The 266,342-nt window shown below is 41.5% G+C and overlaps 2 protein-coding genes across 5 annotated transcripts; both read left to right on the top strand.

Moving 5' to 3' along the window:
* The first annotated feature begins 24,520 nt into the window (after positions 1 to 24,520).
* On the top strand, positions 24,521 to 161,159 carry LOC129701680 (peroxisome proliferator-activated receptor gamma coactivator 1-alpha-like). Of its 2 annotated transcripts, none has more exons than XM_055643026.1 (12): positions 24,521 to 28,600; positions 128,125 to 128,301; positions 135,702 to 135,893; positions 138,078 to 138,200; positions 138,717 to 140,094; positions 141,489 to 141,528; positions 141,756 to 141,829; positions 144,357 to 145,209; positions 149,020 to 149,116; positions 156,573 to 156,694; positions 156,803 to 156,954; positions 159,805 to 161,159. In XM_055643026.1, exons 1-12 carry the CDS (start codon positions 28,325 to 28,327, stop codon positions 159,906 to 159,908), a joined length of 3,588 nt encoding a protein of 1,195 aa, XP_055499001.1. In that variant the 5' UTR covers positions 24,521 to 28,324; the 3' UTR covers positions 159,909 to 161,159. The 2 variants fall into 2 exon arrangements, with proteins under 2 accessions (XP_055499001.1, XP_055499002.1); XM_055643027.1 differs by having other exon boundaries at positions 24,523 to 28,600; positions 138,717 to 138,909.
* Positions 161,160 to 200,940: 39,781 nt separating this feature from the next.
* Positions 200,941 to 256,736, top strand: LOC129701679 (E3 ubiquitin-protein ligase TRIM8-like). Of its 3 annotated transcripts, XM_055643025.1 has the most exons (12): positions 209,761 to 211,214; positions 218,925 to 219,525; positions 219,657 to 219,752; positions 227,915 to 228,148; positions 229,043 to 229,065; positions 233,438 to 233,574; positions 239,341 to 239,419; positions 242,298 to 242,359; positions 244,118 to 244,303; positions 249,711 to 249,786; positions 252,319 to 252,377; positions 256,323 to 256,736. In XM_055643025.1, exons 2-12 carry the CDS (start codon positions 218,947 to 218,949, stop codon positions 256,439 to 256,441), a joined length of 1,650 nt encoding a protein of 549 aa, XP_055499000.1. In that variant the 5' UTR covers positions 209,761 to 211,214; positions 218,925 to 218,946; the 3' UTR covers positions 256,442 to 256,736. The 3 variants fall into 3 exon arrangements, with proteins under 3 accessions (XP_055498999.1, XP_055498998.1, XP_055499000.1); XM_055643024.1 differs by lacking the exons at positions 209,761 to 211,214; positions 249,711 to 249,786; positions 252,319 to 252,377; positions 256,323 to 256,736 and adding an exon at positions 200,941 to 201,156 and having other exon boundaries at positions 244,118 to 245,117; XM_055643023.1 differs by lacking the exons at positions 249,711 to 249,786; positions 252,319 to 252,377; positions 256,323 to 256,736 and having other exon boundaries at positions 209,754 to 211,214; positions 244,118 to 245,117.
* Positions 256,737 to 266,342: the final 9,606 nt, after the last annotated feature.

The following is a 266,342-nucleotide window of genomic DNA, read 5'->3' as shown; positions in this document are numbered from 1 at the left end:
CACGCACGCACACACACGCACGCACACACACACACACATCCAAGATCAGAGTTTTAATAGTTAATAGATATGATAGATGACATTTCGGGTTCAGACCTGAAGAAAGGTCTCAACCCAAAATGTTTACTTATTCCTTTTCTCCAGAAATGCTGTATGACCCGCTATGTTATGTTTCGATCTTTGGTTTAAACCAGCATCTGCACTTCCTTCCTACATATTTAAAAAGTATCTTGGCCTCTGCTAATTAGTTACCTCTTCCTGCCAGCTTCTGCAATTGGCAAACAACCATTTTTTCCTTATTATTAATATATCATCATGAGAACGTACGAACTCCGTACATATAGCATCCACAGTCAAGATCGAAACCGGGTCTCTGGCGCTGTAATGCAGTAACTGTACCATTGCGCCACTGTGCCGCATTTCATAATTTTAACCTATAGGAATTAAATGATCAGCTCTGTTTACTTCAACATTTGATCATCTTTCTATGTTACATGCACCTAAACACAAAAGACAACAAGCTCTTCTGCAAATATTGATTATTCTTTCCTGGAAATTATTATGATTACAGTTATTCCTAACTAATCAATACTCATTAAATTCTATATTAGCATTTAAACTAGTTTTGCTATTGCTTAGTAATACAAACCTTTATTTCTAACTATGAAATAGACTCCACACACTTAATTTTATAAATTAGGTATCAATAAACAAATATGAAAAATGTAATGATATCTTCATCTTTAAAAAAAATATGGGATTACATTCCCTCATCTTTCATAATTTTTGACATAAACGAATTAAATCATCAGCTCTGTTTACTTCAACAATTGATAACGAATATGTATTTTTAGGTTGTTTTATAGGGTCTTTGAGTTAGAGAACATGAAAACCTAGCGAATGCCTCTCATTAAGTGTCCATTTATACTAACGCTACACCAACCTCACATTCCCATTAACACAACACTGTGGGTCAAAGACAAATCCAAGTCACCGTGATACAGCAGCTCTGCTAGCTGCAGCATTGTGCCGTTTCTGGCGTCACTCCAGAAAGGAAAACAAGCACTTCCTGGTGTGACTCATGGGTGTGTGGCTGATGTGCCTTTTGTGCAGACATGCATTATATTGTTATTTGCCATGCAACACTCCTCTTGGAGCATCAAGTTGTCTTGCAGGCAGCCAGGGATAATCAGGTCTTCTCAGCCCCAGCACCTGAATGGGACCTGTGTCAAATACGTCCTGTGTTTACATGTTATCTTTTAGACAATAAACAATAGGTGCGGGAGTAGGCCATTTTGCCCTTCGAGCCAGCACCGCCATTCAATGTGATCATGGCTGATCATCCCCAATCAGTACCCCGTTCCTGCCTTTTCCCCATATCCCCTGACTCCTTATTTTTAAGAGCCCTATCTAACTCTCTCTTGAAAGCATCCAGAGAACCTGCCTCCACCGCCCTCTGAGGCAAAGGATTCCACAGACATTCCATAAATGTTTTGATGGACCTTTCCAAAAACAGCACCAGTGCCCATCCCACACTCATTGATCTTACACTATCTTCTACTACTCCACCCACTAATCTGTGCCTCAATAGCCCCCGACCCACAGATCTCACCTTTATTTCTACAATTAATTCAGGGGTCAATTTCCCACCCTTCTGATCGTCCCCTGCACCTCTAATATTCTTTGCAACTATTGATATTCCTCCCCAAGCCTGACGACTCCATGAGGTTCTGGCCATACTATCTGATTGTTGAATCACCCCACCTCAGGTTTAGATCTGCTCCACGGATGAGGCGTTCCACACCAGGACATCTGAAATGTCCTCATTATTCAGGGAACGGGGTTCCCCTCCTCCACCATAAATGAGGCTCGCACCAGGGTCTCTTCCATATGCCACAACACTGCTCTCTCTCCCCATCCCCCCACTCGCAACAAGGGCCGAGTCCCCCTAGTCCTCACCTTTCACCCCACCAGCCGTCACATACAAAAAGTAATCCTCCGTCAGTTTCGCCACCTCCAACGTGACCCCACCACTCGCCACATCTTCCCATCTCCCCCCCATATCTGCCTTCCGCAAAGACCGCTCCCTCCATAACTCCCTTGTCAATTCTTCCCTTCCCTCTCGTACCACCCCCTCCCCGGGTACTTTCCCTTGCAACCGCAAGAGATGCAACACTTGTCCCTTTACCTCCCCCCTCGACTCCGTTCAAGGACCCAAGCAATCGTTCCAGGTGTGACAGAGGTTTACCTGCATCTCTTCCAACCTCATCTATTGCGTCCGCTGCTCTAGATGTCAGCAGATCTATATCGGTGAGACCAAGCGGAGGTTGGGCGATCGTTTCGCCGAACACCTCCGCTCGGTCCGCAATAACCAAGCTGGCCTCCCGGTAGCTCAGCACTTCAACTCCCCCTCCCCCTCCGTCTCCGACCTCTCTGTCCTGTGTCTCCTCAATGGCCACAGCGAGCAGCACCGGAAATTGGAGGAACAGCACCTCATATTCCGTTTGGGGAGTCTGCATCCTGGGGGCATGAACATCGAATTCTCCCAATTTTGTTAGTCCTTGCTGTCTCCTCCCCTTCCCTCAGTCCCCCTGCTGTCTCCTCCCATCCCCCAGCCTTCGGGCTCCTCCTCCTTTTTCCTTTCTTGTCCCCGCCCACCCCCGCCCCCGCCCCCGCCCCCGATCAGTCTGAAGAAGGGTTTCGGCCCGAAACGTTGCCTATTTCCTTATCCATAGATGCTGCTGCACCCGCTGAGTTTCTCACCTCAGGTTTAGATTAGTTTATTGTCATGTAGACCAAGATGCAATGAAATTGCTTGTTTGCACGAAGCTAATAGAGAAAGCAGCATACAGAAAAATAATAAATAAAAAATGAGCACAAAACAACAGTATAGTGAAAAGAATAAAGTGCAATCTGAAGTAGTGCAAAAAGAAAAATGCAAAAAAGTAATAAGGGAACGAGGTGGAGTTAAGGGTAAGATTAGATAGACACAAAATGCTGGAGTAACTCTGCAGGACTGGCAGCATCTCTGGAGAGAAGGAATGGGTGATGTTTTGAGTCAAGGCCCTTCCTCAGAAACTTCCAAGAGGAGGGTGTGAAAGAGGTGATTGGTTCAAGAATCTGATAGCTGAGGAGAAGAAATTGTTCATAAGTATGGGCATCCAAGCTTTGGAGCTCCTTTATCCTCTCCCAGAAGGTGGAGGAGAGAAAATGGAATGACTATCCCTTGAGAGAATGGAGCAGCTGGGCTTGTATGCTTTGGAATTTAGAAGGATGAGAGAGGATCTTATTGAAACATATAAGATTATTAAGGGTTTGGACACGCTAGAGGCAGGAAACATGTACCCGATGTTGGGGGAGTCCAGAACCAGGGGCCACAGTTTAAGAATAAAGGGTAAGGCATTTAGAACAGAGATGAGAAAAAAAAGTTTTTCACACTGAGAGTTGTGAGTCTGTGGAATTCTCTGCCTCAAGAGGGTGGTGGAGGCCGGATCTCTGAATACTTTCAAGAGAGAGCTTGATAGGGCTCTTAAAAATAGCGGGGTCGGGGAATATGGGGAGAAGGCATGAACGGGGTACTGATTGTGGATGATCAGCCATGATTACATTGAATGGCGGTGCTGGCTCAAAGGGCCGAATGGCCTACTCCTGCACCTATTGTGCATTGCCTACTATCATAGGCTGGAGTCCTTAAGGATTTTTCCAGCCTTCCTGATGCAACACGCCGTGAAGATGGACCGGATGGAAGTAAGTGACAAGCCTGTGATGGACTGGGCTGTGTTCATGCAGTCAAGAGCAGTTGCCATTATCAGGATGAGATGTATCCCTCTGTAAAAGTTTGGGAGAATTTTTATGGACATGTCAAATCTTCTTAGATAACTAAGAAAGTGAATAAGCTGATATACTTTCTTGATTACCACATCAGTGTGAAGGGACCAAGTTAGGTCGCGGGTGATATAGATGCCTAGGAACTTGAAGCTCCTGACCATCTCTACAGCAGCTCTGTTGATGAGGACAAGGTTATGTTCAACTAGCTCCCCACTTTAGGTCCACAAACAACTCTTTCATTTTGCCAATGTTAAGGACTAGGTTGCAGTTCCTACACCATGAGACAAGGTTTCCGATCACTTTCCTGTATTCTGTCTCATCATTGTTTTTGATCCGACCGACAAGTGTGGTATCGTCTGCGAACTTAGAAATTGAATACGCATTGCACTTGGACACACAGTCATGCACACGGAGTGGAACAAGGGACCGAGCACACAACTATGAGGAGCACCTGTGCTGAGAGTCAGGGTGGGGGAACTGTCATGACCAATTCTAACCAACTGACGTCTGCTGGTCAGGAAGTCCAGCGACCAATTGCGGATGAAGGACCCAAGGTCCAGGGCCAGGAATTTATTGATGAGCTTGTTCATTATTATGTTACTGTAGGCTGAGCTGTAGTTAATGAATATGATCCTGACATAAGTGTTCTTCGTGTCAGTACTGAGTGAACTGCAAGGGGGATAGCATCCTCAGTAAACCGATTTTTCCTGTATGTTAAACCGATTTTTCCTGTATGCAAATGGCAAGGGGTCTATATTATTCAGGAGAATTTTGCAGATATGGGCCATTACCAGTGCTTCAATTTTTGTCATTATGGTTGACCTTAGAGCTACTGGACAGTAGACATTGTGACAAGTAACTTTGCTTTTCTTAGGGGCTGAAATGAAGAACGTTTCCTTATCACAGATGGTATAGTAGACAGTTGAAGTGAGAGTTTGAAGACATCGGCAAAATCTGTAGCCATTTGAGTGATGCACAATTTTAGAACTCTTCCAGGGACTCCATCTAGGTCGTCCGTTCCGAGTGTTTAACGTCATGAAAGCAGATCTGACCTGACATTAAGATGTTGCAGGACAGAGCCATGAGGGATGGAAGGGTTCACCTTGGTGGAATTTTGTTTGCTTGTTTAAAATGGTCATAAAACGTAACAAGCTCATCCGGTAAAGATGCTTTGTGCCAAAGGTTGCGTGCAATCTTGACTTACAGCCCTTGATTGTAGTCAGGCCTTGCTACAATCCCCTGACATTCACTTCATAGAAGTGAGCCTTCACCTTATACTGGAATGGTCTCTTGACATTCCACAGTCTTACAGGGATTATACTTTGCCTTCTTGCACAATATGTGATCATAGAAACATAGAAAATAGGTGCAAGAGTAGGCCATTCGGCCCTTCGAGCCTGCACTGCCATTCAACATGATCATGGCTGATCATCCAAGTCAGTATCCTGTACCTACCATCATCCATCCGGAAAGCCCAGATCTGGACCTTAGAAACATAGAAACATAGATATTAGGTGCAGGAGTAGGCCATTCGGCCCTTCGAGCCTGCACCGCCATTCAATATGATCATGGCTGATCAGAGAGAGTGGATCTCCCTGTTCAGCTGGCCTAGGATACCCTGCCCTCCCCTTCAACTGGTGACACTATTTGCATTGCTGGCATCAGTTTAATTTAGGCTCTGAGGATCATACCAATATTGGGCAAAAATCCTGGCACTATACATGAATATGTACAGTAAGACAACCCTTGCACACTATTTATGCCCAAGCCATTATCTCTACAAATGATGCTATTGATGAGATAGTGGAGGAAATATATTAAACTCTTGGGTAGATGTGGGCAGAACGATACTAAAAATGTAAATAGGTTAATGGTAAAATACGATGATTACATGGTCAGTTGGAGAAAGTCTTTGGTTGGGTCAAAGATGATTAAGGGTTGGAGGTCTGGGGTTAGTGGCTGGTGACATTAACGATTATGGATTTTAGGTTGATGAGCAATTCAACAGGGTTTGTGATTGGGGCTTACAGTGGAAGAGGGGAGAGTCGAGTTGGCAGAGTTAGGTGTACCAATCAGAGTTGGGTCTAGAATAGTTAATAGTGGAGTGAGGGAGCCTTCTGACAGTATATTAGGAGGAATATTGGGATTTAACACTGAATAAATCACAAAGGGTAAATTACTCAAAAGATCGTGGACATATTATGCAGTGGTTAGGTAAGATCATGCTTAACAAATGACATGGCAGGCCTTCATTTTCCTTTTTTATAGGCAGAAGAATTTTCCATTGCTCGACATAGTGCTGTGCTTGACATGCTGAATAAGGATAAAACGACATTTGCTCATGTTTTACTTGTCTTTTAATATAAACAGTGTAGAAGTGGGGTGGTTGTGTGAGTGGTGCAACATTGGAAAGGAGAGTAACTTTGTTGCCAAAAGTTCTACTGAGTGCAAGTTGAATTTAATCATTAGATTTGCCTTATTTTGTGTCAACTACTGCGATTGGAAACATTGGCTAACTGTCACAAATATATCTTGTATCAAAGCATGATGTGATACTGGTAAAATGTATTTTTAAATGCTTTTTTTTCTACCAGTTGTGCATTCTGTTTACTGTTTCAACTTGACTTGTTGCTAGCCACAGGGACACAGCTATATATTTTTTATGACAGCAGGTCATTCTATGTTAATCGTTTATGTTTTCTTCTTTGTATTTAATGCAGCATTTACACATAACTGCTACTCTAGATTTGTACTTTTGATTAAACATAAGTATCTGTCAATAGCAGCTAAATTATGATTTACTAGAAATTGAAAAACACTTTTTTTTCAGGGGATATATATATTTTTTGACAGTTGGTCATTGTTACCATATATTCCATAAAAATATCAAGTAGTTTGCTGATTTAAAATGGGATATCGGTGGAATAGTCATCAACTGAGGACTTGCAACATTACTTACAGGCAGGTTACACAAAAAAGCTGGAGAAACTCAGCGGGTGCAGCAGCATCTATGGAGCGAAGGAAATAGGCAACGTTTCGGGCCGAAACCCTTCTTCAGACATTACTTACTTACTTACTTACAGGCAGTATGTACTTACTTACAGGCAGTAAGACTTACTTACAGGCAGTATGTACTATCCATTGGAACAAAAAGAAGCAACTCTCCAGATCACTAGACAACATGAATGCAGAACCTACAATGGATATGTCATAAGCTCTCAAAACTGTTATGATAAAACATCCAGAAATAAGTCTAATAACATTTCTCAAAAATCACATTTAGCTTTTCCATAGGGAATTGTGGTTAAAGTACGTCTTAATTATCATTGGAAATTAACTCTGACAAGTATGAGGTGTTGAATGTCAAACTAGAGCAAGACTTGCACAGTAAATGGTAGAGTTCTGGAATAGGGAGATCTGGGAGTAAAGGTGTATGGTTCCCTGAAAGTGGCAGTTCAGGTGGACATGATGGAGTAGTACTGACATTCTTACCTTCATGGAAAAATTGGGCCGAAGGGCCTGCTTCCATGCTGTGTTGCTCTTTGACTTTATAACTGGTTACCTCTTGAACTCGAATCATCTCAGATTAGAGGTCAAGATCTGGTGATTATTCATTGAGCAGAAATAAAAGTGAAATCCGTGTTGGAACCTGCTTTTTACAATAGATGAACTTTGCGGCAAAATTCGTCTTTTCAAAAATCAGCACCAGAGTGCCAGACAGTGCCAAAACCAAACCGTTTCTCCATTTTAGCATTACTACCACTTAATCCCTGACCACAAACAATTGTGAACTAAAAATCATCCCTTCTGTTGTAACATGAACATAATTTTAAAAAAATACTTCCAAAAATACTTTAATTTGTGGTCAGATCAGAACCTTTAACACATTATCCAATTTGCTCCATTTTAACTAGAACTAGGAGGCATTCTTTTTTGCAGTAATCTGCAAATATGGTCAAATTGGTTACTTTTTGGGCTAAAATATTTCAGTTTTCTGTGTATGTGATGTTCCATCTATTTCTGTTGATGTGGATCTCAACCTCTGCTGAAAATTCCATAGGCCTCTCGTTTTTGGAAAAAAATTGTGTTTTGATTGAATAGCAGAAATGTGTAACCATGAGTTAATGCTGTATCTAATTTGCCATGCAGAATAGCATAGCAATAACTTAATTTATAGTTACAACACGCCTTAGGGAGCAAAAGATCCTTAAAGGTATTTCACAGGAACATTACTCAACAAAATTTGACACTGAGCCATATGAGAAGTTATTAAAACTGACGACAAAATATTTAATGATAGTGCCAGGTTCTAAAGTAAACCTGAAAGAACAGAAAGTGGCGATGAGAGGGAAAGTTGAGCAAAGGATTTACTAAATGTTGGGGCGATCACAATGATCACAACTGGTGTAGTAGTGGAAATCAGGAGAACACATAAGACAAGAAATGGAGGAAAGGCACAAAACGCTGGAGTAATTCAAGAGGGTCAGGCTGCAGCCCTGGATAGGTGACATTTTGGGTCGGGACTCTTCGTCAGACCCCTGACCTGTAATGTCACCTATTGATGTTCTCCAGGGATGCTACCTGAGGAACCCTCGTGGCAGAAGCTTCCAGAGGGCAGCGACCTACAGGGGAAGTCGAGCCAGTCCTACATGGATGAATGCAAGATCCACTGGACCACATCCTACAGGGAGTAGCTGCAAAGACAGACCCTGCTCGTAGGATCCAGCAGACCATGGCCTAGAATGGATAAGTAAGTTGGGGGGAGGGGGAGGGGGGTAGGGGAAACCTAGAATAGAGGGAATGCAGAACAAAGCCTGTCCTGTCCCCACCTCTTTGTAGGTCGATACAGATGAGGAGCGTTGGATCGGCAGATGGATGGAATAAGTGACAAAAGGCTAGAGATGAAAAGGAAACAATGGAGTGTCAGATAAGAGAGATGCAATGTAAAGCCAGAGGGAGGGATATATGGAAAGGGGGAAAGGGGGGGGGGAGCAGAAAAGAGGGGCAGAATAGTGGGAGAAATGGGTGCTTTACCAGAATGTGGAGGTGTGGGGTTGGGGCACTAAAAACATTAGAGAATTTAATGTTCATACCATTGGGTTGCAAGCCCCCCACTGGAGTATGATGTGCTGCTCCTCCACCATCCATGTGGTGCACTCTGGCAATGGGAACGGCCCAGGACCCAGGACTGAAAGGTTGGTAAGGGAATGGAAAGGATAGGTGAGGTAGTGTTCGATGATATTGTTGCCTCACCTACTCTTGGGCTCATCAATGTAAAGGAGGCTTAGGACCAGGGGAATTTTTCCATCTGGGGGAATGGGAGCGAGTCAGAAATACAGGACACAGAGAGATGGGTGAGGGATGTATCCACAATAGCAGGTGGATAACCATGTTTATTAAAGAATGACATATTCGATGTCTCGAGGGGAAAGCTTAATCTTATGAGCAGATAAAGCGGAGATGGAGAAATTGAGACAAAGGGATGGCATTCTTGCAAGAGGCAGTGTGGATGGAGGCATAGTGCAGATAACTGTGGGAGTCAATGGGCTTGAAGTAGACATCAGAAAGGGGAGAGAGGAGTTAGAGGTCGTTCAAATGAATTTGAAGTTAGGGTGGAAATTAGTAGTAAAATTGATGAAATCGTCGAGCTCTGGGGGCCCGAATACAATTGTCAATGTGGCGGAGAAGGTGTTGGGGAATGGTGCTGGGGTATGTTTGGAACCGTGTGCAGACATGGCATCGAAGGACGAGAAGCCGAAGCAAAGAAGTGGAAGCCAAATAACCAAACAGAAACGAAGCCGAAACGCCAACTAACCAAAAGGGTGGGATACCTAAATGCAAACTAACAGAAAGGGTGGGACGTCTAAAAACCAACTAACTGCAAAAAGCTGCGTCGCCTACAAGCCAACTAACCGAATGGCCACTCAGCCGAAAAGTCAATTAACAGACATGACGTCGCCGGGGGGAGGGGGCGGGTCTTTCCAGCGATTGGTTCAGACCCCTGCTTCCATCACATCACTGCCCGATGGAGACGGGAGGGTGGGGGTCATTTTCCCACACAAGCCATAGGTTACTGGGCATTCTGAACTAGAGCACCAAGTTGTAAGTGGTCCATGTGAAAGGGCAGCACCTACCAACAATGAAGGCACTATGAAACCAGCTGCCGCAAGCCCTTCCCACAGGATGGGGTTTTAACTCGGCATTAAAAATCAAAAGAGAGTTACATTGATTTAAAAACGAAAATGTTACATATATAAATAGTTCTTAGATTCGGGAACCTGGTTAATTAAGTGGTGGGATTATTTTCCTGTCCCAACTATGCCTTTGCTTTAGCCGGTGGTTACATCCATTCCATCCCTCCCTCGCAAAGATGTGAGGTTTCATTAAGAGCACACTTGGATGAATAGATGCAAGCAGCTGTAAAATGTCTCTTCAATGCGCGCAATACATGTAGCCGATGAAATGAGACAACTGTCACACCAAAGATAGACACAAAATGCTGGAGTGACTCAGTGGAACAGGCAGCATCTCTGGAGAGAAGGAATGGGTGGTGTTTCGGGTCGACACCCTTCAGACTCAATCTTCAGGTCTGAAGAATGGTGTTGACCCGAAACGTCACCCATTCCTTCTCTCCAGAGATGCTGCCTGTTCCGCTGAGTTACTCCAGCGTTTTGTGTCCATCTTCGGTTAAAACAGTTTACAGATTATCTGGTGTTTTGTGCTTGGGAGCTTGTTGTGTGCATTACACAGGCAACCAGACAGTAAAGGGCCTCTCCCATGAGCATGCAACTGCATGCGGCGAGCGAGACCAAACCGGAAGCGGGGGCCGCGCGGAGGTCGAGTGATCCCGTAAGAGTTGACGTGATGTTCGAGCGAAGGCGTACGCTGTCAAGACGCTGTGTACGGCGTCAAGACGCTGCGTACGGCATTGAGACGCTGTGCACGCCTATCGCGGAGTTGCGTACAGCCTCAATGTGGCTGCGGGCCGGCAGGTCATTGCCGCATGGAATTTTTGGACAGTGTCAGTTTTTCAGAGTCCCACGCGATGTCGGGACCAGCTCCGCACAACTCCAGACGACTCCGGCGATCGAAGTGGGAGCCCGTACGGCTCAAGCGACCACGTTAGGTCGCGCTTGCTGCATGCAGTCGCATGGTCGTGGGACAGGCCATTTAGATATAAAACATGCTTCTTGTTGTCAAACAGGGGGGGGAGAGTGGGAGGAGATAAAATTGTTTGTTGTTATGCACACTTGTCTTCGGCCCGCCAGGGAATTTGTGTGTCCCCCAATGTTTTAAAAGCGATTTACTATGGCTGGCAATGCCCCGAGCCATCTGTCCTTGTGGCCGGGGTGGGGGTGAATCACCCGGTGTGGTTGTCAGGGGGTAAATCACCCCGTGTGTGGGTCAGAGTCCAGGTGTCGGTGGGGTTCAATCACCCTGGTGTGGGGGTTGGTGTCAGATAGCGGTGCATCGCAGTCAGTGACTCTGGGTGGGTGGAGGGGCCAGTCTGTCCCACAGCTCTGCTCCACCCGGCGCTGTTGACACACAGCCCATCACCATGCAGCCGCATGGGGGAGAAGAGGCGGAGGGCGGCCGTGGCCGTGGGAGAGTGCGGGCTGTCCCGAGGGATGCGCTCCTTCGGCCGCTTACAACTTGGTGCTCGGGTTCAGAGTTCCCAGTCACCCAGGCTTTTAGGCATCGCGCTCTTTCGGTTTGTTTGCATTTAGGCTTCCCACCTTTTCAGTTAGTTGGCCTCTCGGCTTCGTATGCTTTTGGATATTTGGCGTTTCGGCTTTGTTTCAGTTCGGTTATTTGGCTTCCACTTCTTTGCTTCGGCTTCTCATTCTTCAAAGCCACGTCCAGGTACCTTTTGGAACAATTTCCGTTCCGATATGTCTCAGAAATTGAACCCTGTAATAATCTAGGGACTTCCTGTACATGGGACATGACATGACTCAGGATTCAGGTAGCAGAGCAGGAGTTCTGGCAGGTGGAAACTCATCAGGAGAGCAATGAAGTAATCCAGCCTCAAGATATCAAAATCATAAACTAGGGTTTTCAGCAACAGATGGATTGAGACAGGACCCTGTTATAACCAATCCACATGCCTGGTTTTATTGTAGATTTCCCCCTATGTCAAGTCAAGTCAAGTCAAGTCAAGTTTATTTGTCACAGACACATACAAGATGTGCAGTGAAATGAAAGTGGCAATGCTCGCGGACTTTTGTGCAAAAGACAAACAACCAAACAAACTATAAACACAATCATAACACACATATTCTTTTACATAATAAATAATGGAAGGAAAAACGTTCAGTAGAGTTAGTCCCTGGTGAGATAGGCGTTTAGAGTCCGAATGGCCTCTGGGAAGAAATTCCTTCTCAACCTCTCCGTTCTCACCGCATGGCAACAGAGGCGTTTGCCTGACCGTAGCAACTGGAACAGTCCATTGCAGGGGTGGAAGGGGTCTCTCATGATATTGTTGGCTCTGGAGTTGCACCTCCTGATGTATAGTTCCTGCAAGGGGGCAAGTTAAGTTCTCATTGTGCGTTCGGCCGAACGCACTACTTTCTGCAGAGCCTTCTTGTCCTTGGCAGAGCAATTCCCAAACCAGATGGTGATGTTCCTGGACAAGATGCTTTCCACTGCCACTGCTCATTATGGCTCATTTTTAAACACATATAATTTGGTTATTTTCATCTCCTAATTAACAGAGATTTAAAAAAGGGTCCACAAAATAAAATAAAAGCAGAGATATTGAAACATTCAGTGGTTTAGGCACCATTTGTGGGAGAGAAACGTAAAGTTAATGTTTCAGCTCAATCACATTTCAGCAGAACATAAAACATGACCAAAATGTAGCATGACTCTTAGAAACTTGTGCAATTTGACAATTCAAAAATAATTGTAACATGGAAAAACACTATGGGAGAAAACCATTATAATTCTTAGTTACTTGTAATATTTGTTATTCTTGCATTTGCTAAGTAAAAATTCTGCAGAAGCCCTTGCTGACATTATAATTTGTTAATAAAACAAACACAGAATGTAAAGGTTTCTATTTTTCCTTTTTTAAAACATTTTGTGCAGTGACATACAGACATACAGTATATTCAGAATGATGGATGATATATGCAGAGTGCAGTTTCAAATACTCACTCTTCTTACTTCCTGAACAGATATAAGGATGCACCTTGAAGAGAATTTTACTGAGAAATGTTTAAATGTTTAAATGGTTTCTTGCATTCTATTGTCGGTCTGCAGTTAAATAAACAAAATATTTGCGACAATTTGCCATTTTCAACATTTGTGCAATCTATTTCTGTAGGCACTTCTGTTGATACCTAGTGCAATGTTAATATGAATCATGCAGCAGCAATGTCCATTCCTCAGGGTGTATGATTCATCTTCATGTGAGCTGAAGATGGTTATTGCGGGTCTGTCTCTCACTATGAGCTGTAATGTACAGTACATCCTGTTTAGGAGTACACACATTAAAACCTACCCTGGTCCTAGATTTGGTCCTACACTGAGATATTATTGAAAATTAAACTCGGTGACAGTTGAAAGTTGAATCAAACCACAAACAGTTTGAGGCAGGCTTCTGCGTTAAGTCTGATCAAAACCATATCTAGGGATTTTTTTTATAAGAGAGAGTGATGTGGAGAAAGGAGAGAAGGTGAGAGAAATAGATAGAGAGAGAAGGGAAATGAAAGAGAGTAAGAGTGTATGTGAGAGAGAGAGAGAGAGTGAGAATGCGCGTGTGTGTGTGTGTGAGAATCACAATAAGAATCTTTACTGTAAAGAGGAAAACCAAGGTAGCCCTATGCAAATCCTATACTAAGACCAGCGCATCTGCAAACTGTAGAATCCCTCTATACCTGGGGAATGGAGTTTTATCCATTGAGGCTTAAAAATGCATAAAAACCTGTTCAAGTTAAATGACTAGTTCTGTGTTTGTTGCATATGCAAGTTCTGCAACATTGCATTCTGTAAATTACCCGGAAATCAGCAACAGCATGTTTCACGTATTTAGTTTCTCACAAGCTAGCACCGTATGTTACTGTTAGTGTTAGACTGTGGTGATTGTGAGGACAGATAGTTACCTAAATCACATTTGAAAATTCAGGGCCAAAGTCATCCAACATGGAAATGTATTGCCATTTGTTATGAACAGGTCCTCCCACTGAGCTAGAACTGTTCATCATATTGTCAGACAATTATGAACCCTTAGAAAGACACCAGAAGGTGTCGGCACAAGAGATTACAATGCTGGAATGTTGAGCAAAAAACAAAGTGCTAGAAGAACTCGGCATGTCAGGCAGCACCTGTGGAGGGAATGGGCAGATCACATTTCAGGACCATTCTCCAGACAGATGGAATGGGGAGGAAAAGCTGGAAAAGAGCAGTAGCAGTTGGAGAACCCCCTGGAAATTGATAGCAGATACAGGTGGGGAGGGGGTGATTGCCAGATGGGTGGAGATAGTGACAAATGCTAGAGGTGAAATGGAGATAAAAGGGAGTCAGATAAGGAGGGGTGAAAAATATTTCCAGAGGGTGGGATATGGTGGAAAGGGCCAGGCTTGAGATAAAAAGGAAAATGTGGATCTTGGAGATGGGCGTGTGCTAGGTGATGAGTGTGAGGAAGGAAAAGGAACAAGGTGACTGGGTTGCTGGAAGAAATGTGTGAGTACCAGAATGGGAAGGGTTTGGGAGGGATGGGGGGATAGAGGAAAGAGAAGGGAGGGACAGTGGGTATTACCTGAAATTGTGGGTCAATCTTCATACTGTTGGGTTGAAGATTACCCAAGTGAAATATGAGGTGTTGTTTTTCGAGTTTGCAGGTGGACTCACTCTGGCAGTGGAAGAGGCCATGGGCAGAAAGATCGGTGTGGGCACGGTGGAGTCTGTACTCACGTACTGCATCAATACGTGGTACTGCACCTGCAACTGCTCGGACAGGAAGGCTCTGCAGAGGGTAGTGAGGGGAGCAGAGAGGATTATTGGCGTCTCCCTACCCTCGGTACAAGAACTGTTCCAGAGCCGCTGTCTGAAGAAAGCACAGAGAATTGCCAAGGACAAACTGCACCCCCTCCACACACACCTGGATCTCTTGCCATCAGGCAAGAGATATCGAAGCATCAAAGCCCGGACTACGAAATAAACAGCTTCCTCAGGCGGTGAGGCTGCTAAACAGTCACTCTGCACTCACAGTCACTTGACTTGACTCTGCGGCTGGCACGGACACTTTAATAACTGGCACTGGCCACTTAAATCAGCGGCCCCGGACATTTTTTTATGATTGGTTTACTGTATTTTAACATTGTGTTTTTTACCTGATTTTAACTATTTATTCTGTTCCATCAGGGACTGGATTGTTTTTTTAGTGTTATTATGTGAGAAGTGTTTTAAATTTCATGTGCGAGGCTCCGCTATTCACTGGGAAACGTCTTTTCATTTTGCACTGTACTTGTTGCTTGCAAGATGACAATAAAGGTTGATTGATTGATTGATTGATTGAAATGGAGCTCCAACAGGCCTTCGCTGAGCGCAAATGTTCAGCAAAACAGTCACCTAGTGTATGTTTGGCCCTGCAGACATTGCAAAATATTTAATTGGAATTTTTATATGTAAACACGCATGTACAACGAGAAGTTGTACATATGTGTTTACATAGGAGTCATTTTTCCACGAGTAGTAGCTCTGCTCAATAACAACAAAATCTGTAGCCTCCTTTTGCTCTGGTATTTTATTTAATTCACACGTTTAATCAATAATGTTTTATTATTAATGTTTAATGTTTTATGTATAATTCTTAACTGTCACTGTATGTCATGTTGTGGGCAGAGCACCAAGGCAAATTCCTTGTATGTGAATACTTGGCCAATAAACATTAATCTATTCATTCACAATGGTTTCTTTGAACGAGTTGCATAAGCAAATGGTTGAAGTTTTGTTTGTCAACTCTTACTGGTCAGATTATTTTGAATTGTCAGCATGGAACTGCCCATTCCAATAAATTATCCATATATTGCCCAATCTATTCATGGTGCCCTTCATTGCCATGCTAATTTGCAAGTATGGTCAAGTATTGACTCATTGGTCAAACATCTTTTCTTATCTAATATGGAAACAAACATGCTCAATGCTTTATATTATTTGTGATTGTCTCTATGATTTTTCTCCCGGATTGCATGCACTAGTTTCCTAGAAACAATTCTTGGTGAGGACAATCTAGATAGTTAGCAACCCAGCCTGACACTTAATACAAGCAGCTGATGGAATTACTGTTCACTGTGGTGTATGTAAATAAACTACTTAATGGATTAAGTAGTTATGTTTGGAGACTTAATCATTTTGATGTTTTTCCAAGTGTAAATTGATTGAGGCTACTCAATGAGGAAAGATTGAGTTGAATGGGTTTAGATTCTCTGGAGATTAGAAGAATGAAACATATAGGTTTCCGAAAGGGCATGAAAGTTGAAAACTGAGAAGTGGAGACACAACAGGCTGCAGATGTTGGAATCTACAGCAACAAACATCTGCTGGAGACACAGCAGGCTGAGCAACATCTGTTGGAGGACACAGGGTGTTGGAGTAGATCCATGGACCATGCAGCATCTCAGGAGAACATTTCTGTTCAGAACCCTTCTCAGTGACGTTTATGCTCTTTACTTATCCATGTTCGCTTGAGGAAATGCTGCCTGACCCGCTGAACTACTCTAGACACTCTGTGATTTATTTTGCAAACACGCATCTACAGTTCCTTGTTTCAACTATGGGAGAACGGAATAGTCGACGTTGTGGTCGAGACCCTGATTAGGAGCGAAACTCTTAGCTTTACCCTTAGCTAGAGAGTTTAGGATTAGAGGGTCATAGTCTTAGGATGTGAAGGCAGACATTTAGTACCATCAGAGGGCATATATTCACTTAAAGGGATTGAATCTTTGGAATTCTCCATTTTAAGGAGTGAGTAGTGTGTGTGTGTAGTATATGTGTACCCTAAGGAAACTTCTTTGAGTATATTGTGGTGTGGTGTATGTCCCTGACTTGATAAGTGTGCCAATGTCCACCAATATATGAAATATATGAAATGGTTCACTGACAATTCCATTTAGCAAACTGTCTCTTTGCGAGTACATGTTGGCAAACTATACTCATTTAACCATTTCATTTTTAACTGTACTCCTATGCTCTTGCTAAGTACTTGGCTATCTTCTTAACTTTGATAGCTCAATGAAAGTGTCTTGTTTTAAGCAAACAAAAATTACTTACGAACTACGTGTACCATGTTCTACCAGGCACTGCCATCAATTGAACATTTATTAATTACTCTAGTTTTAAGGTTTGCATGAAACATGAAAAAGCTACAGACAATATGCTGTTATCAGGATTGGAATGTTACTGCTTGACTAGCAAGACCAGGATCCAATGTAAGGATGATAGATTTGTAGAGACATTTCTCTGAGTGGAGAAGTGATGGGGGGTAGTGAACTGTATGTCAACAACAATGAGACACATGAATGGACCCTGCAAATGAAATGAATGGAAACATTCCAGAAGATGAATAACATTATTAAGGTCTCAGCAGAGGGCATAGAGAAATGCAGTCACACACAAAAGGACGGTAACGTCATCAACAATAGTGATTCTATTAGTGCCATGAATTACAGACACATTTGAGACATATGAAAACCATGATGAGATACAGGTCCACCACCAATTTTCCAGCAACTGGTGGTCCAGCACCTCCTTTAATCAGGAGAAAATTATGAGAATTCCCCCCCGAAAATGTGCCGCATAGGCTGAGTGAAGCAGCCGATCTCGATCCCATCAGTACTTCTGTGCCGATCGTCAGATCGAATTTGCCTCCTGGGGTCCTGGAACTCTGGCCTACTCTGAGCTGGCAGGTCCATTCATATAGCCAACATATTTGGCTGACTCTGCAGGCCAGCATCTCGGTCCACCAATGCCGTCACTTCCATTAGTTTGGCAAAACGGATAATATGGCAAGACTCTGGAGCCAAGGGTGCCGAAAAAATCAGTGGTGATCCGTATTTTTAATATGGTTTATTGAAAATCTTCAAGTTTGACGTATTACTATGGCCAAAGGAAATGGATGGTGATTATGCGGTTAAGCTGAATACATTGACAAAATGAGGTATTTTCCATTATTGTGGGATTAATTAGCAAATGAAGCAATTCAGGTAAAACTATTTAACGCAAATATGCAATGGTGACATTAATGAAAGTAATATTTAATAATGTGAATCAGTTTTATTCAAGATATGATTCCGATGCAAGCAGGAACAAGTCCACAAAGATTGGAGTGATGACATAGTCTTCAACAATGCAGCTGAATCACATGGATTCTGCATTGGATTTGGCAGGAAGCCAGTAGGTCACATGTTTGCAAAAGGCAGGAAGGCTGCTCGGCATCTGGGTGCCAAAGGTGAAAGCTTTTCTATGGATGTTATGGCCTCAAAATGCCTCAAGTAACATGTGACATAGAGTCAGGCATATTGCAGAGGCATGATGATTGATTGAAGGAACAATTTTATGTGTACACATTGAAACTGCAGCAAATATGTTGTAGGCCTGGCATGTATTGGAAAAGCCTCATTTTGGGGCGGAGCATGACCGCAGGAAAGTCTCTCCAGGTTATGGGGAAGGTGAACTGTTGGTTTGGTGATGGAGACACTTGGGTCCAGTTATCTATAATAGACATGGGCCATAGGTATTCACCAGCAAACATGCATGTGGATTGAAGATGGACAAAAAATGCTTGAATAACTCAGTGGGACAAACAGCATCTCTGGAAAGAAGGAATGGGTAATGTTTCAGGGCAAGACCATTCTTCAAATTCTCGACCCGAAACGTCACCTATTCCTTCTCTCCAGAGATGCTGCCTGTCCCACTGAGTTAAACCAGTCTTTGGTTTAAACCAACATCTGCAGTTCCTTCCTACATGTGGATTGGGCTGAATGACTCAAATGACAGGTGTATTTATTTGAAAGGATCTTAAAATTGTCAAGATCTAGAGCCACTGTGGTACACTAGCACCATCCAAACAGACCATTTTCCATCTCACAAATAATGGCAGACAGGCTACAGTAACAAGCTGCAGTACCAATTAAAGACTTATGGGAACAAGATGGTTCAATGGCTACTCTGCAGCTATGTGGAATAGTGAGAGAAGGCAGTGAAAGCCGCTCTCCGCATGAAGCCAATTATAGTCACCAAAGAACAAGCAGTGATACACTGGCATCACAGGAGATGAAATTTGATGAGCGTCATCTGTGAGGGTTTGGTTGAATAGAGAAGCAAACAGCTAAACATGAGATCTTCATGATAGAAGATAAGCCAAACGTTTAGCTGAAACATGCAAGTACTGCATGTTGAGGAAATTTGGAAAGGTTGTTTAATTTAAGAGCAAAGGGGTGTGCTGAAAGCACATGGCAATGATTCTCTGGAAATTAGCTTAGAAATGAATTAACAAACATCAACAAGAATATGCCTTCCCTAGAAAAATGAGAATATTGAGGGCATTTTCATGAATTCACATTGCTGGCTGTTCTTGTGTTAGCCAATTTAGGCTGATCATTTCTATTTTATCATGGATCAGCAAGTGAAGAGGGTAATTATGATGGTTGTGAGACATCAAGGCTGATGATGTTCATCACAGACGTACCTGCAGAGATCACCATGATATATTTTACCTGTGAAGTTAAATAACAAGAAGACAGACACAAAAAGTTGGAGTAACTCAGTAGGCAGACAGCATCTCTGGAGAAAAGGAATAGGTGGTGTTTCAGGTCGTGACCATTCTTCAGACTTTTCAGATTGAAAATAATAAGCTGGCCAGAGAATCGGATCAGGCTGAGATATTCCAGGGAAAGGACAGGCTGAGTCTGGAGTCTATGAAAGATGTCTATTATGATTGCATAAGTCAAGGGCATCACTTGAACAGCAAACTGATTTTTTTCAGAACAAGGGGACTATTATAAACTTTGATGACAAGCACTTTAGAGAAATAATCCGTTATATGTTGGAACAGAAATCCAGTGCAATTTCAAAGGAGTTTCAGCACAGCTTTGCCATTACAGAAGTCCACTAACATGGTGAGAAGCATAAGGCTCAAGATGTTCTGGAGTAATACCAAGTAAATCTGGCACAAACAATATGATGCAGGAGATTAGCATATGCGTTCTGGAAAAGAGCATGGTGTCTGCAAGCCTTTTGCTATTTTCAGAAGAGCTGAATGACCTCTATCAAATATAGACTGAGATGGATACTTTAAGAAAAGACTACATTGCAATGAACAGCCAGCTCAAAAGCTTTTAAGATACTACGTGAGATGTTACAGAGATATAAACTCACATACACTGTAGCTAGAGTGCAGCGAGACAAACTGATAACAGATAAGGCAGAAATAAAAGCCTTGGAGATGATCCAGAAAGAGAAAATCAGAGATGCTTTGTGATGTTAAAAATCACCAGCTAGAAAGAGGAAAGGTCCAGTATGCATGAGTCTTAGTGGGAGTCAGGCCACAAGGTACAATGGAAATGGATGTATGAAATAAACAGGTTTAAGAAGCAACTGAAATAAAGATGAATATGAATTAGTATCCAGAAATGTACGAAATATAATGTATAATTATGACTTCTGTGGTAGTTGACGTTAGCTGGGTGTTGTTTTATTTAAATGGTTTGGGTTTACAAATGACACAGGAAGATGGTGGTCAAGTATGTAATTCCATGCATTCACTGTCATGAAGATGACTAATTAAAGCCATAGATGCTGAACAGGAAGTAAGACAGAGGTTTCATGAGCAAAAAAACAAAGAGCTGACGGAACTCAGCTTAGATCAGTCTGAAATAGGGTCCAGACCCGAAACATAATCTATTTATTTCCTTCCATATATGTTGCCTACCATGCTAGCTACTGTCAACATTTTGTTTATTGTCAGAGGTTCCAGCAACAGCAGTCTCTTGTGTCTCTGGACTTTCATAAAGTCCATCTGAAGAAATAATCTACTAGAATTATAGGAATATAGAGTGGATATTTCAGAGAAGTCAATACATGTTGCAGTGACGAATCCAGTCAACAAAGAGACTGAGTAATCAATTGAATGTATAGTTTGCTGAACCTGCAATTATATATTAATAGAAATAGTTAATTGATTACATCCTGTTATCTGTGTAAGGAATTGATAATTTGAATGGGCTTAGTCTCTATAGTGTACTCTTAAAAACTGATTATACCATGTGGTACGACTTTTGATATGTTGTTGTAACAGATACGTTATTCAGAACTAAAGGGAACCAAGCTCAATCAATGGTGATTGTACTCCAGCCCCTGGTCTCCCGAACTTCAGGAATCGAGCTGCAGAATACAGAACACACGTGTTCGTACGCACGCAGACACTGAGATCTGAGGTACTCATTCACCAGGGCAGATAAAAGGATAGATCTTACTCTGCACATGTTGTTATCATATCGTTTATCATATTGTTTACAGTGTACTATGTTTACATATTCTGCTGTGCTGCAGCAAGTAAGAATTTCATTGTTCTATCTGGGGCATATGACAATAACACACTCTTGACTCTTGACATCAATCAGACAGAGGCTGTCTAACAATCTGTCCCTGTTGCACCCAATGTGTCTTGTCATAATAAAGCTACATGATAAGATTCTGGTAAACGTGGACATCTTCCCACATCTTGGGAGCCACCACTCAGTGAAAGCCGACATTAATGATACAATGCACCACCATAGCTTTTGGTCAACTGAGGGTTTGACAAAGCAGTATAGGGCATCAAGGTTCCTTACCTTCCTTTAAGGTTCTCTGGCATGGACAACCTACAACAGATATCTCAAAACCCTGGGAAAATACTATCAACGCGTCTCTGTAAAATTCTTTAAATTCATTAGAGGGGTAACACATCCAATGTTAGCATCATCTCCCTTGCCAACATCCCAAGTATTGATGGCCTAGTTACTCTCAATGTGCTACATTGGGCAGGTCTTTTAAATGCCAGATTCCTGAAGCATTTACTCTATTTTGAGCTCTGCCATGGGAGATTACCAAACAGAAAAAAAAGGCTCAAGGATGTGTTCTAAGCTTCCTTGAAGAAATGCAACATCCCCACTGACTTGTGGGAATCTATGGCTCAAAACAGCGGAAAGTGAAGAAGGAGCATTCCAGATGGTACTGTAAAGCTCAAAACCATGAACAGAATCTGATAGAAGCACAGCACAAGCGGTAGGCAAAGTGGATCACCTCACCAAACTACCCACCAATCCTTGCCCATCTGAGTAAAAGTCTGCTTCGTTGTCGAGAGTATTCAAGATAATATATTATTGTGATTTAGAATTAGAGGGAAATCAGAGATATGGGGAAAAGGGAGTAAGATTGACAATTGTCTATTTTGTTAAATGCAGAATAAGCTTAATGCAAGAATAATCTGCTCCAATTCTTTTTCCTATGTCATTAAATGCTTAGGATGCTAAGATCAGAATCTTGTAACAATTCAGATCCTCACATTTCATGCAAATGCAATTTAATTCCTTCAAGTAATCAGGGTAACTCCCATTGAGAATTCTATTCTTTTGGTTTATAATGAATATCTCAAGTTTGAAAATTAGTCAAACCAAGTCTTTAATTTCTGGATAACTATTATGGGACAAGTAATCCAGCAAAACTTTTCAAAAAGCATTAAAAGAATGCAGACTCAGAAAATTCCTTCAAAGAGCACACTGAACGGTAGTGCCTCCACTCCCTTTATGGTGGCAAGTATGAAGATGCTGAAATACTACATTAAGTGTATGACTAAAATGAGCAACTGCTAACTTCCTATTTTTATTTTCCCAAAAATGGCTAGATTTTATTTTTTTAATCCATTTTATCTACCGTTCCCTTTGATCTAAACATAACTACTAACAAAAAAGCAAGATTGGCATCAATGCAACAGTTCAAGACAGTATAAAATAGTGCAGAAGCTGGAAATGTGAACAGGAAACAAAAAATGCTTGAAATACTCACCAAATCAGGTGGCATCTATAAGGAGAGAAACAGAGTTAATGTTTCAGATCAATGATCTTTCCTCTGCTCAATAAATTATACTTACTAGATTCATTTATTTATTATTAATATTCTGATATTTATTCTGAAACCTAAATCTGGTGTTTGCTCCACTGCAGATTTATATGGCAAATTTGTTGAAGCAATGTAATACCTGACAGACACGATGTTAAAATGTTGAAGAAATTAATAATGAAGGATTCAAGTAAAACATTTACAAAACTACAAAACTTCCATATTGTACAAAACTTCTGTGAAATGTGACATTTATCTGATCTCTAAGAACCCAGCTCTAATATATCGATACTATTTTTTTGATCCATCTACATAGAATATGAATATGCAAGTTTGTTTTCAATTTAAAAATTCAATTTCTGTGATTCTTTTGTAAATATATTTTTATTTTATTTTTCCTTTCATCTCTAAAATGTTTCTAACAGTTGTTGAAGCTGTCAATGGATCAGCACTCTCCAAGGATATATTTAGTTTTAAAGGCCCAGTGACTGACATCTAAACAAATGAACACTTGCCTTGGTTCCGTCTGATCGACATTGGCCAAAATGTTGAGGTCAACATCAAAGTGTCACATGAACATTCTGTCATGGGCCATTGCAAATAACAACCTCGTCAGCAAGGGAAAAAATAACGTCAGTAGATATAATTCTGATAGATCTAAATGTTTTTATTTTATAAAATCTATTGCAAATATTGATTTATATATTGGAAATGTTGACATATATTTTGAATTGTGCTCCAGCAAAATCACCTAAAAAGTTGTTATTTGCAAATACTTGGTGGCTTTATGGCATTACTGTATATTCTCAACGGCACATTTCATTCTTTTCAGCTTAACTTTTCAGTTCTCACGAAGTGTCTTTGATTGGAAATGTTCATTGTTTCTCTTTGCGCAAATGATGCCTGCCTTGCCAAGTGTTCTCTGCATTTGCTGTTTAATTTTCTGCCTTAGTGTATTAGAGAGTTGAAATGAATTGGGTGCCAGATTTGGTGGAAGTGGTGGAAGGGGATGTCATCAGGGAACATTATGGGGTAAATGAGGAGAACACATGAAAGACAAAATTGTGGTTGGAAGATGGGGGATAATTTCACGTGTAGATGATGAAAATGTTTGAAAGGGTATGTAAGGAGTAGGGGAATAAAAGTTCAGACAAGGATATTACCTGAGGGTGTTGATCAGACTGGACTCATTTGGACAGAGGTTTACAGAGATGATCAGAGGGGTCATAGGAGAGATGACGAGGCATGGTAGTTGCTGGCCAGATGATAATTGAGCCTGATCAATAACCTTGGAATATTCCTCACCATCCTCCATCTGCTCCATGATGACACGTAATCCTCAGCAAATGATCCACGTCAGGCTGGTACAAACTGGATCCATATTATCACATCTGTTCTGTTCTCAATCAATTCTGATGAAGGTTCGCTGATGAGGACTTGTTCCTTCTTATCGATGCTGCTTGACTTGCTGAGGCTTTTCTGTTTATGTTTCAGATTTCCAGCACTGATTTTTTTTTTTTAATCTTCTTCTTAATACTGGACGTCACCTCCAACAAGCTCCATACTACAATGGAGTTAATCTACAGAACAAGAGGGAAGTGGTTCAACCTTCATCATTTCTGCTGCAGAACAATAGAGCATAGAACAGTACAGCCCAGGAACAGGCCCTTCAACCCACAATGTCTGTGCTGAACACATTGCCAAGTTCAACTAATCTCCTCCATTTTCATGTGATGCATAATTCTCCATTCCCTGCCTATCTCTGAGCCTACCAAAAAGCCACAATTGGATCTGCTTCCACCACCACGCCTGTCAGCACGTTCCAGGCATTCACCACTCGCTGCTAAAATACTTGACTTTAAAATGTCTCACTCTAATCTTAAAGCTATGCCTTCTAATCAACCTTGGGAATTAGGTTCTCATTGTCTTACCTATTTACACTGCTCTTAATTTTATATACTTCTCTCAAGTCTCCCCTCAACCTTAACCTTGGACCTACATCCACTGCTCTACCCCAATCAACCACCTTCATAACCTCCTCAAAAAACTCAAATCAAGTTTGTTAGACATGACCTGCCACAGACAGTCATAATTACCCCCATCTTTTCTAAATGCAAGTAAATCCTAACCCAAAACATCCTCTCCAATAGCTTCCCTGCCACTGAGGTTCACAGGCCTAGAATTTCCTGGATTATCTCTACTTAGCTTCCTTAACAAAGGGACAACACGGCTGCTCTCCAGTCCTCTAGGACCTTGCTTATGATGAGACAAGATACAAAGATCTTCATCAATGTCATCAGGCCTTGAGATTTTATCCATCTTAATTTTTTTCAAGAGACCCAACACCACCTCCTCCTTGATCTCAAATTACCCTATCATATTAGTATACCCCACACTGATCTCACTATCTTTCATATTCTTCGCCTTGGTGAATACACATGCAAAGTACTTGTTTAGTACTTTGCATACATCCTCTGATTCCAGGCATAAATTCCCTCTTTTACCTTTAAGTGGTGTTATCTTCTCCCCAGTTACCCTCTAGTTTAAACCATATGTATAAAAAGCCTTGGGATTTTCTTGAATCTGACTTGCAAATGACACCTCTTGGCTCGTTTTAGTCTTTCTTATTCTGTGCTTGAGTACACTACTACTTGCTACATATTCCTCAAATGCTCAGTCTGATTTCATCATCCGAAACTTTACATAAACTTCCTTTTTATTAACAGATTTACAACTTCTCTGGGCATCCAAGGTTCCCTTACGTTGCTATCGTTATCCTTCCTCGTTAATGGAAGATGCCAGTCCTGAACTCTAATCCGCTAGTCTTTAAATGACTCGCATGTGTCAGATGTGGACTAACTTAATAACAGCTGCTCGCAATTTACTTTCTCTTGCTCCTGCCTAATAATGTTGTAATGAGCCTTATCCCAACGCAATACTTTCCCTCAAGTTTACTCAGTGACTGAATGTTAAGAAAGAGAAATGCATGTGTTTGTGCACAGTTAGGGGCAAACAATCTCTATTCTTTCACTGCAGTGCTTGAGAGAACTCTCACACTAAACATCTGGATTGCTGCCTTACAGTGCCAGAGACCTGGGCTTGATCCTGACTACTGGTGTTGTCTGTCTGGAGTTTGTATGTTCTCCCTGTGACCTGCGTGGGTTTTCTCCAGGCACTCCGGTTTCCTTCCACATTCCAAAGACATACAGGTTTGTAGGCTAATTGGCTTCGTAACAAAATGTAAATTGTCCCTAGTGCATGTAGGATAGAGTTAGTGTGAAGGAATTGCTGGACAGTGTGGGCCGAAGGGCCTGTTTCTGCGCTATATCTCTAAACTAAACTAAAGAAAGGTCCTTTACCAATGCATGCCCACTACATCCCAACGGTCAAGATGCATGATGAGACCTTGGATAATTTATCTCTGGAATTATCTTTGATCATTTGAGGAGGTGTAATTCATAAGCCCATGTTCTTGTAAAACCTCGGAGACATAGACAGCATAGTAGCATGGAGGAAGCAACACAAACATTTCTTCTGAAAAATCTTCCCAATCTACCAACATAAATGACTAAAACAATATCAGTGTGCTTTCCCAGGCCAACAGTCCTGGCCACAATACTTTGATCATACTCAATTAGCTCTGATGCACATACCATATCCTCAACATGCCTGACATCAGACACCTAAAACAAGTACTTTGAACACTGTCATGATATTCCAGAAGATTGATAAAATGCCTTCAAAGCATCCACGGCATCTAACAATGTCACCTATTTAATGGAAACTCTAACTTAAGAGCATTCAAATTAGTTGAGAAGCATTGGGTAATGCCTCTCCCATGGGAGCAAGTGAAGCCAAATAGTGGAAGGACCACATAGCAATCCAAAAGATCCACCCAGTATTCGAATCCAGCACCATAGCCACTATCTATGCCAGGTTTTGCAAAGGGCTCATTAATCACTTCAAAACCCACAGAAGTAAGTGATCCTTGACCCAAAAACTCTGCCTAAGAAGAAGTGTGAGATAATTCTACCCATCAGTAAAGTCCTGAATTAATTTAAAAAGCTGTCCAGATTGCAGTTCCTTCCACATCCAGTTCACCAAATATTCCTAGGAAATCTAAATTACAATTTGTCTTTGTGTACTATAGGTGTGTCTGTTTGCTTGTTGAATAACATATTGACAGGCACACCCTTCATTATGCAAAATAGAATTTTGGGTGTCTAAAATTGATTGTGATTAAATAATAGACCTCACATAGTGTACACCCACAATAAAAACTCAACATTCCAGAAATGCTCAGCAGACCTATCAGTACTTGTGTAAAGATGAACAAAATTACTGTTTAAGACTGGCAATTGAAAAAATATCAGCATTCAGATCTTTCACAGAGTTCATCGATCTAAAATGTTACCATCGCTTCCCTCTCCAAAGCTGCTTTCTGACCTGCTGAGTACTGTATTTACAGTATTTCTAAATTTGGTTCATTTAATGTTTTATGCACAAACAAATCTAATACATACACATCTACAAACTGAAGGTATCCACCATTCTCAGCCTATAATTCCAGAAACATATCTCATCTCTTACCGTTGACACAGAAACACAGGATCTCTTCAGTCACATAGAATTTTGTTTTGAGCACATTCATCGTTAGTGTTTGGTTTTTAATTATTTATTTTAGGTTAATTTACTCTTTGAATTCTTTTTTTTAATTTGTCTAGGTCTTGAAATTGTGATAATGTACCTTTTTAAGCGATATTGTTTGTTGACATTAACGTAATAATTTTTTCCTACTTAATTTTAAATATGACCATTCATTATTTGTCATTTGATGCCAGTGAAATGTCTGCATTGTAAACAACGTGCCCAGCCACCACACCAATTTCGTTTTTTGAAATAATATTTTTAATTAAACTTTTATATTCAATTGCCCCCCAATTTTATTTATCGTAAAAATGATTAGAAGATTTCTTACGGTCTTTTGGAGGCCAAGATGCTTCTGAGATGATTACAAAAATAACACACAACGTTTGAATCTACAGATCGTCTTGAGTGCCTTAGGATATGTTGTTTCAATTCATATGCTTTAAATATAGTCTTAAAACCGCGAACTTTTGTTTAATTCCCCATGTACAATTTTATGTATGTTATTTCCTGTTGGGTTCAGTAAGCGATGTATTTTAAAGGGAGACACCTACTGATACGTGCATTTGCTTCACTCGATAATCGGAGAACATGAAGTGGAATGTTCACCTCGTCTGACAGTTACAATACTCCAGCATTTCCTCCGTTAATATCAATAGCATATCACTTCCTGCTTTTCGATATCAGAGGAAAAACAACTGTTGCACTTCCATCCGGCAACTATAACTGACTATCGTTTTTTTTTACGATGCCCGCACAACAGCCTGGCACCACGAATCCCAGCCTCTTAACTGGGGAACCCCTCAGCGCACACCGAGCTGCGTTGCATTCACGACGTGCAGACTTGCAGTACCGCCAACATCCATCCACCATGGTCGGGGCAGCGGTGAGGCCACACTGCCAGCTCGGCGAGGATCGCAGCAACCGTGTCACACAGCGCGGGAAGATGGCGGATTGCTCGCTCACGGACGAAGACTTCTCCTCATTCGTCTTCAATTACCTGACAGAAAACGCAGAGTCTCAGGTAAGAAGGTTGCCCTTGCTGGACTCGGCTGCCTGCTTGGCGACACCCCCGTCCGCCGGTCGGGCGGGTGGATGGCAACGCTTCTCTATGCAGATGCCGGGTGCCGGAGCTGGAGCGAGTTGGACCGTGCATTGCCGGTCTCTGGAAAGTCATGTGCATGTAGTGTAGTGACGGCGAGCGGAGCACCGGCTTCACTAGTGCTGAGAACTCTGACCCGGGCGCTGCTGACCGAAGACTCGCCGCGGCTGATTGTCTTTTTGCTACATGCTTGCTACATTGTTGCAAGTGTCATTGCAGAGGGCTCGCTTCCTTCCTTCATTCATTCCGGACACGTGGGTGCACAAAGTTACAGCAAATAGCTCATATTCTTCTTACAGCGGGGCCGTGATTCATTCCAAAGTGTGTGTGTGTGTGTGTGTTTTCGAGTGTGTGATGAGCCGTAGATGCAAAAAAATAATATACAACTTCTACTTTTTTTGCCTAAAAATCAGCCGATCGAAGCAATACTAAAGTCGGGTTGGAATGGGGAATTAAAAACGTATCTTTCTGTTTCCTCTTTGCGGGCAATTGGAGTTGGCTTGTTTTATTTTCACAATTCTTACAGAACAGTAGAACAGATTGATTCAGCAATGTGGGAGCTTGCGTAACTCGGGATATTTCTCAACGTTAATGCCTGTGCGATGGATATTTGGGAAGACAGATGACGGTAACAGACTCTAGTTGTAGCCACTTTATAATTGGTGACATGTCTAAACTCGCATCGTTCGCTCAAAGAGGCGTAACTGTGAATGTCAACTGGGTTGTATAGCGGTTACAAGCCTTACTTTTCCAGCCCTACTCCTCAGCATGTTGGAAAATGCACCTCGTATAAACTTGTATAGTTTCTTGAATGCGTATTATATTTTTAAATGTCATTGATGTTTGCGCAGGGGATTATTGTTTTTGCATTCCAATCTCCAACATTTGCGTGACCACCACAAAATAAATCTTGAGAAATGCTAATCATGCTTACGATATCATTCCATATCATTTATAAACTATAACTCCCGATAATGTACATTGCGTAAGAGATACGAGCACGGGGTATGAAAGACAGTTTGATAATGTGTCACATGAGAGCTTGCTGCACCGACGAATGCTGACGTCTCTGCTTTACTACTGGGAGCTGAGAATGAACCCGATGCCACTGCATTTCTGGCACCACGCGCTGCGCATCTCAAGTAGAGCGGCCACATAGTGCGTACTCTCCAGTAATTAAAAACAAACCTCTTGTTTTGATTGTAGAATGTCACTATGTACGGTAATACCAGCCGATCGCGCCTGATCAGACTCCGGCAAACGTGCATGCCGTTTCATGGGTCCAGTGAAGCAGCGATGTCCTGTGCAAATTGAAAGCAAATGATTGCAGTCCCAATAAACGCAATTTTTCTGACATGTTATAACTTTCTAAGTTGTGGCTCGATATATCTAATATATTAGGACAGTGCGAAAGCTTTTTAATGGGTCACCTCAGTGTGACCCTTGACACTGCCATCTAGTGTTACAGTTATTTTTTGATGAAGCTGCATCTGGATTGCAACAGCAGCTGAGAGAAACAACGGCAGTATTTGAAGTCTTGAAACAATCAAGCCAATATACACATTGACTGATGTGGGTACAGTAACAAAGCCGGTTGCACGAGTTCAATTTAAAGAATGTGCTTAGATGGAAAAGACTTGGAAAATTACTCTGATGTTTGGCATGGGTTATATTGAAAAATATTGAGCAAATTTAGAAGTATTTATTTCAAATTGTCTCGGGTTTTATTCTGTGGTCTCAAATTCTTTAAAAAAAAAAGGCCCATGAACAGACATCAGAGATGAGCAGCTTGTGTCGGTTGTTGACATGGAATTGTTGAACAGAGCAGGAAGGAACTGCAGATGCAGGTTTACACTGAAGATAGACACAAAATGCTGGAGTAACTCAGCGAGACAGACAGCATCTCTGGAGGGAAGGAATAGGTGTCATTTTGGGTTGAGACCCTTCTTCGCACTGGACAACATTTCCTTCTTTTCCAGATTCACAGCATCTACAATGATTATAGAGAAGGGCTATGATCCAACAGTTCTGTGATTAAAAAGGATACCCAATTTACAATGGTAAGGGCAATCAGAAAAATCATTCAAAACGTCACTGTCTCTTCATCTCATCATTGTATTTGTTGAATATCTTCCCTTGGAAGGTGGGGTCACTACACTCAGACCTTTGGAATCTTGCATTTCTTACAACAATAAAATGCACTGTTGCTGCATTCATGGATTAGAGTCATAGAGTGATACAGTGTGGAAACAGGCCCTTCCAACTTGCCTGAACCGACCAAAATGTCCAAGCTACACTAGTCCCACCTGCCTGCTTTTGTTCCATATCCCATCAAACCTGTCCTATCCATGTACCTGTCCAACTGTTCTTAACAGTTGGGATAGTCCCAACCTCAACTACCTACCTGTTTGTTGCATACAACAACCACCCTTTGTGTGAAAATACTACCCCTCAGGTTCAAATTAAATATTTTCCCCTTCACCTTAAAACTATGTCCACTGGTCCTTGATTCACCTACTCTGGGCACGAGATTCTGTGCACCTACCTGATCTATTGCTCTCATGATTTTGTACACCTCAATAGGATCATCCCTCATCCTCCTGTGCTCCAAGGAATAGAGTCGCAAGCTACGCAACCTCTCCCTATAGTTCAGACCCTCTAATCATGGCAACATCCTCGTAAATCTTCTCTTTACCCTTTCCAACTTAACAACATCTTTCCTATAACATGGTGCCCAGAACTGAACACAATACTCTAAATGAGGCCTCACCAACATCTTATACAGCAGCAACATGGCCTCCCAACTTCTGTACTCATTATAAACGTGAGCTATGTGTCACTGTATGTACAATCTCTATCTGAACTGTTGCTTTTCTGTGGCCAATGTAAACCTAGATATAAATGTCTACATTCATAAATTGACATAGATAAGTTTAACAAAATATATTGCATTGTCACTGAAGTGGACATCAATTTAGTTTCCAGGCAAAAAATTTGAAATATCCCAGATTAATTGTTTTCTTACTTCCATTATCAAAACCACTCCTTACACTCAAAACCTGTTCATCCAATTCTAAACCTGTTTTCTTTCTTTTAACAGAACTCAATTTTGTATATTCTCGAGCTAATTTTATTTGAACAATATAAGGACTCATCCTGGTATGGTGTCTCCAATGTGGCAGGAGATGGTGGGCTCTTGAATAGAGATATGGAAAAAAATGTGCGGTTGCAATTGAAAAAAGAGAACGAGGAGGCATTAGTTGAGAGATGAAATAACATGAGTTGGTTTGGAAAGAGAGTCCACTGATGTGATAGCTGATGTCTTTGTAAATTCTCCGCTTTGCTCCAGCATGAATGTCCCTTTCAATGACAGAAATTGTAAGCTGGATCATGAGTTAATTATGAGTTTGGAGACATTTGTAAATAAGGGTGAGGAATTTGACTTCAGTGTGTGGGCAAAGGATTCCATTTGACAGCACTGGTACAATATGCGGGGTGGAACGAAGCACAACATTGGATATGATGGTGGAGTTCTCAGTCACATTTTTACTCAGAGCAATGACATGACTATTGCAATAACAAATATATTTTCTCAAGAGAACATTGGCTGTCATCTCACTAAAGTTTATATGACTTTAGCTAAGCAACTGTACTGACAGCCAGTAGGTGTATTGATTACTAAAATGTGCGTAACCTTTTATCACATTGAGGTCATCTGCTTTGTGAAACAAAGTATTGATCACGTTGATCTATATTAAATCACACCAACTTCAGGTTGGTTAAGACACAGAGGATCAACGGGTTAGAAAGTGCACCAAGTAGGTTCTGCTCAAAGGTGACCTCTCATATTTAAGTAATGCAAAGAGGAAATGTTAAAGGACTCAGTTGAGCTGAAGTACAAATGTATAGTATGCTTTCTAGCATGCACTACTGCAGAATCAAATTGCTTCGCCACAGTTAGCAAGTTCTTTGCTTGCCCTACTTCATTTTCCATAAAACCTAGAACTAGCTCAAATGTAAATTACACCAGGAGGGGGGGCAAGACTCATAACATTACATCAGGCTTATTATATAATATGGATCCAACATTGACCAAGTAGAATATCATGTTTGGACAGAAGGATTATCTTCTGATTTTGCATTCTTAAGCCATAATAAATAATAGTTCAGTGTTTTAAATGTTAGTAATATTTTAATTCAAAATTTAAGTTGTATATTTTGGATAAGCATAGCCAATACACAGCTACTGCCAATGCTTTTGTAGAATGGAAATGGCAATGTTTGAAAGAGGGGATGAAAAGGAATCGATTTGTTCATCAAATTATTTTACTACCTTCATTGTGACTGATTTTTGTTTCAAAATACAGAAAATGAATGTCACCATTTCTATTAAATGCGTTACATCAGCCATTTGTTTTATCCTATTGTTTTGATTAATGTTATGAAGTGTGAATGTTAATTTCTTGCTTTTATTTACCTTACATCTCTTCCATAATCAAACATATTTATTAGTTTGTTTAAGATGCCCATGTTGCTTAAGTGGTGGAAGTTATTTGGGGTTGGGGTGGTTTTATTTAGATAGCAGTTTCATTAAATAATAACATGAAGTACTATGTTACAATTGTGCATGTGTGTAGGTGCTGAAGTACAGTAAACATACTTATTAGTTTGTTTAAGATGCCCATGCCACTTAAATGGTGGAAGTTATTTGGGGTTGGGATGCTTTTATATACATACAGTAGATAGCAGCTGGCATGTAATGGCGACATGAAGTACTATGTTACAATTGTTCATGGGTGTAGAAGTTCTGAAGAAGGGTCTCGACCCAAAACTTCACCCATTCCTTCTCTCTAGAGATGCTGCCTTTCCCGTTGAGTCTGTTCGATTTAAACCAGCATCTGCAGTTCTTTCCTATACAGTAAAGCCTCATTTTAACGGACTTCTTTGCAACAAATTTTGGTTAAATCAGAAGTACCTGCTGATGCCACCCCTAGCTCGCACCACCTCCTTGGCTGTTACAGCCCTGGTTTCTGACACCACCCCTGGCTCACGAGGTGCTGCGAGCCCTTCTTCACCCACTGCATGGTTCGGTTGACGTGGCTGTTGTTGCAACTCACTTTGATGCCCTTAGGGCAGCTCTTTCTTCAGGCTGCCATCAAAGACAAGATGCATGTGGTCACTTAGTGGCTCCCTCTACTTTCACCTGCTGCTGCATGTTCCTAATTTTTAATGTGAAAGGCCACAAGGTGCTACAGTAGCTCAGCAGACTGAACCGGTCTGAAGAAGGGTCTCAACATCACCTATCCATGTTCTCTGGAGATGCTGCCTGACCCGCTGAGTTACTCCAGCACTTTGTCCTTTTGTGTGTTAACCATCTTCTGCTATTCTATGTATTTTAACTACATGCATTGATAATACCTTACTCGGTTATAGCTGACAATCAGCAACAGACAATTCCCCCTGCCCCCTCATGGTCTGTTATAGCGAGGGTTTACTGTGAGGTATCTCAATGATACAACAAGCATGGTGAGGTATATAACTCCACACTGTTGAATTGTATCGACTGATACAGTAATCTGATCTATTTGTTCTTATCAAACAAAGAAGAGGCTGGTTTAAAAAAATATCAAGCCACATTCTGACAAATTTTTTTTGCATTAACATGTGGCTAGTTCAAAATCGAAGAAAATATGCCAAACACATTGCGTGTTGTTTAGTGTTCTCCATTTCCGTCTTCAATGTTGCCTTTCTGAAGTTATCTTGGTGAAGACAGTTCATGTACACTAAAATTTACACTTGTCTCATGCTTACTAATCTGGAAATAAAATAATGCGTCATGGGTTATATTTTGCAAAACACATTGTCACATTTTAATTCTCAGGATGCCAACCACAAGTCCATGTTTCACTTCAGTTTGAACATTCTCTTTTGTGCAATGTAAGAAATTTTAAGATTGTGAAATGCAGTTTAAACCATCTTAGAGCAACTGCTTTGTCAATACACTGATGGACAGAGATTTCAAAGGTCAGGTAGATCATTGAATCCATTAAGTTCTGTCAGATGTTCTCCGAACAAACTGGAGTAATGCATAATATATCAGATAAAAAAACAGTTTAACTCAGCCAGTAAAACATTATTTTAGGTTTAGGTTTCTTCTTGTCATGTATACCGAGGTAGAGTGAAAAGCTTTGTTTTGCATGCTATCCAATTAAATCAGACAATACTATACAAAAATACAATCAAGAGAAACTCAAGTACTATAGTTAGACCAAAGAGAAAGACACAGAGTGTGCAATATAGGTCTCAGCACAGTAGTTTAGTTTAGAGGTACTATGCGGAAACAATCCCTTCAGTCCACCGAGTCCATGTCGACCAGCGACCCCCGAACTCAAGCACTATTCTACAGATAAGGGATACTTTTACCGAAACTGCACATCTTTGATATGTGGGAGGAAACCGAAGCACCCAGAGAAAACTTACGGAGTCATGGGGAGAACGTATAAACAAGACAGCATCCGTAGTCAGGATCGAGCCCAGGTCCCTGGCACTGTAAGGCAGCAACTTCACCACTGCGCCACCACGCTTGCCCCAAAATACACCAGTACTTTGCAGTACATCAGTTCCACAGACAAAGTCCAATGTCCACAATGGTGTCGAGGTGAATTGGACAGTACCCTAGCTTACGGAAGAAGTGTTTGAAGCCAGATAACAGAAGCAAAGAAGCTGTTCCTGAGTGGTGGTGTGTACTTTCAAGCTTCTGTATCTTCCACCTGTAGTTGAAGCAATTCTTAAGGAGCTTAAATAATTCAGTTTAAGAATTCTTAGCTATTTATGAAAACCATTGTCTTCTGTGTGGGAACATAAGAAAGAGGAGGTGAAAATAAGGGGGAAAAATGTAATATCTGCGTTCTTATTCCCATAATGCTGGTTAAAATGTTTGTAATGTCATTTGTGGAAAGAAAAATATACTTTGGTTTTGAGAAGTATGATAAGTTTAAAGTACCATGTCAGTGGTAGTAGATGGATCAAATGTCCCCCTTTGGGTTTGGCCAGCATGCTGACAATACAACTTGAGAACCGAGAGTTCTTAATACCAGGGTATCTATTCATCAGAACACTGGCAACATATTACAGATGCCAGAGATGGATGTATCTTCCACCAGGTTGGTTCAGCCTTTGAAAACTTTAGTTGTGACCTCTGAACCTCCCTATTCATATTCTACTGAATAATTGATCTGCACAAGCACAATTTGGTCCCTTATTATTTTATAAATCTCAATCCTATTTCCTTATGTTTTGTTTATCTAACATAGTAGGCATACTGTCTGGCTAACAAAATTGCTCTAAATGCTGACATTAATGGAATGTTGTTCAATTGTAGCAACAAGTTTGGAAAAGATTAAAACAGACTGCAATCTTGTGCGTTTCAAAAGGGACAGTGATAATAGATAGATATGCCATTTATTGTCACTATACATGTACAATGAAATTAAAAGCTGCTTGTACTCAGTGCATACATATAATTTAGTACAAAAAACAAGAAACAGAAAAACAAAAACAGAAGGGAGAAGGGGGGGGGGGGGGGGGATAGGTGCACAATTCTGCGGCGCTATATACATATATACAGATGGAAGTCCGGGTGTTGGGCTGTGAAGTCAGTGCATGTGTGAATTTGAATTAAGAGTAGTTATAATTTTCGGAAAACAACTATTCCTGAGTCTTTTTGTCCTGGATTTGATGCACCTATAGCGCCTTCCAGAGGGCAGCAGGTCGAACAGTCCAAACGCAGGATGGGAGCTGTCTTTGATGATATTCTTTGCCCTGCTAAGGCAGCGGGAGGTGTAGATATCCATCAGGGAGGGGAGAGGGCAACCAATGATCTTCTGTGCTGTCCTAGTTACCCTCTGAAGCCTCTCCCTGTCTGCCATGGTGCAGCTGCCATACCATGCTGTAATGCAGTATGTCAGCAGGCTCTCGATGGACGAGCGGTAGAAGGTCAGCAGTAGGTTAGAGTCCAGGTTGTGCTTCCTGAGGACCCTCAGGAAGTGCAGCCGCTGCTGAGCCTTCTTGATGACCGCTGTCGTGTTGTCTGTCCAGGAGATATCAGCAGCGATATGGACGCCGAGAAACCGGAAGGTGTTGACCCTCTCCACACACTCGCCGTTGATGTGTAGGGGGACTAAGTCGGTGCTGTGCCTCCTGAAGTCGACAATGAGCTCTTTTGTTTTCCTGGTGTTCAGAGCCAGATTGTTTTCTGAGCACCAGGTTGTCAACTTCAGGACTTCCTTTCTGTAGGCTGCCTCGTCTCCCTTTGAAATAAGTCCGACTACAGTAGTGTCGTCAGCAAATTTGACGATGCGGTTGTTGTGGGCCGGACTACAGTCATAGGTGTAGAGACAGTATAAGAGGGGGCTTAGCACACAGCCCTGTGGGGAACCGGTACTCAACCTGCGAGTGGAGGAGAGGTGGGGGCCGAGTCTCACAGTCTGGGGCCGGTTGGTGAGGAAATCTTTTATCCAGGCACATGTGAGAGTGGGGAGGCTGAGAGTGCCAGTTTACCAATGAGAATGTCCGGAATGATTGTATTGAAAGCTGAGCTATAATCCACAAAGAGCATCCGGACGTAGCTCTGCCCCTGCTCCAGATGGCTCAGCACAGAGTGGAGAGCTACGGTAATGGCGTCTTCCGTGGATCTGTTTTGGCGATAAGCGAATTGGTGGGGGTCGAAGTCTGGTGGTAGATAGTCCTTGATGTGCTGGAGGACCAATCTCTCGAAGCACTTCGTGATTACCGGAGTGAGGGCCACAGGACGGTAGTCATTAAGGCTGGTGATGGGAGACTTCTTCGGCACTGGGACGATTGTGGCTGATTTTAGGCAGGACGGAATAACTGCCTGGTCCAGGGAGAGGTTGAAAATTCTGGTGAAGATGGCAGTGAGCTGGTGGGCACACGCTTTGAGCACCTTACCAGGTACTCCATCTGGGCCGGTAGCCTTCTTGGGGTTCACTGCCAGGAGCACCCGTCTGACATCGTGCTCCCTGACAGTGAGTGGGGTAGTACAGGAGCCAGGTGAGGGTGGGAACAGGGCTGTAGCAGGTGAGTGCTGCTGTTGTGATGTTTCAAAGCGGGAGAAGAAGCAATTTAGCTTTTCTGCCAGCGGCACACTCAGGTCTTCTGACTTTGTGGCACAGCCTCTGTAGTTGGTAATGTCTTGTATGCCCCGCCATACCTCCCGTGTATTATTGCTGGACAAGTGGGACTCTATGCTCCTCTTATGGTCCGCCTTGGCTTTTTTAATACCACTTTTCAGATCGGCTCGAGCAGCCCTGTACAGAGCTCTGTCACCTGACCTGAAGGCAGCATCGCGGGCTCTGAGGAGTGTGCGGACCTGGCTGGACATCCAGGGTTTCTGGTTTGGGAAAACCCGTATGTTTTTGTCCACAGTCACGTTTCCGATGCAGAACTTGATATAGTCCAGCACCGATTCTGTGAGAGTTTCCAGATCCTGGTGTTCGAATATGTCCCAGTTTGTCTGTTAATGTGAGTTAATTAGTGTTGAAACCAATTCCTATATTCCTCAATAGCTAGTTTCGCCATAGATCAGCGATTAAAATCGTCCTGCTTGGTTTCTTTCTGACAAACAGCACAGTGGGTGTGCTGTGGTATGAACATGTGACTGACAACTCCTTTAGTTTGGAAATTTGTGCGTCAGCTGTGTTGCATAAGTGTTCTGTAATGTTTGATAATGTGGCAAATTTGGCTGGATCTCACACTTGTTCCATATATGCTCTGACTGATCATGGAATCTCAGATATCCTCAAAAATTCTTTCTCCAGCTCTTGTCTCCATTTTTGGTTCTTTTTCAACATACTTCCTTTTATATTACTTAAACATTCCTGTTTAACTCCATACATGTACTTTTATGTTAAAAACATATTTAAAATAAAAACAAGCCTGACTACTTTCAATAGCTCTGGTGAATGTGCAAAAGAATACTTGCACAAATTTATTTCAAAGCATTGCAGTAAAATGTGTTGGAAGTAATCTTTCTGTGTTCATTGATTTCTACGTTTAAAAAGTAATGATTTTGAAATGTGTGATTGTTTTCAGATACAGAGGTGTGCACTTTGGCCTTTGTAAGATCTTTGCTAAAGTTATCAGCAATGTACGGTGAAATATTTAATTGAATAACATGCAAGTACTTCATTATTTTATAATTTTCGAATAAAATCTTGTCATTTCCCTCAGGTCACAAGATGACTTGCTGGTTCTTACTTTGGAAAGGGCCAAGTGAGGGAGTATGGATAACCTATTATTGCCCTGTACCTGCTCTTACTTTTCCCTATGTCCCTGAGAGGACTGCCCACGCTGTGTACAACAGTCTGCTTGATTAGGTATAACCTGGAATTGATAAACTGCTGATATATTTTACTTTAATCATTGCACAAAATCGCCACAACAGCATATTTGAAACTGAATATGGGAAGGAAAATGTAATGAACCACTGACAGGATGACCTGCCTAACACGTAATCAATGATAAATCACTGCTCCTTCATTGTTTGAAGAATTTAGCCCAAAAATGTAGTTGTGAGTATCGTTTGCTAACTCCTGAACTGTTTGAGTACCATTTAGTACAGTTTCTTCAGAATCTTACCTATGTTTTTTAAAATAAATCTCTTATACCCTTCAAGTACTGGGCCCCATGACCAAACACCCATGTTGCACGATGCTACACCTGGTTCATTATATCAACAGTCTTGTGATAAGGAGAAGGAAGCCACTATTTTGACACTTGCTGGTGAGAATTATCATTGGCAACATTCAGTTCCTGTTATATTAAGCTGTCATTAAATGGAGAGAACTTAAAATGGTAGAGTTCAAGGGTGGATGGTAAACAGGACATGTTAAAGTTGTCCGTGTGTCAAGTCCAAGTATTGGGAAAATTGGGTTAAGTTTTAAATACTTTTCTGTATTACTGATGTTACTATGGTGAATACAATTCCAAATAGCTATATGTGAATTATTGTTGAAATGCCTGGAGGCATAATAATGAGTTAGACAAATGTATGTTCTTTCATGTTATTCCAATAGATAGTTGGTTCTCAGCACAAATGTTTTACCTTACAAAGTACTGTCTGGCTAAAATGACAGACTTTAACTAACAGTGTTGCACTGTTTTGGTAAGCTTTCATTGTACTATAAATATTGTGAAACTATGTCAGGGTATTTTTCATGAAATAATATTTATTCACTACAACATTTCCAATCTTGGAAAACATATAATAGTGTCAGTGTTGCCACTAACTACATTTGTTTCCGTTTTTGATACTTTCACCAAAGGACTGATTAATATTTGAAAATGCTAGCTCTAACATGTCAGTTGTAGGATTATCCTTTCCTGTACAAACATAGACCAGGGAGCTGAATTCCAGCAGAGAGGCGTGAGTGACTTCCTTGGCGTCAAATCAGCATTTGGTTTGTGTGTGGTATCAAGGAACGAACCCTGGTAAAACTGGACACAAAGGGGAGTTGTACCTTACACAAAGAATGGTGATTATAGTTGTTTGAGGTGAATCATCCCAGTCCCAGGATATTGCTGAGGGTCATATACACCTCCATATACAACTACTTATTCAGCGAGCTTCCTTCCATCATGAGCACTAATCTTCACCGGTGATTGTAGATTGTTCAGTTCCAGCCACCAACTTCTTAACAACAAAACTGTCCACCTCCAGTCACGGGCCGATTAATTGCCAAGTATTGTGTAGCTTATATGCCAAACGACAATCATCTTTAATCAGAGGCACCCTAACCACCTACCATTGACAATCAAGGCATTATTGTTGTTAAGTTAGCCACTGTCAATATCATGGGTTGTCACCATTATCTAGAAGCTTAACTGGACCAGTTAACATACTGTAAATATGGAGGGTACAGGACTAGGTCAGTGGTTGGGTATGTTGCAGGAAATGACTTACCTAGGGAAATGACTCTTCTAGGGAGAAGCTAACTGCATTTCGTTGTCTCTGTACTGTACACTGCACAATGACAATAAAGCTTGAATCTGAATCTTACCTCCTGACTCCTTGAACTCTTTTGATCTACACAGAACAAGCGAGGAGTGTATGGAATGCGCTCCACCTGCTGAAATAAGTGGAAATCAATGTATATTTACACAGCTTGATTCCATATAGTAGTCACCACCTTAATTGTCTCCCCTTTTTCTTACTAATAGTTTGAGACATTTTATGGGTAATCAGTGACAGAAGAATCATTTCACATGATTTTTGGGTCAGGATATCAAGTAAACCCATTCACAGAGATTCCCCTTTCTGTTTGATATCTTTATTATATTTTTCCACCCTTTAGGTTTAGTTTTTCATATAAAATATGAAGCAGTTTCTAATTCTGTGCAAGATATAAATTATAATGCAGCTATTACATAATACGCACTTTAAATGGTAACCAGATTTACACTGTCAATGTGGAGAATTATGCTGCCTTTACTCTCTGGCCCTGTCAAATATCGTCAATAACTTGCCACGAAGAAGGTGACGTGCATAAATCTGCTCAAAAGCAACAAAGTAACTTTAATTGTTTTACAAATGTAAAACATTGTTGCACGGGAACAGGGTGGGGTTAAGCACCCCTTAGAACCCATTCCAACATAATACGCAAAATATCTGGACTCCATGTTCTGCCTTTGAGTCTCTTGTCCAGAGTAGGTGCATTGAGGAACAGAGGACATAGGTTTAGGGTGAAGGGGAAAACATTTAATAGGAATCTGAGGGGTAACTATTTCACACAAAACGTGGTGGGTGCATGGAACAAGTTGCTAGAGGCAGTAGTTGAGGCAGAGACTATCCCAATATTTAAGAAACAGGCAGGTACATGGATAGGGCAGATTTGGAGGGATATAGACCAAATGTGGGCAGGTGGGACTAGTGTAGCTGGGACTTGTTGACCGGTGTGGGCAAGTTGTCTGAAGGGCCTGTTTCCACACTATCATTTTATATCTATGATCCATATCCCTTGATCTAATAGCACAAAATCTGGCAATCTCACATAAATGTTTCAATACATCCAATATCTGGTCTTTGGAAAGAGAATTCAAGATTTATATTAGACTTCATGCAAAAGTACACTCATGATTTCTGAATGACCTACCAATATGAAAGAATATCATAAAGAAATACAGACCTCCTACATCCGGATATCTGTTAAATTAGATCAAAGCTGATTTTTGACCTCAGCACCACTATCCTGCACTAATTCTTTGATTCCCTTTATATCAAAATATCTACTCTACCGACTGATGTCAGGTTAATTGCTCTGTAGTTCACAATTTTTTCTCTCTCACTCATTTCTTAAATAGTGGGGTGACATTTGCGACCGTCAATATGTCAGAGCAATTCATGATTCCGTGGAACTCTGGAAGATAACCAGTGCACTTACTACCTGCACAGCTACCTTATTAAAATAAAAGCCTCTGGAATTTGAAATTATTTAGTTTAGTTTAGAAAGACAGCGTGGAAACAGGCCTTCTGGCCAACCAACTCCATGCCAACCACCGTACACTAGTTCTATCCTACACACTTACAAACCTGCAGGTGTTTAGAATGTGTGAGGAAACTGGAGCATCCAAAGATAACACGCGCATTCACATGGAAAACGTTCAAACTCCGTACTGACAGCACCCCTTGTCTGGATTGAACTTGAATCTCTGGCTCTGTAAGACAGGGACTCTACCGCTGTGCTTTTGTGTTGCCCCAAAGGTAGCTGTATACTGTCAGGCAGCCACTGTGGTGGTTAATGGACAGACAATCTTTTTGGGTCGGGACCTTTCTTTATACTGAGTCCTCCATCAGTTTGTTCTTTACTTGTGTTTCTACCTTTTCAAAACTTTGCTCTGCAGGCCATTGGATCCTAGGGATCAACAATCAATCCAATTATTTTCTTCCATGCTTTTTATTTGCTACTGTTCATTTAATTCATTTCTTCAATCACATTGGGTTGTTGTTCTCATTTGAGTTCATTGTCATTTGTTCCTTCTCCAATATAATATCTCCTGTTTTAATCTGCAAGAGATCCGCATTAACTTTAGACCTTTCCATTTTACGTATCCGCCAATGCTTTTACACACTCGTTATATTTCTCACGAGATTCTTGTATTTTACTGCTCCTCCTTTGACGCATTTTGAAAAAAAAAGAAAATCTCAGAGATACTGTTTTTTTGTAAACATTGTAAGCCTTTTCCTTGGATCCAATACTTTCTTTAGCCTCTTTTGCTAGCAAGATGGACCGCTTTACCTATTATGGTTACATGCTATAAAGGGAGAGATGTTCATTACAAACTACTTGAACTGTTACTATTGCACATCTACTGTCATATTGTTAACGTTGTTTTTCTCAGCCAACTCATTCCCCATATCTTTGTAGTTTCCTTTCCAGAGATATAATTTTATTTCAGATTATACCGTATCACTATCAATTTTTATACAAACCTGTATTGCATCCCTACTTCAAAATAAAGCTCTTTCGGTGACATTAGAATAAAGCAGAACTTTATATTTTCAGCATTGATGATAGAAGTTGGAGTTCTGGAATAAAACCAGAAGATGGGGAGAACATGAGTAGGTCAGGCAACATTAGCTGTGAGGAAAACAGTTTACTTTTCAATCAATCCCTCTTCATCAGACCAGTTTTGAAGTTGGTGCTTCATGTTTTGAGGTAAATATGATCTGTTATTATACCAAGAATGCTATTCTGGCATAAGAACTTGATGGGAATACAGATGAACAAATATGATACATTATTTGTAGAGGATTGTAGCCAACTGGTTATGCATAAATGTCTTAAATATCAAAGGGTTGCTTCAGGATCAACATTTTTCATTGTTGGCTTCAGATATATGAATTGTGATTAATGACAGTGTTGAGGAAGATAAAGAGGAAAAGAATGAGTTTTCTCCCTGTTGTGTTCTTTGCAGTAAGGCGGGGAGTCTCACCTGCGAGAGATTCTGTTTATGAAAGGATTTTTCTGCGTAATTAGCATGAAAAAAAAAGATCTAGCTCTCACAAGTATGAGAGATAACTGGGCATTTGCATCTGTTTGGGCAGAGAAACTTATAGATGCCATTTATGGTTTTCATTGTTTACTAGGTATGAATTAACAGCCATTAAAGAAATAGGATATATATTTTTTATTTTAATGTAACAATTTTTCATCACAGTAATCCAAATGTTATATTTTTATAGATATTTATATGGCTCAGTTTAATAGCTGCTGATTTTAAGTATCTTCATATGGCATGCTGAGTTTATAACCTTTTCATAATATATTTTAGATATTTAATGTAATCTTTCAAACCAAATGCTAAAAGTAGTAAATTGAGATAGAACTAACTAGCTGTGGGATGTGCTCTTTTAAGATGAAAGAAGCTAAGGCAAAGATTTTTTGGGGATGGTGTTATTCATTGTAACTATCCCAATTATTAAATAAAGTAGGGTGCAGAACGGAAGTCTTTTCAAAGTCTTATAGAATTGATTTATAGAGACTATAACATTGTTCCTGCCTTGGGAAAGTTACACTGACCTATGTGCTAAAAAAAACTAATCTTAATGATAAGGTTGCTTGTCAGTGAATATTACTTTATTCTTAACAATTTAATTTGCAGTAGTCTAGCTGCTGAGACACATTTTTAATGTAAACTGGCTGTCTTCCTGTATAGGAAGGAACTTCAGATGCTGGTTTAAACCTATATCATCTGCGACTTGTTGTGCTTGCAATAAGCAGGTAACCTTTCCCAATCTACCGGGTTTTGTACTTGGTGACCGAGGGAAACATATTTTTTGAAACCAAGATAGTAATGGAGACCAATGGATGTGCAGAGGCAACATTATCTGTGACAGAGACGCACCTAGGCTTTGAGGTTTACAAACCCACTGACTCCCACAACTATCTCGATTACACTTCTCCCCTCCCGGCTTCCTGCAAATAATCTATCTCCGACCCCCAATTCCACTGTCTATGCCGCATCTGCTTCCAAGATGAGGTGTTCCATACCAGGACATCTGAGATATCCTCATTCTTTAGGGAACGGGGGTTCCCCTCTCCCATCATAGATGAGGCCCTCAGAAGTGTCTCCTCGGGACCCTGCAGCTCCACCCTTGCTCCCCTTCCCCCTAGTCACAGCAGAGATAGAGTCCCCTTAGTCCTTACTTTTCACCCCATCAGCCATCGCATACACCACATAATCCTCCGACATTTTTGCCAGCTCCAACGGGATCCCATGACTAGTTACATTTCCACCTTCCGCAGAGACCGTTCCCTCCGCAACTTCCTGGTTTACTCATCCCTTCACACCCAAACCACCCCCTCCCCAGGTACCTTCCCCTGCAACCGCAGAAGATGCAACACCTGTCCTATATCTCCTCCCTTGACTCTGTCCAGGGACCCCAACAGTCCTTTCAGGTTAGGCAGAGGTTCATTTGCACCTCCTCCAACCTTATCTACTGTATCCGTTGTTTAAGATGTGGATTCTTATACATCACCGATACAAAACATTGACTGGGCGATCGTTTTGCTGACCACCTTAATTCAGTCTGCCTGGACCTATCTGATCTCCTGGTTGCTAAACACTTTAACTTTCCTTCCCATTTCCACACTGACCTTTCTGTTCTAGGCCTCCTCCATTGTCAGAGTGAGGCAAAATGCAAATTGGAGGAACAGCATCTCATATTTTGCTTGGGCAACTTACAACCCAGTGGTATGAATATTGATTTCTCCAACTTCAAGTAACCTTGGCATGAACTCTCTCTCCATCCCTCCACCACCCAAGTCTTCTCCTTTTCACCCAACAAACAGCTAACAATAGACTTTCTTTATCGTCATTACTTTGTTTGCATATCTTTCATTCATTGTTCTATATCTCTCTGCATCATCGTCCATATCTCTCGTTTCCGTTTCCCGTGATTTTCAGTCTGAAGAAGGGTCTCGACCAGAAATGTTCCTTCTCTCCAGAGGTGCTGCCTATTTGTGTCTGAGGTTTAAATCATATTGCTGGATTTAATTTCATCATAGTCTAAACAAAAATATTGTTTAAAATGCTTTGTGCTAAACTGTGAGGGGCTTGGACACCCCTTTGGACAACATAGCGGTTAGAAGCAAGTATAGTATATGACCTCTCAAATCTGCTCTACCTTTGAATAAAGTCATCGCATACATTTCCAATATTACTTGTATTCCTAGATCCCCTTGGTGACCAAAACTTTATCGATTTTTGGCAGGAATAGACTCATTGACTGAGTATCTTGAGTATGGGTTTTCCCTCTGTAAAATAAGATCTATCAAACAGCACGTGAAAAGTGAGATGATCTTTTAATTTGCTGCTATTTTAAGAAGATTTGGTAATTTAAGAATTGGATGAACTTCATGCTCTTCAGGTGTTGCCATGTATTTTTTTTCCAGGTAAAAGACCCACACATCTGACGTAACTCAGCGGGTCAGGCAGCAGTTCTGGAGAGCCTGGATAGGTGACATTTCGAGTTGGGACCCTTCTTCAGACTGATTGTAATGGTGGTTGGGTAGGGGGAGGGGAGAAAAACGGAAGAGAGTTGGATAAGTGGATACAAGTGAGGGATATTTTGGATTAGCTGATGGTTGGGTAAGGGCCAGAAATATAAAAAAAATCAAAAGGTAGTGAAATAGGAGACAAGATTAGTTTAGTTTATGATTATCATGTGTACCGATGTACAGTGAAAAGCTTTATTTAGCATGCTATCCAGTCAAAGAGAAGACTGTACCTGAATACAATCAAGCCATCTACAGTTCACCGATAAAGGGGACGATATTTTGTGCAAAAATATAACATTGAAGTCCAATTTAAACATAGTTCAAAGGTCTCCAATGAGATAGATGGGTGGCCAGGACTCCATTCTAGCTGATGAGAGCACCGTTCAATTGACTGATAACAGTTGGGAGGAAACTGTTCCTGAATCTGGAGGTTTCCGTTTCCAAACTTCTGTACCACTCGCCTGATGGGAGTGGGGAGAAGATGGAATGACCTGGATGAGACTGATCCTTGATTATGCTGGTGGCCATGTCGGGGCAGGGTGAAGTGTAGATGAAGTTAATGGAAGGGAGGCTGTTCTGTGTGATGATCTTAGGTCATGGATGGAGCTGTTCATAAACCACTCTCTGATGCATCCCAATAAGATTATTTCTAAGGCGCATCTGTAGAAAGTTAGCTCCCTCAAAAAGGCAGCTAATATCATCAATGATTTACGATACCCTAGCCACACTCTCATCTTGTTTTACCATTCTGAAGAAGATACAGGGTCTGGGAGCCATGACCTCCAGCTTCAGGAACAGCTGTTTCCCAATAAATATTAGGCTCTTTAGCCACACAGCACAATCCTAACCACAACTCTACCTCAGCAATACACTACTATGGACTTTGTAGAAGTTATACCACATACTTAAGCTTTCACTATTTACAAAAATTCCAGTGTTTCTGGTTTTATGTAATTATTCGTGTGTGGTTGCTTTATCCAATTTAACAAATATTTTTGCTTGTAATGAACCATACTTTTAACAAAATACTTTTGCTTGTTCTGTCAGTGTTTATTTGCGGCTACGTTTTGAATGTGATGCCAACACCTATGATCCATTATCCTGAATGACGTTATTATGAGAGTGGAGTTGGAAGATTATTGAGACAGCCATTTAATTAACTTCATTAAAGACGTAGCCAGGCCTGCTCCATCTGTTCACATTAAGGATGCTTAGATTGGTAATGTTTTGCCTTGTAATTGCCATTTATAAAAATGCCAGTGGACCATCAAGTACAAAAACAAACAAAAACAGCTTCAGAAATAATATAATCACACACTGGTTACAGCATGAAAGGAGGCTTGTTTGGCTAGTTGCTTCCACACCAACTCTAAGCAATAGCGATTCACATCACTACCTACATTCTTTCCTTTCTGATAGTTATAACAGTTTCCCTTTGAATGCTGCAATTGAATCCACCTCCGTGCTTTGAAAGTGACTTCAAAGTAGTACAAGGAATCTGCTACCTTGTCCAAGAATAGGAACTTTATATTTTACTGAGGGGATTTTGAACACACAGAAAATTACAGACTCTAATTGTGTGTCATGATCGCTCGATGTTCACTGAAAAAGGACCTGACAGCTTACAGCAATTTAGATTGATCTTGACCTTCTAAAATCTTGCTATTTTCCTATTTAAACAAAAATGTTGCTAATTACAGTGTTTTTCATTAGTCATTTCCTGGCTTTCTCCCACATTCCTCCAAACCAGCTTATTTTCTCACTGGCAAACAGTTGAAACAGACAAGTGTTGCACCAATGTTTAATTTAAAATTAGAATCAAAGACCTGCAAAAGTTTAAAAAAAAAACCAGAATATTAAATACAATTAGAACTTACTAAAATTGCAGTATATCAACAAATTTGATTTTAATTTGTCAGGCCTAAAAAATACCAGTATATCCCATTTTGCTGCTTTGTTTCTCACAGTTTATTACCCTTCAAAGTTGAGTTAATGTTATTTGTCTAGTTAACTGAGCATTGTGCTACTTGGGAATGACAAATTAGCATATTGTGAGCAGATTCAGACTAGACAGGAACTAAAAATCAAAGATGTTGTAGATGGTATCGGGTTTACCGATGAACAGATGTAGACAGTTCTGGATTTTATTCTAGATTAATATTCAGTTAATTCTGCATACTAGGTATTCTGACTACTCAAAACATACTAGATCCATAGATTTTTCAACTACACTATACTAACTGGCATGTTTCTAAAATAAACAATTGAGATCCTTTAAGGAGTGATACATTGTTTGCAAGCTTTTGTTTTCTCTAACTTTAGAAAGTGGGTGTCAGTCACAACAGTTTAATTCTGACTTAAGACAAGGTGGACTCTCCATTGAGAGTTTGTGTATTGATCTAGAACAGAGCTCTAACTGTTATTTTCTCTCTTTTTAATTGAAGTATTCCCCAGTACTCCAGCTGAATGTAAGTTTAAGGCAGACACATAAACAAACTTTTCCATTCACTGAATCACGGGAGGACAGAACGAATTAGAGTACAAATTTATCGTCAGTTTCTAACATGCATAATTTTGTTGCAGTTACACTTTGTACTTTGTATCCAAAATTTGATTCCTTTGAAATCAGTTTGTATTTGCTGCTGTTTTGCATTTCGTGCTAAAAACCAAGGGCATATTTTTACTCTGCTTTTTTAAGGTCAAAAACAATTGTTGCAAAATACATATCCGAGCATCAAAAAGCAAATATTTTGATGCATTTGTTCCTACACCGTACATAAATGGTAATAAAAACTATCTTGTGTATACATTCGGGAGAATAAATTAATATCTGTTCCTTCTTCTTCAAACAATTGCCTTGGAAGTTGTCTGTTGAGTGATAGAAGTGATAGAGAATAGTTTTTTTTGCATAATTCATCCTGAATTTTATGGTTACTTTTCTTTGCTAACTTAGGTTCAATTGTGATAACAGATTGGATAATAGAAAGTTGACCTCTGCACTGTTATGCTAGGAGATAATGAAGGATGGGCGGCCTTTTGGTGCAGTTCGGTGGTTGAGAAGAGTTTTGAATTGTCTAGTTTGAAAGCATGTCTTCCATTTCGGATGTTATTGGCTCATGAACCCCTGCCATGCTGCTTAGGCAATCAGTAGGAACATAAGATACCTTCATTACTGAGAACTGGTCCCGTTCAGAGTTGTTGTTCGCTGGTTTTGCATGGGGCCCTTGACAGCGTGTCCGCTATGTGCATGTCTTTGCCTTTTTTACAGACAATGTTGAAATCAAATTGCTGCAGCTGCATCATCATCCATTGCAGGCGAGCCGGAGCATCGTGAATGGGCTTGTTCAAGATGGTGACCAGCAGCTGGTCGTCGGTTTCTATAATCACAGACTTTCCAAAAATAAAGTCTTTGAATTTCGTGCAGGCGAAAACCACAGCAAGTTATTATTTTTCAATCTTGGCGTAACGTTGTTCAGTATCAGTTAGTGTGCGAGAGGCATATGAAACAGGCTTGCAGTCGCCATCGGCAGCAGTCTGCAGGCATAATGGGACGCATCACATGTGAGCGTGGGTTTGGAGGCATGGGTTCGTATCCCACTTCTGACACCATGTAATCAGTCGAGTCGGACACACATCAAGATACAAGACATGTTTATTAAAGTCCACTTACAGCATCGGTCTGCAGGACACTACAGTAACTAGCAACTACACAGACTGCAATATGTAGGCAAGCTCTTGGTAATATAAATCGAATATAGGCGGAGCAACTACTAACAAGCACTACAATTGGTTAGTAGGAAATAACCAATCTACAAATTGTTGTTGCAATGTGATTTTCTATTGTAAAGGGGCAGCACTGTGGCACAGCTAGTAGAACCACCATCTCACAGCACCAGAACATCTTGCATGACCCTGACCTTGGGTGCTGTCTGTGTGGTGTTTGCTCACTCTCCCTGTTACCATGTGGGTTTCCTCCAGGTCTCCTGTGTCCATCCACATCCCAAAGACGGCAGGTTTATAGGTTTCTATAACATTGTCCCTATTGTGTTGGGAGTGGATGATAATATTGAATAACATAGAACTAGTGTGAAATGAAAAGCATTGTGCAAATAGCATTTATTGTTTTAATTTATGAGGTCTTTACTACAAAAAAACACACAATTTGAATATTTTTGTATATATTGAGTGGTTGACAGGTGATATCACTTCCATTTAATTAGCCTTGAGTATTTTCAAAGTGGCCAATATTTTTTTTCTCTTTAATTGAGTTTGTGTATTCATGTATTGACTCAATGCTGAATATTGACTCCTAAGGCAGTTGTTCAGATTATTTTTGAGCTGAAGTAGTAAACATTGGCTGTCAGCTCATACAACATCACACCACTTCAATTTATCATGCTTATCTTTATGGATTTGGAATGGAATTATTATGGAGTGTGCATTACTGTCACCTGATTTACTGGAGTTGGGCGTTTCATTGCCAGCATGTGGAGATGGGGGCTCAACCAGAGCCCAGCCTATGAATGCGGAGCAGAACAACTGACAGCCAACTATGTCATCTCTGAGTGCCCGCTCTACCACCCACCAAATGGAGCTCAGGGCCTGGCAGACATTGACGCAGAGACAACAACCTGGCTGCTCAACACCCGGCTTGAGATCTAACTATTCCTTTGGGTTTAATTATGTTTCATTCGCAAGAAGAAGACCTGATTTAAGAAGTACCATGACTCAAAATTCAAGCTTTTGAGGAGCATGGAATTATCAAGTTCAATCCATTGGCATTATGATGATCGGTTTCCTTTTTACTGAAACTGGTCAGGATTTAAAGGTTTTGGTTTTAGGAGACTTTTTCCACATTAATCTTGTCTGTCATCCAAGAGGGCAAAACATTATGGATCATTGACAGGCAATGCAGTATCTAGAACAGCGACATGATTTCAAAATAGCATTTTGCGATCTTAAGGTCACCCACTGATTGGATTGTGACGGCTACAATATTATAAGTATTTTAAGTGACTGTTCTTTTCAAAATAATTTACAAACTCAAAGGAGAATGTTAAGTAATGCTTTATGATGTTGGTTGAAATTAACAGTTGAGCATGTTTATTATAAAGCTCAGGCCTTGAGGAGAAAAACACTAACTTGGGTAACGAAGTACCTGAGGCAATGTTTCAAGTGAAATCATGTACAGGTGAGTTTCACTTTGCAATGTTTTAATCTTCCAGTTGGTCTTTGCTTTGTTTTATCATTTTTTTCTATGTTTATGATTTTATTAATGAATTAATTAATTGAATATATCTAAATATGTAAATATTGTGTTAAATTATGAGTGTTGAATGAATCCCACATAGTCAACATGTTTGCAGAACCAATATTTCATTGATGTGACAAATGAGTAATTCAGTGCAGCAATTTTGGGGAATATGTCCATTAGCTGTCATATCCAAAGAGAGGAAGAAAGCAAACTCTCCAACGAAGAGGCAAGAATGGAATTGGAAAATTCACAAAAGCCAAAGTCTAACGAATGATTCAGATCCAAATGATGCACAGGGAGGAGATCATTCAGCACCTTCTTGAAAATGTGTAGCAAAGGAAAATTGATACATTACTTAACAGACCTTTACTTATACCAATGGATTTAGTGATCTAATGCAATCAAACATTTTATAAGCAAATTTTGCACCAGTTGCACTGAGATATTATACACTTCAATAAATAATGCAATGAGGATTGAGTAAAAAATAAGGTAGGAAATAATAATTCAGACGAATAGCAGGGCAGAAATGCTTTCTAGGAATCAGTGTTGGGAATAGTGTTAATTGTCAGATACACAAATGATTTGGACAAAGTATTTAAAAACAATTTGTCACCAATTGAGCATGTGACTAAATTGGCGGTGTGGTTAAAATAGTGAAAGATTCTGATGCAAATCTGATTTTAGCAAAAGATTTTACAGAAAGAGTGTTGGCATTTCAATATGTGATGATAACGTTTTGTATGCGGCAAGATTTTATCATTTGAAAATTAGGACCTAGAAATTAATCTGTGCAATTTCAGGAGAAACTGGTATTGTGCAGGCCAATATTGAGCATGTCTGGAATAGTAATGCCAGTTATTAATATCAGATGTTTTTTGTTTGTCAACGGTTATCAGGTATCTCAGGATTATTTCTCTGATGTCGAGCCCATCCAATTAATGTAAGCAACAATGCAACAACTAAAACTTCTTTCCAGTGAGATTTTCAGCTACTTTGCTCCTCATTGCTCCCAGGAAGGAGGCTGAAGGGTCAAACTTCATATTACTTAAATTGACATTTCTCCTGGAGTAATAGACTGAGTACTGCACAAGCTTCTGGAAAGCAAGCCTCAGATTGATTGACTCAAACTGGGTTCTCAGCCATCAAGCCTCCAGGTGCTTTCTGCAGGTTCGGTCTCAAAAATACAGATGAGAAATACAGAGAAGATTGTGCAAAAAGAGAAGTGGTGCTACAGTATGTTCCACAGGTCAGAACAATTTGCCGCTTGAGGTTTGATTGTGATCTCTGAAAATCGCAAGTAAAACTCGTGCATGTACCTGTGGTGCTCTCAGAATAAAGGTCGGGATCACAATCTCATGCAGGGTCCTTGCAGGGTGTCTCATCTGATATGCGACATGCAATAAACTTTTCTGTTGCTGGTGCATTGCAGAAATCAAGAAAGGTTTTACTGGCAAAGCAGAAATTATTTTTTGGTAATGTGACACATTCACACCTGGAAGGGGAATTTTGCTGCATTTTGAGGCTACCAAAGATCTACTTGTTCTCAATCAATCATTCAATCAATCAACCTTTATTGTCATCCTGCAAGCAACAGTTATACAGTGCAAAATTAAAAAACGTTTCCCAGGGAATAGCGGAGCATCGTACATGAAATTTAAAACATTTCACACATAATAACACTAAAAACAATCCAGTCCCTGATGGAACAGTATAAATAGTTAAAAGCAAGTAAAACACAACGTTAAAATACAATAAACCAATCATAAAAATGTCCGGGGCAGCTGATTTGAGTGGCCAGTGCCAGTTATTAAAGTGGCCAGTGCCAGTTATTAAAGTGTCCGTGCCAGCCGCAGAATCAAGTGACTGTGAGTACAGAGTGACTGTTTAGCAGCCTCACAGCCTGTGGTAGGAAGCTGTTTAGCAGTCTTGTAGCAGGCTTTGATGCTCCGATATCTCTTGCCTGATGGAAGGAGATCCAGGTGTATGTGGAGGGGGTGCAGTTTGTCCTTAGCAATTCTCTGAGCTTTTTTCAGACAGCGGCTCTGGAACAGTTCTTGTACCGAGGGTAGGGAGACGCCAATGATCCTCTCTGCTCCCCTCACTACCCTCTGCAGAGCCTTCCTGTCCGAGCAGTTGCAGGTGCAGTACCACGTATTTATGCAGTACGTGAGTACAGACTCCACCGTGCCCCTGTAGAAAGTCCTGAGGATGTTGGTGGGGAGTGAGGCCTGTTTTAGTTTCCTCAGGAAGTGCAGTCGCTGATGGGCCCGTTTGACGGTCCCAGTGGTGTTCCTGGACCAGGTGAGGCTGTCTGTAATTTGCACACCGAGGAACTTTATGCTCTCCACTCTCTCCACTGCAGTGCCACTGATGTTGAGGGGTGTATGCTTTGGCTGCGCCCTCCTGAAGTCGACAACCATCTCCTTCGTTTTGTCGACATTTAATTCTAGATTATTTTTGCCGCACCAGTCCACTAGTTGTTTTACTTCCTCCCTGTACATTGATTCGTCATCTCCGCTGATGAGTCCCACCACTGTTGTGTCATCCGCAAATTTTATGATCTTATTGTCCCTGAATCTGGCAGCACAGTCATGTGTGAGCAGTGTGAACAACAGCGGGCTGAGCACACAGCCTTGAGGGGAGCCGGTGCTCAGCGTGATCGAGCCTGAAGTGTTCTTGCCAACACGGACTGACTGCGGTCTCTCTGTCAGAAAGTCCAAGATCCAGTGACACAGGGTGGTGTTGAGGCCCAGCAGGGTTAGTTTCTCCACAAGTCTCTGTGGGTTGATGGTGTTAAACGCTGAGCTGAAGTCAATGTACAGGATTCTGGCGTATGTGTTTTTGTTTTCCAGATGCGTGAGTACTGTGTGCAGCGTGGTAGAGATGGCATCCTCTGTAGAACAGTTGGGGCGATAGGCAAACTGGAGGGGGTCTAGCGATGAGGGGAGGCTGGCAGTAATGTGGGGTTTCACCAGGCGTTCAAAACACTTCATTATTATTGGGGTCATGGCGGTAGTCATTTAGGCAGGCAACCACTGGTTTCTTCGCTATGGGGATTATCGTGAAAGTTTTGAGGCATGTGGGGACAATGGCTTGACTAAGGGAGATGTTAAAGATGTCTGTTAGCACATCTGCTAACTCCTCAGCACATTCCTTGAGCACATGTCCTGGGATGTTGTCGGGTCCGACTGCTTTCCACGGGTTGACCTTAGACAGGATTCTCCGTGTGTCCATTGAGTCTATGGTCAGGACTGGCTGGTTGGTTTGTAAGCAGGGGCTGGCTCTCCCCTTGGGTGTGGTGTTAGCTGCATTAAAACGTGCAAAGAAGTTGTTCAGTTCATCTGGGAGAGAAGTGTCCGTGTCAGTTACCTGCTGCCTTGCCTTGTACCCTGTCAGTGTTTGGATTCCCTTCCACATCCTCCTGGTGTCTCCTGTGTCACAGAGGTGTCCCTGGATTTTCCCCGCGAAGGCACGTTTCGCTGCCCTGATTCCTTTTTCCAGTGCAGTCCTGGTAGATCGAAGAGCGGCTGTGTTACCGGCTCTGTAGGCTGCATCACGAGCCCTCAGCAGCGAGCGCACCTCTGCTGTCATCCATGGCTTTTCGTTTCCACGTGCAGTGAAGGTTTTCATGATAGTGACATCCTCGGTGCACTTGGCAATGTAGCTGGTTACAGTCTCTGCGTACTCCTCGATGTTGTTGAGGTCATCATAGGATGCTGCTGTCCTGAACACATCCCAGTCAGTGTGCAGGAAGCAATCCTGCAGTGCTGAGGCTGCTCCCTCTGGCCAGACCCTGGTGTGTTTTCTCTCCGCTCTGACTTGTTTTTGCAGAGGTCTGTAGGCTGGTGTTAAAAACACTGAAATGTGGTCCCAGTGCAAAGGAAAATTCATAAAAGCAAAATTCTAAAGATTGATGCAGGTCCAAAATGATGCGTCGGACTGAAGTTAAGTCAGCACTTTCTTGAAAAGGTTTACAAAGGGAAAATTGATACATTGGTTAACAGACCTTTAGTTCTACCAATGGATTTGATGAACCAAGCACTGTGCAAACAGACTTTGCACCAGCTGCACTATACTATCCATTTGCAATAAATAATGCAGGAAGGCTGGAGTAAAAATAAGATGCGAGCTAATTGTAATGTTCACATGCACCAAGGCTGGAAAATATTCTTACTGGTTGCATCTTTAGAGGCACAATAAATGCAATATTACAACAAATAAATATACAATAAATTAATTATCAGTTATTCTAAATAAACCAGGCCACGACAGTACAAGCCAAAATTCACAGTGCAGCCTCAGTGTAAAGTCCATTGTAGTTTAATGCTGAGATACGGTTATCATTAGGGTTTTGGAAGGTGGCTAAGCGCTTGATGGTTGACGGGAAGAAGCTGTGCTTGAAGCTGGTGGTACAGGCACCTTGCGTTTTACACTGGGGCTACGTACTTGAAAAGCAGTGTGTAATTAAAAAAACGTGTAAATGAAGCATATGCAACAATGTTGTCAGCAGTACATTTGAGCGCGTTATTCCAGAAATATGGGCATGTAACTCAAGCCATTGTTTCAAAAAAAGCATAGATCAAACACACGTACAACGCAAGGTTATGTAGTGGTTCTCGGGCTCCTGTACCAGGCTTCTCGTTTGCCTGGAAAAGCAGTCAACATAATTAAAGACATCCTACCCTGCCATTCGTTCATCTCCCTGCTCCTGTCCAGCAGAAGGTACAGAAGCTTTAAAACGCACACCACCAGATTCAGGAACAGCTTCTTCTGCTCATTCATCAGGTTTCTGAATGCTCCTTCCATAAGCTGTGGTATTGTTCAAGTCATATCTACCCCATTGAGGGTTGCATTTCTTTGTCAGAGTTAAGGACGTTTTGTGCAGGAGCTTATATTCAGATACTTCCTCTCTCATTTTAAATGAGTTCTTTGTTTTGCTTCTTTTTTTGCCTTCTATTTTTGCCTTCTAAAGATGAATAATTTAATTCTATTCATTGAAGAAGAATAGCTCATTAACAAACGTTTTTTTATCGGTTCTGTTGCTATGTTGAGTCGATTACTTTTCAAAAAGATAAGTTCTACTTTCACTGGTGTAATATTTTCAGATTGCAGAAAAAGAGCTATTCTCAGATAAACACAAAAAGCTGGAGTAACTCAGCGGGACAGGCAGCATCTCTGGAGAGAAGAAATGGGTGATGTTTTGCGTCAAGACATTTCTTCCATCTGGAAGAAGTCACACATTCCTTCTCTCCAGAGATGCTGCCTGTCCCGCTGAGTTGCTCCGGCTTTTTGTGTATATCTTTGGTTTAAACCAGCATCTGCAGTTCTTTCCTAACAAGAGCTATTCTCACATGGGGAATGAAAAGTAGTTTAATTTGCTTTATTTTGAATCTTGTTCTCTTACCCGCTCTCCTTCCTCCCCCCCCCCACATTCTCAAACAAGGTTTTAGTTGTTTTCCTTTTGCAATTTTAACTTTAGTCTAAATTCTGTTGTGACTTGAGCAAATGGAAATAATTTGATATTTAACATAATTTTATTGAATTTTACACTTTCAATTACATTATTGCCTGAATAATTCAAAGTTTTACTTTCACGTGAAACCGCAACCAATATCTGACCATGAAAGGCAGATCGGGCATTGACAACAACCTGTTTTGGCTTGTTCCCAGAGAGTGCAATCTGCAGTCTCGCGGCCACAGAGTCAGCTGATTGCTTCAGTCATTGTGATTTATCTAATGCTCATTAATCTGATTACTTATATGGCATTTGAGCGTCAGGGATTTAGTGGAATCTGTATTTGCATGGCGCACAGACACCTGAACCCCTGGAGTATAGAGGCCCGGTATGGCCCATGCACTCACTATACACAGAGTAACACACCCTACGTATTCCTACTTTTTACCTCAGCTTTGTTTTGAGAACTTAAATCTTTATATATATTCATTGATGGGAGCACTGGCTTCAGTAATCAATGTCACCGCAATGGTCTGTGTTAAATATTTATGTATTGTTGGTTGCGTGTGGGATCATTGATATTCTGCCTACTGGTCTGTGCAAGGCCTTTTAATGCTCTCTTCAACTTCTTCAATCCCCCTGTTCATTTTTTTTATAACCCTGCAAAGTTTTTCTTTTTTTAAATATTAGCCCTTTTCTCTTTTTAACGATACACTTGATCTGTTTCATTCTCCTTTTCAGGCAACATATTTAAAGTAATTCACAGCCTCAGAAAAAAAACGTTCTCTTGCCAATTACTTTAAAAAAATCTGTTTCCTCTTAGTGCTGTTCTTGTAAATGAACCTTGTTCCCTATTTTCACACAAAACCCTCTTAATTTTGAATACATCTGTTAATTGTCTCCTTAACCTTTACTCTGAGGTTGCTGGGAGTTCAACTGAATTTCTGGCAATAGGGTAAGTGACTGCAGAAATTGTTATTCTTATAAGGAGTGGGGCGTGGGGTATTTTGAGATTTGAATGGTGAATAGGCTAGAAAGAGGAAATGGTTTCATTTGTAATAATTGACTTGAAAGATTGGGTCCGTTTTGATGATATCCAGAATTGACTGCCTTGTTAAAAGTTATTTCATAGAACATACAGAGGGTGGTGAATGTGTGGAATTCATTGCCACAAAAGGCTGTGGAGGCCATGTCAATTGGATCTTTTTAAGGTGGAGATTGATAGATTCTTGATTAGTACGGGTGTCAGAGGTTATGGGGAGAAAGCAGGAGAATGGGGTTGTGACGGTAATATAGATCAGCCATGATTAAATGGCAAAGTAGACTAATGCCCCTGTCCCACTTAGGAAACCTGAACGGAAACCTCAGAAGAATTTGCGCCCCACCCAAGGTTTCCGTGCGGTTCCCGGAGGTTTTTGTCAGTCTCCCTACGTGCTTCCACTACCTGCAACCTCCGGCAACCACCTGCAACCTCTGGGAACCGCACGGAAATCTTGGGTGGGGCGCAAAGTCTCCAGAGGTTTCCGTTCAGGTTTCCTAAGTGGGACAGGGGCATTAATGGACCAAATGGCCAAATTCCGCTCCTAAAAATGTGAACCTGTGATCTTATATGCCACAGGAACAGGCCCTTCAAAGCACAATGTCTGCTGACCATGATGCCAATTTAAACTGCAGCTCAACATGGCCTATATCCTTCCTTTATATGCCTGTTCATGTGTGCGCTTGAATGCATTTGAAACATTGCTATTGTTTTTTCTTCCATTACTTCCCCTGGCAGTGCATTCCATCCAACTGCCACTCCCTGTGTGTAAAACACAACTTACCTTATAAATCTCCTTCAAACTTTCCCACTCGCACCTTCATACTTTTCCCTCGTATACTTGCCATTTCCACCCTGGGGGAAAAAAAACTCTGACTATCTACATTATCTATGCCTCGTAAAATTGTGTACACTTCTATCAGGTCACCCCTCAGCCTCCAACACTCCAGAGAAAACAATACAAGTTTATCACACTTGTAGCATTGGCACTCTGGGACTGTCTGAGCTGCCTGTCCTGCCTTCTCTCAATCACGTTTCTGTTATGACTATAACATCCCAGTCTCCTGAGCCCTGAGCTCACCCATCTTGCCAGTTAAGCCTCTTGCATTGAAATAAATTACTTCATTTGCCCAGCCCCTGGCTGTCTACCGACTACAATATTTGCCCAACTTCTCAACTGTCTTTTTTTCTCTTGCACTTAATTTAAAATCTCTTAATTTAAGATCTCCGGAGTAGCATTGGCAAATTTCCCTCCCAGGATTTTGGTCCCCCTCTAGTTCAAGTGCAACCCATTCCTCTTGTACAAGTGACCTCTGCTCCAAGAGAATGATCCAAGAACCAGAATCCTTTATCCCTCCACAAGCTCTTCAGCCAAGCATTCATCTGGCTTATTCTTCTATTCCGGCCTTCTCCAACACATGGCATTGTAAGTAATCCAGTGATCACTGCCTTTAAGGTCCTGCCTTTTCACTTTATCATATCTTATTATATTCCTTCTGCAGTATTTTTTTCACCTGATATCATCTGTCCACAACAATTTCTGGATGCTTACCCTCCCACTTGAGAATGTTCTGCAACTGCTCAAAGATAACAGACCATACCTCATCTCACCTTTATCACCAGAATCTGCTGTCTGACCCCTAACGACTGAATTTCCAATTAGCATTGCTCTGTCTGACTCCACCGTTCCTTGCTGAGCCTTGGAGCCGGTCATGATGCCACAGATCGAGGCTGCTGCTGCTGGTCACTGAAACATCACCCACCTCAGCCCCAACATTAGTAAATAACTAAGTAAGTAAGTTTATTGGCCAAGTATTCACATGCAAGGAATTTGCCTTGGTGCTCCACCCACAAGTAACAACATGACATACAGTGACAGTTAAGAATGACTCCGAAAACACTGAACATTAATAATAATAAAACATTAATGATAAAACACCATTGATCAAGCATGTGAACCAACAAAATACCAGATCAAAGGGAGGCTACAGATTTTTGGCTGTTGAGTAAAGCAACTATTCGTGGATAAAAACTGTTTTTATGTCTGGCTGTGGCAGCTTTGACAATCCGGAGTCGCCTTCCAGAGGGTAGTGATTCAAAGAGTTTGTGGCCAGGGTGAGAGGGGTCAGAGATGATCTTGCCCGCTCGCTTCCTGGCCCTTGCAATGTACAGTTCATCAATGGAGGGAAGGTTGCAGCCAATAATCTTCTCTGCTGATCGGACGATTCGCTGCAGCCTCCAGGTGTCGTGCTTGGTGGCTGAGCCAAACCAGACCATGATGGAAAAGGTGAGAACAGACTCTACGATGGCCGTGTAGAATTGGACCATCATTGCCTGTGGCAGATTGTGCTTCCTCAGCTGCCGCAGGAAGTACATCCTCTGTTGTGCCTTTTTGACTGTGGAGTCGATGGTAGCCCCCCACTTAAGGTCCTTGGAGATGATGGTTCCCAGGAACTTAAAAGACTCCACAGATGTGACTGTGGTGTTGTTGATGGTGAGTGGGGTGAGGGGAGGGGGAGCTCTCCTAAAATCTACAATCAATTCCACTGTCTTAAGAGCATTGAGCTCTAGGTTGTTGCTACAGCACCAGGATGTCAGCTGTGACACTTCCTGTCTGTAGGCAGATTCCTCCCCATCCTAGTTCAGTCCAATCAGGATTGTGTTGTCCGCAAACTTAAGAAGCTTGACAGAGGTGTCTGTGGAGGTGCAGTCTGTCTGTCAGGAAGTTGGTGATCCACTGACAAAGGGGTTCAGGCACAGTCAACTCGGAAAGTTTAGAGTGTAGTAGCTATGGCACAATGGTGTTGAATGCAGAGCTGAAATCAACAAACAGGATCCTCGCATAGGTCCCCTGATGGTCTCGGTGCTGTAGGATGAAGTGCAGGCCCAGGTTGACTGCATCATCCACAGATCTATTGGCCAGATATGCAAACTGCAGAGGGTCCAGCAGGGAGTTTGTGATATTTTTCAGCTTGGCCAGCACAAGCCTTTCGAGTGTCTTCATGACTGCAGAGGTCAGTGCGACAGGCCTGTAGTCATTAAGACAAGTAATCCTTGCCTTTTTGGGCACAGGGACAATACTGGAGACTTTGAAGCAGGCAGGGACAGTACATGTTTGCAGGGACTGGTTAAAAATGTCTGTATAGACCGGTGCCAGCTATTTGGCACAGAGCTTAAGAGTAGAGGGGGAAACATTGTCAGGTCCTGGATATTTCTGGTTCTTTTGTCCTCTGAAAAGCCTCTCCACCTCCTCTATTTTTATTGTTGATATTGGATAAGTTATGTTGTGCAGCACAGAGGGTGTGGATGATTGGGTGTGAAGCGGTGATTGGAGGCGGTGGGTGTAAAAAGGCATAGTCTTTGCAGACTAAGGTTAGGCTGTGAGTGGTTGGTTGGGGTGGGAAATGGTCCAGTCTTTTCATATTGGAGTTTTGCCTTAAGGAGGTGTGAAGTGGTGAATGGGATGGAGAGGGTGCAGGGTCCATTCTGGGGTCTGGCTGTGTTGGTTGGGGAGGGGGGGAGGGGATACCAGGGTTACGTTTCTGATTTTCAAATCTGCAGTAAAACTCATTCAGGTTGTTGGTCAGCTGACGATTGTCCAAAGAGCGGGGGGCTTTCCTCTTGTAGCTGGTAATTTCTTGCAAGTGCTTCCAGACTGAAGAAGAGTCACTAGCCAGAGAGGTATACCTGGGGCAATGGACACAGGAGAACTCTGCACTATCTGCCTACCTTTGCTGGTGTTCATCCAACTACCTGCTACCTGCACGTTAGGTGTGACCATTTTATTAAAAATATTTATGATGTTCTCCAACATCTTCGATGATCCTGAGATTCAACTCCAGCTGCTGTTCCGTGGCGCGGTTAATCAGGAACTGCAGCTGAACACACTCGCCACAGGTGCAGTCACTATGTATAGTGGAAGTCTCCCTGATCACGCACATCACTGCCCTAACTGCCATCCTGATTGCACAGTCTGAAGAGTAAAGTGAAAAGGCCGTACTTGTTCTTATCTACATCTTTGCTCAGCCTCCTTGCTGAAGCCTCACAAGCCAAAGCCTCAGCATTTATTCCTCAAACATTGCCCTTTGGAAATCAAACACAGCCACTCTTTCGATGGTCGTGCCAAAATATTCCAACATTAATTTCCTGTATATATTGTCCTTCGTACTATTTCTCTGATTATCATTTATTTAATCCTTTATTTTACTCACTGTAATTGAAGGTGTCTTAATTATGCCCCTGTCCCACTAAGGAAACCTGAACGGAAACCTCTGGTGACCTTGCGCCCCACCCAAGGTTTCCGTAGGTTCCCGGAGGTTTTGGTCACTCTCCCTAATGGTTGAAAGTGGTTTCCGAGTAGTCGAGGCTTCTTCTATGTTCCTGCAATTATTTCAACAAATTCAAAACCGGCCTCGACTAAAAATAGGTTGCCGTTTGGTCGAAGCCAGTGGAGTGGGGTTGCTATTTACTTACAGGCAGTCGAAGGCAATCCCCTTCACTGACCGGCCATTTTGATTGGCTCATTGGAGTTTTCAGCAAAGATCCTATAGGATCTTTGGTTTTCAGGACCTAGAAGATCTGCCGGAAGGTAAAATGCCCGCTAATTTTATCAAATTTCTTAAAACTGTCTCCATTCGTTCTTTCCCCCCCCCCCCCCCCTTCTCTCTCCTTCTCCCCCCTTTCTCTCCCCCTTCTCTCCCCTTCTCTTCCCATCTCCTCCCTTCTCCTCTCTTCTCCTCCCTTCTCTCTCCCCTTCTCTTCTGCTTCTCTCTCCCCTTCTCTCTATCCTCTCTCCCCTTCTCTCCCTCCTTCCCGCGCTCTCTAAAGAACTTACCGTGATCTGTGGCAGCCGTTTACCTTCCTCTTCATTGTGCAGACAACGCTGCTCCTCTGTCCCTGGCCCCCACCTTCGCGGGTGTGTGTGTGTGTGTGTGTGTGTGTGTATGTGTGTGTGCGTATGTGTGTGTGCGTGTGCAAAGCTCCTGAAGGAGCTTTGGTCATTAGATGCAGGTCACGCTTCGGTCGAGGCTTTCCAGGCGAGTGACCAAAACCTCTGGCGACGCATGGAGACCTTGGGTGGGGCGCAAGGTCACCATAGGTTTCCGTTCAGGTTTCCTAAGTGAGACAGGGGCTTAAGAAGCTAAAAACATCGCAGCCTGACTGGAAGCTAATGTTCCTCTGAAATCATTTTGATTAAAATTCTGCAGAATGCAGATTTTTGGAAGAGGGATAGTTGAAATGTACACAAAAGTTGATCTCAGTACAGTCTGTTCTTAAATTCTAATCTGATGAACAGCTTGCCCTTGCATTAGACTCTGCTTCATTTATTTAATGGCATTCATTCTTCTTAAGAAGGAATAGGATGAATTGACAATTCCCTGTCTGTTTTATGCAGTTCATTCATGAAACTAGGGTAACTTTGTGACCTTGCAATTACATTGTGACATTAATCATTTTTAGTTTGCTTCAGTTCCCTAATGTTTGTTAGATATTTAAACTACAATCATTTAAGAATAATTAGCACCCTATCGATGGGAATTTACTGGGAATAGGTTTGGCCTAAACTGCGGTGAATTTCCAGGATCTGCAGATTTAAAAAAATATTTCACATGTGCAGTTGTCACCAGGATGAGCTGAGAATGTGAATTTGATTGGGGTATTCCATCGCAAGAGCTTGATGCTGAACTCACCTCAGCACCCAATATTACCCTTCAAAAGGGGACCTTTAGTAGTAAAAATCCAAACTAATATTTTTTATCCAATGGTCTGCTAAGTATAGAATCCATTTCATTCATATTTAATTAAATGTAATGATGAAATGTTGCACCTGCCTAATTTTTATAATTCGTAGTATATGACATCTTAAAGAGAGGCTCACTGTACTACATTTGACGGATTATCACTGGGTATTAACTCTAAATAGACTTGCCAAGCCCTGTCGCAATAAGTCATGTCATAAGATTTGTGAAGTATTTGGATCATTATTGATCCACATGATAACATTTATCCAAAGCATATGAAATGGACATAACTGGCAAACATTAGGTTGCACTAGCAGGCACCAAAGCCGTTATATCTCTGTAAGAGATATTAATAATCAGTTTGCATATTCTACCAAATTAACTGAATAATTTCTGATTAATATGTACTACACAATTCAATGTCTGTTGTATACTTTGGAATTATCCTTTTGCTGATTACATTTTATTTGAATCTGTTGCATGGATTTATAATGCCCTATCATGATGGTGAATTTGAGTCGGCATCAGGAAGGAAAATATTGGCACAGCAGAGGACATATGCTACAACTTTTCTCTCAGGACAGAAACAAATGCAGAACCTCCCCAGGTTACAAACGCACGATGTATGTACAGCTGTACTTACAAACGGCCCTTTGGGAGACCATGGGATGAATCTCGGCTACTACCAGGCTCCAATCATCTTCTGTCATTGAGGACCTCTGCTCACAACAAAATCTTAATGGTTGAGTTAACGTACTAGTTTAACTACACGTGGCCATTGGTTGGGCTTTGTGTAATTTTTAAATTAAAAAAAAATGTTTCATATATTTCCTGATGGCCTTGTTTTACATTGTTATAAACAATTATCAGGAATGGAACCTTGCCGTAACCTGTAAGTGACTTTTGTTTATTAACAATGTGAATTTTCTGATCACTTTTATGAATATTATTTCAATTGCAATTTTGGATTAATTAAGTTCCGTCATTTACTCCTTAGAGAAATACTGCAGTGTGCAAACTGTAGTAAATTTTTATATTCTATACCTGAACAAAAATAATGATTTGCATGCTTCATAATTCTATCACTCCTTTCTGATAGATTACAAAAGTGAATCCTTCGGAATAAAGTTTGGTCAACTAGTGTGTATTGTGGGATGTCTTTCCAGGACATTTAAAGTACAAACAAATGTAATCTTCAACGTGCAATTAAATGTAAATAAGAAAAACATGATATTAATCTAGTGGTGTGCCTAATATTGTATACATAAACACAGCCTGCCTCCATTGCACCAGTAGGTTTAGAAATGTGCTGATCCATATGTTTCAGAGCCTCCATTCTTGAAAGGAAATAACATAGATTGCTGCTAAAGCTGGCATTCAGCACTATTCTTGCTGATCATTAAGAAAATGGATATATGTATTACCAGGTGACAGTCTAATTTGTAAACCGATCTAAGGAAACCTCTATCAATGTTCTGGGTTAAAGCAATCGTTAGTGTCACAAAAAAAAGCCTTTCATCTTTCCTTTCTTTCGGAGAAATGTGTAATTTTCACTTTGCAATTGCCCAGGTTAAAGTTGCAAATGATTGCAGTGAATGTGGGCTCCTCTTACTCTCATTCGGCATCATGACATACCCCAGTTTCACCATATGTCTATCTTATCACTAACAGCCTACCTCATGAGCAGATGGATTCAATAGATGCTGATGAAAGTAAATACTTTCATTTATGCTCCTGTTTCATTGTTGCAAAAGTTCCCAAAGAAGCTATCTTTTACCATGTTGACAAAGGACTATCTGGCAATGTTATCCAAGAAAATAGGGTCAACCTCTAAATGTACATGGATGCTGCCTAACTCTTTGAGTTAGACTGTTTAACCTTGGTATGTTAATTGACAGAAACGTTTGTTCTTGCTCCACAAATGTTGATATCTCCTACTGTTTATCTTTGGTTCTGCCTTAGATTAGGTGATATTGAAACTTACCAAATACACATTTGATAACTCCAACATTCTTGCTCTCCCTTCTAAAATGTTTTGCAATATTTATTTCACCAAACAATTATATAGTTTGGTTCAAATCATCCATGACTCTTGACCTTTCTGAACCTGCATTTCATCTCAGAAACGTTGATTTAAAATGCCGAACCTAACAGGCCAATGCAACATTCTCATTATCCAAGTGAAAGGCTATAAGGATGTCCATATCACTTGCCCCATGATAGGTGCCATGATTGCAAAACTGACTACCACCTAACCCACCTAGGCTTGGGCCAAAATAATGGCGACAGCAGAAATGCTGCCACAAGAAGCTCAACATTTAATGTCTCAGGACTCTGCAAAGCTAGATCTTAGTCATAGAGTCATACAGCATGGAAACTGGCCCATCATTCCCACTCGTCCATGTTGGCCAAGATGCATAGAGGCATGGAGTAATGCAGCATGGAAGATAGAATTTCACAGACGTCATGACAATTTCCAACCAACATGAGCTGCGGAGCGTTCACAGTACTTGGACTACCCTGAGGCCCACCATAATTATCAGCTGTGAAGAAATGCTTAGCTTCTCTCCCAGAAGACACCAGGATAGGTTTGATGAGAATAATGAAGAGATCTAGGAGCTAATTAACCACAAATACAACACATTCTTGCATTGGAACCTTCATTATGCCTCCGGGGAAAAAATGCACAGCTCTGGAGGTTCTATAGGCTGCGGTCGAACAAAAATAACTTATGACTTACAGAACAGATGTTGGATGAAATGAGTGCAAGAGGTCCAGCAACTGTAAAGCGCAGACTACACTCTGCTGTCAAGATCATTTACTTCTCATGTCACTGAAAGCCAAGAAGAGAGCAGAACTTATCAAGGATAATGAGGTGAAGATAGTAACCCAGCGGGACAAGCAGCATCTTTGGAGAGAAGGAATGGGTGATGTTTTGGGTCAAAACGTCACCCATTCCTTCTCTCCAGAGATGCTGCCTGTCTCACTGAGTTACTCCAGCATTTTGTGTCAATCTTCAGTTTATATCAGCATCTGCTGTTCCTTCCTACACAAGGATAGTGCGGCAATGAGTTTCTCCTGGATCTCATCTGAGACTTTAGGCTTCAGAGATTCAGCGTGGAAACAGGCCCTTGGGCCCACTGAGTCTGCACCGACCAGCAATAACCCCGTACACTAACACTATGCTACACACTAGAGACAATTTATAATAGCCATTTACCTACAATGTTGTATGTCTTGTTTAGTTGAGTATAGCAGCAAAGAGGTCCTTCTGCAGTTGTACAGGGCCCTAGTGAGACCACACCTGGGGTATTGTGTGCAGTTTTGGTCCCTTAATTTGAGGAAGGACATTCTTGCTAATAAGGGAGTGCAGCGTAGGTTTATAAGGTTAATTGGATGGCAAGACTGTCATATGCTGAGAGAATGGAGTGGCTGGGCTTGTATACTCTGGAATTTAGAAGGATGAGAGGGAATCTTATTGAAACATATAAGATTATAAAGGGTTTGGACATGCTAGAGTCGGGAAACTTGTTCCCGATGTTGGGGGAGTGCAGAACCAGGGGCCACCGTTTAAGAATAAGGGGTAAGCCATTTAGAACGGAGATGAGGAAACACTTTTTCACACAGAGATTTGTGAGTCTGTCGAATTATCTGCCTCAGAGGGCGGTGGAGGCTGGTTCTCTGGACACTTTCAAGAGAGAGCTTGATAGGGATCTTAAAGATAGCGGAGTCAGGGGATATGGGGAGAAGACAGGAACGGGGTACTGATTGTGGATGATCAGCCATGTTCACATTGAATGGCGGTGCTGGCTCGAAGGGCCAAATGGCCTACTCCTGCACCTATTGTCTATTGTCTTTGGAGTGTGAGAAGAAAATGGATCATCCGGAGAAAACCCATGCGGTCACAAACCAGCATCCACAGTCAGGATCGAACCTGGGTCTCCAGTGCAGCAACTCTACTGCTGTGCCACTGTGCCTCCACATGAAGTGGTGACTGACTGTAGGGCCTCAGGCTATAGTATAGTCTTGCCATTACCTGAGACAGAGGCTGATATGTTAATATACCTTTTCAGAAAACTCAAAAATCCGATGGCTCAGGAATTGAAAGAACCCTTGCTCTAGTTTGAAAATGCCTGCTGAAGTTTTAAAACCTGGCAGAGAGCAATTTCAGACACACTTGCATACTCTCACCTTCCACATCTGAGAAGAGGAGGCCATGCCAAGGGATCTAGGAGACGCCATAAAGTGAAACAAAAGTGAAAAATGGTGTTCCTGTGTTTGCCAAAGGGAATGTCATCTGAAGGATTTCCCTCAACCATCAGCTGCTGGTGGCCAAAGAGATACTCCTTGGATTCCATTCATTTAGAGGTAAAATGGACATGATATCCACCACATAACACCTCTTCAAGTAATTCAGAGAGCAGCATCAACCACCATCGATTATGTTTTGTGACTACAAATGCCTTCCTCTCTAACAACCAAGAGTCACAATGGAAAGTCCTTCTCTAATATGGCTTCCATAAAAATTCCCTCAGAAATTTCCTGCCTTATCCAGCAAAAATTTGTGTAATCAAAAGCATGGTTTCCATGTGAGGTACTGATCAACTCCTACTCTTGTTTTGTTATGTTCTTGTAGTAGGGAACAAACAAATTAAAATGACTAGTGCAATCACCTGATGGTTGTATTCTAGATTAATCAAACTTTTTTAATTACTAGTGCTTTAGATTTGAAATCCTTGAACATTGTTCTAGCCATTCACTTTTATGAGGCACGGTTAGAAGGCATTTAGCACAACAATAGAAAATCATTATTGCTTAAATATTAATTATCTACTGTTCAATACCTTAGTTGTAAATCATGAGGAAGCCAAAACATTATTTCAAAGACAATAAGTACTGAAGCAAAGCCACTTGCAAAATTCTGAGTAAATTGCCAAAGGTTAACTAATGTTTAGCAATAGTTTAGACTTCAAAATGTAGCACCGTAAAGTTGCTATCAGGTTTATTTCTCAATGGAATATTCCAAGGTGCAGCAGTTGGTTAATATCCAATATCTTTTATGTGATGTTAATCTGACTGTTGCAGATTAGAGATTCAGAGAAATGACATCATACAGCATTGCTGGAAAACCTTGGACCTTGTCTAAGGATGAATTTTCGAGTGCTTATCTGGAACAAAATGGCAAAAGGCAAAGGTCATTGAAATGTTTATAATCTAAATAATGAAGTATGATAAAAAATAATAATATATGTAATTTTTAAACTTGCCTTATGAAGCTTTTTTCTGACAGTATTCAAAGGCTCAATTAAATTTTTTGAGAAATCCACAAATTTTTAGTTCACATAGAAACATAGAAAATAGGTGCAGGAGTAGGCCATTCGGCCCTTCGAGCCTGCACCGCCATTCAATATGATCATGGCTGATCATCCAACTCAGTATCCCGTACCTGCCTTCTCTCCATACCCCCTGATCCCCTTAGCCACAAGGGCCACATCTAACTCCCTCTTAAATATAGCCAATGAACTGGCCTCAACTACCTTCTGTGGCAGAGAATTCCAGAGATTCACCACTCTCTGTGTGAATTTTTTTTTCTCATCTCGGTCCTAAAAGATTTCCCCCCTATCCTTAAACTGTGACCCCTTGTTCTGGACTTCCCCAACATCGGGAACAATCTTCCTGCATCTAGCCTGTCCAACCCCTTAAAAATTTTGTAAGTTTCTATAAGATCCCCTCTCAATCTCCTAAATTCTAGAGAGTATAAACCAAGTCTATCCATCCTTCATATGAAAGTCCTGGCATCCCAGGAAGCAGTCTGGTGAACCTTCTCTGTACTCCCTCTATGGCAAGAATGTCTTTCCTCAGATTAGGAGACCAAAACTGTACCCAATACTCCAGGTGTGGTCTCACCAAGACCCTGTACAACTGCAGTAGAACCTCCCTGCTCCTATACTCAAATCCTTTTGCTATGAATGCTAACATACCATTCGCTTTCTTTACTACCTGCTGCACCTGCATGCCTACTTTCAATGACTGGTGTACCATGACACCCAGGTCTTGTTGCATCTCCCCTTTTCCTAATCGGCCACCATTCAGATAATAGTCTACAGATAATATTCAGATAATATTCAGACCATTCAGATAATAGTCATTAGACAGAAGCATAAATTCCAGTAAAATAATTTTTAAGATCAGTTATCAGTGTTTTATGGCATTATAACATGACTGTTGTACAAAAGGGTAATTTAGCACATAAATGAGCATGAAACATACTTACATTTAGAATATTCTATTTTCTGTAAGAAAATGGTTTCCAAGAACATTTTTGACAAACGAAGGCTCACTTACAAATACTTGATATACTCTAGAATTCTGGTTTGTAAATTTAGGTTGTACCCATCAATTGCCAAATGGAAACATTTAGATTATTTTATTTCATATATGCTATAACTAATTTTGAATTGTAACAGAGGAGGTAAGAGTATAATATAATCATTTTGCAGTGAAAAGAATCCAAAATGAAATAAGACCTAAACAAAATAACACAATGTAAAACAACACAATGTGAGAGCTGCTACCTCGCAATGCCAGAGACTCGGTTCGATCCTGACCTCAGGTGCTGTCTGTGCAGAGTTTGAACGTTCTCCCTGTGACCATGTGGGTTTTCACTGGGTGCTCTGGTTTCCTCCCAAAGAAGTGCAGGTTTGTAGGTTGCCTTCTGTAAATTGTTCCTTGTGTGTGGTATGCAAAAGTGGGATAACATAGCGTTAGTATGAATGGGTAATCGGTGGTCAGCATGAACTTGGTGGTCTGAAGGGCCTCTTTCCATGCTGTGTGTTTATTGTAGGATGCTCCACGACTGCGTGAAACTATATTTGACACTACACCAAGCCTAGAAAGGTATCGCGACAGATACTATTAGTGGAGAATATTTAGCTTTTTTTTAAGTATATATTTGAATGAATACCTGGTCACTAGTTTATAACATATCTCCATTAACTATGCCTATTGAATCTATGCCTTTAGTTGCCATTTATTAATAAACCTAGTCAGAGCTTTATGGTGATGATATTACTTAAGAATAGATAGAAGTTATCTTCAATTGAATTACATTCAAACTGGAATTGACTGAAATTTACTGCATTGCTAGCTACCCCAGGGCATATTCAAGTATAAATTATTTGCACCCCACTGTGCATGTGATATAAGGCTGCATGCTTCTTTCTGAACATCAGGTGATAATCATTTCATTACACTGCAAGTCGGAGTGCGACTTTAATCTGACAGACCTTTATACCACTTAACCAAAGTCGAATGTAAACATTCCAGAGTGGTACACTGCCCTGTATAGTGTAAGTGTCGCGGGTCAAAAATTTAATACAGGATTGCCCTAGGTAGATTATCCGATGAACCAGACAGAATGACAGAGTGATAGACACACAGTCATGCATTCTCGGAACCTGCAGAAATAAAATAGTTTCCTTAATTTAGCAGCCTCTTTTAGGAAGGATCTCAAGTAGATCATTCCCACTCATTAAGTCACCTTTGGGTTTCCACTAATACCCCGGCTGATCTGTAGTTCAACTCCTTTACTTTATACCTTTTGAAAACTTACCTGACAAAATCCTGCAAATTGCTGACGTAAAACATGCACTTGGCCTATCCTGCACCTGGACCACTTGGACAACAAAAACTCATATGTCAGGCTGTTATTCATTGATTGCAGCTCGGCATTTAATACAATCATCCCCTCCAAGTTGGTTACCTGGGTCTGCGCGTCCCTCTGCAATTGGATCCTCGACTTCCTCATTCTCAGACCACAGTCAGTTCGTATTGGTGGAAATGTTACAGACTTGATAACAATCAGCATGGGAGCACCTCAAGGCTACGTGCTCAGCCCCCTGCTGTACTCACTCTATACTCATGACTGCGTAGCCAGTCATAGTGCGAACTCCATCATCAAGTTCGCTGACGACACCACTGTTGTGGGACGTATCACTGAAGGGGATGAGTCAGTATAGAAGAGAGAACAAGCAACTGTCCATATGGTGCCAGCACACTAACCTGGCCCTCAACACCAGCAAAACCAAGGAACTGATTGTGGACTTTGGAAGGAGTAGGATGGGGACCCACAGTCCCTATTCTATCAACGGGTCGATGGTTGAAAGGGTCAAGAGCTTCAAATTCCTGGGCGTGCACATCTCTGAAGATCTTTCCTGGTCCGAGAACACTGATGCAATTATTAAGAAAGCTCATCAGCGCCTCTACTTCCTGAGAAGATTACAGAGAGTCAGTTTGTCAAGGCGGACTCTCTCTACCTTCTACAGGTGCAGAGTAGAGAGCATGCTGACCGGTTGCATCGTGGCTTGGTTCGGCAACTTGAGCGTCCTGGAGAGAAAAAGACTACAAAAAGTAGTAAACACTACCCAGTCCATCATCGGCTCTGACCTCCCATCCATCGAGGGGATCTATCGCAGTTGCTGCCTCAAAAAGGCTGGCAGTATCATCAAGGGCCCACACCAACCTGGCCACACACTCATCTCCCTGCTACCTTCAGGTAGAAGGTACAGGAGCCTGAAGACTGCAACGACTAGGTTCAGGAATAGCTACTTCCCCACAGCCATCAGGCTATTAAACTTGGCTCGGACAAAACTCTGAACATTAATAATCTGTTATTTGCACTTTATCAGTTTATTTATTCTTGTGTGTATATATTTATATAATGGTATATGGACACACTGATCTGTTTGTGGTCAATGCCTAGTATGTTCTGTGGTGTTGAAGCAAAGCAAGTATTTAATTGTCCTATCAGGGACACATGACAATAAACTCACTTTAACTTGTACTTGAACATCCACAGCCTTCTGGAGACAGAATTTTGATACTATTTTTATTCTAATTTACCCTGATTCCCCTCTCGAAGAGCTGCTACATTGCTAAGGAAATACACCCATATTCTCGATTTCCTTCCCAGAATAAATAATATCCCTTACCTCCCCAATTAACATTGTTATCATTTTGAAGATTTCAACCAATCACTGCCCAAATAATCAACATTCATAAGTTTCCAAATCAAGTTTATGTAACTTGCTTTGATAAATTAGCTCTTTCAGCTCTAATATCAGTTTGGTGAATGTGCTACGCCCTCAAGGTTAGTTGCTCATACTGAATACAGTAATGCAATTGGAATCTGACCAAACCCTTTTTCAACAGCGCCCTTGTGCAGTGTCTTTGTGTACTATATGAAGCATGCAAAGGAAAATCTCAAGTTGGTCTGAGATCAGATATGGGCACATGGAATTTGATGAGCGGAGCGATGGGGTTTCAAGATAGTCAAATGTTCCAATGACAGAGGCACCAACTACAGAATAATGAAATTCCTACTTGCGGTAGCTTAACAGACCCGTAAATGCAATAGACACAGGCAATATACAATCATTTTTTTTTAAAATAGTAAATTAATAACCATAATACTAGCTCAAACAAACAAAGTTGTTAGTATAACGAAAGACAGGCGATGGAAGTTTATAGTTGCTGAGGTTAATGTGTAGTTTTCAAGAGCCTGATGGTTACTGGGAAGAAATTATTCTTGAACCTGCTGGTTACTGGTTTCAGATTCCTGTACCTACTTCCCAATGGTAGGTGCGAAATGAGAGCGTAGCCAGGGCGGTGTGGGTCCTTCGATGGTGGGGAGGTCAGTACCTGTGACGACCAAGCAGACCCTACCATTTCCTGCAATCTCCTTCCTCCCTGGGTTATCGTTGCTGAACCAGGCTGTGATGTAACCAGTCAGTATGCTCTATACCGTACAACCGTAGACATTAATTTGAGTATTTGTCGAAGTACCAACTCACGGTACTATAAAAACACAGTTGTTCAGATAATGTCTAATGACCAGCACGCCTCAGTGCAACTTGACCTACTTCCCAGGCAATGCTGTCAACGAATATAATTCCACATATATCTAATGCTGAATGCATCAACTGTGCAAGCGCAGTTCATGGCCAGAAATGCTGAGTTGAATTCCACTGAAGCACAATTCAACTGGGAAATCGTTGCAGTTGTATTCCTCTTGTTAAAATCATCGATTTTGACATCCGTATTGTACTTATAAAAACATTGGTCTTGCTTGAATTTCTTAACCTCTAGTATGAAAAGCTGGAAGGCATTTTTATGGTAGAATGGAAATGGAATGTATAATGTGGTATGCTTATCTTTATAAACAAAAATCACTATCATTTGTGAATCAATCTCAATAGACCTGTCCCACCCATAAAGTTTAATTGATTTGCGACTCAATAATTAAATGCCACAGGGCATTGGAAAATAATTATAGGAACAGTTACAGGTGACATATTTATTCTATAACTTTATTCCATACCATTCAGATGGGAAAACACAGTCTTTGAGACCTTGATGGCACCTCTGCATTACAATACCATAATATTAAACCATAATGCAAGATAAAATATTAATGCAAGATAAAATGTGTTACCAAACTTTACAGACCTTTCCCCACTGTCATTTCTTTCTGTGCTCAAACATAACAGACTTTTTATTCTTATATTTTAATTATAAGACAAAGGTTTGGCATCTACAGTATGTAGCACTCCCAATGTGTATTTTCAGTAAGTCTGGTGTCAAGGGACAAAAAAAAATTCTAGACTTAAGATGCACACAAACAAACTGATGTAATGAGTGACATTTCGGATCGAGACCCTTCTTCAGAAAAAACATCAGTCTTCATTCTGAAGAAGGATTTTGACCCGAAGCGTCACCCATTCCTTCTCTCCAAATATGCTGCCTGTCCCTTTGAGTTACTCCAGTTTTTTATGTCTATCTTCAGTTTAAACCAGCATCTGCATTTCTTTCCTACACAAACTGATGTAATGTTGGGTACAAAAGTATTCCTCACCTTGGAACACCAATTTTAAAAGCAGAAGTTATGGAAGACTGATGCAGTCTTAAAACACAAATTCAATTTTTGAGCCTACTTCATGCAGACATTTACTTCACAAATACTGCTCTGCAAAGTTCCTAAAATGAAAATAGGACATCCAAAATACCGCCAGCTTCCTCACATAGCAAAACAGCCTTTAAAATATAACAGTAACCGTGAATCATATTTATTTAAGCACTGTTGTTGCAAAAATGAATCACAAGGCAAATCACAGGAGTCTAGGGTAAAAATAGCTAAGCAAAAAGAAAATTGTAGAAGTGGCCATAGGGGATGGCTTTTAGATGAGACGGAGGTGAAGCAACGGAGGGGTAGCGGGAATTGCTCAGCATGGGATCTGAAAGCAGGACAGTCCCTCATGGGGCAACTGAAGATGAAAGCTGAAGCCAGAGAGGAGACCTAGGGGATCGAATTGTAGCAACTTGTCCCATTGAGGAATTAGACCCATAAAGTGATATAAGCAGAAGGAAAGCAGAAATTAGAGTTTAAAATGATAAAAGCCAATAAGACGATAGTCGAGTATGTCCTGAAGTGAACACTTTAGCGCTTGTCCAACTTGGCCGTCATTTGCATGTAATTTATGCGCCATCATTACATGCGCATGGTGTGTGATGACATAGGCAGTGACGCGCGGATGCGCGCGGCGTCGCAGGATTTTGTGATGTACAAAATCTTTAAGCGCCATCTGCGTGATGTGCAAATGACAGCCAAGTGGGACAGGCCCTTTTCTTCTCAGATAGAAATTCATAATGACATTGATCCAGTCTTTTTACTCTTCCTGGGTTTGACAATACATTAACTAATCACTTTGCAGATAAACTTTGAAACCGAACTTTGAGGTCACTATTGCTTAAAAAATGTATGCAAAATAATACAAGCCAATTATCTAATTGGATGACACAGGTTAAATCTACTGATCTCAACTGCAGTATACACATTTGACATTGAATTGGACAATCTTTGCTGTAGGCTTGCATTGGTCAGGTCAGAAAACGCTTTTGTGCGAGTTTTGCGGTTTTGATCTTGCATGACCTCCAAACTACCCACATGCATTCAGTCATGCTTCAGCTCCCTCTGTGATTTAGTTGAAGAGTCCATGTGGCCTTGTCAGTCACACAAAAACCCATGCACTTGAGTGGATTCAAGAACAGCACTTCATTGTCTGCCCAATGGCACAAATACTGAACTTTCCAGTTTCATGTAACCCACTCCCCCTGTGGTCCCTTCCTCTTCCAGCAGTCCACCTAGATGTTCTCCCCCTGTGTTCATATTTCAATCCCTTCCTGTCTTGTTCCCTGGATTTATCACCCTCCCCCACCTGGTTCAATCTGCCCAAAACCCATATACCTAACCACCTAGGTTTATTTTCCCTTGGTACATTCTTGCTCTCCCTTCCTCCGCCTGGTTCCACCTGCCTAAAACCCCTCATATCACCTACCAACCTGTCTCTACTTTCCTCTTGCCCTCATCTACCTAGTTCCAACGGACTATTGGAACATTATTCTCACATTTCCACTAATCCAATGGATCCATGTGTCCATTATCTCACTCTCATCAGGTTCCATCTATCATCTCCCAATCTCACCCCTCCCTCTCATTTCTATCTACTGGCTATCTTCCTTCCACGCACACACAGGATCTAATCCCAAAATGTTGACCATTCCTTTTTCTCAGCAAATGCTGCTCGGTCAGCTGTGCCTTTCCAATAGTTTATTGTTTGCTCCAGATTTCAGCATCTGCAATTATAGTCAAATTATTCTTGACTCTGACAGTTTACCTGAGAAAAAGATGAGTTTGTGCAATCTGATCTATGATGTTAGATAATTAATGTCTTCTAGGAGTTTGCAACTTCCCACTTTGCTGAACTAAACTGGTTGCTTAATTTGAGGAATGTGTTAAATTGAGGAGGGACCATGTGGAATTGTAGTTTGCAAGAAGATTCTTTAATGAGATGCATGCAGCTGTGCTTGGAGCAATTCTTCCTCTAGTCTTTTGCTGATTTATCATTTAACAGCTTTGAACAGCTGACAAATAGTTGACCTTCCCACTTCAAAGTTAATGTGAGTGTCTGGCAATAGTTTATTCCTATTTACTACTTACTACTCTGGTTACATAATAGAATGATGCCATTTTTATACATTGAAGGAGTCATAGCGTTATGCAGCAGAAAAAGAGACCATTTGGCTAAACTCTTCCTTGCCGACCAAGGTACCTTCCTGTACTGGTCCCATTTGCCTACCTTTGGTCCATATTCCTCTAAATGTTTATATCTCCCCTATCCATGAACCTATCCGAATGTTTTTTTTTTATGTTGTGATTATTCCTGCCTCGACAACTTCCTCTGGCAGTCTGTTCCATCTAACTACATGTTCTCTGTGTAAATAAAATTCCATTCAAGCTCCCTTTAAATATTTCCTTTCTCATCTTAAACCTATGCTCTCTACTTTTAGATTTTCCTACCCTGGAGAAAAGATGGACATTTCACTGTTGGTTTGTATTAGCACTCAAAACTCCAACCGGTGGTGTTAGAAAAATCGATTATCATAAAACACAGTAGAAGATCATTTGGTCCATTGAGTCTTTGGCAGGTCTTTGTCGAAGAGATTAGTCACTCATTCACCCATTTTTCCTTGTAATCCTGCAAAGATTTTCCCTTTTATTACTGACCAAATTTCCTTTTGAATCCACATTGAATCCAATCAAATTAAATATCGTGAATTCCAATTCAAATATGCTTGCAGTTTAAAAAAAATATTTATTTCCTCAAGTCTCCCCAACAGCGAATGGTACTTTCTATCAGTAGATATTAAAATCTTGGTTAAAAAATATAAGGGAAATGTTTTTTATGCAGAGATTACATGCAGTCTACAACTCACCGGCTATAGGGATGGTGATAATAGTGCCAATCAGGGCTTATGAAAAGGAATTGGGATAGGCACTTGAGAAAGAATAATCTGCATGATTATGGGGAAATGACAAGGGAATGGATGTAAATCAAAGAATACTACAGCTCTTTGGTCCACTGAATCCACATCAAATACATCTCATTTTGGTCTCTGCACAAACTCCAAACTCATCTCCAAACTCTGGGAAATAGGAATCGCCTCCCCCCTCTGCCACTGGATCCTCAACTTTCTGAACCACAGACTCAATCCATGACAATAGGTGACAACACCTCCTCCACCATAACTCTCAACACTGGTGCCCCACAAGGATGTATTCTCAGTCCCCTACTATACACCCTTTACGTTCATAACTGTACAGCCAAAGTCATCTTTAATTTCATCTACAAGTTTGCAGATGACACCACTGTCGTGGGCCAAATCATGAACAATGATGAGACATAGTACTGGAAGGAGAGAGAGAACTAAATGACACGATGCCAGGTCAATAACCTCTCCCTCAATGTCAGCAAGACAAAGGAGTTTGTTATTGACTTCAGGAAGCATGCAGAATACAAGCCCCCAAATCAGCATCAATGGCGCGGATGTTGAAATTGTTGAGAGCTTCAAGTTCCTTGGCATTGATATTACCAATGATCTCTCATGTACTAACCACATTGATTTGACAGATAAGAAAGCACACCAAAACCTCTAATTCCTGCTGAGAAAGGAAATTTGGCATCACTCCAGTGAATCATCCAAAATTATTCTGATGCTCCATAGAAAGGATACTGTCGGGTTGCATCACAGCTTGGTGTGGGAACCAAGTACTCGAGTGCATGAAAATGCAGAGTTGTAGATGTAACCCAGTCCATCACAGACCACACTTCCCTCCATTGACTTCCTGCTGCCTTGGAAAAGCAGCTAATCAAAGACCTGTACCACCACAGTCATTCCTTCTTCTCCCTGCTTCCATCCAACAGTAGGTATAGAAGCTTGAAAGCATGCAGCACCAGATTCAGGATCAGCTTCTTTCCCTCTGTTAACAGTCCTTACATAAGTTAAGGTATTTTGATTCACCTCTACCCCATTGAAAGCATTGAACTTGGTCCAAGGAACAGATGTGCTACAATGTGCTACACTGCTGAGAATTATATTCTGTGCTCTGTAGCTTTCCCTTTGTAGCTGTCTATCATACTGTGGTTTGAACTGAATGTATCTTTGTATGGTATAGCCTGCAAAACAAGCTTTTCACTCTACCTCAGTACAGATGACAATAATAAATCTAAACCTAGTTATTCCCTTCAATCAATCTCAGAATCTAGAAGTAAACTTCATTCTTTCTTGTTATAACAATAACAGGTATATGAATTTTATGGATATTTAACCCCACATTTGTGGGTTGGGAGTCACATATATGTTGGACAGGTAAGGATAGTAGATCTCCATCGCTGAAGGATACTGGTGAAGAAGATAGGATTTTGCAATAGTAGACGAGCTTTAAGGTCACCGTTAGTAAGTCCTGAGTAAAAACAATTCCAAATTATTAACTAAATTTAATTAAAAATAACAGCCATAATAGGATTTTAACTATTCTGGATTATTAATGAAAGCCTCTGTATGACTGGTCTGGTGGTCTAACTTACAGGTCACTACTGGGCCTTAAACCATTTCACACGGAGATCAGTGTTTTCAGGAGTTAATTCTACACTTTCAATCTGAAATGTTCTATTCAAAATTATTATAATTAATCCACTTTGTGTTCAACAGCTTTAATTTTCCTTCTCTTTAGGAATAGCTACTTCCCCACAGCCATCAGGCTATTAAACCTGGCTCGGACAAAACTCTGATTATTAATAACCACTTTCTGTTATTTACACTTTACCAGTTTATTTATTCATGTGTGTATATATATCATGGTATATGGACACATTTATCTGTTTTGTAGTAAATGCCTACTATTTTTTGTGTGCTTAAGCAAAGCAAGAATTTCATTGTCCTATACAGGGACACATGACAATAAACTCACTTGAACACTTGAACACTTTTATTCCCATGTAATCACCGGAGTGTAAAACTGGATGGGCTATAATGTGAATTCTCCTCAACAGACGTGACAAGTGGATTTACATTAAAAATAACAGAACCTGTCTTTGTTTCTTTTTTTTTGGATCATTCTAATGAAGTTCAACATAAACTCAAAAGAGTAGCACGTAACTTTCTGTTTGGTAATTTGTGTTCTATGTACTTAATAATGCGATGAAAACCTTTTGACTTTACTTGTAGAAACAAGGAACTGCATTTGCTGGCTTACAAAATATGACACAAGGTGCTGGAGTAATTCAGCGGGTCAGCCAGCATCTCTGGAAAGCATGGATAGATGACGATGCTGGTCAGGACCGTTCTTCAGCCTGGAATCTGAGGGAGTATCTGGACCAGAAACGTCGAGCCAACCGAAACGTCACCTATCCATGTCCTCTAGAAATGCTGCCTGACCAGCTGAGTTACTCCAGTATTTTGTAATTTTACTTGTAGTTTGTCAGGCTCGGGTGGCACGATGGAATGGATGCCTTGGTTGTTTGTGAACTGATTAGTGCCTAAGATGGAAACGTTTCTCTGTGTTGTGGGAAATGTTTTCAATGCTTTCAATGCTTTGTACTTTTTGCTAGTGGTAAGCTATTTGAGTTTGCAGCACTTCATTAGATATCTTTGATTTTAGTTCTACCTGCTTAATTCCTCCCCCACCCCACCTTAGTTCGGGCACACATTTTCAATGTCATAAATCCTTTTAATTTCTTATGAGATTACCTGTTGATTTCATGGCAAGAAACACCCAATATCTGTGGGGAGAAGCAATGTGTTAATATTTTGAGTGAATCCTTTGCCACGGTTTCTCCACTTTCTAATTTGGTTTTGAATTTTAGAGTTTGATTGGATTTACATTTGCCTGTATGTATGTCCTCCAGCATGCTGAGGCAAACTATGTCAATGTTCATTCATCTTGACCCTTTATCGCAAGAATGAATCATACCAATCCAAAGCTCCTGGAGTATAGAGCAAGTAGTTAAGCAGAAAGAAATTGGAGGAAATAAATAGATATGGAGATGTACTTGTATGCTGTAAACTAATTTATCTTGTCGTGTCAAAGCTGGAAAATTAGATGTCTCAGGCTAATTGGTGATATTTCTATGCAATATATTTTTTAGCTTGGATCATAATATGGATTTTTTTTAAAACAGGAAGCTGCTCACCACTGCTTCCAGATTATTCTGAGAAAAATGAAAGCTTGTCTTGAATAAAACAATAGCCAAGGGATAAGTTACGGATAAATGTGGAGTACCTCGGTGAATCTGGGCTTGTGCCGAGTGCACTTGTGATTGTATCACATGCACATACTGGCTCACAACCAACTTGGGACTCCATCCATGTCTGTAATTTACCCCTGACTGTCCTTTCTGCTATATATAGTAATTTTTTCATCTAACAGGAACAACCGCCAATGTTACTGCTGAAAAAGAACAAGCTTTTTTTTGCAGTTACAGCTAAAATTAAGACAAGTACACATTTGACAATTTTTAAATCGAACTTCCATGCTGATGTAACTGCAAACGGTGTCATTCAACCCAGTAAGATAGATGCATTTGCTTTATTTTGTGTAACAATTGACCCAGGCACGTCAGCAATTTTGGAAATGGCTTGCTGTCATTTCACAGTAGGAATTTCACACTCATTTTTTCATAGATAAATTCCCAATACGGAATTCTGTGTATCTGACAAATGGGTTTGCTATATTTAGACATCCTTGATTTTTCAGCAAAACTATTATTAGTTTTCAGTTTCAATCTAGATTTATGTCATTATGTGCATTTGCACCAGCTGCTACCAACAGGAATTTCAAGGAAGAATTGACCTTATCCCAAATTTATATCTGTTAGCATTAAAAAATGCTGTTCACAATATTTTTTTTTATCCTTTATAAATTGCTGAACCTGTGCAGGATTGAAAAATTGACCCCTCTTCCCTGTGAGGATTAATGTTGCATTTGAACATTTTATATTAAGCTATGATTTCAGCCTAATCAGCTTACCGCATTTCGTAGTGCTATATAAAAAGGATCCATTTTGATGAAGTGCATTTGAGGTTACTGAGGACCTTTGTGGATTTCAGGTCATTCTGATTAAAATAAAGACAATGGAGAAATCAATTTGTGCACGACAAAATCTCCCGATCAACAACGTGATAGTGACGAGAATTTATTTTAATTGGGAAGATTGAGGGATAGCTATTATCTGGGAAGAATAATTCAGCTCTTCTTTGACCGTCATTGGGCCATTTAAGGTGATCTTGGAAGTTAAGATGGAGCCTCGGTTTATCACCTGCTCCAATATATTGTACCTTTGGAAAGTACAGCAGTGCCTCTGCACTGCATTATCAGGGCAAAGAATGGATCAGATCAAGAAAATGGCTGTCCACCACCTTCTTGAGTGCAATGAAGGGTTAGCGTTAAATACTGACAATTTTATTTTTAAATGCTTGATTTTTGTTTTAAGGCTCTTTGATGAGGCTTGAAGTTATACTTTCCGACGGGTGAGGCAACAACAACTGATATGCCTGATGTATCTGCAGGTACCATGTTCTATATCTGCAGGTACAATCATCTCAACAGGCCATTAAGGTTCCTGTACTTTTATTTGAGTAGTTGTTCTCTTTGATTACAAATAAAAATAACAAACCACATATTCGTTTTTTGATTGACTAGCTAACAAAATAAAAGTCATAGGTAGGGCAAAATATTTTTTTTTTAGCCCCTAATATAATGGGGGTAAAATCTCATCTTTTAAAATGCATGGCTTGGCTGAGATATATGAATCATTGCTTGACACGGGTGAGGTGCCGGAAGATTAGAGAGTGGCTAATGTTGTGCCTCTGTTTGAGAAGGGGTGCAAAGAAAACTGGAAATTATAGTCAAGTAAGCTCAACATCTGTGGTAGGAATGTTTTTGGAGAAGATTCTGAGGGATAAGATAAACATGCATTTGGATAAATGGGGATTGATTAGGGACAGACATCATAGTTTTGTACATGGGAGATTATGTCTCATGAATTTCATTGATTTTTTGGAAGAAGTAACCAAGAAGGTTGACAAGAGCATGGCTGTAGATGTTGTCTATAAGGACTTCAGCAAGGCCTTTGATAGATTTTGCGAGATAGGGTTATCTGGAAGATTAGATTGCATAGGATTCAGGGAGAACTAGCTCAATCTGAAGAAGGGTTTTGGCCTGAAACGTTGCCTATTTCCTTCGCTCCATAGATACTGCCTCACCCGCTGAGTTTCTCCAGCACTTTTGTCTAACTGGATACAGAGTTGGCTTCATGGTAGAACGAAGAGGGTGGGGGTGAAGAGTTATTTATTTGGGCTAGAGGCTTGTAAACTAGTGGTGTGCCTCAGGAATCGGTGCTGGACCCATTGCACTTTGTCATCTATGTTTTGTGGAGAATGTACAAGGCATGATTAGTAAATTTGCAGATGACATTAAAATAGGTGGTAGACAGTGAAGATGGTTATCAAGATTTACAATTGGATCTCAATTAACTGGATATGGTGAAGAGACAATTTACAAAGATGTTGGCACGACTGGAGAGGCTGAACTGTATCCAGAGGTTGGGCAGGCTAGGACTATCCTTAGAGTGTAGGAGGCTGAGGGAACATCTTGTAAAGGTGTATAAAATCATGAAGGAAATAGCCAAATACAGTCATTTCCCCAGGGAATCAAGCATGAGAGTGCATTATTTTAAAGTGAGAGGGGAAAGATTTATTAGGAACACAAGGCAACCTTTTCACACAGAGGGTGGTGGGTATATTGGAAGCAGCTGCCAGAGGAAATAGTTGTGGCAGGTTCAATAACAACATTTAAATGACATATGGACAGGAATGTGGATAAGAAACGTTTGGAGGGATATGTGCCAAACATGGGCAAATGGAACTAGCTTTGATGGGGTATCTTTATCGGCTTGGATAAGTTGTGTTGAAGGGCATGTATTGTTAAAGGCAAATTCTCACAAATCAATGCACAGTATGTCTTGTCATTTAATATTCCACTGTTTGTGTGTCCAGGAAGCAATGTTGCGGGGTATCTGGGTTCTCCATCCTCAAAGGTTTCCAGACCATCCATGTGAATTACTTTGGCCCAACAAGGTTGTAGATATTCAGAGGTGTCTTGGCAGTTTCAGTGTACTCCCATGCAATTCTACAAAGTTATCTATCTGCACTCAAAATGTTAAAGCTAAGTAGGTGATAATAGTAATTGAAAACTGTAGATAATCATTGTACACTAGTTCTATCCTACACGCAAGAAAAAATTTACAGAAGCAAACTAAGCTATCAATCTGCATGTGTTTGGAATTTCGGAAGAAACCGGAGCACCTGGAGAAAACCCATGGGGTCACAGGGAGAACGTACAAACGCCTTACAGACAGCACCCGTAGTCAGAATTGAACCTGGGTCTCTGGTGCTGTAAGACAGCAACTCTACCGCTGCACAACTGTATTGCTCTAATTTGATCATATCTGATGGTTTAAAATTAAATATTGTAGTATACCTATTGTTTATCATCCCTCCTCCACCCCACCCACCCCACCATTTCAAAATAAGCCCGATTATTGCTATTTTTCATGATGTCTGGTTAAAATGCATGTTAACTGCAATTGGTTTAGTTAATGAATACACTTTGTCAAAGCTGCATGCAGCGTGTTTGCTCTGTATAATTGCGCAGGTCACGATTCATCTAGCATTCTTAGAATATTTTGGTGAAGTGAATAAATTGATAATTTACAAAGCAACACAGAAACACATTTGAGAAGACGGCGTATTAACCCTCTGAGCCCCTTGCTTATTGTCAAATTATTGCTGATATGTCAACTTAACATCAGATAATCATTGTATTGATAATTACAGACAATTTAAACAGTGTAGAGGTCTTCCTGGCAGGTTAGGCTCTAAAATGCCTCCAGTCTAGAGTCAGTGAAATACCAAATACCACATTAGCTTTTCAGATCTGGTACCCTAAACAATCCGTCACTAAGTGTGTAACTCTCATCAGATTTTACCTTTATTATATGCATTTACTAACATCTCATGTCCAGAAATATGACAGTAGGGTGTCCATCAATTGAGATGATAAATCATGGCATCATAAACTGTTAAGTTCATAACATTTTATATGTTTTTAATTATTTTGCAGCTATTCTTACTCCATCCAGTCTCTTATTTATTGCTGTCAACATGGGTATCGCAGATGCAATACCACAGATATTCCACATCTATGCTATAAACTTTGATGAGTGTGTAAGACTTTATAGTGAAAATGACCAATGACCACATGTCCATATATTAACTGCGATCTCTGGAACACCAACGACGTCGGGAGTTTCCTGAGTGACATTTCTCCTTCACACTGGTTGCTTGAAGGGTCAGAAAACTTTGAAAGTACATAATCCCAGAGGCAGAGAATGAAAATGGTTAGTTGGCGCAACTGAAGTGATTTCTTGCTTGATTGGATAGTGAAGCGACAAACATGTTGTACTGTGCCTGGAATGTGTAAAATGGCATTAACTGCCAGAAGTACTCAACGGATCAGGCAACATTCCTGGAGAAAGAAAGAGTCAATGTGTCAGATCAAGGGCCCTTCAGCAGACCTGGAAAAGTGGGAAGGGAAGTGTGTATTAGATTGCAGTCAAGGATGGGTGAAGCGACCATTATACGGATGCCGACCAAAGTTATCAAGGAAACAGTTACTTTCGGGTCTTATTTACTTTCTGAATTCCATTGGAATTCAAGCCGCAGATATTTGTAAGTGTAGCAATGCCTCAGATGTCTTCTTCTTGCGAATGAAACATAAACCAAAGGAATAGTTAGATCTCAAGCCAGGTGTTGAGCAGCCAGGTTGGTGTCTCTGCGTCAATGTCTGCCAGGCCCTGAGCTCCATTTGGTGGATGGTAGAGTGGGCACCCAGAGATGACATGGTTGGCTGTCTGTTGTTCAGCCCAGCATTCACAGGCTGGGCTCTAGCGGAGTACATTTCTCCACATGCTGGCATTGAAACGTCCAACTCCATTACGAAGTCTGTTGAGCTTCACCCATGCTCCTCTGGGGAGGTCACACCCTGGACAGCTTTTATCTGGTGAAGAGCTATAGCTGTGTAATGGAGATGAGGTTGCCTTCCACTCCTGTGACCACTTGGTGGGTATCCATGATGCCTTTGGCTCAGTTGGCTGGATGGATGCTAGGAGTTGTTTTCCATGTGGAGCAAAGGGGTGACGGGACTTCAGATGGGGTGGCCTCTGCTCTCTGCTGATAGCCTGATGAAGGAGGTGATCTGGGTCCATGTCACGACAAGATAGTGCCAGATTTGCTGCTTGCCATAGATGTCCACGGCAAGCCTCAGTATCTATTGCAAACCTTTATAATTGTTCATGTCTGTTGTCTCATGGTCATCATTAATGGTGAAATTATTTGAATGATCAACAGTGCAGGCCTCTGAATAATAGTCCAATAACTAAAGCACACTACATTTTATTTACTGACCTTTTTCATTCTATTTTACCATGTTCCTTTAATAAATGTATTAAGATTTAATGTTTTATTTGTTCAGGTGCTATATAAGACAGTACAGAATACAGTAGTGCCAAATGAATAATGAAGGGTATATAAATTGTAGTCTGTACTTGCCGTACGTCTAAATTGTACTCATGTAGAGTTGTAATTAAGTTTGGGGGAAGAAGAATATGAGAAATGAGGGAAATTCACCAAGGTAATTAAAACTTTAAATGGATTAGACAAAGTAACTCAAAGATTAAACCACCCCATGAATTAATAACAAGGACATACATTTAATTTTTTGGGGGGGGGGGGGGGGGGGGGGGGGACATTTTCGAGCAAATATTAACACCAAATTGTAAGAACAAGTACTTCCATAGAAACTGCCTGACCCACTGACTTACTCCAACCCTTTGTGTTTTGCTTAAGATTGCAGCATTAGCAGATTCCCATATCTCTATTAAGAACATATTCATTACTGAAGAGATAAATAATTGAAATAATTTACCAATTGCTTGATATAATTTACCAATTCCAAATATAACATGTAATGAAAGAGCACGCAATGTGAAAGGGATGAGTAAAATAGGCTAATCTTACTCACTTTTTTTGCATTCTTTTGATTAGGTGCCCATGTTTTAGACAAATAAAAGCTACAATTTGTTTATTGTAGTTACACAGAACAAAAAATAGCACTACGAGTTAACGAGATGCAAAAGAAAACTAGGCTCTACTACGTTATGATGGATGTGTATGTGAGGTTTCATAGTGAACATGAATAAGTAATTTGGAAGTAAGCCATATGTGTTCCTTGACCAAGGAACACATATGCATTGATAAACTGCTCTGAGATGGGCAAGATTTAAAAGAAACCCGAGGGACAACTTTTTCACTTTGAGAGTAGTGGGTATATAGAATGAGCTGCCAGAGGAGGTAATTGAAGCAGGTACTATTACAGTTTGAAAATACATTTGGACAGGTACATGGATAGGAAGGTTTTAGAGGGATATGGGCCAAATGCGGGCAAATGGGATGAGCTTAGATAGGGCATCTAGGTCGGCAAGGACAAGATGGGCCAAGGGGCCTGTTTCCGCGCTATGTGTCTCGAAGAAGTATGGATTTTGAGGTGATGGATGATGACCTTGTTTTATAATATGAGTTTGCAAACAATCAGTATTTTTTTTTGCACTCATCAAATAGAGAACATGTCCTTGAAGCAATCACCTTAGAAAGCATGAACAGATCGAACAAATTGATCCAGAACTACCCAGACAAATATCATCTGTATCTTGTGCTTACCTGGTGAACTTTTCCTTTATGTGAAGCAAATTCATTATTGAGGCAGGATCTTTTTTTCAATAGCTTCTGTACATTGTATTGTTTTCTGAAATGCTTTCAGTTTGAAAAGTATGGCATTAAATTCAAATTCAGTGTATATGTAATATGTAGTTCATGTGCAACAATAAATTAATTCAAGAAAAACCTCCAATAAATCTTCATTTGTTAACCTTCCTGTATGAATGCCCATGAAGAACAAGGAACTGCCTTCTTGTGAACTACAAAAGAACCATAACATTTGAAAAGTCTCTGCCTCCTCCCCACTCCATACTTTTATTGACTAGTTTTAGGAGAAAAACAAACCTTTTCTACAGTCACGGAAAATAAAAAGATGTTAACAGCCCCTTTGGTCCATAAAAACTGTACTGACAATTAACCATCCATATACTAATCATACATTGAGGGCCTGTCCCACTTAGGCGATTTTTTAAGTGACTACAGGCGAAAAGGCTGACACCAGGGTGTCGCCTGTATGGTCGTGAGTAGTCTCCTTAGTCGCCCAAAGAGTCTGAGCATCTTTCTCGACGCCGCTGGATTTTCATAATGTTCAAACATTTTCGGCGACAGGCGGCGAGTAGGTGCTGTTGTAGGTTGTCGCCAGGTGACAAAGGTAGTTGTCGGTGCTGACCTCGGTGAATTCCATTGGCGACTACGTACGTCAACCGACGACAACCGACGACAGGTACCAGCGTCAAGCGACAGGCCTTGTCTTCAGTTGTCTTCAGTTGTCGCTGACAGGGTCGTAGCTTGTCGTAGCTTGTCACGGGTAGACGTAGGTTGACTTTGGTTGTCGTAGGTTGTCGCCTGTGTGTTCATAGGTTGTTGTAGGTGTCGACGTAGGTTGTCGTAGGTGTGGACGTCCTAAGTCGCGATGATTGGGTTGCCGGTTGTCGGTAGCTTGCCGTAGCTTGACGTCGACTAGGTGGTAGGTTGTTGGAGCTTGTCATAGACATTGTCGTCGGGAGGTCCAGTCGCCGGTTTTTCGGCGACCTGCTGCGACTATGACAGTCGGCGGCAGTCGCCTAAAAAAATCACCCAAGTGGGACAGGCCCTTTATAGCACCAGAGACCCAGGTTCGATCCTAACCATGGGTGCTGTCTGTACGGAGTGCTCCCCATGACTTGCGTGGGTTTTCTCCGAGATCTTTGGTTTTCCCCAACACTGCCAAGAATTACAGGTTTTTTACCTGAGCCAGCTGCCTGCCCCTTTTCTGGGGTTACGTCCGTGCCCGGGTGGGATTAGAAAGGGAATACGCCCTGTCTGTGGGCACCCTGAGGGAGTTCCGGGACCGCTGGGCTCCGCAGGGTGTTGAATGTATCCTCAATAAGGATTGTATCATAATTGTATAATAGTTTATTATGGATATATGTTTGTATTGTATTTATGGTGGTGGGTTCTGGCTTGTTTTATTGTAGTGTAAATATTATTTTTTAATAATTGAATACATTTTTTGATTAAAAAAAAAAAAAAAAAAAAAGATTTACAGGTTTGTAGGCTAATTGGCTTTGTATAAATGTAAAATTATCCCGAGTGTGTGTCGAGTAATGTTAATGTGCAGGGATCGCTGGTTGGCGTGGACTCGGTGGACCAAAGGGCCTCTAAACTAAACTAAACAAAGTAAAAAAATTATATTAAATGCTACCAAGCCTAATTTCAATAGACAAATACATCAATGCACAAGTTGCAAAAGAGTACACATTTCCCTCTTTTTTTCTTTTTTGTCTGTTCCAAAAATATTCAGAAAGGAGACTTACTTAATGGCTGTTATGAATAAGCTTTAATTGAGTAGACCTTTGTTGAGCATGGTGAAAAGGCATGTTACATAAAAATGACTTAATTTACTGCAAGGTTAAAATCTAACATTGGACCATAAATTTGTGAATATTTATAATTATAAATAGTATTGGCAAGGAATGTTACTTTCTGATGATTCTTTCATTCCATCATGAGGAAGCTATTAACATCTTCATCGATGCCAATAGCAAATTAATTAAATTGACTGATAATGATGGTGAATATAACTTGGAAACTAGGCTTTGTACCTAATGTCTCATGTAAAATTCCACACACACTCTTCAGTTTCACCCTTGACGTGCACCGCAGTTATTGCATGTAATCCGTTTGGTGATAAAAATTATGTACATCATTATTATAATTATCTGTAATCGCAAATGTTTTGTAGTGATGTAATTCATTTAATTTGAAAGGTGTCCCATGTGGGAAAGTGGATATACATTGAAAAGGCTGCAGTAGCGTGGTTGGAGAGGCATCTTTATACTTTGTTTTATGGATTTAAAAACTGAAGAGAATTGGTGGATGTTTAATACCAAATTTTCAGAGTTTAGTTGGGGTTCATAGTGTTTAATAGCCTGATATTTGTTGAGAAGAACCTGTTCCTGAACCTGGACATTATCGTTTTCAGGCTCCTATATCTTCTTCCCAATGACAGAAGTGAAATGAGTGCGTGGTCATGGTGGTTTGGATCCTAGATAATGCTGGCTGCCTTTTTGAGGCAGGGTCTCCCATAGAGTGGGAAGGTCAGTATCCATGAAGGACTTGGCAATGTTTGCCACTTTTTGTATTCTCCTTCCTTCCTGAGCCTTCCTGTTGCCAAACCAGGCCATGATGCCACCAGTCAATATGGTCTCTACCGTACACCTGTAGAAGTTTAAGAAAGTGTCCATCAACGTACTGAATCTCCTCAATTTTCTAAGGAAGTAGAGTTGCTGATGGGCTTTCTTTATGAGTGCATCAATGTGCTGTGTCCAGGACAGATCTTCAGGCATGTGCATGCCCAGTAACTAAGTCGTTGAGTCTTTCCACCACCGACCCGTCGATGAAGATAGGTTTGTGAATCCTCGGCCTTCCACTTTTAAATCCACCAAGCAATTCTTTTGTTTTCCAGATGTTGAGAGCAAGGTTGTTTTACTTGCACCATTCAGTCAGACAATCGATCTCCCTCCTAAGCTCTAACTCATCATCATCTGGAATTCGTCCAACTCAGATAGTGCGTAGGTCAGGTGTCCCTGCTCTACTCGCTCTATACCCATGAATGTGTAGCTGCGTTCCAACTCCATGTTTAAAATCGGAACTTAATATTTTTCATACACCAAGTCGAACAGTAATTTCAGCTGTGGGTAGATGTGCAGCTAAAAACAAACAATCCAAAAGATTGTCTGAGACAAGGAGATAGTATTTTTATTTACTATGTGATATTATGAAGTGGGAACGGGGTACAGCTTTTGAGCTTGCTCTGCCATTTAATAGATTATATTCTGGTGGTCTGATAAACGACTCCTGGAGTTTTCAACAATACTTTATTCGAAAGTTCAAGTTGCAGCATACAGATTTAACAGACACGTCTGGCCACATCGGTGGTCAGCACTGAACTGCTGCACGCAAAGGAAAAACCTTGCGAAAACAACAACCCCACCCGAGTCACGTGACCGCGGTTTCTGAACGCCGGGTTCGATATCTGCATGCGCTATCAGGCGCCGCTACAATATCCTTTGATTGTAAGAGCAACTTTTCTTCCCTGTCGGCCTTGTGTAAAATTTTACTCTTATCAAAAATCCATCTAGCTCTGTATTGAAAAGGTTTTAGCCATTAAGCCACTGGTATTAAAATATCTTCCTTGATGTATTTTCATACACGGGGGCAATTCAAATAACAGTAAATTGCATAATGCAGCTTAAAAATGTCAGGCCATAATTTTAATTTTATAGTTTGAGTAAGGGTTTCAAAATGAGTGTTAATATTACTTAAGCATATGACATTTGCACTGATATTCGTATGCATATTCCTGATGTATCATTTTTCTATAACTAATTGACGACATTTCTTCATACTTTTCCAAAGTCTTTCAGTAGTTCGTTAAATATTACCCAGTAAGGAAAAACAAAGTTAAAGATGAAGCATGAAGCCAGAAGTTTTTCTTCCCCCCCAGAAACAGATCATCCAAAGCAAGCGCTGTCTGCGGAGGGCGCTCAGCATCGCCAACGACTGCTCTCACCCCAACCATGGACTGTTTACCCTCCTACCATCCGGGAGGCGCTACAGGTCTCTCCGTTGCCGAACCAGCAGGTCGAGGAACAGCTTCTTTCCGGCGGCTGTCACTCTACTTAACAACGTACCTCGGTGACTACCAATCACCACCACCCCCCCCCGGACACTTATTATTTTTTATTCAAATCGTTTGCTATGTCACTCTTCAAGGGAGATGCTAAATGCATTTTGTTGCCTCTGTACTGTACACTGACAATGACAATTTTACTTCGGAGTCACGTGAGTGACTACGTGAAGAACCCACCCAGCGCGCAGGCGCGGCATTACGTCAGCAGTGCAACAGCGGCAGCAGCTGGAGCCAGGCTCTCCAGCTGCAGCATAAAGACGAGACCTCAGGTAAGTGCCTTTTTTGTTTCAGCGTCGCGCTAGAGAGAATAATGGCCTCTCGCAAGCGACCAGCCAGGAGGACTGCCTGCCCTACTCCACCCGAGGACGGGTCCATAGCGGGACGGCAGCCTCTCGCAGCGGAGGAGCTTTTTCAACGCTCCCGCTCACCCGACACCGAGCCGCCCCCAGTGCTGCAAATCTCGACGCCCCGCACAGGGAGGAAGGCGACACAGAAAACCGACCGGCCGGTGTCCTCCGATGATTCGGAGGAACGGGAACACTCTCCCCCACCGAAAAGGGGAGACGTTCGGATGAGCTGCATGAGGCAGCTCCTCGAACGTATGATTAATGAGGAGATGCGGCATCTCCCAGGAGGACGGGCTTTGGCCTCCTCCTCTCCACACCCTTCTGTACCCTCTATATTCGAGGGCAGTAAGGGAGGCCAGGACTGGGCTGGCCTATCCCAAGGGCAGGCGGAGGATATCGTCAGCATGCCGGGCGTGCCGGAAGAAGAGCTACTGGGTGTGTAGCGGGCCGATATGCGGCACCACCAACAACTGGGATGGTGTTGCCACCCAGAATGGCGGCAACTATAAACAGGCTGTCCAACAACCCGCTGCAGGACAAGGCTGTCCAGCAGGCCCTTGACAACTACATCGCGCCCGAAAATTGCGAGGCGCTGAAGGTCAAGACGGTAAATGGGCAGATCTGGAACCAGCTGGGGCAGCACATAAGGGCTCAGGAGGTAAAAATGCAGCGAGTCCTGAAGCTACACTCAGCAGCCGTCACCGCCTTTGCTCGGTCAGTTGGGGAGGAAGACCTGACCATACCCCAGCAAGATGCCCTCGCACTGATGTGCGGCACCACGTACGAGCTAAACAACCTACGGCGGGACAACATCAGGCCTGCCCTCAACCCAACATATGCGGGCCTCTGTAAAGCTCCAGCGCCCGAACGACAGGCGCTGCTATTTGGTGCGGATCTGCCCAAAAGGCTCAAGGAGTTGGAAGAGGCGGCAAAACCAGTAGGCCTCATGAGGGCAGGACCAGGACCGAGCAGGGCGAAGACACCCAGTTGGCCGCACGCCTCGGCAGCCACCAGCAGATACCGAGCTGGTGAAAGCCTGGTGACCGCCTCCCACTACCCCCAGTGCTCTTTTTTAGAGCGGGGCCCAGGGCGGAGCCGTGGGAAGATGCGCCGCCCCACCGCAGCACCAACACGGACAACCTTGGGCCAGACCCACCGGAAACGACCCCACAAGTGAACATGGAGGTAGGTGGGTCTGGTTCCTGTCAACATACACAGACAAAGGGTGTAGTATTAACAGGGGGACGTTTGAGGTTCTTCAAGCATGTTTGGTGCTCCCTTACTAACAATCAGTTTATACTCAACAGTATTAGTGGATACAAGATTGAATTCAAACCAGGCGTAGAACCGCCAGTTCAGCACATGCCCCAAAGGGTGTTCCTTCCCTCGGCAGTTGAGAAGGTAGAAGGACAAGCTGAACTTGATCGGCTCGTGGCTAAAGGCATCATAGAAATGACCACACACGAGCCGCAAGAATTTGTATCAAATATTTTTCTCAAAACTAAAAAAGATGGTGGATGTCGCATTATTATTGACCTGACATCACTTAATCAGTCTGTTGAGTATCAACATTTCAAAATGGAGACATTTGTCACTGCCAGACAACTGATCTCCAAGGGATACTACATGGCAAGCATAGATATCAAAGATGCTTACTATTTGGTACCCATTCATAAAGATTACTTTAAATATCTGAAATTTATCTGGAGGGGCCAGCTATGGCAGTACCGAGCTTTGCCCAATGGTTTAACGACAGCTCCCAGACTATTTACGAAAATTCTTAAAGTGGCCATGAAGAAATTGAGAGAATTAAAACATTTAGTAGTGGCCTATCTGGACGATGTTCTCATATTAGGAAGAACACGGGATCAAGCTGTCGCAGGAGTGTTAGCCACTAAACAACTCCTTGAAACTTTGGGTTTTATCCTCCACCCAGATAAATCAATATTGGAGCCTACTACTAACATGGATTACTTAGGCTTCACTATTGACACGATTCACATGACTGTCACTCTGCCCAGAAACAAAACAGTTTCACTCATTGAAGCTTGTAGCCATTTAATTGCCACACCGCAACCTAGAATACGGCATGTAGCCAGAGTTATTGGCTCTATAGTAGCAGCATTTCCGGCTGCCCAACATGGGCCCTTGCATTATCAAAATCTCCAAAGAGCAAGGACTCATGCATTACGCCTTCATAGGGGGGCATTATGATCGCAAAATGGATTTACCCGCTGAAGCCAAATTAGAACTTCAGTGGTGGGTTGACAATATTTGGCACAGTCACAGTCCTATCACCGTAACCAATCCTAACATAACCATTGCAACGGATGCCAGTGCTTTAGGCTGGGGAGCTACTAACTCCAAAGACAGCACAGGTGGCAGATGGACTAATTCAGAGGCATCGCTACTACACTCACTGGGCATTAACTTTTTGGAAATGCTCGCCGCCTTTTATGGGCTAAAAGCATATGCATCTGGTATGCGACACGTGCATGTTAGAATTATGATCGACAACACTACGGCAGTATCTTATATCCAGCACATGGGTGGCATTAAATCAGTATCATGCGACAAATTAACTGCTATAATCTGGCAATGGTGTGTCTCGAGAGACATATTTGGCTATCAGCTGCCTATTTACCAGGCAAGCTAAATTTAGTGGCGGACACCAGGTCACGAAAATTCAACGACAACATCGAATGGATGTTGGACCCAAAATCATTTGCTAAAATTATCAAGCAATATGGTACGCCAGATATAGATTTGTTTGCGTCTAGGTTAAATCACCAACTACCCATGTATGTGGCTTGGGAACCAGACCCAGAGGCAGCAGCGGTAGATGCCTTCACGCTGGACTGGGGAAATTTCTTTTTCTATGCTTTCCCTCCCTTCTGCCTCATCAGTCGGGTACTCCAGAAAATTCAGGCAGACTCAGCCTCTGGCATTCTGGTCGTGCCCGACTGGCCTACCCAACCATGGTTCCCAATGTTCCACGACATGGTGGTCGAGACACCAATGGTCCTTCAACACCACCCCCAATTATTGACTCACCCGGTAACTGGCATTAGCCATCCATGCCACCAAAAATTGAAACTCCTGGTTTCCAGATTTTGAACAGGCCTTACCGGGGATTGGGGTTATCAGACAGAACAATCACCACCATGTCGGCATCCCTGCGAGTTTCCACCAAGAAACAGTACCTGACCTTCATCAGGAAATGGGAACAGTACTGTCTGGACGCAGGGACATCCTACACGACGACTTCGATCTCGGATGTGCTGGAGTTCCTGGCCCACCTGCACCATGATCTCAAGATGAGCTACAGTGCCATCAACACGGCTCGGAGCTCACTATCCGCATATCTAATGCCGATAGAACAGCATAGTGTGGGATCCCACCCTCTAGTCATCAGACTCCTTAAGGGGATCTTTAATACCAAACCCCCTACGCCTAGATACACTCACATGTGGGATGTGAGTGTAGTTCTCACACACCTTCGAGGTTGGCCTCCGGTGGGATCCCTGAGCCTGGAACAGGCCACTTACAAAACCCTCATGCTCATGGCGCTTGTCTCAGCTCAAAGGGTCCAGTCGCTCCATCAGCTTAATCTAAACTACATGGTGACCACCCCAGATACCATTACTTTCACTATGCCGGGGTTGGTAAAACAAAGTAGACCAGGTACATCAAACTCCCCGATGATCTTCCGGGCTTACCCTCCAGAACCTAGGCTGTGTGTGGTGACCCACCTTCAACATTATCTAGACACTACCCAAACGCTAAGAGGGAGAGAGAAAGCCTTATGGGTTAGCCACAGGAAGCCTTTTGGACGGGTAACCAGCCAAACATTATCCAGATGGTTGAAACAGGTCCTCAGCATGGCAGGGATTAACACTAATGTTTTTTAAATCCCATTCAACCAGGGCAGCGTCCACCTCAGCGGCGGATAGGATGCAGGTTCCCCTCGACCACATCCTCAGGGCAGCGGGATGGTCAAGGGAATCGACATTCCAACGATTTTACAACAAACCGCTGATGGAACAGGACGTCTTTGCGGATACTGTTTTACAAACCGCAAAGTTATGATTTAAAGCCCATGGGAGCTATTTTGTTTTTGTTATAGTTAATAAATATTTCTTTTATAACTAAACAAACTTGTTGGTCTCTAGCTACCACTTCCTCCCTCGATGACCTTTCGGCAGTGAGTGATATAACTGTTACACGGTTTGAAATCACAGACCTTTGAAGTCTTCACGTAGTCACTCACGTGACTCCGAAGTAAAATAGTAAGATTAAACGAGTACTTACCAGTACGAAGTTTGATCTGTATTTTATGAGGAGTTACGATGAGGGATTACGTGCCCTCCGCTCCCACCCTCATTATATAGATCAAATTCGGACTAATGTCTCGTTGGTCTTCACTATCTTTACTTCAACTAGTGTCTATCTGTGATTCCACACCGCTGCTTGGAAGTATGCCGCGCCTGCGCGCTGGGTGGGTTCTTCACGTAATCCCTCATCGTAACTCCTCATAAAATACAGATCAAACTTCGTACTGGTAAGTACTCGTTTAATCTTACTATTAAAATTGAATCTGAATTGAATCTTGAATCTGAGAAACACAAATATATCAAATAGAGATGTTTGTCAGATTCACTGCTGATTCTATGGTGACTTTTTGGATTCCTACATTAAAGATTTTGAGCTCTTACATGTTTTATAGAAACATAGAAATTAGGTGCAGGAGTAGGCCATTCGGCCATTCGAGCATGCACCGCCATTCAATATGATCATGGCTGATCATCCAACTCAATATCCCGTACCTGCCTTCTCTCCATACCCTCTGATCCCCTTAGCCACAAGGGCCACATCGAACTCCCTCTTAAATATAGCCAATGAACTGGCCTCAACTACTCTCTGTGGCAGAGAGTTCCAGAGATTCACCACTCTCTGTGTGAAAAAAGTTTTTCTCATCTCGGTTTTAAAGGATTTCCCCCTTATCCTTAAGCTGTGACCCCTTGTCCTGGACTTCCCCAACATCGGGAACAATCTTCCTGCATCTAGCCTGTCCAACCCCTTAAGAATTTTGTAAGTTTCTATAAGATTGCCTCTCAATCTCCTAAATTCTAGAGTATAAACCAAGTCTATCCAGTCTTTCTTCATAAGACAGTCCTGACATCCCAGGAATCAGTCTGGTGAACCTTCTCTGCACTCCCTCTATGGCAATAATGTCCTTCCTCAGATTTGGAGACCAAAACTGTGCGCAATACTCCAGGTGTGGTCTCACCAAGACCCTGTACAACTGCAGTAGAACCTCCCTGCTCCTATACTCAAATCCTTTTGCTATGAAATCCTTTTGCTTTATTTCATGTTGACACCTAGAAATAGTGTAACAATTAAGTTCAACTCAAATGAGTTTACAGATACAGCTCGGAAACGGGCCCTTCACGTCCACACCGACCAGCGATCCCCATACATTAACACAAGCCTACACAAACTAGGGACAATTTACACTTACACCAAGTATACAAAAACTAAGCCAATTAACCTACAAACCTGTACCTCTTTGCTGTGTGGGAGGAAACCGAAGATCCCGGAGAGAACTCACAAGGTCACTGGGAGAACGTACAAAACTAAGTACAGACTACGCAGTCGGGATCGAACCTGGATCTCTGGCGCTGCAAGCGCTGTAAGACAGCAACTCCACTGCTGCGCCACTGTGCTACCCAAGCTTAGTGAAAAATCTAAAATACAATTAACTCTGTTCCCTCTCAATGGAAAAGACATGATGGTGGCTAGGCAGAATTAAACAAGGAGATGGGAGCAATTTGTTTATCCCTACAAATTTGTCCACATCAGCATTCATGCCAGTGTAACCGTAGCATTTTTCACATGGAAAGAAAACAAATTGCAGACTTGTATATCTGGCATCCTGCTTTAAAATCAGACAAAGGTACATCCTCAGCCATATAACCTGGTGAACAATGTAGTGGCACTTAACTGGTTGCAATCTCTGGACCCAGTGATTTGTTGAAACAAATTAAGGAATATAAATTACCAAAATTTGTTTTGAGCTGTTACATATCGTTCCTATATTGTAAGTGCCAACAATTAAAATAAATGCACAGTACCCTCCATAACGTTTGGGACGATGACCCATCATTTATTTATTTGCCTCTGTACTCCACAATTTGAGATTTGTAGTAGAAAAAAAAATGACATGCGGTTAAAGTGCACATTGTCAAGTTTTATTAAAGGCCATTTTTATACATTTTTGGTTTCACCATGTAGAAATTACAGCAGTGTTTATACATAGTCCCACCATTTCAGGGTACCATAATGTTTGGGTCACAGCAATGTCATGCAAATGAAAGTCGTCATGTTTAATATTTTGTTGCATATCCTTTGCATGCAATGATTGTTTGAAGTCTGCGATTCATGGACATCACCAGTTGCTGGGTGTCTTCACTGGTGATGCTCTGCCAGGCCTGTATTGCAGCCATCTTTAGCTTATGCTTGTTTTGGGGGCTAGTCCCCTTCAGCTTTTTCTTCACCATATAAAAGGCATGCTGAATTGGGTTCAGATCAGGTGATTGACTTGGCCACTCAAGAATTGACCATTTTTTAGCTTTAAAAAGCTTTGTTGCTTTAGCAGTATGTTTGGGATCATTGTCTTGCTGTAGAATGGACCGACGGCCAATTAGATTTGAGGCATTTGTTTCAACCTGAGCAGATAGGATGTGTCTATACACTTCAGAATTCATTATGCTACTACCATCAGTAGTTGTATCAATGAAGATAAGTGAGCCAGTTCCTTCAGCAGCCATACATGCCCAGGCCATAACACCCCTACCACCGTGTTTCACAGATGAGGTGGTATGCTTTGGATCTTGCGAAGTTCCTTCTCTCCTCCATACTTTGCTCTTACCATCACTCTGATATAAGTTAATCTTTGTCTCATCTGTCCACAAGACCTTTTTCCAGAACTGTGGATGCTCTTTTAAGTACTTCAGTTGACAAACTGTAACCTGGCCATCCTATTGTTGCAGCTAACCAGTGGTTTACACCTTGCAGTGTAACATCTGTATTTCTGTTCATGAAGTCTTCTGCAGACAGTGGTCATTGACAAATCCACACCTGACTCCTGAAGAGTGTTTCTGATCTGTTGGACAGGTGTTTAGGGATATTTCTTTATTATAGAGAGAATTCTTCTGTCATCAGCTGTGGAGGTCTTCCTTGGCCTGTCAGTCCCTTTGCGATTAGTAAGCTCACCAGTGCTCTCTTCTTAATGATGTTCCAAACAGTTGATATTGGTAAGCCTAAGGTTTGGCTGATGTCTCTAACAGTTTTATGCTTGTTTCTCAGTCTCATAATGGCTTTTTTGACTTTCATTGGCACAACTTTGGTCCTCGTGTTGATAAACAGCAATAAAAGTTTCCAAAGGTGATGGAAAGTGGCGGAAAGACTAGGTGCTAAGAGCTCTCTTATACCTGCATTAAGGAGGCAATTAAACACACCTGAGCAATTACAAACACCCATGAAGCCATGTGTCCCAAACACAATGGGGGGGACTATGTATAAACACAGCTGTAATTTCTATATGGTGCAATCAAAATGTGTAAAAATGGCCTTTATTAAAATCTGACAATGCGCACTTTAACCACATGTGATTTTTTCTATTACAAATCTCAAATTGTGGAGTACAGTGGCAAATAAATAAATGATTGATCTTTGTCACAAACATTATGGAAGGCACTGTAACTTACCTTACCCTATTCCAGCTGTTAACATTGCATTGAAATGAATGAGCTACTGGATCCCTGGCCAGATTAATCTTGGTACGAGATCAAGACTAGATTCTGCAGTATAATCAGGGTACATAACAGTTAGGAATCTGTCACCAGGTTTGAGATGACCATAGATAGACACCAAAAGCTGGAGTAATTCAGCGGGACAGGCAACATCTCTGGAGAGAAGGAATGGGTGACATTTCGGGTCGAGACTCTTCTTCAGAGCATATGACCATATCAGTATACGCATGTACCAGCACTGAATTTACTAACTTTGTACAGGTGAATGTCATCAGTATGTTGCATGGTCCTGAATAGCTATTTTGTTGTGCACTGGAATTTCTCTTCTGATCCCCCAAGATGAAAAAAAAGCAATAAATTCAATGTGCAGTTTGACAGAACCTTGTCAGTGCATAAATGATTGATTGTTGTTTCATGCTGAGGATAAATTTCAATGGGAACTGGACCTCTTCTACTCTGGCTTGAGACAGCAGCCTGGATCCCGTACTCCGTGACTAATTCAAGATTTCAATTTAATCTAGGCCCTTTTATTCATTGTAACTCTTTTGGGCCATTGTAGTTTTGCTGTAGGTGTGAGCACCATTAGGGATTGAATGATAGAATGATAGGATTGAGAATTACTTTATTTTGCTACAAATTATATCTACGTTTGGGCAAATAGCCATTTATGACTATGGAAAAAAAAATAGTAAATGGTATTTCCATAAATTGTGATTGTAATAGGGAACACATCATCAAAAGACTAACTATTTCATGCTTTGATTTGGTGACGTATTTTATATACATGATAAAACACAATTGTATCTTATGGATTTCTGATGGAATAAATGTCCCGGAGATTACATTAATATAGTCACCTGCAATCTAACATAAAATTCATACAAATTCAAAGGACTCCAAATCCAATAAATATTTCTGTTGAATAACAGAAGGAACATCTTCTAATTTTGCAATTTTAACAGGCCCATATTACAGTGACAGTCTTGTCTCTTCCCTACTGCAAAGGTATGCCGCAAGTATCATTTCCGTTCTCTCATAGGAACACAATTTTTCAGTTTAAAAATAGTGACCATTCCATATTAAAACCTTTGCTTAAACAAGCACAGAAATACTGAGAACATTCAACAGGTAAAACAGCGTAAATGAAAAGAGAAACAGATATTGGCTAGGGTTTGCAACCATTTGTCAGAATTGGGAAAGAAAAAAAAAGTTTTCAGTAGGAGAGAAGATGCGGTAGAGTACATAGAAAATAGGAATGCCCGTGACAGGTAAAATAGCTCCATGAAGTCTTTTCAACTTATCCTATCACACATTCACTTTGTTTTATAATTCCTTCCCCAACTTCCTTCCCTACTGAATTTTAACAATTACCTTCGTCACAAAAATCCCTTCGGCAGGATTTCTTAACTTTTCTTGGGGACAAATTTGGCACAATTCAGCAATATGCTCTCGTATTGTGCAAATTCTGTGTTGATTTACTAGAAGACTCGAATTCTACATGCTCATTATGCAGAACAGTAATTCATTAAGACACTTGTGAATTTACAGAGTTGTACATGGCGGCACTTCAAAAGCAACTTGAGTGTATGACTTCATATCACTGTTGGACGGGCCTGGCAAATAACGTGACGAAGATGTGTTGCGTCAAACGAGCTATAAAATGAAAACATATTTTTTCTACACAATGGCAGTAGTTTGATCTACATTAAATTAAATTCATAAATTATTGTAATTATGTAGTGAATGTATTTTCAGTATCTCTGAGACGCAACAAATTTGCATTTGCAATGTTTTAAAAATGCATCATTGCCCAAGCAGTACAACAACAACTAAAGTCAATTAATAGAGTTGATCCAGTATTTTACATTTCTAGAGTTTGTAGGTGCTTGGCATAAAATATATTTAAACTAAAGCCCACAGGGGAGATAAAACTGAGTCCAGTTATATTGGTCGTGAATCATAATTAGTGTTCTGTGCTGTAAAATGTTTGTAGGGAGACTGTCAATGAGGACCTTGTATAACGAGGATGTTTTGAGCTCCTTGTGTCTCCTGTGTATTTTTCTCCACATTCTGCAAATAGACATTTCATAGAATTCTCAGAAAACACATATTTTGTGATGTGTGATGAATTAGAACCAATCACCTTATGAAAACAGACAAAATACATTACTTGATGTTAACCTTTAGACTTTAGACATTACAGATACAGCGTAAAAACAGGCTCTTCAGCCCTCCGAGTCCATGCCGACCCAATGATCACCCCAAACTCTAGCACAATCCTACACATTAGGTACAATTTACAATTTAACCCAAGCCAATTAATCTACAAACCTATACATAGAAAAAAATAAATAGGTGCAGGAGTAGGCCATTCGGCCCTTCGAGCCTGCACCACCATTCAATATGATCATGGCTGATCATCCATCTTTGGAATGTGGGAAGAAACCGGAGCACCTGGAGAAAACCCACATGGTCACAGAGAGAACATACACATCCCGTGTAGACAGCACCCATAGTCAGGATCAAACCTGGGTCTCTGCAGCTGTAAGGCAGCACCTCTACCGCTGCGCCACTGTGCCGCCCCATGCTGACTTTCTTAGCTGACTGTCTTTTGGAACCTCCACTTAGCACTTTGTAATTCTGTTTCCACAGTGACTCTTTACACTAATATATAAATTCATAATTGGTAACATGTAGTTGTATTCATTGAAACACAGCTTCACGTAAAATCTCCACTCTTCAGCTCTATCTTATCTATATCCATGTTTGGAATGCAAGAGATACCCAGCAGCATTTCTCTGGTGACTTAATTTTGAAAATCTTCTGGCAGCAGACGAGATGAGATTGTAAAACAAAATCATCTCTGTTTTAACAAGTTGTGTTGACAAAATGATTGATCAAAAACTCTTGGGGATATTATTTGTGGATTTTCTTTTGTGTGATGAGGTGGGAAGGGCACAGTGAAAGGGAGTTGGATAACAGTAACAATCAGTACCCTGCTCCTGCCTTCTCCCCATATCCCCTGACTCAGCTATCTTTAAGACCCCTATCTAGCGCTCTCTTGAAAGTAACCAGAGAACCGGCCTCCACCACCCTCTGAGGCAGAGAATTCCACAGACTCACAACTCTCTGTGTGAAAAAGTGTTTCCTCATCTCCGTTCTAAATGGCTTACCCCTTATTCTTAAACTGTGGCCCCTGGTTCTAGACTCCCCCAACATCGGGAACATGTTTTCTGCCTCTAGCATGTCCAAACCCTTAATAATCTCATAAGTTTCAATAAGATCCCCTCATTTTTCTAAACTCCAGAGTATACAAGCCCGGCCGCTCCATTCTCTCAGCATATGTCCTTTTGAACAACATCTCACAATGTGTCATCATTTCATAAAATTAACTAGTTTTACTGTTTTAGCTACATATGAACCTCTATAAAGTCAGTGCAAGAGGGCACAGTGAACTGAGCTTTCTGTTAGCATATCACACAATCTGCTGCAAAAGTATCATGTTAGCAGCCTCTAAGGTTCAGCATCTGCATCCAGCTGGGATGGACAGTTTTGAACCATCTGACAAGATTTCTACCTTCATCGCTGTCTCTACGAAGTGCATTGTGTTCGTATTATATGTGATTAATTGTAGCAAGCCCACCTATTTCTCTTAACGAATCTGCCAACCTGTGGGTGTCAAAACAAGAGTTGTTTGAGGGGAGAGGCGTGCTAGACAGAACTTAAATGATAGTTCTCTTTGAGTAAATTACTTTCCCTGAGAAGAAACCATTGTCATCACAATGCTGTATGCATGCCCTGATGGTGAGTGAACATCTTGCAGAAAGGAGGTAAAAGGCATGAATTAGAATTGTAAACGTAAGCATATTTAAAGTTACCATTTTTCATTCACAGTACTGACATGGTAATCTTAATTGAGAGCAGCAAACAGTTGTGTTGGTGTGCCCGATGTCCCTGCCTCCTTTCTTCAATATTCATGAATTTGCCTTATTGGTTGCATCCATAATTTTCTGCAGGTGTCATTTAGCTGAGGGCGAGAGGACCACTTCTGATTTTCTGAATCTTCATCATAAGAGTGCACGTGGTCTCACAAGTTACACAGTGAATTAACACTATTTATTAATGGTGATTGAGATGGAAGCATGGCTTAACAAAAAGATAAGATTCGCATCTCCATGTCTATCTCCCCCAGCCGCACGGCAACTTAATTGATTGGCAAACCACACATCCTGGCACTGAATCATTGACCTCCATCCTAATCTCCCTTCTCATCACGTTTCTTCTTCATACTCAGGACACAAGAAACTGCAGATGCTGGGATCATGAGCAAAGCACAAAATGTTGGAGGACCTTTAATCTACTTTCTACCAGCACTTTGTGTTTGCCTCTACATGCTCAATGTCTTCCCATTCCATATTTCCACTCTGCCTTTCCATACTAATTCACCTCTTTTCGGATTCTCCTTTTCCTTTTGCTTCTTCCTATCACCTACCTACCCCCTTTTCACTACTCCCCATCTCCCACCCCCTACCGTTGCTTCTTATTTACTCTTCCCTTCCTTCTCTACCCTTGACCGTCCTCCTCGTTACCTCTCTTCGTCCCTTTCTTGCAACACATTCAATGCATCAAAATGTTATTGAGTATTCCTCTAATTAACTGCACTATTTACCCCAACCATTACACATTTCAGCCGATTAAGCAGTTTGTATTAACATGTTACATTTTGCAGATTTATATTAACTCATCATATCATGGCCATAAGGCAGTAAGTGAGAAATATACTAAAAATATGTTAATGACTCTAGCCTCACATGATTACTAATTAGGTCGCACATTTTACTCCAAATTGAAATGGTTTTTCCACTGTAAATCCACAGTGAGGTTTGTTAAATCTTGCGTTTTGCATTTCCATTCATTTTCCACCCGCACTCTACAAATAAAAGGGGACAAGAAGGGGAGGGACAAGGAGATGGGTGAATGAGGCTATATGAACCTTTAAGAGGAGACAGGGAATTTGAAAGGGTAGCTTTCTGGATAATGAGACTGCTTGGACCCTTTTGGAAGACACCAATTTGATTGAATGTTTTGGATTACAACAATGCTGTTTACACAATAAATCTATTTGATTAGAGTTCTAATAAGTTTATTACTGGATATGTGGGCTCACTGCTTTTTGTTCTGATTATTGCACTTGAATGCAGTGAAAATCAACTGAAGGGTGTAGAATTTCTAATAACATTCATTATATTGCCAAAAGAACACTGGTACTTGATTGAGGCTTGGAGCAGGCATCCATGTTTTAAATTATTTTAAAACTCGTAATCCAATGCAATTACAGTGATAAAGGACGTTGATCATCATAGATGGTTAGCAAAAGATAATGGGATTTTAACAAGTGGTCTTGGTATATAGAAGATTAGTTGATCTACTATGTCTGAATGCATGGATTAGCAGATCACTAGAGCACTATTTTTTGATGGGATTGCACTTTTAGCGAACAGTTGGAGAACTGACCTGCAGCTACCACAGTCATGCCCAGTTACAGGTTTGAAAACGTGCTTTCATTAATAACACACAGTTTATAATAAATGACAAGCTGGTTACAAACCACATTTTCTCTGAAAATGGGTCCATTTTCAGAATGTTAGCTCAGCATCTGTTGTCAAGAGCTTAGAGATTTAAATATTAGTTCAGTTGAAATTAAAATGATATAGTGGGCTGAAATTATTGCAAATGGGGGGAAGGGGGAGACGTGGCGGGGAGAAGGAGTGGAGACAACTTTTTAGAAACCAGAGATGCACGGCTGTGAAGCTCAGTGGACATTAACATTACCGGTCGGTTATCCTTGTTCTGACGACTACTGTTTTCATTTATTTTCCCAATGAGCCAATGAAATTCACCGGTCATCAACGGCAACAACCTACGACCATCTGCCACTACACCTACATCACGAGAATTCTCGCTACTCTCCATGGCGTAAAAATTCTGGTCATCAGCATGTTGAAAAATTAGCGGCAACCAGAATGCCGTTATGACTTGTTGCGAATCTGAGTGCACTACTCACGACCATGAAGGCGACTCCTTGGCAACCACCCACGAACATATGGTGACCATGTGGCGACTGCATAGTCTCCTGTAGTCGCCTAAAAAAACGCCAAAGTGGGACAGGCCCTTTAGTGTGTGGGGATCACTGGTCGACTCAGAAATGGTGGGCCAACGGTCCTGTTTCCACGCTATATCTCTAAAATAAACTAAATTAAAACTAAACTGAGAATTTGATATACGCGAGAGAGAGACAAAAATGCTGGAGAAACTCAGCGGGGTGCAGCAGCATCTATGGAGCGAAGGAAATAGGGCCGAAACCCTTCTTCAGACTGATGGGGGGGGGGGGGGGGGGGGGGGGGGGGGGAGAGCACGGGAAGGAGAAAGGAAGAGGAGGAGCCAGAGGCTGAAGGAGAGCTGAGAAGAGGAGGAGACGGTCAGGACTATCTGAAATTAGAGAAGTCAATGTTCATACCGCTGGGGTACAAACTGCCCAAGTGAAATATGAGGAGCTGTTCCTCCAATTTCCGGTGATCCTCACTGGCCATGGAGGAGGCCCAGGACAGAAGGGTCGGATTTGGAATGTGAGGGGGAGTTGAAGTGCTGAGCCACCGGAAGATCAGGTTGGTTATTGCGAACCGAGCGGAGGTGTTCGGCGAAGCAATCGCCAAGCCTACACTTGGTCTCACCAATGTAGATCAGCTGACATCTAGAGCAGCGGATGCAATAGATGAGGTTGGACATCTGCCGCACCTGGAACGACTGCTTGGGTCCTTGAATGGAGTCAAGCGGGGAGGGGGAGGGAGGAGGTAAAGCGATAAGTTCTATTCCACTGCAAAATCTCCTTCTTAAACAATTTGATCTACGAATTGGCTTTCAGGATTTATCATATTATTAGCTGCATAGTTTGTTCAAATGGGTTTCAATGACAAATTGTGTTAGAGTTCATAGGAATTTAAACATTTTCAGATAAGTTTGGTCTTTGATTTTTCACTTGCGTCATGAACTAAATTAAAATAGTTATAAACAATTACTGTTTTTTTTTAAACAATGGTGATCAAGTCCACTTAAAAATGTGTTCTTAGCATACTGTAGGTCCAAACACAGTACCTCATTATACTGGAACAGCTGTCATCTATAAATGCAATGCAACTTGCTTGATACAATCAATATTGCAAAAGCCTAACAGCTCGTTTTACTGTGCACATATTGGCTGTTGATCCCTGGAGCACACACAAATTGAAGTTTGTTCTAGAGATGAACTACTCAAAGTATAAATTGATATCTTAACACATGTTATATCAACAAAAAAATTAATTAAAAAGTTTGAATCCTGCAAAGACTTTTAGAAGATTCAAAGACAAGTATTGGATGTAAGAACTGTAGGTAACTGAATCAAAAGTGTAATTCAGCACTTTACATATAACTCCCTGTTAGTACCAACAAAAGCCGTGCAATGCTGCAGAAGGCATCTCACAGTATAATCATGAAGTCATTGAAGATAGACGGAAATGCTGGAATAACAGCGGGACAGGTAGCATTTCTGGAGAGAAGGAATGGGTGACGTTTCGGGTCAAGACCCTTCATCAGACCCTAAACATCACCCATTCCTTCTCTACAGAGATACGGCCTGTACCTCTGAATTACTCCAGCATTTAGTGTCTATCTTTAGTTATTTAAACCAGCTTCTGCAGTTCCTTCCTACACATGAAGTAATTGATATTTGCTTCTCTTAATTTGCATTTTTCTTATTTGTATGATCCCCATATTTTTACTAGACATTTTAAATTCATGAAATAATACATTTGTATGACTTAATTCATCAGATAATCACTGCATGGATCTAGATTAATATTTTCCATGTTAAAAAGAGATGATCAATTGTTTTCCAATGCCTTGGAAATCCCAGTCAATCATGTTAATTATATTGGATATCAAATATCCACCAGAAACTAGACACAAAATGCTAGAGTAACTCAGTAGGACAGACAGCATCTCTGAAGAGAAGGAATGGGTGACCTTTCAGGTCGAGACCCTTCTTCGGTGTAAACCAGCATGTAAAAAAGCTGTATTAAACATTTCAAGTTGAGATTGATTTTTATTCAGTGAAAGTCTCAAGAAATATGAAGTAATGGTGGGCGAATAGAGTTGAGGAACAGATTAATCATGATATAAATAAATGATCTAACAAGCTCAAGGGGTTCATTATCCTTGTTGCTATTTTCCCACATCTTTATTTGTGAACGTATGTTAGTGTATAGACTGTTAGTGTATAGACTGTTAGTACAGTTACAATATGCAGTCATGGAATAGCCATAGAAGGACAAACAATTTGCAGACTATTGGTGAGCAAGCCAGCTAGACCATAATCACTGAGGGTAGACACAAAATGCTGGAGTAACTCAGCGGGACAGGCAGCATCTCTGGAGAGAAAGAATGGGAGACGTTTCAGGTCAAGATACTTCTTCAGATCAGTGATGTTCGTTGTGCTCACCTATCCTCCCATCACTCGGTCCACAATAATTATAATTTGTCCTTTCAACTAAGATTACCAGAGTTAAATGTAAAATGACACTCTCCATATAGTGTGTCATTCAATAGTCCCTCTGTCAGCAGTATCACATTTCAAATTAGTACTAATTAAGTGCTGTTGCCCCATCAGCATCCATTGGGAGTGCATGGACAGAGACATTTTGATACCGAAGATAGACACAAAATGCTAGCTGCGAGACGTCACCCATTCCTTCTCTTCAGATATGCTGCCCGTCCCGCTGAGTTACTCCAGCACTTTGTGTCAATCTTCGGTGTAAATCGGCATCTGCAGGTCATTCCTAGACATTTTGATACTAGTTGATTTTAAATTGTCACAGCTAAAACAAAACAGAAACGCTATTGAATTCAAGCCAGCTGGCCAGAGCTGCAATCCTTGGCTTGGTTCCTTTAAACAGGAACTTTTGTTAAGAGCATGAGTTAAATAGTTTTGTTCTATCAGAGTTTCCGTCTGTGCAGTGTTACCTGGTAGATAATTTATACTGGCTTTGATTTGCTTATTCCTTTCAGAAAACCTGCCAAAAAGTAGATAATATACTTTGTTGAGAGATTTATTTAAAATCCAACTGATCTTGTCACAATGGCAATGTCTCATCAATGTAGGAAATTGCATGTTCACCATAGAAAAACAATCTTCTAATGCAGCCTTGCTCTTCCGGACTCAGACGGGCATTGAGGAGATGCAACATTCGCTATTGGACACAAACTCTGGGAACATGTCATCATCTTCTTCTAGAGAGAGTGCCTCTGATGACTTTCTTCAGCATTCCTGATATGCTAATGAAGGGACCATAGAATCTTTCACAGGCCATTGTCAGCAATGAGCTTTTCAACTAAATTATTGGCACGCAGTTGTAGACTACTGAACGTATGCATTGCATTAAGTAGAGATACATGAATCCATATATTTCATTCTTTTCCACTTTGAATTAACTTCACTCACAACCAGGAAAGTGCCATTAACCTTTTCACAATAAGCTTGTTCCTGCTATTTTGGGGGAAGGAGTTTTATCAAACTTCACACCGAATAAAGAGAGTGTTAGTTTAAGCACAACTAATGGAAGCTTTGTTACTGGCCCTGTTTGGCGGGGCCATAATCGCAAGAGCTGTATAGAATCACATTTACCATTACACCACTCCTAGGAAGGACCTCAGCTCTATAATATTATTAGAGAATGATCCTCTGACTTGCTTTGCTGTTTATAAGGCATTATATCAACCATCAGATCAGGTCACATTGCTTTTAATTACCAAAATACAGATATATGTTGCTCCAAATTCTCTTTCTGGTCATGTATTCTATTAAATGTTTCCTCCAAAAATCAGATTCTCTTCTGTCATGGTCGCACATTATCTTGGTCAAACAAAAAATGTTCCACTTATTGTAAGATTCAATTTGTCATGGCCTGAAAACTTTGGGACTGGCTTGACACCATTCATTGACATTGTGTATGAGTAGAGCTTGTTGTGCACATTGATGGTCAAATAATACTGACCGTCTTGTGCATTGGTATGGGGGAGTTCAAATTTGTGAATACATCAAATCCTTCAAACGCTAAGTACAGGTGGGTTTGATCCTGACTATGGGTCTTGTCTGTACGGAGTCTGTATGGTCTCCCTGTAACCGTGTTGGTTTTCTCCAGGTGCCCCTGTTTTATCCCACAATCTAAATACGTGTTGGTTTGCAGCTTCATTGGCTTCTGTAAATTGTCCCTAGTGTGTAGGACAGAACTAGTGTATGGGTGGTTGCTGGTCGGTGTGGACTCGGCGGGCCAAAGGGCCTGTTTCTATGTTGTATCTCTAAGCTAAGCTAATGTCATGCAAAATGGTTAATGGATCTTGTGTCTCTCTAATTCTCCATTGAAATAAGTCACGCTGTTTTATATGCCTTGAGCCAAACCACTTTTGACATGACCCTAAATCATCCATTTTCTTGAACACGTTTTTGTTCTAATCTATTCAGTTCCTTCCCAGACTGACTCTGGGAAGGAACTGAATATGTGCATTGGACTACTCTGCACATGCAACAGATTAGATTGCATTGTGACTGATGCAGTGTGTGCATTGCACCCCATCGCACCAGCCTAGCCTTCGAAGAACAAATCAATTTACCTTTCCAACAGGGTCAAAGTATGACTTTGAAGTTGCAAACATTTTTCCAACCCAGTTTAAGTGTCTTAGTTAGATTAAAGTTGGCCTGTACGCTTTGTACTGTAATGGATAAGCTTTAATCATTGTCTGCTGTGTTGTAAGGAATTTGCCCTAATGTATATAAAACCTGATCAAAGTTGGTTTTCAATTCGATAGTACTTTCTATAAATGTTATCTGGTTGAACTTGCTGGTGTGAGTGTCTTTACTCGTTATCGCACAACGTTCAGCAGTATCAGTTTTCAAGCCAATGCACTGATTGTTAACACTTTTACTAGGTCTAACTAATTGGTGTTGCAACAAGGTCTAACTAATTGGTGTTGCAACAGCTTGTTGCACAGGTACTATACAATCCCATGTCCTTGTTGTCTAAATGAACCTGGAAACTATAAACTCACCAACACTGTTGTCATTTTGAACAGCCACAATGATTGCTATTGCTGCATGTCTTAGCCTTGGATCTGCAGGCTGCCAAGAGTGAACTTGCCAAGAGTGAACACTCTATTTGGTAACAAGAATATTTTTTGTCATTTTATGACAAAACTATGATAGGTCATACTATAGACACTGTAGAGATGGCAATTGACTGAATTGGTCACACCAGTACAGTTCGGACCTGGTTACATCTTCTTTGGCAAGGCTGATGGTAATTTAGCAAATTACTTGTAGTAGACACAATCCTCGCAGTGTTTCAATTTACTTCACAATTTTACATTCAAGTTTTAATGTTAGTTTTTGCATGCACAGCAGCTTTGACTGAATCCGTTCAGTTACCAGTACGCACATAAATCTATCATAGATGGCAAGATATAAATGTTATCAAATTTGTAATTGCATCAAGTTCCTTAACAAAAGAATGTACTCACTATATATAGCCCCATATGTTTCTGGGCCAATCCCCGTTGGGAATATTGCTATTTTGCACTCACTTGATATTATTATAGGTTCTCTCAACATCAACATCTCCTTAATTCTCCAGAATATTGTTTTCTTTGAAGAACATATCCATTGATTAAGATCGAGGCCTCAGTTGTACATGCAGGAACTCTTGATATAGCCACATAGAATGCCCTTGTTATTCCCTTTCTGTTCAGAGAGGCATGACTACACTGGGTATGGCATTGGCCAAAGATACTTGGGACCACTTTAACGATTAAAAGAGATCATTTAATTGAGTAAAGCATTCAAATGGATCCAATAGAAATGCAATTAGTTACATAGAAACAATCTATATCATACAGCAACTATTAAAAAATGTTACTATTTCCTAATTATGTTTAATCCGCATGATAATTCCTAAAAAAACAATTAAAATGGAGAGAGAAAATGGTCTTAATGGATCTATTATGGATGAAAATTTCCATTCTTTGTTAGCATTCATGGATCCACCACATTTTACTCAATGTGCCATTCCCAACTTTCCTTGATTCTTATATTACACCTCCAGGCTTGAAAGACTGATGCAAATGTACCATTAGCTTTGAACGGGAGAGCCAGCTAGTTAGATCCAATGTTCGAAGGGATATAAATATTGGAGAGCACTTCCTAATCTAATATTTATTTTGTTAATTTGAAAAACATAATTATATTGATTGAGATCCTGCTTTATGTTGTACTAATAACATTATCCCTCTTTCATATTCTGTTACAGATATTATAGAAATATAATAGTTTGTAATCTTGTCATAAAATACATTTTCTTAACAAGCAATTTATGAAAAAAATATTTATGAAATAAATTGCTGAGGGTTGCTGAATATTACTCGATCCATTCATCACTGTGGTGTACTTTGCCACCTAGACAGGATTTTTACTGAGACAGCCAGGTGGTTACTTCATGCTTTGTATTTCTTTTCTAATTGCAGATGATCAAAATGAGAGTTGTAAGTGAGAGAATTAGATCTTCAAGCCATTCCTAGAAAATTATTTCATTATAGTTTATTCATGCAATATTGGACCTGGTTTGGTGGAATTATCTTCAGCCTGCTCATCATGACAAATACCATTAAATCAATGGTTAGCGTGCAGGCTTTGCAGAACTACCCCATTTAGTTTCCATAGAAGGACTTCAGGTCATTGCTTTGCGATGTGCATAATGTGTTTTTAATTTGAATGCCCGTTTTCTATAATATCACTAATATCAGTGTAAAATATTAAGTGCAGACTTAACTTAAGCATTAACATTTAAAAAAAATTTAATAACTGGGTGCAAAGTGGCTATTGTCCTTTTTGTACTACTGCTGAAGAGTGTTTCAGCACCATTATGTGAATCATTTTACCACAGAATGTATTAATTTTAGAACGTTATTTAAAAGATATTGCTCCTGTTCCAGTAACCCCATTATTATCGAATTTGGATAACAATAGACTAAATAAACGGGCGTCATGTTCCATGCTGTAATTGGAATTGTTTTAAGATTTGTGAGATGCTATGCTTCACTTTTGTGTTGGTTTTGTTGTACTACCTATTCAGGTGACGCCAACATTTAGCATGATCGGTCACAAGGTTCGTTACCTTGTCAGTTTTACAAAGGTTGCATTTCAATTCCAGTAAACGGATTTGCTTCAGTTTAATTGCTCAATATTTATCAAGAATGCTTATCCTTATCAACCCTATTCAGCAGTTCTGTGGCACATAAAATACAGATTCATTTTTACAATTATTTTATGGTCCTTTATGTCTGTGAAGCCGAAAACCAGTCAAGGTATGTCAAGTCAAGAGTATTTATTTGCCAAAGCCACTGCATATGAACTGGAACAATGAAACCCATACTTCCTGCGGCTTTGTAAGCACATTAGATGCAACAACAATAACAATAAATATACAATAAATTGCCTGTCATTCCAGGTAATATGGACCATGATAGTGCAATAACCTAAATCTGTTGAGCAACTATCGTAGTGCAAAGTCCGTCGTGGTTCAGTACTGAAATAGACTTATGGTTAGGGTTTTGCAGGATAGTGTAATTTAAGAACCTGTTGGTTGATGGGAAGCTGTTCATAAACCTGGAAACATTGGTTCCCAGTCTCTTGTACCTTCTATCTTATAATGGCAGTGAGCGGAGAGAGTGACCAGGGTGGTGTGGGTGTGTGATATTAATAGCCTTTTTGAGGCAGTGCTTTCTGTAGATCCTTTCAATGGTGGGGAGTTCAGTACCCGTGAGGAGCTGGCCAGTGGCCATCACTTTCAGCAGCATCCTCTACTATTGAGCATTTGAATTTCCAAACTAGGCCATGATGCAACCAGTCAGAATGCTCTCCACCATACACCTGTAAAAGTTCAATAAAGTTTCCGACAACAAGCTGAAGCTCCTCAAACTTCCGTGGAAGTGGAGGAATTGACAAGCTTTCATAATTATAGCATTAATGTGCCGGGCTCAGGATAAATCATTGGAGGTGTACAGGAATTTGGGGCTGTTGAATCTCTCCACCACTATCCTGCTAATTAAGCCAGGTGCATGATCTCTCGGCTTTCCCTTCCGTAAGTCAGCAATCATCTCCTTGGTCTTGCTAGTGTTAAGAACCAGATTCTTGTTCTCGCACCACTCAACCACATTATGGACTCTCTCTTGTACTCTGACGCATTTTCACCCGTTATTCAGCCAATGAATATTATGAAGTTAAAGATGGTGGTGTAGCTGTGTTTGGCTCCACCGTCATGGATATAGGAAAATTAACACATTGTGGTGCCTTCATGTTGATGGTCAGTGAGGTGGAAGTGTTGTTGTCAATCTGCACTGATTGAGGGCTGCTGACGGGGAAATTAGGAATCCACTTGCACGGGGAGGGGATGAAAACTAGTTGTCTGAGTTTGACAGTAAATATAGAAGGGATAATGATGTTGAATGCCAAACTGTAGTTGATTAAAAACAGCATGGCATATGTGTGCCTATTGTCCAAGTGGTCCAATGCAGAATGGAGAGCCAGCAAGATCACATCCGTTATCACTCTTCTGTGGCGGTTGGCAACTTGAAATAGGCCCAGCTCATTACAGAAGCTGGCATTGTTTCATCTTAACCAACCTCGTGGATCACAACCACCTGAAGCATCTCATCACAATGTACATGAGTGCTACCGGTCGGTAGCCATTGAGGTATGTCAGCTTGATAAAGATGTTAGAGTTCCAAATCCAAATGAAATGATCTAACAAAGAAACACAATCTGAAAAACCTACCGAAAAAAGCATTTGGGAGACACAAAATGCTGGAGTAACTCAGCGGAACAGGCAGCATCTCTGGAGATAAGGAATGGGTGACGTTACGGGTCGAGACCCTTCTTCAGACTGATGCCTTTTTGAAAAAGAAAAAAACATTTCCCTTTTCCTTGCACTATCATAAAATGACCAGCAAAAAAAAAGATTTATGTAAAATAGCCAGTATTTCACGAGTAGAATAAGATTATAAATACTAATAATATAAAAATGTTATATTAATTATTAACCATGCTATATATTTTAAGATTAGACACAACCGTAGGATTTTGGGGGTCACTAAAATTATTAACTCTGGGGAGCATTTTAATGATTTTTTTAATCCAACATACAACTTTCTTTATCAATATTTATTATTGACAAGAAAGTGAGATTAAAATTAAGAATTTAGATTCATATAGTGCCTTTTATGCCCTGAGAATATTCCAGAGCACTTCACAATGCAGCTTGAATCCATAGCTTGTCTGCTCAGAGGCAAGAGAGTTACCACGGTTTCCTGCAGCACAAAGACCATTTTCAATAATAGAAAAGTTCCAAATCTTGTCATGGTGATGCCACGTTATTAGTATTTAAAAAAAAGGATCCTTTTTTAACATTCTGTTTTATTGCCAGCAAGCAGCCTGTGGCCATATCTCACTGGTGCTTCCACTACAAATTGTAAAGTAGAATATGAGAAGAGCAAATGAACACTGTTTAAAGGACCATTCTTTAACTTTTAACTTACGTCCTCTTTTCTTTAAAATTCTCACCCCAGCATTGATACTACAAGCATTAATCACATGAACGATCCCAGCGTACAGTGTGCTCCACTTTACCAGTGCATGCCCCATTGCTTTGATATAACATGCCATCACTTTGTGTGCATTTCTCCTTTGATCACATTTGGTGAAAAACAATTTTGTACTTGAGTGATATTTTCTCTTCTGCTCCCATTCTGTTCATATTTTATAATTGTAATTTGGAGGTAGATTATGCTAGATTTGATTAGTTTATTGCAATTTAATATGAGGAAGGAGGCAAAATACACTTATGACCAAAATGTAAATATATGTTGCAATTTTGGAAAGCATTCCACTGTGGAGCACTGAACCTTTAGCTTATTTGTACTCCAGAGACCAAGGTACTTTACAGTATTACTCAATATTTGAATCAATTCAACTTAATGCTAAATTCTTAAGCTGCAGTTGATAACTGGAAGATTTGTACTGTTGAACAACCGATACAGATCTGTGGAATAGTTGCGGCAAAGTAGATGATTTGTAAAGAGAGCTTTATCCTTTAAAAATAACTACACATTTCAGATTATCACATGTTTTTCCAGTAACCAGTTATAGCTTAAGAATATTAACAGTTTCTGAACATCACAGTATCATTTGTTATCATTAGCAGTTTCTCACAAATACATCTTCAAACAGAATGTTCAGTTATCAATTATAATGGAAATAGTTTTTCTTGGATTTACATATATTTTCACTATAATTTATCAGGAATGAAACCTGTTCATAGCTCATTGTTTAAATAACCAAATCTTCCCTCTGCTTTAAAGATTGCTTTTTGAACTGAAGAATTTATTGTTAAAGATAAGTTAAAAAGTACTTGAATTTATGTAAACGTTTTAAATTTGTTTATGCTTTATGATTCACAGTTAGCATTAAAAATCATTATACTCGTAATATTTTAATCCTTGTGCTCAAAGCAGAAGATTCCTCTCACAGGCTAAATCCTTGTTCCTGGTGAGCCAAAATAGAATATTTTGCATAAACTGAGATCACCAGGTAAACAATGAACCCCTTTCCTTGGTACATAATTGAAACCAAAATAGATTGTCACTACACACTCCTGATTTCTATGAAATTATGAAAATAAATTGGACTTTACTGACATAAATAATGTGGCAGTAAAATTAATATAGTCTTGCAGTTCTTGGCTATTATTCCCTGAAAATAATTTCAAAATAAAGTTGTAAAACACTTTTATCTATCAGTCTTTGGCTGCAATTTGTTTTCAATTAAGGAGGACACCCCATGGAAACCTCCATTTGCTTCGAAGACATGTAGTGATAATACAAGAAGGGACTTCAATACAGCACAGAAGCAGGCCCTTTGGCCCACAATATCTGTGCTGAACACGATGCCAAGTTAATCTCCTCTGCCTGACTAAGTAATATAAAGTCGGGTCACCGGCCGTACTTCCTTTAGATTTGCGATGATTGCATTGGAGCAGAAGGAGATGGACACTTACGCATGCCTAATTAATTACTCGTTCTATTACGAAAGACTTAATCAGTACTTGGTACCACAATTGATTAGATTCCATTAAGTAAGAGAGCTGAAAGTACCCATGCTCATCTGTACTTTCTAAATTTGTGTGTTTTTTTAAGTGAGCATCTGTGGAAAGAGAAACAGGGTAAATGTTTCAGGTGGAAGACTTGTCAATGGTTTGTGACACATTCTATTACTTTCATGCCTCATTTATATTGTGGAGCCATTTTAAGTGGAAATGGTTTCCCAGTGTGGATGGGAATTTTCCCTGTTTGTGTTATATTGTTGAATTTGACAACTGGCGGCAATATTAAAATAATGATGTGCACTGATGTGGAAGGAAGGAGATTGCGCATCAACCATCTGAAAATTGGATTACAGGTTCAATTTGGCAGTCTCAGTACTCGTTCTTCTGTGACAACTGCCATTTTGTGTACCTTCAGTGATGGTTATTAACATCTGCTAACGTAACACTTTTACTGGGAACATAAAATAATGCTTGTGAGATAAAGCTTGTCACTTCCATAGGCATGAATGCAGCCTTATAATAAGAATGAAGTATGGAACCAATATTTAGAGAACATGAAACTCTATTGAGAATTGTTTATTGGTCAGTGAATTTGGTCATTCAAGATAACCCCAAATTGTTCATGTATATTGTATTCTAAGTTGCAATATTCTAAGTTGTATTCTAAGTTGCGATATAAAATACTGCAGATTAATTTAATTAAAGCAATTGGATTATAATGCAGAAGAGGCAAAGAGGATTATGTCAAGCCAAACTACCAGATATTTGATAATCAATATAATGTTAAACCTTGAAATGTGAAAAGAAATATTATGAAAATCACAATAGACTGCAGATGCTGGTAATCTAAAATTTAAAAAATAGAAAATGCCGAAATATCCAGGCAAATATTTCTTTGTTTATACTGGACAGCTCTCCAACCTTGCTATTGTTAATAATATTATTTAACACTCAATTAATTATTCCCAATGGGAAGAAACAACAACAGCAAACAAAGCTCCAATTCTTCTACTATTCTGAATGACCCCAGGCAGCAATGGCCCAGGAGTTCTGCCCAGACCAGCATACATGGTCATCAACAAATTGTTAATAATTTCTGCTGAAGAAAGTTTTCACACTCCTTGCACAGTTCTCCTATTCTGAAGTTGAAGTGTGGATGCTGCTGAAGGGGTTTAGTGAGACTCCAGCAAGTATATGAGCACCAAATCTTTATTATCTGGATCGTGCCCAAACAAGTCATCCAAATAAATCAAGAAGAGCAGTGGTCATAATCGAATATATCCAAAGGAAACATTAGCAGAAATAATGGAAGAACTCAGCCAGTCAATAAATATCTATGGGGAAAAAAAAACAATTAACTTTCGGGTCAGAGACCCATCCTCAGAAATGGGGATGAGTGGTGGGAAAACACTTCTGAAGGAAACAGCTACATTCTTCGCTCCAGTTTGAAAAACTTGTCAATTGATAGTTTTTTGCCTCCCGGCAAATTTCTACCCATATTAACGATGGTCCTTTAATCTGATAAGTTTCAATTCTGATAAAATGTTTATTATGTAGAATTTACTAACCCCAATATTAAGTGACATGCTCACAGCAATGCTTCATTTGTAATTTCTGCTAATTTATCAAAGAACCGGAACAAATCAATAAAACAAATATGTCAGTAACAATTCACTTCGATTATTCAACCGATGATTTTTGTAAGCACCATTCAATTTAGTTAAAATGTACTATCTCTTACTTGTTTTCCTAACCTGAAGGATAGGCTGTTAGCCTTACACGTGAATTGACCCTGTATTCATTTTGAAGCAGTTGTACAAACTGTGGATTCACTTCGCTGCCAATCATACCTTCTAACGTAGAGGCAATTGTCTGGGATTTTAGTCACAGTAGCAAGAAGAGGAAAAAAAGTGAAGCTGTGCACTGCAGTTACTCGTACAGCAGCAGACTTCGTAACAAAGGCTGAAGGGCAATACATAAAAAGACGTAGGTTGACAAGGATGCTAAGGCTGACCTGTATTGACCTCTCGATGAAGATTTTTGTGGGCAATAAATGATTTCCAACAAGAAACCAGTGAAGAAGTGAATCAGCAATATGTGAGGAATACTGCAGAATACTTCAAGAAGATATCGCTAGGCTAAAGGAATGGGCAATCAGGTGGAATGCTATCTAATGTGGTCATAATAGGTTTTACAAGGTGTGCATAGAAAGGGATTTGGTGAAAACCTGCTGAAAGTTGAGAAGATACAAGTATCACAGAATCATGATTTCAATCATGAGTTATGAATTGCACAGATGGAAATCATTTGGCCCATTGAATATATGACAGCGCTATGCAAGGAGTTTCAAGTAGTTAAGTTGCTTGTCTGGGGGTGAAACAAAGGCCACCGCCACTCTGAATTAAATAAGTGCGGCTATAATATAAAAGCATTGTGAAGTTACGAAATTTGCACAACATTTATATGTAATGTTGGTTAAGCAGCAGCTGGAATACCGAGTTGGGCACATTATTGTGGTAGTATTGAAATTTAAGTGAATATTTTAACTAGTATTATCCTGGGCAAATTTGTAAAGGCAATTTCCCAAATCAAAGTTGCTCAGAAATTAATCCAGTGTCAGCTGTGCATTGACTCTATTTCTGAAATGTTGTTGCATTATTGGCAAAACTGAATTTCAACACCGAGTATGAATTTCTAATCAGGCATGTTTAATAATGTGAAGTGAGAAAGGCTGTTTCTTCTTTTTTTAGGGACTCATTAACGTGTTCATCAGGAGTTTATGGCACATTTCGACTGGAAGCAAATTGTTAGAACCCGGCAAGCTTTGCAACAACAAGTTAAGGCAGAAGACATTGTGTCTCTCAAGAGAAATTTGGATGAATATTTGAAGAGGTAGCATATCTGTACAGAAAGTTAAAATGGTGCAATTAGTTTAGATAGCTGTAGCAAAGAGCAAGCAAGCAATTCTGTGGTGTAAACATCTGGAGTTCAATTGTGAAAGGTCATCATTCCAACCGTTGAATCACAAGTGCTTTCGTAATACCCACAGGCTGGGAATTGGTTTGATGTATTTTATTGAGAATTGTCCTTTATTTTCAGCACAATGAAAGACTGCAGGATATATTACTGAAAAATTAATATTCAGTTTTGCAAAGCTGGTAATATATGCTTCATACATTATAATTTCAGAAGGACTTCATTAGTTGCAGAGTATTTTGCAATATCCTCAGGCAATTAATGGTACTGCATAAATACAGGCTTTTCAATTGGCATAACTAATGCATTATCTTCAATAAATGCAGCCTACTTTGGATGCACCCTACTTACAGTTTTTTTCCTTAGTTAAGGCAATTCTGTAGCTCTTTAACCAAGGGTTGTAAATAGTGAAGCTACTCAGTTTTGCAATGATTCTTAATGGAGCTGCACATTGCATATTAACTAGAATTTGACTAAAAATGTTGTGTATTCTTTCTGCATTTAGTAACTTTAGCTGCTCAGATTGAATAATATCAGTTCCTTAAAAGCACAACTTTGGTTATGAACATGAGTTCCAGATATTAGATCTTTAAGCTTTAGGTAGCTGTACAAAGTTAAGACTCCCTATAAGCTGGATTTCATTGTGTGGTAAAACAAAAAAAATTGTGTTAAGGTGAGAAAGGTTTCTGGTGAGAAGGAATCTAGGAAAGAGAATGATGAGATGGGGTACAAGAAGGAGGTTGAGAACCTCGTGTCCTTGTGTCGAAACAACACCCTTTTTCTCAATGTCAGCAAGACAAAGGAGATAGTAATCGGCTTCAGGAAGCAAAGCTGGATATATACCCCAGTTTGCAATGAAGGAGCCAAAGTAGAGATGGTTGAAAACTTCATATTCCTCAGAGTCAATATCACCAACAACGTCTCCTGGACCAACCAAATTACACCAATGCCTCTACTTCCTTAGAAGGCTTAGGAAGTTTGGCATGTCCCCAACAACGCTCACCAACTGCTACGATGCGCCTTAGAAATTTTTTATCGGGATGCATCACAGTTTGGTTTGGGAACAGCTCCATCCAAGACCGCAAGAAATTTCTGCGAATTGTGGACGTAGCCCAGACCATCACACAAACCAATCTCCCTTCAATTAACCATCCAGAACCTTCCAAAACTACCCAATTTCCCTCGACTAACACTCTACTCTGCCTAGCGAACGGAACTGGTCCTCACCCTCAACAACTCCTTTGACTCCTCCAACTTCCTCCAAGTCCAAGGTGTAGCAATGGGCCCCAGCTATGCCTGCCTCGTTGTAGGCTACGCTGAACAATCCCTGTTCCAGGCGTACACTGGTCCTTTCCCCCCAACTCTATCTCCTTTACATTGATGACTGCATCGGTGCTACCTCCTGCACCCATGCAAAACTCATGGACTTCATCCACTTCACCACCATTTTTCATCCTGCACTCAAATTTATTTGGACTATCTCCGACACCTCCCTCCCCTTTCTTGATTTCACAATCTCCATCACAAGAAATAGATTATTGATATGTATTACAAACCCATTGACTCCCACAACTATCTCGACAACACTTCTTCCCACCCTGCTTCCTGCAAAGACTCTATCTCTCTACTCCCAATTCCACCGTCTATACTGTATCTACACCCAAGATGAGGTGTTCCATACTAGAACATCCGAGATGTCCTCATTCTTTAGTAAATGGGGGTTCCCCTCTCCCATAATAGATGAGGCCCTCACTCGTGTCTCCTCGACACCCCGCAGCTCTGCCCTTGCTCCCCGACCCCCTAGTAGCAACAGAGACAGTCCCCCTAGTCCTTACCTTCCTCCCCATCAGCCGTCGCATACAACACATATCCTCTGAAATTTCCACCTACTCCAACGGGATCCCACCACTAGCCACATTTTCCCATCTCCACCCCTTTCCGCCTTCCGCAGAGACCATTCCCTCCGCAACTCCCAGGTTAACTCATTCCTTCCCATCCAAACCACCCTCTCCCCAGGTACCTTCCCCTGCAACCGCAGAAGATGCAACACCTATCGCTATACCTCCTCCCTCGACTCTGCCCAGGGACCCCAGGTTAGGCAGAGGTTCACTTGCACCTCCTCCAGCCTCATCTACTGTATCTGTTGTTCAAGATGTGGACTCTTATCGGCGAGACCAAACACAGACTGGGCGATCGTTTTGCGGAACGCCTTCGCCCAGTCCGTGTGAACCAACCTGATCTCCCGGTTGCTGGACACTTTAATTCTCCTTCCCATTCCTACACAGCCTTTTCTGACCTCGGTCTCCTCCATTGTTAGAGTGAGGCTAAACGCAAATTGAAGGAACAGCATCTCATATTTTGCTTGGGCAGCTTACAGCCCAGTGGTATGAATATTGATTTCTCTCACTTCAGGTAGCCCCGGACCCCGGCATTACCTCTCTAACAACCCCCCCCCCCTCCCCCCCCCACTAGCCCAAATCACACTAGCTTCTCATTTTCGCCCTACAAACAGCTCACAATGGCCTGTTCCCTTTATCATCGTTACATTTTTGCATATCTTTCATTCATTGTTTTTTATCTCTCCACATCATGTCCCTTATCCCTAACCATTCTGAAGAAGGGTCTCGACCCAAAAGGTTACCCATTCCTTGTCTCCAGAGATGCTGCCTGTCCCACTGAGTTAGTCCAGCTTCTTGTGTCTATCTCCCTTCCATTAACTCCATTTATACCTCAAGCTGTCTCGGTAAGATCAGCAGCATAATCAAAGACTAGTCGCACACTGGACACTCCCTCTTCTCCCCTCTCCCATCGGGCAAAATGTATAGTAGTGTGAAAAGGCACACCTCCAGATTGTGGGACAGTTTCTTCTCAGCTGTTATCAGGCAACTGAATCATCCTACCACACCCAGCGAACAGTCCTGAACTACTATCTGCCTCATTGGTGACCCTCAGAATATCTTTGATCGGACTTTACCGGTTTTACCTTGCACTAAACCTATTCCTTTATAATGTACCCATACACTGTAAATGTCTCGATTGTAGTCATGTATTGTCTTTCCACGGACTGGTTAGCACGCAACAAAAACATTTCACTGTAGCTCAGTACACGTGGCAATTAACGAAACTGAGCCAAACTGAACTGGTTTGCATTAGTGAAAGGTATTTGGAGCCTGAACCGAAGATCCTGCCATAATAGTAAAAATAATTCAAAAACAAATGATCGCTGTTTTACAGAGCATAATTGAGGCAACAATATTCTATAAGCTTTCGATAATGTTGGATAGTTCTGCAATATCTGGTGCCTTGCAATTGAGAGAGTGCAGCCTAAGAATCAACCTAAATATAGATTTATCATCTGAGAAGACATTAAGTAGATTACGCTTGTATTCCCTTGAGTTTGCAATAAGGTGATTACATTGAAACATTTAAAATTTCTGTGGAATTGGACATGGGAAGATGCAGAGCTGATGATTCTCCTGGCTCGGGTATTTAGAACAGATCGGCATGGCGGCGCAGCGATAGAGTTGCTGCCTCCCAGCGCTTGCAGCGCCGGAGACCCGAATTCGATCCCGACTACGGGTGTTGTCAGTATGGAGTTTGTACGTTCTCCCCGTGCCCGTGTGGGTTTTCTCCAAGATCTTCGGTTTCCTCCCATACTCCAAAGACGTACAAGTATGTAAGTAAATTGGATTGTATATGTATATTGCCCCTAGTGTGTGTAGGATAGTGTTAATGTGCGGGGATCGCTGGTCGGCGTGGACCTGGTGGGCCGAGGGGCCTGTTTCCCCGCTGCATCTCGAAACAAAACAAAACAGGACATTGCAGTCTTAAAATGAAGGTTTGGCCATTTGTGATAGAGATAAAAATAAATGTCTTCACCTGGAGGTTGGTAAATGTTTGGAACTCAATATCGAGAGAACGAAGGAAATAAAGTCAAGAGCACCTTCAATGCGGAGTTCATTGGATTTTTAGATATTAAGGGAATCTGTGGAATTTGTACAGGACAGTGGTGCCAACATCAGAGATCAATCACAATCTTCTGGAATGGTGGGACAGGCCTGAGGGACTGAATACATCCCCCATTTCCATTTGTCCTCTTCATATATTCACAATTCTTTACTTTGGACAGATTGAATTTTCTTCAATTCCTGTGAATATCTGAGCCTAATTTTAATCTATCAGTTTATGCAGAAATAAATGATAGCAGTGACCTGGCCCTGAATCTCTAACTTTGTAAAAGAGACGAGGGGATGTCCATTTCCTTGAAACCCAATAACCATCGATTTACTTAAGAGAACATTACTTTTTGTTTTGGCGTGTTGTTCGTAATGTATTTGTTTTTAATTTATTTAGTAAGATTTAAATCTTGGTGATAACATCAGTCATGAGAAAGCTGGAAAGTAAGATTTGCCATGGAAGGAAATTAAGTCAGCTAGATATTACAAGAATCAAAAAGTGCTTGCTGCTCGAAAATAAATAGGCACGGGGTTGAAAGGTAAACAGATATATTCCAGATTCCTATGAAATCCCAATGAGAGGCAGCTGTGATAAAAAAAGTCACATACTGTTTGTTTGCTGCAGCAGGCAGTCATCACAATACATTAAGGAAAATGCTGTCTTGGTAGGGGATTTGATATTGAGAAAGAGGTGGGGATTTAAGTGCATTTACCTGTCAACACAAACTGTATGCCCACAGTGTGATAGCAAGATTGCTGCCAAAGACTGGAAGGGAACTCACTCAGGTTAATTGCATCGCCACTGTATCCAGAATGTGACTTTCAACAAACTTCTAAAATTGATTACCTCAGGTCCACAGATTCAGCGGACCGATTAAAAGAACTGATGTAGACAAGCAAAATAGATTTAAATTGATTTGATGAGGGAATGTTTGTTTGTTTTATCGAAAGTATCATTCAGTCCTCACAGTGCATAGGCTGCTTTGACCAGAATTTCTCCTTGTACTTTGCAAAGTGTGTTAGTACAACAAAACAAATCTTCTGGATAATAATGCATTTAAAATGTACACCATGATATTTGGTTACACTTCTTATTCAACGGTTTTGCCATTCGGAGGTTGTCTGATGCACCCAGTGAAAGGAATTCTTCTTTATGACTGGAATAATACGCTCCAGGGACATGGGTTCATGTCTAGTCTCTGATGCTGCTTAACATGGAATTTGAGCGTTCTCTGTGACCCCATAGGTTTGCCAAGATGCTGCAGTTGCCCCAGTGTCATTGGTGAATGGAGAATTTGGAAGGGGAGTTGATGGTCACATGAAAGGGAATAGCTTACAAGGAAATGGGTGGCACATAGTCAATAGACAAAAGACAATAGGTGCAGTAGTAGGCCATTCGGCCCTTCAAGCCAGCACCGCCATTCAATGTGATCATGGCTGATCATCCACAATCAGTACCCCATTCGTGTCTTCTCCCCATATCCCCTAAATCCGCTATCTTCAAGAGCCCTATCTAGCTCTCTCTTGGAAGTATCCAGAGAACCGGCTTCCACCGCCCTTTGAGGCAAAGAATTCCACAGACTCACAACTATCCGTGTGAAAAAGTGTTTCCTCATCTCTGTTCTAAATGGCTTACCCCTTATTCTTAAACTGGGGCCCCTGGTTCTGGACTCCCCCAACATCGGGAACATGTTTCCTGCCTCTAGCGTGTCCAATCCCTTAATAATCTGAAGAAGGGTTTCGGCCCAAAACGTTGCCTATTTCCTTCGCTCCATAGATGCTGCTGCACCCGCTGAGTTTCTCCAGCTTTTTTGTGTAACCTTCGATTCTCCAGCATCTGCAGTTCCCTCTTAAACCCTTAATAATCTTATATGTTTCAAAAAGATCCTCTCTCATCCTTCTAAATTCCAGAGTATACAAGCCCAGCCGCTCCATTCTCTCAGCATATGACTGTCCCGCCATCCAGGAAATGAACCTTGTGAACCTACGCTGCACTCAATAGCAAGTTGGTGGTGGAGAGAAGAATTTTTGCACGATGACGTAACGGTAGATTTGCTGCCTTAAAGCTGCAGAGACCTGGGTTTAATCCTGACCATGGGGGCTGTCTGCATGGAGTTTGCACGTTCACCGCCCTTTGAGGCAGATAATTCCCTGTTCCTGCCATTCCAGCTCCGTTCCTCCCCGTTTCTGCATGGAGTTTGTTCATTCTCCCCGTGACTGCTTGGGTTTTCCCCGGGTGCTGCAGTTTCCAGCCACACTCCAAAGACGTACAGAATTGTCATTTAATTGACTTCGGTAGTTTCTAAATTGCCCCTAGTGTGTCTGTACACGAGTGTAATGGGGATTGCTGGTTGGCATATTTTGGTGGGCCATAGGGCCGTTTTCTACGCTGCATCTCTAAACTAAACTAAGCTAAAGTGGGGGGGAAACAGACTCCGGAGAGCTGGTATTGACTCAATATGCTGAATGGTGCCTGCTATAAAACACAGCACTACTGCGTCATGCTTTACTGCTATATATCTTTCCTCTGAAAGGTTTACACAATCCATGAGATAATAACTGATTCATTTGTTGAGTCTTCGAGTGATGCAAAATTCTTTCTCTCCACCAAACCTAAGAGTATATTGATTCTAACTGAACAAATGTGTGTATAATTGTAATGGTTTTGTAGGTAGTCATATTGTCATTAAATAGAATAAAATAGAAGACCATAGACACTAAATGCTAGAGTAACTCAGCAGTTTAGGCAGCATCGCTGGAGAAAAGGAATAGGAAGAGAAAAGGAATAGGTGGAAAATTGGGTCGGAACCCCTTCCTCAGACCTTTTCTCCTGAAATGCTGCCTGACACTGAGTTACTCCAATAGTTACTTCTGTGTCTATCTGGTATAAACCAGCATCTGCAATTACTTCCTACACTAAATCAAGACCGTGTTGAAATTGTAACTTTATTCGGGCACAGCATGTGAGATGCATCCCCACAGAGCTCGCAGTATAATTAGGGATTAACATGGTGTGAGTGGAGACAAGAGGCATTTATGCTTTTTTTTAATTCTTTTCTAAAATTGGCCTCTAATTATCTTGATTTCAGAACATCAGTTATGTTTCATAACATATTAAGCTATTCAAGGGACGTGATGACTTATTTTAAGAGACCATAATTCCACAAATCAAAATAGAGTTTGACATTTTTTCAGACACTGTTAATTGGTTGGCTTGCTAAATTAAATGTATTTGCCTTCATAAACTGCAGGGACCATGAACAGCAAGTTTCAATATAATTCTCCAAATGACGAATAAACGTTCAACTCCTTCCCCTGCTCCACTCCACACACACACACACACACACATGTACATACACACACCATACGCATGCATACCCTTGATAATGAGATCCACTAAATTGAAAACATACCTTGTACCATTTAGCCATCATACATTTAATTCTCAAAAAAGTAATATTGAAGAAACGAAGAGTAGATAATAGGGATATTTTTGTACCTCAAATGTATTATGTGTATGAGCACATAACCTTGTAATTATATAACATCTTTCACTCTTTCAAGGCAGCCAAATTCATCTCACGGTGAATGATTTTTATTGAACTGGCGTCAATGTTTTTTCGTAAGCAAGTACAACAGCCAATTTATGAACCTTAAGGTCATACTCATTGCAAACGAACCAAATAGCCAGTCAATCTGTTTTGATGGTGTTGTTTAGGTGTGAATGTTGGTTAGGAAATAGAGACTGAAAAACATTTTATTTATTTATATCGTTCTGATGGGTAAGATTGTAAATTGCCAGCGAAAGGCTCATTACAAAAGAGTACAAAATGATCATCCAAAAATTGATATAATCTCCAGAATCTTTCTAACCTATCCTGCTGGAAATAATTTCCTATTGATCAAAGGCATTTAAAAATCCTTTTCACCTTTTGCAGAATTCTATTTGGATGGAATGGCAATAATATCCCTAAATTGAAATAAAAAGGTTCATGGAAAAAGAGTTGCTTCTTTTGACTTTAGTGTAAAATTTGCAGCCTCAGTAATTAGGAACAAGGTATTACTACATGGAGGTGTTTAAATTATACTTATATGTATGACTGAAGTTGAAAGCAGCCTAACTCTGATTTTATTTATTTTGCAGTATGGTTCAGTGGCTGGTGAAGACCGTTTATATTCAGATTTTCCAGAAATTGACCTTTCCCAGCTGGATGTGACTGATCTTGATTCAGTTAGCTGCCTTAGTGAACTTCAGTGGGACAATGACCAAATGGAAATAAGTTCCAGCCAGTATAGTACAGATGATTCTGAGCTTTTTGAAGTAAGTAATGCATTTGAATTCTCCTGCTGTACTCCAAATGTGCTAAGCAACTTTACATTTGTGGTTAAGAAGGAACTGCAGATGCTGGAAAATCGAAGGTAGATGGTCCTAACCTATAAAGGACCAAAATATTTTGTTGTCAGCAGAAATTCAACTGAATTGTCCAGACGATGTCATCTCTTGCTGCTGTCCAACACTTTCCTCCTTCCCCTCAACGGCACAGTTTATGAATTACCAACAAACTTTGTTTTCATGCCACTTACATAAGCTGAATTCATTAACATGTAGAAACAAAGAGACTGACTTCTGAGTTGTGGAGCACCACTGCTATAACTGCACAATTCACATAAACACTTGTTAACCATTAGTCCTTGGTGCCTGCCAGTGAGCAATTTCAGATCCAATTTGGAATTATTTCTTGAATCTGATGAGCCTTCATTTTTTTGAGCAGGTAATAAGATCACATAATCTACAAAATAAACACACCAATCCTCCTTGTTATCACCTTAAAAAGTTCCGTCTAATGGGTCATAGAGTTATACAGCGTGGAAATATGCCCTTTGGTCCAACTTGTCCACACCAACCAACATGCCCCATCTACACTAGTTCCACCTGCTTGCATTTGCCCCATATCCTTCTGAACTTATCCTATCCTATTCCTGTCCAAATTGCTTTTAAATGTTATGATAGTATCTACCTCAACTACCTCCTCCAGCTCGTTCCACATACCACCACCATGAAGTGTAGGGTCGCCCCTGCAGCCTGATGCAGGTGTTCTGCAAAACGATCTTCTAATCTCCGTTTAGTTACTTCAATGTAAAGGAGAACATGTGAACACTGAGTGCAGTACGATAGAATGGGTGATATGCAAATGTATAGCTGGTTCAGCTGTTTAGTTCCCTTCCTTTTAACAACAGCATCATTATTGCCCCTCGCTTTTGTGAAAACAGCTAAAAATGTTGTATCCTCGTGACCTGTGTATACTCACGTGGATTTTCTATGATTTTATTTGCTGGTAATTTTTATATAAGCTTCCTTTACTTTCCTCTTTCTCGTTTTATTTCACTGCAATGTAAATTTTCTTTCGGCTCCCTGAAGTATTAAACTCTGTAAATCTGATGCAATGTTCTTGTAGGCGGCGCGACTCTCGTCAGCAGCGGCCTCTGCAGCCCGTCCGAGTTTTTATTATTTTTTTGTCTATGTTTCTATGTAGTTTTTGTTATTTTTTGTGGGGTGTGTGTGTGTGGGGGGGGGGGGTGGGGTGGGAGGGAGGGGGTAACTTTTAAATCTCTCCCTGCACGGGAGACCAGACCTTTTCTTGTTGGGTCTCCGTTGTCGTTGGGGCTGCAACGAGGAGCGGCCTCCAACAGGAGAAGACCGGGGACTCTGGTGCCGACGACTCACCTCACCGTCGCGGAGCTGGCCGAGGCCGGAGTGGGTGGAGCGGTGGTGGAGCGCTGCTGCTGCTGCTGCGGCCCGACCTCCAGAGATTTGGAGGCTGCAACTGCGGGTCTGGCGGACGGCGGCACCGGGAGCCCGCGGGTCCCTGGAGGGAGACCGCTTTTCAGGGCTCCCGCAATGGCGACTTCTCCCGCCCGAGTTGCGGGGTCGAAGAGCTCCTGGAGCGGGGCCTGACATCACCGCCCCGCGCGTCTTGGAATGGCCGCGGGACTCTGCGAGCGCCCGCCGGGGGCTCTAACATCAAGAACCCGGTGTGTGACCTCGCACCACCCGGCGTGGCTTTAATGGCCGCGGGACAATCGCCATCGCCAGCCGGGGGCTTTGACTTTGACTCTGACATTGGGGGGGGGGGGGAGAGTGCAGTGGAGAGATAAGTTTTATTTGGACCTCCATCACAGCGATGTGATGGATGTTTATGTAAATTATGTTGTGTCTTGGGTCTATTTGTTTGTAATGTATGGCTGCAGAAACGGCATTTCGTCTGGACCTCAAGGGGTCCAAATGACAATTAAATTGAATCTTGAATTTTGAATCTTGTTTTATTGCCTTATCTCACTCTCTGCATTTTGTCATCCAAGTAACTCCTGTTGAGCAGTTTCACCATTTTGTTGGAACCTGTTTAACCTAAACTCCTTGAATCTCCTTTTTCTCTAGCTCCCATTACTTTGACACTGATATATATTTGTAAGTTCCAGTCCTTTCTTTGTCAAATTATTTCTTAATCAAATAAAACTGAACTTGCCCCAGTTTAGAAGCTTTACTTATTTTACCTTCGTCCTTTTCCTATCAAACCTAAATTTAAACAAAATATGATCATGCTATATAACATATATCTAAAAAATGACAGTAAAGAGCTTCATTCAGAAATACACAACCTCACCACACATCTGAGAAGAGAGGAGAGGTGACCTCGAAGATCCCATGATCTTCAAGAAACAATGTAAATCTGACAGTGGTAACCACAGAGGAGTGTCCCTACCACAGGGCCATTCATCACTAGGGTTCTCCTCAACCACCTCCATACAAAGGGTATAGAGCTCCTCTCCAAATCATAACGTGCATTCTGTCCAGCTTCAGGCACTGTGGATGAAGAAAAGTGTAGGAAGCTGTACCAGGTGCTTATAGCTGGTCTTTTTCAACCACACCAATGCCTTTGACTCCATCAGTTGGGAGGTACTGTATAACATGCTCTGTGACATTGAAACATACAAAATAGGTGCAGGAGGAGGCCATTCGACCCTTCAAGCCAGCACCGCCATTCATTGTGATCATGGCTGATCATCCCCAATCAATAACCCGTGCCTGCCTTCTCCCCATATCCCTCGATTCCACTAGCCCCTAGAGCTCTATCGAACTCTCTCTTAAATCCATCCAGTTATTTTGCCTCCACTGCCCTCTGTGGCAGGGAATTCCACAAAATCACAACTCTCTGGGTGAAAAAGTTTATTCTCACCTCAGTCTTAAATGGCCTCCCCTTTATTCTAAGGCCGTGGCCCCTGGTTCTGTACTCGCCCAACATTGGGAACATTTTTCCTGCATCTGGCTTGTCCAGTCCTTTTATAATTTTATATGTTTCTATAAGATCCCCCTCATCCTTCTAAACTCCAGTGAAAAGCCTAGTCTTTTCAATCTTTCCTCATATGACAGTCCCGGCATCCCAGGGATCAATCTCGTGAACCTACGCTGCACTGCCTCAATCATAAGGATGTCCTTCCTCAAATTAGGAGACCAAAACTGTACACAATACTGCAGATGTGGTCTTACCAGAGCCCTATACAACTGCAGAAGAACCTCTTTGCTCCTATATTGAAATCCTCTTGTTATGAAGGCCAACATTCCATTAGCTTTCTTCATTGCCTGCTGTACCTGCACACCAACTTTCAGTGACCGGTGTACAAGGACACCCAGGTCTCTGCCTGCACACAAAAATCTACTGTATCTCCCTGCTCCAATTGCTCCACAATGGTTTTCCTGCCATGATATTAACCAACAGAACCATTCACAATAAAAAAAACTGATGACCAACCAAGGCTGCCTCAAAATGTATTGCCGCAGTATTACATCTACCATTTATGAGAGTGGATCTGATCTTTTAAACTAATAGGAAGTTGTTCAATCTGCAGCCCTAGTCCAAGACAATACAATGGAGATACAAGCGACTGCAGATACTGGAACCTACAGCATAAAGCAAAACGCTGGAGAAACTCAGTATGCCAGGCAGCATCTGTGGAGAGGTGGACTGACATTGTTTTGGAGTTGGTACCCTTCTTCAGAGTGATCATGAAATGGAGGGCTAAGTTTTCGGAAGTGGTAAGATTGGAGTGGGTGAAGAGAATGGAGAACTTGAGATGGCTAAATTTGTGATGGCTATTGGAGATGAAAGATTGAGAGATGGTAGAAGGATGAGGAGGTGTGTTGGAGACAGGAGAAGATAATGTCAGTTATCAAGTTACGGTCTTCAGATGAACTTACAATTGCACATGCTCAAAAGCCGAGCACCAAGTCATCATTGACACTCCCACAGAATCTTAGTAAAGGGAGATGTCAATGAAGAAGTTCACCGGTGCCTTCATGAAACGACTACATCCCATAAGTGAATGAAAGGAAAACGGTTTGCCAATGTATCCCAGCTGCTGATACCATTTTTGTCTGACAGCTTTCTGCCTCTCACACCTCACATACCTAACCTAATGGAAAACCACTGCATATTTGACCGTTAATGGACAGGATATTCAACAACAATTGTTCAGCATCTGCGAATTCTCAGTGCAACATGAATGGTGCAGTCAGAACTAGGCAAGTTGACACATCGGTATGTTGGAGAATGCAAGGCACACCTAAAACAGACATTTTTGTTACCTGTCAAACAAAGAGGCCAAACATGTTCAATAAGGTGTGTAAAAGATCACATTAAGAGCAGCCTCTGCTGATTCCAACTTGATGATGCCACATGCATCTTAATCTGCAGAAGCAACATGCTGCAAAAATGGGCGCAGGTGCATTAAAATGAGTGCAAACTGAACTTTATGCATGATTTTCCACAAAAAAACCCTTTGCATAACCAGTGCATCTGAATAAAGCTCTATAACCCTCCGACACAGAGTTGTGATGGTCTGTTTTGATCTACTCATTATGCATAAATATAAGACCTATTGCAGTGTCTGTCCCATCTACCCAGAAAACACTTTTTCACACAGAGAGTTGTAAGTCTGTGCAATTCTCTGCCTCAGAGGGCGGTAGATGCCGGTTCTCTGGATACTTACAAGAGAAAGCTAGATAGGGCTCTTAAAGATAGCGGTCAGGGGATATGGCGAGAAGGCAGGAACGGGGTACTGATTGTGGATGATCGGCCTTGATCACATTGAATGGCAGTGCTGGCTCGAACGGCTGAATGGCCTAATCTATATCCATAAAATTGGAACATGGCAATTAACAGCTGTGAAACACCTTCATATTTACTGTCATTTTTCTGGCATCATTCATATACATGAAGATGTCAATCATCAGCATGGCACTCATTTTGCTGATATGGCAGAGATGAGATCCTAAAGTTGCAACCTGCTAATTTCAATTTTATTGTCCAGCAAGGAGATCTTCAAGTTCACCATGGATTTTATGGGCTGAAGGACCTGTTCCTGTGCTATATGTTCTATGTGCTAATTTGTTCCAGCAGCCATGACATTTCTGTGGCTAGATTAGTTAAATTTCAGGTCCAAGGTCACTACTTATCAATCCAAACTTGGATGCTGTCCAGGTATTTACATGCGTATATTTAAGCTGCAGCAATAAAACTTGAAATTTGGCAATAACTTTGAAGGGTTTGGAGCCACATTCTCATGTTATCACTTCTCTGCTACACCCTGGCTCCATTTGTATCTCAATGTACCTCCAACTTGCGAATGAAGCATTAAATACCTAGATTTAATTATGCAAATTTTAATTGAATATATTTAAGACTACTATAGGAAACTCTGAGGCCAGATGGAGCAGGCAGGAAAGTGGAGTTATGGTCAGTGAGTGGATCAAGCATGACCTTATTGATTGGAATCTCAATGCCTATTTCTTCTATTTTTCTTGTGTTCATCGACATTGACTGATTCTTCAAATATACTTACTATCAATGTCACTTTGAAACAGGCCCATGCGCCCAACTTGACCATGCCAACCACGTTATTCCATCTAAGATATTCCTATTTACCCTTGTTTGACATATCTCTCTAAACATGTCCTATCAATGTATATGTCCAATGGTCTTTTAAATGTTGTTATTGTACCTGCCAAAACTACTACCTCCAGCAGCTCATCCCATTGTCAAATGTCCTTTGTCTGGAAGAAGTCGCTTCTCAGGTTCCTGTTAAATCTTTTCCTTCTTCCTTAAACTCATGCCTTCTAGTTCTTAATTCCCCTATTATGGGAAAAAGACTGTGTGCATTCACCCTGTCTATTTCCTTAATGAGTTTATATACCTCTGCAAGATCACCCTTCAGCCTCCTGCGCTCCAAGGAATAAAGTCCTTGCCTGTAAAACCTCTCCCTGTAGCTCAGGCCTTCGTGTCCTGGCAACATCCACATAAATCTTCTCTGTACTTTTTCCAGCTTAATGGCACATTTCCTCAAGCAGGGTGACGAAAACTGAACACAGTATTCTAGTTGTGACCTCACCAAGGTCATGTACAACTGTAACATAACGTCCCAACTTCTATGCTAAATTCCCTGGCTGATGAAGACCAATATGCCAAAAGTTACCTTCACAACCCTTTCTACCTGTGATGCAGCTTTTAGGGAATTATGTACTTGTACTCTTAAATCCCTTGGCTACATAACTTTCCCCAGACCCCTACTGTTCACTGTGAAGATTCTGCCCTGTTTTGACTTCCCAAAATATAACAGCTCACACTTAACTGAATTAAACTAATGTTTTCATTCCTCAACCCACTTGCCAAGCTGATCAAGATCCCACTGTGATTCTTGGTAACCATCTTCATTATCTCCAATATCACCTTCTTCTTCTTCTTTTTGCGTATGACGTGCACAGCCTAAAGTTGAAGGACAACTTATTCTATTTGATCTTATTTGATTGTGCACGCCGGGTTAATTGCATTCGTCGAAACAGGGGGGACCACATGAATGTTGCAATCTTCCACCCCACAATATCACCTATCAGCAGAAATATGAATCATACCATATACATTCTCACCCAACCCATTGATACAGTCTGCAATGGAACAAGCACCAATCCCTGAGACACACCAATAGTCATAGACCTCCAGTCCAACAACCTTAAAACATATAAAACAACCTTATACCACCACCCTTTGTTTCCTATCATGAAGTCAGTTCTACAAGAAGACCAGTAGAGTAGAATTTGATTCACTCCACATAAATCTACACCAAGCAATCTGTCTTACGTCGAGGAGCTTGCTTTCAATTTTAAGAAGCTCTGAGTTTTGGTCTTCTGATTAATCTTAGAAAGTCTCTTGAGCGTTGTTTGCTACCACCAACCAGCAGAGCAATTATTTTGGTTGGGCTATTTTGCTTATTGCCATTATTTTCATCCTGCATTAATACATCAAGGACAATACGTATTGTGTACTACTCCCATCAGGCAACAGATTGGAAGTTACGTAGAAGATTGAATGACTCAAGATTCAATCCTCTTGAGGTAGTACGGTGGCACAGCAGTGGAGTTGCTGCCTTACAGTGCTGGTGTGTTAATGTACGGGGATCACTGGTCGGCTCGAACTCGGAGGGCCAAGGGGCCTGTCTCCACACTAATTCTCCAAACTAAACTAAATTCCGATCCCAAATGCATTCAAGGGATCGGAAATTCATCCTGCAATAGACAAAAGAGAATAAAACGCAAACTCCTCCATTCTTAGAATTGGGAATTCAAGCTCCATGCAAATATGTCCAATCGTATTATCTGCTTTTATCTTGCAGACTATTGAAGAAGAAAATGAGGCCTTGCTGGCTGCTCTTACTGAGACACTGGACGATATCCAAGTAGATGATGTGAGCTTGTCTGCGTTCAAGGAACTCGCAGATGGAGTTGTGACTGATTTGTTGGAAACTGCCTCTTTACCAACACCAGATGGCAGTCCCCCCACCACAAAGGCTGATGAACCGTCTCTAGTAAGAATCCTTGCTACTGTTTAAAAGGAATTGGATGAGCCTCTGGTTACCCGCTGCATGGGTATAATGTAGGCAAAATAAGGTCTGAATTTTTTTAATTTTCAGGTTTAAAAATAGCAAGATAAGCTAGTTTCTTTTTTTTGTTTCTTGTAAAATTGCATGTAACAATAATCACATCTGGTATTAAATAGATTGCTAAAATTCAAAATGCATGGATGGAGTGAGATTATAAAATATATGCCTTTCATTTAAAAATGTTACAAGCAATGGCAGCATTTTCCTTAAAATAATAAGCTAATAAGTTTCTATTGTCTCCTTGGTGACCGACCATGTTTTACCATAAACAGCTTATCTGAAATAAGATGCTCAGACCTTCCCACTCTCACCTTACCAACCCCTATATTCCACTCACCTTCCAGCATTTGCTTCTCTTTTGCCTTCACTCAGGATTGTAAAAGCTCACTGCAACTGCACCTGACATATTTGGCAAAGGAGACAGCCAACTGAAACAGAGACACAAGGAACTGCAAATGCTGGTTTATAAAAAAAAAGACACAAATTACTGGAGTAACTCAGCAGGTCAGGCAGTATTTTTGAAGAGCATGGCTGGGTGATGCTTTGGGTCAGGACCCTGCTTCGGAAGAATCTGAAAAAGGGTCCTGACCTCAAATGTTACCTATCCATGTTTTCCACAGATAAGGCCTGACCCACTGAGTTACTCCAGCACATTGTGTCTTTTCTGTAATTATATCTGAGAAAAGCAGCCTTCGCAATCTGTTACATTTTGCTGGGACGCCATTTTCACAGCAATCAGGCTATTCCCCCTCCCCTCTGCTTCAATGTAATATCTAAATATCAAATTATGTGTCTAAACTAAATATAATATATCCCAGTAATATTTCAGGTTGGGTAGATTGAAAATAATTCTCATGTGATATAGATAATTCATTTAATGATGTGTTTTAATTTTAATATTTAATACTTGGGCGACCTATTCCGCGAGTTCTGGCGAGTTTGCCCTCGACTCATACTCGCAGCATGGTCGACACGAGGTCGTAGGAGGTTTTTGTAACTCTCCTTCATGCTCAAGAGTGGTCTCCGCGCACTCGAGGCCTCAGCTAGGTCGCGGCGTTTTTTTCAATACGTTAAAAAATGCCTTAGAGTAAAAAAAGATCGCCATTGATTTTTTTTTTACTCGTAGGTTTAGTCGTGGTAGGTCAGCATGATAGTCGTAGGTAATCAAGGGTAGTCGAAGGTAGTTGAAGGTAGTCGTAGATAGTCTTCATCATAGTCGAAGGGAGGTCGAAGGAGGTCGTCATCACTCTCCACTATTCGGTCTCCAATTTTCCCGAAGTTAGTCGTAGCTAGTCGAAGCTGGTCTTCAACATAATTGAGGGAGGTCGAAGGAGGTCTTAAACGTAGTCGAAGGAGGTTTTCAACGTCATTTTTTCAAACTCATCTAAACTCGCCAATTAGGTCGCCCAAGTGGGACAGCCCCTTTAGCATTAAAGTGGCTAAGATCATGCATTTGACAATGGTTGGTCAATGATACATGACATTCTCTTTGTATTGCATCACGTTCAACTTTTGTCCCATTTTTGAATTAGAAGAGTATGACCATTCACTTAATTTTTTGAAGTATGAAATTTTGCACCAAGCATTTTTATGCCAAAAATTACCTGTTTTTGAAAAATCTTTCTAGCAAATGAATCAAAATTTGAAATAATTTTGGTGCAAAATAAAAGTAACTACATTGGATCATTGACAAAGGAAGTTGAATTATATGATTCAGATGATGCTGTTAACCATTCTGCCAACAGTTTGCAATCTGTCATCTGAAACGCAAAATTTGATTATAGCTTTTATATTGTTTCCTGGTGTCTGTTATTATTTATAATATATACTGTTTCAATTTTATTCTGTTTTTGATCAGGTTTTGGGTCAGGAGCAGCTGTCAGTACAGACACCAAGTGTCAGTGTGTTCGTGTCTTTGATGTGCTTTGACGTTCATACGAGAGGATTACTGCAGGTTTTTTTAAGACGTGCTCTGCAGTCAGTCTTCTGCCCAGTATATATTATAAAGATCTAACACCAAGAAAGTTTGAAGTGTTATACACATTTAAAAATCTGTGAATGAAATTTACACTGAAGTGGTGTGATATTCTGACTTGTATTTTTTTATAGTTAAGGAAGCTGCTTCTGGCTCCACAAAACGCGCAGTTAAACTATGAACGGCAAAAAGAGAGCAACGCGGTGCGCCATGCATCCACTAACCAAAGGTCAAAATCACATCGTTCTTCTTTCAAGGTATTCTCATTATGAACGTTACACCCACCATAATTATTTATAACTGTGAGAAATCTGTATGTTTGTATCTTTGAATCATAATTTCAGTCTTTTCGTGAGTTATAAAAAGTATTACTTAATTAAAACTAATATCAGGGCTGTGTAGGAAAGAACTGCAGATGCTGGTTTGAATCGAAAATAGACACAAAATGCTGGCGTAACTCTGCGGGACAGGCAGCATCTCTGGAGAGAAGGAATAGGTGACGTTTCTGGTCGAGACTTTTCTTCGGACTAATATCAGGGCTAATGGGTATCAGGGAAAGCCTGGTGCATTTCTATATCTATTCAGGCACCTAGGGACTAGTCATGCCAATGAGGTGACAGATAGCGTTTTGTACATTTGAAACTATCCTGAGCATTGTCAACATGTAGAACAGAGTAAGTTCTGTTCTATAGTATCTGATGTTTTAATGTGATGACCTGTTTCATCTTTATTATACTCCATAACACTTTCTTTGTTTTGTTAAAAAAAAAAAGGTGGACGGCCCACAGGGCACTAAGCCACACGGCATCTGTCAACATCAGCATCGACCGCACACAGAATTGCACAAGCACCTGACTTCAACTCTCCGCCCTCCCCTGTTTAAAACAGATGATTCCAAAATCCCTAAAAAAGACCAAAGCAATCCAGTGTGGACCTCACAGCATCATCAGTCACATCACCAGCAAGGTGAGAGTGAGGACGATGGTGATGTTGATGATGATTGTGTTAATGATGGTGCTAACAAAGAATTGGATTGCTTCAATGATGGGAATAGGGAACACAAACAAGGACACCACATTCTGCAACATAGTGCTTCTCGCACTGCAACCATTAAGTCTGAAGATGTGGTTGCATCAGCAAACAACATTTGGACCAAAAGCTCTCAGTTTACCACAGAAGCTGAATTGTGTTCAGTAGTTGAGCTTATTAAATATATGCACACCTATTGTCTTCCGCCTAGGAAATATCCACTAGTCACAAATCAGCAAGGTGATGACAGCAATGCTGGTAACAAAAAGCAAGCAAATGACTGCTCATTGCAGAGGTTGATGCTCCCTAGTATAGAAAAACGGAAGCTGTCAAATTCTTTAAAGTTAAACATCGGTTCTAGGCAAGGAAGGAACACTCCAGATTTGTGCAAGAGGAATGCAAGAAAACTTTCCAAAAGTTCCATACTGAGGGAGCTGTTGGAAAAAAATATTGCAATAGATGTAAGCAAGCCTTACAGACTTCACAATCCTTTATATCCTGTGCTTGTTTGCACTCACTTATCATCTGATGTTAGCCAGATTGCACTGCCGCAGTTGGCACCCAAGCATGAAGGTGGTATTGAATCCATCAACAGTACATTGAAAAATGATAGAAAGAAATGCTGCAAGAACAAGGCTGCTAAAATGGGGCATACATCAAAGAAACAAGAAAATACATGCCTTGCAGTTCGGCGCTCGTTGAGATTGAACCCTCAGGTTAGTGGGATCCTGAGCATTGATTTAGAGTCAACTTCAGCTGGGAGTTTAACTAAATTAGATGTGGAGGGAACACCAAAGGAGTCTGGGACAGCAGATGTGCAGATGAGGGTTGAGGAGGAGAGGGGTGAACGAGCAGGAGAGATTGAGGTAAATTATTCTGGACAGCAACTCTGTGGCAGTGGTACACATATTGTGCCAGATGACCAGCGGTATCTGCAATCCAGTAACCGTGTGCAATGGACTGAGGAGAACAACAGTGAAGAAAATTTGTTTACTACTGACCTTCCTGCACTTTCCATGGTTCCATGTTCTAATATAGTTGAGGACTACCGAGCCTTCACTGCACAGGACTTCCCATTAAATGAAACCAAGATGCAAGAAAACAAGACTAGCAGAAAGCTAGGTAATCCTGTTTAGCTTCTCTGCTTCATTCTCTTTAATAATTACACAAAACTATGACCCTAAGCCACTTTTAAAGCTTATTATGGAATTCCTGCAGTCTCTTGGAAAAATACATTCATTTTCATTAATTCAGAGTTAACTCTTATAATCATCTTCAGACTGTTTATTCTCGCTATTTTATTACCTTTCTCAAGAGATATTTCTCTGCTGATTACTGTGTACAATGATTCTATTGGCTTTTGCTTGTTAATTTTCACATCTTCTCTACTGGGAATAGAGAATGCCCTTCAGATACAAAGGGATGGCATCTTATTTCAGGATGTCAGATTGTTGCGTTCTTTAATGTTAATCTGGAAAAAAATAAGGTTATTTAAAATAACTCTACGATCCTCTATTAATACAGATTTGAACTTACTTGGTATGGAAGTGCTTAAAAATATAAACAGGCTTCGCATCTTACACCAATTTAAGTATAAATAATATTGTCACGTTTATTTTAAAAAGGCTTTCACCCCATCTCCATGTCCTTGCATTTCCCTGATTTATCTTTAATATAAACATTTTTTTTTTCTTTCCGGAAGATTGCTACAAATTGATATGGTACCAATTTTTTGCCAAATGCCAATTTGTTTTTAAATACTCAGATTTTTCTCTAATAATGCCAGTATTTGGTTTACCATATTCAGTGTTTTAATTTACACTGAAAGACATTTAGCTGAATCTAGATTTGTGTTGCAAAGGTGCAAAGAACTTGCATCACAAATTTATCTCCATCATTATGGGGCAGAGGATATATCAGAATATAATATCTGATAATGTTTGTTCGGGCATTTCAAATGATAGTTGAAAACCATAAAGTTTTACATTTTCATTCATTGAATGAAAGTGATGAGGAACAAGCAATTTTATTAGTAGCTAATTTTAACATAATCATAAGATCACCTGTACACCTCACACCATAGCAGTGGAGTGTAGGAAGCTTATGCCAGTAAAAAGCTGCCTTACTCAAGTTTGTTCAGAGGATTTACAGTAGTTTCAAAAAAACAAAGTGCCGTTGATAATGGATTTCTGAAATAAAATGTTACATATCCTTTCCAGCTGAAGGATAATCAGGAACATCTTTTCACTGCAAGTGAATGTTTTTAATTCATTTCTGTTCCCATCTCTGGCCCAGCTCAGTGTTGTGTTTTAAAGTATCTTAAAATTGTTTCTATTTCCCTTTTTTTGCCTTGTCTGTGTGTCTTTTGTTCCTACCACAAACTGTGTTCTGACACATACTCTTAGACTGAAAATTGGTATAATTTATTTTAAAATATCCATCGTATTTAATAACTAATACTTGGATGATTTGAATACTTTGGTAATTGACACTTTATAAACATTTATTTTTTGCAGCTAAACCTACAAGTTTGTTACTTAGTCCAGAGTCTGAAAGGTAGGTGGTGCATTTTCTTCTGTCAAGATTCAGCAAATTTAAAATGCTTTTAAAGCTAGCTCTTAAAGTTTGAATTCTTAAAACATCACCCACCGCCATCTTTATTAGCTCTTAATCACTTCAGCCACTGTTTGGTAATGTAATTACATGCTCTTCTAGTTTGTATATTTAATATGTAACTTAGAGGATAATAATCGTTTAATTCATCTCATATTTCCTATTTTCAGTGATTGCAAAGAATCTCCGATTGACAACAAACCATTCGAACAAGCACTGAGTGTAGAACTGTGCGGGACTGCAGGTAAGCGGTTGGTCTGTTAGGTTTGGGTTACCACTGTATTGTCATAAATATAATCATCATCATCATCATCATAATCATACTTTATTAGCCAAGTATGTTTCGCAACATATGAGGAATTTGATTTGCCATACAATCATACCATTAAAAAGCAACAAAACACACAAAATATGTTTTAACATGAACATCCACTACAGTGACTCCTCCACATTCCTCACTGTGATGGAAGGCGGAAAAAAGTTCAAGTTCTTTGCCCTCCTGCGGCCGGGAGGCCTCGAGCCTTCCGTTGATAGGATGATCTCGACTCCCGTAGCCAGTAATCGGGCCCACCTCATGGGTGCGATCAGGGGGATCACCTACATCGGGAGGACGTCAGCTCCCCGCACCGATGATCGACCCCGGGACGGGGCCGGACGATCAACACCGGGTCGAAGCTTCTGCGACTCTGGAGCTTCCCGACACGGTCTCTACATGAGACTACGAGCTCCTCAATAGTGAAAACCGCAGGCTGCAGTTGGAGTTCGATCCCAGGCAAGGGATCGGCTCCGATGGTAAGTCCACATCTCCGTGGTGGGGCTCAAAGTCAGTCCCGAGCAAGACCTTTAGCTCCATGATGTTAGGCCGCAGAGTGATTGGAGATACGATCCCGAAAACGATCGTATCTCTGGCAAGGTAAGAGATTGAAAAAAAAGTTTCTCTGACCCCCCCTCCCCCACCCCCCACATAAAATAAACCGGAGAACATTAACACAAACTTTAAAAACACACTAAAAATAAAATAAAAAAGACGAAAAGACAGCCAGACTGTTGGCGAGGCTGCCATCGTGCACCCCAGCCGCGTATACTCACTGAATCAGAAGGGAGAAGAATTTTAAATTAGACCAGACCATTTTTCATTGACACTTATTTTCAGCAAGAAAATACAATTTACAAGTAGCTGTTAAATTCAAAGACAAGGGGAAAGGCAATTTCTTATATTCATCGAAATGTTCCAGTCCATTGAGCTTGCTAAATATCTGACGCCTGCTTAAAATAATAATGTGAGCATGTGCTGAAATATGTTTTATCCTTCGAGTGTCCACAGTGTATCACTGTAAATATCTCAATTCTTTAGTAAGTACTTTGTAAATTATTTTTCTGTATCTGCTGGGAAGGAAATGGCATTGCGACAGTGTGACCAACATGATCATTTTCCACATGTTTTACAGTCTTCAAATATTAATGAACATCGCTTTGGACGCTAGTCTATATTTAGCAAAAAGCTGGAGCCAAATTTTAAATGAGGAAATTTGTTCTAAAAAGGGATAAAGTAATAGGCTATCTCGGGCCGAAAGCACACGCTGTTTAAGTAATGTATTTGCAGAGTTAAGGGCCAAAGCAGAAGCAACCATGTTGTGGCCCTGGCATCTTTCCGACAGTTCACATTCCCTTGGCCATTGCATTTTTAAAATATAAACCTCCTTTTGCCATTAAAACAATGAAATTAGAATTTTGAAATTAGAAAAATATCAGTTACTGGGAACAGAAAAATAAAAAAAATATGGGTTCCACATTAAGCAGATTAAAGGCTTCAATATTCAAATGGATATGTTTTCTTGTGCCTTTGGGTCACTTCAGTGTGCAAGTGCTTATTATCATTTCATCGGTGATTATTAACTTGTAAGTAGCAAGTCAACATTTATGTCACCAAAGTAAGGGCAAGACAGCCGCATATTGCATCTACTTCCATATCCACAGATTGCAAAAATACAACACTATTCAGGATTCGGGCCTGTAATGACCACATGCATAATTGCTTTTCCTTTTGTCATTGATTTAGATAGTTACCTCAAAATTGTGTTTTCAATGAACACTAAAATAACAACATTCAGCGGGTTCTTTAAATAAATACATTTCCTTCGTATATTTGTTTATTCTATTTCTGGCCAGAGCAATTATCTTCAGAAATGTCAGATTTATTTTGAATGGCTACATCATGCTGACTGAGAAGGCAAAAGATGCACTACTGTAAGGCATTCTTTTCATAGTTTTGTCAGGTCTGTAATGCATTTTGTTGTGCACAGAATATAACTGCACAGACTGCTTGTACTTTACCTGCAGACACAGACAGCGTATTGGATTTTTTTTTTTTTAAGTGAGATGCCAGCTTACTGTGTAGCTCAAGGCTTTTATGTTATTTTGCTCGGTGTTAGTTTGTTTTATTCGATGTTTATGAATAATATAGATTAAATGGGTTTCTGATGGGTTTTTCACATCTGAAAGAGATAGCTCTGGGTGGACAAAGTGAGAGCTGTCTCAAACAAAGTTGCATGGAGCTATGCCCATTATTGACCTTACAATTATAATATAAGAATGTAGAAAAATACCTTTTTTTTTTTGCCTGTTTCACATTTTACTTGGGAATATATATCATGCCATCTTTCAAATTTTAAAGTGTCCAAATTCCACATTCATATTGTCAAAACCTTTTCTTTATGTTCATAAAATAACAATCATCACATGGATATCAATGCTAATTACTCTTTTTCTAGGACTTACACCTCCAACCACACCACCACACAAAGCAACGCGAGATGATCCTTTTAAGACAGCAATAAAAATTGATTCATCCGTTAACAACACCATTAACCAATTACCAATAAAGAATCACTGGAGTTCTTTATCGAAAAGTCTTGTCAATAAACACCCCGAGCAAACTGAGCTTTATGCTTACCTTAGCAAGGCCACCGTTGCCCCAATTCAGATGGAAGGCAAGAAAGTTAAAAGGTCGTATACCAGATGCTTTGGTGATCATGACTATTGTCAATTGTACAAGTCGGAAACTGAAACCGAAAAAAATGTTCTAAGACTTTATGAACTTCCAAACTCCAGTAGTCATCAGAATGGAAAAGAAAAGTATGATGATGATTTACTTTGCAGTGATAAGAAGCAGAAGATGTCTCCCATTCCAAATACAGGACCGAATGGTAAGAAAGTGGAGATAAATAAAAAGCTTCCAGATCAAAGCAGCAATAAAAAACCAATGAGAGACCAAGAGATAAGAGACAAATTATTCAAACACTTTGGCTACCCTGAAGAAGCCATCACGGATGAGGTGAAACAAAGTTCACTTGAAGACAATGATTGTGTCCCTAATGAATGCTGCTATCATTCTGATGTAGAGCTGCAAACAGGGATGAAAAAACCTGGAACTAGTTCTCCAGTTCAATCTTCATCTATTTCCTTACATAAAAATGCTCAGTCACTGCCAAAGGACCCTTTGCAAGCTCATGAACATCAGTTAGACGTCGAAAGAACGAGGCCCTGCTCGAACCAACAGCACAAAATAATCACTGGATCTACACATGCACAATCCCGATCTCCAGTGAAAAGGGAATTTGCCAGGTAGGACATTCAGAAGAAAATAAAGTTATAAGCAAGAACAAGCCATTGCAAAAAGAGCTTTCTCTTCACACCATTTTGCAATTTCCAAAATATAATGAATGATATATTTGAATTTTTTGTGTACCTTCGATTTTCCAGCATCTGCAGTTCCTTCTTAAACACATGAATGGTTTATTGTTGAGTTAGGTATTGTCTCCAATCGTAAACTCTCCCAATAAGAATAGTATACGTGAGGCAGATATAAAACCCATGAAGGAATAATCAGAATCTGCCTCAGCTACCTTGTGTCGAAGAAACGTCTCACTCACTAATCCTGCCACTACTGCAGGAAAAGGAATTTATTGCTGATCTAAAATGCAGTGAGAAATAGCACACATTGTTGTAATGGAGGAAACCTGCAACAACCTCTAGGGACAGTTATGTGAAGAAATCTATTATGGCTACCAGTAATATCCTATTTCTGCACATTGTGCATTATTTGCAGTCTTCTCCAGCAACAAGTAAACTGATAAGTTCAAGAGACACATATAGATGCTGGGGGCTTGAGCAACAAAAACAAATTACTGGAGTATTCAGTGGGTCATGCAACATTTGTGAAGGGAAGATTAACAGGCAACGTTTCAGATTGCGACCTTTCTTCAAAATGATGGTGAAAAGGAGCAATAACTGGTAGAAAGAAGTGTTAGGAAGGCATGGTGTAGGAACTGGCAAGTGACAGGTGGATCCAGGTGAGGAAGGGTGAATTGACAGATCAGTTAGACGGGGCGAGAGAAGGATAGAGGTAGTAACCAAGGCAAAAAGTAGAGAAGACAAAAGGGTGAAATCTGATAAGGAAGGTGAGAAATGAAATATAGAAACAAAGGGTTCTGCAGAGGGATAGTGGACGGAAGGGGACAATGGGAAGAAGTAAAACGGGGAATCCAGAGTAGGGAAGGTTGGGAGACAAATGGATGGAGAAGGAGAAAGGAACTGGCAGGTGGCTGCAAGGGGAATGGAAAGAAAATTATGACCTGACAGGGGGTGACATGAAACAATGTAAATGAGAGGTGGGGAAGGGGTGGCACCAGAAATTGGAGAATTCAATGTTCATGCCATTTGGTTGTAGACCAAGAGAAATGTGAGGCGCTGTTCTCCCACTTTGAGTGTGGCCTTACTTTGGCAGTGGATGAGGCTGAAGGCAAGGTTGGTGTGGAATGAAGGAGTTTTGTGTGGAATGAAGGAGTTGTAGAGGAGCCCCTATCAAAATCATTGAATGCAATAGGCAAGGTTGGCGGAGATGCATGGAAAACTTTGTCTCAATTGTAAGGGCTGTTGAAGTCCCTGAAAAGAGATGAATGGATTGTTGTTGTATTTCCTGCGGCTACAGGGGAACGTGCCTGGCAGGGTGCAGGGTTGTGTGGAGAGTGAGGAACGATGGTTGGCTAGTGAGTCTCTGCCCTATCTACGCCTCTCATAATTGTATGCACTCTTATCACGTCTCCTTCGACCTCTTACAGTCCAGAGAAAATAATCTTAAATTTATCCAATCCCTCCTTAAAGCTAATGCCCTCTAATCAACGCAGTATTCTGATAATGTTTTTTCTGTCCCATCACCAAAACCACCATATCCTTCCTGTAATTAATGCCACAGAAATGCCACAGAATATTCCAAATGTGGCCATACCAATGTTTTATAAAGCTGCAACTTTACTTCCTGACTCTTATACTCAGTGCCTCGACTGAACTACAAAGGCAAGCATTCCATACGCCTTCTTTACTAGTCTGTGTACTTGCGTTGCCACTTTCAGGGAGCTATGGACTTGGACCCCTCTGTACATCAATGCATTTAAAGGTCGTGCCATTAACTGTGTACTTTCCACTTACTATTGACCTCCCAAGTGGAACACCTCTCACTTGCACAGATCTGGCATTACTCTGGCCTTATCCGAAACAGATCTAAATACCACTGTATCCTTTGATGGCCTTCCTCACTGTCCACAACTCCACCAATTTTACCAAGGTTTACGAGAATGCTTACTGAAATGAGGGACTTCAGTTACAAGAGTAAATTAAAGAGGCTTGTTTTCCATCGGGAGATTTGATAAAGGTACATAAAATTATAAGGGCAACGGCAGTGCAGTCAGTGGGAGGATGTTTCTGTTAATGCCAACGTCACAAATCTAGAGGAACAGAGCAGAGAATGTTTGGAATCCGTAATATAGTGTTTGCAGATGTGATGGCAGCAGGTTTCATTACGGCCTTCAAAAGAGAGACAGATAAATATGTAGCGAAGAAAAATTCATCGATCGTTTGAGAAAGAGCTGGTTGAGAGCTGGAGAGTTGTTATTGTAGGAAACCAGTGTGGATAGTATGAGCCATCTGGCCTCCACCTACACTGTAGCCATTTATAACTCTCGGTGCATGCCACATTATTTTACTTTGATTTCCTTCAATTGTTTAAAAGTTATTTAAACAATTGGCCCTTTTTATGATTGTTTCGCTTTCCGAGAAGACTCTTCAATGTGATTGATTAGCTGCCAAACCTGTCTGTTGGCAACATTGGCTCAGTTGACCAATGGTGTCAGGAAAGGTGAAATGCACACCACAGAGATTACTGGATCATTATGGGCAGCTTTCCTCAAAGTCATGGATGTGCCATCGCTTCACTGCTGACCGATAAATGTTGGCTCCCACACTACAGCAATTTATCATTGTAAATTCCTTTCACTGCACCATCCAAAAATGTAACAAGTGTTACAGTTATTTAAGATGAAAAGCCTTCGCGAGACAGTTAAAATAGAGCTTTTCAATTAAATTTGAAATAGAATTTAGTGAACAATCTATCATTTTAAAATATAATACATGCAACAAATGACATGCCCAACTCGATTCTGATGGCATATTTTTAATGTCACAATATCTATCAAATCACCTGTTCATGGTATTACAGCTTTTTAATTTTCCAATTTTTTTCCCTTCCTAACTTAAGTGAGATACCAAGAGTACTGATAACATGCTGCTTTTGTTGCCAAAGAGATCTTTCTTTGGTTTGAGTCTAGAAGACAGATGTTGTCACTTGTTAAACTGCGTACAGTATTACAATTGAACCTATTGCTTGCTAATATATCCTTAACAATGGGGTTCCACAGGAGAGGTATAGGACCATTCCTATCATTTCTCTTCCCCCCCCCCCCCTATTCTAAACTCCACCCCACACCCAATGTGGCATTCCAGCCACATGATGTGAACAAGTTGTTCACTGTCATTTTAAACACCAAATAGAATATCAAATGTTGATTTTCCCTTCAACCACAACCTATTATATCACTGTTTAATTAAATATGCTTTTGTTTGTTATTTCATTGCCACAAGTTTGGGTAAATTGTATCTTGAAATGTATTTAATGAGCTAGCTTAGTAAACAGATTAGTTGTCTGGACATTAATTCCATACCACCAGGGCATCCAGCCCACTGTACATGACTGGACTGGTCCTCCAGTCAGGGTTACCTAATCGCTTTAGGATTTATCAGTGTAAACAAGGAACTGCATATGCTGGTTTACCAAGGAAAGACACAAAATGCTGGAGTAACTCAGCAGGTCATCCTGTCCTGCCCCTCCAATCTTCTAGCTTTCTTTCCCTCCCACCCTTGAAATCAGTCTGAAGAAGAGTTGCAAAGTGAAACGTCACCTTTCCATGTTCTCCAGGGATGTCGCTTGACCTGCTGAGTTACTCCAGCTCTTCGTGTCTTTCCTAGAATTTATCGATGATATTTGAGATTGACTTATTGGCGGATTTTAAACCTCTTGCTTTCTTTCTGAAAATTCCATAGGAATACCAAGCATGACAAATGTTTAAATGGGAGACAAATTTGGAATGAAGAGGACTTTAAAAATGCTAACCCAAGGGATAGAAGGATTAAAGCCATGGTAAGTCATGCCTGGAAGAAAACAATGATTCTGGTACTGGGCACTTATTTTAAACGTGGTCTGGTGGGTGCCATAAAGATATCTCTATCAGTATAGAAAAGAGTAAATTAAGTTACAGCCACAAAGACTGACTGTGCCAAATATTTCTTCATTAGGTTGCCAGTAGGGAGAACAGTTGAAAATGTTGGAAAATCAAATGCCAAAACCTACCATATGATTCCTATCAGTGCCTCAGTTTTCTTTCCCCAAATTGAACTGGAAAGATCTTGACCTGTCCATTTCCCTGTTATGTAATGCCAATCACACTGACGTTCTGCATCTGCCAATAATTAACTTCCCTTAAATCACTTTAGATATCACTCACCTTAGATCTGACAGAGGTCCTGCTGCCTATTTCATCACGCCAACTTTCATGTGAGGTAGCCAGAAAGTTAGCTGCTGTTTTGTGGAAGGAAACCCCAATCACACTCTTAGTTTCTCAACCTAACCAAGAAAATGGTTATGTATTATCCTCCAAGTCTCCAACCCCTTTCTGCTTTTCATAGAGACAACCATGTTCCACTTCCCATAGAATTTAACATGATTTCCCTACTATTCACATCTTCCACATCCCCACCTCTTTCTGCTTTCCGTAGAGTTCATCATAATCCTACTATCTGTCACATCTTCCTGTCCCCACCCTTTTCTGCTTTATGTAGAGACAACTCCACATCTAATTTGTTGCTCATTCCTTCCCATCCAACCCATCCCCTTCCCAGGCATTTTCCACTTCAGCCACAAGAGAAGTGACCACTGTCACCTCCTCTCTCACTTCTATCCAAGGAGCCCTTCCAGGTGATCAGAGGTTCATGTGTACCTCTTCCAACTGAGTAGTTTGCATTTGATGCTTTCAATGTTGCCTCTTTTAATCGACAAGTCCAACTGTAGACTGTGACCATTTCTCCAAATCTTGCGCACTCTGTCCACCAAAGCTGCTGGATCTCTGAATTGCTTACCATTTTAACTCCTCTTCCCATTTGGCCCTTTTTGTCCTGGCCTCCACCATCGCCAATGAAGCCACACAATGGAAGAACAGCACCTCATTTTCCACTTGAGCTTCGTACAACCCAATGGTATGAACTTTGAATTTTCCAATTTCAAGTAACATCCCCATATCCATTTATTCTTCCCTTGCTCTCCCCCACCTGACCCACTGAGTTACTCCAGCATTTTGTGTCTTATCTCCAGAAAGTTGATTGTTAGACATGAGTTGCACCATTACAGGCTACTGAACAACATAATTATGATCTGATTGTCAAACAGGTAGAATAATAGTCCGATCCCAGGGCAATTGTGTCATTGCCTGATCTATGGGAGTGTGTGATTTATAACCCAAAGGCCATTGTGTAGAGGGATGGGGGCATTGTGTCTGATAGCAATATCACGTGAGAAGGAGTGTTTGACTGAGGCAGTTATCTGCTTAAATGAGGCTGTCCTAACTCTCTCCAGTTGACAAATTCCTTGAGGCCTGCAAAATCCAAATGCCCATCCTTTATTGTGAAAAGCAGTTCATATCTGAGGTTAGTCGCATTTAAACTGACACTTCATCGAATTACAACTAACGGGCAAATGGACCCTTATTCCTAAAAGCTGAATGTTGGTTAGTTAGAGGTTGGTTTGTTAGGGGTTCTGGTTTTTAATTCAGCCATTTTGATTGGTAAAATTTGATTGATCACCTTGAAAGACAATATGAACTTGGATCTTTAAGTATCAAATGTTTGAATGTAAGTTTGAATGCTGTATATTTAGTTTAGTTCAGAGATACAGCATGGAAACAGGCCGTTTGATCCAACGAGTCCACGTCGACCATCAATTACCTTTACGTTGTCCCACATTCGCATCGTACACACTAGAGGCAATTAACCTACAAACCTGCATCTGCACAAACCTTTGGAATGTTGGAGGAAACCAGAACACCCAAAGAAAACCCATGTGTTTACAGGGAGAACGTAAAAACTCCGCGCAGACAACACTCATATTCAGGATCGAGCCCGGGTCTGTGGCGTTGTCAAGCAGCAGCTCAACCACGACACCACTGTGCCACCCTTATTGTATTTGTTGATTGCTGCCTTCCTAATACTGGAGGGTCACTATAACAACAACACAGTAGCATTGCTCACTATGCTTTTAGAGATCATATTCGGAAAGTGTCTGCTGTTGCCTCAATGGTAGAGGGAGACTAAGTGCCCACTGCAATGCCCTGCAGTGCCACATGAGCAGCTGTGACCCTGTACCCATGCGTGTTGCTCAGACGTTTGAAGAAGATTGCAAAAAGTGGCAAACACTGCTCAGTCCATCACGGGTACTGACTTCCCCACTATCAAAGGGATCTACAAGAGTCACTGCCTCAAAAAGGCACCCAGCATCATCAGAGACCCACACCACCATAGCTAAACTCTTATTTCAGTCCTGCCATCTGGAAGGTATAGGAGACTGCAATGTCCAAGATCAGGAGCAGCTTATTTCCTACAACCATCAGGCTACTAAACACATCAACCTCCAAATAAGCTCCAAACTACACAGACTTGGGAGCTTTGTTTTTATCTTTGCACTAACAGAAATATATAACTTTTTTTGTTCTATTATGGTGTTTACATATCTGTTATGCTGCTGCAAGTAAGAATTTCATTGTTCTATTTTGTGCCATATTCCAAAAAAACACTCTTGACTCAATGGACTCGAGATCGTGTTTCAAACATTTGCCCACCACTGCCCCCTGCAGTACTTACATGTGGTTAGAGATACAGCGTGGAACAGGCCCTTTGACCTGTGGTCCTGCGTAATAGGATCACTCAGTCAGACTGATCATGATCTTTTCATCTGCTTCAGAACTGTGAAAAAATATTATCATTTATATTTATTTAAGTGTGACAAGTATAAATATTTATTGATTTGGACATTTCCAGCAGTGTTCAGCCTATCTCTAATTTGCATTAGGCTTACTGTCTCTGATTAAACCAAGATTACCATGCCTACTAATAACGAGTAGGACTGCACTCATTTCCTTGTCTAAGTAGGATTTATGCTCAGGGCCTCTATCATTTAAATCCTTTGCGTCAATAGTCCCCAGCTTTAATCTCTTCACTGGCAAGAAACGTGTTGCCTGTAGATAGTAACTAGCTTTGTCACTCATTCAGTTTCTGTCCACGCTTATAATTAATGGAATGGAATAATTATTGTCACCTACGGCACTGACAAAGTTACAAAGCATGCCAGCTCCTACTTTTGTTTCCCCCCCACCCCCCCCCCCCCCCGCCCCACAGCAGTTCCCCCACACTGGGTCCCCCATGTGCGGACGTGGCACCGACGGACGAGAAGCTGAAGCAAAGAAGTGGAAGCCAAATAACCGAATGGAAATGAAGCCGAAACACCAACTAACCGAAAGGGTGAGATGCCTAAAAGCAAACTCACCGAATGGCCGCTCTGACGAAACACCACCTACCCGAAAGGCGGCGTCGCCTACAGGCCAACGGACCGAATGCCACTCAACAGAAAATTCAAATAACAGACATGACGTTGCCGGGGGGGCGGGACATCAGCGATTGGTCCAGACCAACGTCACATCACTGTGGAGGGATGAACATTGTCCCACACCTCTGCTCCACACGACCCACAGCCCATGGAGGGTGGCCGTGGGAGAGTGGGGGCTGTCCCGAGGGATGCGCACCTTCGGCCGCTTACAACTTGGTGCTTGGGTTCAGATTGCCCAGACACCTATGCCTTGTGTGGGAAAATGACCCCCACGCTCCGTTAGTTTGCATTTAGGCGTCCCACCCTTTCAGTTAGTTAGCGTTTCGGCTTTGTTTCCATTTGGTTATTTGGCTTCCACTTCTTTGCTTCGGCTTCTCATCCATCGGCGCCACGTCCGGGTACCGGGTCCTCATTGTCCTTTGTTCTCCCACCCTTCCCAATTGTCCATTGTTCGTCCTCACCTCCCTCACGGCGGTCCCCCTATGCTGGTCCTCCATTGTTCTTCCCCCTTCACGGTGGCCCGCCACGCTTTCATCGACCATGGATCGACCCACGAGGCATCGCTGCCGCGAGGCTTCACCACTGCCGAGGCCCTATCGCCGCAGGTCTTCACCATTACCGCCGCCGCGACCTCACTGCTATCAACGCCCCACTTCTAGCCTCTGTGGTGCCAACCTGGCCCCAGCCGCAGGCTCCTTCGGGTGCTCCGCCAACCCGTGCGGTCCGGCTCCTCCGTCCGACCGACGAGGCCCTGGCCGGGCCCCGACCCGGGCTTCTACATGCCGATCTGGGAAGCAACGAGACCGCGGTGATTCGATAAAGGCCTCCGACCGCATTCCCAGTCCACAGCCGCGGCCCACCTGGAAGCTTTCTAGCCGCGTGGCCCGTCGGGAATGCATTAGATTTCAATAAACTCATTCATGCCAGTTTATGTTAGTTTTTAGGGCTTAAGGTTTCATCACATTATATTTTCACAATGTTTCTCAGAAAAGCAAGAGTTTTATGTTTAAATTAGGATGTTTTTAAATTCCATATCACAATGTGAGTGCTTAATTTCGAACATAGATTTTTCATTTGTCAGTTACGTATTACATCTGCCTCAACCTGCAAAGATTCATACACTCTAATCTAAAAAGCACTAAGTTATGACATCAAGTCAGTTGATACGTTGTCATGAAGACGATTCCTCAAAAATGGCTTTGGATTATAAACTGTTCACATGAAAATGGGCTTTATAATTTGTGGTCCAGCTGTTCCTTTGTTAACATCAATGTCATAACTATATGAATAGAGAAATCCAGGTGTTGATGTGCCAAAATTGATCAGTCATGTCAGGAGAGTCTAGAGGCATGTTTCCTGAGAGAGAAAAACATGCTGCGTGAAGAGTTTATACCTTTAATATAGTCATGAAAGTCAACTGCCAGCATTACAATTCTCAGTAGACTAACTAAGCCATGAAAACAACACAACAGTAACTTTCATTTGTGTGTATAGCTCTGACAGAGGAGAATTGGATAGCTTTTGGGTAAGAAGTCCATATCTTCGGCCCTGGTTGTTTGATGGCGTAGCAGTGGGTGTTCTAGGGTGAAACTAAGGACCTACACAAGAAGCCAGAACCAGACAGGGCAGACTCCTGGGAGTGATTGGGAAGGGGAATATTAACAGAAATAGGGATGGGGGGGGGGGTGGGGGGAAAAAAGCAAAGAGCCTGGGTAGATCAGCAAGCACTGAGCCAACCACGGTTGATATGAATTCAGTAATGGCACTGAAGTTTGGAAATTTACCATTTATATTCTGGCAGTTTAAGACTTCCCACTAGCTGTCACAGGAGGCACACTGCTTCTTTTAGGTAAATTTTAGGTAAATTCTTACATCTGACTTTTTTTGCTGGACGTCAAGCTGTCCATGTCCATTCCTTGTACATCAATGGGTAGGAAGGAACTGCAGATGCTGGTTTAAATCGAGGATAGACACAAAATGCTGGAGTAACTCAGCCGGCAAGGCGGTATCTCTGGCGTGAAGCAATGGGTTAGCTTTGGGTCTGAAGAAAGGTCTCGACCCGAAACGTCACACATTTCTTCTCTCCAGAGATTCTGAGTTACTCCAGCATTTTGTGTCTATCCTTGTACATCAATAGTATTTTGTATTGATATAGTGCCTTTAGCAAAGCAAGGTGTTCCAAGACAGTCGTGTAAGAACAGAGAGTCAAATGTAACTGTTGTAAACAATAGATACAGTGCATTCAGAAAGTATTCACACAACTTCACTTTTTCCTCATTTTGTTACGTTGCAGCCTTATTCTAAAATGGATTAAATTATTTTTTATCATCAATCTACACACAATACCCCATAATAAAAAAAGCGAAAATTGGTGTTTAGACATTTTTTGCCAAGTAATTAAAAAGAAATAACTGAAATATCACATTTACAAAAGCATTGTGACCCTTTATTCATTACTTTGTTGAGGCACCGTTGGCAGCGATTACAGCCTCAAGTCTTCTTGGGCATGACACTACAAGCTTGGCACACATGTATTTGGGTAATTTCTCCCATTCTTCTCTGCAGATCCTCTCAAGCTCTGTCAGGTTGGACGGAGAGCATCGATGCACAGCTATTTTCAGGTCGCTCCAGAAATGTTTGATCGGGTTCAAGTCCAGGCTCTGGCTGGGCCACTCAAGGACATTCATAGACTTGTCACAAAACCACTTTTGCATTGTCTTGGCGGTGTGCTTAGGGTCATTGTCCTGTTGTCCTGTTGGAAGTCTGAGGTCCAGAACGCTCTGGATCAGGTTTTCATCAAGGATCTCTCTGTACTTTGTTCTTCTTTCCCTCGATCCTGACTAGTCTCCCAGTTCCTACCGCTGAAAAACATCCCCACAGCATGATGCTGCTACCACCATGCTTCACCGTGGATATGATATTGGCCAGGTGATGAGCAGTGCCTGGTGTTCTCCAGACTTGATGCTTGGCATTCAGGCCAAAGAGTTCAATCTTGGTTTCATCAGACCAGAGAATCTTGTTTCTCATGCCTTTTGGCAAACTCCTAGCCAGCTGTCATGTGCCTTTTACTGAGGAGTGGCTTCCGTCTGGCCACTACCATAAAGGCCTGATTGGTGGAGTGCTGCAGATATAGTTGTCCTTCTGGAAGGTTCTCCCATCTCCACAGAGGAACTCTGGAGCTCTGTCAGAGTGACCATCGGGTTCTTGGTCACCTCCCTAACCAAGGCCCTTCTCCCCCGATTGCTCAGTTTGGTCGGGCAGCCAGCTCTATGAAGAGTCCTGGTGGTTCCAAAGTTCTTCCATTTAAGAATGACCGAGGCTACTGTGCTCTTCGGGACCTGCAATGCTGCAGAAATTGTTTTATACCCTTCCCCAGATCTGTGTCTCAACACAATCCTGTCTCAGAGGTCTACGGACAATTCCTTTGTCTTCATGGCTTAGTTTTTGCTCTGACATACACTGTCAACTGTGGGACCTTATATAGACAGGTGTGTGCCTTTCTTAATCATGTCCAATCCATTTAATTTACTACTGGTGGACTCCAATCAAGTTGTAGAAACATCTGAAGGATAATCAATGGAAACAGGATGAACCTAACAGGTCAATTTTGAGTGTCATAGCAAAGGGTCTGAATACTTGTGTAAATGTGATATTTCAGTTATATCTTTTTAATTACTTTGCAAAAATTTCTAAACTCCTGTTTTTGCTTCTTCATTCTGGGGTATTGTTTGTAGATTGAGGATAAAAAAACAATTTAATCCATTTTAAAATAAGGCTGAAATATAACAAAATGTGGAAAAAGTGAAGGGGTTTGAGTACTTTCTGAATGCACTGTATGTGCTAGTAATATATGCCATTCTTAGGATTTAAAGCACCTCACTGCTTTAAGAAGTAAACAGCTGGAGGAGATTGTACAAAATGATTCAAATTATATTTATTTGTTCAGGATGATTGCCGTATTATCTACATTGGGAAGTTAGCTTACAATATAACTCCAGCAGAATTAAAGCGTCGTTTTGAAGTTTTTGGAGAGATCGAAGAATGCAAGCTACTCACTCATGATAGGGGGTAAGCATTTACTGAAATCATGACATATTTACATCTATCTCATATTTATAAGTAACAACATGTCTTGTTCATTCTTAATTATTTTAATGTAACTTTTTAAATTCACAGTGTTAAGTATGGATTTATCGCGTATCGCTATAGTGAGGATGCTGCTTCCGCTCTCAAGAATGGACATAAATTGCAGAAACGGAGTGAGCCTGCATTGCATTTATATTATGGGGGGCTCAGGCAATTCTGCAAAGCCAATTACACTGACCTGGGTAAGGATCGACAGAAACATTTACTTCATGGTCTTTGCAATTCACCTCTGTCAATAACCTTAATTTGTGATGTTGATCAATTCAAAACTGACATCTACACCCTACTGAAAAATGCATGATCGCGTGGACATTCACTGGAGCTTATTGATAGTATGTGTGATAAATGAACTGCAGATGCTGGTTTACACCGAAGAAAGGCATGAAAGGCGGGAGTAACTCATCGGGACAGGCAGTATCCCTGGAGAAAAGGAATAGGTGACGTTTCGGGTCGAAACCCATCTTCAGACGTCGACGTGAAACGTCACCTATTCCTTTTCGCTAGAGATGCTGCCTGTCCCAATGAGTTACTCATCGGGACATAGCACTGATTCAATGCACCGCTCCAGCCCAAACATTCATAGATGCACACCTCCTTGTACATTAAAAAAGCACATCTACCTGAGCTATGCACTGACGTGTCAGAAACCTGGTGCACATACACCTGCCCTCCCCTGCTGCTGTGCTGGGATCCTGGGTGCCAGGTGGTAGGCGCAAACCCAGCAACGTGTCACACCACAGCACAATGTGGAGAAGCTGCCTGCTTTTATTAGATGTGATAGAAGTCACTGTATCTCCCTCTTGGCTGCACAGCTCTGCCAATAGATTTCTTGAAGGTAACAAGCTCAGCAGCCAACGAACAACATCAACCACAGAGAAATGTCCAGGTGGATTCGGCAAACTGGATTTGTGCCAACATCCTGGCACAGCTTTGTCACTGGTAATCCATCTCTTGTGTAATGCAATGATGGCTATTTTACCGTTGATTCCACAAACAAGCTCATTTCTGGGAACACATCTCCCCCAGCAGGCGAGATGGCTGTGTCTATGTTCAATTACACTTTCGACGACTTCATTATGGTGTGTCTCTCCTATTCCTAAAATCCGAGGTAATCCCAATACCTTGATTTATCTAATCAAAACTAATTCTCCTGAAGACCTATCAAATGTAAAAATCACAGCTTTTATTTCCCATAAGCCCCATCTCTTTGCTGCATTTCTATTTGAAATAGAACATAGAACAGTACAGCACAGGAACGGGCCCTTCAGCCCACAATGTTTGTGCCGAACATGCCTGTACATACATGATCCATATCCCTGTATTCCTGCACTTCCAGGCACATATCAAAAAGCCTCTTACATGCCACTGTCATTTCTGCCTCCACCACGGCCCCTGGTACTGTGTTCCACACCCCCATCACTCTGTGTAAAAAGGCTTGTCCTGGGCATCTCCATTAAACCTTCCTCCTCTCACCTTATTGCTGTGTCCTCTGGCGTTGGAAATTTCCACCTTGAAAAAAAGCTTCTGACGGTCTATCCTATCTATGCCTCTCATACTTTTATATGGGTCTATTAAGTCTCCCATCAACCTCTGACGTTCCAGGGAAAAACAATCCAAGTCTATCCACATACTCTATCGCTGAAACACTCGAATCCAGGTAGCATTCTGGTAAACCTCCTCTGCACGTTCTGCAAAGACTCCACATCTTTCCTGTAATGGAGTGACCTGAATTGCACACAATACTCAAACACAGCCTCAGAATAAAAGGACGTTCCTTTCGAAAGAAGATTAGGGGCATTTCTTGAGCCAGAGGATAGTGAATCTGTGGAATTCATTGCCACAGTTGGCTGTGGAGGCCAAGTCATTGGGTATCTTTAAAGCAGAGATTAACAGAATCTTGATTAGTAAGGGTGTCAAAGGTGATGGGAGAAGATAGGAGAATGGGGTGGAGGGTAGACTTGATGAGCCAAACAACACAATTCTGCTCCTATGACTGATGACTAATCATGACATTCTGACTTTAATATTCAATCCTCATAGCAATAAAGGTGAGCATAATATATGCCCTATTTACCACCCTATCTAGTGCTGCCACTGTGAACTTGGACTCCAAGATCCCTCTGCTTTTAAGAGCCTTACCGTTAACTGTATACCCTCTCCTTACAGTCAAACTCCCATTGTGCAACCTTCCATTTGCTGACCTGCTGCTCTGATTCTCACCCCACCTGCCATTCTAGTTGAAAACCACCCAAGTAGCACTAGCAATCCTCTCTGCAAGGATGTTGGTGCCCCTCCAGTTCAACTGCAACCCATCCCTCTTGTGCAGGTCACGTCAGCCCCAGAAGAGATCCCAATGGTCCAACAACCTGAATCCCTGTCCCCTGCACCAACTCCTCAGCCACGCATTCATCTGTCCTATCCTCCTATTGCTACCCTCACTAGCATGAGGCACCAGTAGTAATCCAGAAATTACCACCCTCAAGTAAGTGTTTAACACCCTATGTTCATTCTGCAGGACCTCATCCCCTTTCCTACCTATGTCATTAGTTAAATAGTTCAATGTCAAATAATTCTGCATCCAAGCCTTTGCAGTCGTATTTTGAACTTTGAATACCCATAACACACATAAAGTAATGAGTTTGATAATTAAGGGTTCATTACAGTGCAAATGTTTCTCCTTAGATTTGGTTTGTGATTCAATGAATGTTCTATCACACTTTACAGAAAAGTCTGGGATAGTTAGTGCATACTTAAATGCGTTTTGTCCTCATTGGCAATTAATAAATGAGCATCTTTAACAAATCTTTCATCTGTGAAGAGAGTGATCGTACCCATTACTCATATTGAAATTCTTTTGAATACATAGACTGAAACCTGGAATTGCAGTTGTCCCTGTAAAATATTATAATTAACAGATATTGTGTCGAAACAAGCAGAATTTGTTCGGGAACAACATAATCCTGAGTTTATTGAAATGCTTGTTTTACAACACAGAAGTGATTCTAAACTCAAAATGTCCTGGTTAAATTTAGATTCCAGTGCTGAAGACTTGGACCCTGCACCAATGAAAAGCAAGTATGACACTATGGATTTTGACAGCTTATTGAAAGAGGCACAGAAAAGCCTGACTAGGTAACAGCCTTACATCTTATTGCCTGCAGAGGATGCCAAAATACCTCAACCAAGGCACTTTTCATTTGTTTACCTCTGTCCATTAGAACAGGACACTCATCCTTTAACAGTGAAATCAAAATGAAGTTTACATGAACTAAGCTGCTTCTGTCTGTGATTCTTTGGTAGATGTCAAATGTCACAAGTTTGGGCAGTTTGGTGGAACTACTGCTCCTTGGTTGTTGTGTTCCCATAAGTAAACATAAAATCAATAGTGGAGTTGCAGCTGTGTTCACCACTTTTAATGTCTGTAGTTTGGGATACAGTGTTAGTATAATGGGAATTGGGGTTATACACTCGGGTACTTTATGTGTTTTATGTGCTGCATTTTAAAATGTAATAGTTTACATGTATCAAAGCGTTTTCTGTTGTAATTTATTGTGTGCTTCCATTGTTTCAACTATGCACTGTAACTGTAGCCTTGCCTTTTCAGTCCTGAAATTTCCTAACCAGAAATGTTTACATGTAATATTATAGACTTTACTATCATTATAGTGAACTAACATATCTAGATTGACAGAGCTGTACTGTAAGTCATTGAATAAGTGCATATCAAGAAAAAAAATTATAGCTGGGTGCATGGGTGATTATTCCATTAATTGGTGGGATCATCAGAATGTTATAACTACCTGATGAAAGTAAGTTATTCTAAAATCATACACTGACACAAATGAAGAAATAGTTTTATTATTTAAGTATGTTCAGTATGTGTGCGATTAATTAAAAAAATGTATATGTGGGAAGGTATGGGGAGTTCAGATAACAGTTTGATTATTTCTTTCAATTTTCTTAATTTTTGGAATGCCTAACTTGTTTCATTACTGTTTTATAATTAGATTTTTTCAGGCAGTTAAAATACAGTTCACTTTTGGTAATCTAATGTACTTTATTTATGATCTTAAGATTGAAACTTTGGAACCTTATACCTTTCCACGTTAGCTTTAAGTGTGATTAAATAAGTCTCTAGCTTCTAAGCAAATGGCATATTATGTATTTTTAAACCATATCTTAGTTTCTTAGAGAGTAATTCAAAATCACAGACTGTATTAAACATAATATTTTAATGTCTTGTAAATATGTTGAAACCCTCCCAAAGCCCCTTCAAAGCACTTGTTTACATTAATAAAATCGCAGAATGTAACCACGTTCTTTTAACAATTGTATTTTATTTTTCGGTATTTCAATGATTTGCCACTGAATAAAAATAGCAATAAAACGATGTTGGAATGGAATTATTTTTTGCAATTGTTTCTTCTGACAAATCTAAATCCTGCAATTGAAAGATTGAAAATTGATTATTTGTTCTCGGCCAATGAAAAATAAATATAGGACTGCTTTACAGTTCAACTCAGATTTAAATTGGTGATCTTTCTATTTTGAACATTTGTAAAGTGTTTGATATTTAACCTTCACACTCCATACCGACCTATTAGTCTGCGGCTGTCATTTCCCAATGTTATATACAAGTGGTGATGACAAGTTGTTATTTTGGGACGTGTTGCTCTTGCATGATCACCTTGTTGGGGGTGTACTACAGACCCCCAAATAGTCAACAGGAATTAGAAGAGCAAATGTGCCGGGAGATTGCAGACAGCAATAGGTCAAATACGGTTGTTGTAGTAGAGGATTTCAACTTTCCCAATATAGACTGGAACAGTCATAGCGTGAAGGGTTTAGATGGCGTGCAATTCCTCAAAAGTGTTCAAGGGAGTTTTCTTAAACAGTATGTGGAGGCTCCCACATGTGAGAGGGCAATGCTGGATCTAGTATTGGGAAATTGGGAAGGGCAAGTTAATGAAGTGTGTGTGGAGAAGCCTTTTGGGACAAGTGACCACAGTTCGATTAGGTTTAAGATGGTTTTGGATCGGGACGGAGGGTGTCCATGTGTCGAAATACTCAACTGGGGCAAGGCCAACTTTGAGGGTATGAGAGAAGGTCTCGCTCAAGTTGACAGGAGCAGGTTATTTGAGGGGAAAGGAACATTTGCCAAGTGGGATGTTTTTAAAAGTGTACTGAAGAGAGCTCAGGAAGTGTACGTCCCCGTTAGAGTAAAGGGAAAAGCAGGCAAATGTAACAAAGCTTGGCTGACGAGGGAAATTGAGACGTTAGTCAAAAACAAGAAGGATGCATGGGACAGGTATAGACAGCTGGGATCAAGTACATTCCTGGAGGAGTTTCGAGAACTAAGGAGCAAACTAAAAAAGGAGATCAGAAGGCCAAAAAGGGGTCAGGAGATAGCTCTGGTGGGTAGCATAAAAAAACAATCCCAAAAGATTAACAAAATTCATTAGGGGGGAAAAGGGTAACTAGAGAGAGAGTGGGACCTCTCAGGAATAAAAGCGGTCACCTCTGTGTGGAGCCACAGGAGATGGCTGTCCATTGGATAAGTATATGGACGGGAAAGGAATGGAGAGTTATGGTCTGAGTGCAGGTAGATGGGACTAGGGGAGAATAAGTGTTCGGCATGGACTAGAAGGGCTGAGTTGGCCTGTTTCCGTGCTGTAATTGTTATATGGTCATGGGCAAGGTCCTCAATGAATATTTCTCCTCTCTATTTAGAAGAGAAAGACAGTAGGACGGAGAAAATTGGAGCAGTCACTGGAAGTGTCATGAGAGCAGTCAGAGTTACTGTCAAGGAAGAACTGAAGGTACCATCAAATCTCCGGTGCCTGATCAGATATACCCGAGGACATTGAGGGAAGCTAGAGAGGAAATCGCGGGAGTCCTGGTTGAAATTTATGAGTTGTCCTTAAATACACGAGAGGGGCCAGAGGATTGGTGGGTGGCAAATGTTGTGCCTCTATTCAAGAAGGGCTGCAGGGAAAATGCTGGGAACTATAGGCCGGTGAGCTTAACATCTGTTCTTTGTAAGTTACTGGAGAGTATTCTGAAGGATAGGATATACAGGCATTTGGGTGGACAAGGGCTGATTAGGGACAGTCAGCATGGTATTGTACGTGGGAGGCCATGTCTCACAAATCAGATTGAATTTTTTGAAGACGTGAGCAAAATGGTTGATGAGGGCAGAGTTGTAGATGTTTTGTACATGGACTTTAGTAAGGCATTCGACAGCGTGCCGCATAGTAGGCTGTTCTGGAAGATTAGATCTCATGGGATTCAAGGAGAGATAACTCAATGGATAGTAAATTGGCTCCATGGAAGGAAGCAGAGGGTGATGGTGGAAGGTTGTTTCTCAAAATGGATGTCTGTGATGAGTGGTGTGCCACCGAGTTCGGTGCTGGGCCCATTACTGTTTGTCATCAACATCAATGATTTGGATGAGAACATACAGGGCAAGATTAGCAAGTTTGCTGATGATACAAAAGTTAGTGGGTTTGTAGATAGTGAAGAAGGTTGCGAACGATTGCAGCAGGATCTGGATCGATTGGCCAGGTGGGCGGAGGAATGGTTGATGGAATTGATGGTTAATACAGAGAAGTGTGAGGTGTTGCATTTTGGGATGTCGAACAGGACCTACACAGTAAATGGCAGGCCTCTGGGTAGTGTTGTAGAGCAGAGGGATCTAGGATTACAAGTGTTTGGTTCCTTGAAGGTCGAGTCGCATGTAGATAAGGTGGTCAAAAAGGCTTTAGACACTTTGGCCTTCATCAGTCAGAGTATTGAGTATAGAAGTTGGGAGGTCATCTTGCAGTTATATAAGACGTTGGTGAGACCGCATTTAGAATATTGTGTCCAGTTCTGGGCACCATGTTATAGGAAAGATATTGTCAAGCTTGAAAGGGTTCAGAAAAGATCTATGAGGATGTTGCCAGGACTATAGGGAGAGGTTAATTAGGATGGGCCTTTATTCCTTGGAGCACAGGAGGATGATGGGAGATCTTATAGAAGTATACAAAACCATGAGAGGAATACATCGGGTAGATGCACACAGTCTTTTACCAAGAGTAGGAGAATCAAGGACAAGAGGACATAGATTCAAGGTGAAGGGGAAAAGATTTAATAGGAATCTGAGGAGTAACTTTTTCACACAGAGGGTGGCGGGTGTATGGAACAAGCTGCCAGAGGAGGTTGGGACTATCCCATCGTTTAAGAAACAGTTGGACAGCTACATGGATAGGACAGGTTTGGAGGGCAATGGACCAAGCGCAGGCAAGTGGGACAAGGGTAGCTCGGACATTGTTGGTCGGTGTGGGCGAGTTGGGCTGAAGGCCTGTTTCCACTCTGTGTCACTCTCTATGACTCTGCATGGCAAAGCCCTGAGCACTTGTGTAGCCGCACTTGCAACATTTAGTCATTTGTTTCTGGTTTAAAGTACTGTTTCCACAAAAGCAACATTTGATTGTCGTTTCTAATTTACAGAGTCCATAATGCAAAGATGACAAAAAAAGGGTCATCTTAATGCTCGGTCAATGGTAATATTTGATCAGGGTACTGAATCAACAAAGAGCTGCAATATATGGTAGTCTCTCAACTATACCTTCAAAAATACATTATTTAATATCTTGAAGGTAGTTGCAATCTCCAAAACTGATATGGCATGAGGAAATTAGGGGTGGCACAGTGACTGTGTTAGAGTGCTAGGGACCCAAGTTCGATCCTGACTAAGGGTACTGGCTGTACGGAGTTTGTACCTTCTCCCTGTGCCCGTGTGGATTTCACCGGGTGCTCTGGTTTCCTCCCACATTCGAAAGACACACAGGTTTGTAGGTTAATTGGTTTCAGTTAATTGTAAATTGTCCCTAGTGTGAAGGGTAGTGGTAGTGTATGGCATTATCGCTGGTCGGCGTGGACTCGGTGGGCAGAAGGGCTTGTTTCCGTGCAGAATCTCTGAAGTCTAAAAGCTTGGTGCTTTAAAATTAATCAACAGAATTCAGATATCCGACACCAATCAGAATGGCCATGATTTAGTCCTTGTGTGACTCTACGTCTCTCCATGCAAATGGCAGCGATGCATGGTTTCTTTTTTAATTTATCATGGAATATGTGTAATGCAGTCCAGAAATGCATGGGAAATTGAAAAACCCAACGTTGCAAAAGCCCAAGATCACTTTGACCAAAAAGGGAATAAAAACTGCCAAGAATACTTCATACTGTAGAAACAAGGAACAGCAGATGCCAGTTCAGTGTGGCGGCGCCTTGTGGCAGCGGCTCGACTGCAGTGCATCTGTCTTTTCTTTCTTTTTGTCCCATTAGGTGTATGTTTTTGGTTTTAGTCTTTAGCTGTGTATATGTGGGGGGAGCAGGGGGGGGCCCCGACTTTTTAAACGTTTAAATCTCTTCCCTGTACGGCGACCCGACCATTTCCCTGTCGGGTCTCCGTTGTCGTTGGGGCCTATTGCCTCCAACCGGAATCGACCTGGATCTCCAATCACGGAGCCTGCAGACTCACCATCGCGGAGCTGGCCGGCTTTGTAGCGTGGGGAGCTGTGGTGGCGCGCAGCTGCGACCTGAATCCAGGCCCGGTGGACCGTGACATCGGGAGCTCGTGGGTCCCTGGTGGGAGACTACTTTTTGGAGCTCCTGCAATGGCAACTTCTCCCACCCGAATCGTGGGGTTAAAAACGACCCGGAGTGGGGCTTTACATTACCCGGCGCGGCTTTAACGGCCGCGTGACTTGCCATGACCCGTCCGGGGGCTCCAACATCAAGACCCGGAGCAGGGCCTTACATCGCCCGGCGCGGCGTTAACGGCCGTGGGACTTACCATCGCCCGCTGGGGTCTTTAACATCGGGAGAAGAATAAAGTACAGGGGTGAGACAAGACTTTACCTTCCATCACAGTGAGGAGGTGTTTGGAGAATCACTGATGGATGTCTGTGTTAATTGTGTGTCTTGGATTTTTTCTTGTTCGTATGACTGCAGAAATGAAATTTTGTTTGAACTTTGGTTCAAATGACAATAAACGGCATTGTATTGTAGTTTAAAAAATAAGAAACAAAATGTCGAAGTAGCAGGTCTGGCAACATCTCTGGAGAACATGGACAGTGATGTTTTGGGATGGGACCCTTTATCAGACCCGAGACGTCACCTAACTATGTTCTCCGGAGATGCTACCTGACCCTTGATTTGCTCTAGCACAGTGTGTCCTCTCCTAAGTACTCAGGCTTTGCAGTGTGTACTGGTTGGCATTTTCCAAATTAGCTTTATTCATCATTGTCACGACTGTACAGAGAGTATTTGAATGCTGACAATTCAACACTTTAACATCACATCTGTATTCTGCCCCTTGCCTTCCTTCTACTTTCATAACCAAATGGATTCAGTGCAAGGGAGGGCTAAGTGTATATAGATCTCTGAGCTATTCAAGGGGGGAGGTGGTGGCGTGTTAGCAATAATTGAAAGGTTAAACATAAAGAGACTGTGAGATAGGAGGTTGTAAGCTACCATGAAACTCACAGCTAATATTCTCATAAATTATTTTCATATCAGAGCCAGTAGAACAGGCTGCAGAACGGTAGAACTGCAAAAGCATACTGACCTTCCAGCACATAACTGAAAACCTTATGCAACCTTAATTGAAATTACAATTTGATCACCTACGTTGAATATTTGACTTTACAGGAAGGGAGGAATGGAATGAAGCTCCTAAAATTGCTTTGCTGATGTGCCCGCCTCAACAGTATATCCACTATTTCAAATTATTATTGCAGAATGTACCACAGAGCCAGTGAGTTGGGTGAAATGATCACTTAACATTGGCTAACAACAGGTCGGATAGTCGGCGACTAAACCGTCTCCCCCACCTGGTTTAATAAGTGAGGAGGGGGCTGTGGACCCCCAGCAGGACCAAAAACAAGACCTGTCAAAGGGTGAATGAGCTCCTAGCGAGCCAACGGCTATCCACACTTCAGTAGAAGTTGCGATCACTGTCGTACATAGCATTGTATGGTACCGTGCCCGTGATGTTTTCACGATGATGATGATTCAAAAGAATTAACCTCTTTAACCAGGTGGCGCCAGCAATAGCTGCCTCGCCAACACTGTCTGCCCCTTCCTTTTGTATGTTTGTATGTGTTAAATGTACACAGGGTAGCACTTCGATGGCAACCTTGCCTACAGTCTGTCCTTTTCATCCTTTTTTTGTTATTTTTAGTGTGTTTAAAAAGTATGTGTTAATGTTCTCTGGTTTATTTAATGGTGGGTGGCAGGGTTGGGTGAAGGTTTTTTTTCATCTCCTACTTTGCCGGAGATGCGATTGCGGCCTAACATCATGGAGCTAAAGGCCTTGCTTGGGACTGACTTTGAGCCCCACCGCGGGGTGTGGACTTACCATCGGAGCCGATTCCTTGCCTGTGATCGACGCTCCAACCGTGGCCTGCGGACTTTAACATCAAGGAGCTCGCAGTCTCGGGTAAGAGACCGACGTCAGAAAGCTCCAAAAGCCGCATGACGTTCGACCAGCCCTGACCCGGTGTAGATCGCCCGGCACAGAGGAGCTGAGATTCCCAACGGATGCAGAAGCTTTAGTGTTCTTTAGCTTGTTTTATATAGGGAGTGGGAGGGTGGGGTTGGGGGAAACTTTTTCTAATCTCTTACCTCGAAGGAGATTTCTTCCGTATCATATCACCTTCCGCACTGCGGCCTAACACCGAGGATTTGGCGGACTTTGCTGGCGACCAACTTTGGGATTCCTTTGCCAGGGATCGACATCCGAGCTCCAACTGCGGGAGCCTGCTGACTTAACATTGTAGAGCTCGCGGTCTCTGGTCAGAGACCGACTTCAGGAGCTCCAAGCCGCAGGAGCTTAGATTGCCCCGATTCGGGAGCTTCAATCAACGCCCAAGTAGGACAGGCCCTTTAGGGAAAGATGGGGATTTTTTTTACATTTGTTCTGGAATGGTCTTCTGCACAATAATAGAAAGATTAAACAAAAACTTACCGTTTGCAGTTTGATCTTTATTTTATGAGAAGTTGAAGTGAGGGATTGCGTGATGAGCCCGCCAGCCCGCATGCGCGTCAATCTTCAGAGCAACTGTTTGAAACCACAGACCACTTGCACAAACTTAAACTATAGAAAGATTAATAACTGTTGAGTTACCGAATGATCTTTATGAGATTCAGGGTTGGGAGTGGAGGGCATGTAATCCCTCACTTCAACTTCTCATAAAATAAAGATCAAACTTCAAACGATAAGTTTTTGTTTAATCTTTCTATTTTATATCAAAGTCATGTGAGTGACTACGTGAAGCCTTCGAAGCTTTGTGGTTTCATGCAGTAACCCAATCTGTGTGTGAAACAAACAGATAAACCATAAATAGTAGAAAAGACATGGGTTAATAACAACATGATGCTAACTCGCATACACGGCCATTTGCCCTTAATCGGACCACAATCCCAATTGGCTTTGAGTTAGACAATAACTCATGCAACACTGTTCAGAATTCTATCTGCAATCATCCAGGCATATTCAACCAAATTTTATAACTTTAGAAAAAGCACTATGTAAGCCTCCTGCTGTTTGGTAGTAAACCACTTTTTCACATATTGTGCATCTATTAGTTGGCATTATTTTTTGTTTTCCCAATGGCAAACATTCAAAATTACTCTGACAACTGAGCACTGAGATTTTCAAATTCATTATTGGTATGAAAAACTGTTCTATTTGCAGACAGAATGGGTATCCATGCAAGATATAAAGTGCTGGAGCAACTCGGCGGGTCAGACAGCATCACTCGAGAACAGGAACAGATGCGTTTCTAGTTGGGACCCTTCTTCAGACAATTAGTCCTTCTTTGAAAACCAGCTTCTGTAGTTCCCTGTTTCTCAGTTTCTATGCACTTTTTCCCCCCTCAATTTATTTTATTTTAAGGGTTGATCGTTAAACTTTGTCCTATTGAGATGTATAACCTCAAATATAGCCGGACATGTTCCCATTGACTGCTTTACCCATGGGTGTCAAGATCAGGTGTCCTGGACACATGATCATTCCACATTACTACTCAAGATTTTTTTCAACAGCATCTCACAGTCACCTGTTACTCTTATTGGTAAGTTCACCCAAATTCTATTCTCAAGGAAAGAAGACCTACTTCTGTGTGGACATTCATAGATGGCTCTCATACCATTACAGCATCTTTCCTGGCAACCTCCCCCAGAGCACTGAATATCCTCCATGCTGTGCTCTACAATCCCCCACCCCACTATCACCTCTGCCTCTCAAAGAACAAGCATTTATGTGCATTGTCCTTCAGCTGTTTGTCCAGGAGAGACTCTCCCATCCTCCACCTATTACTGAAACATTCAATCACTCAGTGGCCGTTAATCCTTGTAACTCAAAAGAGTATTGTTTGCATTGTATGTCCTTATATGATATGATACGATAGTATTTATCCAAGGAGGGAAATTGATCTGCTATAAAAACACAAAAACACAAAATACATGAAACGTGAAATTAAAGTGACGAGTGGAAAGGATTGGGAAAGTGCAAAGATTGGAGGGGGTGGGGGGAGTCATTCTCAGTCTCAGTCTACCCCACGACAGAAGGGGAAGGAGTTGTACATTATGATAGCCACAGGGAAGAAGGATCTCATGTGGTGTTCTGTCCTACATTTTTGTGGAACCAGTTTGTTGCTGAAGGTACTCAGGTTGACCAGTGTGTCATAGAGTCATTATAAGAGCTGACTACAGAAATAATTCTGTGTGTTTTTTGCTGGCAGCTGCAGGAACCTGCAATAGACCAAAAGGGAATGCCATGCTGAAATAATGTTTGAAGTATTATCTAATTTGCCTTCCTCCTGAAATGGGTCGTTATGGCACTAGGTAGAGCAAACTATATTATGTTACCTTGGATTTTCGAATATTTCCTGTCAGGTTCAGAAAGCCCAGGGTGGACTTTGAGAAGTGTAGTAATTGTGTACACCTGAATATAAAATAAAGTGCTGGGATCCGTGTTTCAATTTGACTAACTGGAAAGAACCAAGGGTCATGCCTTTACATTAAAACATTGTTGTATGTCAAGCTGTCCTTAACCCAGAGTGTAGTAATCCTTTGGAACATGTTGCTTGTGTGTTGTCTCAGCAACCCCTCAAAGTGGCTGGATAGATTATTGGCTGAGCTTGCAAGATAGAGAAGGCAAAGAACGTCATAATGATCGGGATTACCCAAGGGGATTGCTGAAGAATTTGACACAATATGATAGTGGATGGAAAAATAATCACATTGCTTCTGGCCATATACGTTTGTAGCACCCTTGATGGGATTGCTAGGCACAGTGCAGTGGTGCAGCAGGAAGAATTGCTGGGTTTGATCCTGTAACTGGTTTGATCCTAACCACAGGTGTTGGCTGTGTGGAGTATGCATGTTCTCCCTGTGAAAGTGTGGGTTTCCACTGGCTACTCAGGTTTCTTCCCATATCCCTTAGATATGGGGGTTTGTATGTTAATTACAAAATGCCCCTAATATGTAGGGAGTGGGTGAGAAAGTGGGATAAATTAAAACCAGTGTGAATGGGTCAGCGTGGACTTGGCATGTTTCCATGCTGTATCTCTAAAACTAAAAAGTCTTCCCAATAAACTTGCACAGATTGTCATATTCATAAATCCTCTTGTGTGACTGTCAGCATGCATTAAAGAAACAAAATGAACTGGCAATTAGTGTTGGCACAGAAACAGACCTAAACTGACTTACGTGGATGGCACAGAGCAAAGCAGGCCAGATGGTCTGCTGATGTACTCCACACGAGTCTCCTCCCATTCTAAATATCTAATCCCACTGTGCTCCTGATTCACGGAATGGATTCAGCACAAAAGGAAACGTTTGGCCTGCAGAGTCCACACCATCTCATATAATAGCAATGCATCACATCCCACACCCACACCTGTCTTCCATAATCCAGCAAATTATTTACTTTCAGATACATATCCAGCACCTTTTTGAACATTATACTCGCTGTCTCCACTCTATTGCCCCAACATGCCATTGAAAACCACAACGATTCTTTGGTTTGAAACAAATGTTCTCAAATCACATTAGGTTATTTTGCTCAGCACTTTCATTCCCTGTCACCTACTTCTTGAACCATAGCCAATAAAAACTGTTTATCCCTTTCTATTTTGTCTATATCCTTCATGATTTTAGATATTATTATCAGATCCTCTTGCAATCTTGTGTGTTTCATGGACAACAACCCCAGCTTCTCTTTATACTCACTTAACTAAAGTCCCTCATCCGTCTAATCATTTTTTTTTAAATTTATTTATTTATTTATTTATTTATTTTTTTTATTTTATTTTTATTAGAAGTACGGTAAATTACAATCCTACACAACACATATATCTTAATACATTTTTTGTACCGCTTCATTTTTTTTGAGCTTTAAGAAAAAGGTAGAAGTAAGGAAAGTAAAGAAAGTGCAAGAGAGTCGTGAAGTGCAAGAGTGTTGGGAAAAGAAAGCCCCTTAGGAAAGAAGTTAGAGAAGGAAGTAAAGTGAGAAAATAGACCCTAGAAAAGAAAGAAAGAGAAAATAGAAACAATCGCTCTATTATAACATTAAACTCCGCAGAAAGGGAACTACCAACCAAGTCTGTTTTTGTTGTTTTACCTCCCGTTACCAGGTCCTGATACCACTTATTTATATATTTGTTTTTTTTAAATTACTATTGCACCTCATACTTGTAATAGGTCCAGAAACATAGACCCCGTCTTTTGGAATTGGTCTGCTTTACCTGCTAGGAGGAATCTCATCTCTTCCAGATGTAATGTTTCAAACATATTTGATATCCACATTTTTATTGTTGGTGTCGGCGCATTTTTCCAGAATTTAAGTATAAGCTTTTTTCCCATTATTAGCCCGTAATTAAATAAATTCTTCTGAAACACGTTTAATTCAGGGTTACCTTCCGATATTCCGAAGATAATCCATTCTGGTTTTGGTACCAGTTTTATTTTGATCAATTTTGAAAAAATATCAAATATTTCATACCAGAATTTTTGGATTTTTGTACAAAAAACAAAAGAGTGCGCTATGGTAGCTTCTTGACACAGGCATTTATCACAGATTGGTGAAACATTAGGGAAGATTTTATTTAATTTAGTTTTTGAATAATATAATCTATGTAATGTTTTAAATTGGATGAGCGTATGTCGTACGTTGATCGAACATTTATGCACCTGTAGTAAATGATTATCCCAGGTCTCTTTTGAGATTTTTATAGCTAATTCTTGTTCCCAATCTTTTCTAATTCCATCTGTTGTGGGTATTTCTATGTTTAAAATGATATTATATAGGTACGATATTAAATTAGCTGATTCCGCCTTGGTCTTCATTGCTTCATCCAATAAGTCAATATATTTCAGTTGTAGTTGTTGAAATGATAGTAAATTCCCCAATTCATACAGATCTTCGAGCGTTTTAATTCCCATTCTTTCCCATTGTATAAATGATTTGTCTATGATTGATGGTTTAAACGATGGATTATTGACTATTGGTATTAAAAGAGATAGGTTTCTTAATTTTTAATTCTGTTTTATTTGTTTCCATGTTCTTATTGTGTTATGTATAATTGGATTTTTATTATAATTTTTATTATTCAAATTTATTGGTGAGAGGATGGTCGCTCCTATATTACTCGGGGAGCAGTCCCCTTTTTCCATTACCATCCAGTCCGCCTGCTGTGCAGAATTGTCCAGCAGGTGAATCATATTTTTAATATTTACTGCCCAATTATAATACATAAAATTAGGGAGCGCTAGACCCCCCAGCTCTTTTCGTTTATTAAGGTGTGCTATTTGTATTCTATGGGATTTATAATCCCATATAAAATTTGTAATGTCTGAGTCCAATTTTTTGAAAAACTTTTTTGGGAGATATATAGGTATTGATTGAAATAGGTATAGAACTTGTGGTAGGAAAACCATTTTAATAGCATTTATTCTGCCTATTAAGGACATCGGAAGTGTTTTCCAGAATTTAATCAGATTATTCAATTTCTTGAGTAAGGGATTATAATTGGCTTTAAACATATCCTGGTAATTTCTAGTAATTTCAATTCCCAAATATTTGAATTTTTCTGTAGCTATTTTAAAGGGAAATTTCCGAAGATGTGTTGAGTCTTTTGGTTTTATCGACATAATTTCACTTTTGTTCCAATTTATTCTATATCCCGAAAAGGATCCAAAGTCCTCAATTAAATTTAATACGTTTGGTATACTAATTTGTGGTTTTGTGATGTACAGTAGTACATCATCGGCATATAGGGATATTTTATTCTTTGAGTATTTTGTATTATAACCATAAATATCCGGATGTGTTCTTATTTTTTCAGCAAGGGGTTCAATTACCAAAGCAAATAACAGCGGTGATAATGAGCATCCTTGTCTATTGCCCCTTGATAGTTCAAATTTCGAGGATAAAATATTATTAGTTAATATTCTAGCCGTAGGTTTGTTATATAATAGTTTTATCCATGCGATAAAGTTTTCTCCCAATTGGAATTTTTGCAATACTTTAATCATATAATCCCATTCTACTTGATCAAACGCTTTTTCTGCGTCCAGTGAGATAATAGATAACACTTGGTCGTGAGATTTATGTGAGTGCATTATGTTAAGCAAACGTCTAATCATTTTGAAGAATCTCTTTTGCAACCGCTCCAAAGCAATCGCACTTTTACTAAAGAATTAGATCCAGAACTGGACAAAATACTCCTGCTGTGGCCAAAGCAGTTATAAAAGTCTATCTTGATTTCCTTGGTCTGGTACGCTATGCTTTTATTTGTAAAGCCCAGGGTGCTGTGTGAGGCTTTTCACTACTTTCTCAGCCTGTCCTGATATTTACAATGAACAAGCCACATGGTGACGCAACGGTAGAGTTGCTGCCTTATGGGCCTGTCCCACTTAGGCGACTTATTAGGTGAGTGCAGGAGACTCTGCGCTCGCACATGTTCGCTGGTGGTCTCTGGTGAGTCTCCTTCATGGTCGCGAGGAGTTCCCGCATTCTGGGAACTAGTCGCGAGGCCGCAAATTTTTCAACATGTTGAAAAATTTTCTGCGACCAAACATTGGTCGCCATGGAGAAAATCGATAATTCTGGAGTTGTAGGTGCAGTTGTAGTCAATCAATCAATCAATCAATCCTTTATTGTCATCTTGCAAGCAACAGTTGTACAGTGCAAAATGAAAAGATGTTTCCCAGGGAATACCGGAGCATCACACATGAAATTTAAAACATTTCACACATAATAACACTAAAAACAATCCAGTAACTGATGGAACAGTATAAATAGTTTAAAGCAGGTAAATCAACAACGTTAAAATACAGTAAAACCAATCATGAAAATGACCAGGGCAGCTGATTTGAGTGGCCAGTGCCAGTTATTAAAGTGTCCGTGCCAGCCGCAGAATCAGGTGACTGTGAGTACAGAGTGACTGTTTAGCAGCCTCACAGCCTGTGGCAGGAAGCTGTTTAGCAGTCTTGGAGTCCGGGATTTGATGCTGCGGCATCTCTTGCCTGATGGCAGGAGATCTAGGTGTATGTGGAGGGGGTGCAGTTTGTCCTTAGCAATTCTCTGAGCTTTTTTCAGACAGTGGCTCTGGAACAGTTCTTGTACCGAGGGTAGGGAGACGCTAATGATGCTCTCTGCTCCCCTCACTACCCTCTGCAGAGCCTTCCTGTCCGAGCAGTTGCAGGTGGAGTACCACGTATTTATACAGTACGTGAGTACAGACTCCACCGTACCCCTGTAGAAAGTCCTGAGGTGGGGAGTGAGGCCTGTTTTAGTTTCCTCAGGAAGTGCAGTCGCTGATGGGCCCTGTGGTGTTCCTGGACCAGGTGAGGCTGTCTGTAATTTGCACACCGAGGAACTTTATGCTCTCCACTCTCTCCACTGTAGTGCCACTGATGTTGAGAGGTGTATGCTTTGGCTGCGCCCTCCTGAAGTCGACAACCATCTCCTTTGTTTTGTCGACATTTAATTCTAGATTATTTTTGCCGCACCAGTCCACTAGTTGTTTTACTTCCGCCCTGTACATTGATTCGTCACCTCCGCTGATGAGTCCCACCACTGTTGTGTAATCCGCAAATGTTATGATCTTATTGTCCCTGAATCTGACAGCACAGTCATGTGTGAGCAGTGTGAACAGCGGGCTGAGCACACAGTCTTGAGGGGAGCCGGTGCTCAGCGTGATCGAGCCTGAAGTGTTCTTGCCAACACGGACTGACTGCGGTCTCTCTGTCAGAAAGTGGGGTCGCCATGTAGTTATGGGTGGTCGAGGTAGTCGTAGGTAGTTTTAGTTAATCACCTTTGCTGACCGGTCATTTTCATTGGCTGATTGGGGGGAAAAAAAACGCAAGCAGAGTTTTCAGAACCAAGGATAATCCACCGGTAATGTTAAATGCCCGCCGAACTTCACAGCTGTGTATCTCTGGCTTACTAAAAGTTGTCTGGCTTCTTGAAAGTTGTCTCCACTCCTTTTCCCCCCTTCCTCCCCTTCTCCCTCCCTCCCTCCTTCTCCCCCCTCCCCTCTTTTAAAGTACTTACTGTACACTGTGCTAGCCGTCTTAATTACAGCGCCAACCTTCCTATTCATCGTGGAGTGGCTTTGTACCGTGTGAATTTCAGACAGCGCTCCCCCGCTTGCCTTGGCCCCTGCCTTTGCGATATGTTTGTGTGTGTGTGTGTGTGTGTGTGTGTGTGTGTGTGTGTGTGTGTGTGTGTGTGTGTGTGTGTGTGTGTGTGTGTGGTGTGTGTGTGTGTGTGTGTGTGTGTGTGTGTGTGTGTGTGTGTGTGTGTGTGTGTGTGTGTGTGTGTGTGTGTGTGTGTGTGTGTTCCACTCTGACAGTCGCTGTTCCAGTTCCTGGTTTTTCAGGCAACTGCCGGCAACTTGACAGTCGCCGGCAGTCCGCTGAAAAATCGCCTAGGTGGGACAGTCCCATTACAGTGAATGCAGCGCCGGAGACCCAGGTTCGATCCCGGCTACGTGTGCTGTCTGTACAGAGTTTGTACATTCTCCCCATGACCTGCGTGGATTTTCGCCGAGATCTTCGGTTTCCTCCCACATTCCAAAGACTACAGGTTTGTAGGTTTGTAGGTTAATTGGCTTGGTAAATGTAAAAATTGTCCCTAGTGGGTTGTAGGATAGTGTTAATGTGCAGGGATCGCTGGTCAGTGTGGACCTGGTGGGCCGAAAGATACATTTCAGCGCTGTATCTCTAAACTAATCTAAACTAAACACACAAACTCCAAGATTTTTCTGCACTTCCAGCCCGTTGCGAAATGTATCTTCTATAATGCCTCTTCTCATTCCTCCAACTAAAGTCTAACACTTCAGCATTAAGTTTCATCTTATGTCGCTCTGGCCATTTCACCAAGGCTGAATATTCTCCTCTTCAACATTCAATACACCTCCAAGTTTTGCGTCACCTACAAATTTAGAAAAGTTCCCATCATTCAAGATACTTCCGTAATTGTAAACTTCTCAACATCAACCCTGCCATGCACTCCCCAATCTCCACAATCTTCATCATCCCTCATTCTTCTAAACTCTAAAGGAACTAGAATATTAGTTTTAGTTTGGTTTTGAGATACAGCTCGGAAACAGACCCTTTGGCCCACGGAATCCACACTGACCAGCGATCCCCACACATTAACACCATCCTACAAACACTAGGGACAATTTTACATTTTATACCAAGCCAACCAACCTACAAACCTGTATGTCTTTGGAGCGTGGCAAGAAACAGAAGATCTCGGAGAATACCCAGGCAGGTCACCGGGAGAATGTACAAACTCTGTACAGACAAGCACCTGTAGTCAGATTGGAACCTGGGTCTCTGACGGTGTAAGGTAGTCACTCTGCCTTAACTATGCCACCGTGCCGCCCTTGGAAAGAATTACTTGGAAAAAATAAATGCTGGATAGAGAGAAAGTATGTATGTCCAAATTGAATGGTCAGTCAAGGGGCTGACATGGTATGATGTGCTGAATGGCCTCCACCAGTGTTGTATGATTGCATTCTGTTGTTGAGTTAAATGCATGGACAAAATATTGTAGGCAGAAAGACGCTGATGTCCTGTTTTTTGCATTAAGATGACAAAGCAGGAGCAAGGATTAGTAAAAACAGATCTCTAATCCATACTAAGGAATATAATATCTATTATATTCTATGTACATTTCTAAACTTCTGTCCCTTAATTCTGAAGAGGACATGACTTCAGAATTAAGGGGCAGAAGTTTAGGGGTAACCTGAGGGGGAACTTCTTTACTCAGAGAGTGGTAGCTGTGTGGAATGGGCTTCCAGTGGAAGTGGTGGAGGCAGGTTCGATTTTATCATTTAAAAATAAATTGGATAGGTATATGGATGGGAAAGGAATGGAGGGTTATGGTCTGAGTGCAGGTAGATGGGACTAGGGGAAAATAATTGTTCGGCACGGACTTGTAGGCCCGAGATGGCCTGTTTCCGTGCTGTAATTGTTATATGGTTATATGGTTACATTTACCCCATATGATTTGTTCCTTCCTCGTCTCCAAAATATTAGTTATGTGAAGAAATAGCTATTGGCTATAATTGAATAATTACATTTAAAAAACGGTGAACCATAAACTGCGAACAAATGAAATAGAGCTAACCCCTAACATTATTAATTTTGAAAAGATGTGTTTGCTTGTAAAATTGGAACCCAAAGGTGGTAAACCAGACACAGCACTCATTTTGTCTTCAATTAATATTATCGTGCCCTTTAAGAGCTGAAGGATTACTGAAATGTTCCCAGGTTAATAGATATGATTTCTGCCACCAGAGTCCATTTTCATTTAATGATGAATTTAAAGCTGTTCTTTGCATCTAAAGTACAGTAGTGACAAAGTAACTGTTGGTAACTGTGAACAACATATTACATGTAATGGTTAAACATAAACCAAGTTGCTAACAAGATACAGTGGAATGGAAAAGCAGCAAAACCTGGATGTACATTGATATTCTTGAACTTTATCCCTCTTACTCTCGCTCTTTCCTTTCTCTCCCCCAGTGAAACCAGTGAAGCATATAATGAAGGTCAGTTTCCAAGTAACAAAAGAATTGTAACCAAAAATAGACTGACCTTGATGTGAAATTTAAAGAAAGGGTTAAAGAAAGACCATTGCTTGGTCCCAGTATTTACTAACCTTGCACAATGTTGCAATGGGTTGCATGGTGACGCAGAGGTATAGTTACTGCCTCACAGCATGAGAGACCCGGGTTCGATCCTGACTGCGGGTGCTGGGTGCTGCCTGTATGGAGTTTGTACATTCCTTGGCCACCTGTGTTTTCCAATGGTACTCCAGTTTCCTCCCACAGTCCACAGACATACAGGTGTGTAGGTTAATTGGCATTGGTGAAAATTGTAAATTGTCCTTAGTATGTAGAATCGTGCTAGTGTACGGGAATCGGTGGTTGGCGCGGACTCGGTGGGCCGCAGTGCCTATTTCCACACTGTATCACTAAAAAAAACGAAACTATTCATCAGGCTTTTGCTGGAAACTGTAAGAAACTGAAAAGCCTGCAGTATCTGTGCATTGTCATATTTCCTAAGTGTAAATTGGTAGCCACACTTCTTTCAGTGCACTATCAACCACACTTTAAAAGTACCGCAAAGCCTTTAAAAGCTTTAAGCTATCAGAAGTTGTGGAAAACATTGTAGAAATTCAATAATTACATGGAAAAATGACAATACTGTATATCAGCAATTGATTAAGCACCACACATTTAAAATAGCTGGTATTTAGGGTTAGATATAGAGTGGTGTGGAATTCTGAGATGTCAAATTCTACAAGATATAAATTCAAAATGTAGTCACAATGTGCAACAAAGGGTCACATTCATACAAATGATGATAATATTATTTTAATTGGTTAATTTATGCATGTTGTAAGACCCTATCTAGTTCCTTCAGGAGAAGAATCGCTGTTTTTTCTTAATCTGGTCACCGTGCAATTATAGACCAACATGGTTGGATCTTAATCACCCCAGCAATCCATTCAGCTGCAGGTCATTGTGGAATGGACAATGTACACTTATCTTGCGCAAAGGCTGCATGATATCTGAAAGTTGTCATAATGGGGTCTCGCAGTCTCGGGAGAGACGGAGTCGGGAACTGCAAAACCGCACGACATTCGACAAGCCCCGACCTGAGGTCCGATCGCCCGGCGCGGGGAACTGACATCTCCCCAATGCAGGAGCTTGATCGCCCTGACGCAGAGGCCCTGCCGCCGGCTACGGGAGTCAAAATCGTCCCATCAATGGAAGGCTCGAGGACCCTGACTGCGGGAGAACAAAGAAGGGAAGAGATTGAACTTTTTTTCGCCTTCCATCACAGTGAGGAATGTGGTGGAGTCACTGTGGTGGATGTTCATGTTAAAATGTATTTTGTGTGTTCTGTTGCTTTTTATTAGAATGACTTTATGGCAAATCAAATTCCTCGTACGTTGCAAAACTTGGCTAATAAAGTAAGTATGAAATGCTGGAAACACTCAACAGGTCAGACTGCATCTGTGGGAAATGTTAACTCTGCTAGTCTTCCCACAAATGCGGGCTGATCTGCTGTTTACAGCTATTTCTGATTATTATTTCTGGTTTCCATCTTCTGTGTTTTTAGATCATTTTTACTTTAATGTAATTCTAGATTTTCACATTTAGTGATTTGAGTCTGATTTATAGGTCTAGATACATACTAGATGTGGGTTTGTAGGTTAACTGGCCTCTGTAAATTGCCCCTAGAATCGAAGAGAAAGTAGCAAGTAGATTCCTGAATCTTTTCAGTAATGTGCTGTGAAGCAAGTTTGTGCAGTGGACAATGAACTACAAAGAAATAATGATTTTTTCTAAAACTACAAGAAGCTATTTTTGGAGATAAAACAAACTGTATATCCTGGAATCTTGAACAAAACAGTGCGGGAGGGAGGAACTCAGTCTGAACAAGAGTCCTGATTTGAGCGCATCTGTCAATTCCCTCCATAGATGCTGCCTGACTCGTTGAAATTCTCCACCACTTTGTGCTTTGCTCAAGAAGGCAATATTAGTATTTCCAGAATATCTTTGCCTTCTCATCCCTATTTTTTTTCCATAAGTATGTCCATTAATATAAATATTCCTCCTGTCTAAATGGTCATTCATTAATGTCTATGAAAAGAAATAATGTTCTGGGAATTGTTTCTTTGAACAGAATGTTCTGGATCCAATCAAAGATCAGGCTATTTTGCCCCTGGTGCTTTGCAATGTTATAATATTAATTAGTGACCTTGTCATGAAAGCACACTAGGTAGCAGGAGTCATAATAATTTTACATTCAGTTTGAGGGGAGAGAAGACTTAACCATTGAGAGCACATAAGATCAGAACCAGTGAACCAGCAAATCAGGTTAAGGGAACAGTCAGTCAAGATGTGAGGGGGGACATTTAAGGGGATCTTTCAGAATACACAGAATAGGTATTCCCTTCAAGAAAGTAAATTTTATGGAGAACCAGTCATCCATGGTTAAGTAAAATTGTTAAAAATAACAACGAACTTAAATTAGAAAAACATCTAATTGCACGTAAACTAGAAGCAGGCCAGAAGATCTAACAGCAAAGAATGACATGGATTAATTATATTTTATTACATTTTTCCTTATGAAATAACGGAAGCCATTCAGTCCATCGAGTCAATTACATCTCTCAGTGCACTCCCATCAAACCCATTCCTCCACTTACCTTAAACTCACAAGCCCATCAACTCACTCCAATTTTCCTCCCACCCATCTACAACAGGAGCAAATTACAGAGAAGAATTAACCCAACAGTACATCTTTGAGACCTAGGAGAAAATTAGAGCACTCAGGGCAAAATCCTGTATTAATCCTGTGGAAAAACACCATATTTTTAAAATCTATTTACCGTTTTTTGATCCGTTGGTTATGTTATTTGTTGAGTATTGTTTTTACAAATCTGTTGTGCAGCTGCTGCAAGTAAGAATTTCATTGCTCCATCTTGGGACATATGAGAATAAAACACTCTTAACTCTCATGACTCTTTGATCCACACAGTGGCAGGGAGAAGGCACAAACTGCACAGAAAGCATCTGTCATGATCAAACTCTCCATGCTGAAGCTGTAAACAGCAACGGTAACTGCTGTGTCACTGTGTTTCCTGAGGTAAGAATTAAAATGTGAGATAAAGCTGGACAGAAATATTAAACTGCTAATAAGACTATCCATACATATTTTAAAATAGTTAATAAACTTAGGTCCATGGACGTGACGCTGGATAATTAATAATGGAAACCAAAGAAATGGAAAAATATAATCAAACAGATAGTTTTCAACAGTCTTTAGAATAGAGGAATTAAGTACCATCCCCAAAAAAAGCTCCAAATCTAGAAATGGATGGGGAGAGGAACTCCGGAAATACAATTTGTAGGGATACGCAGCTGAGTAAATTGATGGCGCTGTAGGGTGACAAGACTCTGAGTCCTGATTAACTTTATCCCAGGGTCTTAAACAAAATGGCTTGTGAGATAGTTGATGTGTTCACTTTAATTTTCCTAAATTCTGTAAGTTTGGGATGAACCATTAAATTGGAAAATAACAAATATTATTCCTTTGTCAAAACAGGAAGAGAAAGGGAGAAGACAGGAAACTACAGATTGGTTGAGCTGAACATCTGACATAAAGAAAATGTAACGACATTATAGCTGGGTGATTCAAATTGTTTTAAGTAATCAGATAAAGTTTTATGAAAGCAAAATCATATTTAATACATTTATTGGAGTTCTTTCAAAAATAACATGAGGGGAAAAGGGAACCAGTGAATATTTATATCCTGAAGGTGTTTGATATGATACTGCAACAAAAGTTATTGTAGAAAATTAGTTAATAAAGAAGCAGATAACCAACTGGGTTGGATAGAAGACTGGCAAGACAGAAAGCAGAGAGTTGGCATAAATGAGTCAGGTTCTGATTCAATTCAACTTTAATGTCATCGCACAAATACAAGTATCAGTACAACGAAATGCAGTTTTGCGTCAGTCCGTAGTAGTTGTACATAAAGAGAAAAAACAAGAAAAAAAAATAGAAAGAGAGAAGATACAGAATAATCAGGAAATACAGAATGATTAAACACAGGGGGACGGAGGGACCAGAGAAGTCTATCGTCGGGACTCCGAGTTCAGCAGTGTGATTGTGTTGTTATAGAAGCTTTTCCTCATCCTGCTGGTACGTGACCTGAGGCTCCTGTACCGCCTCCCTGATGGGAGGAGGGCAAACAGTCCATGGTTGGGGTGTGAGGGGTCTTTGATGATCTTCCCAGCCCGTCTCAGACACCGTTTTCGGTGGAGGGCATCCATGGCAGGGAGCGGGGCACTGATGATGTGCTGCGCGGTTTTCACCACCCGTTGTAGTGCTTTCCTGTCCGCAGCAGTGCAGCTGCTGTACCATACCGTGAAGCAGGTGGTCAGGATACTCTCTATGGTACAGCGGTAAAAGTTGGTCAGGATCTGGGGGGACAGGTGGGCTTTCTTGAGCCTCCTAAGGAAGTAAAGGCGCTGCTGTGCCTTTTTGATCAGCTTGGAGGTGTTGAGGGACCAGGACAAGTCCTCCGATATATGCACTCCGAGGAATTTATAGCTGGAGACGCGCTCCACCGCAGTCCCGTTGATATGGATGGCGGTATGACTGCCTCCTCTGGTCTGCCTGAAGTCGACAATAATCTCCTTCGTCTTTATGGAGTTGAGGATGAGGTTATTGTCGGCACACCAGGTGGTCAGGTGCTGGATCTCATCCCTGTAGGCTGACTCATCGTTGTCGCTGATCAGTCCTACTACCGTGGTATCGTCTAATGAATAATGTGCCACAAGGATTAGTGCTGGAACTCAATTTTCACCAATTCATGTGAATGTCCAAAATGAAGGCACCAAAAGTATGACTATTAAATGTTCTGATGACCCAAAGATAGGTAGGAAAGTAAATTGAGAAAATGACATAAAGAGACCACAAAAGGGATATCGATAGGGTGTGGTGAGTGAGCAAAATATAGGAAAATATGAAATGTTCCATTTTGGCACGAATAATATCATTGAACCACATTATCTAAATAGTGAAATATTCCAACACTCCGAGATACAGAGGAAGCTGTGTATGCAAGAACATTATTGTGAAATGTTAATATACTGGCACTGTATGTGAGTAGGAAAGCAAACAGGATATTATCATTTATTGCTGGGTTAATGGAGTAGAATAAGTAGAAAGATTATGTGTAGGAAGCATCTGCAGATGCTGCTTTACACTGAAGATAGACACAAAATGCTGTAGTAACTCAGCAGGTCAGGCAGCGTCTCTGGTGAAAAGGAAAATAAGTATTATGAAGATTATGAAGAAGAAGAAAGATTATGTTTCAGTTACTGAGGACATTGGTGAAGCTACACCCAAATAACTATTTACAGTATTGATCTCCTTACCTAAGAAAGTATGTTAATGGTTGGAAACAGTTCAGAGGTTTAATAGATTAATTCATGGAATGGGTAGGTTGAATTATAAGGAAAGGTTGAACAGGCTAGGCTTGAATGCACTGGAGTTTAGAAGAATGAATGGTGAATTGATTGAAACATTTTGAGAAGATTTAGTATAAGGGATAAGGAGAGGGCAGAGACAATAGACAATAGGTGCAGTAGTGGGCCATTCGGCCCTTCGAGCCAGCACCGCCATTCACTGTGATCATAGCTGATCATCCACAATCAGTGCCCCGTTCCTGCCTTCTCCACATAATCCTTGACTCCACTATCTTTAAGAGCTCTATCTAACTCTCTCTTGAACGCATCCAGAGAATTGGCCTCCACTGCATTCTGAGGCTGAGAATTCCACAAATTCACAACTCCGTGGGTGAAAAAGTTGTTCCTCATCTCTATTCTAAATGGCCTGCACCTTATTCTTAAACAGTGGCCCCTGGTTCTGGATTCCCCCAACTTCGGGATCATGTTTCCTGTCTCTAGCATGCCCAATGCCTTAATATCTTATGTGTTTGAATGAGATATCCTCTCATCCTTCTAAATTCCAGTGTATACAATCCCAGTCGCTCCATTTTATCATCATATGACAGTCCTGCCATCCCGGGAATTAACCTCGTCATCCTACGCTGCACTCGCTTAATAGCAAGAATGTCTTTCCTCAAATTTGGAGACTAAAGCTGCACACCATACTCCAGGTATGGTCTCACTAGGGCCCTGTACAACTGCAGAAGGACCTCTTTGCTCCCATACTCAACTCCTCTTGTTTTCTTCACTGCCGGCTGTACCTGCACACTTGATTGACTGATGAACAAGGACCCCCCCAGATCTCGTTATACTTCCCCTTTTCCCAACTTGACACCATTCAGATAATAGTCTGCCTTCCTGTTCTTGCTGTCAAAGTGGATAACTTCACATTTATCCCCATTAAACTGTATCTGGCATGCATCTGCCCACTCACCTAACCTGTCCAAGTCACCCTGCCTTCTCATTGCATCCTCCTCACAGTTCACACTGCCTCCCAGCTTTGTGTCATCTGCAAATTTGCTAATGTTACTTTTAATCCCATCATCTAAATCATTAATGTATATTGTAAATAGCTGCGGTGCCAGCACCAAGCCTTGCGGTACCCTCACTAGTCACTGCCTGCCATTCTGAACGGGACCAGTTAATCCCTACTGTTTCCTGTCTGCCAACCAATTTTCTATCCATGCCAGTACCCTACCCCCAATACCATGTGCTCTAATTTTGCCCGCTAAATTCCTATGTGGGACCTTATCAAAGGCTTTCTGAAAGTCCAGGTACACTACATCCACTGGCTCTCCCTTGTCCATTTTCCTAGTTACATCATAAAAATTCGAGAAGATTAGTCAAGCATGATTTCCCCTTCGTAAATCCATGTTGACTCGGACCGATCCAGTTAAGACCCTGACCCACTTTCCCGAGTTACTCACAAACTCTCCTGAGTTTTCCCCTCGATTCGAACTCGGAGAATTACGGTAATAGCCATTCGTAGGTACTCGGGGCTATTTCTTTTTTACTCGTGGACATTTTTCAACATGTTGAAAAAACGTCCCGACTTACCTGATACCCCGAGTTCCTACGGCTGGCATTACAAGCCGCTACGAAACAGCTTTGGACACCTACGGGCTCCTACGAGCTCGCTACCGACATTACCCGACATTCCCCAAGTTCAAATCAAGGGGAAAACTCGCGAGAGTTTGTGAGTAACTCGGCAAAGTGGGACAGGGTCTTTACTGTTAGCTAAATGTGCCGCTATGTTATCTTTTATAATTGACTCCAGTATCTTCCCCACCACCAATGTCAGGCTAACCCCTGATGTCTGATCTGCTTGTTATCTCAACTTCCCATTCCCAACTACACCTAGTAACCCTTTCGATGTAGCCTGTACCTTTTTACCCTAGTGGAAGCCACGATCGGCCAGCCCTCCGCTGCTTTTCACCATCCTCAGGTTGCTCCGGGCCTTGTTCTGGTCCACGCCGGCCGCAGCCTAGCCTGGACCCAGCGCCTGGTGGGGAGGCCTGCTTTAAGACCTGGTTAGGTGCTGCCTCTACCCCCTCCCCCTCCCTCTCTAGCCCCACCCAGGGGCAGAGAAAGAGAGAGAGAGAGGGTGGTGGGGAGAGAGAGGGGGAAGAGAGGAGGGGTGGAGGGAGGCGGGGAGAGGAGTGAAGAGGGGTGGGGGGGGGGGAGGGGGAATGAAGAGGGGGGAGAGTGGAGTGAAGGGGGGGAGAGTGGAGGATGAGAGGGGGAGAGAGGGGGGGAGGAGAGGGGGGAGGAGAGTGGGAGGAGTGGACAGATGGGGAGAGGGAGGAGAAGGGGGGAGGGTGCCCTCCCTCTCGGCCCCCCCTTCTCTGCCGCCCCCATCCTCTCTGCCCCCCTCCTCCCTCTCTGCTCTGCCCCTTCCTCACTCTCTGCGACCCCTTCCTCTCTGCCCCGCCCTCCCTCTCTGCCCCCCTCCCCCTGACCCCCCCCCCCCCCCCCCCCCTCTCTGCCCCTTTCCCTCTCTAGGGAGTGGTGAATATTGGGACCTATGGGTGAGTGGTGGAGTATTGCGTTCAGGAACCAGCCCTCTCCTGCGATGCCGTGCCCGACCCACCTTCAAACTTTACCCCCTCACTCTGCCTCTCTACCCCCTCCCTGTTCCCCTCCCTTTCCACCACCCCCCCTCTCTAGCCACGCCTGCGCAGTTGGGGGCTAGGCGAGTGGATAGGGCGGGGGATGGGGTAAAAGGAGCGAATTAATAATATTAATATAATATCAAGGGGGGGGGTTAGTGTGTGTGGGGGGTGGTTAGTGTGTGTGTGTGTGTGTGACACCGAAGGCCCCCCCCCAACCGCACCTTGAGGGGACGGGACCCAAGGGGTCCCCCTTGGTCTAGTACTCTATATTTCTAAGCATCAAATAAAAAGAAAAAATGTTGAAGATGTAAGGTTACGCTTGACCCATGGAGTTCATCAAGATCACTGACCTGCAATGGCAACACTGTTTCTCAATTCACAGAAGCCACCTGGCCTTGCTAAGTATTTCCAACACTTTCCGTCTTGATACCAGAAATTTGAAAGTGCTTTTCTTTTCCTCCCCTTGACTTGGGCTTACCAACTGCTGCCAACCCACCTGAAATCAGATGACCCAGCTCACACCTGGAACAAGCCAAACCCTTCCATTGTCTTCATGGCCCGTGAGCATATCGCTCAGCTGCCATGCCAAAAGTGTCCGGAGGTTCCTTTGATTGTAGGATGTGCAGGTCAGAGTATCCTCAGAGTGGTGTGCCTGGGTGGTTAAACCAGAATGCAGGAAAGGATCATCAACCAAGCTTTCAATCTTTAATTGTTTTCACTGAACAGTTGGAATATACAATCATCGACCTTAAAGGGATGAGAACAGTTCGGCTGTGATGTGCTCAGGCACTGTGACAAGTTCCCAGGAAATAAGAAGTGGGTGTGTCACAATAATTCCAGCAGTATCAGTCATGTATATGTACAAGAATCACTGAACTTTGTTGACAAAATTAGAACCTTCTCAACCAGAGTGAAGTCTAAGCTATTTGCACAATTATAACTTGAAAAAATCTATTAAGAATCACAAAATGCTGGAGTAACTCACAGGTCAGGCAGCATAGAAACATAGAAACATAGAAAATAGGTGCAGGAATAGGACATTCGGCCCTTCGAGCCTGCACCGCCATTCAATGTGATCATGGCTGATCATCCAACTCAGTATCCTGTACCTGCCTTCTCTCCATACCCCCTGATCCCTTTAGCCACAAGGGCCACATCTAACTCCCTCTTAAATATAGACAATGAACTGGCCTCAATTACCTTCTGTGGCAGAGAATTCCAGAGATTCACCACTCTCTGTGTGAAAAATGTTTTCCTCATCTCGGTCCTAAAAGATCTCCCCCTTATCCTTAAACTGTGACCCCTTGGGACTTCCCCAACATAGGGAACAATCCTCCTGCATCTAGCCTGTCCAACCCCTTAAGAATTTTGTAAGTTTCTATAAGATTCTATAAGTTTCTATAAGATCCCCCCTCAATCTTCTAAATTCTAGCGAGTACAAGCCGAGTCTATCCTGTCTTTCTTCATATGAAAGTCCTGACATCCCAGCATGTCTGGAGAAAAGGAATAGGTGACGTTTCAGGTCGAGACGGTCTGAAGAAGGGTCTCGACCCAAAACGTCACCTACTTTTCTCCAGAGATGCTGCCTGACCTGCTGTGTTATGCCAGCATTTTGTGTCTATCTACAGTATAAACCAACATCTGCTGTTCCTTCCTAGATATTAAAAGTCACATCTCAAGTTGCACTCTTTGGCAGAACTTCTACCTCTGAGACAAGGGTCAATCATTCCAGCACTGATGCAGCAAATGAGAAAAAAATAACGTTGCCTTTCAATGCAATACTGAGATGGTCCAGCACTATTGGAGTTGTTATCTTTCCAATGAGGTTTATCTACCATCTCAGACATATAATCACAAAGCATTCTGTGGAAGATTCCTCCTGACATTCCAACCAATATTTATGTTTCAACCAATGTAATTAAAAATATATATCTAATTCATACCTTTGCAGTTTGAGGAACCCTGCTGCTGTTATATTAACTGCTGACTTGCCTTGCATTGCAAACTATCTTCTTGATTGCGACCTGCCTTGGGCCATCTTAGGGTCTTGAAAATAGCTTTATAAATGCAAGTTTATTTTTGTTTATCTTTGGTGCCAGCAAATCCGTTGACAGTCCGAAATAACAATTCATAACTAGAGCAGTCTTGCCAAATCAGCAACCAATGTAGGTATACAAGGGATGTATTTTTTTTTACATACAGAATGCTGGGCAGATCTCAAGCTCAAACTTTCAATAGGATAGAAATGGAACCAAGAGTTCTGTATGAAGTCTTAATCAGTGGGAAAGTACCAAAATTTGCTTTGAAATTTATCAATCAATTCAGCCTGTGTATTTCTTCTCTACACCAGGCCTTTGTTTAAATATTAACTTTCTAAATTGATTTTCTGTTACATGGACAATGAAGCTGGAAATATCATTACCTCTTGTGCAAAACCAGGAGCCGGGAATGCAAATACTTGCTGAATGCTTACAGTCACAATCACTGGTCGCCTACAGTTAATTCAATTTCACGAACATAAATTGAAGAATACGGACACAAGAACATAATAAAATTGAGCACGCAAAACAAATCATAATTTTGTGCATGCAACCCCATCCATTGCACTACCGGATTGGAATTATGGCCTTTATGTCAATGAAGTTAATTTAAAAAAGCATGTCCAGGGACTTCGAAGTGAAGAGTCTAAAGGCAGTGATGTTTGATGAAATTAAAAAAGAAATATGATTTCAATTCTACTAAACTTTGCTTATTTTGACTGAGTTTAGAGATTTTCAGAAAATGAGTTATCCATAAAAGGTATGGAAGATGCAAGGGGCTGTTGCTTAGAGAGGGGAGGAGTCAATAGATAATTTTAAGGCAGATATAGATTGATTCTTAATTAGTTCGGGTGTCAAGTGTATGAGGAGAAGACAGGAGAATGGGGTTCGGAGGGAAAGATGGATCAGGCATGATTGAATGGTATAGACTTGATGGACCGAATGGCCTAATTCTGCTGCTATCATTCATGGCCTTATGAATCAGGTGACTGGATGTGTGGTATGTTCACATGTATGGAATATTAAAGTCCTAGCAGCAATTATTTAATCCTCACAGCTGAATTAGTGGAACCAAAATATATAGGGACAAGTATGGTAAACAACAGGGATTTTTCAAAAATGTTGCTTAATTAGCAAGAATTTTATATTAGCCATTCAGACAAAATACTTCTTAATACATAGCGCTAAACAGAACAAGGCTACTACCATAGTAAAATAATGAGTAACACCAATTTTAATCTTGAAATTCTTTAAGATAGAGAACAACACGGAAACAGGCCATTCGGCCCAACTCATTGTTAAAGGTGAATAATTCACCTTGTTTCTGAATTCATCTTTTCTATTTCTAATTTAAACTTGGTGGATCCTAGATTGTTAGAGGTATCCTTGTACATGTGACTGAAGTTCTTTAGAATAGTAAGATTAAATGAGAACTTACCAGTTTGAAGTTTGATCTGTATTTTCTGAGGAGTTACGATGAGGGATTACGTGAAGAACCCGCTCAGCACGCATGCGCGGCATACTTCAAAGCAGCGGTGTGGAATCACAGATAGACACAGTTATTGAAATAAACATAGTAAGACAAGGAGACATCAGTTTATCAGTTTGATCCATATTATTGAGGGTGGGAGCGGAGGGCACGTAATCCCTCATCGTAACTCCTCATAAAATACAGATCAAACTTCAAACTGGTAAGTTCTCGTTTAATCTTACTATTTTACTTCGGAGTCACGTGAGTGACTACGTGAAGACTTCAAAGCTCTGTGATTTCAAACCGTGTAACAGTTCATACTTCACTCGCTGCCGAAGTCATTCGAGGGAGGAAGTATGTTATCGTAATCAACCATGAATCTGTTTGTAAAAACAATAATGGTGTTATTAACAACAACAAGACCAATTGCTCCCCCGGGCTTAAATTATATATTTTTTGCAGATTCTTTTTCTGCAAACGATACAGGTTCTGTCAGTGGTTTGTTATAAAAGTTTGGAACGTATACTCCCTAGACCACCCTGCAGTCGCCAGGATGTGGTCCATAGGCTCGACCATCCTCTTAGTTACTGACGTGGAAGCTGTCCTGGTGGAATAAGATTTTATACACGTTAGTATTTACTCCAGCAACTCCCAGTACCTGCTTGAGCCACTAGAGATAGTTTAGCTCGTCACCCAACCGAGGTTTCCTTTGGCTGACCCATAAGGCTTTTTCCTCTCCCTCGGTATTCCTTATTGTGTCGATGTAGATCTCTAAGTGGGTCATGACACATAAAACGTGGTTCAGGTGGGTATGCCCGGAATTTCATGACTAGACCTGATGTTCCTGGTCTGTTCTGTTTGGCCAACCCTTGAATGGGAATGTGACACTATCTGGTGTTATAACCATGTTGTCCAATCGCAGTAGATGGGAGAACTGGCTCTTTGTGTTGAGGTAAGGCCACCAGCATGTCCATCTTCAGGGTAGGCTGTTCCAGGGTGAGTGACCTGGCTGGTGATCATCCCCTAAGGTATGTCAGGATTTCACTGACATCCCAATTTGGGTGTACCTATTTCTGGGGAATGGATTGATATACCTCTCCTGTATCTGATCACCAGTGAGCGGTACCCAAGTTGAGTAGGCTGACAGAACATTTCCTTCATTGTGGTGAAGACCTGCCAGGAGCTCCAGTACAGTTTTTTGTTGTAGTTCAATGTGTAATTCCTGTTTTGGAAAACAGTGTCCCATTTCTTGATGTTCCTCAGGTATGTTCCCTAGGATATGCGACGGAATGCTGTCATCAGGTTGATAGTGCTGCTGATCCAAGCCTAGCAGCGGTCTACCCAATTCTGCAATTCTTTTAATGACCATGTCGAGGATCACTGGGAACCATGCCTGTGGACTTGGTCCACTGTAATTTGCATAGTACCCGACTGATGAAACCGTAGTACCTATTGAAGAGGTAGAAGGAAAGGAAAACATAGAGATTAGGTTCCCCCCACCCCTCAATACGCGGGAATGTCTCCATTGCCGCTGCCTTGAGATTGGTTTCATGTGACGTGAGTTAGTACGTGGTGATTTAATTGGATATAAGGAATCGATATCTGGTGTCCATATTGCTTAGTAATTTCAGCAAATATTTTTGGTTTAAATGTATGTTTACAGTATTTAGCTCACCTGATAGGTGAGTTACTGATGGTCAAACATGTTTGATGACATATGGTTTCCAATTGTTAATAAATTGTCACCTAATATCGATGTTCCCCGCCCAAGTGGTTTGGTATATGCCACCACTGTGATGTTGTTAACTTATAAATGAACCTGCAAATTTGGTCGATTACTGAGCAAATGCTTCACTAGAATTAAGTAAGTTAATATATAACACGTTTAAGTCAATTCACATTGGCATTAAGTTTTACAAGCTCAGTAACACATCAGGACACATAAGATGTTACTCAAAACAGGTCGAAGTGTACAACCATAATCCTTCCTGCTGATAAATTCCATGATAACACTCCAGATTAATTCATTTGCCCACATATTACAGGTATGGAGATAGTTTTGAACACTAGTATCTCAGCTCATAGGAAAGGTACAATGTTCAGTAGCTGGTAATGCTGCTATTATCCCAATTACTTTGCCACGTAGTTGATTGGTGGTTAATGTACCATAACTGATAGTCTTAATGAATACCAGATAGACAATGTTGTGGATGGTCAACGTAAATATCTGGATATATGGCAGTGCCCACTAAATAAGTTAGTAGCTAATGCAGCTAAAGCTGTATCCAAGGATAGTCTGTCGTTAATATATAAACATGCCATGACGGAATGTTTCTTAAGTGTCAGGGCTGGTTGATTCTGGATAGCTTTGACTTAAATGCCGCAACCTCATCATGGTTACTCCATCCAGGTAATTGCTGTATAACCGAAACTTATATGAGAAGGTACTGAATAGTATGCATCTTCAAGGTCGATGTCTACCATAAAGTATCCTTGGATCCATGGTAGAAGTTACAAATCCCATAAATGGGTATACCTGGTGAAATACTCAAATGGTTTATCAATGATGGTGCGACATTCACCATCGTGGGAGGGTAGACCCCTTGGGGTGCTTGCTGAATTGGTGGCAAGATATTAATTCTATTCCCCTTGTATTTATTTTTTGGTATATAACTACCAAGAGTGATAGCTTCCTAACCAGGCGTGATTCACCCACCCCTTGTTAGTACAACCCTTCACCTTTATGTGATGGTAGGAACCATACTTATCTGTCTTCATTGTTGTTTTCTTCGGTTTCTGGTTCCTTGTTCTTGTAGGGACGATGTTTGTTGGGGGGGGGTGGCGCATTTTCCTGGGGCCTGCTCTGGGCCGTGGCCTAAAATGCTACGGGTTTGGCATGCAGGCCCCGAGCTTTCACCAGTACCATGAGGTAGACGCACCTGGTGGACGCGTATAGGTACTGCTGTCTGGTTTAGTGTGGTGCTCATTCCAGACTCTGCCCTCTTGAGCCGAATAGTTTGAACACTTCATTCAATTTTTTAGGACTGGTTTGGTAAGTGCCAGGTAGCAGGATCTGTGCTTGTGAGGTCGGCGTTCTCATAGTCCTGTTCATTTCATAGATTGAGGGCAGGTCTGTGACTTCACTTGAGAAGTTATGGGGTATACCGTTGAACAGTAGGGTCAGGTGTTTTGCCATACTACCCTGCCCTTCTGGAATGAGCAGGTGGACATGATAGCCGACGTCAGGGTATCAAATGCGTTTTTTAAATATTTAGGTAAAATGCGCTGCTCAATGTATCCCCCAATAATGGCGGGCACTTTGAGTAAATGCAATTTAGGGGAGGCGTGATAAAACCAACGCCTCATGGCTACCTGTCTTGGAGAGGTTTTTTGGAAAAGACAGGTAGTAAGCTGGCCATCAGTTGAGACTGAAAAGCCATCTCGCTAGTGGTGGAGCCACATAGCGGCCACACCCAGCAGCTCTTCCTGATCCTGTACCTCAAGCATACTCCCGATGTTGTTCAGCCAATGACCCCTCTTCATGACCAGCCCAGCCACTGGTCACCCCAAAGCTAACCACACTAAGGAGGAAGCGATGGGCAGTGCCTAGGCACTGTGGAGGGTATGCCTGAACCCTCCAGCGAGACTGCCCCTCACGTAGCGTGTCTCGCAGGAGCTCCTGCTCCAGGAGCCGCTCCAGCGGCTCAGGCGGCTGTCTCTCTCCCATGCGGGTGGAGAGACGTCCCCTCCGACAAGTCGGAAGCCACCGGCCGGATGCCTCTTCGGATGGCTAAACATCCAGCCCGCAGCTCAGGCACTAGCGGGACTGGGCTCGGCGCGGTGATGGGGATAGCGGAGCGCCCGGTAATTGTTCCTACCGCCTATTGCTGCCCCCGCTGCAATGGAACGCTCCTCCGCTGGAGTCGAGCGGGGGACAGGTTCTTCTAGAGCTTTTGTGCCTTGTAGAAGCGAGAGCGCCCCTCAAGCAGCGCGTCTCGCAGGCACCTGCTCCGAGAGCCGCTCCAGCGGCTCAGGCGGCTCTCTCTCCCCCCCATGCGGGTGGAGAGACGTCCCGTCCGAATTCGGGAACACCTGCCGGATGCCTCTTCGGGTGGCTATGCATCCAGCCCGCTGCTCAGGTACTAGCGGGCTGGGCTCGGCACGGTGTCGGGGAATAGCGGAATATCGGGTAAATGCTCCTACCGCCTGTTGCTGCCCCCCTCCCCGACGGAAAACGTTCCTCCTCGAACGGGGGACAGTTTTGTTCCAGAGCCTTTTTCTCTGCCTGTAAAACACAAGCAGAAAAAGGCTCCCCTGTAATAGAAACCCGACCTCAGGGTACTCACCTGACGGTCCGTTTCATTCTGTAGCGGGAGCGCCTAACTCCCGTTGCAGCCGCTGTTGCACTGCTGGCGTTAATGCCGCGCATGCGTGCTGAGCGGGTTCTTCACGTAGTCACTCACGTGACTCCAAAGTAAAATTGACAGTTCTGACTGTGATTCATGATAATGGGCTCTGCAGGTCTGCAATGTCCACTCAATCAACTTCTTGGATTCAGAAAAAAACACAGATTTTAAATTTTATCTACTTTTAACCAGATAATTTACTTTGGATATGAATACAGCACATGGGCACAACAGCAAAGTAGTTAAGTCACTGGATTGGCCACCAGAGTTTTGGAAAACTGATTTTGGATGTAAATTTTAATCCCATATGGTAGATGGGCAATTTAAATTCATCTAATTGAATACATCTGAAATTAAAAGAAAAAGTCTACTCAGTAAAAGCCATGAAACAAGCCATGAAATTGCCACATTAAAATAAAATTGTATCTGGTGATTGAATGGAAGGCTCGCCTACCTGATGCTGTCCCATCCTAAACTGAATGTGCAAGACGACCCCATCTTTTACACAATCTTTGTAGTTCCCTGGCCACAGCATCTCACTCGTAATATCAAGCACACATAGTTTTCTAGTGTGACCCCCTTGTGCCTCCTCATTCTGGTATACCCACAGCCGAAGTGACATTATTGGCCACATCATGCATGTCTCATTCCACTCTGTTCTCACCCAAACGCCTCTAAAGCAATTGTTAATTTCTGCTGCGGAATTACTCTCATGCCCATGCTTGCTTGGAGCCGTTAATGTTGGCTCAGTAATGCCCCTGTCCCACTTGGGGGATTTTTTAGGTGACTACAGGCGACTAGGCTGTCACCACATAGTCGTCGATGTGTCGCCTTTATGGGTTCCACAGTCGCCCAAAGAGTCGTACCTTTTTTCTGGTCGATGCTGGATTTTGAAATGTTCAAAACCTTTCGGCGAGAGTCGGCGCCTATGGGCTTAACGCCAACGATCGTAGCCTGAGGTAGGTGCTGTCGCCAGGATGATGTAGGTTGTCGCCAGGACAACGTAGGTTGTCGCCAAAATGACATAGGTTGTCGCCGGTGCTGACTCCATTTGGTGAATTCCATTGGCGACTACCTACGTCAACCTATGTCAACCGGCGATAGGTACCGGCGACTGAATTGTCTTACCTTGTTGTAGCATGTCGCGGGTGGACGTAGGTTGTCATAGGTGTGGTCATAGGTGGATGTACGAATGGGTCATAGTGGTAATGTAGCTTGCCATAGCTTGACGTCGACTGGGAGGTAGGTTGTTGTAGACATTGTCATAGACATTGTCGTAGGGGGTCCCAGTCGCCGTTTTTTCTGCGACCTGCTACGACTATGACAGTCGCGGCAGTCGCCGAAAATATTGCCTAAGTGGGACAGGCCCATAACTGTGCAAATGCCTCAAACGTTGCTGCGATCAACATTGCCCGTATTCAAGCCTGAAACATTTATAGTCCTTTAGGAAGTCCATTCTTCGTAACCGCATTCCCAGTTTTTTTAATGTATGCAAAAAAAATGCATGGCCCTTTTTCCAACAATGTTTAATGCAAAGAATATGGAGAATCATAGCTATTAGAACAAATGCAGCTCTTACATCTACCACACCTGCATGTTTACATCAGGTACATATGGCATAATTCACTCCACAAATCGAGGATTGGTGATGAGGCCAAACAAGTAAATTTAGTGAAATAAAATTTAAAGAAAACCCCTAATTTATATAAAATGGTAATACCATTTAAAGGACTTATTTCATGAACATGGATGGCATCAGAATTAAAGTCACTATCCCAAAAAATCACCAAGCCATTTCCCATTAAGTAGCATTCTGCTTAAAAAGATAACCACTGCTACATTCAATAAATTAAATACTATATGGGACATTACAAAATGAGCAACCCAGGATAAGATTTGTATACCATTTGTGATGACAATCATGCCCAACTTATGACATTCCCATTCACTAGTTATCTAATCAGTCCACCCACAATGAAACAGCATCAACAGCTTTTTATCCCACAACCTCTGTGTCACTCTCTGTAGGACAAAGATATTAAATCATTCCAGACAAGCAGTTAAAAGAAAGAAGATTCACATAAATTATGTTAACAGCACCAGAACCGTTCATTACAAACTGGAGAGCTACTCGATCTTCTCTGCAACTTTTATCCTTGTACCAAACTGTATATCCATAAATAATTATAATTATATATGATAAATAATATCCATAAATAATCAGTAATTCCAACGGGTGGATTTAGAGTGGCAAGGTGGCACAGCGGTTGAGTTGCTGCCTTACACTGACAGACATCTAGGTTTGATCCTGACTACAGGTGCTGTCTGTATGGAGTTTTACGTTCTCCCTATGACTGTGTGGGTTTTCTCTGGGTGCTCCGGTTTCCTCCCACACTCCAAAGATAAACAGGTTTGTAGGTTACTTGGCTTTAGTAAAATTGTAAATTTTCCCTCGTGTGGAATAGTTTTATTTTATAATGCAATTGCTGGTCAGATTGGACTTGGTGGGCCAAAGGGCCTGTTTCCACTCTGTAGAGTCTAAACTTTAAAGGCGATGTTGCTCTGGCAACTGTTTGATTTTTCAGATGGCAAGTGGGCGGAAATGTGTCAATTCTTCACCATGTGGAATTAATGAAAGTCTTCCAGACTGTTAAGACCCAATGTACTTAGTGGAACAATACACCAGGCAATACTAGTTCGTGAAAACCTCAATCTATCAATCACCATCTTGCCCTACTTTCAATGTCTTCATTCCAAACTATTACTTCTGAGTCCATTCCTCTTAGCAACAGCTTGTGTCACAGGCTGACAATGCTAACAAAAGGGGGCATGTCAAATTCTTTTAAGCTTGTGGCTTCCCAATTTTGCAAGGAATTAATTCAAAAGCAAATTGCAAGCTTCCACTTATTACTTAATAATTACCTTATTACTTCAATATCGTGATTCATTTCTTGCACCTTTGTTTTGCTGCGGAAACTAATCTAAGTCTATTTATTCTCTCTTTATAGCTCATTGATCCAGATCCTCAAGGAAATTGTTTCTATTCAAAAGCAAACACGTTATTGAAACATAATAGGATTTTTACGGTTTAAAATAGCTTAAAATTAAAAAGCCAATATCATCAAGAACTTGCTTTTTTTTACAATATCTAACGACCCTTTGTGAATTGGTTCCGTGAATTAGTTTGCTAATTTATCCCTTTCCAAAAAATATAAAATGAAAGACAAAAGAAAGGTCATTCAGGTCTTCAAGGGTTACACTAACTTAAACGACCATGGCTAAGTAAAGTATTTGATTTAGTATCAGTTTCTGTAACGTTATTTCCCCCTAGTGTTCACTAAGGGTATTAAACAAAAGCTTTACTAGAAATCCATCTTTATATGCAGGATGATGTGAATCTGAGAACACCATCAAGAATACGTCACTGATATGATATACATAATAACAATTACAATTCTGTGCTTTAAACAAGCAAAACTCAAGTGAAACTAATACGATGATGAGGGTGGGGGAAGGAAGGAGAGAGAGGGGATGCAAGGATTACTTGAAGTTAAATATATCAATATTCCCTGTCCTGCTGAGTTACTCCAACTTTTTGTGACTATCAATATTCATACCACTGGGTTTCAAGCTGCCCAAGTGAAATATCAGGTACTGTATCCAAAAAAACATGGAGTTGCTTGGAAGAACTACAGTCCTGGAAATATAATTGAACATCTATATATGGCTGTGAGGGGAGAAAACATGTCGAAATCCATACAATAATAAATTTTAATAAATTTTATTTGTGGGCACCTTTCAAAAGTCTCAAGGACACCTTACAAAATTTAACAAGAGTAAAAAACATATAATCGGAGTAAAAAAAAAAACCCATCACCAGTACACAAATTAAAGACCGAATTCGATCCAAAGCCAAAAAAATCAAAAACACAATGTGAAGAGAGAGCAGTGGCAGCTAAACCGCGACAGCATACACTCTTCCTTCCGACAGCCATCTTGGACACAAACTAAAATAATCACTTACACACAAAAATCATCCCCCCACAATGGTTACCACTGTGGGGGAAGGCACAATGTCCAGTCCCCATCCCCAGTTCTCCCAAAGTCAGGCCTATTGAGGCCTCCGCTATTGCCTCTACGGAGGCCCGATGTTCCTGGCCGTTCTCGCAGGGTGCTGTTGCCCCGGCGTTGGGAGAGTCCTCTCAGCGGCTGGGCCACCTGGAACGGCCGCTTCCTTCCCGGAGACCGCGGCTTCCGAAGCCGACAAGGCCGCGCCGGTTTGGAGCTCCCAGGCTCCCGATGTTGAAGTCGGCGTCGCCCGCTCCGCTCCGCAGACCAGCAGCCCAGAGGTGTTGAACTCGGCGGTCACAGCACACCGGAGCTCCAGCGCGTCGATCCAGCGCGGCGACCCAGGCAAGGCATCGCCCGCTCCGCTCCGTGATAGTGCTCCAGCGCTGTGCCACCACCGAAGCCGAGGTGCTGGGTGGTCACCGCCAGGAAACGGCGCTCCACGCCCGCTGGTAGGCCACGAGGACGGGTCGACGGGGCAGCCCGGAGAAAAAGCTGCCTCACCGACCAGGTAGAGACCTAGAAATATAGTTACCCCCTTCCCCCCACATTAAAAAGTCTATTTCTCCCACAAACAAAACACAGGACTCACTAGAACTACAAAAAAAAAAGTGAATTAAACGGACGGCTGCTGGTTAGCAGCCGTTCCCCAAGATGGCTTCTCCTGCTTGACCAAAACCAAATAAAATTAGATTATACAGTCTGCTTCCAACAGTGCCAAGGATTACTGGAAATAGCTCATCAAGGCCTGAAGCTTAAAATAAATCAACAGATGAATGGGTCAGCAGGCACATTATATTCAGATACTGCTCTTTATGGAGCCACATGTTAGCAACAGAAAGGAAATATTATTACACTCAAAATATGAAAACATTTTTACAGCACACACAATCAATCTAATCATGTTTAAGACTATTTTTATGTGATGGCTTGTTCTCCTGTTATTTTTTACTTGCGCTATTTTCTCTCAAGACCCAGCCTAGTCACCTTCATGTTTTTTTTAAGAGACTTTACTCTTTTAAAATATATAGATCAAGTCTGAAGAAGGGTCTTGACCCGAAACGTCACCCATTCCTCTTATTCAGAGATGCTGCTTGTCCTGCTGAGTTACTCCAGCATTTTGTGTCTATCTCCAGCTAAAGGGCCTGTCCCACATCAACGACCTCTGTCGCATTTGCACTTGACTCATACTTGCAGCATGGTCGGCACAAGTGCGTAGGAGGTCGTAAGTAGGTCGTAGCAGGTCGTGATGCTAGTCGTAGGTACTAGTGGCATCAAGTAGGTCTGGGCGATTTTCTAGCATGATGAAAAATGTCCACGAGTAAAAAAGGCTGAGACTTAGGTCGAGAAACTGGGACAGGCCCTTAAGGCTCGTGTTTTCATACATGAAGGATTGTTCTCTGGTCTTTCATCATTTTATGGAAGTTATCACCATCCAATTCAAAGCTCATCATTAAAATCAGTGTCTCCCATTTGCTAATGATTATTTGCACTGTGAGTTTTGTTTTCAAAATTTATTGAAAATATTGACATTAGCGCACAGATAGATATAGATATAGATATGCCATTTATTGTCACTATACATGTACAATGAGATTAAAAGCTGCTCGTACTCAGTGCATACATATAATTTAGTACAAAAAACAAGAAACAGAAAACAAAACAAAAGGGGGGGGGATAGGTGCACAATTCTGCGGCGCTATATACATATCTAGAAAGGCAAAATGGTGAAGGATGAATAGGTAGTATTCTTAGGCAGATGTTTAAAGATTATATTAAATATTAAAAATGTTTTTAAAAAATATTAAAAATTACAGTTACAATACACATTACAGTTCCAAATATCAGTACGTGGATAGAATAGATGGAAGCCCGGGTGTTGGGCTGTGAAGTCAGTGCATGTGTGAATTAAGAGTAGTTATGACTTTCGGAAAACAACTATTCCTGAGTCTATTTGTCCTAGATTTGATGCACCTATAGCACCTTCCAGAGGGCAGCAGGTCGAACAGTCCAAACGCAGGATGGGAGCTGTCCTTGATGATATTCTTTGCCCTGCTAAGGCAGCGGGAGGTGTAAATATCCATCAGGGAGGGGAGAGGGCAACCAATGATCTTCTGTGCTGTCCTAGTTACCCTCTGAAGCCTCTCCCTGTCTGCCATGGTGCAGCTGCCGTACCATGCTGTAATGCAGTATGTCAGCAGGCTCTCGATGGACGAGCGGTAGAAGGTCAGCAGCAGGTTAGAGTCCAGGTTGTGCTTCCTGAGAACCCTCAGGAAGTGCAGCCGCTGCTGAGCCTTCTTGATGACCGCTGTCGTGTTGTCTGTCCAGGAGATATCAGCAGAGATAAGGACGCCGAGAAACCGGAAGGTGTTGACCCTCTCCACACACTCGCCGTTGATATGTAGGGGGACTAAGTCGGTGCTGTACCTCCTGAAGTCGACAATGAGCTCTTTTGTTTTCCTGGTGTTCAGAGCCAGATTGTTTTCTGAGCACCAGGTTAAATGGTTTAACAGTTACTTGAGAAGCATTCACTGTCATTCTTATAGCTTTGTCAAGGTTGGCTATTCTTTCTATTCCTTACTGCTGAGAAAATGTGGTTCTAAGTAAGGTACAACTGTTAATATCCGCAGTGTTTTCTGCGATTTTGTTAACTGCGGGGAAAGAGGGTTGGGGGGGGGGTGATCTTTTCTTTATCTTTTTGGAAAAGGAAACAGTGCAGATATGAGAGGGATTGTCAGAATAGCATAGAAAGTACCTAGATATTTGGAAGGATGTGTGAATTGTTGGTTATTCATGTTGTCACAATGTGACACAGCTAAATAGTGATGTCATTACACGGCTTCTAATAGTGTGTGACCTCATAATGTCCACTTGTTCACAAGGCAGAACTTGATTGGCTGAGGGGAGATCTACATAAAGCTACTGCAAGGGTCACTATTTTTAAAGAGGACATTTAAATTTGAAGTTATTTAGTGAATAGCTATTCTCCTGCAAGGTTACCACAGTAAACCCAATGTGATTTAATTTTGCACAAGCTTGTGCAATAACTATCATTTGATCTTATGACATCATAAGTATCATATTATGATACAATTAAATAGTTTGTAGGTCACTTAGGTCTCGTTCATTGCTACCGATTATGAGAATCAATGACACACTGTCTCGTAATATTTAACACAAATTCGGTGAGTTATCTCATTTCTAATGTTCTTACTGTGCATTACTTATGTGTTTTCAGTTACATAACATCAGAATAAAATGTTATTGTGACAGAGAAATGCTGATATTTTTCTGTGGGAGCAATGCTTATGCCAAATTCCTAAATAATCTAGGTCAAATGCAGTTCAGAGCATCCACTATTCTTTGCCATCAGTGGATCTTAATGTCAATAACAAATTGAATTGGTGATAACCTTCCGCAAAGATTAATCATCCCTTAAAAATCTACACTCAAAATGTATATGCCTGGAATCTAAATCCTTTTATTATCCACATAGGCTTTCAGATTTATTGGGATTACAAAGGCACATAGAAACCTAGCACAGGATTAGGCCCTTCGGTCCATTATGTCTGCACCAACCATGATGCCAAATTAAACTAATTCCTTCTGTCTACACATGGTCTGTATCCTGCTTTTCCCCACCTGTTCATATGTCTGTCTCAATGCCCTTTAAACATTGCTATTGTATCAGCTTCCATTACCACCCATCCCAGCGCATTCCAGGAGCCTATTGTCTTTGGTGTAAAAAAGATTTGACTTGCAAATCTCCTTTAACCTTACCCACTCTCACATTTCACATTTCCAGCATTTTAAAATTGTCTTCCTTGTGCAAAACAACCCCCTATTACGTTTCCCATAACTGTATCAGATATTTATATATTTCTATCAGTAATATTGACAGGTTTTCACATTAGATCCATCATCTTATATCTACTGTTTTGGGATGGCTATGTTTTTATTAGCATAGTAAAATATTATAGGAAGTTTTTTTTCAAGGGTCTTCTGTAAGTGAACAGCAGAGCTGCACCAGAAGCAAATTGTTTACAGTATTCAGCAGGACAGACAATGTCTTCGAAAGAGAGAAACGTTCCTTTTGTTTTATCCACCTCTCCCTGCCCCTGCAACTTAAAACATCCTTGTTTTGCAGTTTTCCCGTTTCAATGAAGAAACAATACTATTCTCTAAGTGATGGCCAGTGGCAAATTCTTCAATTGAGATGTCTACATTTAGATATAACGGTGGCATTTAAAACACATTGTTTATATTCATAACATATATTAAGTTACTTATCTTAAGCAATTGTTAACATTAGAACTGAAATGTCACCAAATTTAAATGAAAGAATTAGCTATTTATTATCATCAAATTTTTGAAACTACTATCACAATGTAATAATCTAAAATCGTATTTAGAACCTCCTGCCAAAGCTTTGACAAACAATGATGAGAAAAGTTCAAGAGATTGTGTTTAAAAACTATTTTACTTATTTACATTATTTTACTGAAGTCGGGGTTGGGGATTAGGAGATATCCTAAAAAAAACTTTCCTACGATGCAATTGTAGCTGTGAATGATCTAACTCTCTTACGCTTGTGAGAGTATATGTGCAATATGGTGGTTTATCTGGTTATGTGACTCACATCGAGGATATTATAGGCCAGTGAACCTCACGACAGTGGTAGGGAAGCAGTTGGAGAGGATTAATCTGGAGAGAATTGACTGCCATTTGGTAGAGAATGGGTTACTTATCGACTGTGAACATGGCTTTATATGCGGCATGTCTTACTATCTTGATCAAGCATTTTGAGGAAGTGACAAAGGTGATGGATGCGGGTGGATGTTGTCTATATGGATTTTAGCAAGGCATTTGATAAAGTCTCCCATGGAAGTCTGATGTAAGATACACTGGATTAGCGGTGACTTGGTCATATGGATTTACAACTGGCCTACTGGAGGGGCACGGTGGAGCAGCTGTAGAGTTACTGCCTGACAGTGCCAGGAATCCAGGTTTGATTCTGACAACGGGTACTTGTCTGTACGGATTTTGTACGTTCTCCCCGTGAACAGCATGGGTTTTTTCCAGGACCTCCGACTTCCTCCCACACTCCAAAGACGTACAGGTTTATAAGTTAATTGGCTTAGTATAATTGTAATTTGTCCCTAGTGTGTGTAGGATGGTCTAAGTGTGTGGGGATCGCTGGTTGGTGTGACTCAGTGGACCTGTTTCTGTGCTAGAGATCTGTGATTAATGGAGTTCTGGAGGAATCTGTGCTGCAACCTGTGTTGTTTTGTGACATATATATATATATATATATATAAATGACTTGGATGTAAATGTGGATGGGTTGGTTGGTAAATTTTCAGGGGACACCAAGATTTCTGGAGCGCCAGATTGCGAGGAAGGATGTCAAAGTGTACGGTGAAATACACATCAACTGGAGAAATAGGCGGAGAAATGGCAGATGGAGTTTAATCTCAGCAAGCGTGAATGTTGTACTTTAGGAGGTTGAACCTAAGGTGAAAATATGTGATTAATGACATAACCCTTAACAGCAGTGATGTACAGAGAGATCTTGGGGTCTAAATCCATAGCTCCCTTCAAGTGGCAGCACATGTGGATATAGTAAGGAAGGCATATGGTATGCTTGCCTTCATTGATCGAAGCATTGAAGTATAAGTCAGGAAGTCATGGTTTATGGGACTTTGTTAATGCAGCATTGGAGTATTGTGAGCAGCTCTGGTAACCCCAATACAGGAAGGAGGTGGAGGCTTTGGAAAGGGTGCAAACAAGGCTTACAAGAATGATGCCAGGATTAGAAGGTATTGTAAGGAGAGGTTGGACAGACCTGGATTATTTACTCTGGAATGCCAGAGTTTGAGGGGTGACCTGATAAAAAGTTTATAAAATTATGAGAGACATGGATGTGGTAGACAGTTAGAACCCTTTTCCCTCGGTGGAAATATACAAGAGGGCATTGCTTTAAGGTGAGAGGGGCAAACTCTAAAGGAGATGTGTGTAGGGCAAGCTTTTTCATAGAGGGTGGTATATGTCTGGAACATGCTGCTTGGGATGTCGATGAATTTGGCTTGGCATCATGTTCGGCACAGACATTATGGGCTGAAGTGCCTTTTCCTGTATTGTACTGTTCTATGATCTATCTTCTAAGTGTGTAACAATAATATCTTCTTGTAATTTTAGTTCGGTCTACGAGTCTTTCACGCAAATGTACTAATCCTTTCAAATGAGAATTCAAAAACCATCAGATGAAAAGATTTAAAATGGATCATTAATCTATTTTATTTCGCAGAAAATAAATAGAATAGGGACAAATTAAAAAAATCGCCATGGCTGTACTATTTGCATTCATTTTTTGTCAACATTCTACATTTAATTGCATCAAAAATCAATTATATCGTGATTTTCTTTTCTCACGTTAGCATATTCTGGATGTGAGATATAATCACTAGCCACATATCACATATTTTTAAATGAGACATCTTTAAAAGGTTGCAACTTACTCAGGATCATTACATTGATTACCTTGTGATTTTATGCAACATAATAAATTAAGACAAAATGAACATCCTTCAGATTTAGTATAGCTAGACACTAAATTATGAGAAAATGCAGCTTCTGAATCCAATCAATGCAATCCACCGAAGATCTGTTAATTTGTCATAGTAGTAATGTTAGTATGCCTGGTCTCATTCAAATTAATGTCAGTACTCGGGAGTTGATTATGGTGGACTCAGCAATGGATTTCTGTTGAAAATCATGGGCAGATTTGGGGTAATTTCTGTTGTTTGAATTTGCTGATTAACTGGTACTGACCTACATTGTGTAAATGTTACATCCTGTCTTGCTTTCCAATTTGGCAAAATAAGCATTGTTATCAGAGAACTTTTGAATGTTACTGAATTGTAAAGGGGCTGTCCCACTTGGGCGACCTAATTGGCGAGTTTAGAAGAGTTTAGGAGAGTTTGAAAAATATGTCATGTTGAAGACCTCCTTAGACTATGTAGAAGACCTCCTTTAACTATGTTGAAGAATAGCTTCAACTAGCTACGACTAGCTATGACTAACTTCTGAAAAAATTGGACACCAAATAGTGGAGAACGAAGCCGACCTCCCTTCGATCTCCCTTCGACTATGATGAAGAATATCTACGATTACCTTCAACTACCTTTGATTACCTTAGACGACCCTCGATTACCTGCAACTAACATACTGCTGACATACTACGACCTACTTTGACTAAACCTACCAGTAAAAAAAGTATCAATTTTTTCCATGGCAACTGTTGTTTACTCGTGGGCATTTTTCAACATTGAAAAATATGCCGCGATATAGCTGATGCCTCGAGTACACGGGGACTACTCTCGAGCATGAAGGAAAGTTACAAAGACCTCCTAGGACCTCGTCTCGACCATGCTGCGAGTATGAGTCGAGGGCAAACTCGCTAGAACTCGCGGATTAGGTCTCCCAAGTGGGACAGTCCCTTAAGTGAACAATACCACTCAAAATGGGCAATGCTGGCTGTAAAGATGAAGTACGAGGGGAAGCTGGCCAGGAATATAAAGAAGGACAGTAAAACCTTCTTTAGGTATGTTAAGGGAAAAATAATAGGAAAGTCAAATGTGGGTCCCTTAAGGCAGGCACGGGTGAAATTATTATGGGGACCAAGGAAATGGCAATAGGGTGATTTCACGAAAGGTCACTGGAGCGTAGATCCGCACCCACGTGACCGAAAATCTCAACTGGAGTACATGTTATACATCGGTACATGTTAGTGAATGGGAAAACACGCACTTTCCCACCCGTTAAAAACATGGGAAACGGCCGATATTTGAGCTGAAATTTTCTGTGCTAGTCGGGGTGACCGTGAAGCACAGCGACCTAAATGTCCAGGCAAAAAAAAAGATAGAAAGTAAGATAATTACAAGAGGGAACTGAAGGTGGAAAAACAGCGGAAGTGCTTAGCAGACATTTGCCGTGGAGATTTAAAGATCCAAAATATCGGGAATTATCGCGTTTGCTCGCTGAATTTCATCAAAATAAGGCATTATTAACTTACTTTTGATGAAATTCAGCGAGCAAACGCGATAATTCCCGATATTTTGGACCTTTAAATCTCCACGGCAAATGTCTGCTAAGCACTTCCGCTGTTTTTCCACCTTCAGTTCCTTCTTGTAATTACCTTACTTTCTATCTTTTTTTTGCCTGAAAATTTAGGTCGCTGTGCTTCACGGTCACCCCGACTAGCACAGAACATTTCAGCTCAAATATCGGCCATTTTCGATGTTTTTAACGGGTGGGAAAGTGCGTGTTTTCCCATTCACTAACATGTACCGATGTATAACATGTACTCCAGTTGAGATTTTCAGTCACGTGGGTGCGGATCTACGCTCCAGTGACCTTTTGTGAAATCACCCTATAGAGTTGAACAGGTACTCCAGATCTGTCTTCACTAAGGAAGACACAAATAATCTCCCAGAAGTACTGGAGGACAGAGAATCTAAGGGGCTAGAGGAACTGAAATAAATTTTCATTAGGCGAGAAATAGTATTGGGTAGGCTAATGGGACTGAAGGATAATAAATCCCCTGGGCCTGATGGTCTGCATCCCAGGGTCCTCAGGGAGGTGACACTAGAAATAGTGGACGCATTGGTGAGCATTTTCCAATGGATTCAGGATCAGTTCCTGCGGATTGGAGGATAGCTAATGTTATCCCACTTTTCAAGAAAGGAGCGAGAGAGAAAACGGGGAATTACAGACCAGTTAGCCTGACTTCAGTGGTGGGAAAGATGCTGGAGTCAATTATTAAAGAGGTAATAATGGGGCATTTGGATAGCAGTAAAAGGATTAGTCCAAGTCAGCATGGATTTATGAAAGGAAAATCATGCTTGACTAATCTTCTGGAATTTTTTGAGGATGTGACAAGTAAAATGGATGAAGGGGAGCCAGTGGATGTAGTGTATCAAGACATTCAGAAAGCCTTTGATATGGTCCTGCACGGGAGACTGGTGACGAAAATTAGTGCACATGGTATTGGGAGTAGGGAGTAGGAGAGAATGGGTCTTTTTCAGAATGGCAGGCAGGGGCGAGTGGAGTGCCGCAAGGCTCGGTTTTGGGGCCGCAACTGTATACCATATATATTAATGATTTGTAAGAGGGAATTAGGAGCAACACTAGCAAGTTTGCGGATGATACAAAGCTGGGTGGCAGTGTGAAATGTGAAGAGGATGTTAGGAGGTTGCAGGGTGACCTAGACAAGTTGTGTGAGTGGGCAGATGTGTGGCAGATGCAGTATAATATAGATCAATGTGAGGTTATCCACTTTAGCAGCAAAAACAAGGGGGCAGATTATTATCTCAATGGGAGGTACAAAAAAATGCTGGAGAAACTCAGCGGGTGCAGCAGCATCTATGGAGCGAAGGAAATAGGTAACGTTTCGGGCCAAAACCCTTCTTCAGACCAATGAAGTTAGGTTAGATAAGGGGGAGGTGGAGCGAGACCTGGGCGTCCTTGTACACCGGTCACTGAAAGTTGGCGTGCAGTTACAGCAGGCAGTGAAGAAAGCTAATGGAATGTTGGCCTTCATAACAAGAGGATTTCAGTATAGGAGTAACGAGGTTCTTCTGCAGTTGTATAGGGCTCTGGTAAGACCACATCTGGTGTATTGTGCACAGTTTTGGTCTCCTAATTTGAGGAAGGACATCCTTGTGATTGAGGCAGTGTAGCATAGGTTCACGAGATTGATCCCTGGGATGGCGGGACTGTCATATGAGGAAAGATTGAAAAGACTTGGCTTGTATTCACTGGAGTTTAGAAGGATGAGGGGGTTCTTATAGAAACATATAAAATTATAAAAGGACTGGACAAGCTAGATGCAGGAAAAATGTTCCCAATGTTGGGCGAGTCCAGAACCAGGGGCCACAGTCTTAGAATAAAGGGGAGGCCATTTAAGACTGAGGTGAGAAAAAACATTTTCACCCAGAGTGTTGTGAATTTGTGGAATTCCCTGCCAGAGGGCAGTGGAGGCAAAATCACTGGATGGATTTAAGAGAGAGTTAGATAGAGCTCTAGGGGCTAGTGGAATCAAAGGATATGGGGAGAAGGCTGTCACGGGTTATTGACTGGGGACGATCAACCATTGAAACATAGAAACATAGAAAATAGGTGCAGGAGTAGGCCATTTGGCCCTTCGAGCCTGCACCGCCATTCAATATGATCATGGCTGAGCATCCAACTCAGTATCCCTTACCTGCCTTCTCTCCATACCCCCTGATCCCTTTAGCCACAAGGGCCACATCTAACTCCCTCTTAAATATAGCCAATGAACTAGCCTCAACTATCTTCTGCGGCAGAAAATTCCACAGATTCACCAACCTCTGTGTAAAAAATAAAAAAATATTTTCTCATCTCGGTCCTAAAATACTTCCCTCTTATCCTTAAACTGTGACCCCTTGTTCTGGACTTCCCCAACATTGGGAATAATCTTCCTGCATCTAGCCTGTCCAACCCCTTAAGAAGTTTGTAAGTTTCTATAAGATCCCCACTCAATCTTCTAAATTCCAGCGTGTACAAGCCGAGTCTATCCCGTCTTTCTTCATATGAAAGTCCTGCCACCCCAGGAATCAGTCTGGTGAACCTTCTCTATACTCCCTCTATGGCAAGAATGTCTTTCCTCAGCCATGATCACAAAGAATGGCGGTGCTGGCTCGAAGGGCTGAATGGCCTCCTATTTTCTATGTTTCTGTTTCTATGTAAAATATGATTGAGAATATTTAGATAATTAATAAAGCTTCAAATCGTGGGACGTCCAGAATGGACGTCCAGAATACAAATCCCAGCTGTAACAGGCCTTTGTGGCCAGCTGCAGATGGGATTGTAAAGTGGCGCACAAAATGGCACCTCTTGCATATGGATTCGGTGGTCTGTTCTGTGCTAACCGGGGTAATTGTGCTTATGAACTGGGGTCGGCATGCAAATCTGTATGCACAAAATGTACTTCACTGTACCTGGTACACATGACAATAAAGCAACCATTGAACTATTGAACCACATTAGACAAAAAAAAATATTTTTACCAAAGCCAATTAACCTACACACATGTATGTCTTTAGAGTGTTGGAGGAAACTGATGCACCCAGAGAAAACCCACATGGTCACGGGGAGAATGTACAAACTCTGTATAGACAACAACCGTAGTCAGGATTGAACCTGGGTCCCTGATGCTGTAAGGCAAAAACTCTACTGCTGTGCCACCGTGGCACCTCCTACAAGCTAACTTTTCCTGATTTGAATTACTCCCTTTAATAACAGATGAAGTGCAAAAATGTCACATGGAGATGAACTATTTCTTCTTGTTAAAAATTAGTTCACAGGCACAAATGTTAGGAATGTTAAGACTTGCTTTACAGTCTGTCGTGGGATTGTAGTTCTGTTGCACCTTGCTTATGCTTTCTTGACAAGTTCATTGATCCTAAATAATTTCTTATGTTTTATCTTTCCACTCCGGAACCACGTCTAATATGTTCCATGCTCTCCTCATTGCAATAGTCAAAACTTCCCTATACTTCACTTTTGCTCTTTATACAAATAAGGGATGAGGAAGTGTCATGGATGGGTTGTTCTTCATTTTCTCTGTCTTCCCATTAACAGAAGGTTATAATATTTGGATGGTGGTAATGAGAATATTTGGAGAAATCACTAATGCAAATTTTGTAATTACTTCCTTCAATGTTTAAAGAAGCATTCATGAATCAGTTATCAGTTATAATGGGAAAGGGAAGTGAGAGATATAGAAGGAATATAATACATAGAAAGTATATAGTACGTGATTAATAGATTTTCAAGAAGCAACGATGATTAAGGATAGTTGAGCCCACAATGGTCCATTGTTGGCTGCGGACTAGGTGATAATGAGTTGTACAGACAATGAAACTCAACAGTATGACAGTGAAACTAGGTGGGGGAGGGACACAGAGAGGAGGGAGGCAAGGATTACTTTAAGTTAGAGTAATCAATATTCATACCGCCACGTTGAAAGCTGTCCAAGTGAAATATGTGGCGCTGTTCCTCCAATTTGCATCTAGCCTCACTCTGACAATGGAGGAGACCCAGGACAGAAAGGTCAGACATTTAGGATTAGGCTGTGAAATTTCTTCACTCAATGTGGTGAACCTGCAGAGTTGTCTATCTGGAAGGCAGTGCAGTCACTGATTACATTTAAAAAGGTAATTAGATTTCTAGGCACCAAGCACATCATCGGGTGGGGAGAGTAGAGAATCATGGTCTTGAGATCAAAGATCAGTTATGATTGTATTAAATAGCACAGCTGGCTTGAATGGCATCACTGCTCCAAATTTTCTATGTTCTTCTGTTTTAGGCAGGAGTAGAAACAACTTTGCCAAGGCAAATCCTACAAGTAGCTTTAGTTTTAGTTTTAGTTTAGAGATATAGCGCGGAAACAGGCCCTTCTTCCCATCAAGTCTGCACTGACCAGCGATCCCCGCACACTAACACTATCCTACACACACTAGGGACAATTTACATTTATATCAAGCCAATTAGCCTACAAACCTGTGCGTCTTTGGAGTGTGGGAGGAAACCAAAAATCTCGGAGAAAACCTATGCAGACACGGGGAGAACGTACAAACTCCGTACAGACAAGCACCCGTAGTTAGGATCGATTCCGAGTATCTGGCGCTGTGAGGCAGTAGCTCTACCACTACGCCACTGTGCCACTCTCAAAATAGTGATACAAGATCTAACATTTATATTCAACCAGCCACTGGAACTTCAGTTTAAAAACTTGGAACCACTCCCAGTCATATACATACAAGAAAACTTCCAATGCTTTGTTTATATAGACTGATCACAATTATTTATATTTGTACGACTACTATAAAAATTTCATCCATTCATTGGGGTATATTTGACCTTTCAGTGTATTACTGTTTTATCAGCATATTAGTTTTTGGTTACCAGATTGAGTCGTTACCTTATTGGTTACCTTGATGTTTTGAGGGCATTGATGACACTTGTGATGCTGCACAGTAACTAACATAATTAAACAGTGGTACACCAGTGGTATTTCTGGTCAGCAGTTCAGCTAGGAATTTTAAACCAAAGCCCATGGGATACTTCTTTGTCAATCCTTTGCCTTATCACAGACAGTATTTGGCAAAACAAAAGATCTGCAAGGAATTATTCATTTACGGAGTGCAGGATGGATAAGGTATTGTTTTTTTTAAATTAACTAAATGGATTTAAGTTCGCAAGATACATATGGAGATAGCACAGTTCTTTACTGTGTATTATTGGAGAAAGTATTTTGGCAGGAATCAATCAGTCGTACAACATGGAAACCGGCCCTGTGGGTCAACCAAGGTGGCTGTCTAAGCTGGTCCTATGTGCCCGTGTTTGAGCCACATCCTAAACCTTTCCTTTCCATGTAAATATCCAAATGTCTTTTAAATGTTGTTACTGTACCTTCTTCAACCACTTCCATTGGCAGCTCGTTCTGTATAAGTACCACCCTCAGTGTGAAAAAAGCTGCTCCTCAGGTTCCTGTTAATTCTTTCTACTTTCACCTTAAACCTTAAAGTCCTCAAGATCTTAATTAATCAACTGGAGAAAAGACTATGCCATAACCCGAGTTATGCCTATATATATTTATTTGCAGAATGTGGACAGACTGACAGGACCAGCGATTTTGCCAATTCCTAATTGCCATTATGAAGGCAGTGGTGAGACATGGCCTGTTGTGATATAATGTAATGATTTTTCTCCCTGCTACCCGGGCAGTTGAGAGCAAAACATGTTAGTGGATCTGAAGTCAGATATAGGCCAAATCCAGTACAGGTAGCAATTTTCCTTCCTTGATGGACATTGGTGAAACTTGGGTTTTTTAACAACGATCTGATCATCGACTGAGAGGAGTTTTTTGTTATACAATTTGAAATTTAATTAGCAGTGTTTAAATGTCATGATGGTATTGAAATTCACATTTCATCATTGAATCAATGGTCCTGTACCATAATTGGCAAAGGCTACCCTAATTATAAACTCAATGCTGTTTTTCAAACTTTCAGCTCGTTATTATAGACCCAAAATTCGGCATGTTTCAGGTCACTTCCATTTTTAGACATAAAATAAATCTTTCTCCACTGGCGGCCACAGAAACATCATTTGATGCAATTTTCTTCAGCAGAATCTATTCTCAAATAAAATAGATCAGACTTTTAGTAGAGGTTATTATTGGATACTTAGATTAAGCTATTTTAATATAAAGATTTATTACCTCTCACCTGATCTGATGATTTTTTCCGGTATTTTCTGTTTTTATGAAAAGACACTCTCTGCTGGAGGAGAAACTTGGAGAAAGTTACAATTACCAGGGCACTGATACTGAGCAAACCGCTGGAGCACTGGATGTCAGGTCTTTACGGGTTTCAAGGGAGTGCCTTAAAAGAAACAGTTAATGTAGTGGTTTATGTTAGACACAAGGAACTGCAGATGCTGGTTTATGAAAAAAACATACAAAGTGCTGGAGTAACACAATGGTCAGGCAGCATATCTGGAGTATATGGACAGGTGATGTTTTGTGTCAGGATCCCATTTCAGAGATAGTTTATTGATAGGTTTTAATTTTCCAAAATTCCTCAGATTTGTCGAATGTTCCCTGAGATTAGAAAACAGAAAATTGATTCAAAAGGGGTTGAAACAGAAAACAGGAAACAACAGGCTGGTTAGTTTGTAGAAACAAAGAACTGCTGATGCAGGTTTATACCAAAGGTTAGCTTGACATTTGTCATATTTTGATTTTTCACTGAAGGTATGGTTACTAAATTTGCTGATGATACTTTAAAAAGATCTTTCTAAGCTTCCCCCCAGTCTAGGTCAATCAATAAACCACTGATTCAAGCACTGGAACATCTAAACTTTATTTTTGGAAAGCACAACAAATCACCCTATACGATACCTAAACCACGGCAGGTTCGATCCTTGTATCTGCCTGGCCAAGCCCTTTAGCCTTGTGCAAGCAGAAACACTCCAAAAGGTCACGCAGTTCCCAAGCGCTCTTCCAGAAGATCGAACACGGACCTCGTGGTGGCTGCCTTTTATACGTCCCCAAAACTTGAGGGGCCGAACTACAGAGGGGAGGTATATTTACAATCCAATCAAGTATAACAAATTACAATAATACATTACTGACAGGTATTCAGGCCAATTAGAGAATCTTCTTACATTGTTGCAGGTGAAGCTTCTGGAAGATGCGCAGAACCTTGAATAATGCAACATTTACCCTGGGATTCAAACAAACCAGACAGGGCTTAACATTTCAACCTATCAACACTTAACAGGGTAACTGTCTCGCAACATTATTTATAATATATACAAGGCGCTTGCTGAGAGCCATTAAACCTTATGCATTTTACATTTCCTCTGATGTCCTTTGCAGAAATCTCATCCATCTGTCAACTGACAATGCAACACTGATCTGGACCCCAGACTTGCTGGCACCATTCAGAAGTTTGTCCCATTTCTACAGAGCACACCAGACTTGACCAAAATGGCCCAGCAATTCATAAGTCCTTATTATAGTGTGGGTACTAAGGCTGCTTGATTTCAGCCAGGATTAACAATACCAGGGAAAGAAAAAGGGTTTGGAAATGGACAACAAGAAATTGCAGAGCAAGATGGATCAATTAACTCATTGGCAAAAAAATGTGAAATTGTCCATTTGACAGGAAAACATAAAAACAAAAGAAGCTTATATAAATCATGAGCGATTGTAGATCTCTGAAATGCAGAGATCAGTGTGTTCTAGAGCATGATTCATAAAAGGATGTTGTGTAGGTGGAACAATTACTTAGGGATGCTAATAGAGTGTTATCATTGAAAATCAAAAATACTGCAGAGGTGGAAATCTAAAATGAAAAAAAAAAACAAGTGTTGGAAACGTGTAAAAGGTTTGGTGAAGGGTCATTAATTCTGTTTTTCTCTCCACTGAATGTTATCATTTATTGCAAGGTGGAATTGATTAAAAAATTAGCGGAGTTAATAATACAAATGAAGCATATCATCTAAATGATGTGAGATGGCAGAGGTCTAGGATACTGAGAGCTGGGTGTTCTCATTCACGATTTGCTAAAAGTTACTAAGCAGGCGATGGTAATTAGAAAAGCCAGCTGAATATTAACATTTATTGCAAGGGAAATTGAATACAAAATTATGGAGATATATGGTAATGATTTAATCATTTCTGGATTCCACACAGTATTTGCCTCTGTCTTTCACAGAGGATACTAATGTGCTGGAAGTCATTTAGAGAATCATTATGAGAGATGATAATAATGGATTTGATGATTTATCTTATGGGGAAAAGTTGAAAAAGCTAGGCCTGTATTCTCAGGCCTTTATAAAAGTGAGAAGGGATCTTGAAAGGGTGATGTGGAAAACATCTTTGCTTTTATGGGACAAAAAATTTTGTCACTATTTAAAAATAAGAGATCACTAATTTACTTAAGAAACATCTTTTTTTTCCCCTCAAAAGATCAAACGTCATTGGAGTCTCATCTTCTAAGGACAGGGGAAGCAAAAGGGAAAACGTTTACGAAAGTAGACAGAATTGGGAAGGTCATGCTTGTCAGATCAGCCATGATCTTATTCCGTGGTGGAGTTGAGTGTCCCTCCGCCTGCTTCTGATTTGTACATTCATAGTTCCATGTAGATACTGCTTTTGCATATCACTCAAAATTCACCTAACTTTCATAAAGGTTATGTGCATCTTCTGCGACCAATTTAAAGTAATAATTGCCTTCTAATTATTTCCTTTTGATGGAATGTTGAATGCAATTTATTTTTATGTGCCCTGACAATTGTGTATGTATATTTTTCTTAAATGTGATTGGTGCATTTTTTTCTTCAACTTTGGCTTTCAGCAAATTTCTTGCAGTATTGTAGTGTCCATAACTGAATTAATTATTTGCAAATATGTTCTAATAGTGTAATATGTGTCTTGTGAGATACATCGGAGAATCCTTATTGCAGATTCGTTAGGAAACCAGGAAAATACTTTTTGTTTTCTACGTGGAATCAGTACGTTGCTTTTAGTGATTGCAACTGATCACTAATTATGTGTCTGTCCTATTGCTATATGGTGGTTTTGATTTGCCACAAGGAAAAATATTTCTTGCAGCTATTTATGCATGCTATCATGGACTTGTTATCAGAGAGGCCCTGGGATGTACCTGTAGGAACTGTACATCTTATAAATCTTATATATATATTATCCTGGAGTGATGCCCAGCATTTCTAAACATTACTGCACCTCAGGGATGAGTTTGCTTACTGCCTCGCCATTGACTTGAATCGGCCCTCTTGCATTCTAGTGGTGGTTGCAGGGTTTTTTTCCCTTACTTTTCTCCTTTCCATCTGTGTTAGCTGATGATAATTAGCTGTGTTCATGTGATCTGCAAGCAAGCATGAAGCAAAAGGCTGAGCATTAAAGAAGTGAAGGTACAGTTCCCAAGCCATCTGCTATGAACAGACCTTTGACAGAATGGCTGGATCTTCAGCCAGTTATTGGAACAGGATAACCTTTGACCATTGCCTAGGATTTGGCTTAGTGTTATTGCACCACAACAATTCATATTCATGCAGTGCCTCTTGAATAATAAAATGGTCATCATGTGAGCATTATTCAATAATGGTTTCAGAAAGTTTAGTTAGGAGAGGGGATTAGTTAAGTCAGGTTAAATCCTGTTAGAATTTTGTCGAGGCTAAGATGGTACTGCAATCATCCATAACAAGCGCATGTATGTGAATTTGCAGTTTGCTGGACTTTTGGGAGGTAAATGCAACAGGGAGGGTGATAGTGGATTATCTTGAGTAGTCTGCAGAATGTCTTGGAGGGATAAGTGGGATAACATGGGTCTGTCCTTGTGTAGGCGCTGCATAGGACCCATCAAAAGAGTGAATTGGAGCCTTCGGGTTCCTGCACAAGAGGAGGCAGTGAAGTGTGTTGGGCACTCCTGAGTGGGCGCTCTGGAGGAACCATCAGCAAGTATAGAAGGAAGTTGTAGACTTGTATAAGATGGTGTCCATATTGCTCAAGATATTTACTTGGTAATGATTACATGCTGTGCAGAAACGATTTTTTGGACTTGGACTGTGTCACATGGAAATTGCACAGGACTAGGAAGAGGCCAGCTGACTATAATGAGCTCCCATGTTTTCTTCCAGTGTCTGTGGCTGCTATTGTTGATTGTGTTCAATGAACACTTTGACTTCTCTGGCAATCTGTAAAAGCTGGATTGCATAGAGGGTGATTTGGATTTTGGGGACTGCACATGGACTTGTTGAATCCCAAACAAAATTGCAAAGAAATGGGGTGCTTATCACTATTAATACCTTCATGCAGTGAAATGAAAAATGGCAATGCTCGCAAAATTGTGCAAAAAAACTACAAAACAGAATGGAACAGGTTGCAAATTTGTGGGAGGAAAAACCCCCCAAAAAAACAGCAATTAAAAAAAAAACACAACAGTAAAAAGGTACAGTAAAGTTAGTCCCTGGTGAGATAGAAGTTTACAGTCCTGATGGCCTCTGGGAAGAAACTCTTTCTCATCCTCTCCGTTTTCACAGCATGGCAACAGAGGCGTTTGCCTGACCGTAGCAGCTGGAGGATTTCCCATGATCTTGTTGCCTCTGGAATTGCACCTTCTTATGTACAGTTCCTGCAGGGGGGCGAGTGTAGTTCCCATAGTTCGTTTGGCCGAACACACTACTCACTGCAGAGTCTTCTTGTCCTGGGCAGAGCAATTCCCAAACCCAATTGTGATGTTTCCAGACAAGATGCTTTCAACAGCCGCTGACAAGACTTATTATTGACAAGACTAAGTGGGACCCACTGGGTCTCGTGTTCACACGGGAGGGCTGGTCCTCCAATGCAATATTCCACCTCCACCAATTCCAATATTGGTGACCAGTGGGGGCGGGGGGGGGGGGCGGGTTCTGGAGGCCTGGTGGGCTAGCAGATCAGTCACTCAGGCCTGGTGGGCTGGCAGCTCAGTTACTAAGGCCTGGTGGGCTGGCAGCTCAGTTACTAAGGCCTGGTGGGCCGGCAGCTTAGTCACTCAGGCCTGGTGGGCTGGCAACTCAGTCATTCTGGCCTGATGGGCTGGCAGCTCAGTCACTCAGGCCTGTTGGGCTGGCAGCTCAGTGAAAGCACTTTCTCTAGACTTTTCCTGGCCTGGCACGGGCCTTTTGGGCCCAAATGCTCCTCCTGAGCTAATACAGGCATTTTGGGTAAAAGGGACTGGTTTCTTGGCTATTAGGGGCCTTGTGGGCTGAAATTGGTGGTTTCAGGCAGGCCAAACAACACATTTCATTTCATTTCCATTGCAATTTCAAGCACAGGGCAGGCCAAACAACTCATTTACTTTCCATTTCCATTTCCATGTCAAGTTCAAGCACAGGGCAGGCCAAACAACTCATTTCATTTCATTTCATTTCCATTACCATTTCCATTGCACTTTCAAGCACAGGGCAGGCCAAACAGCTCATTGCATTTTCATTTCATTTCCATTGCAGTTTCAAGCACAGGGCAGGCCAAACAGCTCATTGCATTTTCATTTCATTTCCATTTCCATTGCTGTTTCAAGCACAAGGCAGGCCAAACCTGTAATTACATTTTCATTAAAGGCTAACAAATCATTTATTGCAGATTCACAGTTCAGTTGATTCACAGCGTAGAATCACAGTTGTGGACTCTCCCTCGCGATCTTCCACTCACGTCCAGGCATCCGGGCTTTTATAGTGCTGCCCCCCCCCCCCCCCCCCCGGAAGGGGCGTTACCTTCATCGGACCACATTCCAACATGTTGAAAAATTAGCGGCGACTAGAATGAAGCCGCCATGGAGAGTAGCGAGAATTCCCGAACCGTAGGTGGGTCGGAAGGAGGTCCTAATGGGTTGCCAGGAGGTCGAAGGTTCTCGGAGGTTCTCGTAGGATGTAGCGGGTGAATTTCATTGGCTCACTGGGGGGAAAAAAGGTAAGCAGTAGTTTTCAGAACCAAGGATAACCGACCGGTAATGTTAAATGTCAGCCGAGCTTCACTGCCGTGTATCTCTGGTGTTGTCACCACTCCTTCTCCCCCCTTCTCCCCCTATCTCTTTTAAAGGACTTACTGTACACTGTGCTTTAGACGTCTTTTTACAGCGCCAAATTTCCTGTTCATCGCTGTGTGTGTCTGTATCACCTTGGCTTGCACCGTGTGAATTTTTTAGACGGTGCAAGCGAGGGAGCGCTGTCTAAAAAATTCACATGGGCTGGTGAAGGAAGCGATGTGTGTGTGTGTGTGTGTGTGTGTGTGTGTGTGTGTGTGTGTGTGTGTGTGTGTGTGTGTGTGTGTGTGTGTGTGTGTGTGTGTGTGTGTGTGTGTGTGTGTGTGTGTGTGTGTGTGTGTGTGTGTGTTCCACTCTGACAGTCGCTGTTCCAGTTTCTGGTTTTTCAGGCGACTACCGGCAACTTGACAGTCGCCGGCAGTCCGCTGAAAAATCGCCTAAGTGGGACAGGCCCATTAGTTTAGTTTAGTTTATTGTTACCTGTACCCGAGGTACAGTTAAAAGCTCTTTGTTGTATGCTATCCTGACAGTGGAAAATCGGTGCAAGATTACAATCAAACCGCCCACAGTGTACAGATACAGGATAAAGAGCTGTTGTTGGTGTAGAGGTGTAAAAGAGTGGAGTAACTCTACTGAATGATCACAGATCCACTCTGGGACCAGCATTCAGAGTATGTTCTTGAATTGCAACAATGACTGCACTTCATATTGTATGTGAAGTAATTTTGCAAAGCTTTGAGGTTGTAAATCAACATTAATTATACCATTATCATGTGCTCTTTCCGTTAATTAACCATTTCGCAAATCTGTTACAGCTGCTTGACTTACTTTGGAGAAATGAAAATGGCTTCTACTTCAGCTGTTGGTAATTTAAAAGAAGAATTAAATTGTTCAATTTGCTGGAATATATACACCGAACCAGTTTCACTGTCCTGTGGGCACAACTTCTGTCGTAGTTGTATTGAAAAGAACTGGGACAAAAAAGATACTGGGCCAGGGTATTCCTGCCCAGAGTGTCGTGCAGAGTATGCTCAGAAACCTATACTACACAAAAATTTGAAACTAAGTAACATAATAGAACGTTTTGAAGCCACCCAGATGAACGAAGAACCACCTAAAATCTTCTGTGATTTCTGTTTGGATAGTCCTCTCCCTGCAGTGAAGACATGTATGAACTGTGAAGCCTCTTTATGTGAACATCACTTGAGGAAGCACTCTGAGAAAGCTGCTCAGAAAAACCACCTACTGATTGAGCCTGCAAGTTCACTGGAAGACAGAAAATGTTCTGATCATGAGAAACTAATTGAATATTACTGCTTAGATGACCATTCCTGTATCTGTGTGACATGCTATGTTGCTGGACCACATAAGAACCATGACATACGCATTTTAAAAGACATACACAATGAGACAAAGGTGAGAGATTTTGTAAAATGTCAAGTGGTAAAATTACAGGTATGCCACATTGATTATAAAATAATCCGTTGTACACATTTTAATGTTTAACAATACATTTTACTATAACTGGTACAGTGATCTTTTAACAGGCCAGCCTTTCCGAGAAACTGGAGAATCTGCAGAGCTGCAGACTAACCTTAGAGGAAGCTACAAAAGAATTGCAAGGAACTGAAGTGAACTTAAAGGTAAATCTGTGGTAATATGCTACTTTTTAATGTATTGTCTGATTAGTGATACATTTCATATATTTCTTGTGAAGTGATAAGCAAGTACACCAACGTTGGTAACCATTGGTAACCCGATCCACTTACTGCAAGACGTATATATGAGAAACCTCTTGATAATTCATAGTACCAGAAAAAGCCCAGAAATAACATTCACCAGCAAAACAAGAAAAATACAACGATAAAAGATTGGATTTTTTGTGTTGCTTCTTTAAATGCTGTGAATGAAATGCAACCATTTACAAAACTGCCAGTGTCCCAGCGCGATAATATAATCTCTCTCCACACCAACATGTTACTTGATGGAGCTTATTACATCCTACGTCTCTCGTCCCTGAATGTATAATGTCCATGTTTGTTCCCAGTCTTTACTTAACCCATTGTCTCGTGCCCCAGTTCCAGATCACTTATGTTTTATATTTGCCTCACCGGGCTATTACCCCACCCATCTCCAACATTTGTCCACACCAATTTCCCGAAATGATTTCCTTCCCGCATGGCGGTGAGCCATCTTAGTGGTTTGCACCACACCTCGGGTGAAGGTGCTCTCACAATGCATCTGGTGAAGGAGTTCCAAGGTTTAGACTTACCATTGATGATGGAATGGTGATATATTTTAAGTGTGAGACATGGAGGGGTATAAACAAGATTGGATTTGTTCTGCTTTTTGTGAATAGGATAAGCCTGGGGAATGTTCGATATTTTTGGAACATGCTGTCAATATAAATGTACTGGAATATCTTGGCTACAGAAGCGACCAGTTCTAGAATCTAAGTGATCAGTACCTTAGTCAGGATATTATCTGGTCCAAGATACAAGATACGGGTGCAGCAGCATCTATGGAGCGAAGGAAATAGGCAACGTTTCGGGCCGAAACCCTTCTTCAGACTGATAGGGGGTGGCGGGGAGAAGGAAGGAAAAAGGAGGAGGAGGAGCCCGAGGGCTGAGGGATGGGAGGAGACAGCCCGAGGGCTGAGGAAGGGGAGGAAACAGCAAGGCTAATTAAATTGGGATAATTCAATGTTCATGCCTGCAGGATGCAGACTCCCCAAGCGGGATATAAGGTGCTGTTCATCCAATTTCCGGTGTTGCTCACTCTGGCCATAGAGGAGACCCAGGACAGAGAGGTCGGATTCTGAGTGGGAGGGGGAGTTGAAGTGCTGAGCCACCGGGAGGTCAGGTAGGTTCTTGCGGACCGAGCGGAGGTGTTCTGCGAAACGATCGCCCAACCTCCGCTTAGTCTCACCTATTATCTGGTCCATATCCTTGGTTGCATCCAATGTTCCCAGCATTTACTTGGCTCTGTGATGGTGGCATCTCAGACGGAGGCCAGGATGGACCATCCACTCAATACATCGTGCTGAACATGATTATGAGTATTTCAGCCTAGTTTGTACCACTTACTCACAAAATGAGCCCAACCATCATTGAGGATGCAGAGGTCTAGGAATGTCTGCCTCCCACTATCCAATTATCTATTAATATTTATGATTAGAGGTTGCAAGAATGCAGATCTTAATGTGATAAGCTGGTTGTGGGTTCATTTAGCTTTCTCTATTGCAAACTGCTTTTGTTGTATGGTGCACTTAGAGCCTTGTACTACATTTCAACAGGACCCACCTCTTTTTAAAGAATGCCTGGTGGTGTTCCCAGCATGACCTTCTACATTCCTCATTGAATCAGGGTTAATCTCCAGGCCTGATATTAATGACAGTGAGGGGTATGTTGGGTATTGAGGTGACAGATTGTGGTGGAGTACATTTCTACAGGTGATGATGTTCTTCAGTCCGCACGGATACCCGGGTCAATGTAGTCATGTCTGTTTTGAGTCCATCTAACTGAACACAGAAACATAGAAGTGGAAGACACCGATAAGGACAGACAGTGTCCTTAAAATTGAATTAATAAATTGGAAAGAAGCTGAGAAATAGGTGCAATGACAAAAATATTGAGAAAACAAAATTCTGGTGGATTCTCAATCAATTGAAATCTTCAAAAATGTCACAAATAATTGTTCATACTGTTTCCTATTGGAGATACGGCCACAGGTCTGAAGAAACTTGCAGAACCTCATGACCAGTTTTACTTGATTTATAAAAAATGCCACGGAAAATCAATGCATTATCTATTCATATATTTTTCATTCATGATATGCTTTTGTCATCAACTATTAAATTTTTACTCCCCTTTTTTGACCAATGAATACATTTATAGTAACAAGTAACAACATGAGGAAAGACATAACAGTAATTAATAGTGTACATTGATTATTGGAAGGGGAATATTGAAATTTTCATCCTAATTTATTCTTCTTCAAATCACCCCAATTAATCATTTTCAAAAAGAATTTCTGCAGCCCCAGAAAATCAATTAGAATGCAACTTTATTTCATTTTTTTATTACCCATCATCCTATTTCTTGATGCCAGCAACAATCCAGAGAAACAAATCAAGAGAAGGAAATCATTGGTTACACAAAAAAGCTGGAGAAACTCAGCGGGTGCAGCAGCATCTATGGAGCGAAGGAAATAGGCAACGTTTCGGGCCGAAACCCTTCTTCAGACTGATCGGGGGCGGGGGTGGGTGGGGACAAGAAAGGGAAAAGGAGGAGTAGCCGGAAGGCTGGGGGATGGGAGGAGACAGCAGGGGGGCTGAGGAAGGGGAGGGGACAGCAAGGACTAACAAAATTGGGAGAATTCGATGTTCATGCCCCCGGGGTGCAGACTCCCCAAACGGAATATGAGGTGCTGTTCCTCCAATTTCCGGTGCTGCTCGCTGTGGCCATGGAGGAGACCCAGGACAGAGAGGTCGGAGGCGGAGTGGGAGGGGGAGTTGAAGTGCTGAGCCACCGGGAGGTCAGCTTGGTTATTGCGGACCGAGCGGAGGTGTTCGGCGAAACGATCGCCCAACCTCCGCTTGGTCTCACCGATATAGATCTGCTGACATCTAGAGCAGCGGACGCAATAGATGAGGTTGGAAGAGATGCAGGTAAACCTCTGTCGCACCTGGAACGATTGCTTGGGTCCTTGAACGGAGTCGAGGGGGGAGGTAAAGGGACAAGTGTTGCATCTCTTGCGGTTGCAAGGGAAAGTGCCCGGGGAGGGGGTGGACCGAGAGGGAAGGGAAGAATTGACAAGGGAGTTATGGAGGGAGCGGTCTTTGCGGAAGGCAGATATGGGGGGAGATGGGAAGATGTGGCGAGTAGTGGGGTCACGTTGGAGGTGGCGAAACTGACGGAGGATTACTTTTTGTATGTGATGGCTGGTGGGGTGAAAGGTGAGGACTAGGGGGACTCGGCCCTTGTTGCGAGTGCGGGGATGGGGAGAGAGAGCAGTGTTGCGGGGTATGGAGGAGACCCTGGTGCGAGCCTCATTTATGGTGGAGGAGGGGAACCCCCGTTCCCTGAATAGTGAGGACATTTCAGATGTCCTGGTGTGGAACGCCTCATCCGTGGAGCAGATGCGGCGTAGACGGAGGAATTGGGAGTAGGGGATGGAGTCCTTACAGGAAGCAGGGTGGGAAGAAGTGTAGTCCAGATAGCCATGGGAGTCAGTGGGTTTATAGTGTATGTCGGTTAGAAGTCTATCACCTGCAATGGAGATAGTGAGGTCAAGGAATGGTAGGGAAGTGTCGATAATGGTCCAGGTGTATTTGAGTGCCGGATGGAAGTTAGTGGTAGGAAGGAAATCATTGTTTCTGAATGTGTAGGAAGGAACTGCAGATGCTAGTTTAAACCGAAGATAGACGCAAAATGCAGGTGGGAGCTCACAAAGAAGGGGAAAGGAGAAGGATGACTGGGGTAGTGAGATATGATGGAAGGTGCTGGGGGTGGGGAAGGTGCAGGAAAACGATAGGAGGGGCAGCGATGGTATGAGGTGTTGGTCTTCCAGTTTGCACGTGGCCTCACTTTGGCAATGGAGGAGTCCATGCACCGAAAGGTCATTATGAGAATTGAAAGGGGGTTAAAATGATTAGCTACCGGAAATTCCAGCGGGGCTTGGTGGACAGAGAGCCAGTGTTGAGCGAAATGGTATATGGTAATGGTAAATGGAAATTATATTTTTTTGTCTCAAGGGTGAGAATATAAGGTACTAGAAGGTACTAGAAGTTATGGTTTTAGTGATACAAAGCTATACAAAGCTTGAGTTAGAACACAACTATAGCATTGTGATCACTATTGGGCACTGCAGATTTGTAAAGATATATAAGGCTTGAATAATTACAGATGATACGAGTCTCCAAATGTTAAGCAATGAAGATGTATTACACAAATTGAGGTTGGATTCCTTAAAATTTAACAAGTTAAGGTTTTCTCTCATTGAATCTTTAAAGGTATTCACTTCTTCTTCTTGCTTATGGCGTGCACAGCCTAAAGTTGTAAACTTGTTCTATTTGATCTTATTTGATTATGCACGCCGGGTTGATTGCATTAGTCGAAACAGGGCGGACCACGTGAAGGTTGCAATCTTCCACCCCAAAGATATTCACTGATACTGAGGGAAAAGAGTTCAAAACAATTTCTACTCAATGAGTAGTCTAGCATTAGGGGATAGAGCCCAGAATTGAGACAGGCCTTTCAGTATGAAATATCTAACCCTTTAAAATGTTAGCCACATAAAGTGATTGATGCTAATTCAATTATAAATTTCAAATCTGCACAAATCTGAGAGAAATTTTGTATTAAAGGATATTTTTAGTTTTTTAGTTTTGAGATACAGTGTGGAAACAGGCCCTTCAGCCCACCGAGTGTGCTCCAACCAGCAATCACTTACACTATCCTACACACCAGGGCCAATTTAAAACTTTACCAAGCCAATTAGCCTACAAACCTGTATGTCTTTGGAGTGTGTGAGGAAACCAGAGCCCCCAGAGAAAACCCACGCAGGTCACGTGGAGAACACACACATTCCGTACAAACAGCACCCATAGCCAGGCTTGAACCTGGGTCTCTGGCGCTGTAAGGCAGCGACTTTACCGTGCCTTTACTACGCCACCGTGCAGAAAATGGCAACCTTTATATGGTTTAATGGGCATCAACTCAATTGCTTTGATCAACAATCATCAGGGTAATGGCCCAATCTTCCCAATAAATAAGTTTACAATTAGAATCCTCCAACTTAATGCGGGAAACTTCCTGGGGAAAGTGTGAGTATTTGGCAAACATGTTGGACTCAAAACACAGACATCCTTGCAGTGTGAGAAATCCACAACTATAAGGACCAATCAGCCTACCATTGCCATATCTTTGTAAATAATCTTATGACTACTCTTAACCAATATAATGCCTGGAAGTTCACACAGAGAATGCCACCACAGATTTCCAAGTGATCTGTAATACATCAACCCCAAACCTGTGTGTTGACGTTTACCAGCCACCATTATATATGGAGCTAGGGCACAAATGCTGAGATTCTCATGGACTGCGGAACATCTATCTTTGATACCAAGCAACCGGAAATTGGCATGGTAGGCTGCTCTGGAAGGTTAGATTGCATGCGTTCCAAGAAGAACTTGAGGGTAGTGGTGGAAGTGCTTCCACTGGATCCTGACCCCGATCTTTGAAGGACCATGTGGTGGCTGTTTGTGCACCAATCTTCCCACGTTAAACAAAGTCAGCACAAGCGTCCTCCATGAGAGGACAGTCATACTCGTTTTGTGTGACAGCCGATGATGATGGTGGAAGCGCAGGCCTGTGCCCAGTAGTGTGCCTAACATGCTTATTTATACTCAGTCCACCCCCCCCCCCTTTTTTTGAGAGGTGGGGAACGATACCCCCCATTTTTTTTGTAATCGGTGCCCCCAGGCCCACAGCCAGCGCAGAGAAGCAGCACTAAACCCAGCTCAACTCTGCCTGTCCAGCCAGGTTAACCTACAACCTTGCCTGGACTTACGGGAGCGACAGCCCAGGTTTACAGCCAGCGCGGAGAAGCAGCGCTAGCTCCACGACTCCAGGCTGATGTCCCGCCAGTCCAGGCAGGGCTGTAGTTTAACCTGGCAAGACAGGCATAGTTGAGCTGCATTTAGTACTGGATTGAGCTGTAATTACTGTTCTCAGGGCCCACGGCTGAAGCCTCTGAAGCCTCGCGTGTGTGTGTAACTGTGCGCATGCGCGAGCGGCCGCCAAGAAATTGAGTCCCCCCTGTCCCCCCCCCATATTTTGATAGCGATTTCCATGCCTGCCACAGGTAGAGAGTGGTCCTAAACTACTATCTACCTCATTGGTGACTCTCGGACTATCGTTGTTCGGACTACAGGCTTTACCTTGCACTAAACGTTATTCCCTTCCCATGTATCTATACGCTGTAAATGGCTCAATTGTAATAATGTACAGTCTTTCCGCTGACTGGTTAGCACGCAACAAAAGTTTTTCACTGTACCTCGGTAAACCTGACAATAAACTAAACTGAACTGTAGGCTCCTGTGGGATTTAGGAGTACAAGCATATAGTTCCCTGACAGTGACATCAACAGGTAGATAGGGTGATGAAGTAGGCTTTGGCATGCTTACACATTTCAGTCAGGGAATTGAGGTAGAAGGTGGGACATTATGTTACAATTGTTCAAGATATCGGTGAGGCCGCACTTGGAGCATTATGTTAAACTTTGGTCAATGTTTTGTCGGAAAGATGTCATTAAGGTGGAATGATCGCAGAGAACCGTACCCTTCTTCAGACTGATTGTGATGGGGGGGAGAGCTGGGAGAGGGGAGGGGCAGTGGTGAGTGATAGGGGGCGATAGTCAGATGGTTGGACAAAGGCCTGAGATGAAAAGGCACAATTCTCATTGATAGAAGAAGTGCGAATTGTGAAGCTAGAAGAAAGAATATAGGTGAGAGGGGGAGGAGTGAAGTTTGTACGTGTCCAGATGGGGCACAGGGAAGAAAAAGGGGAGGAACATAGGGAGTGAAGAAAGGGAAGGGGTGGGGGGGTTTGTAAGTTAATTACCTAAAATTGGAAAATACAATGTTCATAACATTGGATTGTAAGCTACCCAAGTGGAATATGAAGTGTGGTTCTTCCAGTTTGTGTGTGGCCGCACTCTGACAATGGTGGAGGCCCAAGACAGAAAGGTCAGTATGGGAATGAGGAGTTAAAATATTAGCAACTGGGAGATCCAGTTGGCTTTGGCTGACTGAGTGCAACTGTTCAACAAAATGGTCGCCTAATCTATGCTTAGTCACACTGATGTAAAGGAGGCCACATTGGGAACACCGGATGAAGTAGCTGAAGTGCGATTAGGGTTCACATTTCGTACTTCTTCTCTCCTTATCTCACACCAATTCTCTATTCATACCTGACCTTTGTCCAACCATCTCCCTATCACAGCCCTCCCCAACACCTCACCCGTATCTATCTATCACTCGCCAGGCTATGTGCTTCTCTTCCAGCTTTCCCCTGCCCACCATCAACAGACTAGAAAGGTCCCAACTAAAAATGCCACCCATCTATGTTCTCCAGAGATACTGCCCGACCTACTGAGTCACTCCAATGACGTATGTCTTTATCTATTATAGGTTCATTGATTCAGAGAGTAATACAGCATGGATATTCACTAAGCACCCATGTACTGCAATCCTACACTAATCCCACTATATTCCCCACTATATTCTCCTCACATTCTCATCAAACCCCTTTCCCCAGAGGCTTTTCGCTAATCTACAAATTAGAATAATTTCCAGTGTCAAGTTAGCATGCCAACTATATGTTAGCATTGAAATCCAGCCAATTGAAATTGTTACAAGGAAGGTGATGAAGAAGTATTGATTTAAATTGATTTAAATTCCAGGTAAATCAGATTAAGTTACATTAAGGATCTCAAGGGACTAAATTGTCTTTTTTTGATTTGATGTCCCTTTATTCGTGTATGCTAATTGGAGAACCTTTGTCTGAAATAACTGGAGTGTTTTCATTTCAATGTATTTTATGCACATAGAAGAATTCTGGTAAATGTACTTAGAAAGTGCATAAAGATTATTCTTTTATAATAAGGTTTAATGACCATTAGACCTGTGTTTTTACAATGCAGGTATTAATCCAAGTAATTAAACCTTACTTTAAATTGCAAAGCTTCCAGTGCCTGTTATTTTGTTCCTACTTGTGAATTGAATTTTTTTTTAATTTTACAGAAAGACAGTGCTATTTTGAGGAAACAAATTTCAGACTTGTTTCAAGAAATTAGAATGCTATTAACCAAGCAAGAAAAGCAAATCTTGGACACAGTTATAACAGAGAAAAACATAAACCTTTCAAAAGTCTTGAAGAAGATCCAAGAATTAGAAATTAAAAGAGAAGTTATTACTCATCTTATTCAGGAAGTCCAAGACCTGAAAAATCAGAAAGACCCGCTGTTCTTTATTAAGGTAAAAGAGGACTTTAATCAACGATCTATAACATGTCAAAAATGCTCTATGAAGTTGCTGGTTTTACGATTATAAAGTCATAGGAAGAGATAGCATGAAAATGGGCCTTTCAGCCCACTAAGCCTGCTCTGACCATCAACCACCCATTTATATTATCCCTACACTAATCCCATTGTATTCTTTCCACATTCTCAAGAGGTTGACATGGGTTGATTAAACAAGAATGCCATAAAATAAATCAGAGTTCAGCTGAATGTATTGATGCCTTTATGAAGTCTAACATTGAGTAAATCTGCCTTCCCTGCTTTTACTTTTCCTGAAATCTCCAAAATGGTAAAATCCAAATTTGATACAGCTGATTCCCTACTGTCTAATTTACCCTGCCTTTTTTCCCCCCACTTTTCTAAATGGCAACATATTTGCTTTCATGAGTAAAAATACATAAATAATTGTGCATCATCGTGTTGAAGTGGCACAAATGGCACAAACTTGTTCAAAATCCCTAATTAGAGCTTTGTAATATTTCTAATAAGACAATGCTATGTGTTAGTTTGGACATTTATGCTTTTTAAGATTGTGCACAGCTATGTTTGAAGAAGGAGAGTTTGTTTGCATGGAGGATGGTGTTGGTGAGACGGTGTACATATATCATGTTGGATAAACCAATTGATCTTCTGTACAATCTTACAGAAAGGGAAAAGGATATGGAAAAGCAAACTTGTATACAGCTGTGAAATCATCAATTACGCAGTTTCATTAATTTTCAGACTGGGCTATTTATGGTTATTTTCTAAACAAAATGGAAGAGTACAGCATGACTTTTCTATGAAGTACACAGTTCCTTGAATTTCAATATTATATAATAAAGTGAAAGATGGTTTATTTATTTTCCAGGATTTCAAGTCTACTTATGAAAGGTAGGAATTTGCACAACACAAACAAAAAGATGAATTTTAACCTAGCCTGTTCGGTAGAACAATGACAAACTGAAGAAGTGTCTTGACCCGAAACATCACCTGTTCCATTTCTCCAAAGATGCTGTCTGACCCGCTGATTTACTACAGCTTTCTGTGTCTATCTTTAGTTAAAACCAGCATCTGCAGTTCCTTCCTACACAATGATAAATTTCCTGTTGCATTCTAACCATCTTGGTTTATCGATCAAGACCAAGCAACCCATGTATCAAGTAACCTTTGTCTCCACAATAATGACGAGAGCACAACTCACTCTTCCCTTCAATCTACGCCCAATCCATGACTACCATAAAAAGTCCTTTCCTAGTTTCAAGCAGGGGGTGACGGATTGTGTCAATGTTGTATCAGTCAGAAGAAAAATTGTTTGGGCTGATCCCTTCAGGTTATATAAGTCAGGTGCAGCATGGCATAAAGCGTGGTCTCAAAATGTATTCAGCAATCTGAAAATCCCTCCTCGTGAATAAAAATACAAAATAGAACTACAGGGCTCTCACTTAACGTTTTTACCCTGTTGCCAGCCGGGCAACCTCGGCAGCTTTTTAGGTTGCCAAATGACAGTTTAGGTGGTCATTTAAGACGGCTTGCATGACGCGTGCGATAATGTGCTCGGACGAAGTGCGTAGTTACCAGTCAGAATTATGGTCAATGAAGCATTCACATATTATTTCTGCTTCAAGTAAAGTCGCAAACTAAACATATTCACCAATCAAGACATGATATATACCACAATAACATGCAGCAAAATTATAATACAGTATCTGAACTCTTTTTACACGTTGCAATTAATGCAATTTCTATTATATCTCTTTCCACTTCCAAACAAAAATCTGGTTGGATTATTCAGCGTATGATCAACCTCGGTGAGATCAAGTGCGGGCTTGGCGATCGCTTCGCACAACACCTCCACTCAGTTCGCAATAACCTACCTGATCTCCCGGTGGCTCAGCACTTCAACTCCCCCTCCCATTCCGAATCCGACCTTTCTGTCCTAGACCTCCTCCATGGCCAGAGTGAGGCCCACCGCAAATTGGAGGAATAGCACCTCATATTTTGCTTGGGTAGTTTACACCCCAGCAGTATGAACATTGGCTTCTCCAATTTCAGGTAGTCCTTGCTTTCTCCCTCCTTCCCCTCCCATTCCCAGCTCTCCCACAGCCTACTGTCTCCGCCTCTTCCTTTCTTTTTCCTGCCCCCCACCCCTCCCGACATCAGTCTGAAGAAGGGTCTCAACCCGAAACGTCGCCTATTCCTTCGCTCCATAGATGCTGCCTCACCCGCTGATTTTCTCCAGCTTTGTCTACCAACGGGATCCCGCCATTGGCCACATCTTCCCATCTCCACCCCTGTCGGCTTTCTGCAGAGACCGCTTCCTCCATAACTCCCTGGTCAATTCGTCCCTTCCAACCCAAACCACCCCCTCTCCTGGCACTTTCCCTTGCAACTGCAGGAAATGCTACACTTGTTGCTTTACCTCCCCCCTTGACTCCATTGAAGGACCCAAGCAGTATTTCCAGGTGCGGCAGAGATTCACCTGCACCTCCTCCAACCTCATCTATTGCATCCGCTGCTCTAGGCGTCAGCTGCCCTACATCGGTGAGACCAATCGGAGGCTTGGCGATCGCTTCGCCCAACAGCTGCCCAACTCGGTGTGCAATAACCAACCTGATCTCCTGGTGGCTCAGCACTTCAACTCCCCCTCCATTCTGAATCCAACCTTTCTGTCCTGGGCCTCCTCCATGGCCAGAGTGAGGCCCACCGCAAATTGGAGGAACTGCACCTCGTATTTCGCTGGCCATAAAGTTGCGGCCTAAAATTGCCAGAGACCCGGAATTGATCCTGAATATGGGAGCTGTCTGTATGGAGATTTGTTTTCTCGTTTATAACATTGTTTACAGAGTACTATGTTTACATATTCTGTTGTGCTGCTGTAAATAAGGATTTCATTGTTCAAATTGGGACGTGAGAGAATAACACACTCTTGACTCTTAACTTGCGTCGCTAATGTGTGGGATAGAACTAGTGTATGGGTGGTCAGTGGTCGGCATGGACTCGGTGGGCCGAAGGGCCTGTTTCCATGGTGTATCTTTAAATTAAACTAAAAACATTAAAACCAGAGGAAATCTAAAGAAGGGTCTCTACCCGAAACGTCACCCAATTTCTTCCATCCAGAGATGCTGGCTGCTGCATGGAGATCCCCCTGCACAATTAAAGCATGGAATAGTCTTCACCCTACCATAGGCACCCAACCAGATGCAACTAAATTTAAGGTGGCTGTTTTTTCCCACAAACCCTTTTTTGCTTAAGTTCAAGTCAAGAGTCAAGAGAGTTTTATTGTCATGTGGCCCAGATAGGACAATGAAATTCTTGCTTGCTGCAGCACAGCAAAATATGTAAACATAATACAGAACAGGAGATAAAAGTTCAGTGTGTCTATATACCATAGACAATATATATATATACACATTAAATAAACAGATAAAATGCAATAGGCTGTTATTTTTCAGAGTTTGGAGTTTGGTGGTGGTGGGTCCATTAGTTTCAATTCCATTTGGAATATTTTTGGAGGGCCAGGAAACCAAGAAGCAAGAGTTACTCCAGGGAGTTACTCCAGCTCCAGCGAGTGATTCTGCGTTGGTTTTCAGCGTCGCAGTGAGGACAGCAATGGCGGCCAGACCTCCCACAATGCAAAGGGAGGGAGAAAGTGGCCAACGCCAACCAGTTGCCATGGCAGTGCACATGTGCAGGGTGGCACATGCGCACAACCACAGCCGATGATTGTGCTGGCCGTGGTTGTGCACATGTGAAGGGGGAGGATGTGCAGGCCGTGACAGTGCGCATGTGCAGGGGGAGGATGTGCAGGCCGTGACAGTGCGCATGTGCAGGGGGAGGATGTGCAGGCCGTGACAGTGCGCATGTGTAAGGCGGCGTGCCATGCCGAGCGGAGACCCGAGACCAGAGAGCCGAGAGTCGAAAGCCGAGCAGAGAACTGAGAGCCGAACAGAGACCGGAGAGCCGGACACGGATGGCGGGCGGAGACCGAGAGTGACAGAGAGAGAGAGATAGATAGGGGGCCCACTCAGAATTAAATGATAGGTGTCCCGGGTGCTTTCCAAGCCGGGCAAAATGGCATGGCTTTTAGGTTGCCCGGCAGGACTGTAGATTACCATTGGCACCCGGGCAACCGCTAATTTCAAGTCCTGAACTATTACAACAATGACACAATATAAAACTATCTGTACAATTTTGACTTCATATTTGATTTTTTTTAAGGCAAGAAAGGATGCAAAGCATAAAAGTTCAATAGAATATCCATAATAGGTATCTGGAAAGTCCGATTTGAACCTGAATTTATCATTGTATGAAAATACTGAACGTCTTAATAGGTTTAAATAATTGCATCAAAGGACTGCAGATGCTGGTTTACAAATAAAAGATACAAAGTGCTGGAGTAACTCAACGGGTCGGGCAACACCACTGGAGCACATGGGTATGTGATGTTTCGGGTCAGGACCATTCTTCAGACTGATTATGGTGGGTTGGAGGAAGCTGGAAGAGAGATGGGGCAAGACCCCACTATCCATGTTCTCCAGACATGCTGCCCGAGTGCTGGGTTACTTTCACACAATGTCTTTTTTTTAACATACTTTCGCACTTTATGTCTTTTTTTTACATCAAAAGAGATTTTTTTAAATTTTCTATCGTCTTTGTATTTGTAGGTTATTTCACCATTCCTATGCTCTTTTTGTGTGAGGAAAGACATGGGAAGGAACAACAGGCAAGATTTCCCATAATATTTATGTATAGATGGTGCAATGCATCATTTCAACATTGATCTACATTAATCAGAGGACTATGTGAACATATAGGAAAAAAAAACCTTTATAAGAAGTTTCCACAAAAGGACAATATATTTGAAATTTATCTAACAGGTCGTGTGATAATTGATAGGGGTAGAATTAGGCCATTTGGTCCATCAATTAGGCCATTCAATCATGGCTGATCTCTCTCCCTTCTAACCCCATTCTCCTGTCTTCTTCCTTTAACCTCTGACACCTGTACTAATCAAAAATCTATCTATCTCAACCTTAAAAATATCCACTGACATGGCCTCCACAGCCTTCTGTGGCAAATCATTCCACAGATGCACCACTCACTGACTAAATAAATTTCTCCTCATCTCCTTCCTAAAAGAACATCCTTTAATTCTCAAGGACAGGTTGACTATAATAAAACAAATTGTACCAAACAGTTTGAGGTATAAAGGATTTTAGAAGAAACTCTTGTTTTCAACCTAATGGCTGTAAAACTATTTCAGGATTTCCAACAACAATACTGAAGTAGAAACACTCAGGGTTTCCTGGAAGAAGCTTGATGAGTCTACAATATCGACCATTAAACAAGAAACTAAACGGATTTTTGAGATGTTAAACACACTAATTTTTGATCACCCTGGTACGTACTTAACACTGGTTGTGAAACCTATTAAGGCAGCACCTATTTGATATGTAATAAAATATGTATTAATTATGTGAGAAATACAGTACAATTCAGAACTATGGTTTATAATGTCCCATGTATTGCAAAGGTTCAAAGGTTGAAAGGTTCAAAGGTCAGTTTATTGTCTTGTGTATCAATTAAGGTACAGTGAAATCCGAATTACCATACAGCCATACTAAAAAAAAAGCATCAAGACACACAACTACATAAAAGTCAACATAAACATCCACCACTGTGGATTCCCCACATTCCTCACTGTGATGGAAGGCAATAAAGTCTAACCTTCTTCCTCTTTATTCTCCCATGGTCGGGGCAGTCGAGCCATCTGCAGTTGGGGCGATCGAAGGCCCTGCAGGCGATGATCGAAGCCCCCGCATCATGGCGATCGAAGCTCTCGCACCGGGGCAATCATAGCCCCTGTGTCGGGGCGGTCGAAGCTCCCGCGATCGGGGCGGTCGAAGCTCCTGCAGCTTTGTGATCCCCAAATTGGTCTCAAACCAGGGACCGCGAGCTCCACGATGTTAGTCCACAGGCTCCCGCAGTTGGAGCTCCGAGGTCGATCCCCGACAGAGATCGACAGCTCCACGATGTTAAGTCTGCAGGCTCCTGTGGTTGGAACTCATGAAGTCAGTCTCCAGCAGAGGCCACTAGCTCCTCGATGTTAGGCTGCAGTGGGAAGGAGATATGATACGGAAAGAAAATCGCATCTCCGTCGAGGTAAGAGATTAAAAGAGAGTTTCTTCCAACCCCCCCTTCCCCCTCCCCGCACATAAAACAAGCTAAAGAAAACAAAAACATCCATTTAACATATACTACAAACAAACAAAGAAGGAAGGGATGAGGCAACCTGTTGGCGAGGCGGCCATTGCTGGCGCCATCTGGTGGTTGTTCACTGATTCTCAAAGTAAATTGGAAAAACATTAAAAAAAGGATAATTAATTAGTATATCATGAGTACAAGGGTCACCACAGAGAAATTATAATTTTTTTTGCAATTTTGTCTCACTGAAGTTACATTATTTGATATTTAGTAGGCAATAACCAAATAAATTACTAAGCAATAAAATAGGAAATAGGCATATAGAGAAAACAATCCAAGGAATACACGCTCTTGTATATTTAAATCAAGAAATGGTTTATCTAGAGAATAAATTGTAACATTTTTCATAAGATAGTATTGATAAAGTCAGGTGAAGAAATGAGGAGTAAGTTACTGCCAAGACAGTGAAGTAATTCCACAGCAATTGAGGATGATGAATTGAAAGATAGAGCTGGTATTCATAACAGGCAAGAGACACTAATGGCGAGAATGAAAGAAAAATTCTTGGTGGCAAGATATCAAAATTAGCCAATAAAGGATAAGTAATTGTGACCAAGGAGGTATCTGATTATATTTATGAAGTGTATTTTAACGATAAATTCAATCATATGTTTTATTGTGACTGGAATGATATTGGAGAGAATGGGGAATAGGAGCTCAATAAAGAAACTGGAAAAATGTTACATCATGTGATACAGAGCAATAAATATGTTTCAGAATGTAAGAATCCTTCACTATGAAAGAGAAGGGAAGACTGACAGCAGTCCTTCAATCCTCAAAATTATTTGAATGATGGTTTTATTCAAACATTTTCTATGAGATATTGTTTTATATGTCATTTTTATCCTGACAGCGTGGGATAAATTTAAGATGACATAAAATTAATGATTTAAGGGAAGTGGAAAAGTTGAGGCGGTTGATATCCCGTTGGCAGTTGGTAATAAAAAGGTCTAAAGAAGGGAGAGGGCCATCCGGGGGTCCAAGAGGTGGGGGTCTGGTTGAAAAGGGGTCATCACTGGGTGGTGAGGACTCCTTCCCAAAGAAAACCTTTAGCTGCCTAGAGTATGCACCTGAAGATATCCCTCACCAGGAGTTTTGGGACTGGGGCTGCAGCTCCAACACCCACCAGTGCAACTTAGAGTAGGAACCTCAAAAAAAATGCATATGGCTGTGACATCGAGCCAGTTACATAGAAACATAGAGAATAGGTGCAGGAGGAGGCCAATTGGCTGATCATCCACTATCAGTAACCCGCGCCTGGCTTTTACCCATACCCCTTGATTCCGCTAGCCCCTAGATCTCTATCTAACTCTTTTAAATTAATCCAGTGAATTGGCCTCTACTGCCTACTGTAGCAGAGAATTCCACAAATTCACAACTCTGGGTGAAAATGTTTTTTCTCATCTCAGTTTGAAATGACCTCCCCTTTATTCTTAGACTGTGGCCCCTGGTTCTGGACTCCACATTGGGAACATTTTTCCTGCATTACATTGTCTAGTCCTTTTTATAATTTTATACGTTTCTATAAGATAACCTCTCATCCTAAATTCCAGTGAATACAAGCCCAGTCTTTCCCATCTTTCCTCATATGATAGTCATGCCATCCCGGGGATTAACCTCATGAACCTACTGCCTCAATAGCAAGAATGTCCTTCCTCAAATTAGGAGACCAAAACCACACACAATACTCCAGATGTGGTCTCACCAGGGCCATGTACAACTGCAGAAGGACCTCTTTACTCCTATACTAAAATTCTATCGTTATGAAGGCCAGCTTTCTTCACTGGCTCCTGTACCTGCATGTTTACTTTCAGTGACTGGTGTACAAGGACACCCAGGTGTCGTTGCACTTCCCTTTTTCCTAATCTGACACCATTGAGATAATAATCTGCCTCGTTGTTCTTGCCACCAAAGTGGATAACCTCGCATATATCTACATTATATTGCATCTGCCATGCATCTGCCCACACACTCAACGTGTCCAAGTCAACCTGCAAACTCCGAGCATCCTCGTCACAGTTCACACTGCCACCCAGTTTTGTGTCATTGCAAATTTGCTAGTGTTACTTTTAGTCCCATCATCTAAATCATTAATATATATTGTAAATAGTTGCTGCCTCAGCACCAAGCCTTGCGGCACTCCGCTCACCACGACCTGCCATTCTGACAGGGACCCATTTATTCCTAATCTTTGTTTTCTGTCTGCCAACCAATTCTCTATCCATGTCAATACCCTACCCTCCAATACCATGTGCTCTAATTTTACCCACTGATCTCCTGTGTGCGATCTTATCAAAGGTTTTTCGAAAGTCCGTATACACTACTTCCGCTGGCTCTCCGTCATCCATTTTATTTGTCATATCCTCAAAAAATTCCAGAAGTTTAGTCAAGCAGGATTTTTTCTTCATATATCCATGCTGACTTGGACGAACCCTTTTATTGCTATCCAAATGCGCCGTTATTACTTCTTTAATAATTGACTGCAGCATCTTCCCCACCACCAATGTCACGTTAACTGGTCTATAATTCCCCATTTTCTCTCCCGCTCCTTTCTTGAAAAGTGGGATTACATTAGCTACCCTCCAATCCACAGGAACTGATCCTGAATCTATAAAACATTGGAAAATGATCACCAATCCATCCACAATTTCTAGCCACCTCCTTGAGTACCCTGCGAAGCGGACCATCAGGCCCTGGGGATTTATCAGCCTTCAGTCCCATCAGTCTACACAATTTCTCGCCTAATGCAAATTTCTTTCAGTTCCTCTGTCTCCCTAGATCCACTCTCCTCTAGTACATCTGGGAGATTGTGTCTTCCTTGGTGAAGACAGAACCAAAGTACCAGTTCAACTCATCTGTCATTTCCTTTTTCCCCATAATAATTTCACCTGTTTCTGCCTTCATGAGACCCACTTTGTCTTTACTAATCTTTTTCTCTTAACATACCTAAAGAAGCTTTTACTCTCATTCTTTATATTCTTGGCCAGCTTCCCTTCGTACTTCATCTTTTCACCCCGTATTGCCCTTTTTGTTACCGTCTGTTGTCCTTTGAAACGTTTTCCAATCCTCTGGCTTCCCGCTACTCTTTGCTATGTTATACACCTTTTCTTTTAGTTTTATTCCATCCCTAACTTCCCTTGTCAGCCACAGTTGCCTCTCACTTACCTTAAAGTCTTTCTTCTTCGTTGGAATGAAATGATCCTGCATCTTCTAGATTATGCCCAGAAATTCTTGCCATTGCTGTTCCACCAACATTCCTGCTAGGATCCTTTTCCTGTCGACCTTGGCCAGCTCCTCTCTCATGTTCACCAAATGATTCTGATAGTGTGTCCCCCTGCTCCATTTCTCCACCATATGACTACAGAGAGAAAATTGGAATGTATTCAAGAGAGAGTTAGATATAGCTCTTAGAACTAACGGAATCAAGGGATAAGGGGAGAAAGCAGGAATGGGGTACGGATTTTGGATGATCAGCCATGTTCGTATTGAATGGTGGTGCTGGCTCGAGATGCCAAATGGCCTACTCCTGCTCCTTTTTTCTATGTCTCTATGTTGTCCACATTTTTGTGGACAACATCATGTGAATGGTTTTACACCTGCTGGCTAGATTACAATATATCCAGAAAATCTGGCTGCAGTAAAAAGCACATACTTCACCAGCAGAAAATGTATTTTGTTGTGGTTGAAGATGGGGCCAGGACCATGATCTCTCTGAATATAGACACAAAAAGCTGGAGTAACACAGTGGGACAGGCAGCATCTCTGGAGAGAAGAAATGGGTGACGTTTCGGATCAAGACACTTCTTCAGACTGGTTAGGTATAAGGGAAACGAGAGATATAGGCAATGATGTAGCGAGATAAAGAACAATAAATGAAAGATATGCAAAAAAGCAATGATGATAAAGGAAACAGGCCATTGTTAGCTGTTTGTTAGGTGAAAACGAGAAGCTAGTGTGACTTGGGTGGGGGATGATCAATATATTCTGTACGCCGTACTTGCTATTTAAGGCAGAAATGTCAGGTGATATTAAGCAGCTTTGTGAGCTGTTTATTTTTAAATGGGTTCCTTAGAAGACAGACTCCCTCTCCAAGTATCGTTTAAGAAGGAGCTGCAGATGGAACTGCAGAACTGAATCTGACCTTTCAGTCCTGGGCCTCCTCCATTGCCAGAGGCCCAGCGCAAATTGGAAGAACAAAACCTCATATTTTACTTGGGTAGTTTACACCCCAACGGTATGAACATTGACCTCTAATTTCAGGTAGTCCTTGCTTTCTCCCTCCTTCCCCTCCCATTCCCAGCTCTCCCACATAGCCTACTGTCTCTACCTCTTCCTTTCTTCCCCCCCCCCCCCCCCCTATGACATCACCTTCGACCCGAAACGTCACATACTCCTTTTCTCCATAGATGCTACCTCACCCGCTGAGTGTCTCCAGCAGTTTTTGTCCCCTCTCTAAGTATCGTTAGTCTGCTTTATGAAAAGAGCAGAAAACATAAAGAGTGTAATGGATTGTATGGTAAACAAAAATGTAATCAACTTAATAATGTATGTGGTTATTACAGTGCAAAAATGTAATAGCTAGTTGGAATTTCAGTACAAAGTCTATTAATGTAATAGCTATAATTGAGAAGCCGGACCTGAGGTACAATCAGTGACTGGTTCAGGAATTGATAACAATAAGCAGAAAGCATTAGTGTTGTTTTTTCTTAGATATCGTATAACACATGAAATAAATCAATATTCTATAAAGGCTACACGCATGTCTCATCTGATATGGTTATTTAAATGATTTTATTTCTTCGGGATTTATTACCATAAATTAAATTAATCCTCAAATCTATAAGAACACATAGTATAAATTGGTAACCTTGTTCTGTAAATGAATTTTTTACAAACATTTAGTTCATTCAAATGATGAAGTATCGGAAGAAAGAGTTCCATTGGAAGATGAAAACGAGGAGGATAATTTGCCAGACTCCATGTGAGTAATAGTTCAATAGTTTTATGATACTTTGTCACATGCACCAAGGTACAGTGGAATTTTGCATGCAATTCAGTGAAAATCTTGCTGTACACTTAAGTCCAAGAGTGTAAGAAAATAGATTGCAGTGAGGAGGTACACTAGAGTTGCCACATTTCTGGCACCATCTTGCATCCTTCAAGTTTCATGTAGAGTCTAAACTTGGTCTTAAAGACAGTGACAGCACAGGGTCAGAGCTGTTGGGGTTGGCCTGGCCAGGCGATGTTGTTGATGTCCTCCACCGCTGCACCTCCGCTCTATGCCGCTGCAGGCCACATCCGATCCACGCGCTCTGCCTCTATGGGGACCTCAGAGGCGCCCGATCCCATGGATCTCCAGGCAGCTGCAGGGCCTTCAGTGACCCTTTCCACCAACACATTGACCAGGACACATTGACCCACCAACACACCGTCCCTTGCTTCACACAACCACTGCTCCCATTCCGTGCACCGGGTCACCTCTCGCAGTCGACCTTGGAACACCCAGAGTACCCATGATGGGTGAAGGAGATAAGTCCCCAGTCATTTTATGTGGAATATTGACCTCTAATTTCAGGTAGTCCTTGCTTTCTCCCTCCTTCCCCTCCCATTCCCAGCTCTCCCACATAGCCTACTATCTCTACCACTTCCTTTCTTTTTCCCCCCCCCCCCCCCCCCCCCCCTCCCATGACATCAGCCTCGACCCAAAACGTTGCTCTACTCCTTTTCTCCATAGATGCTACCTCACCCACTGAGTTCAACATTCCTCAACAGTCCAACATTCCTCTCCTCCATCCACCATTCTATGTTTCCAAGATATTGAAAGCTAGTCTACTAATTTACTGCCTAATATCAGCAGTAAAGGTTGGATTGCTTAATACGGTGATGCCACTCAACCTGATGACATTAGAAAAAATAGTTTTAAATTCAGAATAAGCAGAAAATAGATAGAAAATCTTTATTGGTGAATTCAGTCTGCACAGATAGTATCATTAATCAAGACGCTCCAGTAATTTGCCAGATTATTTTTATATTTACCATTCATTTTGTGAGAGTGCGATTAGTTCACACACATTGGAATGACTGTTATAATTTGTGGAAAAAATATTTGTGAAATTTAAGTGACTAATAATATATGTTCCAAGGCAATGAGAACTAGGATGTCATTACCAATTGCTACTCTGAGCTTTATTGCTCTGTACTTAATTGAGGTCAAGTAGACTCTAAAAATAATGTATTTTCCTGACAAAACCAGCATACATCCTCTAAGCTCCTAGTGTACAACAATGTGTCATTGAGCCCTGTCTCTGCTTCCCAAAATGTTAAATGTTAAATGTTACTTGCAATTATACTATTAGTTTGAGCAAAACGCTCAGCTAATATTCCACATAAAATATTTTATGGCTGAAATATTTCATAGGTTACGAGGGGTGCAATTGAAATAACCTTGGGAAATTGCTCATTTTGCTACCAGGCTACCAGGCAAATATTATTGTAAGTATGGTGCCACATCCCTGAGATGAACATTGTAGATGTGGGGAGGCTTTCAAGCCCTAAAGAGATGAACAATCGATCCCCTTGTTTCATTTCCTCTCATCTTGCTGCAACAGTGTCAATATAACTGGTCCAATGTCACTTCTGTTCAGAGGGATGGTGTTGATGACAGGGGTCTTTGTGATCTTGATGTCATTAATGGCATTGGGAAGTGACAGTGTTTTATGTTGTTCATGAGGATCTTTACTATTTATGATGTTATGAATGTTCCGAGTTATATGGCAACACAGTCTAGATATTAGGTTCTGTAACAGGTCCCTGTCAATAGGTTCATTCCCAGAGAAGTGGTGGTAAAGATTAAAAACTGGATAATTATCAGTGAACAGCCACAATCCTAATAATGTGTTTCAGAAGAAAAGTTATTAATGAAGTGCCTGCAGATAGGCTAAGGGATGCATCAATGATAAAGCCAGCAGTTACGCCTGGTGTTTAGACTTTTGCTTTAGACTTTAGACTTTAACCTAATACATCTGCTGAGAATCAAGCGATCTCCACCGGTGTAAATGGAAAGGTGGCACAAAGCAGATCTAGCATTGCCAAAGATGGAGATGGTTAATGATGAGACAGATATGGGCATCAGATACAGGAAGGACAAAGGCATGATACTTGATACACCTTTGCAAGATCAACTGCACTTATTGGTACGTTGCTGAAGAGTCTGTTTGTGCATGGTCATACTTCTCAGATATCCAAAAGGTTGTAGAGATAACCAGAAATCTAGAACTCCAGACAGAAGAAACAACCTCGCTGCCACGATGCCAATACAATTCATACACGTTGAATGTTCCATTGTCACATTGCACTCTGACTTGTAATAAATGCAAAACCACATGTACAAAATCATGAGAGGAATAGATTGGGTAGATGCGCAGACTATCTTGCCCAGAGTAGAGGAATCTAGAACCAGAGGACACAGGTTTAAGGTGAGGGGGGAAAGATTTAATGGGAACCAGAGGAGTAACCTTTTCACACAAATGGTGGTGGGTGTATGGAACGAGCTGCCGGAGGAGGAACGTTTAAGAAAGATTTAGACAGGTACATGGATAGGACAGTTTTAGAGGGATATGGGCCAAACGCAGGCAGCTGAAACTGGTTAGATGGGACATGTTGGCTGGTGAGGGCAAGTTGGGCTGAGGGGCCTGTTTCCTCACCGTAAGACTCTATGACTATGCCTCTTGGAACACCATCAATAACAGTTAATTAATCATTAATAATTAATCTATATAGCACTCCATTAGAAGCAGTGTTTTAAAGAATGCCTGGAGAGCTTGAGAACTAACAAACATTTTATTTTTAAATTATTATAGGAAACCCACAGGTACCACTGGAGAGGTCAGAAGAACACAGTATACATCTCTGTTTTGCAAAGGTATTTAAAGTAGACTGATATATATTCGAGAACCTGCCCAAAAATCTGAGGCAACAATAACCTTGCTGCAAGTTGTAATCATTATATTCAAACCATGAAACATTCCTTTTCTAAGTGTCAAAATTATTTCTAATCTTTAGTATCTTTAATTTGTGGAATTCCTTCCATCTGTTCTGAATGTCATATAATTCAATTTTTATTATCGCAAGGCCACTCCCAATAAAACACTCAGGATAATTCAAATTTATTATAAACATGATATATCTGTGAGTGAATGTGAAATTGTTACTGAAAAATACAGAAGACGACAACCCAAGTAAAAGAAGGAAGCATTTATTTCACTGATGCAGCAGCAAGATTTATCAAAAATAGAGATAATTCTGAATGGCAGAAGGCAATGGCTTTGGTCATGGGTGTTCATAAATACAGTTCACATAAGAAAATGTATTTGCATGACAGTAAATGTGAACGTGATATCATGAAACAATGTCAGAAATAAAAACAATACATAAAATTATCAACGTCACAGTAAAGAAATCAAATAACTGGAACCAAAGACTTAAATTGATAGAAGCAAATTGTAGGAAAATATCTTAGAAAAGATATCTAAGAAAATTGATCACCTGTTCACTCTAGTTCTATGTTATCCATGCAGACAGCACCCGATGTCAGGATCAACAAAGGGCTCCGGTGCTGTGAGGCAGAAGCTCTACCAGCTGCACCACTGTGCCGTCCTATGTTGTTTTGTGCACTTCTGAATTCACAATTCCAATCCATCCCTTTATGTCATATTCAGCACCATGCGTGAATTCACTCCTTTCCACTTTCTATAGTGAACACTCCTTCTGCAACTCCTTGGTTCACTCATCACTTCCACCCAATGCGCTCCCTCCCCAAGCTTGCTGGAGCTTCCGATTATGAATCACTTTAAGTCTCTTCCCATTCCCATATCAACCTTTATGCCCTTGGTCTCTTCCATTGTGAGAGTGAGGCCACATGCAAACTGGAGGAACAGCCACATGGGTAGCTTACAACCCAACAGTATGAAGAATGAATTTCAAGTATTCCCTTCTACCTCCCTTCTCCATTGCACCTCCTCATTTCAGTGCATACACATTTCTCCCACCATCTCCCAAACCCCAGTCTCCCTGCTCCTTTCCTCTCCCAATTTCCTTTTTAACCACAATTTTTCCCTTCCACCTGTCCTCTTCTCCTATATCCCTCTCTCTGGCTTTACATTTCATTCTTACTCTTCCTTCTTTATCTGACACCCTTTTGTCTCCTTTTCATCTCTAGACTTTATGACATGCTCCACCCTTATGGCAATCACCTCCATATATCCACCAGATCACGTGCCAGGCTTTGTCCCAGCTCAGCTGCTCTTTTCCAGCTTTGAAGAATGCTCCTGACCCGAAATGCCATCTGCCCATTCCCTCCACAGATGCTGCCTGACCTGTTGAAATCCTCCAGCACTTTGTTTTTTGCTCAAGGTTTTAGCATCTGCAGTTTCTTATGGGCCCTGAAAGTTACCCTGGGAGTACAATGGGTGGAACAGATTGTTGCAGTGATCTGTTATGATTTGCATGTCATCCCTTCAACTTGAACACGTTGAACCGTGCCTACTGTTGCCATCGATAGTTTTATCATCATCACACCAAATGCAATTTGATTAATTCTATTCTCTAGATTGAAGCAACTGCTAAATCCAGAGCTCATCAAAGGGTATAACTTCATGGTTGTCTCTTCCCACCTCCACAGATGTGCCAGTCCGATTAGTGCTGGAGAAGCCAGCTAGATCAAGCATGAAGATAACTACCAGAGGAGTTCAAGAGTCATCACGGTCCCCTGTGCTGCAGGAGCGTTCAATGCAACTGGCCACCTCAGAACAGGCAGTTGTGGCACAGTTGGTGGAGGAGACAGTATCCAGACCATCTGCAAGGCTACGTAGGTGTCACCAGATGCAAGTTGTAATGCCACAGGATCTGCTTGATCTGAATATTCAGGCTCTGTTCTTGGGGCTACAAGAGGCTAAGAATGCAATCAGTGGGGACCTACAAGCTGCCGTGGCTGATCTCGAAGCCCACATGCATGCGAATTTCACTGATATGCATGGAGCTGAACCATTTAATGTGGCAAAGCTGCAAGCTACAAACCAGTCTGGTGCAACGGACATGCATGCAACCATTCTTGCAGAACTGCATAATGTTTTGCAGGCTGGAATGACAGACCATTTGAGTGCCCTAAAGATTGGGCTTGCAGAGATCCAAAAAGCACTTCAGGTGGACATGGCCAATATATGGAATACTATCCATAGTGGCCTGAAGCAGATCAATACAAATCTGCAAGACATGCACACAGCATTGCAAAAAAGCTTAGGTGGAATTAGTGAGGATATTAGTTCCATGGTTAGCCTTGTAACTGAGGAGGTTTTGGAACAAGCTTACTGCTCCAGTCAGTTCATTGCAGAAACTAACTTTTCATATTCCGAGATGGAAAGTAATCCATATTCAGGAGTTAGTGGCTTTGAAGTTCCAATTCTTAGGGATCTTTGCCTTTCTGCAGAAGATATATACACAGCCCATCCTTCCACTAGTAGTGCCAGAATTAGCACCAGACCAGTGGAGATAGTTACATTTGCGGAGAAGCAGTACATGGCCAATATGTGATGAAGGAATAAAATTTCTGGTTCATTATCCTTAAAAACACTTACCATCATATTAAAATTTACTTCTCACGTTTTCCCTTTTCTTGTGCTGTGATTTTATTGTGGTGAGGTGATGTTTGAGTGTAGCAAAAAAACTGAAAAAGTCATTGACAAAAATATATAAAGAAAACTTTAGTTTTAGTTAACAATCATTTTTATATCTGTATCTAGCTTGGACAATGGAATGATGCTAAAATATAGTGTACTTATCCTTCATACAATGTGTTTTTTTTTAAGGCACAATGAGATGTTGCCTAACAGGTCACTTTGATGGAAATGTGGCAAATTGCAATGGGCGTGTTTACATACTACTGACCAGGGTAACTTTTCTGGGATCATTCTAATTTACATCTTTTAGCCAGCTCAGGGGCATACCTCTGGGTTATTTGAGCAGTCTACATTTATTCAAAATCGTTCCTAGTTGAATTGAAATTGTCCAATTCATCGCTCTACAATTATGCTCTCTCCTGGAGATGTGAAGCCAATTGAGATTTAAACTGGCACTGGATACAAAAATGTCCCTTGTCCCTCCATTTATTAGCCTCAATATTTATTTGAACACATAAAATGCTTTACATCCCATGACCTGAATCTTAATCACAGATTCTACTAAAATCTAACTAATGTGCCCCAGACACTCCTATAATCAGACTTAAGGGGATTAAGTCCAGAATCAAACTGTATACCTCATATAAATTGTTGATACTTCTTTGGTAAACCTAAATCCCAAACACTGCATGCAAATGATTTTCGGCGCTGGCCAGTGCAATTGGATGTGTGTGCTGCCTCTTCTTCTGGTTTCCCCAGCAGATATGAAAATTATCAGTGTTCTACCAATTTAGATTTGCAGAGTGGTCTGCTTTTGACATGTTGAAATTTAGATTAGTTCAAGGGTCAAGGGAGTCAGGTGTGATAATTTTTTATCAAATTGGCATTTGATGTTAACTGGAAAATATTAACTGAAATTCTTTTACATATTCATAATGATTAGCGTAAATTATCAATGAGTAACATTTCCTAAAACTTAGAGCCATTTAATGTGATTTGAAAAATGTGAACTAACATTCTGGGCATTAAAAACTACCAAAAGGAAAGATAAAGTATCATCTGGTTATGACTAATGAAATTAAGATAATGTATCCCCATCCATGTTGAAAGCAAATGAAAGGACAAGGAAACAGGCAGTGACAAATAACCTTATCTCACTTTTTCAGTTTTGATGAAGTGGCCTTGACCTGAAACATGAAACTCTTTCCCCACAGACGTAACATGGCCTGTTAAATGCAGTCAGCTTTTTCTATCTTAATTTCATGTTTCCACCATTTTATATTTATGCCTAGAAATTATATTTTTTTAATGTACGACTGCATTTTTATTTTGCTTCTAATTGGAAATTTTACTGTACAAAATCTTATTACCTTGTTCGTATTAATTGCGAATGATTCCACCAAGAGCCCAAGGCCTAAGATGGCACCTGTCTGTAGCGACATGTAGTTGCAAGCAGGACAAGGTTGATGCTGGCATTGGAGGGCTGCAGTTTGAAAGAGATATTGGGTAGGCTGTGTTTATGCTCACTAGGACTTGGAAGGCTGTAGTGTGATCTTATAGAGGTTTGTAAAATTATATTGTGAATAAATAGGTTCGATAGTCTGGAACTAAAGGGACAGGTCTAAGGTGAGAGGTGAGAAATTGAAAGGGGTATGATATTACACAGAAGGTGATGAATATATGGCAGGGGAAATCTCTCCAGAGATGCTGCCTGTCCCGCTGAGTTACTCCAGCTTTTTGCATCTATCTTCAATATATGGTAGGAGTTGTCAGTGAAGATGATGAAGGCAGATACAACTACAATGTTTATAAGGCATTTTAGGATGTGTGTAGAGGAGTGTAGAGCAGACACCTAATGCAGGCAGATGGGATTAGTGTAGGAGGGAGTCATAGTTGGCTTAAGGTAGGTGGTCCTGAATGACCTGTTTTTGAGCTGTCTTTCAATAATGTTATGATTTCCATGAAATGACAACGTGAGCAATTAAAAAAAAAATCAATAAGCTAATAAATGATCTTTTTTTTGCAATACTTATTGATTAATGAGGTATATATCATATGTCATGGGAAGAAGCCATTTGACCATTCAAATCTATGCTGGCTCACAATGAAACAATCCATAGGTCCCGTTCCCTCACTTATTTCCCTGTTGGCAATTCTCTCTCATTTGTTGGCCAACTCCTCCAGATTCTCCTGGCCCATGTCTACACTAGGACCAATTTGTAGTGAATAGGTCAGATTCACACCTGGGTTTTCTGGACCTGGGCAACAGAACCACCAAACACTATGCAACCAATTTATTCCTTATGTTGGGTGCAAAGACAGCATGGCACTGCAAAGCAGGTCCAAACTGGAAGGTCCAAGGCCATGACTTGCATTGGTATCACCTGGAGGTACTATCAGCATAATTACTGGTTCACAGTATTATTGAACTGTTTGTTTGACTATTAGATTATTATCAATGACTTTGTCTCACTGGCAAACATCTGACGTTAAGTCCTGGAAAACAGGTGCAGCAGGGAATCCTGTTAAATTGGGGGAGTACTATGCACAGCACCATTTTTAAAAACTTTTAATTAAAAAAAAAAAACAGCTTACCTTTTGTTGTAGAACTCCAAGCTTCTGCAGAACCCTAATGTTACTGGACTCTGCAATTATCCATTTTCATAGCTGGAATGAAAAACTGGCATTTCAGCATTCACTAATGCTGGAGAAATCTGTTCTCGATGGCCAACAGATTCTTCTGAAAGTTTCTTCAATCTGGTATTAGGTTAATTTCTCAAACCGATCTCATTTTATTGTGTAACAAACAAACCTTTTTTTCACAAGCTCAACAAGGATTAATTTCTACCTCATTTTCTTAAACCCAAAGCAAAAGAACATGCCACTGCAATAATTATATTTTTCAACCTCACTAGTGACTTCTTAGATCTTAGTGGCTGAGTCTACTGATGCAATGCTGAAGTTTGCTGAGCAATTCATGATAAACTCTTATTGACCGATCATTGTGTAGAATGTGCTTGAACACATTTCTGATAACTGGTTAAACAGCCTATTTTAACACAGTACTTTCCTAATGACATTTAAATGTAAATCATAACCACTGAATTGGTTGAATTGGAGTCATCTACAGTAGCTGGGAAATGGCTGCACAGTTTAGTTTCACTAAAATCAAATTGAGACAAATCACCATTTGTTTAAGATTGAGGGATAAATGACAGACAGAATCTAGATATCTTTGAACCCTTGCTGCTTTGGAATTTTATAGTCATGTAAAACATTTGAACATCTTACCTTTTGGTTGCATTTCTCGTAGTCAATCCAGGTCAGGACTATCATAGTGAATGGTGGGGCCCTGGGGACTGTCAGGGAGGAGAAGGATCTAGGAATGCAGGTACACAGGTCCCTGAAAGTGTCATCGCAGTTAGCTCAAGTGGTTAAGAAGACTCATCGTACGTTAGCCTCCCCAACAGTCAGGATATTGAGTATAGATGTTGAGATGTTATAGTTATACGCGGCTGAGGCCACATTTGGAACATTGTTTTCAGTTTTGGTCACCTTGCTATAGGAAGGATATCTTTAAGCTGAAAATAATGCAGAGAAGATTTATAAGGATGTTGTCTGGACTTGAGGGCCTGAGTTATAAGGAGGCGAGGACTTTATTCCTCGAAGCACAGGAGGATGAGGTGTATAAAATCATAAGGAGGATAGATATGGTGAATGCACAATGTATTTTACCTCAAAGTATGAGAATTAAGAACTAGGGGACATGGGTTTAAGGTGGAAGGGGAAAGATTTAATTGTATCCTGAGAGGCAGCTTTTTCACTCAGAGGGTGATGGGTTTTTGGAACAAGCTGCCAGAGAGGAGGTAGCTGAGCCAGGTATTATACCATTTAAGATATTTGGACAGGTACATGGATAGGAATGTTTTAGAGGGATATGGGCCAAACGCAGGCTGGTGGGACTAGCGTAGATGGGACATTTTGGTCAGCATGGACAAGTTTGGCATATTTCCATGCTATATGCCTCTATATGAATAAGCTGAAGAACATATTTTCAGAATGCCATTAGAAATGTATCCTCAGCCACATGTCTAGACGTTTGGCTTTATAGTGGCTCTGCATTGATATTTTCTTTGGATTTTCAGGAAAATTTAGTACAATGTGAAGGTGTTTGTATATTACATGTTTAGCACTGACAACCAGGGATGGACTTATTCATACCCAATAAATGCAGCAGCCCCTTGGAATGAGCCATCCATCCTGAAAATTAGTGCACTCTCACCCCTCTGTGATTCAATAGCAGGTCATGAGCTGGAAGTATCAGGCATAACAGAAACAATGCTAACCCATCATGTAATTTAATCTTGATCTTCAGGAAGGTATTTAATGGGAATCAGAAGCAGATATTTGCAAATGTTTATTGGAGATACACTGATAATTTTCCTGACAAAAATGCACATATTCTGACCAGTATCAGCACCAATGATTTAAATGTTGTAATATTTGTAATTAAACTGGTAGAAAATATGGTAGTAAAGAGTAAATTCCTGTACCAATAGTAAATGATAAATGAAATTGTTAAAAATCTTTTTATGAAAGCTATGTCACAGGAAGTAATGCAGGAGAGGTTTCGATTGGAAGACTACTATGCAGAGGATCATATAATGGAACACACGTAAGTAAAAATGCACGTTACTTTTGCAAATCACTCTATACAAATATCAAAGGGTAATTGTGGTTTTAACACATTTCTCGTTGAATTTGTGTGTGTGGAGCGGTAAGCAAGCGTGGGCCTGAGGTTTGTTATATGAGTAAAGTCATAGAGTCATACAGCGTAGACCCTTTGGCCTATGTGGCCCACAACGATCAACATGTCCCATCTTCGCTGGTCCCACCTGCCTGTGTTTGGCCCATATTCCTCTAAACCTGTCTTATTCATATAAGGTAAGGTTATAAAATATGGAGTAAGAATGCTTTTAATACTGGTCACATACTTAAATTGTGTTAAACACAATTTCAAACAAGTTTAAACTTGTAATATCTCACTGATTGAACAAAATATTTTACACTGCATGGAGATAATCCTCGACATGCTGATTTTCATGATGGGTACATTGGCAGAAGCAATGACATTTATCCATATCCAGAATTTGCTTGAATAGTTGCTGCCAGACTTTTTTATATTCACTGTAATGGTGAAGAAAGGGAGTTCCAAGATTTTCACCCAACAATGTTGAACATAGAGTGATATATATCCCTCAGGTGCTTGCTATGTGGAGTTTGCATGTTCTCCCTATAACCACGTGAGTTTCCTTCGGATGCTTCGGTTTCTTCCCAGATCCCAAAGATGTGCGGGTTTACAGGTTACTTAGCCTCTGTTAATTGCCCCAAGTGTGCTGGGAGTAAAAGTGAAAGTGGGATAACATAGAATTTTTTGTGAACGGGTGATCATTGGTCGATGTAGACTCGATGGGCCAAAGGGCCTGTTTCTACGCTGTATCTTTTAATCAATCAATTCAAAGTCAAAATGCTGAGCCATTTAGAAAGGAACAAAGACAGAGCTACTCCCATGCACCTGCTCGCTTTGCCCTGGGGTGTAATGATCACAGGTTTGTAATGTGCTTGGTATGGTGCTGAACATTTTTCAGGCAGTGTTGCCAACTACTTATTGTAGAGGTGTATTTTCAGGTAAGAGGATGAAGTATCTTGATGGTAGATAAACGCAAAATGCTGGAGTAACTCAGCATGTTGCCTGTCCCGCTGAGTTACTCCAGCATTTTGTGTCTATCTGCAATTTAAACCAGCATCTGCAGTTCCTTCCGACACAAGTATCTTTGATGGTGTCTATCTTCTTGAATGAAGTGCAAATTATACTCGTCCTAGCAGTGAATGGGCATTCCTTCACTCTCATGCTATGTGCGAAGTAGGTGCATCAAGAATATCATAGATGTAGGCAACGGAGGTTCTGTGGTGGCAGAGAATTACTCTGCAGAATAAGAAACCTACTTGTTTGCAAAAAAAAAGATTAAATATATTTTTTATTCCTTTTAAAGAGTTACAGAATGCCTGCTCGATTCAATTACAAATTGTTATTCACTGCTTTACCACTAACAATTAAATATTAATTGTTACATATTCATAAATTGTTATAATATTTATAAATTAAATATTTTGCTTTGTTACTATCAAATCCTCAGCTCCCTCCCATTGAAAGGAGTCAGGCAGGATACCCCTTTTGGTTCTTTCTTTTTGCAAGAAGGAATGACAAACAAGTGCACAACAATCACAGTGATTTCCACACCAGAACATGTATTTTCGTCCTGTTAATAAGGAACAGAGCTTATAGATAATGTGGTTTAAAAATAACATTATCACTATCTATTGCTATCTAACTGCCACTGGCCTGAACTTGCATTCCACCTAGTCAACTGTTCACAGGTATACTAAGCATATCATAAAACATTATTTGCTTTAAGTTAATTAATATATTTTTCCACACAAATGTAATGACATTTGGATGCCAAGGGCACAGCATTATTCCTGAGTAGCCAGAGTTACGTGTTGTCTTGTTCACCCACATTACTTATGTCAAAGAGAAAGTAATGTATTAACAATGTGTGAAAATATTTGTGATTGAATCAAAGAGACATGGCAAACTCCCCCATGGCCATAACCTGACATTGTCCTACCTCCAACAACCTTGACATTTAGTGTTTTCTCCTCAAGAAGCTTCTAACATTGAATTATTTATAGGATATTTTGTGGATTGCAAGTAAAGATGTGAATAATGGAAACTTCCAGGTGAAGGTTAGAGGTCTGTGGCATTATATTTCCCCACAGATGATAGTAAGTATGTGGTTATCAAAATGGAAGTGACTGTATTAGTGACTAAGAAGGAACTGCAGATGCTTGAAAATCGAAGGTACGCAAAAATGCTGGAGAAACTCCAAGCGGGTGCAGCTGAGTTTCTCCAGCATTTCTGTGTACCTTGTATTAGTGACTATCTGTTTTTTTTTTCTGAGGACCTCCTTTCACTTATCTGCTGCAGCGTTCTTTCTTCTCCATCAGCTTGGTGTTGAGAACTGAAACTGACCTTGAGAATTAGTACTCCAACATCTTACTCTGTGCTCTGTGACAAAATATATGTAGTTATATATTACAAAGTCGTCATTTAAATTCCTAATATTAATCCTTTTTTTTAATTAAGGAGAAGCGAAGACACTGAATCCACCATCTCCGCTGCAGATAACCTTGTGTATTATGCAGGTAGGCTTGAAAAATGTCAATAGCCCTGTTCTCTACTCAGGTTCCCAAATATATTGACTAAGGAGAAAAGAAGACGGTAGTTCATTCAAATTCCTATGAGTTCAGACCACTGAGATGCCTTCACTTGTGAACTAAACACGCTCTTTTATCACTGAGAATAGGCAATCAATACTCCCTGGTCAAAGTTGTAAGAGGTGAGCCTGCGACGCATCAGGAAGGGGATATAGACTCCTTGACTTTCCATCAATTGGGGTTGAAAAAAGGACCCAGAATAGTTGAACTTTTCCTTTGCTGCCACAGCTAAATTGGAAATCAATGATGCAGGAAATCATCAATACACGGTGACCACACTCGCACAGCATCCTGAGATACCTGAGTGGTGTCATCAAAGTGATTATGATGTTGTTGAATTGCTGTAAAAACCCACTGGATGCACAAATATAATTTGGTGGCCTACCTGGATCAGAGAATTTGGCTATTCAACCTTGAAAGGCAATAAATGTGAGATAGAAATTGCAGAATTCATTGTTATAGAATTCTACATTCGTTGAAGTAGTGACATTAGAGTTTGGTTTAAATAAGCAAAAAAGTAAATGTCAGAAAAATCTTTGTGTGAAGAGTGGTCTTCATGTATAGTGACTCGCTGAGCATGTTAGTGGCAACAAAAAGCCCCAGAATTGTCAGGTGCTGTCAGTAGAACCACAAACCCTACAAATGTTCAGCGAAAGATGCTCCAAATGATTGTTCTCATCCAAAACTAGATTGTGATTTTACACCTTTTGTCCCTTATCTGAGATCTGAAAAAGCTTGGTAATCACTTTTGATTAGTAGTCATTGGTCTTACAGCCCTATCATTTATTAAATACATCAGAATAAAATTGCTATATTATTTCGTTTTGCAATGATTCCTGTTTATGGTGAATGTTGGCAACGATACAGATTTGGAAACTATCTTGTCAAAAATTACTGGATTAATTTTACTTCTCCAACCATTACAATCTCTGTGTGATATTGTCATAAATGCTTTCCTTCTAAGGTTAATCTTGATCCAATTACACCAAAGAGCCAATGTTTCAAAAACATTTTAGAGAATGTACAGAATTGCAAAAAAATAAACAGGCCATTCAACTCTTATGTCCAAACTATTAATATAAAAATAAAATACTGCAGTTGCAAGAAATCTGAATAGAACTTGAAAATGCAAAAAATAAAAGGTATAAAATACTCCAAAAGGAAAAGAGAATTTAACATAAATGATTCAAAATGCTCATCCAAAAGATGCTGAACAATTAATGACTGTAATTAATAGAGAATTTATTTCATGCTTGAATTAGCCATTGAATTAATATATTCTGCTCTTTGCTATGGATTTAACAAGAACATAATGGTTATGAATAGAGTGACTTACAGAGACACATGTAGTTCAGGCCTGAAATAAAAATGAAACAGCATCTGCATAGAGAGAAATGGCTAATATTTTAGTGTTAGGTCTATGAGAATTCTGTCAGTCCTGATAATGCCGTTTCCCTGTATCATTCTTTGTCACTCTCTCTTTCTTTCAACATAAACTGTTTTTACTTCAAGATTCAAGATTCACGATTCAAGAGACCTTTATTGTCACATGCTCCAATTGGTACAGTGAAATTTGGGGTCACCATCCAGCCATACGAATAAAAAAACAACAAAACACGATAGTATTTTAACCTAAACATCCCCTGCACAGCGGAATTAAAGTTTCCCACTGTGAGGGAAGGCCCAAAGTTCAGTCATCCTCCTCTTTGATGTTCTTTGATGTTCACCCGTGTCACTGCTAGGGGTGGCCCGATGCTCAGGCCCTCTCGCCGGGATGATGGAACTCCGATGTCGGAACGGGAGAACAACCTCAGCGGCTTGGACCTCCGAATCGGCCACTTCCTACCGGAGTCAGCGGCTTCCGAAGTCCACAGGCCGCGCTGAGCGGAGACCCACGCTGTCGGCCCTTGGCAAAGGGCCCCAGGGCACCGCAATGTTGAAGTCGGCGCCGCCCGCGCTGGAAACTCTTCAAACCAGCAGGCCCGTCATTCTGGAGCTTCAACGGCGATCCCAGGTGAGGCATCGCCCGCTCCATGATGTATCCAGCGCTGCGCAGCCACTGCTGGAGCTCTGGTCCCGTCCCTGGCAGGAAAGGCCACTCCAATCCAGGTGGTAGGCTGCGAGGAGGGGGGCGAGGACGCGACTCGGAGAATAGTCGCATCCTCGCCAGGAGGCGACTGGGAAATGGTTTCCCCCTTACCCTACCCCCCTCCCCCACATAGAAAAGCTAAAGAAACCTCCTCAAAATACTTTTAACAAAATAAAAAAAATTTAAAAGATGGAAAAGACGGACAATTACTTCAAGCTATTTCAGAATTTTATTTCAAATTTGGACGTTGTTTCTCTCTATGAGCCATTTAATTCATGAAACACTCGTTTCCTTGTGAGCAAGCAAGCAAAATATATAACATTTTCTTTTCCTCATTTGTTCAATGGTTAATTCAAGCAAAAATTAATTCTCCATTAATTGCAGTCATTATTTTTTCAGCACTGCTTGAGACATGTGGAGAAGTTATATTTTCTCTTCCCTTCGTGGCAGTTTACCCCATTCATTTTGGGGTTTTTTTTGCATGCTGCGTGCATTGTTCCAAATACATAACTCTAACAACAGGTCCTACTCTTTAGAAATATATCTTTCTGTGTTACAGTTTAAGTTTTATGGAACCCTGTTTCCAAATTTAAAATAATTTAAAAAACTAAATTTTTAATGCAACTTGATATTTTATGGGTAAATTCTGCAGGCACATGCATTATTTCTTTTAAACACACTGAAATCTATCATTGCTTGTTCAGTTAAATAGATTTTTTAAAGTCTATGGATCAAGATGCACTTCATCTATACAAGTATTTACACAACCAGTTGAATAAAACAATGTCCTTGTTCCAAATTTGTTACAGATGTTTTTTTCTTAGGTGGGCTAAGTTTTTAAGAAAAGGGTGAGAGGCCAGATTGCATGATTTCAGGGGTAAATCATTCTGAAATATGCATTTTCAGTCTAAAACATTTCCTGCACTGCTGGGTTTATTAGGAACAATTCCAGTGTAATCAAAGGACCTGGAGTTCTGTCACTTTAAAACAGTATGTTAAGCTTCAATGTTTCAAGATTTCAACCTCAGTTTATTAAGGTACAGTGAAGTTTGAGTTACCACACAGCCATACTAAGTGAAAAGCAACAATTCACACAACCACACAAAAGTTAACATAAACATCCATCACTGTGGATTCCACATTCCTCACTGTGATGGAAGGCAATAAAATTCAATCTTCTTCCTCTTGTTCTCCCGCGGTTGGGGCAGTCAAATCATCCGCAGTCGGGGTGATCAAAGTTCCCGCAGCCGATGATCGAAGTTGGGGTGATCGAAACCCCCGCGTCGGGGCGGTTGAAACTCTCTCCACAGCATGGAGCTCCCGAGCCGGCCTCTTCTTACCAGAGAACGCGGGCTTCACGATGTTAAAGTCCACATGGCGGTTGGAGCTTCAATTCCTGGCAAAGGGATCGCAAGCTCCGCGATGTTAAACTCCCGCAGACTCCCTTGGCTTGGAGCACCCGCCGGTCTCCAGGAAAGGCCGCTAACTCCATGATGTTAGGCCGCAGTGGGGATGGAGATATGATACGGGAAAAAAATCACATCTGCGTTGAGGTAAGATATTGAAAAAAACTTCCCCAACCCCCACCCCTCCCAACATAAAACAAACCAAGGAAGGAATACTAAAACATACTTTTTAACACATACTAAAAATAACAAAAAGAAGAAAGGACAGACAGACTGTTGGCGAGGCAGCCACCGCTGGTGGCGCCACCCGGTGTGATTTGCTTTATATCTGAAGATGTTTACATGTGTTTTAATGCAGAATCCTTTTAATTAAAACAGAGTTTGAAGAGGAAGGAGGTGAAATGCCTTACGTGATGGAAGATTCACTGGATGAGGAGTACCTGGATGTTTTGTATATGAGAAAGCGAAGAGACAAATTTTCTACAAAATCTGTATAATTATTAAGATAATACTGAGCAATGAAAGACAAAAACTAATTCTCAATAAACTAAACTCAGCTGTATACTGCCCTACGCAGGTACATGACATTTATTAGCCACAAACAATTTTTGCATTTTCCTATGCACATGTGTTGTTATTCCAGACTTAGTTTCATCTGTTCTTTATGTTCTGGAAATTTTTTCACAGATGTACCTTTTGCAAAATTCTTCCACCCATCTCTATTTGTTTTGTTTCAAATCTATTAATTTAGCCAACAATAAAACCTCTTCTGATGGTAATTTAGGTGACACACGACTGATAATAATTTGAATGCAATTTGTTGTTGGACAATTTTGTATAACAATTTCCTCTTGGTAATCTGCTCAGATACACTGAATATTGTCAAGTCAAGTCAAGAGAGTTTATTGTCTTGTGGCCCAGATAGGACAATGAAATTCTTGCTTGCTGCAGCACAACAGAATATTGTAGGCATCAATACAGATCAGATCAGTGTGTCCATATGGACACATATATATGGAATATGGAATATATACACACACACATAAATAAACAGATAAAGTGCAATAGGCTGTTATAGTTCAGAGTTTGTTTGAAGTTGTGTTTAATAGTCTGATGGCTGTGGGGAAGTAGTTGTTCCTGAACCTGGATGTTGCAGATTTCAGGCTTCTGTACCTTCTACCTGATGGCAGCAGAGAGATGAGTGTGTGGCCAGGATGGTGTGGGTCCTTGATGATGCTGGCAGTCTGTTTGAGGCAGCGACTGCGATAGAACCCCTCGATGGTAGGGAGGTCAGAGCCAATGATGGACTGGGCAGTGTTTACAACTTTTTGCAGCCTTTTCTGCTCCTGGACGCTCAGGTTACCATACCAAGCTACGATGCAACCGGTCAGCATGCTTTCTACTGTGCACCTATAGAAGTTTGAGAGTCTTCCTTGATATACCAACTCTCCGTAATCTTCACAGGAAGTAGAGGCACTGATGTGCTTTCTTTATGATTGCATCAGTGTTCTGGGACCAGGAGAGATCTTCGGAAATATGCACGCCCAGGAATTTGAAGTTCTTGACCCTTTCCACCATCGACCCATTGATATAAACGGGACTGTGGATCCCCATTCTACCCCTTCCAAAATCCACAATCAGTTCCTTGGTTTTGCTAATGTTGAGAGCCAGGTTATTGTGCTGGCACCATTTGGTCAATCGGTCGATCTCGCTTCTATACTGTGACTCGTCCCCATCAGTGATTTGTCCCATAACAGTGGTGTTGTCGGCGAACTTGATGATGGAGTTCGCACTATGTCTGGCTATGCAGTCATGAGTATAGAGTGAGTACAGCAGGGGGCTGAGCTCGCTGCCTTGAGGTGCTCCCGTGCTAATTGTGATCGAGGATGACACATTTCCACCAATACGGTAGACTGTTGTTTGAGAATGAGGAAGTCAAAGATCCAGTTGCAGAGGGATGTGCAGAGACCTAGATCTGAGAGCTTGGTAACCAGCTTGGTGGTTGATGATGGTATTTAATGTCGAGCTGTAGTCAATGAATAACAGCCTGACATATGAGTTTTTGTTGGTCCAGAGCCAATGAGATCGCATCCACTATTGATCTGTTGTGGCGGCAAGCGAACTGAAGTAGGTCCCGGTTTTTGTCAAGGTATGAGTTAATTTGCGCCATGATCAGTCTCTCAAAGCACTTAATCACCACAGACGTTAGTGCCACTGGTCGATAGTCATTGAGGCACGTTACCTTGCTCTTCTTGGGCACCGGTATTATTGATGCCCTTTTAAAGCAGATGGGAACCTCAGACCTCAGGTTGAAAATGTCCGTAAAAACTCCAGTCAGTTGGTCTGCACAGGTTTTTAAAACAGGCCCGGTCCAGACACTTTCCGAGGGTTCACCCCTCTGAAGGATCTTCTGATGTCGACCTCTGTGACTGTAACCGAAATACCATCACGACGAATGGGGGCTCGGAAAGGCATGCGTAAAACGTCAGGGAGTGATGCTTGGCTGACATTTGAGCTGCCTCCTGATTTCGCCTTATAGGAGGTGATTGCATTCAAGCCCCGCCACAGTTGCCGATCATCTGTCTCATCCTCAGGCTTGGAGCAGAAGTCCCTTTTGGTCTTTTTGATGGCCTTACCAAGGTTGTATCTGGATTTCTTGTAGATCTCTGTATCTCCAGACCCGAATGCCCGGGATCTGGTCTTCAGAAGAATGCGGATCTCATGGTTCATCCAAGGCTTCTGGTTAGGAAACATTCAGAAGGTTTTATTGGGATGCAGTCCTCCACGCATTTCTTTATGAAATCTGTAGCGACTGTGGCGTATTCATTCAGGTCCGTTGCCAAGTCCCTGAACATTGCCCAGTCTACAAACGCCAAAGAGTCCTGGAGTAGTGCCCGGGGGCTTTGTTGAAGTCCCCAGCTAAGGTGGTAAATGCCTCACGGTAAGGCGTCTGGTGCTCGTTGACCACGGCGTGCAGCTCCTCCAGTGCCTGATGGAGGGATGTCTGCCTGGGGTGGGATGTAGACCGATGTCAGGATGATGGAGGAGAATTCCCTCGGTAGGTAGAAGGGACGACACTTCACCGCCAGATGTTCGAGGTGTGAAGAGCAGGAGTTGGATAGGACTACCACGTTTGAGCACCATGCAAAGTTGACCATGGGGCAGACGCCCCCTCCTCTCCCTTCCCAGATGCCTGCATATGGTCCATACGGTGGCTGGAGAACCCTTCAGGCTGGATCGCTGAGTCCGGGGAGCTGGGGGTGAGCCATGTCTCTGTGAAAGAACAGAGCATTCCCTCAGCTCCCTTTGGTAAAGCAGCCTTATCATTAAGTCATCCACTCTGTTTTCTAGCGACTGTACGTTGGCCAGTAGGATAGTAGGGAGAGGGGGCCGAAGTCCCCTATGCTTTAGTCTTACATGTAGTCCTCCCCGATGGCCACCATCAGACCCTGATGTTTTCCATACTCCATTAAGCCCTCCTCGGTGTTTAAAGGTACAGTACTTGCATGTCCCCGTGAGGTCGGGGATTCATCCGAGATTGGGAATTCCCTTACAGTCGGCACCTCCAGCTCCGTTGCTGCTGGGAGATCCTGCCTGATGGCCTCGATTCCTGACTCCATGAATGCCTCCCTGGTGTTTACAGGTACATTACTTACTGTACCTGCGTGCCTCCATGAGGTCGGGGATTCCCCTCCGTTCGGGGATTGCCTTACCGTCGCTATCTTCTGGACTTTGCATTTAAATGCGTTAGCAGCTCGCTACTTACATCATTGATTTCTGCAGATGCTTTGATACAGGTGAGCTCAGAAATATCATATTTGAAGATTTTCTGTTGCGCCGCTGACAAAATGTCGTCGCAGGTAGGCGCCATCTTGTGTGCTTTCTGATAATAGCTCGTTTTAAACCATTTTGTGGTGTTACTTTTGCGAAACTGTTGTGAATGAAGTAGAAGAAGCAATCTTGCCTCGGTCCCTACGATTAGCAAAAGTTCTTCATGCCCGTTTATCTGGTTTGCCACTTTGTAAAACAGCTCAGAGTCATTTATGAAATATTCCACTAGAGGCCAGTATGTTACGTTACTATCAGCTCAGGCACAGTTAACTACGAATACAGTGCTTCCTGGTTTTCCTCATAGACAATGGACTGTCGAGGTATTCAAACATGAAATGTGAGAATAACTGTGACTGTAATGTTTTGCATCCTTTGAAAAATGAGACCAGCCGGTTCCGAGTGTGAGTCACCCTTGTGTCCTGAGGCAATGACATTATTCCCACATACCATCCCTTGTGAAACATTGGGGTGACACCAGAGATTAGAGAGTGCAACCTGGGACAATAACAGAAACATAGAAACAGAAAATAGGTGCAGGAGTAGGCCATTCAGCCCTTTGAGCCAGCACCGCCATTCAATATGATCATGGCTGACCATCCAAAATCAGTACCCTGTTCTTGCCTTATCCACATATATTTTGATTCAGTTAACCCTAAGAGCAAAATCTCTCTCGAAAACATCCAGTGAATCAGCCTCCACTGCCTTCTGTGGCAGAGAATTCCACAGATTCACAACTCTCTGGATGAAAAACATTTTCCTCATCTCAGTCCTACATGGCCGACCCCTTATTCTTAAACTGTGACCACTGGTTCATAACATATGGTTAACACCGGGCGGCGCTGAAAATGGCATTGTCTTTTTTTGTCTTTTGCTTTTGGTCTTCTTTTTTAGTGTACTTTTAATTTTTGTATTATGGGGCGGGTGGTGAGGGTGGGGGTGGATTGGGTGGTGGAAACCTTTTTTTTATCTCTTTCCTCGACGGAGATGCGACTTTTTCATCGTATCTCCGTTTGCACTGCGGCTTTAACATCGTGGAGCTGGCGGTCCCTTTGTTAGGGATCGACTGAGGGAGCTCCAACCGCAGGAACTTCAATTGTCCCGATCGGGGGAGCATCAATCGCCGACTGCAGGGGCTTCGATCACCCCGACCGTGGAAGTTTTCATTGCCCCAATCGCGGGAGAAAAAGAGGAAAGAAGGTATAAGTTATTTGTCTTCCATCACAGGGGGGAATGTGAAGTCGCCGAAAAAACAAGATGCTTACTTTTACATACTTAGCTAATAAATGAATTACAATTACAATTACATAATACTGAGGGGGGGGGGGGTCTGCTAGGTCACTGTATTCATCATCGAGCCCCCTCTCCCCCATCCCCTCCACTACACTTTTCCAAAATTCACCTCAATATCCACACTTCCTTTGAAACTCATTGGAATACCATTCCTACACTCCCTTTAAACTCATAAAGATGCACCTCATATTTTGCTTGGGCAGTTCACACCCCAGTGGTATGTGAATGCAGGACTTGACTGGCTGCCGAAATTTGGTCCATCTACTTTTCTAGTTTAAAAGGGCAGCATCACACCACAACACATTCTGTCCTACTGCATTGACCTGGAGCCAGGAGGATTAGAAGAAAATAGTCGAATTTTGTGCTATTTTCTCCCAAGATTCTTTTAAAGAGCCTGCTGCATAATATTTGACCCTTGAAATGTATACACTTTCAAACACATGAGACTCTTTACCATTTCCTTTCTAGCTATGCTTACCTTTTTCATACCGTACATCTCTCTTCCCACTGTCAGTTCCAATATCATGCCCATTTTCCATGAAGGGTGATGCAAGGTATTCATTCCAAATTTACACAGCTTCCACCTTTACAAACAATGTCAATTTTGGTCTTCTATCCCTTTATCTTGATGATGATACTTCTTAATCCACCCTTTTTGTCTTCCTAATATCCTTTTCAATTTTATTCTACCACCGTCCATTCTCCTCAGACCATGCTGGATTTTTGAGATATTATCAGTCAGAGACTTCCCCTTTGCTGCTGTGTACCTGCCATGTTTGTTTAGGTTTTTAGTTTTAGAGACATAGCGCGGAAACAGGCCCTTCGGCCCACCGAGTCCACACTGACCAGCGATTCCCGCACACTAACACTATCCTACACACACTAGGGCCAGTTTACAATTTTACCAAGCTAATTAACCTGCAAACCTGTACGTCTTTGCAGTGTGGGAGGAAACCGGAGCTCCCAAAGAAAAGCCACGCAGACCACGGGGAGAATGTGCAAACTCCTGCGGACAGGATCAAACCTGCGTCTCTGGTTCTGTAAGGCAGAAACTCTACTGCTGCACCACCATGCCGCCCGACCCTGTTGCTCTGCAACATGACAGGGTAGGTGGTTGGTTGGTCAGGTAGATTGGAGATTTATTTTTCTTATGTTGGCGTCAAAAAGGACTGGACAAGCTAGATGCAGGAAAAATGTGCCAAATGTTGGGGGAGTCCAAAACCAGGGGGAACAGCCTAAGAATAAAGAGGATGCCATTTAAAACTGAGATGAGATAAAACTTTTTCACCCAGAGAGTTGTGAATTTGGGGAATTTGGGGAAGGCAGCAGAGGCCAATTCACTGGATTAATTAAAAAGAGAGTTAGATAGAGCTCTAGGGTCTAGCGGAATCAAGGGATATGGAGAGAAGTCAGGCACGGGTTACTGCCATGATCACAATGAATGGTGGTGCAGGCTCAAATGGCCTCCTCCTACACCTATTTTCTATGTTTCTATGTTTAATAGTGTCTGAACATTCAACATTTCTGTCTTGAATGCTTCCCACTGCCCTGACATTGAATTACCTTCAAGTCATTTCTTCTCTAAACTAAATTAAACTTTTGGTGAATCATATCTTAATCTGGTAAAACTGAGCTTACCCATTTCAAATTTGATTTGTGGTCTATCTTTGTTCATTTTTAGTTTCAGTTGGGTCTAATGTTCAGTTCTACACTCAGCACACACACTCCCCAGTTCTCCGACTCCCTGCATCAAAACTTCACTCAATGTTCTTTTGTTTTCTCAGCAAAAGTAAATCAGGACACTTGATCCAATAGTATCTTGTGAACCTGCCAACCAGAAGTTACCCACTGTTAAATTATTAGTTACCTCAGTTGTAATAAGTGCTGAAATGCCAACATGCAAAGTAATCCCTATCTGATGTGCTCCTCTCTGCATTGTAACTGATATTGGGTTTAACATGGCAAACTAATATCTTGTCAGAACTAGAAACATGTTTGCTTATTCCAGGCGCAGTGGCAACAATTAACATTTGTCATTGCCTTTTTTATTCACTGCTGCACAAACTCACTCACCCAAGTATACAACAGTGGTTTGTTTGATGGGATTATGTGGCTCAGTGCTCCTTACCCTGTTTAAATGGGTATCTGTTCACAATTACTTTGTCACAAAGCAGCTGATCTTGAAATCTGACACCTCTATTCTTTAAAGAAGGGTCTTGACCCAAAACATCACCCATTCATTCTCTCCAGAGATGGTGCTGCCTGTCCCGCTGAGTTGCTCCAGCACAGTGTATCTATCTTCGATTTAAAACAGCATCTGCAGTTCCTTCCTACACCTATATTCTTTAAATTGCATTATAGATTATTAGAGCCATAGTCATTTTTCATTCTTTACAGTTACAAATTCTCACCTGACTATCATTTTTTAAGTTGTTAACTAATCGTGTCATTTTCTGAATAGTGACATATCTAGCGTGAATCAGTAACTCCGAAAATGGAAGTTGAAACTGCATATGTTGCAAGAATTAGGGGCAAATTAAATTTCACGTACTTTGCCCATGCTTATTTTGCAAGAATTGAAAGCATGTGGCCTCCACGTAAATTAGAACTTTGTAATAGTACATTATGGACCAAATTACTTTCAGTGTATGACCTTTGGCACTACAAATATTAATTTCCTTCCAGTTGTAAGAACATGAAACACAAGCACATGGCTTTAGCATGTTATACAACTTGCCAAATAACTGGGTGCACTGTTCATATATACACCAGAAAATTTGCAGGTTAAGTAGCTGATGGTGCCTCTCCTTGTAAATCTTCAGCAATGCAAATTGGTTGATTGGCAAATATGGTAATCTCGCTAACATTTTGTATAAATCACACACAGAAAACAAGACTCCAAATGGCCCCAACCTGAACTTTAAAAGGGATGTTAAATGATTTGCAGGTTTATCAGTGATTGAGTACGAAGCTGATTAATTCAATAGAACTACACGGAGTAAATGATTAGAGGAGATAATGACCTAGAAATGTATCTGTGCAACACCAGAAGAAACTGCAATTCACAGCCAAAATTCAGATTAGAACAGCAGTAACCAACTCTGCACATGTTTCTGAGTGAATTAATGCCTCTGATCAATAAGGTATGGACTTTGATTGAAAAAAAATCACCTAGTATGGCACTGATTCTCATAAATGTTCAATACTAGTGTCATGCTCATAATGTTGTCACCAGCAAGCTTTTCAGCTACTTTGTTCTAAATCAGATGGTGGTATTAATTCACAGACAAACCAACTTTTCCTGCATCTAAAGGCTTATCTTTTCTGTGGTCGTACACATCTCTCAACAAAGTAGACTCAATCTAAACAGGGATAATGGTCGTCACGCCTCCAAGTTAAGTTCTCAAAAAACAACTCGGAAGCTATCCCAATGAGGTGGGAACATCTTCTGAGGTGAGAATGTCAACTATCCATGTTCTCCAGAGATGCTACCTTACCTGTTGAGTTACTCCCGCACTTTGTGTATGTTTGTGTATCTCTTCTGAGGTATGACTGGATCCACGTTTATCAGATTAGAAATGATTACAAATTAGAAGTCTGGAGAGATATATCTTGAACAGTGGGAACCATCCAAGGAGCAGATAGTGAAAATGCAGACATTAAAGGAAGGAGAGCTCTCAGATGTAATCCCCCACCCACGTGAATGGTGAAGAACAGTCAGAGAAGTGAAAAGCTGGTGGGGAGTGTTTGCGGTGAAGGAGCACACACAGCAACAACATGGGATGGGGAGAGAGGATGAGGGGGATCAGCAGAGTCCTTCCACATGGTTAACTGAACCCGTACAGACTATTCAACCACATAAAAGTTAATAATACATATTGATGCAGGCAATTAAGTTGATGTAGTCAATGTTGGACTTAACTAAGGAATTTAACAAATCCCTATCTATAATACTGATCTGAAATAATCGAACTCTGGGATTCAAGGCAAGTTGGCAAATTGGATCAAAAATTAGCTTAGTAATAGAAAAGGGTGATGGTTGGAGGGTTGTAATTGTGAATGGCAGTATAAGCCCAGTGGTGTACTACAGATTGATGTTGTGACATCTTACTGTTTGTTACAGTATATACAGTAAACCCTTATTTTAATGGACCTCTTTATAACCAATTTTGGTTATCACCGACTAACCTACCGATAGCTGTCCACGTCGCCCCGCTTCACACCGCCACCCTGTCCAGACCTTCTGCTGCTATCGCTGGCTCACACAGCTTCCTCTCCCGCTTCCAGCCTATGCACACTGGCGCCACCGCCACTGCCAATTAATGACCCATTACCTGCACACCAGCCGCCCGTGGGCCACGACTAATGACTGTGCCGATCCTTGTCTCTCTCCCAGCTGCCAGTAGGTCAGGGCCATTAACTCACCCGGATTTCAGGCCCAGTTGTGGACCGAGAGTCTGAAGAAGGGTCTCGACCCGAAACGTCACTTATCCATGTTCTTCAGAGATGCTGGATTACACTGGGTTACTCCAGAGTAATCCACCTCCAGTACTTTGTGTCCTTTTGTATAAGTTGTTTGTTTCTACTACCTATACAATGATAATCCCTTGCTTGGTTATAGCAGACATTTGGCAATATCAGAAACCACCCCCATCCCCCTCCTCTGTGTAGATTATAATGAAAAGCAAAATAATAACCACTGGGAATTCAATACTTAGTTTGCAAATGCTCTGGTCAAAACTACCCTCTAATCACTTTGACACTCAAATGGGATTCCAGCTTTATATAGGTGATCAGCTCTACAAATTTCTCTTCAGCTCTAGTTACCTATAGCCAAAGTTTCTTCAGGTTTTATTCAAGACTAGGTAGGCAGGCGAGCCAGTATGATTTGGATCCAGAATCCCAGGAATTCCTACTTTAATTATAGATGTTCCATTCGCAATCCAGACCAGCCGCCTGGTATTTCCATCATTCTCCTTTGTTTTGGATTTCCAGCCAACATCTTCTTTTGTTTCTTCTCTCTCTCACTCTCTCTCTCTCTCTCTCTCACACTCTCTCTCTCACTCTCTCTTCCAGCATCAAAGGTATTCATGGTGCGTGGGCAAACTTAATCTCCACCCCTTCATGGACATCTCCTCTTTGCCCTCCCCCGAACCATTACTTGAAGCACATCCAATGACATTTCAGGTTGATGATCTTTTTAAGAGCTCTGGGGAAAGGTCATTGACCTGTAATATTGACATTGATGTCAGTTGCCCAGCTGTGCGTTTCCAGCAC

The sequence above is a fragment of the Leucoraja erinacea genome, chromosome 11, assembly GCF_028641065.1.
Source record: "Leucoraja erinacea ecotype New England chromosome 11, Leri_hhj_1, whole genome shotgun sequence".
Lineage (NCBI taxonomy): Eukaryota > Metazoa > Chordata > Chondrichthyes > Rajiformes > Rajidae > Leucoraja > Leucoraja erinaceus.
The sequence above is the reverse complement of the archived record's forward strand: the minus strand, read 5'-3'. Positions and strand labels throughout refer to the sequence as shown.

What these genes read in the sequence shown, in the direction of transcription:
- LOC129701680 (XM_055643026.1), top strand. Translation starts at nt 28,325, where the DNA reads ATGCCCGCACAACAGCCTGGCACCACGAATCCCAGCCTCTTAACTGGG. An exon ending in CAAGACTAGCAGAAAGCTAG is followed by an intron (nt 140,095 to 141,488) that starts GTAATCCTGTTT and finishes TATTTTTTGCAG; the next exon opens with CTAAACCTACAAGTTTGTTA. An exon ending in GTGAAAAGGGAATTTGCCAG is followed by an intron (nt 145,210 to 149,019) that starts GTAGGACATTCA and finishes AAAATTCCATAG; the next exon opens with GAATACCAAGCATGACAAAT.
- LOC129701679 (XM_055643024.1), top strand. Translation starts at nt 218,947, where the DNA reads ATGAAAATGGCTTCTACTTCAGCTGTTGGTAATTTAAAAGAAGAATTA. An exon ending in ACATACACAATGAGACAAAG is followed by an intron (nt 219,526 to 219,656) that starts GTGAGAGATTTT and finishes ATCTTTTAACAG; the next exon opens with GCCAGCCTTTCCGAGAAACT. An exon ending in GATAATTTGCCAGACTCCAT is followed by an intron (nt 239,420 to 242,297) that starts GTGAGTAATAGT and finishes AAATTATTATAG; the next exon opens with GAAACCCACAGGTACCACTG.